Source organism: Notechis scutatus, chromosome 4 (assembly GCF_049901735.1).
Source record: "Notechis scutatus isolate UNSWTSFEM ecotype Mainland chromosome 4, rNotScu1.2, whole genome shotgun sequence".
Lineage (NCBI taxonomy): Eukaryota > Metazoa > Chordata > Lepidosauria > Squamata > Elapidae > Notechis > Notechis scutatus.
In genome coordinates this window covers 91,647,516-91,860,677 of record NC_142012.1, presented here as the reverse complement: position 1 = coordinate 91,860,677, position 213,162 = coordinate 91,647,516, and the positions used below count along the sequence as shown (strand labels likewise).

The following is a 213,162-nucleotide window of genomic DNA, read 5'->3' as shown; positions in this document are numbered from 1 at the left end:
AGGAGGAGGAGAAAGTGGAGGACAAAAAGAAGAAGAGGTGGAGGAGGAGGAGAAGGAAGAGGTGGAGGAGGAGAAAAAGAGGAGGAGGAGGAGGAGGAGGAGGAGGAGGAGGAGGTGGAGGAGGAGGAGGTGGAGGAGGAGAAGGAGGAGAAGAAGGTGGAGGAGAAAAAGAAGAAGAGGTGGAGGAGGAGGAGAAAAAAGAGAAGCAGAAGGAGGAGGAGAAGAGGAGGAGGAGGAGGAGGAACGATGTTGTAGCATTTCTTCTTCTTCTTCTTCTTCTTCTTCTTCTTCTTCTTCTTCTTCTTCTTCTTCTTCTTCTTCTTCTTCTTCTTCTTCTTCTTCTTCTTCTAATGCCAGGGACCATGATGTCAAGCGTGATGCTGCCGCTCCTGTGACTTAAGCCAGCCTCTTTTGGCGCAGACTCCGTCATCCTCCCCCGGCTGCTCGGCGGGGCTGGCTTTTCCGAGAAAGCGCATCTGCAAAGCAGGTCGCGGTTGGGTTGGTTTTTTTATTTATTTTTTGGCTTTTGCAAGCGGGGCTCTCAAACCCTCGTTCGCTGCGCCGGGGAGTCCGAAGGGGGCCCGGGGAGAGCCAAGCAGGCGCTTTGCAGCGGATCCAGCAGGAGGAGAAGGAGGAGGAGGACCAGGCCAGCCCCAGTTCTCTCCCCCCACCCCTACCCCCGAGATGAGAGCCCCGGGCTGCTGTCTGGTGGTGCCGCTTCTGCTGGCCCTGGCTTGGGCGGAAGGAGATGGCAAAGCGGCGGCGAAAGAAGGCGACAGCCCGGGCAATTTCATGGAGGACGAGCAATGGCTGTCTTCCATCGCCCAGTACAGCGGCAAGATCAAGCACTGGAACCGCTTCCGAGACGTGAGTCCCCCGGGCCCGAATCCCGTCCCGTTTCCTCCCCCCGGTTCGAACCCGGCTCTTGGGAGGGGGATTGGCACCGCAGAAGCCTGTGCAAAGGGAAGGGCGGCGAGGAGGAGGGGGGAACCGCCGGCTGCTGCTCTTCTTCGCTTTGCAACTTGTCCACCCCCCCCCCAAAAAAACCAAAAAACAAAAAAAACCCGGTTGCTCCTTTGCCGGAGAGCCGGGTGGGCGGAAGGCGAAGGCGCCGCAAGGAGCCGACCGACCGGTTGGAGGCTTGTACGCTCGCTCCCCCCGGGCTCCCAGCGGCGCTGCGGCTTGAAACGGGGCAAAGGATGAGGAGGGTGGTTGGTTGCAGTTAGTGGCCGGTTTGTCCCGGGAAGGCAAACCTTTGGGAAGCGGGGAGAGCTGAGGGTGGTGGGGTCTTTATTACATATATAACGGTACAAAGAATTGCAGAGATCCCACCTTCAGTTGAAACCAAATCTTTTCTTGGTGGGATAAATAGGCAGCCAGTAGAAGCCTTAATTTCTCATGAATTCCTTCCTTGTTCAGCCTCTCAGCCTTCCCAGGTGGGTCAAAGGAGGACCCGGATTTTTGGAGGGGGGAAGGTGAGGGTGGGGTGGGGGTCTTTATTACATATCTAATGATACCAAGAATTGCAAAGATCCACAGTCAATTGAAACCAAATCTTTTCTTGGTGGGATGAATAGGCAGCCAGTAGAAGCCTTAATTTCTCATGAATTCCTTCCTTGTTCAGCCTCTCAGACTTCCCAGGTGGGTCAAAGGAGGACCTGGATTGTTGGGGGGGGGGTCTTTATTACATATATAACGGTACAAAGAATTGCAGAGATCCACCTGCAGTTGAAACCAAATCTTTTCTTGGTGGGATGAATAGGCAGCCAGTAGAAGCCTTAATTTCTCATGAATTCCTTCCTTATTCACCCTCTCAGCCTTCCCAGGTGGGTCAAAGGAGGACCCGGATTGTTTGGCGGAGGGGGAGCATAGGCTGACTCTCTGTAAACCGCTTGGGGTAAAAGCACGGCTGAAGCGGTATCTAAGTCTTAAGGGCTTTATGGCTGATCCGGGAAGCGATCGGGCGGAAAAAAATGGGACTTGGAGGGGACCAAGTCTTTTCTCGGTGCAAGCCGGGGCTCGTTCCGGCGAAGAAACTCGCCGGCTGCCGGATTTTGCGAAGGTTGCTCGCCGGTGTCGCTAGAGAGGACCCGCCCTGCCCAAGGTTGGGTGGATGGGCGACCGGGCGCAAATCGGGCACGGGAGGGCAGTCGCCACCGAGACCTTCCTCCCCCGCCTCTCGGACGTCTCCTCCATCTCTCTCTCTCTCCCCGTCCGCCTCCTAAAAAAAAACACCCCAGGCGTTTTTGAATAGAATAGAATAATGAAATGAAGAAAAGAATAAGATAGTATAGGGTGGGGTGGGGTGGGGTGGGGTGGAATGGAATGGAATGGAATAGAATAGAATAGAATAGAATAGAATAGAATAGAATAGAATAGAATAGAATAGAATAGAATAGAATAGAATAGAATAAGTTAGGATGGGATGGGATAGGTTGGGATGAATGGAATGGAATGGAATAGAATAGAATAATGAAATGAAGAAAAGAATAAGATGGAATGGAATGGAATAGAATGGAATAGAATAGAATAATGAAATGAAAAGAATAAGATAGGATGGGATGGGATGGGATAGGTTGGGATGAATGGAATGGAATGGAATAGAATAGAATAATGAAATGAAGAAAAGAATAAGATGGAATGGAATGGAATAGAATGGAATAGAATAGAATAATGAAATGAAGAAAAGAATAAGATAGTATAGGGTGGGGTGGGGTGGAATGGAATGGAATGGAATGGAATGGAATAGAATAGAATAGAATAGAATAGAATAGAATAGAATAGAATAGAATAGAATAGAATAGAATAGAATAATGAAATGAAAAGAATAAGAGGATGGGATGGGATAGGTTGGGATGAATGGAATGGAATGGAATAGAATAGAATAGAATAATGAAATGAAGAAAAGAATAAGATGGAATGGAATGGAATAGAATGGAATAGAATAGAATAGAATAGAATAGAATAATGAAATGAAAAGAATAAGATAGGATGGGATGGGATGGGATGAATGGAATGGAATGGAATGGAATAGAATAATGAAATGAAGAAAAGAATAAGATGGGATGGAATGGAATGGAATGGAATAGAATGGAATAGAATAGAATAATGAAATGAAAAGAATAAGATAGGATGGGATAGGATGGGATGAATGGAATGGAATGGAATGGAATGGAATAGAATAATGAAATGAAGAAAAGGATGGGATGGGATGGGGTGGAATGGAATGGAATAGAGTAGAATAGAATAGAATAGAATAGAATAGAATAGAATGGAATGGAATAGAATAGAATAGAATAGAATAGAATAGAATAGAATAGAATAGAATAGAATAGAATAGAATAGAATAGAATAGAATATTCTTTATTGGCCAAGTGTGATTGGATACACAAGAACTTTGTCTTTGGTGCATAAGCTCTAGGTGTACATAAAAGAAAAGATACATAAAACCCTCTGGGCATGGCATGTTTTACCAACCTGGTGCCCTGCCTGGCCACAAGAGTCCTACTGACGGGGGTGTATGGACTACCTGAGGGTTTTGGAGGGCGCCAGATTGAGGGCTGCCCACCCCTAGGTGCAGGGGGAGGGAGGGGGGGCACGGATGCAGAGAATGGGCTTCACGTGGCGATGCCTTGGGCCAGGCGGGGCTCCCGTTGCTGCAGTGGTGAAGAACTCGCCTCTTTTTTCTTTCTTTTTTCAACTTCCTTCTGGTGACTGCTGAGAGTGGCGAGATGGGGCAGGGAGAGAGAAAAGCCTCTAGCGGTGGGAGAAACCTCATCATCATCATCATTATCATCATCATCATCAAATAAGCCATCTCAGGCAAAAGCCACCTGTCAATAATTATTTAATAGCAAATGATCAAATAAATAATTTCCAGGTGCCCACCTTTCCTGGGGATTCACAGCATCCGCTCTCTTCTCCTTCTACTGCCAAAGGAGCTCCGAAGGAAATGCCTCTGAAATGGGGGGAGGGAGGGAGGGAGGAGGATGTTTTCCCAGCATGGGAGACCTTGAAGAAGGTGGGAAGCTGCAGGGTGAGACTCCTTGGTAGAGAGAATAAGATGGGACTGTGTGGGTGGGATGAAAGAGGGGAGGGAGGGAGGGAGGGCAGAGAAGCAGGAATGCTGATTAATATATCCAAGCAGTGGTGTGGAAAGGTGCTTCTCCCTCCCTCCTTCCCTCCCTCCTTCCCTCCTTCCCTCCCTCCCTGCCCTTGGAGGAAATTCGTGTCTGCCTGGAAGGCAAAAGAGAACTTCGAAATGCCATCCCCTCCCTTCGTCCTAAATGATTTGGCATCTGGGCGCTCACCCTGGTGGCAACTTTGAAGAGATTATTCTGTCTGCAGCCGGAGCTGCTGCCCTTTTTGCATAATTTTGCTTCTTCCAAGACAAGCTGTGGTCCTTTTCCCTACCGCACCTAACGCTCAGGTGATGCCCTGCACATAAAACCCGAATTAAAACAGCCTGGATGCAAAGGTTAGCGCTGAGAAACCCTGGAGCTCAGCGGTTGAAGTAAGGCGAGGGTTGCTACATTTAGTAACCAAATAAACTTGTGCCTGCTTGATTTTAGGGATCCCGTGGCCGGAAAGATTGCCCTGGATTTGGCAGGGTTTCTTCCTACATTTGCTCCCCTAGGATAGGAAGGCTGGATTTCTCATTTGCTTCTGTCGTCTGCGTTCTCACGGAATAATCTCTCTAGCATAAAGGGGTGGGTTTTTTTTTTAAAGTTCTTTGTTTATTTTGCTTGTATAGACAATGGAACACTAAAAGGCCATTACTAATTCTCATCTTCTCCCAGTCTCTAAAGATGTACGAGTTGAAAGAAGATCCTTTCCCCCCCTGCTTTACAGTTTAATTCCGGTTATGCTTTCATGCCAATAAAACCATGAAACACATGAGTTTTGAGGCAGCTCTTTTTTAACTTGTATTTTATAAGCTAAATCTGATCTTCTTCTGCTCTTAAATTTAACAAATGAAATCTTGGCCGCTTTTCTTCATGCCAGATAAAATTTCACCTGCATAATTTCTTGAGTGCCGAACGATAAAGACGTAGAGGCCGTGAAAAATGAAGGGAGATCCCCATCTAAGCTGTTTTCAGCTCCTGGATGGGAATTTTTTTTTTAAATAAAGTTTGCAATTTTAGTCATGGTCCCAGCACTTCTGCAGCAGATGGTTTAACATCTGCACTAATAGACAGAAACATACTAGCAATTCCTGTGGGCAGTTAACTGAAGACCATTTAATACAGAAGTGCAAGTCCCACTCTGATTTGTAATCATGTTATGGTTAAATGTTGGATCTCTCCCAACCACAAATCAAGATCCAGTTGTGTCCTTGTGAGCATGGTGGGAAGTTTAATCCATAAGGGAGAGAAGCAGTGAAACATTGCAGCGAAACACTGAGCGTAGCCAGTTCAGCCAGCTAGCCAACTGTGCTACCTTCGAGAATATTCTCTGTTATTTTCTCCTCCGCTTCATCCAAGACAGAAGTCTCTGACCATCCCTAGCTGCTGGTAGTCCAGGTTGGCTTGTGTTGGGTTTCTTCGCCTTCATTTTTTTTAACCCCATACATTTTTGTACTCATTGCAAACCTAGAGTTGCCAAGTTGGCAATCCCCCACTGAATTTAGTAACTAGGCATTCAGAATGGAGAGATCCCATCCGCTACTTCTTTTCAATCCCTTCCTCCAAGTATTAGGAAGGCCGGGTGTTTGAGCAGTTATTTTCCAGCATCATCCTGACCTCTGGTCTGGTCTATGTGAAAGCTCATCCCAGAGATGAGACTGTCTGCTCAGCTAATGGGAAGAAAGGCCCGGAAGCAGCTGTGGTTTCACTTAATGGCAGCTTCACCCATAGGAAAAGAAAGGCCATTTGATTAAACTAGGGGTGTCCAACCTTGGCAACTTTAAGACTTGTGGACTTCAACTCCCAGAATTCCTCAGCCAGCTTTGCTGGCTGAGGAATTCTGGGAGTTGAAGTCCACAAGTCTTAAAGTTGCCAAGGTTGGACACCCCTGGATTAAACAGTAAGTCAGGAAAGCTAGTTTTTGCTCTCTTTGACAGTATCTGGAGAGTGACTTCATTTTCACTCGCTGTCCTTCCTTCCCAGATTTATTAGCAAATGCTTCCATTAAGGGGGGGAGAAGCATTAAGCAGATTGGATCCCCATTGAGTCGAGATCCCGGACATGGCCCTCCACCTTACCCTGCCTCAAAAAAAAAAAAAAAAAAAAACACACCATGAAAAGCAAATTAACATGCAAATGATTTGAGCAAATCTTAGGATGGCTTGGCATAGCTTGCCCACTTTGCAAAACTCTGCTTAGGATCGAAATTGTGGAGTCATTTGCAGGCCTCAGCAACCTCAGCCTGCCTTGTTGCGACAGAGGGATGTCTCGGAGAGACATATGTTTCTCTTAGTCTTTTATTTTTCTTATATGTACCCATTTCATGTATTCACAACTATGTATACACTTATACTTATTATCTTGTAAACAATTGGCAAATCAAATAAATAAATAAAAATAAATAAATTTCCCAGTTGCAGTGTCATGCCCCTGTTGGAGACTGACTCTGAGGGAGAGGAGGAACAGCCGACAGGGAGTGGGAGTGCGGCTCCAGAGGTTGGGGAGGAGGCTGGGGAAGGGCAGAGGCTGGCTGGGCAGTCAGAGGAAGACCCTCTCCATCCTAGGGCACACAGGGAGGAGAGGATAAGGGAGAGACATGAATGGCATGGTCTACAGGGGAGGAAAGGGCCTTGATCCTCTTCATGGGCTGCAGCTGTGAAAACTGGTTAAAAGGACGGACATGCATATGGGCCGGTGCTGGAAACAAAGCGTGGAAATATCTCTAGTCTGTCATTCCTCTCTGAGTTTGACGTCCTTCCCAGTGTGTGTTCCGATATCTGTGGACGTCTTCAAGCCCTTATCTTGCCTGGTTCCCTTAATTGCTTCAGTGTGCTTTATGTTGTTTTTACTCTTTATAATTTATGGGCGTTTTTAATTTAAACGGCATTTCCTTCTTTGCGTAACTGTTTGTGGGGGAGTTTTTTTTGTCTCCAGTCAAAGATATTTGGAGCTTTGAAGCAAAGGGAAGGAATAAAAGAGGCTTCACCTCTTTTCATGACTGTGTTTATTTTGTATCCCACCCTGGGTCATCGCATGCAGTGTAGATTCTGAAAGACAAAGCTAGGATCCCACTACAGGCAGTCCTCGATTTAACAACCCTTTGTTTAGTGACCGTTTGAAGTTACAACGGCAGTGTAAAAAAAAGTAACTTATGACCATTTTCCACCCACTTACAACCATTGCAGCATCCCCCGTAGTCACATGATCAAAATTCAGATGCTTGGCAACTGGTTCATATTTATGACAGTTGCAGTGTCCCTGGGGGTCATGTGATCTCTTCTTGGCGACATTCGGACAAGCGAAGTCGACGGGGAAGCCAGACTCATTCAACAGCCCTGTTACTAACTTAGCAGCTGCAGTGATTGGCTTAAGAACGGTGGTATGAAAGGTTGTAAAACAGGGCAAAACTCACTTAACAAATGTCTCAGTAGAAATTTTGAGGCTCAGTTGTGGTCATAAGTTGAGGACTATTGCTGCAAAATTCAGGCATTGTTTGCTCTATTGCCTCAGAATATGCGGCCCTCAATTCCTACAATTCACTAATAATGTAGAGATGCTTTGCAAAATTATAGTTGGAAGTATTAGGAGGATCATGCAATATTGATACTTTATACATGGTTGCCCTGCAAGAGATCATAAATTAAGAAATATAAAAAGGAGAGGGAAAATCTCTTTTAGTTCTTTCTTAAGAGGATTTTTTTTGTCAGTGCTCTCAAGTCAATCTTTTACTTATTATTTTTATTTATTTATTTTATTTGTCAAAAGCTTACGATATAACAGAAACAAGAATAAACATAAGTTTAAATACAAGTAATAGGAACTAATAATTGGGGACAATAGGACAGGGACGGTAGGCACAATTGTGCGCTTATGCACAGTTGGGATGCACCTGAGCAGTCCCTGCAGTTTTCTTAGCAGCTTTTTGCTTTGCCCTTGTAGGCTAGAGAGAGAAGGGCTAGATTGAAGTCAACCAGCTAGTTTTGTATCTAATGTGGGACTAGAACCCATGGTCTCCCAGTTTCTGCGATGGGCAGAAAGGGTGACCTTGATAAACAGGACAAAGAGCTGCAGTCAAAACAACCGTCAGATAAAAGATGTTTGAGCCCAAAGCAGAAGTATAATTTGAGAAAGTGTCTCAGACAAGACACTCCCTACTTCTCATGGGCAAAGGGGAGGGAGGGAGCTTATTTCAGATTTGCAAGATTTAAACACTTATAATAAAAGTAAGTGTTCACATTTATAACTTTGGTTTTCTAGTCTGATCAACCTTGAAGGACTATCAGTTTCAAGGCTGGTGCCTTAACCACCACACCAGAACTGGTTCTCTACTGTATTTACAACGTATGGCTATCCCTCTATTCTGTAGCTCTTTTTGAATTCATTTTATATTTTCTGCTGATTTCCAAGATGGGAATCAACCATCTGCACCTTGGGTATAATGCATTCCCCACCCTTCCACTTTTTAAATATGGCCTTAACTGAATCCAATGCCCTTGTAATCAACCTTCTAATAATTTTAATTATTTGTTTTTTAAAAAATACATAAAGGACCACCAAGCAGTTTGTCTAGTATTATGACAAGCATAAATAGGATAAAAATATAAAGTTACAAGGGAAGGAACATCAAAGTTATAACGAAACAATTCACACAATAATGAACCCTCCATTAAAAAAGAAAGACCACTGTTTTAAATTTACCACCTTTGGCAGAAAATCAAACATTATGATTTGGTGCCCCATGAAATCAAAGTTAGTACTAATCATACATTCTTTGGGAAGACCTTTAAAACCAGATATTGGAATAAGAAGGATCTCCAGTTTTAAATGTGTAATATATTTAGGCTACAAACAATTTTTTAGAGAAACGTAGCTCCTGAAATATTACAATGCATGTGGTGAGGTGATAAAGGACAATTCACACTATCAAATACTTTTACCTTCAAGTTCTAGCACTTCAAATGAGAACCAGTGTTTTGAATTGAGATAGATGGCCATTAAGTCTTCCAAAGGACTGATGTTACTTATCTCTTGTAGAAAAAGGATATGATCTGAGCCCCTAACACTATCTGTAAGATTATAAATTTTGAATACCGCCAGAGGTGGTTATTCAGCAGGTTCTGACCAGTTCTGGAGAAACAGTAGTGGAAATTTTGAGTAGTTTGGAGAACCGGCAAATACCACCTCTGACTAGAGATTTTACAGTATCCTTCCCCTGCCATGCCCACCAAGCCATGCCCACAGAACTGGTAGTAAAAATTTTTGAATCCCACCAATTCTTCCAAAACTGCCACCATAATGCACCATAATTTTATAGTGACGAAAGAGGAAAACTATTAAAACATATTAAATGTAAATTAATATGAAATGCATTTTCACCCTAACTAAAATTAAACAGGTACGAAAGTAATTCCAGTTTAGTTTTTGACTGGGCCCCATCCACTTAATACTCCTGCTGATGTTTAATTTTAGGGATATGACCCTTGCTTGCTATTTGAAGGTCAAATACAGGAAAGTAATCTTAAAAAGTTGCAACAGGTCACAGCCCCTAGCTGGTCTTGACTGATCTTGAAAAAGCTAACCAGGTTTAAACTCTAAATTGGGAGATCACCATGATTTTCCATTACCGTAAAGTAGAAATTTCGTACAGTGGGAACAATTAAATCAGTGGAATGACTTAACTCCTGAAGTTGTCAGTGCTTTAAAGAGGGTAAATTTAAAATATGGGCCTTTTTAAACAAAAAACAAAAAAAAGAGGGAGGGTTCATTGTTGTGTGTATTCTTTCATTGTAGCTTTGATGTTCCTTCCTTTGTAATTTTATATTTTTATTGTATTTATGCTTGCCATAATGCTAGACAAACTGCTTAGTGATCCTTTATATACAGTGGAGCCTTGGGTCACAACCACAATCCATTCCTGGACTTCGGTTGCGACCCAATTTGGTCCTGTCTGGGAGCACGACCGACTGCGCATGCGTACAGTCAAAAAAATGGTGCAGAAGGCGAAATCGGTGCGAAAAGGGAATTTTTCCATGCCGATTTTGTTCGCCACCCGATTTTTGAATCACGGCCACCCGATTTGGTCACAAACAGGAGCATTCGCAGCCCGAGGTTCCACTGTATTTAGAAAACAAATAATTAAAATTAATAGATGGTTAATTACGATAGCATTCGATTCAGTTACGACCATATTAAAAAGTGGAAAGGCGGGGAATGTACCACCACTTGAAATTTCCTACAGTGGGAACAATTAATCAGTAGAACAACTTGCCTTCGGAAGTTGTAGGGGCTTCCTCACTGGAGATTTTCAAGAAGAGACTGGACAGCCATTTGCTACAGAATGGTGTAAGGTCTCCTACTTGAGCATCAAGGCCCCTTCTGGCCCTGTTGTTCTATGTCTAGATCAGAAGTTTAAAAGAAAATTCACCGAAAGAAGGCAGCAGCAAGTCATTTTTTCATTGTTGGTCAAGGGGGACATGAACATCATATCTTTAGTCAGCCACTAAGAGCTGAGTGACTCAGAAGAATCTATCCTTAGCTGTTCCTAAGTGGTATTAATTCTAGTTTCTGAATCATTACTGAAAAATTATGGAAGATAAATCATTTGAATAATCACCTCCTAGTAGGAGCATTCATAGTATGTGATGAATCACAGGATAAGGAAAGAAGAAAATTGTTAAAAGAAACCCCAATGTTTTGAAGTTTGCAAATTATTATGTTTAGGGAGTCCATTTAGTGCAGTGGTTAAGGCAGGGGTCCCCAAACTTGGCGACTTGTGGACTTCAACTCCCAGAATTCCTCAGCCAGCAAAGAATTCTGGGAGTTGAAGTCCACAAGCCTTAAAGTTACCAAGTTTGGAGACCTCTTGGTTAAGGCATCAGGTGAGAAACAGGAGACAGGGTGAATTCTAGTCCCTTTTTAGGCACAAAGCCAGCTGGATGACCTTGAGCCAGTCACTGTCTCTCAGCCCTAGGAAGGAGGCAATGGCAAACCACTCCCAAAAAAACCTTGCCAAGAAAACTGAAGTAATCTCCAACAATTGGACACAATTGAATGGAAGCGGGGGGAAAGATATATTTACCAACAAAGTATTGGAAGAATCTTTCAGAATCAGCTTTGGTTGATGTGAGTACTGACTGCATTAATCTGGGTAATTTTCCAGTATATCTGAGAACACTCACATGTTCATGGACATACACTACACAGATATTTTCCCTTCTCATGTGAGCGATGTTACTGCTGCTTTGTCATTGACTTTTTTTCATTGTTAAGACATGCTGTAATTCTGTTCTGCTTTGTCAACATGTTTTCCTTTCATCAAAGGAATGCAGAAGGAAAATGCTGTTTTACCATCACGGTTACATGTTGATCTTGGAGAAAGTAGACAACCAAATGTGTTTTTGTGCTAGATTACAGCCACGGTGCCTGCTGGCATCAATGAAAACTACGGTAGATGCTGGAATCTGTGCTAGATTTATGTTTTGTGGTGAATAGTTGCTGGTGAAAGGGTCTCACACACAATTATTTCATGTGTGAAGAGTCATCTTTCCCACACTAACGTGTAAGGCTTCCTTGAGCTATGAACAATTCCCAGGGATCTTTTTAAGTAGAAATGAGGAGGAAATGGCAGCTGGTGGGCATAAACGGAAGGTGAAGATAAGAAGCACAAATAATTTGAGAGACCCTCCAGAGCAGGGGTGTCCAACCTTGGCAACTTTAAGTCTGGAGGACTAACTCCCAGAATTCCCCAGCCCAGCCAATCTTGGTTTACCCTTCATTGTAGTACTTCAGTGTTATATGTTCACTATAATGTCAGTGGCTTCTTCCCTGGGATGTGGACAATCCACTGATCCAGGAACAGAATGTTCCAGAGCATTTCAGAATATTCTATTGATCATACTGTTTTCAAGGATGGCTCAGCAGTTTTCCAAAAGTACAACTTTTGAACCAGACTTGTTTCATGATGACCCAGAGACATTCTGGATAGAGCAGGTCTGCTTTGGGCCAAGTCACTCCAGAAATCTCTGTAGTCTCTGAGGTTTTATGTTGGGTGAGCTAGTAAATAATTTCCTCCAAAACAGATTGATCTGGAAAAGGTTGGTATGGTCCAGTGAAAGAATGTTCTATCTATCTATCTATCTATCTATCTATCTATCTATCTATCTATCTATCTATCTATCTATCTATCTATCTATCTATCTATCTATCTATCTACCTATCTACCTATCTACCTATCTACCTATCTACCTATCTACCCACCCACCCTGTTTTTCTGAAAATGCGACCTACCCTGAAAGTAAGTCCTATCTTGATTTTTACACATGAGCCCAGTATAAGCCCTACCCCCCAAAATAAGCTCTAAGATCCCACCCACTCCAGAGTGCACGGGTAAAAATTAAGCTAGGGTGGGGATGGGGTGGTAGAGCTGCCCTACTACTTACCTTTAAACAGTTGTAGCCAGGCCTCGCACACCCTGACACATACCTTACCGGCCCATTTCTTCTGCAGCTGGCAAGGCTTTCCTGAAGGCCTCCGTAGCTGATAACAAAGCTCCAATCGATCCAGAGCTCTGTTATTGGCTGCAGAGGCCTTGAGGAAATCCTTGGCCCTGCCTGCAGAAGAAGTTCCTGACTGCCTCTGACAACGAAAAGGAGGCCGGGGGCAACGCGCGCAAGTGAGGTTAGTCAGTGAATGACATCCCCCGAAAATAAGACCTGGTGCCTTTTTTTGTGGCAAATAAAATATAAGACAGGGCCTTATTTTCAGGGAAACACGGTATCTATCTAATCTAACTAATCTATCATCTATCTATCTATCTATCTATCTATCTATCTATCTATCTATCTATCTATCTATCTATCATCATCATCATCTATCATCTAAAAGGATTTGTATGACTGTCCACTCACTCTCAGTGATTCTGGGCAACTTACAAAAATAAACACCCAATATACAAACAATAACATACAATAACCCTTCCCTCCTGGTGACAGCCATCAATCAAACAAGCCACTTGATGGGCTCCATCCCACTCTGGCTCCCAAGGCCCATTGGCAAAACCAATTCCTTTTCCTGAAACTTTTTCGCACATTCCTATTTTATGATGCCGTTTACATTTTTTTTTAGACTAAGTCTGATTCAGGGCAGAAAACCAAGTAATGGCTAGAGATGACCATTGGGAAATCAGGATCAAGTACATGTACACCATATATATAAAACCAGCTCTTTCCTATCTACTTTACAGTAAAAATAGAAATTCCCCCATGTACCAATGTTCACTCTGGCCAGATGGGAGTTATAAGGCAGAACTGGAGATAATAATCTCTTGTCTTTGCAGCTCCTTTAGTAGCTTCTCCTTTCTCCTGTCTTCTGTTATTGGAACCAGTAGAGAGACCCATGAAATCCCTCTTCTCTATTTTGTTTTTATTAAAGATCACCTGGAAGAAAAGACGTCGTGCAATTTTGAAACTGACAAAACGTGCCTGGAAAAAATGTCTACACACATCTCCAGCTAGAAAATAGCTTTTTTGGACGTTAAGGGGCATAATTATCTTGCTTAACGTCCTTTGGATAAACCCAACATCCTGACATATTCAATTTGACAGATGGAAGTGTGTGGAGCAGTGGTGGTCAGGACCTTCCCATTTGGTTTAAAGGAAAACAGATCACTTCTGATGATAGCCTTTTTAAAATCTTTCCAGCCTTAGAAGGTCCTGATGTTAGAAAAAGCAACTTCTAATGCAGAGGTCTCCAAACTTGGCAACTTTAAGACTTGTGGACTTCAGTTGAAGTCCACAAGTCTTAAAGTTGCCAAGTTTGGGGACCCCTGTTCTAATGCTTTCAACCTTTTGAAGTTCAAGATTTTCTTCTGACCTCTGAGAAGAACATTCGAAACAAACAAAGGCCCTAGGATACAGTTTCAGCAGCTGTACTATTGCAGCTGCAAATCTTTGTCCTCTCCAAAAGAGATTTGCCTATGGCATCTATGTATGAGCAACTGCCTTGGAATATAGAAAGCTGCCTTATATTGAGCCAGATCATTAATCCATCAAAACCTCTGGGGTTTCCATACTGACTGGCATCAGCAGTGCAGGCATTTAAGCAGGTAATTGAATCTAGGATCTGCTCTTAAGAGGCCTGCTCAGAACGAATGACTCATGCAAACTCAAAGGCAGGTAACAGTTGTTCTTTCGCACTCTGTAGGTAACTTATTTTGGTCGCAAGGACAAAGTGTGGATCTCTAATGCTAATTAAGGAAACGTGTCCCATTTCTCAGGCTTTGAGGAAGTACAAAGGCAGAACAAGGGAAGATAATAACTTCTGCTAAGTATTTTTAAATCAAGTGTGGAGAGCCTGTGAGTTTCATGAGTTCACTGGATTTCTCATTCAAATGCAGCAATATTTAGCAAGCTTCTTATACTTTGAACAACCCCTGAGTGGTCACTCATCAGGTTCAGCCAACGCCGAAGGGTACTGGTCTTCATTGCTCCAGTTGCATTCAAATGGTCTGACTATGCTTAAGGTCAGTTTTAGGCACGTTGAACGGATGTCAACTCGTAAAACATTCCTGGACTGCTCTTGAGTTGCCATAGGCAGGGGAGGGGGAGAACTGATGGAGAAGCTTGGTTGCTATGACCAGAAGTATATTCCATGCATACCTTTCTCCAGATTGTATCCCAGATTACCAGAGCAAGCCAGAGAGGTGTGTTTTCTACAGCCCATGAAAGTTCTCCATTGGAGAATGTGATTTATGACACACCCTGGGAGGAGGGGGGAAACAGGGTCATAGGTGGGTAAATTACATGGGGCAGAGCCAACTGCATTTGGAAAAGTGCCGACATATTGCTCCTAACAAATAATTGGGTTTCTTTTGAAACTTGGCTTGAGGCTCATGAATTAATTAGGGCATCCATTGGAACCCTGACAACAGAGTTTACTTGAGCTTAAGTGGAATCAGCAATGCAAAACTCTCCTGTGTCAACAATACCCATGTTCCTGATGCAATCAGTAATGGGGATTGGTGAGGGTTCTTCTGTCTCCTCTCTCCATGTTCCCTTCCTGGTCCTAGACATAACATTCTTGGTGCTCCGATTAAGCACAGCCAACACACCCTGCTTGGTTAATTGCAGTTTTCAGTGTTAAAAATGACTGCCAAAGCTAGTTGGGTGCTAGTCAAGTCATACCTAATGGACGAAAGCCTGCCATCTCGGTTCAATGATGACTCTAGCTCTTCGAAGAACTTTCCAGTGTGGTCTTTGACCCCGTCCATCCAACAGGTCATTGTCTTCTCCTTTTACATACCTCCCCTTTCTGAAGTGCAGCCATTCCCCGCTCCCCACTACATCATACACTCACATTTCATACCCAACATATGCATATTTCTTCTTGCCGATCATGGCTTGAAGGGAGCAGTCAGCCTTTGGTTTGGTGGCTAAGACACTGGGCTAGAAAGTGAGAGACTTCAATCCTACCTTAGCCATGAAAGGCAGCTGATGACCTTGGTTGAGGTGGCCCAACCCACCTCAAAGGATTGTTGTCGTGGAGAGAAATAGGAGAAGGAAGGTGACCTGGATATGTTCATTGCCTTGGGTTATTTGTAAAAATAATAAAGGAGGAATACAAATCAATAAATGAACAAAATATTTGGTTCTTTTTGTGGTTCCTGGTACCCATAGTAACCATCCATCTCCAAATCCACAAATGGAAGGGGTCTCTCTTCTGTCTCTTACTTTTAGCATCCAGCTTTCATAGCCATAAAGTACCTCTGATAAAAGATACTGCTTTACCTATTCTGTCCTTATTGTCATAGAAATATCCCTATCCTTCTTGGTCCTCTCTTAAGTTTGCATTGTTTTCCCCTGTTGGATTTATCATTTTCCTCCTCCAACCCACTCTCCTTTACTATCTAATCAGAAGTCAAAAGGAAACAAAGCTATGTGCTGTTCCACTTCTCATGTCAGCTGTAGTTTCATTAAACCTAGAGGGTGAGATCCCTTTATCTTTGGAATACAGGTAATCCCCAATTAACGGGCAGTCGCTTAATGGTTTGAACTTATGATAGCTCTCCCAAAAGCTACTTAAATGATTTCCGAGTTATAATGGTCATGTGTGCGTGCATGCATACACACACAGAGAGACACACAGACACACAGACATACACAGACACAGACACACACACAGATGCATGCACAAAGAAGATCACATTTTCGGCACTTGCAGCTGGCTCAGCTTTTGGGCTGTTTGAAGCATCCTATAGTATTTATTTATTTATTTAGTCAAGCGATTATAAGATAATAGGTATAAGTATAAACATAGTTATGAATACATGAAATGAATACATATAAGAAAAATAAAAGAAACAATAGGACAGGGACGGTAGGCACATTGGTGCACTTATGCACGTCCCCTACAGACCTCTTATGCATGCCCCCTACAGACCTCTTAGGAAAGGGGTGAGGTCAATAATAGACAGTCTAAGGTTAAAGTTTTTGGGGATTGGGGAAGAAACCACAGAGTCAGGTACAGGTTCCAGACATTGACCACTCTGTTGCTGAAGTCGTATTTCCTGCAATTAAGCTTGGTGCGGTTTACCTTGAGTTTGTATCTATTGTGTGCTCTTGTATTGTTATGGTTGAAGCTGAAATATTCATTGACAGGTAGGACATTGCAATGTATAATTTTATATACTATACTTAGATCGGACCGAAGGCGGCGTAGTTCTAAGTTTTCTAGGTCTAGAATTTCAAGTCTGGTGGCATAAGGTATTCTGCAACGAGTAGAGCAGGGATCCCCAACCTTTTCGGCGCTTGCGACCCGGTTCCGGCGTCAGCTGGGCGCCGCGACCCGGTTCCGGCGTCAGTTGAGCGCCGCCATCTTTTTTGACGAAAAATCACTTCCGGTGGCGTCACGGAAGTGATTTTTCGTCAAAAAGCGGCGCCAGCGCTTCGGGTGAGCTTTTTCGGGTAGAAATGGCTTTCTACCTGGAAAAGCTCACCCGAGCGCTAGCCCGCCATCTTTTTGACAAAAAATTGCTTTTTTACCAAAAAGATGGCGGCGCCAGCAACCAGCGACCCGGTAAGGCTTGTTCCGCGGCCGGTACCGTCCGCGGACCGGCGGTTGGGGACCCCTGGAGTAGAGGAATGGAGAATTCGTCTTGTGAAATATGACTAGAAAGTCATATGACCCAAGAGGCAACTGGACTTTTCAAGAGGCAAAGAAAGCATCTTTTCTTTGAAAATGTTGTACTTCTCATCCAAGAAGCTTCTTCAGTTCTGACTGGTTAGTGGGGAAGTGTCAGAGCTGAAGAAGCTTCTTGGATGAGAAGCGAAACATCTTCAAAGAAAAACCAGAAAGGCAAATTAAAAAATGGATAAGAAATGAAGCACTAAGGAGGAGGAGAGACGAGGGATTAAAAATAATTGCCATTCAAATATTTAGGTAGCCTGATCGTAAGCTAAAGGAGGCAGAAATAAAATTTGATAGGGGAAATATTAGAATATAATTTTTTATAGAATGGATAAAAATAATAGATAGAAACGACTAGAAGTTTACAGATGTTAGGCATTTTCTTTTATGTATTTTTTAAATAATATAATGAGAAATTTGATAAATATGATAGAGATTACTAATATTGTTAACGTAAATTGGATCAATATGAATGATACTTAGAATTAAGTTTGTTTATATATATAAAGAAATGTTTAGATTGAACAAGAAAGACATAGTGAAGATAGAGATAAAGATGAGGAATTAGAGTTTTTTTTTAGTTGATGTATGCTTAAACAATATAATGAAGGTTACTTAAATTCAACAAATGTGATAGAGACTACTAATATTGTTACGATGAACTGGATTAATATGAATGATACCCAGAACCTACTCTGTTCACACACAATATGAATGTATATTGGAAAAACTTATGTATGTATGTATGTATGTATGTATGTATGTATGTACTGTGTATGTACTGTGTTTCTCATATAATAAGGCCGTCTTTTCAGGGGTGACTTAATTCCCCCCCCCTTGCATCTTCAGGCGGGCGGGCAGTGATGGCTTGGATGTTGACCTCAGCATTGGTGGGGCACTTCATATTGGGGTCAACGCAGGCAGCACCATATCCGGGTGTGCAACAAAAGTACTTCCTAACAGCAAGCCCCCCCACCATCCCCCCCATTTCGCATGTTTTAATATAGGCCTTAATTTGGGGGGGGGGCTTAATTTCATTTCATGCCTATAAAACATGGTGGGACTTCCTATTGGGGGAGGCCATATTGTTGGAGAAACAGGGTATGTATGAATGTATATGTGGCCGTGATTTTTGAGGGATTTTTTTTTGCCAGTTTCCAGCATTTACTTCTAATTTTGATAAAAACAAAACAAAAAAAACCCCACCCCACATTGGATAAAATGGATTCAATGAACAACTGCAACATTCCCTTAACAACTGATGCAACGCCTCCACCCCCCAAAATTAGATACAGTCATGTGATGCTTTGATTTACCAGAGCATTTACAACAGATGACTCCAAACTTGGCAACTTTAAGACTTGTGGGCTTCAACTCCCAGAATTCCTCAGCCAGCATAGCTGAGGGAGTTGAAGTCCACAAGCCTTACATTTGCCAAATTTGCCGAACAATTATAATTCCAGGCTCAGTTATGGTTCTAAATCGAGGACAACTGTAGTCAACAACAACAATCCAAGTTTTCCTCTTTCTGCGTTTAGTGTCAACGAGGAGAAAAACCAGGAAAAAATGCTCTATTTTCCAAAGGATTTCAGGGAGACCTGCTCGGTTGTTTCCCCTTCTCGGTTCTGTTTCCCCTTCTCTATCAGACTGCCTGCTGAGCTACCAGATCAATTTTTCCTAGCCATTTGGAGTTCTAGGATTCTCAGTCAGCATTTCTAAAGGATGTTTTGTTGAGGAAGGTTGCCGCAGAGTGAATAGGGAAAAAAAATGAAAAGTTGCTGCATAAGAAAAGAAAAAAAATAGGAGCGAATAAGTATTTGGCTAAAGAAACCCTGGTGCTTGCAGCTAGTCTTTATTTTTTTTTCCCCTCTGAGATAAACATTTTATCCTCCTGTATTTGATAGCTTGGGTTTTATTTCTCTTTGCTAATGCTTAATATACACAATTGCCCTCTGATGCCTCCTTCCAAATAAATTGGATGTACAGTGTGCCGAGAAACTGCAGTGGGCTGAATGGAGGACTGACTTGGAAGAAAGTAGTGATATATCTAAGCTTCCGAATTGTGCAGTAGCTGGGTTGACTATGATTACTTTATTTGTTTTTAATCTGTGGGAAAAAATTATTGTGTTTACGGGCTTTTGGCTCTTACAAGGGTAATCATTCCTCATCCCTACCCACTGAGTTAATCACTTCTTCTTGTGAGCCAGATGGTTTTCTTCTCCTTTATTTAGTGCAAAAGCAGTCAGCCTCTAAATAGCAGAAGTAGTTTTTTTAAAAAAAATATTTTTGTTTGCAATAATGGATATGATTGCAGAAAGCCTGGAGCTTCTTTTGTGTTCTGAATGCTTCAACACTGGAAGTTTTTGAGAAGAGATTGGACAACCATTTGTCTGAAATGGTATATTTCCTAGAAGACTAGGACTAGAAGACCTCCAAAGTCCCTTCAAAGTCCCTTCTATTCTATTCTATTCTATTCTATTCTATTCTATTCTATTCTATTCTATTCTATTCTATTCTATTCTCTATTCCATTCCATTTCATTCCATTCCATTCTATTCTCTATTCCTACTCTACTCTACTCTACTCTACTCTACTCTACTCTACTCTACTCTACTCTATTTCTGGGAGCCTTGCGTGCATGCACAGTGCACCTGATCTGGGATGATGGTTTGCCTGCTGGCAGAAATGGCTCTGCATGCCACTTCCGGCACGTGTGCTATAGGTTCGCCATCACGGGTGTAGACACTTCACAGCATGGGAATATTTTTTGCTACACAAGAAATGGCTGCTCTACTAGGCATTAGTCTGCATTGTATTACTTGACTGCTTGTTCCTCTACTGTTGATGATGATCCTAAAAGAAAGAAGTTTATCACCGTTGATATCTTCAATTGTCAATTCTTAATGGATGAGTGTAGCCGGGTTTTGTTTAATGTTAAATCAATATAAAATAACTCTGTTGCTTTAAAAGTCAGAATAAAACAACAAGAATCACTTAGTAAAAGACTAGGAAAACCTATCATACAGTTGTTATTTTATTTTTCACATTAAAGGCTTAAAAATAAGTTGAACTGAAATGTGTACAGCCAAAATTCCCTTTGCCTTTTTTTTACCAGTACAGCTTTGAGTTGTACTCAAAATATAAATAATGCTTTTAAAAGAAAATAAGGCAAGGTTTTATGTTGCACCTGGATTCTGATAAATGGAAGTTCTTATCATCTCCATGCTTTTAACATATAGCAAATGACCAGGGGCTCAGAAATACCACATTTTCTTTTCCAGATGTTCCAAGGGCCCTCTTCCCTTCTTGCATGTACCATAGGGAAATTTGGATTCTATAGGTCAGGGGTCCCCAACCACCGGTCCGTGGAACAAGTCCTACCGGGCCGCTGGTTTGCTGGGCGCCGCCATCTTTTTTTGATGAAAAAGTGCTTCCGGTGAGCTTTTCCGGGTAGAAAGCTCACCGGAAGCACTTTTCATCAAAAAGATAAGCGATGCCAGCGCTCGTGAGCTTTTCCGGGTAGAAAGCCATTTCTACCGGAAAAGCTCACCGAAGCGAGCCGCCATCTTTTTGATGAAAAGTGCTTCGGTGAGGTCACCGGAAGCACTTTTTCATCAAAAAGATGGCGGCGCCAGCTAATGCCGGTACCGGGCCGCGCCATAAAAAAGGTTGGGGATACCGGGCCGCGGCATAAGAAAGGTTGGGGATCACTGCTATAGGTGGAAGCAGAGGTGGTATTCAGCTGGTTCTGACCAGTTCTGGAGAACTGGTAGTGGAAATTTTGAGTAGTTCTGAGAACTGGCAAATACCACCTTTGACTGGCCCTGCCCCCATCTATTCTCCGCCTCCCGAGTCCCAGCTGATTGGCTGGGTCTTCTTTTGTTGCCCTGCACAGGAGAACGGAGCTGGAAAGCAGGTTAGTGGGGTGGGTAGGGAATGGAGATTTTGCAGTGTCCCCTGCCATGCCCACTGAGCCACGCCCACCAAGCCACACCATGCCCACCAAGCCACGCCCAGAGAACCGGTAGTAAAAAAATTTGAATCCCACCACTGGGTGAAGGTGTCCTGTAGATATGTGAGACGCAATCTGAATAGCTGGTGAGGTTCCAAAATTCAGTCTGAAGCATTGTGGGGAATCTAAAATAATAGCTGGGAACTGCTGCCACCCATTCATGAAAAAAACGAGATCGGATCCTTTGTCAAAGTCTTCTCAAGATAGAATCATCTCTGCTTGAGAAGGGACTATCACACAATTCCATAATGAGATCATTTGATGAAGTCTGATGGAATCCCTTTGAACCTGAGTCTTATGTTTTTGGGAAGATTAATTTACATGGATTCACCACCATCCTGTATTCCAAACATTGTTTCGTCATCCCAGGGCCACCTCTGCAGAGGGAGAAGTCAATGTGTTCATTTTTTTTCCTCATTTCATTGGGTGTGTTGGGTTTAACAAGCAAAACCAGTCCTTAAAGTCTCTCCCTTTTGCCCCCCTAAAATCCCAAAGGAGACCAAAATGTTGCACCCATCCACTCTGGCATTACCTTTATGTTGCAGCCATTAGCAACAAGATAGAATAAACACTCCTGAGAAGAAGAAGAATAAAAATAATAATGATAATAGATCTGCCAGTTGGCCCTTCCATTTGTTCTGGAAAAGTGCCAGTGCTAATAGGGTGTGAGTCAAGGCACATAAGGATGTTTTTTTTCTGCATATACACTAATGTGAATAAGATGGAGGATTATTATATGTTTCCATGGCATCTCTTTGATAAAAGTACTCTGATCATAAACACAGTTTAGAAAAAGAAAAACAAAGCAGAACTGGCAGCCATGGGTTTATGGAAGCTTGTTTTTATTAAAAAGAAATAATGGATGCATTTTTAATGTTTGTTTCAGAACAGCTGTCACAGATGGTGTTGGAGTTATTTCTGCAAAGTCTTTTTCTCTGAAGTCATTTAAATTGGATCTCTTTAATATCTCTCCCCCACCCAACCCGATATATTCTCTCAGGGTTTTAATTTTGTAAGTTGTGAAATCCCCTTCCACTTCACTTTAGCTTAAACAGATGTAAATACACCTTTACGTCATTTGTAAGACTCCTCACAGTTCGGCTTTGATTATAATAATTATTAGTCCAGGTTCAACAGCTCCCCATATTTCTGTGAGAAGTCATTGCTTTTTTATACCCAGGAAATCTAAATCCCTAATTTAACATCCACAGCATACTAATTCACTATAGAAACGGCACCACAACAACTTCGTGCAAGGATATATCATTAAAGCAGGTGATGGTTCTAGCTAGCTGGCAGGTGTTTTTATTAAAGATCTTCCTGGTTCTGCTGTAAGAAGCAATGCTTAGAGGCATCTCCAGGGGACTAGTTGAAGGATGATCTTTGTGGTTTGCGTGCTCTTCTTCATTCTCAGTTAACCATGGTGGGCTTTGTGTGAACTGGGACATTGTAGCTTGTTCTGATCAGAACATGGAATCATAGGGCTGGAAGGGACTTTGGAGATCTAGTCCAACCCCTGCTCAAGGCAGGAGATCTTATACCATCCTGGACAGTTTTTTTTTTCCTTGAAAACCTCCAATGATGGAGCATCTGCACCTTCTAGAGGCAAGTATTCCATTGATTAATTGTTGTTACTTTCATAAAAATTTTCCTTAGTTCTATATTGGATTTCTCTTTAATGATCTTCCACCCATGAATTGTTGCCCTGACCTCAGATGCTACCCCTCCCCCTTAATCCTTCTCTTCAATGAGCTAGCTAGACATACCGAGCTCCCTCAGCCGCTCAGCCTACAATTTAGGCTTCAGACCCCTAATCATCTTACTTGATCTTCTCTGCACATGTTCTAGGACCTTTCTTAATATCATGATGGCAAGAACTGTACGCGGTTCAGTGAATGGATGTTAGTCCAGGGTATGAACTCGAAAAAGCTGCTGTGGTTTTACAAGGAGGATCATGTACAAATTATGTGAGGGTATCTGAGAATCTTCTCCTGCACAATAAAATTAAATACTATTTTTCTCATCTGAAATGTGCCAGGGGCAGGAAGGGAGGGGGGAATATTTCCAAAAAGAAAGTCAACATGGTAGCTGCAACTGCATAACTGAAGCCAGGGCCTTTGTACAAGCACCTCACATGCAATGAACATAGAAGAGATGGGGCTTCAGTCATGTATCTGCAGCGGCCATCTTGTCTTTATGCAATGCAGCCTGTGGAAAGACAGGTCTACTCTCTGATCTGATCAGGCAAACAATTCAGAAAACAAGAGTAGACATGTTTTTTATTAGATTTGCCAGACATTTTGTTGGCCCTCTATGGCTCGTAGTGCTTTTAAGAGCAATCCAAGATAAAGATGTTGATTTGTAGGCTGTTCGAAGTACAACTTCTTGAGTTGCTGAGTGTCCAAATCAGGCAAAAAGGAACCAGCGGAAATAGCCAATAATTCTTAATTCCTCTGGCTCCTATCTTGTCTCAGCAATACTTTGCCATTCAATAACACTTTACAAAACTTTTCAGGAGAATTGAAATCGACTGTGCCCAGCAGGCTCTGATTGAATTAGTTTCATTGCTCAGTTGAATTGAACAGGAACCAGCTTGCAGTTGTGAAGTAGGAAAAGAGAATGAGGAAAAAAAAGGCACAAATGCAAATTGTGGGGGGGGGAGCAATTAGGGTATAAGGGAGAGTTGGCTTGACAATAATTATAAATAATGAAGGTTCTTGGAACCTTCTTGGTGATCGGAGGTTCTGTCAACAGAAGTACAGCTGGCAAATAGTATTTCCTCTTCATTAAACTTCGGTCAGAATCCAACTTGAATCCTGTCTCCAATTTTGGCTGCTGTATTTTTAAAAAAATGCACGCTTATCAGAACAGGTTCAGGAAAAAGTTATAAGGTTTTCAAATCTGGAAAGTTAAGTACACAAGGAAAGATTAAAGGAACCTACAGAATACCGAATAACAAAATTGGAAGAGACCTTACAGGTCATCTAGTCAATCCCCTGCTCAAACAAGGAGACCCTATATTATTCTGGGCAAATGTCTGTCCAATCTCTTCTTTAAAAACCTCCAGTGATGGAGCACCCATAACTTCTACATGCAAGCTGTTCCACTGATTAATTTTTCTCACTGTCAGGAAATTTCTCCTTAGTTCTAGGTGGGATCGCTCTTTGATAAGCTTCCATCTGGTACTTCTTGTCTGACCCTCAGGTGCTTTGGAAAATAGGTTGTCCCCCTCTTCTTGGCAACAACCTCTCGCGTCTTGGAAGACTGAAATGAAATTCAGTGTAGAGAAAAGTAAAGTCCTACACTTAGGCAAGAAAAACCAAAAGTACACATAGAGACTGGGTGAAACCAGGCTCAATAGCAGTAACTGTGAGGGGGATCTTGGAGTCTTAGTGGACAACCAGCTAAATACGAAAGCCAGCAGTGTGCAGCAGCAGCCAAAAAAGCTAATGCAATCCTAATTTGCATTAACAGAGGTCTACAATCAAGATCAAGTGAGGTACTAATACCACTCTATAAAGCCTTAGTAAGACCACACCTAGAGTACTGCATCCAGTTTTGGTCACCACATTATAGAAAAGATGTTGAGACTCTAGAAAAAGTGCAGAGAAGAGCAATCAGGATGATTAGGGGACTGAGACTAAAACATACAATGAACGGTTACAGGAACTGGGCCTGGCTAGTCTAGTAAAGAGAAGGACCAGGGGAGACATGATAGTAGTCTTCCAGTATTTAAGGGGCTGCCACAGAAAGGAAGGGGTCAAGCTATTTTCTAAAGCGCCTGAAGGCCAGGCAGGGAATAATGGATGGAAACTGATCAAGGAGAGATTCAACCTGGAAATAAGAAAAAACTTTCTGACAGTGAGAACAATCAACCCATGGAACAGAAGTTGCCCTCAGAAGTTGTTGGAGTGCCATCACTTGAGACTTTCAAGAAGAGATTGGAACTGCCATTTGTCAGAAATGGTGTAGGGTTTCCTGCTTGGACGGGGGGGTTGGATTAGATGACCTGTAAGGTCCCTTCCAACTCTGATTATCTGTTAGATCTGTTAGACTGCTGTCATGTCCCCCCATTCCTTCTCTTTGTTAGACTAGACCTACCCAGTTACCTCAAATGTTCATCATAGATATAATTTGGGAAATGAAAGCTGAGGGAACGTTGCCATGGGTAAGAGGTGGTGATAGTAAAAAAGGCAAGATGGTGCTCATGGCAGAATGATGAAGCCATTTGTCAAAGTCACACACACACCAGGGTCGGTCAATGGCCGTGCTGCTTTGATCACCATATTTTTTTTAGCTCTGGTGGGCACCAACCAGGAGGAGATACTGATCTTTAAGGTTCCTGAAAGACAGGGGTAGTAAATTCAGGAGAAATTCAAGGCCTGTTGTTTTTTTTTTAAATTATCCAAGACTGCAGGACACAGTGGGGTAATAGATTTAAAGTAAGGTAAATTCCAAATGAATGTTAGGGAAAATTCTCCATCCACAAGACCAGTTTGACAGAAAGTCAAGTTATCTGGGAAGGAGGTGGTTGGCCTGTTGATGGGGACAAGTTAGATGCCCTAGATCAGAGGTGGGGGAACAATAGGCCCTTTATGACTTGTGGGCTTCAATTCCCAGAATTCCTGAGCCAGCTATTCTAGCTCAGGAATTCTGAGAGTTGAAGTCCACAAGTCATAAAAGGGGCCACCGTTCCTTACCTCGGTCATCGATCGTTGTTTCTCAACCACCACAACTTTAAGACGCATGGACTTCAACTCCCAGAATTCCCCAGCCATGCGTCTTAAAAGTTGTGGAGGTTGGGAAGCCCTGCTCTAAATTAAAAACCTTTTCCAGCTGTCTGCTTTTATGAAGACGTTCTCCTCTGAAACAAAGTTTCTCTTCTCCATAAAAAATGACCAATTTTCATACTGCTGGGGCTGGAAGAGTTGACTTAACATTGGTGACAGTGGAGATTTCCGCCACCAAAATAATGTCTCGTCTCCTTCAAAGTGCAACCTATAAGCCTCTTTAAGATGGACACTTCTGCCCAGGAGGGGCTGTGCTTTTACGGTCTTCTATGTCCCTTCCAGAGCCCTGGGACTTTTTCTAAATGCTTTCTCTCTTTGGCAAGTAGATGTGTCTGAAAGAAAATGAAAGCTTCCACTAGTGTGTGTGAGTCTTTCCTGGCTATATTATGTTCCTTTTTTTCCCCCTCCATGGCTGTCTGGTCCATTTACTCTTGTGATGCTCCAAACGGACCCGTGAGGCTGTTTTTATTGAAGGGGGTGTTTGTGGTGTAAGCATTTTGTGTATCTTCCTGTATCTATTTCTGCCCTCTTTAATGATCTGACGGCAGCAGGATAGAACTGCGGTGCCGTGTTAGGGCCTCAAGGCACTACTTGATTAATACAGCAAGTCTATTGGAACACACTTCTCTGTTGAAAAAGATTATGTGTGGTGTGAATCACAGTTTGCTGTGTCACCAGAGTCGTTGAGGTGGCATTCAAAAAAAAAAAAACCAACTCAAGGCCTTGCCTTCTGTACTGCAGAATGGAAACAGAGGTGGTGTGAGTCTGGGAAATGAACAGAAGCATTATGTTAACAGATTAACAGAGTTGGAAGGGATCTTGTAGGTCAGTGGTCACCAACTGATGGGCCCACTGGTGGTCCATGAGAAAATTTTGGTGGTCCGCAGAGAAATCTCACCCTCAGAGCACCCTTCCCAAAGCAATTAATCCAGACTGCGCAGGAACACACGGCTGTGCCGCCTACATGGCCCGCAGGAACCCTCCATGCCCACTCACCACTTACCTGGCAAACTTGCCTGCTAAGTTGTTATTTTTCCTTTTTATTCCTGACCATCAGCTGTTCTACTGTGCCGGGAGATTTAGATTAGCTAGAAAGCAGGAAATTGTTGGATTTCTTGCTTTTTAGCTAATCTTTAGATCTTCGGCTCTGCTTTTAAGCAGAGCCGAATCTTTCTTAGGACTGCAGCTTCTATTATTCAGTGCAGACTCAGGTAGCCGATGACAGAAAGATAGATCTCTGAGTGAATCTGTGATTCTGTGAGCAACTCAATCTGCCTGCCTGCTTTGCCTGATTTTGGGTACAAGTTGCTCCTTTTTTATAAAAAATTCAATATTTACATAAATATTTATAATATTTATATACAAATCATGCCCAGCCAGTCACATGACCACCAAGCCACACCCACAAATTAGGCCACACCCACAGAACCAGTTGTTAGAAATTTGAATCCCATCCCTGCCTCTGTGTGTTTGTGTGTGTGTGTGTATGAGAGAGAGGGGCAGGGGAGAGATTAGATCAGATTCATTGGTTTCATCTAGTGTTGGTTCTTTGTGGGATTCCATAGGTCCATTCTGCTTTCAAATCCTTCAAAGTCTTCCATCGACCTAAGGAAGCTTTTCCTGGATTTTAGTCTCTGCTGAGCTGGTTGTAGGCCATAGACAGAGTGATTAAACAAAGATTGAGCAGTGTTTGGAAACATAGACGGCCATTTTGTGGCAACCTGACATGACAATCTTAAGCCACCCAAGAGGCAATTGTAGAATTGAATCTCACCATCTTCTCCATCTGCCAGGCAGCTCAAGCTTTGCACCATGCAACTTCCACATTTTCCTAAAACTGAAGGAATTCCTTTGTGGGCATCTGTTCAACTCAGATTAAGAGGTGGAAATGACTCAGGACCTAGTTAAAAAGACAAAATATGCGGTTCTTTTGTGATAGCTTTAAGAAGCTTGTCCATTGTTGGCAGAAGGAAATAGTGAATAGTGGGGATTATGTAAAGAAGTAAATGTGGTTAACAAAGAAGCTCATTTCAAGGATTACTTTCCTGTTTCATCAAAATTATCCCTATTTAAACTAAGGTTATGGAGGCAGAGACATTATTTTTCATCCAGTCATATTTTTTCAGCATTGTCCCAAAATTCCAAACACACACTTCAGGTGGAGAAGCTTTGCAAGTGAAATAATGGACTGGAAGCAGAACTGCAAAATGTTGGATATTGGGGCAAAAGAGTGGGCCTGCTTTGTATTATAGTCCCTGCTTGTTACACTGCCAACACACACATATATTATAGGTGTTGTTGCCATACTGGAGCTGAGAGATAGGGAGAGGGAATTTTAGATAGCTGGGAACCAAGGACATTCTCACACCTGGGCAGAGGAAGGCGGAGTGATGTCACCAGGCAACCAGACAGCGCCGTGATTGGACCATGTGATTGATTCTTTTGAGAAAGTGACAAACTTTTTACTTTTAATTAGGTGAAAACCACAGGAATCTTCAGAGTCAGTTTTCACCAGATCTGTGCCAATATGATATATATCCAATAAAGCTATTCTTTGAGGAATCTACCTGCCTCGGAGTTTTGCTTTCTATGGGTCTATTACCTGGAACCCTGACACCTGTGCTTTTTCAAATATGTTTCCCTTACATATTTTACAACAACCCTTTTAGGCATTCGAATGACAATGTGTTCAGAATTTTCTGCTGGGATTTCTTAACCTAGCATGGATTTGAAGCTAGTTCTGCCTGCAGATGATAGAATTTGGTTGAGTTTGTCAAGGCTTGGAAACTCCATACTGGATTTTTACAAGGATACAGATGGCAGATTATAGGATAGACTGGGATGTTGAAAAAAACATCCCAAAAGAAAACAGAATTTAGCCACTTCTGCACAGATAAGCTTAACTTAAAAGCAACGTTTCTCCTTGACCAAAATCACACTCCTTACCACTAGTCCACGTGAACCTCCCAAGATTTAGGTTGCATTGGTTCTGTTTAAACAATGTCCAAGTACAGCAATTAGAAAGCTGATGTCTTGCCAACCTGGAGCTATTCAATTATATTGGGAGAACTACATTGAAACTCTGCACTGAGAAAAAGCCACACTGTTTTAGAGAATTTTAGAAATTTCCATTCTACGTAGTTGGATGCTCCAAAACTGAAGTAGAGAAAGGGAGTTTTAAGAAATGGTACATGATTAAGTGCTACCTGCAGTGCTGTATGGATACAAACCAAATAAATCAGTTGGCAGATCCCATATTTTAGCAGAGACTAATGTCTTATATCATGTTTTATTCTTTATGCATGCACATAAGGAGATCCAAAATAGACAATTCATAAATAAATAAATACATTTTTCTGGGCTTGATTCTTGATTATGAAAATCTTTGAAAGGCTTGTGCTGTCCCACCTGAAAACCATCACGGATGGTTAGATCCCATGCAGTTTGCATACCAAGCAAATAGATCGACAGATGATGCTGTTTACATGGCTCTGCATTACATCCTACAACACCTTGAATCTCCAAATACCTACGCAAGGGTCCTCTTTGTAGACTTTAGTTCAGCATTCAATGCCATCATTCCAGACACTCTTTTAAGTAAATTAAACCAACTAGCAGTACCTGAACACCCTTTTAAGCGGATCATAAGCTTCCTAATAGACAGGAAGCAGCAGGTAAAGCTAGGCAGAATCACACCCAATACCTGTACAAATTAGCACAGTGGCTCCCCAAGGCTGTGTGCTATCTCCACTTCTCCCGATATACCAATGACTGCATCTCAAACGATCCATCTGTTAAAATACTGAAGTTTGCTGATGACACAACAGTGATTGGTCTCATTCGAGACAACAATGAATCTGCATACAGACAGGAGGTTATACAACTTGCCTTGTGGTGTAACCGGAAGAATCTGGAACTGAACACACTCAAAACCATAGAAATGGTGGTAGACTTTAGAAGAAACCCTCCTATACTACCACCTCTTACAATACTAGACAACACAGTATCAACAGTAGAAACCTTCAAATTTCTAGGTTCTACTATATCACAAGACCTAAAATGGACACCTAACATCAAAAATGTCATCAAAAAAGCACAACAAAAAATGTTCTTTCTGCGCCAACTCAGAAAGCTCAAACTGCCCAAGGAGCTGCTGATCCAGTTCCACTTTGAGTCTATCATCTGCACCTCTATAACTGTCTGGTTTGGTTCTGCTACCCAACAAGACAAACACAGACTTCAGAGGATAATTAGGACTGCAGAAAAAACAATTGCTATCAACTTGCCTTCAATCAAGGACCTGTATACTGCACGAGTCAAAAAGAGGGCTGTGAAAATATTTACAGACCCCTCACATCCCAGACATAAACTGTTTCAACTCCTTCCCTCAAAACAACACTATAGAGCACTGCACATCAGAACAACTAGACACAAGTACAGTTTTTCCCCAAACGCCATCACTCTGCTAAACAAATAATTCTCTCAACACTGTTCAACTATTTACAAAGTGTACACTACTATTACTGTTAATCTTCTCACCACTCCTTATCACCCATCCCCTCCCACTTGACTGTTTCCTAGTATGATTTGATTGTTGATTGTACCCTATAACTATCATTAAGTGTTGTACGTTATGATCCTTGATTCTTAACGAATGTACCTTTTCTTTATGTATACTGAGAGTATTTACACCAAGACAAATTCCTTGTGTGTCCAATCACACTTGGCCAATAAAGAATTCTATTCTATTCTATTCTATTCTATTCTATTCTATTCTATTCTATTCTATTCTATTCTATTCTATTCTTAACTACAGATACTTTTTGGAATAAGACACAAGGAAAAAAGGGGTTTTTAGACACCAGGCCTATTAGAAACATCACTGTTAACCAGGTTCTTTGCATCAGCTGATTTGTATACTTAATGAATAGAATAGAATAGAATTTTTTATTGGCCAAGTGTGATTGGACACACAAGGAATTTGTCTTGGTGCAAATGCTCTCAGTGTACATAAAAGAAAAGATACATTCATCAAGAATCATAAGGTACAACACTTAATAGTAGTCATAGGCTACAATAAGCAATCAAATCATACTAGGAAACAGTCAATATAAATCATAAGGATACAAGTGACAAAGTTACTGTCATACAGTCACAAGCGGGATGGGATGGGTGATAAGGAGTGATGAGAAGATTAAATAGTAATAGTAGTGCAGACTTTGTAAATAATTGGACAGTGTTGAGGGAATTATTTGTTTAGCAGAGTGATGGCTTTCGGGGAAAAACTGTCCTTGTGTCTAGTTTTTCTGGTGTGCAGTGCTCTATAGCATCGTTTTGAGGGAAGGAGTTGAAACAGTTTATGTCCGGGATGTAAGGGGTCTGTAAATATTTTCACAGCCCTCTTTTTGACTCGTGCAGTATACAGATCCTCAACTAAAGACAGGTGGGTAGTAATTGTTTTTTCTGCAATTTTTTTTCTGCAGATAGTATTAAAAATATTATCCAGATGTTTTGATTACAACTTTCACCACCTACAACCTATAGGCATTGATGATAGGATCTGAAGTTCAATACAACTAGAAAACTTCAAGTTGGACGTAACTGTGCTAAATATTCTTGCTGGTCCATTCGTTGTTGTCCTGAATCTCTTTCAAACCATTTGCCATTTATCCAATCTTGATCTAAATCATATGAAGCAGGCTGTTCTTCTCTTCCTTCTTGTTCTGTGCTCAGCCTCCAATCTAATAAATTCTGGGTTATTCACCCTTGCTCAACCATCAGCAGTGATACAAAGGCCAACTTAGATCTCATTTCCATGGATGTTTTCCTTCCATTTTCCATGATTCAACAAACCCAGTTTGTTGCTGTTATTAACCGTTGCTGATAATCTCTTCCGTGGTTTATCCCTGTACATTTCCAAGCTAGTGTCATTGTTAAACTGAGTTTGCTGGTCAAAGATGATGTAAGGATATTTTATTTCCAGAGGGTTTAGAGATGGGAAAGGAAAAATAGAACCAAGAAAATGGTTTCACATAGAAGTAAAGAGAGAGATCTCCCTCTTTTACTCAGGAACCTGGAAATGGTCCAATGAGACGAGACATTACTATTAGTGAGAGGACCCATCTCAGTTCCTTTCTGGCCAAGCCCATTTGGCAGATTTTGGGATTGTTTTAAAATCTATCTGACCCTAAATAAGAGGGGCATATGCAGGGGTGGGATTCTACCAGTTCGCACCTATTCGCTAGAACCGGTTGTTCACATTCTAAGCAGTTCAGAGAACCGGTTGTTAGAAGAAATTACTGGCCTAATCCTGTAAGGAGGGCAGGAAGGAAACATTCTGGTGTTGCTTACAGAAACTGCCTCTAAGTTAACCCTTATTACATTCTTGGCAGGACTAGACTTCCTGTCTCAGGAGCTTCTCTGGAGTTATTTTTCCCTCCTTTGCTGGTTCTTTGCTTGTGTGGAGTGACCATTCAAAGTTACAGTGGCACTGAAAAAAGTGACTTATGACCCTTTTTCACACTTACAACTGTTGCAGCATCCACACAGTCATGAGAGGTCAGGCAAGGATACGCGTGCCTCGGTGTGAGTGATATTGAGTTGGCCACGGCCAGCCAATAACACGCCCACCAAGCCACGCCCACCAACTAAGCCACGCCCACAGAACCAGTTGTTAAAAAAAATTTGAATCCCACCCCTGGGCATATGCGCTCCTTTGGGTGTTTGCCTGGACAGGAACGTAAATGAGCGGTGTTACATATCATATTCCGATCTCTCAAGCCATGGAAAACTCCTGAAAGATGGACAGGGTGGTGGGCGAGAGAGTCAGCAAGATCCCGGCCTTTTTAGCCTGCAGGAGGCTTCCTCTGAAAGATTCCATGTTTGGCTTTGAAGAAGACTTTGAGCTACAACAAATCCTCAATTCAGAAAAAGACACAATAGCTCAGAATAGCTGCTGATGTGACCGGATTTATAATTAGATTACAAAGGCTGGGTTTGTTGCTTGCTCCTTGATGTTGTCTAGATCTAAGGGATTCTCTTATTTGCCAGGGTTTCTCTTCTCCCTCACTCTTCCTGACTTCACCAGTCTCCAAATCACATCTTCAGAATGTACTATCCTTTCTCTCTCGCTGCTCTCCTTTTTAAAATTTCTCACACTATTGCTGAACTCTTCTTCCCACTGGTGCTCTCAAGCATGCCAGAGGCTCATTTTAGATGTCAAACCAGTACAATAGGCTACCTACCCTCTCCAGATTTGTAAATATAAAGCCTACCTCCTGATATAATGTTAAGCTTATCTCCTGCTACTGATGTAGACAATTTCCACATGGCCTTCTGGGCAATGATGCAGAATGATTTGCCCTTTTGAGATATCTTTTGCACCTTCCCAATCCAAACTGTAATCTTGGGTCCAACTATGCTTAGTTCTAAGATCAAGGAGGACAGCTCCAGACATCCTTCCTCACTAGGGATGCTGGGAGTTATAGTTCAGCAGCATTTGGAGTACCACAAATTGCTCACCTTGAAACTGAAATCACACGTAGCCACCAGCTTTGTATTCAATAGGTAGGAATTGGGGAATTGTAGAAAATAGGTAGGAATTAAAATATGCAGGAATTGGGTATGTCTAGTTGAATGAAAAGAAGGCCTGGGGAGGACATGATAGTGGTGTTCCAATATTTGAGGGGCTGCCACAAAGAAGAAGAAATCAACCTATTCTCCAAAGCAGCTGAAGGCAGGACAAGAAACAATGGATGGAAACTAATCAAGGAGAGGAGCAACCTAGAACTAAGGAGGAATTTCAGTAGGAATGACTTGCCTCAAGAAGTTGTGGTGCTCCTGTCACTGGAGGATTTTAAGAAAAATCGAGCAGGGAATTTGACTAGAAGATCTCCAAGTTCCCTTCCAACTCTGTTATTCTTTTTTTTTAATTTAGTAAATTTTATTTAGTTTTCAAAATTTAAAAACATAAAATAAAACTTTATACATCATTATAGCAATATCAAGACATCTTGTACATTTCCTTATCATCTTTCTATATACACATTTCTTTCATTATACAATTTCAACTTAATATATACATAAATATAGATAGATATGAATATAGATATAAGTATTTACATAGTTTCTTATTCTTTACCTAATTGCCATTTTGATTTCTTTTTATTCTTAAACCAGTCATACCAGGCATCCCAGACATTAAAATATATCGACTCTTCTTTGTCTCTTAATTTCATTGTTAGTCTGTCTATCTCTGCACAGTCTAAAAATTTTTTTTATAACAACACCCTCTGGTGGTACAATTTCTTTTCCAGAATTGTGCATAGGAAATCCTAGCAGCTGTTAAAATAGGTAGCATAATGTATTTATCTTTTTATTATATTTTTCCATTATTATACCTAATAGGAATAGTTCTGGTTTGGATTCAGTTTTCTGTTTTATTATTCCTTCTAACCACAATCAAATTATATTCCAATATTTCTTGACCTTTATTATTATTGACCTTTATTATGTTATTCTGTTATTCTAATTCTGTTAATGTGTGAGTCATTGCTGAGTAGACTCTGATAGGTGTGTTACTACATTGGGTAAAAGATTTAATAGTGTGCATTGTGTCTTCTAGTTTGTAGTTTTAGAGTCAAAGGCAAGAAGAGAGGAGTAAGGACAAGTGTGGAGTTACTATAACCTTCCTTTCGGTAATCAGTAATCAGTATTCCAGTAGATGCAAAGACATCTTGTGTTGTTGTCTTTCAAGACAGACTCAAGAGATGATTATTATGCTACCTACTTGTTTTATTTACTCCTGTTGGGAGCCCCAGGCAATGCCATACCTTCCTCTGCCATAATGAGCAGCATCTGTTCTCAGTCCTTCATTGACAAGAGAAAAAGGGATGGACTGAACAGGGAAGGCTTCTGTCAAAGATAAACCACACTTGTGTCTTTTTCTAGCTCAAGATTCTGCAACAAAAAAATTGCTTCAAAGGAACAGACCTGGCACTAACTTTCCTATGTCGGAATGGAATGCTGACAAGGACATTTATCAAGACTATATAATGAGGTAGTTTCAGGAAGAGAAGGGATTCTGAATTTTCCTATTGAAGAGAATGACTAAAGAAAGGTGTCCATCTCAGGTGAAGAACGGTTACAGGAACTGGGCATGTCTAGTCTAGTGAAAAGAAGGACCAGGGGAGACATGATAGCAGTCTTCCAATATTTGAGGAGTTGCCACAGAGAGGAGGGGGTCAAGCTATTTTCTAAAGGTCTGTAGGCCAGAGAAGGAATAATGGATGGAAACTGAACAAGGAGAGATTTAACCTGGAAATAAGGAGAAACTTTCCGACAGTGAGAACAATCAACCAATGGAACAGCTTGCCCTTGGAAGTTGTGGGGCCGCCATCACTTGAGACCTTCAAGAAGAGATTGGACTGCCATTTGTCAGAAATGGTGTAGGGTCTCCCGCTTGGACGGGGGGGGGTTGGACTAGATGACCTATAAGGTCCCTTCCAACTCTGATTATCTGTTATCTGTTAAGGTGGCATCTCAGACAGAGTGTTCCTTAAAGTGTGGTTTTAGGATCCCTGATGGTTTCCCAAGAGTCTCTCAGGGGTTGGAGAAATCAAAATTATTTGCCAGCCTATGTAGAGAAATAATGGTATTAAAATCTCGTGAAAAAATCATGAGAAGAAGTAATGGTAGCAAATTTTAATTTTTAGTAGGTAAATATTGATAAGGATAATTCATGCAAACCGAAGCTGGGATCCTCCATTTTTAAAAGGAGGAAGGAGTCCTGAAAGAAAGGAGTTTAAGAAATACTGATATACATCACTGTCAGTTCATCTCTCTACCAGTGTCAACTAGTGTGGAGGCAACTTTAACTCTTGTTTTCTGCTCCTTTTTAGGGAAAGAATAAAAACTTCCTTAAACTAACTGAATAACAGAGCTGGAAGGGACCTCGGAGGTCTTCTAGTCCAACCCTTGCTCAAGCAGGAAATCCTGTACCATTTCAGACAAATGGTTGTCCAATCTCCTCTTAAAAACCTCCAGTGTTGGAGTGTCCACAACTTCTGAATTCCATTGATCCATTGTTCTAACTGTCCAATTAAGTTTAAAGCCAACTTTTGGACCTTTTTTGTGCAAAACTGAAAAGAAAAAGAAAATATGATACATGGGTGTGATGACTAGAAAAAAAAAGTATAGATGATAAGGGGAAAAAACGAAAGTAATGTTGCAACTAGAGTAAGTGTTCAATTTAAATCTAGACCTATAATTTCTATGGAGATTCTCAGTCATCAATAGAATCTGTTACATCAAATCCCATATCAATCAATAGTTGCTAGTTGGTAGATGTTCTGTTGTTCACTATTTTTGGTTCCTGAATTTTTTCCCTATTGACTGTTGTTGATCATAGTTCTTCTTGGATTTGATGTAAGTCTGTTACTGAACTGTTTATGATACTGGACTTTGATTTTGGATTATGCCTGGACTGAAAACTGACTGCTTTAACCATGTATGACTTGGACTGCTTGTTGGACTTTGCTTAACCGTTTACTGGAAGTAAAAACCTACATTTTACTATACAGTGTATCTGTGTGCTGGTTGTGTGTTATTCCTCACCACTCTCACTACGTCTCCCTGTGTGCACTCATTCTCCTAACGGGGAATTACCACAACACTGGTCATGGTTGTCCCAAAGCAGTGGTGAAATTCAACAATTTTTACTACCGGTTTGTGGCATGGCTTGGTGGGTATGGTGTTGCTTGGTGGGTGTGGCAGGTGAAGGATACTGCAAAATCTCCATTCCCACCCCACTCCTGGGGGAAGGTTACTGCAAAATCTCCATTCCCTCCCCACCCCACTATCCTGTTTTCTAGCTCCGTTCTCCTGTGCAGGGCAACAAAAGAAGACCCAGTCGATCAGCTGGGACTCGGGAGACAGAGCATTAGATGTGGGCGGGGGGCAGTCAGAGGTGGTATTTGCCGGTTGTTTGAACTACTCAAAATTTCCTCTACCGGTTCTCCAGAACTGGTCAGAACCAGCTGAATACCACCTCTGTCCCAAAGGTTCTTTTTTCAAGAGGCAACCGGACTTTCTGGTTTTTCTTTGAAGACGTTTCGCTTCTCATCCAAGAAGCTGAAGAAGCTTCTTGGATGAGAAGCAAAACATCTTCAAAGAAAAACGCAGAAAGTCCAGTTGCCTCTTGAAAAAAAAGCACCTTTGGCTATACCTATCATTGTTGTAAAAGTTGAAAAAGAAAAGCATTGTTAAGTGAATCATGACGGTTAAACAAACTCAGCTTTCCTCATTGACTCTGCTTGTCAGATGCCATCTGGGAAGGTCACAAATTGTGAACCCATGGACTTGGGGCCCTGCAACTGTCATAAAAATATGCTGGTTATCAAGGCCTGAATTTTGATCACTTGGCCATAGGGATGCTGCAACAGTTGTAAGTTTGAGAGACGGTCATAATATTCACTTTTTTTCAGGGATGTTATAACTTTGAATGGTTCTAAGTCAAGGACTGTCTGTACCACTAACAAATAAATAGGTAGATATGCTTGACCAATGTAAATAAACACTGAATTGCAGCTTAGCCTTTTGCTGCAGTGTTTTCAATAAAATGTAGAGGCTAGAACAAGGGTCTTGGCAAGTTTAAGACTTGTGGACTTCAACTCCCAAAATTCCTCCCATGACTGGAGGAGGAATTCTGGGAGTTGAAGTCTACAAGTCTTAAAGCTGTCAAGTTTGAAGACCCCCTGGGATAAAATAACAAGAGTTGGAAGGTCTTCTAGTCCAATCCCCTGCTCAAGTAGGAAAATAATGTCGGATAAAGTGCGGCTTGTTTTGGGTCCTTTTTAAACAGGAAAATTCCATTTCATGATTTACAGCATTAATAATTGAAACAAGATCTTCATTATCTGAAAACAACATCTTTATATTTCTTTTATGTGGTTCAGTGAAGATGCATTATTTATTGGATTGATATCCTGCAACCCTTTCTGCTCAATGAAACATAATACCATCACTTCTGATTTTATACTCACAATAACTAGCCTTCGAAGTAAGTTGAATCAAGAAATACTTGTTAAAACAACAAATACTTGTTGTTAAAAAAAATTGAATCCCACCCCTGATACGGAGCATCTGTGAGGTGGAGATGGCACTTATCCCTGCATCCCACTTGAGACTGTTCCGGCTGGATCAGCCGTTAGAAAGAGCGAGGAATATTACTCCGGACACGAGCATACCTCTTGACACAATATGGCTGCAGCATAGAAGCTGAGGGCTCTTATTCATGCAAACCATTCACTGAAACACCTGCATCAGTGATTCGGTCCTAGTTAAGTACAAGCTGCTTCACTACACATGAGGCCAGTTTCTTTACAACTCATGCTTGCAAACAAATGGTGGTACGGAGCATATGGAAAGGATCTTGGCCAAATGAAGAGCTGGAAGAGAAAGAGGGGAAAAATCCTTGCCTGCTTTAGGATTTAGTTTTGGAGTAAGAGAAATATATTACAGGTAGCCCTTGACTTACCACAGTTCTTTTAATGATGGTTCAAAGTTACAACGGCACTGAAAAAAGTGACTTATGACCGTTTTTCACACTTACAACCATTGCAACATCCCTACAGTCATGTGATCAAAATTCAAACACTTGGCAACTGGTTCATATTTATGACAACTGCAGTGTCCTGGGATCACGTGGTTCCCCTGTTGCAACCTTCTGGCAAGCAACGTCAATGGGGAACCCAAATGGGCAACCCTACCCCTAACCGTGTTACTAACTTAACAACTGCAGGGATTCGCTCAATGACTCTGGCAAGGAAGGGGGTAGAAAGGGGCAAAACTCACTTCACACACATCTCACTTAGCAACAGAAATTTTCAGATCAATTGTGGTCGTTAATTCGAGGATTACCTGTATTTCATTTAGCTTGAACATCCGACACGTCGATCCACTTTATTTCAAAAAAGTATCGATGACCAAACGAACCTCTAACAGTGGTTTTTATCATGGCTATTCATATACTGCAGTGGTGGGATTAAAAATTTTTTAACTACTGGTTCTGTGGGCGTGGCTTGGTGGGCGTGGCTTGGTGGGCATGGTAGGGGAAGGATACTGAAAATCTTCATTCCGACCCCACTCCAGGGAAAGGATACTTCAAAATCTCCATTCTCACTCCACTCCAAGGGAAGTTTACTGTAAAATCCCATTCCCTCCCCACCCCACTAACCTGCTTTCCAGCTCCGTTCTCCTGTGCAGGGCAACAAAACAAGACCCAGCTGATCATCTGGGACTTGGGAGGCGGAGAATAGATGGGGGTGGGGCCAGTCAGAGGTGGTGTTTTCTGGTTCTCCAAACTACTCAAACTTTCCACTACTGGTTCTCCAGAACTGGTCAGAACCTGATGAATACCACCTCTGATATAGTGGTCCATGAACCCTCACCTGCAGTGGTACAGCCCTCTGTGGGACAATCCTGATCCTGTAGTTGAAGTCCACAAGTTGGAGACCGGGGTGGGATTCTACCAGGTTCGGACTGGTTCAGGCGAACCCCTTGTTCCCATGTTTAGCTCACTCCGAAGTGGTTCGCTGCGATGACGAAGTGGGCACGCCTGCCCACCCCTGCTCTTTCCTGTGCATTATGCCTTTGTTTAGAGCACAGCTGATTCATGTAGCAGAGCAATTTGCCGTGCCTCAGCTGTTTTCTTCACAGAGGCTGCAGTTGAAGGTAAGTATGGGCTTGCCTTTTTAAAATGCAGAGCACGCACTCAAAGCGTGCGATCACCAAATCAGTTGTTATACCGGTGGAATCCCACCCCTGCTGGAGACCCCTGCTCTAAACCACGGCAGCCACCCAGGATGGACATACAATGCACCTCGGATGATCAGGAGACTGTTTAGATCCTGGCCTCACCCACAGCTCACACAGAAGGACAGAGGTTCTCTGTCAAGCAGGCCCAGATCTTTCCCATTTTGTCAAAGGGGCCTTAACCTCACCTTCACGCTCCATTGTATGAGAGAGGAGGGAGGGAGGAGCAGGGGTGGGATTCCACCAGTTCGCACCTATTCACTAGAACCGGTTGTTCACATTCTTAGCAGTTCGGAGAACCGGTTGTTAGGAGAAATTACTGGGCTAATCCTGTAAGGAAGGCAGGAAGGAAACATTCTGGTGTTGCTTACAGAAACTGCCTCTCCGTTAACCCTTGTTACGTTCTTGGCAGGACTAGACTTCCTTTCTCTGGAACTTCTCTGGAGTTTTTTTTCCCTCCTTTGCTGGTACTTTGCTTATGTGGAGTGACCATTCAAAGTTACAATGGCACTGAAAAAAGTGACTTATGACCATTTTTCACACTTAACGACTGTTGCGGCATCCCCACAGTCATGAGAGGCCAGGCAAGGAGATGCGTGCCTCGATGTGAGTGATATTGAGTTGGCCACACCCAGCCAGTCACATGACCACCAAGCCACGCCCACCACCTAAGCCACGCCCACAGAACCGGTTGTTACAAAATTTGAATGCCACCCCTGGGGTGGAGGGATACTTCCCTTTGAAGGAAAAAAAAATCCCCATTGTTTCACTTCTTCTCTGTTTGGGAGCTCCATGCTGTGACATTTAATAGAAGTTACTGCTGGCCATTCTCAGCCTTCCCCACCCTGCTCCGTTGTCATTTCGGCTTCTCTTCTCTTTTTCTTCCTTTTAATGGTGACCCTACAAGGAAGCAGGAGGAGGGTCATCTGGGGGCCCTTGCATAGGGAGGGCAGTGAGTAACGAGCCTCTGTCCTGCACCTTTTCTACTCCCCCCGCCCCCATTCTCTTCCCTTCAAGTGAATGTATTAATGTTTCCTCTAATGGGCCTGGCAGAGCACGGCTGCTGTAATGGATATGCCAAATGGGATGACCTCATTCTGGCAGAGTTCATAAGCTTGGATGGAAGCAGCTCCTGCTAGAGAGTTAATTGCTTTCCTTCAACTAATGATGGCTACTGAAAGCTTTATGCAAGGGAGCTGCAGTTCGGCCCTGTTTTGTGCTCTCTTATTCTCTGTCCCCCCCCCGGCGCCCCCCCTCCGGCAAATAATTTGCAGTATTATATTTATGCATCCAGGAATTTTGAGGCAGGAAGAGGGACAGAGGCAGCAATTCTGTTTGGCCTGGGAGTAAGCCCTGTAGATCTCCGTAGAGCGTACTTTGGAACACATTGCATGGCTCTCTCGCTCTCTCTATTTCTTTCTGTTTTTGCTTGAAAAAAAGAGAAGTGGGGTAGAACCACCAGTTCATGGGGGGGAAGGAAGCCCCTTCTGCTCGATTTCAACAATGCGATTGGAGGTCTTCACTTCTTTGACAAAGAAATAAACCAGAATGTGCTTTCAGTGAAAGACAGAGAACTTTCTTTGGTTAGATTTAATCAGAACTGAGTAAGCTTAGAAAAATAGCATGGGGGATCTATGGCATTGTGGTCAAGGAGTTTGACATGGTTTAATAATGCTTAATATTGGGCACCACTTGGAAGCATATCATCATAAATCACACAATATATTGCAAGAGAACATGCAAATGAATGGACTCAGTGCATCAAGCAGATCAAAAGCTAGTTTCGACCTTACCTAATTATACCTTTCTCAAAGCCCCTGATAACTCTCAGAATCTAGGAATAAACAGGAATAGCAATAGCAATGGCACATAGAATTATATACAGCTACACAGTGCTTTACAGCCCTTTCTAATTAGTTTACAGAGTCAGCATATTGCCCCCAACAATCTGGGTCCTCTTCTTACTGATCTTGGAAGGATAGAAGGCTGAGTCAACCTTGAGTCTGGTGAGAATTGAACTGCCGAACTGCTGGCAGACGGTAGTCAGCAGAATTAAACTGGGATAGTGCATTCTAACCACTGTGCCACCACGACTCACAGGTTCAGGTTCTATTCTGCGCTTAAGCACAGAAGCTCATGGGGGTCTCACTTTTCCAAGATCAACTTACCTCTCAGGGAGGTTGTTGGGGACAAAAATTGGAGTTAGGAGCATTATGTACGTTGCCTTGAGCTCCTAAAGGAAATGTTCTGACCAAGGCTTCCTAAACCATAATTCCATAATTATGCACAAACTTATTTTTAAAACAAGACTTATTTTATTGCAATGCTGAGAATTGTTTTCATTCCCAGCCAGAATTAATCTCAAACAGTCCCCCGAGATAAGCACCCACCTTTCTTTTCTGTGAAGTGCTGCCAATAACAGAAATATCAAATGAACTAGTAAAACAACCAACCGAAGTACAAAGAGCTTCAAGAATGAATCTGAACCGATAGAACGACTTTGCTTCCTGCAAAGTTTTCATCATCTTGGCCTGAACTTTATACCTTATGGGAGGGGCAATCACGTCCCAGCCTTACTCCCGAGTTGCCCCTTTTGTTTCAGCTGCTCTCACCTTCTAGCAGCTCGGTGCACACACGCACTGGGAACAGGCTCCCCTTGTTCCTCTGCCTCACTGCTACCAGACTCTGGAGTTTCTGGAGTCAGCACCCCACTCCCAGATGGTCCTGGCCCCATCTCTGCATCGGATGCAGGACCCTCGTCTGAGTCCTCTCCAGACTCCCCAACTAGTCCCTGTTCTTCCCCACTGTCCAATTCCGCTGCCGTCTGCACCGGCTGCCGGCGAACCACAACAGGAAAGGCAAACTACCGATCTAATAAATAAACACCTTTCTCGAATTTTGCCTGATTCAATACTACACAGCCACACAATACTATGGCACTATTCACCACTTACTTCCTATCTTGCACAAAAATAACATTGGGAAAGGTTATGTCTTAAGAGCTGGCGTTTTTCTGCAGCACAACCTACAGAATAAAAGCAGGTTAAACCTTTGAACTAGGTGCGATGTGGGAAGCCAAATCAATCTCACCTACTTCTCCATTGCAGGATGAGAATTGCAGGTCGATTGGCAAGACTTTCCCATCTCCCCCAGGGGGCCATTTTGTTGTGTTAAAAGCTCTGCTCTGTGATCGCTCAGGACTAGCATTTTTATATTTGTGCAGGTTGTCTCCACATTACAACAGTTGATTTCATGACCATTCGAAATTACAATGGCACTGAAAGAAGTGACTTATACCATTTTTCACACTTACGACCATTGCAGCGTCCCGAATGGTCATGTGATCAAAATTCAAAACGCTTGGCAACTGACTCATATTTATGATGGTTTTGCAGTGTCCCGGGGTCATGGGATCCCCTTTTGCGACCTTCTGACAAGGAAAGTCAATGAGGAACCCAGATTTGCTTAGCAACATACGTTTTGTGCTCAATTGTGGTCGTAAGTGGAGGATTACCGGTACCAAATTTCCTTCCTGGTTCTATGTAGTGGCTCTCAGGATAAAAAGAAACACCCTTGAGCAGGGGTGTCAAACTTGATTTCATTGAGGGCTTCATCAGCATTGTGCCTCTGTGTGTTTGTGTGTGAGAGATAGAGAGAGAGAGAGAGAGGGAGGGATAAAGAGAGAGAGAGAGGTTAGATCAGATTTCTCTCTCTCTCTCTCTCTCCCTCTCTCCCTCCCTCCCTCCCTCCCTCCCACCAACTTCAGCAAGCCACCGTCAGGCAAAATTCATATTAGTGGTCCCTGGGATTTACAATTATGAGTTTGGTGGTACCTGAGGTCCAAAAGGTTGGTATGTATAATCTAATATTTTTGCAAGTGTTGCCATGGTTTGACAAGAAACAGCAGCCTGTGTGGGGAAAAATAGGTGTAGAGACAAGTAGGGAAGTCAAGAAGATCTGACCTAGCTGAAGGGCAAGTCAAGAAGGATGTAGGAAAGGCCAGAATATCAGAGACAGGTCCCAAAGGTGCTTTTTCAAGAGGCAACCACTTCAGTTGCCTTTTGAAAAAGCACCTTTGGGCCAACCATGACCTGGATGAGTGAGGATCTCCTTAGACATCAGAGACAGGTATTTTCAGAGTAATCATCTAGAGCAGGGATGTCCTACCTTGGCCACTTTAAGACTTGTGGACTTCAACTCCCAGAGTTCCTCAGTCAGCTTTGCTTGTTGTTCATTTGGTTCAGATTCATTCTTGAAGCTCTTTGTATGTTGGTTGTTTTTTTTCCTCTAGTTCATTTGACACTTCCGTTGTTGGCAGCACTTCGCAGGAAAGAAAGGTGGGTGCTAATCTCAAGGGACTGTTTGAGATTAATTCTGGCTGGGAATGAAAACAATTCCCAGCATTGCAATAAAATAAGTCTTGTTTTTAAAATAAGTGTGTGCGTAAACTCTGGGAATTGAAGTCCACAAGTCTTAAAGTGGCCAAGGTTGGAGACCCCTCATCTAGAACCAGCAGTCCATGGGCTCGCACCGGTCTGCGGTGTGCCAGAAACTGGCCTGCACAAAAAAGCAAAGCCCCATTCTCAGGATGGAGACAGTACCCAAAACCATACCCCCCACCCTTCTGATCCACAGAATAACATCTCTCCATGGAACCAGTGCCCAAAAGGTTGGGGGCTGGGCATTGATCTAGAACAGGGGTGGGATTCAAATTTTTAACAACTGGTTCTGTGGGCATGGCTTAGGTGGTGGGTGTGGCTTGGTGGTCATGTTATTGGCTGGGTGTGGCCAACTCAATATCACTCACATCGAGGCACGCATCTCCTCGCCTGGCCTCTCATGACTGTGGGGATGCTGCAACAGTCGTAAGTGTGAAAAATGGTCATAAGTCACTTTTTGCAGTGCCATTGTAACTTTAAATGGTTACTCCACACAAGCAAAGTACCAGCAAAGGAGGGAAAAAACTCCAGAGATGTTCCTGAGACAGGAAGCCTAATCCTGCCAAGAATGTAATAAGGGTTAACGGAGAGGCAGTTTCTGTAAGCAACACCAGAATGTTTCCTTCCTGCCTTCCTTACAGGATTAGGCCAGTAATTTCTTCTAACAACCAGTTCTCCGAACTGCTTAGAATGTTAACAACCAGTTCTAGCGAATAGGTGCGAACTGGTAGAATCCCACCCCTGATCTAGAATAAACCTATTGAAATCACCCCATTTCCATGCTGTGAAACGAAAGAGAACCCTGTACATTTAGAAGGGAAGTGAACAACTATTCTAGTGCTGGTTTTCTAAAAGCAATTTTTAAAAAGTTAAATGGTGTTGTCATTGTTGTTACGGTTTGGGGCAGCCTCAGAGCAGCTGTCAGTGCTGCCGCTCCAGTTGCTGTGATTCTATTCCTACGAAGCCACATTAACGTTTCTGCAGCAATTAGAGAGGCCAGCTTGAAGTGGCTGAATCAGAGTGCCCTTTATAGCTTGCCAGAAGAGGCGTCCCCCGTCCTTGCCCCCAAATAATCAGTTCTGAAAAGCAATGACTGCGGGGTCGCCGTGAATTGTGTCCCTTTGCACGCAATTAAGCTGAAGAAGAAGAGGGCGAGGAAGATGCTCTCAGCGCTGTGCCCTGCGTGGCCTTCCCTGAGTGGCAAAGAGAAGAGTGGCAAAGTAGCTCGGTTCTTGCCCTCCCACCCGGCCGTTATCTGGATTGCAAACTTGGGTCCATCTCCTGCGTGAAAGCACACTCATGCTTGTGTTACTGTGCTGTCTTCTTGTGCTTCCAAAGCAGCAGGATGCAGCCGCCGAATCCCTCTGCAGTCTTAGTCAGCAGGGCAAGAAACGAATCTGTCGGCTCGGAATGTAAATGTTGCCTCACAGATCTAGACTGTTTATCCTGACAGGGATTAGGATTAGCTCTGCTTGTGCTGCACAATTTCAACTTCCTTGGAAGGAAGAGGAAAACAACAGATTATCCTATAGGGAAGAGAAGGTGGGGGAGGAATTGGTTGAAAACAAATGCTGGATCTTATTGGCTGTGCAAATGTTCGTCTACAGTTTCATAGGAGGGTGTTATTTCTTTCCAGTCTTTCAGCCAGGTTGAATTTAAGATGGCTGCCTTTGACAGAGATAGTCAGACTAAACTCCTTGAGTAGACCTGGACATTTTACAGCCCCCTGACCACATCGGGCCCTCTGCTGCTTTTATGTTGAAAGCAACTGATTTTTTTCCCTTCAGTTTGTGTATGTGCAGGCGTATGCATCTTCATGGCCCTATTGATTTGGGGAGGGGGCATAACAGTTGCAATGTATGGCTGTGAAAGTTGGACCATAAGTAAGGCTGAGCGCCAAAGAATTGAGGTCACATGAACAATATTCGAGCTCTTGGCGCATCGCATTGCACTAGTGTCAGAAGCACCGAGGTGCTTCCAGGATGAAAGAATTAGTAGCCAGTGACATCACTGTTGCCTAGGCCAGTGGCCCCCAACCTTTTTTGTGCCACGGCCCGGTACTGGCATCACAAAATGATCCACGCCCCGGTACTGGCACCAGCACGCATGGCAAGGTGAGCCAAGCGACCGGCCAGCCAGCTGTCCCCCGCTTCTCCCCGCCACCTTCAACTCCTCCTTTGTACCTTTGTCGATGGGCTTTGCTTCGGGACGGCTTCGGGATGGTCGCTCGGCTCGCCTTGCCTTGGGTGCTGAAAGAATCCTCGCGCCTTAGTTTCGTTCGAAGCCCCCCCCCTTCGATGAAACTAAGGCGCGAGGATTCCTTCAGGACCCAAACGCTGCTTTCCAACCGGAAAAGCTCACCCGGAAGCACTTTCTCGTCAAACAAGATGGCGGCGCCCAGCAAACCGGCGGCCCGGTAGGAAATGTTGCACGGCCCGGTACCGGTCCGTGGCCCGGTGGTTGGGGACCCCTGGCCTAGGGGATGCCCATTTGGGGACTCCTTTCATGTCCCCAGCAGGAGCTGGACCAAAGGATGGGAACTCATCCTGCCCCACGGCAGCATTCGGGTCTCAAACACGGGCTTGCTAACCTCCAACCCAGTAGCCTAACCATGTGAGCTACTGGGCTCCTAGCGAGCCACCAGCATGTATTTATGATGGTTGTGGCATTCCAGAGTCATGATATGCAATCTTTTAATGACCACCGTGCTTAGCCTCAGAAGTTCCAGTCTCGACTGCGGTTGTAATTCAAGGAGTATCTGTACTGGAGCTTCTGAAGGTACTCTTAGGCTCAATGTTATTCATAACTCGTGTTTGCAACAGAAATTTGTGCTCACACCAGATGGGACAATACATTTCCACCTTCATTTCATCGGTAAAGGAATCTTCATGGTCCTTGTTCTGAAAGCATGATAGAAATTTGGGGAAAAATTTTGCTTGAAAATACAAGAAGCAATGTTTCTTTGACATTTATGCCAGGAGATATTTTGTCAGGGGAGTGAAAAGAAACAAGAAAGCAAATGAAACATTGCCTCTTTTTATCTCAAACCTAGGAATTGGAGCAGCAAACTGGAAAGAAGCAGTAACTATGATTAATGACAGATTGAGCAGGAAAAACCTGCTCACAAACCTCCCTGAAAATCAGAGTATGCATTGGCAGGTCACCTTCACCATAATTGATAGTGAAGTTTGAGATTGCAACCCCAAACTTCTCTTGCCTATCAGGTGCTATCCGTCTGAACTCTCACCCTTGGCTGTGTGACTGGTCATGTCTTGTGAAGCCATCTCTCGCCATTTTGCTTCCTGAAGTGAGAGAAACGATAGGGCCTTCCCCTTCTCTTCAGTTTACCACATAAACCCACTGCATTGGTAGCTGAAGTTTCAGCACTAATGTTAGGATGGTATCTACCACCATGTCTGACACAACGGATTATTTTAAAGGATTTTTCTCTGGCAGAAAAACAAGGGTCTCTAGTTGATGAGAAATTACAGAATAACAGAGTTGGAAGGGACCTTGGAGGTCTTCTAATCCACCCCCTGCGCAAGCAGGAGATGCTATACCATTTCAGACAAATGGCCATCCAATCTCTTTTTTTAAAAAGCTTCCAGTGATGGAGCACCCACAACTTCTGAAAGCAAGCCCTTCCACTGATTTATTGTTCTCACTGTCAGGAAATTTCTTCTTAGTTCTAGGTTGCTATTCTCTTTGATTAGTTGCCATCCATTGCTTCTTAACAGCCTTCTGGTGCTGTGGAGAATAGGTTGGCACACACTCCCTCTTTTTTGTGGCAATGCCTCAGATATTGGAAGACCGCTAAGATAAGGACAACAGTGTCATCTAACAACACAAAGCCAGAACAATCCGTATTTCTTCTCTGTCTTTTTCTTCCTCTCTCCCCTCCCTGTCTTTCTTCAGCCAGTACAGGCAGAAAGTAGAACACACAATCTGCTGGTGTTTTGCAGCAGGCTAGCCATTGTTGATAGCTCCCAATACTTTTCACACCAGCGAGCAAATAGATGGAGGGGAAAGCACAAAAGAAAACACACCTCTCTCTGCTTTGACTTGCTTTTTGCTAATCACCTCTCCCTGACTCTCCATGTTCTTCATCCATTAAGTAAGGAGATAAATTGGGCTGTTTGAGCTGGCCTTTGTATAGGAACAGCTTTGTGTTTAAAAGCACAAAAGGTTTTTCACATAGAGATTTAAATTTGGAAAAATAAGGCACAATGGTGGCCCTCTGTATAACTTCAACATCCCCAACTATTATTTTATGGCTGGTATTCTAGCAAAAAGAAAAAAAATAACACTAGATTCTGCCCAAAGCCAACTTCCCACCTTGATGTTTATGATATAATGTCATGATGCAGTAGGAGTCCTTCTTCAGATGCTTGAGTGCCATTGTTAGTGCTGTAAACAAATACCATAACTAATCTCTTTTATAAATTATGATCTTCTGTTATCTGTCCTCAATCTGATGTCCCCCAGACTTAATCACATTGGCCACCACTACAAACAAGTCTGTGGAAGTCTGTGTTTTCTGTTTATCTCAGGAGACTATAAAATATTGAGGAAGGTTGAGCTGACATAATTCTTCTCCTCTTTGATTCTTTTTTCACTTCAGTAGAACAGTTTCCAGCGGGTCTTGATTTACTCAAACCCATTAGACTTTAAAGGACTTTGAACAGATGTCAGACTTGCTGGAAAACAATTACTGGAATCTCTCCGGTGTTCCATAGTAGATGGAAATGTTGTAGACACTTTGGGTCTGTGCCATAAAAGAACCAAATTGCTTGTCCTTCTCCAACGTGATGCATCTTTGCAAGAAGGTTGCAGTCCAAAAACTGGCTAGATTGTTCAAATCAACATGTTTAAATCATCAGTATAGTATTTTGTTCTGTCTCCTGCACTCCCATATTGATCGCCATGTCACAGCCCTGCATTGATGCCTCAACTGAATCGATTCTTCCATTGAAGGTCTAGGCAGCCAACCCAGAAAATACCACGCTCCATTTGTCCCTTTTCTTACCATGTACTTTAGTGCTCATCACTCATAACTTTAGTCGCTCAATATATTTTTAATTCAAACCAGCTTTCTTTCTAACCAGTTTCCTCAATTATCATTTTGTTGTCCTCTCCCCCCTCCCATACACACACATAAAAGAAGAGCTAATCTTCCTTTTTGCACCAGATGGATGAAAAATGTATGTCTGTGTTTAAACTTGTATGTTTATAAATGTTTATGGGTTTGAGACTGGATGGGGGAAAAGTTATATCCATGCAGGTCCATCTCATAACTCACTAACCATAAGCTCTCCGAGATACACAAAACAAATTACCTATTTCTGGTCAAAACCTATCTTTTGACTGATGATTGGTTGTCTGGAGTCTGAGATTAGAAAGGATTTTGCATTTGTTTCTATCAGATCTTGTTGTCTGCAAAACTCTTGTGACAGAACCTCGATTTTCAGGGTCCATAATGGCACAAAACATCTCCTTGCTACATCTCAGAAGTAACTAGCTGTCCTAGAAAAGGCTCTGTTGTTGGTTGGTTTTTTGTCGCCTCTTTTTCCCCTTGTTAAGTGTTTATTTAAAATCTCTGCCATGTGCCCATAACACCATTATTTTTCAGTAAATATAGTTTAAATTTCAGCTAAATAATGACCTGAAAAAGAATCTGAACAGTTAGTACTGGAAGAGTACTAAGAGGAGAATACTGGAGTTGCTGGCTAGACTTGGGATTTGTAATATATTTTGGCAAAACTAATGCAAACTACTTTTGTAATTTTCTTGAAAAACTGGATGCATGCCGTTACTAGGAATGATATTCAACTTGAGATAGTAGTCATTCTAATATCAGACAATAGGTATTATCATAATAAGCATGCAATTAATTGCTGAAACAACCAGAGTATGCACAGTATAGTAAGCCTTAGAGATGGTTGCCAGGTGACTTGTTTCCCCATTGTTCTCCCCAGGTAAGAACAAGAGAGTTGAATTCTTCTGTGGACACCCAAAAAATGGGACCTTAAGTTAATGGTGAATCACAGGCTTAGAATCCATTTGATTCGGTCTCTAGCTGTTCAGGTTTTAAAAAATAAGGAAACGGGTTGGCGAAATTGAGAGCGTAAGCAACAGGAGATGGAGAAATAGTTTTACTGTTGTACTATGGTCAGAACATGATAAAGAAGAAATTTCCGTCTTGTGAAGTCACAAGAAGGCTATATTGTACTAATTGAATCCGAGCGCTTTTTTAAAATTGCTTTTAGCGTTGCTCATTTCTTTTAAACTATAATTGTGAATTGTTGTTTTTCTCTGTCTTCTCTGTGTCTGTTAGAAAAATGGATGTGAATGTTCTCCTGATTGTTGTGTTCTACTAATCCAGTGCTTGACCTTCTATTCAAAAATGTTGGTTTGGCCCAGTACATTGAGATAAATAAAGAGGTGGGCTGAGATGGTTGTGCTCCACTTCTCAAAACCTGTGGCAAATGGTGAATTGGGGCAGATGGTAGCAAATCAACTTCTGCATTTTTAATCCCCAAATGTTTTCATGGGATAGGAAGGCTTATCATTAGTGATAGTTGGAAGCTTTTTCCTCTTTTATTTTTGAATCCTATAAGGACTTCTGATATGGTTGGTGGAGCAACAGAGCTTCAGCTGCAATTATCCCTGTATTCTACCCTTTATCCATCCATCCATCCATCCATCCATGAAAATGGCAGTAAGAACTACACTCAATTTACAGCTACATAATCTCCTGCCCTTGAAATGTACTTCAGGAGTTGTTTTGCTGGACAGCTCCATAGGGATAACTTGTTAAACTCTTATAACAGCTGAAGATTTTGAATATTATTTCAATATTAGGTGAGCCTTAAGACATGCATTTAATATGTCTTCTCATATAAGAATGTCTTCAGTGCAAAGTCCAGAATCCTGAAAAGGGGGGACCAAATTGTCATTGTTAACTATCAGGCATGATTGAAGAGGAAAGGAGCCAAAGTATGTTTAATTTGATTTTATTTCATGTATTCATGTATACATACTTTACATTAATGAATATATGAAATGAAATCAAATTTAGGATTTCACAGAATCACAGATTATAAGGGTTGGATGAGAACTTAGAAATCATCTAGCCATGTGCAGGAATCTGCTACTGAAGCATCCCTGACCTTTGGTTATCCTCAAATTTCAAGCAAAACAAAGTACACACATACACGCACACACACACACACACACAGCCATCTGCTATGTGTTATGTAACTTAAACCTATTGTTTCTTGTGCTGTTTTTTGGAACAATATCGGGCAATTTTGACCACGTTCAAGTATCATTCAAATATTTAAAAACACAACTCAGATACAAAATGGTCTATCAGAAGGTAGACATCCTTGTTTTTTTATCTTGTGAAGACTGGTATGTAAGAAAGCTTTTCTTGCTGTGGAATGTTTGAAAAACTTTCTGATTTAAATCTTAGGTACTGCTATTCATAAGCCTTCTTTGCCATTAAAAGGGAATCCTTGAAAAAGTATTTCACAGTTTGAAGGAATCCTGATTATTTTTAACCACAATGTTAACTCATTTTCTCAACAGATATTTGTATGTCAGTCCCCAGTGTTAACTTTAGTTCCCAGGTTGACTGGAAGCTATAAAGATCAACATACCTGGAAGACATTATATTGGAAAATGAAGTTAGCATTAGTGAACTGTAGCATGTTAGTGTATGTTTCAGAGAGGGAAAGATTTACAATGGGAAGAGGTTGCAAGGTCTATCAGCTTTGCAAAGGTTCATTTTTATGCTTCTTTATAACAAAGTCACGATGACTGTGAGTTGTCATGCTGAACAGTGAATTTTTTTAAGACTATCTCCTGGAGGGTTGAAGGAAGATACCAATTAGCATTTCAAATGGTCATTAATAAATAACTAGCCCAAGAGATGGCTCCCAGACTTTTCATGTTGATGTTTATTTTCTTCTTGTGTGTAAAGTCCTATCTTTCAAAAACCACCATTACAGAAGGATTGTCACTGCTGAACCAATCTTCAACAACGGGTACGTGGTAGAAGAGTGATGAGTCTTGATGTGACTCACCATCCTTCCTCCTTTTCATGCTACTTTCTAGAATAAGACTTTTGATAGTCAGTTGTGTCTTTTTGCTTTTGGGGATAATGACACATTTTCTCTCTGGGCCTTGGTAAATTGCCTTTAATTTGAAAGTGTTTGCCTGAAGGAAAAAAAATGGCTGGCTTTCTTTTTAGGATGATCTGGTCCCTGAGTTAGCCCTCCGGTTGCAAATAAAGTGATGGAAATGTGCTGAAGCTCATAATAGATTATGAAAGACATCCATCCCTAACCTGATCTCATCTAGAGGTGTTTATATCTGCTACATGGCTTGGAGCAATGTTTCTCATCCTTGGCAACTTAAGATGTGTGGACTTGAATTCCCAGAACTCCCCAACCAGCTGGCTTAGGGACTAGAGCTGCATCCTCATTATTAAAGTTGAAAAGGCTGCTAAAAACCAAATTTATTTAAGCAGGTATATGCAAAGTGATATGCAGACAGGACTGGAAATTAGTACTTTAAAATTTGTGGAATATGTATGTATATGTATATGTGTATGTGTATGTGTATGTGTGTATGTATAGATAGATAGATAGATAGATAGATAGATAGATAGATAGATAGATAGATAGATAGATAGATAGATAGATAGATAGATCTTTGGTTATTCGAGTTTTCTCCCATGTAAAATTGGAAGTATCTAGGTGACGTTTTGATGAAGTCTTATTCATCATCTTCAGGCTTGTGTCTTCGGCTTTGTGCTTCTCGGAGTAATGTGAGCTTGCAGCTGCTTCTTCCTTTTAACTGCTAGTGGGGGTGTGACTTGATTGGGTGGGGGCTTGGCTGTGTTCTGATTGGGTGGGGGGTATTCTCATTGGTTGGGAGTTTGGCTGTGTTCTGATTGGGTGGGGGGTTGGCTGTGTTCTGTTCAGGAGGGGGCTTGGTTGTGCTCAGGTTAGTCTTAGTTGCCGGGGGATTTGAGCTGGTGAGCTGTGATCCTGTTGTTTGGCTTCGTGTTTGTGGTTGTGCCACATCTTCATGGTGGGCATCCATTCGCTTCATGTATGGGTTGGAGGGGTTTGAAGTGGGTAGTGATGCAGCTGCGGTACGGCTTCTGGTCCATGGTCGTGTCTCATCATCTGTGTGGGTGTGAGTCTGCTTTCTACATGGAAGTGTGGTGGTAGCATCTTGTGTGGCCCTTGTGGGTGTGGGTCTGGTGTCATTCTTCATGTTAGGTACTCGTTTGTTAATGAGGGCGGGTTTCCAAATGGCTGGTAGGCAGGAGGTATCATCTCGTTTATTCATGCTGTGTGGGTGTTTTTCTATCTCTATGGCTTCTCTGATTATTCTGTTGTTGAAGTGTTCAGTTCAACAACCAGACCCACACCCACAAGGGCCACACAAGATGCTACCACCACACTTCCATGTAGAAAGCAGACTCACACCCACACAGATGATGAGACACGACCACGGACCAGAAGCCATACCGCAGCTGCATCACTACCTGCTTCAAACCCCTCCAACCCATACATGAAGCGAACGAACGCCCACCATGAAGATGTGGCATGACCACAAACATGAAGCCAAACAACAGGATCACAGCTCACCAGCTCAAATCCCCCAGCAACTAAGACTAACTGGAGCACAACCAAGCCCCCTCCTGAACAGAACATACCCCCAGCCAATCAGAACACAGCCAACCCCCCAACCAATCAGAACACAGCCAAACCCCCAACCAATGAGAACACACCCCCAGCCAATCAGAACACAGCCAAGCCCCCACCCAATCAAGTCACACCCCCACTAGCAGTTAAAAGGAAGAAGCAGCTGCAAGCTCACATTACTCCGAGAAGCACAAAGCCGAAGACACAGGCCTGAAGATGATGAATGAGACTTCATCGAAACGTTGCCTAGACACTTCCAATTTTACGCAGGAGAAAACCCGAATAACCAAAGATCCACATACATATACCCGCAAAAACCTCAGAAAACAAATACATACATACATACATACATACATACATACATACATACATACAGCCCTCAACCTGTGACTGCAATTGAGACTGCAATTTCATCCACTTAGCAATGCAGTTGTTAAGAAGTCAACACATGACCAATTTTACTCCTATTTTTCCATGGTCTTTAAGCAAATCATGTGGTTAGTAAGTAAATCCAACTTGCTCAATTGACTTTGTGGAAGTCAAAATGAGATCACAGATCTTGTAGCACGAGATGCAGCAACTGCCATAAACCTGAGCTGGTTGCCAAGCACCCGAATTACAATCACAGGACTGCAAAGATGATACGATGGTCATAACTTTTTAGGGCAGGTTATAAGTCACTTGTCTGAGGCCACTGTAACTTTGGACCATTGTTAGACAAATGGCTGTAAGTCAAGGACTATCCATGGAAGTTCTACCACAGCTGAGGTGCCTTTTCAAGAATCTCATGGTTGCTGCAAAGGGTAGATCTGCCATTACATACAGCAGAGCTCTTCAAATTTGACAGCTTTATGACTTATGAACTCCCAGAATTCCTCCTCCAGTCATGTTAGCTCAGGAATTCTGGGCGTTGAAGTCCACAAGTCTGAAACTTGCCAAGTTTGAAGACCCTTGACATACAGAGTAGAACCTTTGGCAAGTCTTGAGGGAGATCTGCTTCAAAGTTGAGTTGCTTGATGTGACTGGCAGGGCATGAACCATCATTTGAGCTCCGCTCTCAGCAGGACTGTAAAGGGCAGGAAGAGTCTCCCTCAATAGTTTGACTTCCCAAGGGAGCTGCTGTTTCAGATGATCTCCTGTCTCACTCCAGAACGAGATTGACAGAAGTAAAACAAATGCTGACAAGAAACTCCTTTCCCTGTTCTGATCTTGGATTAGCACATAATAGAAATGGAAATAGCTTATTTAATTACATATTGCTCACTAGCCGCATCTGAATATCTTTCTCACTTTAGAAGCTATGGCGTCTGAAATTTGGTAAAAGTGTTGATCTTGGGTATTTTTTGTCATTTTTCTTTTCTTAAATTCTTCTTTTAATCTGAGAGCTCAAGGCAGTTTACGCATTGGTCTTCATAACATTCACCTTGTGAGAAACTCGGCCTCTCATTTAATAACAAACTTACAAGAGAAGTTTCCAAGACCCAATACAATTAGATTGGATGTTCCATTGCAGGTAACAAAGAAATCATAACCGTGCAGAAGATTTGTCTGTTGCAGGACACAACAATATTTTGAGCTTTGAGAGTTGGAAAGTTCTGTTCCGTATTTAAAATGGCAGTTGTGTCTGGCCTGAGTATATCAGTTCGTACCTCATCAGTTGCAGACCTTACACAATGTCACTGGCACTAGTCTTTCAATGAGCTCTTGGTTAAGTCTGTAGTCAAATCGAATAGTATTATATCCTCAGAGTTTGATTTCAGTGGTGGTGCAGTGGTTCAAGTGCAGTACTGCAAGCAAACTCTGACCACAGCCTGGAGTTCAATCCTGACAGGAATCAAGGTTGACTCAGCCTTCCATCCTTCCAAGGTCAGTAAAATAGAGGCAGTATTAAAATATTGCTTCTGCATTGTAAACTACCCAGGGAATACTGTAAAGGACTATAGGGCAGGATATAAGTGTTGCTGTTATTTGTTTGTTTGTCCAATTTAGATACCATCCATCTCATTCACTCATTCCTGGCTAATGCTAAGAAAGAGTTCCTTTTCACCCACACAGCTGAATTCGTTTCCCACTCAAAACAATGGAGCTCAGATATGACTTGCAATAATAATCTTCATGTTATCTGAGATTCAGCCAGGTTTGAAGGCTTCTGCAGACACCAAATCTCTTTGCCTAACTTGGAACAAGCATGCTTTAAGGAGTCTTGTGCTTCTCTTTGTGATTGATATCATTTCCACCTAAGTCCCCAAAGGGAGGTTGTAGCTTCCATCTCTTCACCTGGTGGCTTTGGAGTTGATGAATGTAAGAGCAATAGCTGTTTCAGACTTTCAGCTAAAACCCAAAGGGGCATCATGAATTGAGGAGTGCATTTATACATTCATCTCCTTAACAGGAGGTCATTTTAGTGACATATTTGTCCTGCCAATTTCTTTCGTTTTTACTTGATTATCCATCTTGGAGAAGGAGAGGAAAAGCCATACTAGCACTGAATAACCTAATACCGAGGATAGGTTAAGGCAGGGGTCCCCAACCATTGGTCTCCGGACCGGTACGATCCATGGATCATTTTTTACCAGGCCGCAAAGCTTGGGCGCCGCCATCTTGTTTCGACGGCGCTTCCGGGTTTTCGGTTGCTTCCGGGTTTTCGGTTGCTTCCGGGTTTTCGGTTGCTTCCGGGTTTTCGATTGGAAAGTGCTTCCGGGTTTTCAGTTGGAAAGCGGCGTTTGGGTGCTCGCGCCTTAGTTTCGTCGAAGGGGGGGGCGGCTTCGAACGAAGAGCCGTCCCAATGGCGGTGGAGTCTCGCGTTACTCAGGTACCGGTCCGTGGAAGAATAAATAATCGTGAAACCGGTCCCTGGTTCAAAAAAGGTTGGAGGCCACTGGGTTAAGGAACTCCCATCTCTTGCCCAGGGGTGGGATTCAAATTTCTTAACAACCGGTTCTATAGAACCAGTGCGAACCGGTAGAAACCCACCCCTGTTCTTGCCTCCATGCTTTTGGGTTTGGAATTGGCGTGCAAAGAGGTTATATGCATACGGAGATGTTTGTCATCGTTTCGAGTTATGAACTCAGGGAAGTCAGGTCTTTGCTCGGGTTCAAGAGATCCTTTATTGAGTACATCATATTGGCACTTAGAAAGGTGAAAGTAGCTCTAAATTATTCCTGTGCTTAGGGATAGTTAAAAGAATAAGACCTCCCCACCCACCCCTTTGTCTCTCAGTGGTCTGACCTAGGATTCACAAAATCACGAAACAGACTCCTTATCCCAACAAAACCCCTTTTATTTGTGAATTCCTATAATTCACACCCAGCAAAGTCCCGGCAAATAGTCTTTCAAGGATAAATTACAACCACAGATACCTTATCGGGCTTGGAGAGTTGCCAAACTGATAGCTTCCAAGCATAACGCTGTACAAGGAAATACTTGGCAAGGAGCCTCTTGAGAGTCACGCAAACGGGGAGGGTTGCATTTTTGCCCTCTCCGGCCTCCGGAAGCTTTCCTCAAGCCTCCAGGAGGGCCTCCCCGGGCCTCCTGGGGCTCCGGAGGCTCTCTGGAAGCTGGAAATGGGCCCATTTCCAGACTTCCCAAACTTCTGGGAGCCCTGTTTTTTGCCCTCCCCAAGCCTCCACACGCACCCTGCGCTTACCTGCATCCAAAACAGGCCACGCGGGGATTCAAGGGATGGGAGGGGTGGGTGGGGCAGGGCCAGCCAGGAGTGGGATTTGTGGGTTCTCCAAACTGCACAGAATCCTAGCTAAAGGCTCTCTCGAACCCTGCGAACCCCCATCAGCCCAGTAACCCCCCGTTACTGTTGGAATATTGGATAACGTGCTCTGTGGAGTTCAATTCAGAGTTTCCATCACTAGGACCTTTCTACCTTTCTCATAGCTCCCCCCCCTTTTTCTTGCATCAAAACAAATAAGGATAAGGTTAGCATCTGTTATATGGGAAATCATGTTACGTCTACCAGTGCAGACAGCAAAGCAAAACAAATGTGTAGTTTTGCCAACAGTTGCCTCCTGGGCTTCTCTTCTTCCATAGCTTCTTGAAATTCAGCATCAACCCAAGGAAACTTGATTGAAAATCTGAGTTTATTTATTTCATCTGCAACCTTTAAACAATCAGGGTGGAATTGGAACAATCACTGTGTATGCAATGTTGTGTCAACAGTGATATTCTCTAGAGAGAAAGACCAAGCAAGAGAATATCAAGATCATCTAAGAACAGCTGAGGTATGGATCTGTGGTGCGTCTCTCCCATCCCCTTAAATTTGTCTGCAGGGTTACTTTTTTTCCTAAGGGTATTTTGATCCCTGTTTTTGAAAGCAGTACCCAAATGGCAGGTGGCTACCCTCCCTGGTGTGAAGCTTCATTTGTTCACTTGGCAGAGCTGCAGCGGAGTGGCAGGGTGCCAGCTCTGACAATGCACAGTTTCCTGTTGGGCATAGATGGGATGGAGAGAGAGGGAGGAGGGAGGAAACTGGGTTTGTATGCTCACTTTGAGTTGGTGTTTATTGAAAATGCACCCAGCAGGAGTGCAGCAAGCTGAAAGGCTCAAGAGTGCCATGCAAGAGAGAATAAACTTGTTTTGTCCTCTGGCCTTCAAATTGGCAAGCCCAGGAAAAGCTGGGAGGACAGATAGGGACTCCTAATGCATCTGAGTTCAAATTATGCCATAGCATGGCTTCTTCCAGCTGCAAGGTTCCCTTGTCTCAAAGAGTTTGGGGATTCCAGCTGGGCTAGAGGCTGTGGCAGAAGATGGAGATGCCACCATGGCATTTTAAAAGGAAAAACAATGGGAGAAGAGCTATTACAGGAGTGAGCCAGGGAGATAAATGGCTTGGCTAGACAGTCCTTTCTCAAAGTGGAAATGAAAGAGGTGATGATGTCTCTATTGAAATGAAAGCTTGCTGGCTGAAAATACAGCCCTGAGGAAATACTAAGAAAAATAGGAACCTTGCTGGAATGGAGGTTCGCTATTTGATGTCCATGTCCAAGTAGGCCTTTCTGTTTTCTTTGAGACAAACTTGGTTGGTTTCACAATTCGGTTGTTTTATTGGTTTGCAAATTACTTAGGTTCCTGAAGGCCCAAATAGCATTGCAGATAAGTGATAGAAGAACTTGTTCTGAGGGAAGAAGGTTTTTTTTTTTTGTTTAAAGGGCTAGATTTTGGGATTCAGTTCCTGGCCTCTCTAGTCCCAAGGTGGACAGAGGAAAAGATTTTCAAAACTTTGAATATTAAGGCAAACCAGAGGTTAAAAGCATCCAATAGAATGGTTCATTTGACTGTGGGGCTTTTGGTTGTAACAATGGGCTTATCCGTATGTCTGAATCTGTTCATTCAACTCCAGGAAAATCACGTCAGGTGAGATGTTAACTCTGATGGTGCCTTATCTTCTAAGGGCTATTTTATATGTTCCCATCATCAGGAGATGCTGCTATCCTGAAATGCTGAAGCCATTTTAGGAAAACAGTTGCTAGGATCGGCATCCTTCAGAAAATCCAGAAGCCTTTCCTAGCTGGATTTTTTTAAAAATCTAGTTGGTTCCTGGTTGTAGTAGCTATCTTAGGGCTGGACTAGATGACCTGCTGAGGCCATTAGACTCTAATCTAGATTAGGGGTTTCCAACCTTGGCAACTTTAAGACTTGTAGACTCTGGAACTCCCAGACTCTTGAACTGCAAAAGGTCATATATTGAGGCCAGCTGACAAGTGCCCAAAAATCCGATCACATGACTGCTGGGAGACCAATGTCAAACTTCTAAACTGGTTAATAAGTAGCTTGGGGGAGGGTGTGTTGGAACTTCAAATAGTTGCTAAGCAACAAATCTTAAATTGAGAAGTACTTAAATATAGGAAGAGTACCAAAGAAATATATATCTATTACCTTGTCATCTGGATATATATATTTATAGGTGGTTGAAAAGTTTACTGTGAAAAAAATGGGTGAGTCCTATTCTCCTGTATACAATTATTTATATAGGTAAAGCCTGTTTAGAGATTATGGAATCCATACGTTACAATTTGATGTCTGTTTCCTTATGCAGTACATCCAGCTGGTACTATCATGAGTAACTGCTAAAAGGGGGACTTAATCGCGTCCTTGCTTTAGTTTTATTTGCAGAGGAAAAGGGAGGAATAAGCAAGTGTATACATTTACTGGGACTGTCAGAGTACGAAATACGTTGCACAACTCCAGAAGAGCCGGCTGGGACTCCGTATTTCATGCCCCAAAGGCAGGGGAGAACCTCTGGCCAGAGTGGTTGCTGTTTCACAAATGTCCTGTTTTGTTTAATATTCCTTTCGACTCCCAAGACCCCACTGCTGTTGTTACAAATGACTTAATGCTCTTCCACTGGATGAACAAATCGAAGCAAACCTTTATTTATTTATTTATTATTTCAATTTATATGGCTGTCCATCTCAAATTCATGATTCTAGGCGGGCCCATAAAACGACCCCAGCAGAACGGTTAATAAAACATCATTTATGGAGAATGGATTCTGATGTTAATAGAAAGTTATGGTGTAGGGAAAAAAAACTACAATTGATTACTCTGCCTTGCTGGCAGTGGTGGTATTCAGCCGGTTCACACCGGATTGGACAAACCGGTAGCAAGAATTTGGCGTGGGTCACCAAACTGGTAGTAACTTCTGGCCGGCCATGCCCCCGATCCGGTTGGCCCCCTACCCGATGCTCGCTTACCTGCCCGCCTGACATTCGCCTAAGGTATTTCTTTTTTTTTCCCCTCCCGACAATCACCTGTGCATAGATCAGCTCTCCTGGGGTTCTCCTTGCTGAAGCCCAAGAAGGCAAAAAATGGAGGGAGGGGAGGCATTTTTTTGCCTTTCAGAGCCCCAGAGGAGCCTTAGGGGAGCAAACCCCCCCAAGGCTCCTCTGAGGCTAGGAAGCCCCCAAAATGGGTGGGGGTGGCAACAAAGCAAAAAAAAAAGCCACACCCACCCAGTCACATGGCCGCGCCCACCAAGCCATGCCCACAAAACCGGTGGTAAAATTTTTTGAATCCCACCACTGCTTGCTGGTATGCATTTTAACCACTTTGCACTTGTTCTTTTGTGCACCAAGAGTTGGTTTTTGTTTTTACTTCTCTTTTTCTCTCTCTCTCTCTTTCTGCTGCTCTTCCGGTGCGGTCTGAATTTTCCAGGAGGTGGAGGTCAGTATAGATTGTTTAAAAAAAAAAAAAAACACCTACTTCTCATTTTATCCGTCCTGTACCATCTTTCTTCCTTTTGTCTTCTCGAACACAGTGCTTTGGATTGGGTTGCTTTTAAAGATCCTTCTCAGTGGTGGAACCTGGTCCATGAAAAATGAGCCAGACCTTCCCGCCTGCCGAGGATTGCCTGTAAATTCTGATAAAACGCACATTGCTAAAAGTCTATGCGCTGTCTCCAAATCATCTCCACGGCCAATTAACAGATATGAGTCGGGTCTTGCTATTTTCTTTCTATCGAGTCCTTTTGAGAAGCAGAAATGTTGACACTTCCCAAAAAGCCATTTGGATTGGAACAAAAAAGCTTCTCTCTCCAAGCCAGCCTCTAATTTTAAAGATTGGCAGGAGAAAATGGAGAGGGATGTGCAGTACCTTGTCATCTTCCCTTAAAGAGGCTGCTGCCTGAAGTCAAAATATCTCCTTTTATACTCAAGTCCACCCACCTCCTTCTCCCGCCTCATCACTTCAAGGAAAATGGTGCTTGGCAGAAATGCCACCTTTGAGTTATCACACACACAAAAGGCTTATTTTAGACATCATAGTTTTTTTTGTTTTCCAGCATAAACCTTAAGATTGCATGAAAACCAGCATAGACATCACCACATCTCGCTTACAAAAGCTATGAATATTATGACACCTAAGATAAATGCAACTTTTTCATTTCAGACAACCACTTGACTCTGTGATCATTTTCTCATTCCAAGTTTCTCATTGCAAGTTCCTCACTGAAATAGATGGTTTACATTAGCATTTTGTGTTGTAATGCCAGATTCTCTTAAAATACATGCCAGTTGACAATGCTGTCAGTATGCTAAGTGTAAATCAAAAGTTCTTGTAGGCTGGGGATTGTTCTACAAGGTTGCGCAGATTCCTTGGCAAATATATTCTTGCAAAAATGTTTGCATGTTTTTGGCTGTCCTTTGCTTACTGACAATTTTCTCCTTTTACCAGTAAACTAGTAAAACTGTTAACCAGCATGGCAAGGTTATCAGTTTCCATCAACTAGAAATCAAATTAGGAAATGTGGATTTTTACTACACAAGACCACTGTATCATATGGAAATTGAGCAGAGAGAAAAACACGGTGATGTTTCAAACGCATCACGCCAATCAATTCTAAGTTTTAGCAAAAAAAAGTTTGCTGAGATTGCAATGAAACAACAGAGTGGCAATCCTGTACCCCGAGGGCCGTACCATTAAACCATCTTTATTTTGTTCTTCTGGCTGAGTGAGCATGTTTATCTTTAATTGCACAAGACTTTTAAACCAGAAAATATTGAATTGATTTTCAATGGGCTGTTATTTCATTTTGTGGCTTGCCACTTTTGGAAAGTCTCATTAAAAATTATAAGAGGGATGGGGATACACCCTGATGTTCTGGAATTCCTGGCTTAAATATTTTAATTGAACATGGGCAGATTTCCTGGGTTAGATTTTGTCCATTTCCTTTTCTTTGTGGAGTTTTTTTTTTGAAAAAAAATCTCCTTTACATTCTTCTCCTGGAACAAAATTAGATCCAACAGAAACTGTAGGCAGATCGGGGTTTCTGTTTCTAGAATTAGGTCTATCAATAAGTACAGATAGTCTTTGACTTATGACCACAATTGAGCTCAAAATTTCTGTTGCTAAATGACACAGTTGTTAAGTGAATTTTACCCTAACCCTTTCTTGTCATGGTCATTAAGGGAATCACAGTGTCAGGGCTCCAGCAGTTACCCCCATTTAAATCATGAGTCTCGAGCCAACTTCCAAAGCTTAGAGATTTATTAGGAGTAAACATGCTGACACTGCCTGGGTGTAGCCGACGCTGAGACACATCATTCATTGTCACCTTTGACCCTGGTTTTTCCCCACCCCCTGGCTGTATCATAATTCATATTCTCCAATGGGACACATCCATAGCCAAGAGTCATAAATCATAATCTCCAGTTAGAATTTTGCGTGGCAGAAACTTCAGTCACCTAGTTACTATCTTTCAAAACATTTACGGAATGCACTTTTGGTTTGCAAGCTGCCACACTGCTCCCCCCTTCCCTTTCTGCTGGCAACTCTACAGACCATAGAAATATTTCATGAGTTGACACACAACAGCTGTCAAGTCAGTAACACAATTGTTAAGTGAATCTGGCTTCCCCTTGGAGTTTGCTTGTCATAAGGTCGCAAAAGGGGTTCACATGAACCCTGAGACACTGCAACTGTCATAAATATGAGGCAGTTGCCAAGTGGCTGGATTTTGATCATGTGACCATGGGGATGCTGCAAAAGTCGTAAGCGTGAAAATGGTCATAAGTATTCTGAACCAACCTGGTTCCAAGAGAGCCAACACCAGACAAAGGCAGCACCCCCCACCTTTTAAGGTTTAATCCATGGATTCTGTTTCTTCACAGATAAAAGGCTGCTTCCAACTAATTAGCTCTGACAAGAAAGAGCCTTGCCAGGTTGTTTTTCAAGGCTGCCAAAAACCCACAGATAAGGAATAGTTTTCAAGAGTTTTCAAATACTAACTATAATGTCCACGAGGCTGAGTTTCAGAGCATCTTTGTCTTCTGCAAAGAACACTTCTTCAAACCTGGCTTTTATCCTCTTGAGGGAGGAGCCATTACCTTGCAGCCTTACTCCCGAGTCACCCGTGCTGTTGTAACTGGCTCTTTCCTACAAGCAGCCCTGTGCGCACGCGCACTTGGCACAGGCTCCTCGGGAACCTCCTCATCACTGCTGCCAGGCCCCCCAATCTCTGAAGGCAGCAGTCCACTCCCTGATGGTCCTGGCCCCTCATCAGAATCCTCGCTCTCCTCCACTGTCCTCACCTGCTGCCGGCTAACCACAACAATAAGTCACTTTTTTTTCCAGGGCCATTGTAATAGTCCCTAAACAAACTGTTGTAAGTCAAAGACTATCTGTGTCAGATTTTGTAGCCTCTGAATTAATGTTCCTTCTGAGGCAATTTATCCCAATTCGTTACTCTTTGGGTGTGTTAAAACTGGAGATTTCCCCCTTCATTCCATAATGCTGTGCACAAGATTTAAGAAGACTTTTGATTTACCTGGCATTCTGAACAACAAGGTTTTTTTTATTGCTGACATTTTCTGTAGTCTAAATAGTTAACTTGTTCTTTTTTCCCCTCTCCCTAACAGGATGACTACATCAAGAGCTGGGAAGATAATCAGCCAGTAGATGAGGGTAATTTTTTTTCCTATTTATAGTGCTTATTTTTTTTTAGTGTTGTTGCCTCCAAGAAAAGAGTAGCTGAAGATGCTTGGAAAGAAAGGGTTTTTTTTTTTTTTTTTTTTGCAAATTACTGAGAATGAGGAGAAATTGAACTGAGATGGTTCATCTCATTTGCTTTGTTATCCACTGTAAACATTTGAAAATAACTGCATGCCAGGATGAAATGTAAAGAGAAATGTTTTGCTTCCTTCTGTTTTTATCAGCTATGGGTGCATTTTACAAATTGCAACATTCCTCGAAGATGAAGGCTATTATTTTCCTTTTTATCTTTAAAGTTAGAAGAGAATAGAGTAGAATTCTTCATTGGCCAAGTGTGATTGGGCACCCAAGGAATTTGTCTTGGTGCAAATGCTCTCAGTGTACATAAAAGAAAAGATACATTCGTCAAGAGTCGAGAATCATAAGGTACAACACTTAATGGTAGTCATAGGATACAATCAACAATCAAATCATACTAGGAAACAGTCCATATAAATCGTAAGGATACAACCAACAAAGTTATAGTCATACAGTCACAAGTGGGAAGGGATGGGTGATAAGGCGTAATGAGAAGATTAACAGTAATAGAAGTGCAGACTTTGTAAATAGTTGGACAGTGCTGAGGGAATTATTTGTTTAGCAGAGTAATGGCATTTGGGAAAAAACTGTCCTTGTGTCTAGTTGTTCTAGTGTGCAGTGCTCTATAGTGTCATTTTGAGGGAAGGAGTTGAAACAGTTTATGTCCAGGATGTGAGGGGTCTGTAAATATTTTCACAGCCCTCTTTTTGACTTGTGAAGTATACAGGTCCTCAGTGGAAGGCAAGTTTTTCTGCAGTCCTAATTACTCTCTGTGTCTGTCTTGTTGGGTTGCAGAACCAGACCAGACAGTTATAGAGGTGCAGATGATAGACTCAGTAATTCCTCTGTAGAACTGTGTCAGCAGCTCCTTGGGCAAATTTGGTGTTTCTCGTTTGGAAAAGAGCCAGTTTAAATATTACGACGTTTCAAATGCCAGGAGTCAAGAATGGGTTCCAATTTTTCTTCTCTATGGTTAAAATCCATCTCTCTTGAACAGCTTCCTTTGTGATTTTATATTTTCTAGTAATAGATCTGTGTTCTGTTTCTTTTCCCAATTGTCTTGGAAAAAGTCTTGTTGTATAACATATATTACAACGGAAGTAGTTTTCCCTGTGTTAATTTAATTATAGTGCCCTCTAACAATATGCTATTGAATATTTGTAGTTAGGATTTGCTATAAACAATAATAAAAAATCCTTTGTGCATTAACATTGCATTTTGAACTCCAGATTCAGACTGGTACAGCTTCCATTCATAGACAATCTACCTGCTATTGTGTATCCTCAAAATGATTGAATGGGGACTGGAACACAGGTTATTTTGCTGTTTCTTTCCCTGCCCTGGAGTTCAATAGACTTGGCTGTCCATGTCCATGTTCATGCTCAGTTATTTTCTGAGTGAATTTGGATTGTGTTCCTGGTTTTAATTAACTGCAGTGCAATCCTCTACAGGTCTATTCAAAAGTAAGCCCTGTTGCTTTTAATAGGGATTACTCCCTGTTAGATTATTATACAATTGAACTGCTGGTCTTTGTTTGTTAAACGTGGTGGGGTTGCAGTAAGCCATTAATGTAAGTTTTTGGTGTGGCAGGTGTTTAGTGAGTCAGAATGCCTGCTAAATGGCAAAAATAAAGATTTTCAAGACCAAAAACAAATTTGTTCTTGACACATTTTACTTTATTGATAAGTCAGTACCAATACTGAAGGGAAGAGAGAATATTTTTCAGACAGTTTAATCTAATAAATAACTCTGCTGTTTGGAAACTCTGCTGTTTGGAAACAATTCATTATTGCCTGAAATTTGGACAAAACTTGGTTCCAGTGAGTTTTGTCCATTAATTCAGGTATCTGTGAAACCAATGTTATTTTCAGCATTATGCTGAAAATTTACCATATTGAAAACGAGTCATATTGAGCTAACTGGTTAATTCCTAGAAGGTTAAATTTAGCCGCAAACAAATACAACCAAGCATAAGATTAAACTAATCAAACCAGTCCATCATGTTGAGCAATCTTCAAAGTCCCAGTCCTTGCCCTCCAAAAGAAAGAGATGAAGAGAAAGAAGAACTGAAAAGGAAAAGTTTCTCCATTACAGAAGTATCTCAAGGCCCACCCAAAACAGAAAAGCTCCCTTAAGCACTGATTGATTAGCGTGGCTCAACTAACCTGCTGTTATTTATCAGGCCAACAGGAAAGATTTACTGATGCAATGTAATTTTGCTAGCTCTATTCTGGTTCTAGAGCTCAAAAGATGCTAAGTGCTTTGCTTATTTGAAAACATATGCAAGTACTTTGAATTTTGAAAATATTGACCGTGATCATGGACAGATGATGGAGGTTTGACAAGGCTAGTGGCTTTGGGAACGGGATTGTGGTTTAGGTGAATGATGGAATCAACCATTTTTTTAAATATCTGTGCAGTTTATATTTTTATACAGGTTACTTGGCTTCCTTTCCTGGTGCCATTTATTGGCTAGTATCTTGGAGTTGAGATTTCACAAGCGGTTGATCCAAAAATACTGAGTGGGTGTACAGTGTAGGAAATGAGAAGTTTGTTCAGCGAAGTAAAGCACTGGATTTTGAGTAAATGCCCACATTATAAAATAAAAAAAATAAAAATAGAACAGGGTGGTACATTTTATGGAAGAAATGAAATATGGTTTTTAATCATATAGAGTAGAATAGAATAGAATAGAATAGAATAGAATAGAATAGAATAGAATAGAATAGAATAGAATAGAATAGAATAGAATAGGAATAGGAATAGGAATAGGAATAGGAATAGGAATAGGAATGGGAATAGAATAACAGAGTTGGAAGGGACCTTGGAGGTCTTCTAGTCCAACCCCCTGACTAGGCAGGAAACCCTATACCATTTCAGACAAATGGTTATCCAATCTCTTCTTAAAACCTGCTCCAGTGTTGAAGCATTCACAGCTTCTGGAGGCAAGTTGTTCCACTGACTAATTGTTCTAACTGTCAGGAAATTTCTCCTTAGTTCGAAGTTGCTTCTCTCCTCAATTAGTTTCCGCCCATTGCTTCTTGTCCTTCCCTCAGGTGCTTTGGAGAATAGCTTGATTCCCTCTTTTTTGTGGCAGCCCCCATGATATTGGAACCCTGCTATCATTTAGTTGTGTCCCACTCTTGGTGGCTTTATAGGCAAATTCTCTCCATGCTGCCCCCTCAAGCACAGCTTTTCAATTGTTGTATATTCAACTTTGGATCAGATTTGATATTATCAAGACAGGGTGTTCTTTGCTTCCCCCTTCTTCTGGTTCCAATAACCACATACAAGGAGATAATGCAATATGCATGGATTATTTGATGATTTCCTTAAAAATACAACTGGTCTGTAGGATAGTGTTCTTGGGAGACACAATGCCATGGTTACTTACTTGGCTATTTTTCCTTTATCCTGTTTAGCTTTTGATTTAAAAAGGAATTGTTTCGTTTTTTTAACAATGAACATTTAGTGTAATATAAAGTAAATGTATCGTACAGTATTGGCTTTATGTATACGTACAAGAGCCTTACTGTTCATATACAATTCAGTCAAATAAGCTTCAGTTTTACTGTTTTGCTGCTTAGAAGGGAGGAAGGAGAGAGGATACAGCTATAATTATTCATTTGTTTGTATTTTCTCTTTCGTTCATTTCTAAACTACCTTTGATAACTTGGCATGTTTATAGCACAACAAACAATTCCTTAGATCAAGGGTCTTCAAACTTGGCAAGTTTAAGACTTGGGAATTTCAACTCCCAGAATTCCTGAGCTGGAGGAGGAATTCTGGGAGTTGAGGTCCACAAGTCTTAAAGCTGTCAAGTTTGAAGACCCCTGCCTTAGATACTCTCCACCTTAAATTTGTTCGGGGCTTTCTGTCTTAAATTAAATACAACTTTGAGCTGAACTTGGAAAACCACTGACAGACATTTATTTTAATGTAGTCCTCGACTTATAATAGTTCAATTAACAGATAATCAGACTTGGAAGGGACCTTGTAGGTCATCTAATCCAACCCCCCGCCCAAGTGGGAGGCCCTACACCATTTCTGACAAATGACAGTCCAATCTCTTCTTGAAAGTCTCAACCGATGGCGCTCCCACAACTTCCGAGGGCAAGCTGTTCCATTGGTTAATTGTTCTCACTGTCAGAAAGTTTCTCCTTATTTCCAGGTTAAATCTCTCCTTGTTCAGCTTCCATCCATTATTCCTTGTCTGGCCTACAGGCACTTTAAAAAATAGCTTGACCCCTTCCTCTCTGTGGAAGCCCCTCAAATATTGAAAGACCGCTATTATGTCTCCCTTGGTCCTTCTCTTCACTAGACTAGCCATTCCCAGTTCCTGTATCCATTCTTTATATGTTTAAGTCTCCAGTCTCCTAATCATCCTGGTTGCTCTTCTCTGTACTTTTTCTGTATTTAGTGACCGAAGTTAGAAAGGCCCTGAAAAAAGTGACTTATGACTGTTTTTCACACTTACGACCGTTATAGCTTCCCCATGGTCACATGATAAAAAGTGAGGCACCTGGCAACTGACTCATACTTAGGACGGTTGCAGTGTCCCAGAGTCACGTGATTATCTTTTGCGACCTTCTCCCAAGCCAAATCAATGGGGAAGACAGATTCACTTAACAACCATGTCACTAACTTGAGCTGCAGTGATTCACTTAACAAATGCGGCAAGAAAAGTTGTAAAATGGGGTAAAACTCACTTTACCACTGTCTCACTTAGCAAAAGAAACATTGGGCTCAGTTGTGGTCATAAGTCAAGGACTACCTGTATTGTGTGTGTTGTACAGGTGACTTTCAAGAAGTGAGGGGAGCCAAATGTCAACTCATAAAACATTTTGTATGCACGTTTTATAGTTGACAACAGAAAGAAGGGGAGGAGTTTCAAAGAGCAGATGGCAGAGTGGAATCAAAAGTACATTCCATTCATATTTTCTTCAAAGACTGATTAGATGACTGAAGCTTCTGCCGTGCAAAAATCTAATTGGAGAGCATGATTGATGACTTTAGGCTATGGACATTTTTTGTTGGATGATACACCCAGAGGGGTGGGGGTTGGGGGGAAAGCAGGATCAAGGGTGACAGTAAATTATGTATCTCAGAGTTGGCTACGCCCAGGTTAATGCTGGATGTAGACTGTTAACTTCAAATAAATCCTTTTTAGTTTTGGGAGTGTGGCTCGAGGCTTAATTGGAGTAGCTGCCGGAATCCTGACAAATATAGTTGCAATGCTGGGTATCCCTTAGCAGCTAAGATGCTAACTGTTATTCTGGTTAAACTTTCTGACTGCTCTTCAGGAATAGTCTGATATAAAACCCACTGCAGTAGTCAAGACAAATTATAACCAGGTCTGGATAACTGTTGGCAAGTGCAGCTTTCATAAAGTTTATGAGCACCATTGAAATTTAATATCTGGATGGGACCATTTTGGTCCTGTACGTTGAAAGACCATACAAACTTTTCAGTAATTTTTAATAGGTAGTGTATAAAGAAAAACAATCTTTCTGAAAAGGTTGATTTTTAAGATGTCTAAAGAAAAAGAGAAAGATGGCTCCTTAACTACTGGTGCCTTCCAGATGTTGTAAATGATAGCTTCATCTTCTGTTAGTTGCTCTGTATTATATGGCAGAGCCAGAAGAATATTTATTGCTTCTAAACACTTTTGAAAGTTCCCAATAAAGTGGAATATCATAATCTGCCCAGTAAGTCCAACATTGCATAACTGCAGTAGCATTAGTTGACTGGCTAATTAAATTTCTCTATATAAAAGCAAAATACCACTCATGCATCATCACACAAAATCTCCAGAACCGTAAAGCCTACAAACTTGAAATTTGGCATGTGTGTTCCTCTTGGCTTCTAGGCGCTCACTAAGAAAGGATTTTTTTAAATGAACATTAGTATTTCGTATATTATTATTAACACGCTCTGATGCTAAGGAGTTCTACTCCCCCTCCCTACCTGAAAAGAAATCTGTTCCAAATGCAAAACACAAGCAGAGGAGAGGAGTTTCAGTTTTCATTTCACAACACCAATCAGCTTTAGCACAGAACGGTTGAGCTAAGCCACGCCCAAGCTCCTTGTGTCTCCTTCTTGCTCATACAGTAAATACTGTTTCAGTTTCCAAACAGCCCTCAAGTCTCTCACACAATGACAGGATGCTAGCCAGATGAATACCAATGGATGCTGGTAGGCAGAGGCAGAATTTCCTCCCCTTATTTTCCTTCCCCAAAACTAAGCCCGATCACATAGCGAAGCCCGGGTATCGAGCTAGTTTCTAGATACTTATGACCATGGTGCTGGGGATGATGAGAGTTGTATTCCATCCAGGTACCTATTGGGTAAGGGAAGCTACAGTAAAAAGACCTTACTGAGCTAGACATACCAGGATTTATCTTACTACAAAGCAGCTTCATATATTCAAGCAGTTAGAATATGTAGGCTCATCAATTATCAGCACTGGCAGACTTGGTACGTGAGAGGTTGGCATTTTTAAAAAGGAACTTCCAGGGCAAAATTGAAGAGGAAGCATTCAGTTACCAATCCTTTCATCAGCTTGTGAGATTCAGTTCAATAGAAAGCACGTCTTGACTTTCCTGGAATATTATGTGCTTTTCCCCCCCCCCTGAGCTTCAGAAAATTGTGTGAGAGCATCTGCTGGCAGCCTTTCTCTGCCTGTAATATTTGCTGGCTATAAACTCACAGATTCTTTTATTTTGCCAATGAAACTGGGAAGTCTAAAAGCTAGATCCAAGTATTGTTTGCCATCCAAATCTAGCAATTATTGCAGGCAATTAGTGGTAAGTAACCTCAAGAGATTTGTGCTGTCAGTACAATACAATATTATGGATTAGTGCTGTTATGCTGTGGCAGCTATGTCGTCTCAGTCTGTGGCTACATGCCTTTGGGAGACTTTGGATCAACAGATTGGTCTTGCTGGATCAGAGCAAACGGGAGATTTCTTGTATTTCTAGATCGAGTCGTTAGGATTACTTACAGTGCTTAAATTTTGAGCCTAAATGTCACTGATCCAGATTCGTGGTGTAACCAGAACAACCTGGAACTGAACACGCTCAAAACCGTAGAAATGTTGGTAGACTTTAGAAGAAACCCTCCCATACTATCACCTCTTACAATACTAGACAACACAGTATCAACAGTAGAGACCTTCAAATTTCTAGGTTCTATCATATCACAAGACCTAAAATGGACACCCAACATCAAAAACGTCATCAAAAAAGCACAACAAAGAATGTTCTTTCTGCGCCAACTCAGAAAGCTCAAACTGCCCGAGAAGCTGCTGATTCAGTTCTACAGAGGAATTATTGAGTCTGTCATCTGCACCTCTATAACTGTCTGGTTTGGTTCTGCAACCCAACAATACAGACACAGACTTCAGAGGATAATTAGGACTGCAGAAAAAACAATTGCTACCAACCTGCCTTCAATCCAGGACCTGTATACTACACGAGTCAAAAAGAGGACTGTGAAAATATTTACAGACCCCTCACATCTCGGACATAAACTGTTTCAACTCCAACCCTCAAAACGATGCTATAGAGCAGGGATCCCCAACCTTTTCGACGCGCGCGCCCGGTTCCGGCGTCAGCTGGGCGCCGCGCCCGGTTCCGGCGTCAGCTGGGCGCCGCCATCTTTTTGACGAAAAATCACTTCCGGTGACATCACGGAAGTGATTTTTCGTCAAATAAGCGGCGCCAGCGCTTTCTGGTGAGCTTTTTCAGGTAGAAATGGCTTTCTACCGGAAAAGCTCACCAGCAGCGCTGGTGCCGCCATCTCTTTTGACGAAAAATTGCTTTTTTACCAAAAAGATGGCGGCGCCCAGCAACCAGCGGCCCGGTAAGGCTTGTTCCGCGCCCGGTACCGGTCCGCGGACCGGCGGTTGGGGACCCCTGCTATAGAGTACTGCATACCAGAACAACTAGACACAAGGACATTTTTTTCCTGAATGCCCTCACTCTGCTAAACAAATAATTCCCTCAACACTGTCCAACTATTTACAAAGTCTGCACTACTATTACTGTTAACCTTCTCATCACTCCTTATCACCCATCCCCTCCCACTTGTGACTGTATGACTGTAACTTAGTCGCTTGTATCCTTACGATCTATATTGACTGTTTCCTAGTATGATTTGATTGCTTATTGTACCCTATGACTGTCATTAAGTGTCATACCTTATGATTCTTGACTCTTGACGAATGTATCTTTTCTTTTATGTATACTGAGAGTATTTACACCAAGACAAATTCCTTGTGTGTCCAATAAGGAATTCTATTCTATTCTATTCTATTCTATTCTATTCTATTCTATTCTATTCTATTCTATTCTATTCTATTCTATTCTATTCTATTCTATTCTATTCTATTCCATTCCACTCCACTCCACTCCACTCCACTCCACTCCATTCCATTCAGATATTCGTGACCATGCTCAAGGTGGGTTGGCTTTTATCCATAGTTATTAAAAAAATACCCCAAACTATCATATGGGTTATGATTGAAGATGGGAAACCATATAAGAGATCCCCTTTCATTAATTCTGGTTGTCAGATCTGCCACCACTTACACCTCTAAATAGAAACCTTGGCTTCCATTTGCCAAGAAAAGCATAGTTTATTAGAAGTCAAGTGTATTGCAGTAATGCATAGCCGGAACTGAGAATTGTGTGCCAAAATCCCTACGTTCAACCCTTAACTGCCTCCTATCGCTGATTCCTCCCCCATGACCAATCAGGTTCAAGCAAGATGTTTTTGGAATGGTTAGTTCAAGCATAGGTTGGTAAGCAGCTGCCTTCTCCCAGCTGTGTGACCTTGAGGCAGCGTCTTGGGGAGATGCAGCAGTTACTTTCATTTTCCCCCAAGCATTCCTCCTTCCATCCACCCTCCCCAGAGTTCATGGCAGACTGTCACCGCATGGTAGCAAAGCACAGGCAAGCGTAAGGTGGCAGCTGACACTGGTGGAACTTGGCCATTTGCTGGCTGGGGAATTCTGGGAGTTGTAGTCTACACATCTTAAGGTTGCCAAGTTTGAGAAACAGTGATTTCCAGCTCTATGCTCTTTGCAAAACCAAGAATCCTTTGGACTTATGAGTGAGCCTCTCCATGTAAGGATGTGGATCCACTTATTTACCTACTAACCAAATATTCAGAAGTGCACTCAGCTAGCGAATACGAGTCCTTGACATCTCCTACACTGAATAAATGCAATTTCCTTCACAGCATTTTAGCTTCCATTGAAATAGGATCAGGATATAAATTCAACACATGAATAAATAATGTGGGTACATTGTTTGAATATTATAAATGGCAGCCAGGGTATTAGAAAAAGAAAACAAAATTTACAATTAGGCTGCTTTTAAAATAAATCACAAGGTGACTTCCAGTTCCTGAATTCCTGCACTACGTTGCCTACAGTATATTAGATGACAGTCTAGGTCAATGGTAGTCAACCTGGTTCCTACCGCCCATTTGTGGGCATTCCAGCTTTCATGGTGGGCGGTAGGAGTTTGTCCACTACTTTATAAATCACCATTACTGTGGAACTGGTGGGTGGTAGGTATAAAAAGGTTGACCACCCCTGGTCTAGGTGAAGGTGGTCCAGGAAAGATTAAGCAGGTCAACCTATTCTTCAAAGCACCTGAAGGTAGGATGAGAAGGAATGGATGGAAACTAATCAAGGAGAGAACCAACGTAGAACTAAGGAGGAATTTTCTGAGAGTGAGAACAATTAATTAACCAATGGAATGACTTGTCTCCAGATGTCTCCAACACTGGAGGCTTTTAAGATGAATCTGGACAACCATTTGTCTGAAATAGTATAGGGCAGAGGTGTCAAACTTAAGGCCCGGGGGCCGGATCCAGCCCCTGGGATGCTTAGATCTGGCCCAGGGGGCTGCGCTGGAAATAGTGAAGGACCAGCCCATGGTGCCTCTGCCAGCAAAAAGGGAGCTCAGGCAGCCCTTGTGAAATCCGATTTCACTGGCAGAGAGTTGCAGGAGGCCGGCCCAATCAAAAACGGTGCTTGCGAGGGCCACGCGCAGCCCCTGACCTTGTTTTCACTGGCAGAAGGTTGCAGGAGGCCAGCCCAGCCCAGCCAAAAATGGAGCTCAGGAGCCCGTTTTCACTGGCAGAGCACTTGGGCCCCCCCACAGGCGTCCCCCCCAACACAAATGATGTCATGTTGGCCACACCCACCCTGACCACACTCACCCCGGCCCCCCACAGTCAAACACAACCCTGGTGTGGCCCTCAATGAAATTGAGTTTGACACCCCTGGTATTGTGGTTCACTAGGCAGCCAGGGCAGACAGTAGCAGAATCGGACAGTAGGTAAGAAAGGGGACCAGTCAGGGAGTCTGGAGAGGAATCGGACGAAGATCCTATGTCCGATGCAAAGATGAGACCAGGACCATCTGGGAATGAGATGCTGCCTTCAGAGCCTTCGGTGTCTGGCAGCAGCGAGGCAGAGGACCCAGGGGAGCCTGTTCCCAGTGCGCATGTGCCCAGAGCTGCTAGAAGGCAAGAGCAGCTGAAACAAAAGGGGCGACTCGGGAGTAAGGCTGGGAGGTGATGGCCCCTCCCATAAGGGATAAAGTCAGGCCTAAATGATGAAACCTTTGCAGGAAGCAAAGTAGTTCGATCGATTCCGAGTCCTCCTTGAAGCTCTGTGTACTTTGGTTGGTTTTTTTCTTGTACTTCGGTTGGTTTCTTTTATAGTTAATTGGATACTTCTGCTTTTGGCAGCATTCCACAAAATCTGAAAGGTGCATGCTTATCTTGGGGGACCGTTTAAGATGAGCTCCGTCTGGGAATGAAAACAATTCCCAGCGTTGCAATAAAATAGGTTTTGATCTTAAAACAAGTTTGTGAATAACTACGATTGACGAAGCCTGGGTGAGAGCAGGTATAAGGGTTTCATGCCTGAAAAGGGGTTGGACTAGAAGGCCTCCAAGATCCCTTCTAAGTCGGTTATTCTGTAGGGTGGAGTGATATTTTGGATCCCAAACTTAGTGTAGGATGACACGTGTTCTCTTTGCCTCTTGCTTTAGGTCTGGACACCACAAAAGATCCTTGCCAGAAGATCAAATGCAGCCGGCATAAGGTGTGCATTGCCCAGGGTTACCAGAGGGCCATGTGTATCAGTCGCAAAAAACTGGAGCATCGGTAAGGAATCCATTAAGTTTTACCTTAATTCCTGACAGAGTGATTTGGCTAGTCAGATATTTTTTTGATAATACAGGTAGTCCTCAACTTTACAACAACTCATTTAAGTGATCATTCGAAGTTACAACAGCACTGGAAAAAAAGTGACTTCCGACCATTTTTCCACACTTATGACCGTTGCGGCCTCCTCACGGTCACGTGAACAAAATTCAGACACATGGCAACTGACTCATATTTGTGACAGTTGCAGTGTCCTGGCGTCATGTGGTCACTTTTTGCAGCCCTCTGAGATGCAAAGTCGATGAGGAAGCCAGATTCATTTAATAAGCACAGTGATTCACTTCAACTGTTCGAAACAACCTTATAAAATGTGGCAAAGATCGCTTAATGTCTCCCTTAGCCACAAAAATTTTGGGCTCAAATTGTGGTCGTAAGTCGAGAACTACCCAGGGGTGGGCTTCAAAAATTTTAGCAACCGGTTCTCTGCCCAGTTGCTGGGTGGGCGTGGCCATGGTGGGCGTGGCCTAGCTGGCCTCCTGCACCATGGGGGGGAGGGCGTTTTCGCTCTCCCCAAGCTCCGGAGGCTTGCCTTAAACCTCTGGGAGAGCAAAAATGACTTCCCTGGGCTGCGGAGGCTGGAAACAGGCCTGTTTCTGACCTTCCAGGAGGGGAGGAGTGGATGGGGCCAGCCAGTCATTTTAACTACCAGTCCAGCGAACCGGATGTAAAATTAACATCCGGTTCGTCTGAACCGGTGCGAACCGGTATCAGCCCACCCCCTAGAACTCCCTGTAATCAGATATTTTAAGGCCACTTGGATTTATGACCAGTCTAGAAAAGGTGCCGCTACTGATTTTCAGGGCAGAAATAGCCAAATCCTTCACACAATAGTCTAGGCTGGGGTTCTCAACTTGTGTGTTGCAGCACACAGGTGTGCCGTGGATTTGTTTCTTTTATGCCAGGAGATTTTTTTGTCTTGTGCTATATATTTATTTTTGCTTTTGCTTTTGTTTTGTTATATATACAGTATAATTTTCTGGTGTGACACAGAATTCCTGCTATATTAAATATTGTGCCACAGATTCCAGAAGGTTGAGAACCATTGTTCAAGGCAAGGAGAAAAATCAGCTTTCAACTTTGAGATTTGAAGATAAGATTGGATTTGTCCAGAGAAATATTGTAGTTTTTTTTAAATGCAAAGTTATTTACGTTTAACAACTTATTATGCGTTAGATGAAAATTAAGAGAAGAATGTTATTAGTAACTTAAGGGTTTTTTAAAAAAGATTTTGTTAATTGTTCAAAGTGAGAGTTTGTTGCCCTTTGGTTATATCTATACTAAAACAAAATGAGAGGTCATTTTTTGTTATAAATTTATTTGATATATTTTTTGGTCACTTTTAATTTGTTTTCCTATTCCCTTTCCCTTTTATGTGAGCTTGCATTTTAATGTTTGATTTTGAAATTTAATAAAGATATTATAAAAGAGAGTAGGAGAATCACTGGTCCCAATTCAGAGCCACTTAGGTGAGATGAGTTGGGTAGAAAGGGATGGATGGATGAATTGTGGGTTTATAGATGATGTTGAACTTCTATTTCATAATCTTTTAGAGCAGGGGTCCCCAAACTTGGCAGCTTTAAGATCTGTGGGCTTCAACTCCCATAATTTTCCAGCCAGCTAAATCCACAAGTCTACTTCTCTTTTGAGGGGAAATATTCTGCCTTTTTAGTATATCCTAAAACATTTCATTTTCCGAGGAGAGGGGTGGGTTTTAACTTCCAACATCGCCTTCCCAAAACGTCCCCAGGAAGGAGAGAAATTGATCTTAGCCACGCCTTAATGTATGTTGTTGCTCTTTTTTTCTTTTCGCTCTGCCTGGTGCACCGGCATAGAATCAAGCAGCCTGCCGTGAAGGTCCATGGAAACAAGGAGAACCTGTGCAAACCTTGCCACATGACCCAGCTTGCCTCTGTCTGTGGCTCTGATGGCCATACTTACAGCTCTGTGGTAAGGAGGACAACGATATTTGACCCTGAAAATAAGCAGCGACGCGGAGCAGAGGGCGAGGTGGTTTTGGGCTTGCAAAGGATCAGCCTGATTTATAACAGATTGGGTGTTTTCCTTGGGATCGGTGAGGGGATCTGAACGTTGGTATGTTACGGATAGCCCTCGAGTTACGACCACAACTGAGCCCAAAAATTTATGTCACTAAGTGAAACATTGTTCAAGTGAGTGTTGCCCCCGTTTTATGAATTTTCTTGCCAAAATTGTGAAGTGAAGTGAACAATTTGCTAAGTTAGTAATATGGTCATTAAGTGAATCTGGCTTCCCCATTGACTTTGCTTGACAGGAAAAGGGATCATACGATCCAGGACGCTGCAGCTGTCATAAATACGAGTCAGCTGCCAAGCATCTGGATGTTGATCGTGTGACTGTGAAGATGCTGTAATGGTTGTAACAGTTGTGGAAAATGGGCTTAAGTCATTTTTTTCTCAGTGCCGTTGTAACTTTGAACAGTCACTAAATGAACTCTTGTAAGTCGAGGACTACCTGTAGCTGGTACCTGTTGCAAAGGCCCATCAGTTAGAATGCCAATGTCATTTAAAAAGATCTCCTTTGGTCTTTTTAGCTGCCAGAAAAAGGGAGCGGGGAGGAAAACAAGGCATTCTTGAAATGCCTAGATAATCACCTCAGCAGCCCAAAGTTGTCAGAGCATGAGAAGGTTATTGGAGAGCACAACGGATGACTCTTGGGGATGGATGTGTTCCATTGGAGAAGTCACATCCAGGGAGTGGGGGAAAGACCAGGGTCAAGGGGGAAATGTAGGATATAATTTAGTATCGGCTGCATCCAGCCACGCGCCAACATGGCAACCTCTAATAAATCAATTTTCTTTTCTCTGAGATGCAGCTAGAGACCTCTGATTTAAATGAGGGTGGATTTGTTGGAGCCCTGACAGCCACTCTAGAACTAATTCTATAAAACCTTTGTGTGGGTAAAGCATTCCGTTTTTAACAGAGTCATATGTTATTCTTACCACACCTGTCCATTTCTTTACCTATCTCTTCTACCCGGTGGTGGGATTCAATTTTTTTTGCTACCAGTTCTGTGGGCATGGCTTGGTGGGCATGGCAGGGGAAGGTTACTGCAAAATCCCCATTCCCTCCCCACCCCACTAACCTGCTTTCCAGCTCCGTTCTCCTGTGCAGGGCAACAAAAGAAGACCCAGCCAATCAGCTGGGCCTCGGGAGACGGAGAATAGATGGGGGCGGGGCCAGTCAGAGGTGGTATTTGTTGGTTCTCCGAACTACTCAAAATTTCCGCTACCGGTTCTTCAGAACTGGTCAGAACCTGCTGAATACCTCCTCTGATTCTACCCTCACAACAACCTCTGTGAGATACATTTGGCTGGAGAAGACACCCAAAGCGAGAGGGGGAAAAGTCCATTACCCGAAGCTGCTTGGATTTCAACTCCCACTAGTTTTGACTAACATGGTAGTAGAGGAATTTGGGAAATCGTTACTCAAAATACCTGGAGGCTCCAGATTGCCTTCCCAGGCCACTAATTGCCTCGTGCATTGTCTCCATTCCCTTTGCAACTACCCTAAAGTTACCCTGAGGTAATGTTTAGATTGCTTTTTTCAGCAGGCAGTTTGCATATCCACTACTAGATGCATGGGTTTTGATAAGGGGAATGAAAACTCTTCATTCTTAGCAGCAGCACCAGTAGTATCTTAAGGAAAATCTTAACCTGTTTAATTTCTGCAGGCTGGCCTGTATTTTGAGGGCACAGAAACGAGAGCCCTGACATCCTGATAAAAAAATTACCACAACCTTTCAATTTTAGAGTGGTTTAGAGTGGCCCGTTGAATTTAATCTGCAGTTTCCTGTGGCAGGGGCTGCAATGATTGCTCATGTCTGAAATTGGATCAAATGTTTCCTCATGAGCTAGCTGCGGGCTCACAAAGTTGCTTTAAGAGTAAAAAATGTGATCCCGGGAGGAAAAGTGATATATAAATGTAATAAATCAGCTTGATCTGTATCTCACAAGCTCTTGGTCATGCGGGAAGCTCGGTTCTATCAGTTGTTAAGTGATGAGAAAAGAAGCTCAAGAGAATTTATATTTGAAGTTTTCTTCTGAGCTATGAAACTGGGAGGGGGGGGAGAGACTTTCTGACATCCAAAAATATGAAGCACTTGTCACTTTATCATCGCTAAATAAATGATTGTTTATATTAGTAGAGACACCAGAACTGATGTTACTCAATAATATTAAAGAAAACCACATAAGATAACACCTATTGTATTTTTGCTTATAACAACGACAGTTCTTTTGTCAAGAGATAAGTTGTGTAAAGAATTTTTTTATATACGTAATAATATATAAAGTGGGGGAGGGGATATAAGCCCCTTTAAATGTCTTCAATTTTCTAGGGGAAAATTGCAAATGACCATCAGTGATCTTTGTTAGGGGAAAAAAAGGAGTTTGCATTCATGTTATTGGCATCAAGGTGGCAAACATCATCCCTTGGTGATGATAGTAACAATTAAAAATAGATTTACTTGATTGGAATACGTAGTAGGTAAAGCTAATTCTCTTTAAAACATTGCCAGAATTTTTTTGGGCAAAGCAAATATGTTGAATAATGACACTGGGGTATAGTTAGAATGGTAAAAATGGGTTTTGCATGCCTTACATTATATTCAGGACAATCCCCCTTATGCTATAATGGGACTTCCAGAATCAAAGCTTGTTTGAGTAACCCTGCTGTGCTGTGCTGTCCTATTTTTTTTTCCTTCTGGCTAATGGAGTGAGGGGATAAGCTTTTAACTCCTGCTATCAATATAGAGTCACCTTTGAAGAATTATCTTCCCCGATGGACAACTGAAATTAGTGTATTCTTCCCAGTACAAACAAAGATTCATTTAACTACCATATCAAGCTGGGCCATGCCAGTCTAATCAAAGCTCATTATAAGCACTGGAAGCTTTCAAGAAGGGACTAGACTACCATCTGTCAGAAATGGTGCAAGGTCTCTTGCTTGGGCGGGGAGGTTGGACTAGATGACTTATAAGGTCCCTTTCGACTCTGTTAATCTGTTAAGATAATCAGCTACTGACCAAAGCAACCATTGGATTACTTTTTATGGGGCTGAAGGTTCTTTTCAACCAGTCAAAAGATCATGATAAACTTTTGTGCTCACCAGCTCGTATATGTTTCAGAATAGAGCAGACAATTGCTTCCTTCACACTGTTGGAAGAATTATCCTTCTGGGTTCAGTCCCAAGTGGGGGAAAAGACACTGGAAACATGGAGGCTGTTTGGAAAGATGGTTTAATGGTGGATAGGACCACATGGCTTGGAGCTCCAAAGAAGGATGATCACATGCTTCACGGTGAAGGAAGAGAAGGAAGGGACAAGATGCGGAGACCCTTATATACCCTCTATTGGGCCCCACCTTATTGTTTCCTGTTCCTGTGCAAGAAACATATCCCATTGGCTGTCAGACTCCCAGGGGCGGGGATCTTAACTAACTTTGTAGGCTTTGTCTGAACCACATGGCTTCACCTGAGTGTTGGCTGATACAGGCCAGGTGGTGAGATAGGTAGAGGTCTTTATTATGTAGAATACTCTGGCCTAGGCCTTAATGGCCCATTAGCAAAGGTCAGGGGGCGGAGTTTCTGCCTCTCTGAGTTTCTACTTTATTCTTTTTAGAGGAAATGTTCTGCCTTTTTAATGTTTCCTAGGATATTTTAATTTTCTAGAAGAGGGGTTGGTGCTAACTTCCTGCAACAGTATGTCTGATATTATTTCTATAGTTTCCCTTTCTTGTTCTCTTTTCCTAAGCTAAAAACACCTTAATATACATGCATTCCAGGCAGTTAAAATCTGTATACTGCTTGGCAATATGTCAGAAAGTTTTTGGTCTAGTGCAGAGGTCTCCCAACCTGGCAACTTTAAGACTTGTGGACTTCAACTCCCAGAATTCCTCAGCCTCGGAGTTCCTCAGAATTCTAGGAGTTGAAGTCCACAAGTCTTAAAGTTGCCAGCTTTGGGGACCCCTGGTCTGGTGCTTAAGATACCAAGCTAGAAACAGGGCAATTGTGAGTTCTAGACCCGCAGCCCACTTTAGACATGAAAGCCAACTGGGTGATTTGGAGCCAATCACTGCCAGGGTTGTTGTTGTGGGGAAAAATGGGAGGAGGAAGGGTACTGTGATGACCCGGAATGTAACACAAACATAACAAAATCCAAAACGTAAATAAATGTCCTTTAATGCCTCCAACTTGGCCCCACTGTTCAATAATTCTCAGTTGGAGATAAAATGTACTCAAAAATAGTCTTCAAAAGAAAGCAATACAGCCCGAACCTAATGAGCAGATAGAGGTGAAATAAAAAACCAAACAAACTAGAATGACAAAATTTTCACAATGGAACAGGATAAGTAATTACCAAATTCAAGGAGATAACAAGGCAGAGTCTGTTGGAAGGATGCCAACCAAGATAACTTCAGCCCAAAATAACACATGCTTTGCTTCTGGCAACACTGTGTTGTAATCGTCTCACTTATATACTAGTCTCCCCAGCTGCAACCATTGAGGAGGATCATGGCCACTTCCTCTCTCGTAAGCCAAGTTGTTGCCTTCTCTGTTCCTCCCTGTGTGTCCTCGGATGCAGAGGCGACGGGCCTGGGTCCTCCTCTGACTGCCCAGTGGGCCTCTGCCCTTCCCCAGCCGCCTCCACAACCTCCGGAGCCACACCTCCACTCCCTGTCAGCTGTTCCTCCTCTCCCTCAGAGTCCGATTCTAACAAGGGCATAACAGGAACAGGTAGTTCTCAACTTACAACAGTTCGTTTAGTCACTGTTCAAAATTACAACAGCATTGAAAAAAAGGAGTTTATGACTGTTTTTCACAGTTATGACTTTTGCACTATCCCCATGAACAAGATCAAGCCTGGTTCATAATTAAAACCGTTGCTATGTCTCCCCAAGGTCATGTGACCTCCCTTTTGTGACCTTCTGCTGAGGAAAGTCAACGGAGAAGCCAGATTCACTTCACAACCGGGTTGCTAAGTTAGCAATTTCAGCGATGCCCTTAACAACTGCGGCAAGAAAATTCACTTAGCAACTGTCTCACTTAGCAACAGAAATTTTGGGTTCAATTTTGGTTGTAATTTGGTCAGTTTGAGGGCTCCCTGTAATGTTCACCATCTTGAATTACGGTATATAAAAATAAATAGATATTTATGTAGCGAAATGAATAAATATAAAATAAATAAAAGAAGAAAAGAATAAAATAAAATAAAAAATAAATGATAAAATAAAATAAATGATAAAATAATATAATATAATATAATATAATAAAATAAAATAAAAAAATAAAAAACAATAAAAAATAAATTGTAAAATAAATGATAAAATATAAAACAATAAATATAATATAAAAATATAATAAAATAAAAAAGAATAAAATAAAAAAATGACAAAATGAAATAAAATATAAAATAATAAATGAAATAAAATAATATAAAGTAATAAAAAATAAAATAATATAAAATAATAAAATATAAAATGAAATGAAATAAAATAAATAATGAAATGAAATATCCCTGCTACAAGCAAAGGCCCCTCTTCCTGACATCCCACGAAGCAATATTTTGTCCTACGCAACACATCGACCATCTCATTCATAGTAATAGACTTGTCATTTTCTAGGCCTGACGCCCTTCCTCAGGGCATCATAATTTATTAAAATGCTTGGTGCTCAGGTCAACCAATGACTGGAAGACGTGCTTTTTGCTTGCAGGAAAGGAGCAGTCAGTTTGTAATTATGCACCTAAGAATGTTGAGAAGCCTTTGCACGATTAGTTTCAAATAGAGGACACAGCAAGAAATTTCATTTGGGAAGATTAACTTTTAAGAAGATTCATTATGCCTTGCTTTGAGTTCTTTGTGGCTTGAAATTTAAATAACAAAGCCATGACAGGATCAAATAGCCAGCCTGCTTCTAAATCCTTCCTGCACAATCTGTCCCTGGAATTTAAAAAGTCTGAGTGAAGGGTGATCCATATTGCTGAAAACGTTGAAGGAGGAGAACCATGTTACTTTTCTGATATATTGTTGGAGAGTAAAGATATACCTATCACCTGCTGTGCCAAGAAGAGATAGAAGGTAGTTTCTTCCCCAAACCCCAAAAACTTTAACCTTAGACTGTCTACTATTGACCTCACCCCTTTCCTAAGAGGCCTGTAGGGGGCGTGCATAAGCGCACCAACGTGCCTACCGTCCCTGTCCTATTGTTTCTCTTATTCTTTTATTTTTCATATATGTACCCATTTCATGTATTCACAACTATGTATACTCTTATACTTATTATCTTGTAAACAGTTGGCAAATCAAATAAATAAATAAATAAAATAAAATAAAATAAACAAGAGAAAATAAACTGGATGAAGAGCATCTGAGAAACTATCACAAGACTCTTGCAGGGCACTTAATATGTTTGGACTGAATTGTAAGTTATACCATGCTTTAAAATTGCATCATGGTGACCAACATTCAGTGAAGACCCCACTTGGATTCTGAAATAGTATACATGTAGCTGTTGTGGTTAGCCAGCAGCAGGTGCGGATGGCTGAGGAGAATGAGGACTCAGGTGAGGGGCCAGGACCATGACTATTACAATGGCCCTGAAAAAAAAAGTGACTTATTGTTGTGGTTAGCTGGCAGCAGGTGAGGACAGTGGAGGAGAGCGAGGATTCTGATGAGGGGCCAGGACCATCAGGGAGTGGACTGCTGCCTTCAGAGATTGTGGGGGCTGGCAGCAGTGATGAGGAGGCTCCCGAGGAGCCTGTGCCAAGTGCGCATGCGCGCAGGGCTGCTTGTAGGAAAGAGCCAGTTACAGCAGCACGGGCGATTCGGGAGTAAGGCTACAAGATAATGGCCCCTCCCTCAAGAGGATAAAAGCCAGGTTTGAAGAAGTGTTCTTTGCAGAAGGCAAAGATGCTCTGAAACTCAGCCTCGTGGACATTATAGTTAGCATTTGAAAACTCTTGTAAACTATTTCTTATCTGTGGGTTTTTGGCAGCCTTGAAAAACAACTTGGCAAGGCTCTTTCTTGTTGGAGCTAATTAGTTGGAAGCAGCCTTTTATCTGTGAAGAAACAGAATTTGTGAATTAAACCTTAAAAGGTGGGGGCTGCTGCCTTTGTCTTGTGTTTGCTCTCTTGGAACCAGGTTGGGTCAGAACAGTAGCACAATCTTGGCCTATTTTGTAAACCAGGAGGCAAACATTTCTTCAAGGTGCTGAAGCCTGGTCTCCAATACCTAGAGGTCTCATTCCTTAGTTTCTCCTTAGATTTCAGAAGCCATCACTCACGTACTTATGAGCATATTTTCACCCTACCAGAAGGAACAGAAATATGCTTTTACAAAAACTAAAGGCTAGGAGTTGAGATTCTCAGGTTGAGGGTGTCAACTCAAAAAAACATTTTTATGGTCATTTTATAGTTTCCAACAGAAAAAGAGAGGGGAAAGGGGTTTGAAAAAGCATTACGAATCCAAAGTGCATTCCATACATAGTTTTTCAGAGATTGTAACTAGGCGACTGAAGTTTCTGCCATGCAAAAATCTAACTGGAGAACATGATTGATGACTCTTGGCTATGGACATGCTTCATTGCAGAAAATGAATTAGAATACACCCAGAATGGTGGGGAAAAACAGGGTCAAGGGTGACAGTGAATTATGTGTCTTAAGAGTCCGCTACACCCAGGTTGTACCAGCATGCTAACTCTCAATAAATTCTGTTTACTTTAGGAAGTTTGGCTCAAGACTCATGATTTAATTGGGGGTAATCCTGACAGAGGGTAGGAGGCCTGATATTTGCCTGGTGCTTTTGGAAGAGCCATAATCCTGGCCGCCTACAGTCTGCCAAGATTTTTCTCTCGGCAGTTTATGTCTTCAGTTTGGAAATGAAGCAATGTTTTGAAAAGAATGCTCATTTTATCTTCATAAAATATGATTTTTTTTTCTACAAGTTTAACCAAATGGTTCCTTTAACCTACATCTGAACGTGATCACCTTCAGTGAGATAGTTTTGAACCACTATGTCTGAAAAAGGTCTATATCCTGATCCAGAGTTGGGTGTGTCTCATTATATAATCCGCTTCTTTGACCATTTTGAAAATGATTGTTTTCTAGGAGTGTTTTGCACTGATCCCTTTGGCAGTGCCATTGTCACTCCCAAACCACCAAAAACTAAGATCAAAAAGAGGGATTACCTCACCACCCCAAACACACACACACAAACTGAGCAGAATGAAGGAATTTTTTCCTGGCATTTGTAGATGATTTTTCAAAACATTTTATAACATTTTTTTTATATGTTTGTCATCTTAATGAAGCTACCAACTCCATGAAGTCTCTGGTGTACAACATTAAAAAAAAGGCAAGGAACAACATAATAAAGAAAAGAGTGATACATGTTCAAAGAGAAAAGCTAGTCCAACTAACTTACAGTTTCCTATCAAGGACTTTCCACTCATTATAGCCCAAAGTCAGAAGGAAAAGCAGGCTTTTGAAAGACCTTATAAATGCAATTGTCACCCAAAGAGGGGAAAAAATCACAAATGGCAATGGGTATTTGGCCAGAGTGAGCAATAAGTTTGGAGGAAACCTTAAGATTTTGTTATTATACTGTGCTCGGCCACTGCTGCAATTAATATGTGCATTCTCTAGGCATTGTACATAAAATATACAAAAGCATTGTCACTATTCATAAAGACGTCTAGACAGAATTAAGTAGTCCACCAGTGCCTGATCCACAACACATTAAGGTGCTTGGATCCAAGAGGTAGGCTTACATTCCCTAAGAAATTAGGGGCAAACTAAATTACAGAAGTCATGAAGGGGTATATTTCCTAATACTGATTATGTTATCTAGTTGGGTAATGAAATGTCTGCAAGAAAACAATCAAGCTAAAAGAGCACCAAAAGACCCCACAGTTCAATCCTGAGCTACGAATATTCTCTTCTGTTGGCATGAATTGGACTGCAAAGGCTATGCCAACCTTGATCTTGTTACGGAAATAGTTAGATTACACAATATGGTGTACACCGATGACAGCCAACAATGTAAACATCCCAACTGCAAACAAACAATACAATAGTCTCGGGAAGAGTATGAGCCAGCCGTTAATGGAGCAGTCTGTATCAAAAGATGGTGGGCTGTTTTTCATGAAAGTTTTTAAGCCAAAGAGGAATGACCATGGGTGGGATTCGGGAGACCGCCTAGCTAAGATTCTGCACAGTTCGGACAACCCCCCAAATCCCACTTCTGGCTGGCCCTGCCCATCCTGCTCCTTCCAGGAGTCTACACTCGGCCCATTTTGGATGCAGGTAAGTGCAGGAACATGTGTGGAGGCTTGGGGAGGGCGAAAACGGGCCTGCTTCCAGCTTCCAGAGCCTGGGGAAGCCATTTTCGCCCTCCCGGAGGTTCAAGAAAAGCTCCTGAGCCCAGGGAGGGCAAAAACGCCCACCCACCCCTGCCATGGTGCAGGAGGCTGACTAGGCCATGGCCACGCCCACCCAGCAACTGGGCAGAGAGAACCCCTTGCTAAAATTTTTGAAGCCCACCACTGGGAATGACTACTGTTCAGGGATGATGTTGCTGGGAGTTTTCTGCAGCAGAAATGGGCTAGTAAGCCTCTTTGTGTTCTAAGAATGAATCCAGAGGCAGACATATTTTAGTAGGAATACTTGTAAGATCTACTGTGACTTGAATCAATGGCATAGGGAAATTGTCAACTGTACAAATTTATATTTCTATTGTGTATCAGTATATTGATATTGTGTCAACCTATTGATTCCCACGATGAATGTATTTTATAGTAGAAAGATTTAGCCACTAGGATGATTAAAAATAATCTGTTACATGCTTATGCATGAATTTCTTGCTGTTGCATTAAATCTTCATCTTATGCATGAATTTCTTGCTGTTGCATTAAATCTTCATCTTGTTCTAGGATTTAGATATGATACAGTTCTTTAAGATTTATAATCTGTTGAATTCATGTCTGGGCACTAGAGGACCAGGTGAGTTGAGACTCAGGTGATCATTCAGACTTTACAAGAGAACCAGCAGGGTCGCTTACCTTGAAGTTTTTCTTATTTGATGGTCAGTTGCTTCTTGTTTGTGTGACTTCTCTGTTATTCTTTTGCAGTGTAAACTGGAACAACAGGCCTGCCTGACCAGCAAGCAGCTGACAGTGAAATGTGAGGGTCAATGCCCATGCACAAGTGAACATAGTCCAACTTCAGCCACGGATCTCAAGCAAGGTCAGAGATCATCCACTAAGAAGTTGAATAATTGTATCCTCTGCTGTTCTTAATTTTTTTGGCTATTATAGAGCAGTGTTTTCTCAACCTTGGCAACTTTAAGATGTGTGGACCTCAACTCCCAGAATTCCCTAGCCAGAATGTAGATTCTGACTGGGGGATTCTGGGAATTGAAGTCCACCTACCTTAAAGTTGCCACAGTTGAGAAACATTGCCCTGTAGACACACAGAATAAATAAGAACACTGGAGACAGTGAACTGTATTCCATCATGGCTGACCTTTTGTGGCTCCACATGACACTCTTTGCTCTATATATTTGTTGGTATCCTAAACCAGGAGTCTCCAACTTTGGCAACTTTAAGACTTGTAGACTTCAACTCCCAGAATTCCTGAGCTAACATAACTGGAGGAGGAATTCTGGAAATTGAAGTCCACAAGTTAAGTTGCTAAGGTTGGAGACCCCTGTCCTGGACAACATCACCATGTGAATATAGATGAGGTCAGTCCTTGAACATAGATGAAGTCAGTCTTTCAGTAACACAGAAGATATTTTGAGGATAAGATCAACATTATTTGACAGGCAACATGGCCACGATTTACCAGATAATTTTGTTGCAAACTGACTATGAGAATAAGCAGAAGGAAAGCTTTTAAAGTAGAGATTCAAACCACTAAATTTGTGTTCAGTTTTCCGTTTAGGTTTCATAGTATTTGGAGTTCAATTCTAATTCAAGCAATGAAAGATAAACAAATGAGGATCAAGAAATCCACTCAGCTTCATACAAAAAAAAATTGTTGGTTGTAACTCGCAAAATCCTCATAACCTATTTTGATGTTTGAGATCTTTTCCTGGCAGATTTCAGATACCACAGACATAATGTTAGCTTTGGATTCACAGTACTACCAAATAATGATCATGGTGCAGTGTTTTTGGAACAGTCTGGCTCACTGATGTAATTTACCTCTTTGGCATCAATTTGCATCATTAGCAAATGACACAGATGACAAAAATTGTATAGATTAAGGTTTAAGAGACATTCAGCTTTAATAGACACCCCTTCCCCTCCTCCTCACGAAGTCTGTAAAGTTGACGTTTTATTGCAATTTTCTGTCACCAGATTAAAGGTGAGTCATTTCTAATGATTTAGATCAATTTCATTGCAGCCCTAGATAATTTTTTCCTCTGTATTCTTGTCTTCCTACCCCAACACTCAGAATTTATTATATAGTCAAGAAATATCATGCTCTTACTAGCCATGGACAAAACAAAGTTTTGGTATTCCTTGAATAATTGTGTGTGGGGGGGAGTTGTATACACTAACTTTGGACAAACCTGCTTACTGTCTTCCCATCTGGGACGCTCACCTGAGATGCTACCAACTGATTTGCAGAAACCTGCACTGGGCAAGACTTGGCAGACCTGGGTGACCGACTGCGAGATTGGTTCCAACTGCTGCATGAGAACGCCAAGCAGAACAGCTCTGGAAATGTTGGCCCCAATCCTGTGAATGGTATGCAGAGTGCTACTTCTCTACCTTGGGTGCATGGGCAGCAGAAATGGGAAGCTCTAAGGCCATTTGCATTTTCCCCAGCACCCCAGAATTTGACAGCAAGTGGCCAAAGGTGTGTGATGCAACTTGGTTTCTGATTCTGGATTTCTGGGCATCCTTAAGAATGAGAGCAGGATATATTCTGATGGATATTCCTTCCCCTTCCAATCTCATCCGTAACTTCCCACCAGAAAGCTGACCCAGAACAGGCTGAAAAATGTCACCAATATCCAATGTTCCCCTGTACTTCTTTCAAATTCATATTTGGAATACTGCATTCAGTTTATTTATTTATTTTATTTATTTATTTATCAATAGCTTACAAGATAATAAACATAAGTATAAATACAGGAAATGGGTACGAATAATTGGGGACAATAAAACAGGGACGGTAGGCACAATTGTGCGCTTATGCACGCCCCTTACAGACCTCTTAGGAATGGGGTGAGGTCAATAGTGGTTAGTTTGAGGGAAAAGGAGTGTAGGTTTGGGGATGTGACAACAGAGTCAGGTAGTGCATTCCAGGCATTGACCACTCTGTTGCTGAAGTCGTACTTTCTGCAATCGAGTTTGGAGTGGTTTACATTGAGTTTGTATCTGTTGTATGCTCTTATATTGTTACGATTGAAGCTGACTGGTAGGACATTGTAGCAGATAATTTTGTGTTCTACGCTTAAGTCTAACCATAGGCAGCTATATTATAACAAAGGTATTGATGCTGGTATTATATGATAAAACATGTCATTGAGCACAGAGAAGAGCAATAAAGATGATTAGGGGGCTGGAGGATAAAACATTTGAAGAACTGTTGCAGGAATTGGGTATGTCTAATCTACTGAAAAGAAGGATTAGGGGGTGACACAATAACAGTGTTCCAATATTTGAGGGCCTGCCATGAAGAAGAGAGGGTCAACCTCCAGAAGGCAAGGCAAGAAACAATAGATGGAAACTAATCAAGGAGAGAAGCAACTTAGAAGTAAGGAGAAATTCCCTAATGTGGAATGGCTTGCCTTTAGAAGTTATGAGTGCCCCATCGCTGGAAGCTTTTGAGAAGAGACTGGACAGCTACTTGTCAGGAATGGTTATAGGGTCTGGTGCTTGAGTAGGACTAGAAGATCTCCACGGTCCCTTCCAATTCTATTATTCAAATGTTGGGAGACTCAGCTATGCCTTCACCCCCTTATCCTGTGGAAATTGCCTTCTTCACCTGGACAAATTGATAAACTTGGCTGTCAGATCAGAAAGTTAAGCTGGATTCTTGTCTTAAACTGGATTCTTGTCTTAAGCTGGATTCTTGTCTTAAGCTGGATTCTTGTCTTAAACTGGATTCTTGTCTTAAGCTGGATTCTTGTCAAAGGAGATGTCCTCGTTGTTTTAACTGTCAACAAAATTGCAGTGGCTTGTCAGTGTTTTCTTCCACAAGGTATGAGTAGGGGGGAGGAATCACAATTAAAGTTTCATTTGTGTGTGTGTGGGGGGGGGGGGTTATGTCCCTTGCATGGCTCCACTTCCAGGAAGTACATTTTATTTATTCTTCTATTGCTTGTTACATTTACCACCTTTTTTTCCAAAGGTTTGAAGTGGATCTCCATCAGTGGTGGGATTCAATTTTTTTTACTACTGGTTCTGAGGGCGTGGCAAGAGAAGGATACTGTAAAATCCCCATTCCCACCCCACTAACCTGCTTTCCAGCTCCATTCTCCTGTGCAGGGCAACAAAAGAAGAGCCAGCCAGTCAGCTGGGACCTGAGAGGCAGAGAATAGATGGCAGCAGGGCCAGTCAGAGGTGGTATTTGCCGGTTCTCCGAACTACTCAAAATTTCTGCTACCGGTTCTCCAGAACTGGTCAGAACCTGCTGAATACCACCTCTGATCTCCATTCATTATATACATCCCCAGTTCTGTGAGATAGGTGGGATAAGAGAGGTGACTGGGCTGATGGATCTGCCATTCTTGTGGCGGGTTCTTAGGGTCCATCGGAATCAGTTGCACTAAAGCCAGCCCTGGGAGTTGAATATCATATTTTCGATAGCTGAAAAATCCTGACATTTGAGCCAGACCCTGCAGAAGAATGGAAATTGTGACTTGCTCTTGGGGAATTATTGAGATTACAAGTCATGCCCAAATAGGACCGAAAGAACAAGCTACTTTGTTCCCTGTTTGGGCACAGTGTGGGGGCTACCGATTCTGCCAGTGGCTAGGTGAGCACCAGACAGCAAACATTTTTGTGTACATGTTACAAAAATAAATAAATCTCCAGTCCCTCAGCAGAGTTGGCAGATTGATCCCAAAGCACTTTACAGACTTCAAAGTGCAATAATTCAGGAAGAAGATCATTAGCTTAAATGTCACTGAATACAAATGGCTTCCCGGGGAGGGAGATGCATGAAATCAGGTCTGCTTGTTGGGTTTTGTGCAGATGCTCTTCTGCCACCCTTGCCGATGCAGCCAAAATGGATGGGGGCAAAAAAAAAAAAAGTCATGATGATTGTTGTGATGTTGTGATTGAAATCCTGCCCCCATTTTTTATGGAGGCCCCTGAAGCCTTGGTAAGGGGGTTGTGTCATCAGCAAACTTTTGCAGATAAGTGCCTCACCTATAATAACTTGCCTCCAACTGCTGGAATGTTTATGGAGAGCAAAGTGATCCATACCAGCGGTGGTATTCTACCAGACGATCAGCTGTGAGCGAACCGTTTGCTCTGATGATCAGCTGTGAGCGAACCGGTTCACTCCGATGATCTGCTGTGAGCAAACCGGTTCGCTCTGACGATCAGCTGTGAGCAAACCGGTTCGCTCCGATGATCAGCTGTGAGTGAAACAGTTCTCTCTGATGATCAGCTGTGAGCGAACCGCTTTGCTCTGACGATCAGCTGTGAGCAAACCGTTCACTCTGATGATCAGCTGTGAGTGAACCAGTTCACTTCAACGATCAGCTGTGAGCAAACCGATTTGCTCCAACGATCAGCTGTGAATGAAACAGTTTGCTCCGATGATCAGCTGTGAGTGAACCAGTTTGCTCCAACAATCTGCTGTGAGTGAACCAGTTCGCTCTGACAATCTGTTGAGTGAACCAGTTCGCTCCGATGATCAGCTGTGAGTGAACCAGTTCGCTCCAACGATCAGGTGTGAGCAAACCGGTTTGCGCCGACGATCAGCTGTGAGCGAACCGTTTGCTCCAACGATCAGCTGTGAGCAAACCGTTCCCTCTGACGATCAGCTGTGAGTGAACCAGTTCACTCGACGATCAACTGTGAGCGAACCGATTCGCTCCAATGACAGCTGTGAGTGAACCAGTTTGCTCCGACGATCAGCTGTGAGCGAACCAGTTCTCTCCAATGATCAGCTGTGATCGAACCGATTAGCTCCGACGATCAGCTATGAGTGAACAAGTTTGCTCCGACGATCAGCTGTGAGTGAACCAGTTTGCTCCGACGATCAGCTGTGAGTGAACCAGTTTGCTCCGACGATCAGCTGTGAGGGAACTGGTTCGCTCGGACAATCAGCTGTGAGTGAACCGGTTCGCTCCGACGATCAGCTGCTGGGCCCTCCCACACGCCCTGGTTCTACACTGACCTTTATATCCTGCTTTTCAACCTCACCTGCTTCGTGCGGCATAGCCGATTGCCACCCTCAGCTGTTTTACACATAGGGCTTGCAGCAGAAGGTGAGTTGCAAATGCTGCGTGTACGCAAAGCGCGTGCTCACACCGAACCTGTAGGAAAACTTTTTGAAACCCACCACTGATCCATATGATGAAATGAGAAGGAGGAGCAGGCATGGTTGACCAATGTCAATGCTCTTTGATCTGTCACATCTGCAGGCATGTTTTCCTGGAGAGCCATATTTAGAACAGAGGGTAGGGGTGATGGTTATGGTAGGAGGTCAACATTAGATCTCAACCTTTTTTTAAAGCAATCTATGGCTCTTCTGCTACCGAGAATTGTATTTCTTTTGCTTCCAGCTTGAGAGAAAGACAGGCAATTGTCAATTTGGCCTCCAGGCTCACCGTTGCTTAAGTTCGCATACCTAATTAATATATTCTCTTTAGAGTGCTTTCGATCTCCAGTGCAGGATTTCACACTGCATAAAATTCCCTTTAAAGCCTCAAATTTGAACCTTGCCACTCGTTAGCGACATCTGGCAATCTTTCCGGGGGATAATACTTTTCATTATGTATACTCTGTATACCCTTTATATAAATTAACACTGTGCACTCAGAAAAGCTGGATCCTATGACCTCTGTAACTGATGCAAAGAAGTATGTTAGTGGAATATACTGTACATTCGTTTCTTCTGATAGTTTGGATAATAGAATAGCACTGTCCATAGTTTTGCAGGAATTCTGCTCCCTAAGTAAAGGACACTTTATTTAGATTAAAAAAAACCAAAAAACCTTGGCTTTAGAAAGTTGGCTTTGGAAAGTACATCAAGGGCTACTATTCAATTTTCTCTCCATCACCAATAATGGTGCTAGTTGGAACTTCTAGTTCAGCAATACTTTGAAAGCCTCAGTTTCTCCATCCCTTTGTAAGGAGATAGCACAACTCCTTAAAAATAGCAGTATGACCTGCAAATATCGCAATGTACTGTATTTTCTCTTTCTAATAAAATAGCCCCATCTGTGTACTAGCCAAATATGCCCTTTCTCAGTATTTCCCACTGCAGATGCACATGCACATACATACACATCCCAATGTATTGCTTGCTCTCCAATTTGATCATTACATTCTATGACTAGTGGGCATACTCATTATTAAATTAGCTGTGTGTGTGCGCGTGTGTGTGCTGCACCTTCAAGTCAAGTTCTGGGTCCTAGCAGCTGCCTGAACAAGTCTTTGCAGAGAGAAGATGCCTCCTTTTTAAAGGACATTTGAAACTCCTATGAAGGTTGAGTGACTCATACATGCTGATTTCTCTCGTGATCCTGTTATGAACTGATAAGTTCTCTTTCCCTCTCCCTCTCTCTCCCCTCCTTCTCTGCTTCTCTGCCTCTTTCTCTCTCTCTATCTCTCTGTTTCCCTCTCTCTCTTTCTGTCTGTCTGTCTCTCTCATTCTGTCTCTCTCTGTGTGTTGTTTCTCTGCCTCTTTCTGCCTCTCTATCTCTCTGTTTCTCTCTGTGTGTCTCTTTCTTTCTGTCTGTCTGTCTCTTTCTGTCTGTCTGTCTCTGTCTCTCTGCTTTTCCGTCTTTCTGTATTTCTCTCTGTCTCTCTCTCTGCTTCTCTGCCTCTTTCTGTCCCTCTACCTCTCTGTTTCTCTCTCTCTGTGTCTCTTTCTGTTTGTTTGTCTCTTTCTGTCTCTCTACCTCTCTGTTTCTCTCTGTGTGTCTCTTTCTGTCTGTTTGTCTGTCTCTCTGCTTCTCTGTCTCTTTCTGTCTCTCTACCTCTCTGTTTCTCTCTCTCTGTGTCTCTTTCTGTTTGTTTGTCTGTCTCTCTCTGCTTCTCTGCCTCTTTCTGTCTCTCTACCTCTCTGTTTCTCTCTGTGTGTGTCTCTTTCTGTTTGTTTGTCTGTCTCTCTGCTTCTCTGTCTCTTTCTGTTTCTCTCTCTGTGTTTCTCTGTCTCTCTGTCTCTGCTTGTCTGCCTTTCGGTCTCTCTACCTCTCTCTCTCTGTCTGTCTGTCTGTTCTCTCTGTCTCTCTCTGTCTCTCTCTCTGTTTCTCTGCCTTTCTGTCTCTCTATCTCTCTCTCTGTCTGTCTGTTTGTCTGTCTGCCTCTCTCTGTCTCTGTCTGTCTGCTTCTTTCTGCCTCTGTCTGTCTCTCTCTCGCTCTGTCATTCTCTCTCTGTCTCTCTCTCTCTCTCTCTCTCTCTCTCTCATCTCCTGCCTGAGCAGGGATTGGACTAGAATACCTTCAAGGTCCCTTCCAAACCTGTTATTCTGTATCCATCAATCACTTGGGATTATTCTTAGAAGGACTAATGAAAGTTAAGATTTTCCGGAAGTGAAAATCTGCCCTCCCATATCTGCCCTCCCATGATTGCAGAATACAGACCTCAAAATTCTGTGACCCGTGGAAGGGCAAACGCATTCATTGTTTTTTCTGCCTCTCCAGTTATTTGAATGTTCATTTATTGCAGCACTGGACAAAAACCTGGTGGCCAGTTGCAAAGACTCCATCGGCTGGATGTTTTCCAAGTTGGACACCAACAGCGATCTTTTCCTGGACCAGGCAGAATTGGCGGCTATCAACCTGGACAAGTATGAGATTTGCATCAGGCCTTTCTTCAATTCCTGTGACACCTACAAGGATGGCCGTGTCTCCACTGCAGAGTGGTGTTTCTGCTTCTGGAGAGAGAGTGCGTCACAATTTTTTTTTTTCCTGCTATGTCTTTTAAGTCTGGTCAGAGTATTGCAGCATAAATTCAGCTCCAGAAAAGTAAACACAGATGGCTGAGACCTCATTTTAACTTCTTTATAAACACATAGAGTAAATTTTACAATACCAGTTGTAGATTTCTCCAACATGGAGCAAACTCAAACAGAAGCAGACATGGTTTACAGGTTCAGAGCAGAACAACAACTCAGGAGCTCAGAAACAGACATCAGTTTCACTTTAGTTCAGCAGGCAAGCAAGACACACAGCAGAGGAGAGAAGCAGTTTCATTTTCAATAGACAGACTCAGAGCTTAACATAGCTTCAGTGCTGCAGAGCTTAATATAGAGCCACGCCTAGGCTACTTCTAGTTTCAGTTTCCAAACAGTCCTCATTGGCTGACTTAGTTGCTGTGCCTATCCATTGGCTGACCTTGCTACCATGGTCTATTCCAGTTCATGAATATACCCTGACAAAGTCTTTGTTATTTATTTTACTTATTTATTTATTCATTTTGTCAAGCAATTATTAGATAACGGGTATATGTATAAACATGGTTCTGAATACATGAAATGGATACAAATAAGAAAAAAAAGAAACAATAGGACAGGGACGGTAGGCACGTTGGTGCACTTATGCATACCCCCTACAGACCTTTTAGGAAAGGGGTGAGGTCAATAGTAGACAGTCTAAGGTTAAAGTTTTTGGGGTTTGGAAGAAACCACAGAGTCAGGTAGAGTATTCCAGAATACTCTAAATAAATAGGCTAAAGATTATAGTAGCTGCTTAGAGAAAGATACGATACTCTCATAATATAGATGTACCTTGATGTACTAGGTCGCTTGTTAAAAAGAGATCCATCCCAGAAGTAAGGAGAAATTTTCTGACAGGTAGAACAATTAATCAATGGAATATCTTGCCTTCTAGAATTGTGGGTTCTCCATCACTAGAGGTTTTCCAAAAATAAACTGGACAACCATTTGACCGGGGTGGTATAAGGCAAGGGTCTTCAAACTTGGCAAGTTTATGACTTGAGGACTTCAACTCCCAGAATTCCTGAGCTAACATGACTGGAGGAGGACTTCTGGGAGTTGAAGTCCACAAGTCTTAAATCTGTCAAGTTTGAAGACCCCCTGCTATCAGATCTCCTATCTTGATGAGCAAGGGGTTGGACTAGAAGACCTCTGAGGTTCCATTTCAGCCCTATGATTCTATATTCTATATATCTAGGTCCCAAAGGTGCTTTTTTTTCCAAGAGGCAGCTGGACTTTCTGTTTTTTTCTTTGAAGACGTTTCACTACTCATCCAAGAAGCTTCTTCAGCTCTGAAGTGGAAAAAAGCTCCTTTGGGATAACCATGACCTGGATGATTGAGAATCTCCACAGGCATTTTTATATCTAGGTGTACATTGATGGCACCACCATTACTACCAGATTTCAGGGAACTAAGCAAAGGCCTGGTGGACTGAGGTGTATATTAGAGCTTGGGTTTCGTTTCAAACGAAGTCATTAAAATGCCTAAAACGCATTTAGCCCATTTCTTAAATTCATAGATCTATTTGCATATATTATTGCAGTCATCTTTCAAGCTTGTAGGACAGGCGAATGTTCTTGTCCTCTACTCCAGACTGGGGGAGAATTTCAGGAAAAGAACTTGCTTCCTTCATATGCTCAGGAGATCACGCTGAGCTGATTTGGCACTGATGAATTCTGCTTTGGCTATTACAGAGCCTCCGTGCCTGACGGAGCTGGAGAGGATTCAGATCCAGGAAGCTTCAAAAAAGAAATCTGGTGAGTTGCTGAGATGAAAGCAGAAAAAGAAAATTGTTTCTGAGACTTGTAGAAGAGAAGGGGGGAAAAGATCTTGTTTGACGGTAACGTTTCTAAGAGGCAGTAGAAGTTTTAGTGGTATGATTTGGCTCTGTATTAAGGATCTTGGATTATTTATGGATATGTCAATTATTCAGAGGTGTCACATATATTTTTCAGTTCTTAAAATAGTATGGGAGTAATATATAACGTATTTTGTGAAAAGGATAAAACTTGGCTTTATATTTAAAAAAATTATTTGTTTTCTTATATCCCACATTTATTATTTTTTACAAATAACTAAAGGTGGCAAATATATCCAACACACCTTCCTCCTCCTATTTTCCCCCCAAACAAACCTGTGAGATGAGCTGGGCTGAGAGAGAGTGACTGGCCCAAGGTTGGCTTTTCATGGCTAAGGTAGAACTACAACCCCTGGTCTCCCGCTGTTCTAAGACAGTGCCATAACCACTAGACCAAATGGATTCTCTGTGTATTATTGATACATATCAGACATACATTTTCTTTTCAATTCTTAAAATAATATTTAGGACCTCTCATAGATCTTTTCTATTCATGCTGTTTTTATGGAAGTAAGGAAAGTAGCCGCACACCACAAGTTTCATCTCATGTAAACACACCTCAGTGAGCTGGTTATGTGTGTCCGAACACCAGAATGTAGTTTTAATCATTCTGCTTCCCTTTGAGCCCCATGGATACCACTGTCTACCCCTATCATTAGGTATTGTAGATTGTAGGTTGGAAGCAGGGGCCGTGAGTTAGAAGAAGAGCCGTGTATGATAGACCAGTGGCCCCCAACCTTTTTTGTCCCACGGACCGGTACTGGCATCAGCACGCACGACCAAGGCAAGGCGAGCCGAGCGACCGGCCAGCCAGCTGTCCTCCGCTTCTCCCCGCCACCTTCAACTCCTCCTTTGTACCTTTGTCGATGGGCTTTTCGGGCTCTTTCTTAATCTCCTCCTGAGTAACGCGAGACTCCACCGCCATCGGGATGGCTTTGTTCGAAGCCGCCCTTCGACAAAACTAAGGCGTGAGGATTTCTTCAGCACCCAAACGCCGCTTTCCAACCGACGATCGAAAAGCTCACCCGGAAGCACTTTCTCAAGCGCCGTCGAAACAAGATGGCGGCGCCCACTTCTTTGCGGCCTGGTAAAAAATGATCGGGGCCCGGTGGTTGGGGACCACTGTGATAGACAACCTATCCTTTGCTTCCGAGATTAGTTTACTTGCTTCACCTGTGGTGAAAGATACAGAATTTGAACTGGGTGTATCTAGACCCGGGGTCCCCAAACTTGACAACTTTAAGACTTGTGGACTTGTGGGAGTTGAAGTCCACAAGCCTTAAAGTTGCCAAGTTTGGAGACCTCTGATCTAGACTCACAATCACTTGGGAGCTGAGGCTTAACATCAAGTTGGAGAGTTTTCTTTTGAAGATTTTCCCAAGACAAGTTGAACTACCTATAACCCATGGTGGCCTTTCTCAGGATGAGCTGCTCTGCTTCCAACGCTCAGCAAATTCTTCCCCGTCCATAGGAGCATTGATGTGGGATTCAACCCTGACCCATGGTTTCTCTCGGTCCTGCTGAGAGATATTCCACTTCCCTGCATCATTTCACAAAAAAAACTTATCTCAACCATCTATTGCAGGTTTTAAATAAACTCATCTAGACATACACATGAATAGACAGCTCTTTTTAAAAGAGTTCAAAACAGTTTGAGAAAAGCTTCATTTCTTGAGCTTACAGACTCAGCTGTATGTCCCTGTCCATTCTGTTTGGGTAACTCTTATGAAGTAATATCCAAACCTTATCAAACTCATTTATCAGAGGAAAAGAAAAATAAGCTGAGGGCATCCATCTGTAGCAATTGCTGAATTCAAGCTGCCTTCGGTACACTGTCTGTCTCCAGTCTTTGTGAATTCAAGCCTCGGAGGCAAACAAATGCCTATGTGTGCTTGATTTCCAAGAGGACAGAAGATACTTTGACAAAGGCCTGTTTCCTGTAATATGTGTCCTTCTCCTAAAATGACCCCTGCCCATGTTTTCTTTTAATGTTTGCAAATTTTAGAGCTGTAGTTATAGAAAAAAAAAAATTCTGGCAATCAGAGTTGTGGTGGTTATGTCCTAGTAAGTAAAGCATACATCTTCTTCCCCCTTGCCCATAAACTCATAGTTTCTTGTGAAGTGATGACCAGTGCTTAATTTACATATTCCCCAGTGGTTCAAGAACCATTATAGAAGCGCGACATGGCATTCCGGGAATTTAAAGATGTTGAAGAGATGTGTGAACCCATATTTTCTGGGACTAGAGAACACTCCAGTGCTGAAACACCCAGCACTCTCACATTCATCAGAACAGCCTGGCCAATGTAATGGATCCCCCAGGCCTGATCCATCGTGTGGGTGGATGACTGATGGAGGAACTCCACATAATAAGCCATCGGAGTGAGAGAAAAAAAGACTTAGTCATTTGGAATGGCTTTATTCCTGCTAATGCAATGCCTCATTTGCTTGTTGACAATTAGAACCTAAATCACATAATTATGCACGGAAGCAGTGCATGTTTTCAAAAACAGTACCTTGCAAAATATAGTCATTTTTATTTTAAGAACAAAATCACAGAGATGTAATTGTGGCAAATTTAGCCCTGATGGTTGAGCTCTTTTTCTTGTGAAAGTATGTCTTTCTTTACATTTCCAGAGAGTGGTGGGGGGGAGAGATGGAATCTAGTTCAGTGGTAGTGTGGAAACACTAGATCCCCAAGGAGAGTGTAGCTCTCCTTCCTGAAAAATAAATGTAATTGTTGCTGTAGCTCAAGTGACTTCTACACTCCAGGCTTTCCATCCCCACTCTCTCAATTTGAAGGTGAGTAACGATTGTTTTGTCTATCTAAGAAACACAAAGATGAAAGGGAGGATATCACACCGTAATCCAACTGGCGTTCTCCCTCAGAGAGTACAAAACCATCATTCCTATCGGTGCCCAGTCGCAGCTGTTTGAAGGCTTAAATATAAGAAAAATCGCACTGCTGGATCCAAACTGGATCAGTCACTGGATCCAGAGGTTTAGTCTTCCGAGTTTTCGGACTTGTGCTGAAAACCACCCTCAGGGAACTTCTCTCGGCCGGAATGTGTGCTTTCAGCTATTCTATGTGTAGTGTTTATGTGGTGTCAGATTGGGTGTGGCTTCGCCAGACACCACATAAATACAACACATGGAATAATAGCCCAAAGCACAGATTCCAATAGAGAGAAGTTCCCAGAGGATGGGCTCCAGCACCAGTCCCAAAACTCAGAAGACTAAACCTCTGGAACCAGGTGACTGACCCATATTGGATCCTGCAGCATCCTGGGAAATGTACTTGTGCCTTTATTTGTGTTAAGTCGCATTGTCTGCCCCCACAACTCCGTGCAGGACATGAGTAAAATTCATTTGCAAGTCTCCTACCTTTTAAGCACGGGCTTTTTGTGTATTTCTCTTATCATTCTCAACCTCCCTGCCCCACATATTGCACATTCCCTGTTGCATTCCTGCTGCATGCCTCCTCCATCACAAGAAGCGATTCTAAGCATCTTTCACCTGAGGATGAAAAACAGCAAAATAAGCAGATAGACAACAGAGAGAATTGAACGTGTCATGCCCCTGTTGGAGTATGACTCTGAGGGAGAGATGGAACAGCTGACAGGGAGTGGGAGTGTGGCTCCAGTGGTTGTGGAGGAAACTGGGGAAGGGCACAGGCTGGATGGGTATTCAAAGGAAGACCCAGGCCCATCCCCTCTTCATCCTAGGGCATACAGGGAGGAGCGGATAAGGGAGAAACGTGAGTGGCATGTGTTAGTGTTTGGGGATAAAACCCTAGCAGAGTATGCAGCAGCAGTCAAGCCAGGCAGCCAAATGAGAGAGGAAGGGTTTTAGAGTATACACACACTGAACACAAACACTGTTTGTAGTTTAAATAGTTTTTAATCCAGTTAGAGTTTAAGCATTGTCAATCAGTCCGTATGTCATTCAAAATATATCCATTCAGTAAGACTCACTAACTCAGTCCAGATAATAGTCCTTACTATATCTTTATCAGCTGATAAAGATATCTTCTCCTCCTCCGATGCCTTTCTCCAGAGGATAACGCTGGATATTCAGTAGAATGATCAAACAGTAGACAGTCGCAGTAAAACAGTAATAAACAGTTGTATCCAGCAGTAAACAGCAAACGGTAAACAGTAATACAGTAGGCAGTAGGCAAATAGGCAGTAAGCAGCAAGCTTTCTCCTGCTTCCTCTTATTGCAGTTTCTAACTGCACCCTTAATTGGCTAATTACATGCAGTGTGGTGCTTAAAGCTACAAACACTTAAACTATGATACCTTAGTTTATATATTTATCCACCCAAACCTTGTTGGGTATCAATGTTATACCTAACATTCTCCCCTTTTGGGTGATATAAATATATAATACCTTTACAATCTAACCCCATAGTTTTCACAACTCTCCTGGTGCTTCTTGGCACCTTGGGCTTTTGTAAAATTATCAGCTACATTGTCCTCCGACATGCAGTACTCCAGCTGTATCATTTTACTTCTCACAGATTGTCTAACGTTTAGGTACCTTAAATCTGTATGCTTGCTCCTAGTTTTGACTGCAATATTTGTGGCCATTTGAATTGCTGCCTGATTATCTTCATGTATAATTATAGGATAATTCACAGTTATGCCTATATCATTCATCATTTGCTTATACATAATCAATTCTGTACATAATAGCGATAAACAGGAGAATTCTGCCTCCATAGTTGACAAACTTATATGCTGTTGTCTTATTGACTTCCAACCTATTAATGTCTTACCCAACATTATGGCTGTTCCTGAAGTCGACTTTCTTGTGTCTCTTTCTGATGCAAAACTAGCATCAGCATAAGCACTCAGAATGAGATCACCTTTTGGCTCTAGATACAATGAATAATTCATTGTCTTTTTAAGATATCTTAATATTCTTTTAGCTGCAATCCAGTGTCTTTCACTTGGTGCAGAATTGAAACGAGCTAACTGATTCACACTGTACGATATGTCTGGTCTAGACCAATTGCTAATATAAGACAAACTACCAATTAATGATTGATAAATTACCTTATCAAACCCCGGGCTTTGTGCATCAGTGTTGCTAAACTCCTGACTCATTGGAGTCTTAGCCGGCTTACAAAGCTCCATTTTATAATCTATTAGCAATTTGCATATCTTATCTTCCTGAGATATCTTAAAGCCCTTCTGTGTTTTCTGTATATTTAAACCGAGATATTTTTTATCTCTCCTAATTGCTTAATTTTTATTTTCTTTCCTAATGATGCTATTATTTTATTGGCCTCATCATTAGTTTCAGTAATCAATGCAATATCATCAGTGAACAATAATAATAATGATATTTTCCCATTTGTCTCCCTCTTAAATAGACATGGATCGCTAACCCAGCTCTGAATCCTATATTGTTTAGTTCCTTTACAATATACTGGTTCCATTCATAGCCTGAGTGTTTAAGACCATAGAGGCTTTTTTTAACAACCAACAATCATTATTATCTATTATTTCACTTTTAATTCCAACAGGTTTTTTCATATATATAGTGTGTCTTAATGGGGCGTGCAAGTAAGCGGTTTCCACATCTAGATGGTTAATTATATATTTTTGCTAGCTGCCCACACTAAAGCTGCCCTCAAGGTTGCTGTCTTAAGACTAGGTGCAAACACCTCATCATAGTCATTGGCATTCTGTCTAAAACCTTGGGCTACCAATCGTGCCTTATGGATTATATTTCCATCTTTATCAGATTTTACCTTAAAGATCCATTTGCAGCCAATGGACTTCATATCTACAGGTAATCTCGCATTCTCATATACTTTCATATTCTTTAATGAGTTCAGTTCCTTATTCATTGCTGCATACCAACTTTCCTTATCCTTAGTAGGATACATTTTTATTTCATCTACAGTACATGGAACTCTATTAATCTGGCACACTGTGTTAGCCTGGTACCTATCAGGCGGTCTAGATATTCGTGTAGTTCTTCTGGGAATTACAGGGCTTGCAGGAGGACTTTTTTGAACTACTACCTGTTCATCTTCCGAGTCCTGCTCAGCTATTGGATCTATTTCTTCCTTTATGGGCTCTATTTCTTCCTGTATTTCTCTCTTTACTTTATTCTTAAAGTTACAGGGATAACTAATGGGATTTCTATAGGATTCAATAATTACTTCTTTATTGGTATCCTGTTCTAACTTCTCCCATCCTACGTGCTCTAGAAATTGGGCACTAGCACTACATAACACCTTAGATGTGCCTTTCTCCCAAAATCTATATGCCCTATGGTTTGCCTGGTAACCAACGAAGAAAAATCGTTTAGCTCTGTGTTGCCCTTTATGCCTGAGTTGTTTAGGGATATGCACCCATGCTGGTGCACCAAATGTGTGCAGGTAACTTAAATCAGGTTTCCTGCCATGCCACTTGGTGAATGGTATTTCACCAGTCGTTGTGTTAACAACGTTGTTCAATATGTTATTAGCACACATTGTAGCCTCCCCCACAAAGAATCAGGTAATCCATAATCAGTTAACATTGTTCTAACCATTGCCTGTAGTGTTTGGCCTCTTCTCTCTATGAATGCGTTGTGTTGTGGCCTGTATGGTGCAGACTTTTTGTGCTCTATTCCAGCTACCTTTAGTCTGTTCTGGAATTTGTTGTTAACAAATTCCATACCATTATCTGTCACCAGGGTTATCAGTTGCCGTTTAGTCTTTCTTTCTGCAAATTTAAGCCAGTTGAAAAAGTGTTGATATGTTTCAGTTTTGCTCTTCATTAAGTAGCAAAACCCATATCTAGAATAGTGGTCCATAATGCTCAGTATATATCGAGCACCCCCATACTGGGTTTCTTTGGACCTATGATGTCTGCAAATATCACTTCTAAAGGTTCTTTGGTTTTGAAACCATTTAACCTATTTGCAGGCAATACTTTGCTCTTATCTTCACAGCAAACATTACAACGCAAATATTTATCACAAGGTTTTAACCTTATTCCATCAGATAACTCTACTGTACGTTTTAGCATTTTAAAATTTACATGCCCCAAACGCCTATGCAATAAATGGATACATTCATTATGAGGCTTTATATTGTTAAATACAGTCTGTGCCTCCCCTTTCTTACTATCATCTAAGACGTATAATGTTCCATTTAAAGCTGCAGTTACCTTTTTTTATCCTTCTCAATTATGCAATTATTATTTTTAAATGTAATTACATAACCTAGTTTGACTAATACCCTTACAGAAAGCAAGTTGAACTTTAGTTGCGGTACATACAACATTTTTATATCCTGATTTATGTACGGACAATGTGCAGTACCTTCTCCTTTCGCTTTCAGGTTCCAGCCATTAGCAAGTGATATATGTTGAGAGCTTGTAGACATTTTACAAATTTTGTCTTATCTCTCGTGATGCAGTGGGATGCACCACTGTCCACCACCCATAAATCATTCTTCACATCACAGTTGCTAAACATGGTTAGTTCTAAGGCTTTCTTGGGCTTTTTACATTCTGGCTTTTTCCTTTTTGCAAAAACTTGCCAAATGTCCTCTTCCTCCACAATTAAAACACTTTTTAATTGTGTATGCCGTCGAAGATAAATTCTCTTCTTCCGGTGCTTTCCTTTACTAAGCTGGTTTCTATCAAACTTTGAAGATAATTTCTCTTCTTTCTTAGATTTATCTTCTCTCAGCTGGTCACGTTCACACCTTCTTCTGGCTTCTTCTAGTATCCTGCCTGTAATCTCGGTTAATGAGAGGCTATCCTTAGGCAATACTTCCAACGAAGTCACATAGTCATCATAGCTTTGATCTAATGAAGATAATATAATGTATACTTGTTGCAGCTCATTAAAGATAAGCTCTTTTCTTGTAATTCTTGAAAAATGCTCTTCATACAGTTTAAATGAGCTAACATGTCTCCATTCCTTTGAAGATGTGTTCGAAACAGCTTCTGTGTAAGATTTATATGTGCTCCTACACTGTCCCGAACATATATCTTCCTGAGGTTCTCCCAGCAGTTTGCAGCATTTTCTTCTCCACGAATATGGACAAGCTGCTGGTCACAGAGAGTCAGTCCTATGATGCATAAAGCCTGCTCATTCTTCCGTTTATAGTCTTGTAACTTTTTGTTATCCTCTTCATCATTAGGATCCCAGCTACTCACATCTGGTGGGTTTGTTATTATGTCCCACAAACCTTCTCTACGTAGAAGTAAACTACATTTCATTGACCATGAAACATAGTTTGTTCCATCCAGCCTGGATATCAGGGACAGATGTGGTAGATTTACTTGTGCCATTACTCTTCAGATATATGACTATTTTAAACTAATAAAAACAGTTTGTTTTTACAGTAATGTGCAACTCACACCAACTCTCACTGCTATATGCTGGTTAGTTAGACTGTGCAGCTGGGCCCATAACCATTGTTAGTGTTTGGGGATAAACCCCTAGCAGAGTATGCAGCAGCAGTCAAGCCAGGCAGCCAAATGAGAGAGGAAGGGTTTTAGAGTATACACACACTGAACACAAACACTGTTTGTAGTTTAAATAGTTTTTAATCCAGTTAGAGTTTAAGCATTGTCAATCAGTCCGTATGTCATTCAAAATATATCCATTCAGTAAGACTCACTAACTCAGTCCAGATAATAGTCCTTACTATATCTTTATCAGCTGATAAAGATATCTTCTCCTCCTCCGATGCCTTTCTCCAGAGGATAACGCTGGATATTCAGTAGAATCAAACAGTAGACAGTCGCAGTAAAACAGTAATAAACAGTTGTATCCAGCAGTAAACAGCAAACGGTAAACAGTAATACAGTAGGCAGTAGGCAAATAGGCAGTAAGCAGCAAGCTTTCTCCTGCTTCCTCTTATTGCAGTTTCTAACCGCACCCTTAATTGGCTAATTACATGCAGTGTGGTGCTTAAAGCTACAAACACTTAAACTATGATACCTTAGTTTATATATTTATCCACCCAAACCTTGTTGGGTATCAATGTTATACCTAACAGCATGGTCTATGGGGGAGGAAGGGGCCCTGATCCCCTTCATGGGCTGCAGCTGGGAGGACTGGTTAAAAGGACAAACTGCACATGGCAAAGTTGCTGGAAGCAAAGCATGCATTCTTGTCGGAGCTTATCTGTGTTTTGGCTTCCTCTCAACTGTGGCTGCTGCATTATCTGGTAGAAGTCTGCAATTAATCATCCTTACCTGCCGTAGTAATTCCTTCAGTGTGGTGTGTTGGGTTTTTTATTTCGAATTAACTTTACTTTGGGTGTGGACTGCATTTACTCCCTCTGTAAACTGTTTCCTTTAAGAGTTTGATATCCAGCCGAGGATAATTGGACATTGGGGCCAAGTTGGAGGCATTAAAGGGACTTTCTCCTATTTTTGTGACTTGGTTATTTTTGTGTCATGCCCCGGGTCATCACAGAACACCTCAGAGAAGGACGAGCTAAACTCAGTGATAGTCGTAAGACAGAACTCCTCTGACAGAGAATAGATGACACCCTCCCTATTCCAGGGCCAGCTAGAAAAGGCAAGTCCATAAAAAGCATGACTGGATCAAGGTCATCCATTTGGTGTAGTAGTTAGGGGGGGCTGAACTTGAAACTGGGGTTCCTCAATATCTAGTAAGACCTACTAAGACCACACCTGGAATACTGCAACCAATTTTGGTCACGGTACTACAAAAAAGATGTTGACATTTTGGAAAAAGCTCAGAGAAGAGCAACTAAGGTGATAAAAGGCCTGGAGATTAAAACATATGAAGAACGTCTGCAGGATTTGGGCTTGGGTGGTCTAAAGCAGGGGTCCCCAACCACCGGTCCACGGACCGTACCGGTCCGTGGAACAAATCCTACCGGGCCGCTGGTTTGCTGGGCGCCGCCATCTTGTTTTGATGAAAAAGTGCTCCCGGTGAGCTTTTCCGGTAGAAAGCTCACCGAAGCACTTTTTCATCAAACAAGATGGCGGCGCTAGCGCTTCGTGAGCTTTCCGGGTAGAAAGCCATTTCTACCCGGAAAAGCTCACGAAGCGCTGGCGCCGCCATCTTGTTTTGATGAAAAGTGCTTCCGGTGAGCTCACCGGAAGCACTTTTTCATCAAAACAAGATGGCGGCGCCCAGCTGATGCCGTACCGGGCCGCGGCGCCCAGCTGATGCGGGTACCGGGCCGCGGCATAAAAAGGTTGGGGACCACTGGTCTAAAGAAAAAAAAGAATTAGGGTTGACATGATAGCAGAATTCTAGTATTTGAGGGGCTGCCACAAAGAAGAGGGGGTCAAATTATTATCCAAAGCACCAGAAGGCAGGACAAGAAACAAGGGTTGGAAACTAATCAAGGAAAGAAGCAACCTGGAATTGAGGAGAAATCTCATAATAGTTGAGGGCAAGTACCCAGTGGGGTAGCTTGCCTTCAGAAATCGTGGGCAGTCCATTTCTGGAGGTTTTTAAAAAGAAACTAGACCCTTATCTGAAATAGCATAGGTTCTCCCGCTTGAGCAGAGGGCTGGACTAGAAGACCTCCAAGATCCCTCCCAACTCATTCATTCTAAATCTAAGTCTAGTCTTCCCTTAGGCGTGAATGCCGGATGGGTGAGTGGCTTCTTCTCAACCCGACCTATCTCACAGGGCTGTTGTTGTAGGGAGCATAGGCAGGGAGTGTTATGTCTGTGCCTGGATGTATACAAAAGCCAAGATAGAGCATAAATATTAAAAAATATATATATGTAGTTCATGGGGGAAACTTCAGAAGGAAATAGGGTTGTTTTCCCCTCCCCCTTCCACAGGGGAGTCGATATGCCAGCAAAGAGGTAATTTCAGAGGCACGGAGCCATCGGTGCTGCATTGCAGTTCCGCCCAATCTCCCTGAAAGAGCTGTTGCTGGGGGAATAAAATGAGCAGAGACCATCTCGTGTAGGCTACCTTGCGCTCCTAGATGAAAGGCAGGATATAATTGCAATAATAGAAGCTTCTGGCTGGCAGAGATGATAAAAGGAGAGTCAGCCAGCCAGCAATTTGGCAGCCAGAGACTTTTCCTGGTAGCTCGAATGGCAGCGGCTATCAGGACTGGAGTGGAGAAAGTGGGTGGGTGGGGGGATGGGGAGAGGCAGGAACAGCAGTGCACCAGAACGGGGCAGTGAGGGGCTGTGGGGAAGGAGGAGAAGGGAAGAGTGGTGAGGAGAAGCCACAGAAGTCATTTCACTCTCCAATGCACACAAGAAGGGGAAGAATGGCGGGCAGCCACTCTCCCCCATGAGGCCATAACCCAGAGGAGAACAAAGCAAGCCAAGCTTTACAAGTCCTCACCCTTCTGAAGAGGAAAGGGAAGGATAAGTCTTGACAAGGACAGGCCTTTGCTATGGGAAAGAATTGCAGGGATCTGCCAGCCGTATATATGCTCTTCCAGTCAATCCCGGGCTCAGTTTAAGCAGAATGGGTACCAGCCGCGTGCATCTGTCCGGCTGTATGCAAAGAAAAAAAAAACAGCAGAGAGGTGGCTGGCTGGGGGCAGACTGTCCAGCCGTCAAGGCCCCTTTCTCCTTTAAGGACCCCTGAAAAGCATGGCAAGCCTGATATTACTGGGGTGGGGCAAGAATGATTTCCTGCCAGCAAAGGCTTCTCGGCCTGGTTGCTGGGTGGGCGTGGCCATAGTGGGTGTGGCCTGGTTAGCCTCCTGCACCATGGCCGGTGGGGCTTTTTTGCCCTCCCCGGGCTCCGGAGGCTTTCCTTGAGCCTTCAGGAGGGGGAAAATGGCCTCCCCAGACTCCAGAAGCTCTCTAGAAGCTGGAACCGGGCCCATTTCCAGCCTTTCTGAACTTCCGGAAGGCCCGTTTTTCACCCTCCCCAAGCCTCCACGCGTGCCCTGCACTTACCTGCATCCAAAATGGGCCACGTGGGGGCTCCTGGGAGGGGCTGGGCAGGGCCAGCCAAGAGTGGGATTTGGGGGTTGTCTGGACAACCTAGAAATTACGACGCCTTCGGTCCGATCTAAGTATAATACATAAAATCATACATTGCAATGTCCTACCTGTCAATGAATACTTCAGCTTCAACCATAACAATACAAGAGCACACAATAGACACAAACTCAAGGTAAACCACACCAAACTTGATTGCAGGAAATAGGACTTCAGCAACAGAGTAGTCAATGTCTGGAATACTCTACCTGACTCTGTAGTTTCTTCCCCAAACCCCAAAAACTTTAACCGTAGACTGTCTACTATTGACCTCACCCCTTTCCTAAGAGGTCTGTAAGGGGCGTGCATAAGCGCACCAACGTGCCTACCGTCCCTGTCCTATTGTTTCTTTCTTATTTTTCTTATACGTATCCATTTCATGAATTCATACCTATGTTTATACTTTATACCTGTTACCTTATAATCGCTTGACAAAATAAAATAAATAAATAAATAAAATAAAAGAATCTTAGCTAGGGGTTCTCCCAAACCCCTGCAAACCCCCAGCAGCCCAACCCTGCCTGCCAGTCACAAAACTGATATTTTGCAGCTTCTATGGAGCTTCATGAAGATACACAAGAAAATGCTTCTGTCCCCTTAAGTTAGTGCTGGAAATACATCGGTACAATTTCTGAATGAGAACACAGAGGTCTGGCACTGCATTCAGACGATCCTGGAAGGGAAATGCCCTAAATTCTCAGTGCCTGCTTTTTTTTTTTTTTTTAACACAAGGGGGGGGGCGTTTTTTTTCTCCCCCCAGGAGTCTTCATTCCGAGCTGTGATGAGGATGGATACTATCGGAAGATGCAGTGTGACTCCAGCAGTGGGGAGTGCTGGTGCGTTGATCATCTTGGCACGGAGCTGACAGGAACCCGGATGCATGGGAATCCAGACTGTGGTAAGGAAAGGGGAGAAGATTTGGGGCAGGAGGGGCATTGAGAATACACCTTACCAATGGTGGGCTTCAAAAAATTTTTTGCTACCGGTTCTGTGGGCATGGCTCAGTGGGTATGGTGTGGCTTGGTGGGCGTGGCAGGGGAAGGTTACTGCAAAATCCCCATTCCCTCCCCACACCACTAACCTGCTTTCCAGCTCCGTTCTCCTGTGCAAGGCAACCAAAGAAGACCCAGCCGATCAGCTGGGACTTGGGAGGCAGAGAATAGATGGGGGCGGGGCCAGTCAGAGGTGGGATTTGCTGGTTCTCTGAAATACTCAAAATTACTGCTACTGGTTCTCCAGAACTGGTCAGAATCTGCTGAATACCACCTCTGCATCGTACATGTGAAGGGTATCTTCATGTCATTCTCTTGGTCATTACAGGTAGACCTTGACTTACAATCATTCATTTAGTGATGATTCAAAGTTACAACGTCAGTGGGGAAAAAAGTGACTTATGACTGTTTTTCACCCTTAGGACCGTTGTAGCATCTCTGTGACCATGCGATCGAAATTCAGATGCTTGGCAACTGGCATGTATTTATGATGGTTTGCAGTATCCTGGGGTCATGCGATAACCTTTTGCAACCATCTGGCAAGCAAAGTCAACTGGAAATCCAGATTCATTTAATGACCATATGGTACACTTAAGAAGTGCAGTGATTCACTTAACAACTGTAGCAAGGAAGGTCCCAAAACGGGGGGAAAACTCACTTATGTTGGGGTGGTGCAGTGGTTAAGAGTGCAGTACTGCAGGCTACTTCTGCTGACTGCCAGCTGCCTGCAGTTTGGCAGATCGAATCCCAACCAGGCTCAAGGTTGACTCAGCCTTCCATCATTCCGAAGTTGATTGTGGTTGATTGTGCTTTGGGTTGTTTGGCAACCAGTCCAGCTTTACAACCCTTTGCAGTGTCCTGTTGTCATACAATCACAATTTGTTAGTTTCTGGCATTTATTCCCAGATTGCAGCAAAAAAATACCTATTGGATAAAATTCATTGCCTAACAAATGTGCAAAATGCTGAAAAATCATCCGGTCTCATGATACCTCGACTTGCAATCGCAACAACTTATGATCACAATTCCAGGTTCAATCCAGTCATAAATAGAGGACTACTTATGATAATAAGCATCTAAAATTCCTACAAAATTGAATATCAAATCTCGTAACACATACTCTTAAAAACCAGACCATTTGACTTGAAAACTCTTAACTCAAATGTCATTGTAGCTTGTTTTCATGGACATACCTCGGTTCTTTCTTCTCCTTAAATAATAACTAATAGCTAAATAACTAGAGCCTCGGTGGCGCAGTGGTTAGAGTGCAGTACAAGCGAACTACTTCTGCTGACAGCCAGCTGCCTGCAATTTGGCAGATCGAATCCCACCAGACTCAAGGTTGACTCAGCCTTCCATCCTTCCGAGGTCAGTAAAATGAGGACCCAGATTGTTGGGGGCAATAGGCTGACTCTACAACTTAGAGAGGGCTGTAAAAGTACTGTGAAATGGTATAAAAGTCACTTAAGTGCTAGTGCTATTAACAACTGTCTTGCTTAGCAACAGAAATTTTGGGGTCAATTACGGTCGTAAGCTGATGGCTACCTGTACAGGGACACAACCACAAAGTTTATTTGGCAATAGTACAAATTGTTTGCTGTTGCCTTCTTCCAGAATGTTACCCTCTAATCTGCAGTTTGGGGATTCCGTAGCAGTTCTCTGCTAGCCTAACTCCCAAGGCATGATGATGTCAACCTATGGATGTTCATCTTGATGTCATCCCACAAACAACACAATGAAGCAAACCTTTGTGTCATTTCTCTTAAGATTTCTTTACTTACTTGTTTATTTACAGTTAGTCCTCAACTTACAACAGTCCATTTAGTGACCATTCAAAGTTACCACGGCACTGAGTTATGACCTTTGGAGCATCCCCTTGGTTATGTGTTCAAAATTCAGATGCTTGGCAACTGGTTCATATTTACGACCGTTGTTGTGTCCCAAAGTCAACAGGGAAGACAGATTTAGTTAACAATCATGTTACTAACTTAACAACTGCAGTGATTCACTTCACAACAGTGGCAAAAAAGGTTATTAAATGGGGCAAAACTCATTTGACAACGGTCTCATTTAACAACAGAAGTTTTGAGCTCAATTGTGGTTGTAAGTCGAGGACTATCTGCCCTTTATCAAATCAGCTGAATTTGTGCTTGAACAATGTCCTTTTGGGATACCTAAATGTCATCATACAAAGAAGGCTAATTCTATCTGACTGCATTTCTAACCGGTGGGATCCATTTGGTCCATGTTCCTTCCGTAGTCCCATCTGCCCTCCAGGTAGCAGCCATTTTGTAAGTATCCCAGAACTGCTCTTTCCCAGCTGCCCGACATCTTCCCTGAAGGATGGCCATAATGACCGTAGCCAAGTTTGTGGGCTTAATCCCGCTTAAGGATTTGTGAGAGAGCTGTGCTTCATTATGTATTCCAAGTGGGACAAGGAAGGATGGACATGGGCTCTCCACATAGCCTGACGTAGACTAAGGTAAATATATAGTTAGTCTTTCTCTCCCTTTTTGGAGCCAAGAAGAAACAGTAGCTCCTTGTTTCCTTCGGTGTGAAGAATTGCATGACTGTATGGCAGGATCTGGGGAAAAGTAGATTTTTCTTCCCTTTTAGGGGAAGCATGTTGTCAGCGTTTCAGCGTTCCAGCACCCTCCATTCCTCCCAATAACTCCGAGACAGACATCTCCTCAACGGTTCCTTTTATTTTGGATAGTAACTGGCACAACTGTGAAATCCTGAATCTGAAAGTTCTGGGCTTCCTTACAATAGGTAAAAACTACAAAATCCATCCCCTGCACTCATCAATCACATCACATGGCCCAATCACCGTCCGTCCCAAAGTAAGACTTCCTCTCACTTATGTGCAAAACAACTTGACCTTGAATCAGAAAAAGAATGTTATTATGTCTGACTAGATATATTCCAAGAAATTCCCCCCTCCCGTTCTCCCAGGCTCAAATGTGGCAGCGTGGGAGCATCTGATCTCAATATGGCTTCCAAAGCTGACACATGTAGCATTTCCAGACTTGGAAATACCTCTAATTCTCTGTTCTAGGGGTGCCAAATTCAAGGCCTGCAGGCTAGATCTGGCACGCAGGGTGCTTGGAGCTGTCCCATGGGGCCGCCCTGGAAACATCAAAGGACCAGCCCATGGAGACCCTGGCAGCGAAAACGGAGCTTGGGAGGGCTGCACGTACTCCTTCAAGTTTGTTTGCGCTGGCAGAGGCCGTTGCAGTTGAAAATGGATGTCGAACTGGCCATGCCCGTCCTGGCCACATACACACACACACACACACACACACACACACACACACACACCAAGGTCAAATACAACCCTGATGTGGCCCTCAATGAAATCAAGTTTGACACCCCTGCTCTATTCCCTTTTAAATGTAAATAGGAGGATCCAGTGAATTATGATATTTTTGCTACTCTTTGCATTTTTGTTTCTTGCTGTTCTGACCAAAGCTTCCTAGACCATAATTACGCACATGCTTATTTTAAAAACAAGACTTATTTTATTGCAATGCTGGGAATTGTTTTCATTCCCAGCCAGACTTAATCTCAAACAGTCCCTTGAGATAAGCACCCACCTTTCTTTTCTGTGAAGTGCTGCCAATAACAGAAATATCAAATGAACTAGGAAAAAAAACAACCAACCAGAGCTTCAAGAATGAAACTGAACCGAACAAACAACTTTACTTTCTGCAAAAGTTTCATCATCTTTGCCTGTCCTTTATACCTTATGGGAGGGGCAATCATCTCCCAGCCTTACTCCCAAGTCACCCCTTCTGCTTCAGCTGCTCTTGCCTTCTAGCAGCTCTGTGCACACATGCACTGGGAACAGGCTCCCCTTGTTCCTCTGCCTCACTGCTGCCAGACTCTGGAGGCTCCGGAGTTAGCACCCCACTCCCAGATGGTCCTGGCCCCATCCCTGCATTGGACGCAGGACCCTCATCCGAGTCCTCTCCAGACTCCCTGACTGGTCCCCGTCCTTCCCCACTGTCCGATTCCACTGCTGGCTGTGCTGGCTGCCGGCGAACCACAACACTTGCTGATGTTAATCAGTAATACACAGTTCCTTTGGAGAAGGTACCACGGAGACTTGGAGTATCTTCTTCAATTCATCTAAGTATAGGTTAAAGAGATATTGCCTAAGAAGCAGAAGTGATAATGCACAGTGCTACTGTTCGGCATCAAGGAGTCAAAGCGATTTAGACTTCACTGCAAGCAAAGATTATTATTTACGGAGAGTTAACAAAACCAGGTGAAATTCAAAAGGGTGCAAGGAAAGGATGCCCGTTATCTCCCCTGTTGTTTATATCGGTCCTGGAAGTTTTTTGTTTTAGAAAAACTTTATTTCAGTTTTCCACATTTTAAAAACATCTTTTTTTTTTAGTGAACAGCATGATTCCAGGTTTTACATTTCCATACAAACATGACTTTCATTACATACTCATCTTTCACATTTAATTTCATATCTTACCATTACTTTACATATTATCTATTATTTTCCTCAAATACATTCCTCCAACTTATTTTATAAATTTTTCAATACATTTCTTGACCTATTTCCCTGAACTTTAAATAAGCCATTTTTTATTTTTATTTTGGAAATGTTGGAATTGAAATGGAATTTTTGAAATGATGAAATAGGAATGTGCGATGAAATTGCAAACATGACAGGTAAAAGTATAAAGTACAATGAATAAGAAGATATGAGAGTTATTTAAGGTGCTAGAAGTTTTGAATAGGGATATTAGGCAAAATGAGAAAATAACAGGCATAAATAGTGCTACCCTTCAGCATCTTTGGATCCAAACTTAAAAGAACCCTACCCGTGATGGTTAATGACTACAATAAAGGTTGATTTTATTTAAATATTTCAGCACACCTGACTTGGGACAAGGGCAACTTTAATGCCCATCACGGCCATTATCCCACATTCATATCTGACTGTGGCAAAATGATTTTGAAACCATACAAGAGCTCTCCATGGTTCAATTTTGGCAGTTCAGGTAATCCTTGACTTAGAACCACAATGGAGTCCAAAATTTCTGTAGCTACGGGAAACATTTGTTAAGTGAGTTTTGCCCCATTTTACAACCTTTCTGGCCACAGTTGTTAAGTGAATTACTGCAGTTGCTAGCTTATTGACACGGTTGTTAAGGGAATCTGGCTTCCTCATTGACTTCTCTTGCCAGAAAGGGGTTGCAAAAGGGGATCACATGACCCCCGGGGACCCGGCAATCATCATAAAGGTGAGGCAGTTACCAAGCATCTGAATTTTGATCATGTGACCCTGGGGATGCTGCAATGGTCATAAGTGTGAAAATGGTCATAAGTTTTTTTTCCGGTATCGTCATAACTTCAGTCACCAAACAAACAGTTTGTCAGCTATGGAATTCATCGCTGCCACATAGTTGGAGAAAGTGGGAGGGGGTGATGTTTATTGAGTAGCTCTTAGTAGACAAAATATATTGTTTGGATAGTTCAAGGTTACAGAGTGTGGCGAAGAAAGAAATAGAACTTATTTTGGGATTGGTACATGTGATGTGGTCATGAGGGAAAAGGTGATGGTTTGTAGGTTGGGACTTTGTGGGGAATCCGGGAAGATTTAGTTCCAGATTTCCACAGTATGTGCCCGGTGCTATTCTAATAAAAATACTTTAAGATGATGTGTGTCTTGGAGTTACTCAAAGGAATGGATTTTCCCTGGAACGCTGACACAGTTGTAAGTTGAGGACTACCTGTATTGTAAGAATCTGCATTCTGAAACAGCTGCCAAAATCTTTGAAACTAATGCTGAAGAATATAAAAATCTCTTTCCTAGCAAGCCTAGGATGAGGTGAAGGGCTGTCAGTGCTCTTTGAAGTTGTTTTCCCAACAATTCAGAATATATTCTCCACTATTGAAGAATTAGGAAATGTACCAGAGGTGGTATTCAGCAGGTTCTGACCAGTTCTGGAGAACTGGTAGCGGAAATTTTGAGTAGTTCAGAAAATCAGCAAATACCACCTCTGACTGGCCCCGCCCCCATCTATTCTCCGCCTCCCAAGTCCCAGCTGATTGGCTGGCTCTTCTTTTGTTGCCCTGCACAGGAGAACGGAGCTGGAAAGCAGGTTAGTGGGGTGGGGAGGGAATGGGGATTTTGCAGTATCCTTCCCCTGCCACGCCCACCAAGCCACGCCCACCAAACCAGTAGTAAAAACAATTTGAATCCCACCACTGAAATGTACCCCTCCAACTGCATTTCTCTTGTTCTTGTTTCTATAGATGACATTGTTGGATTCTCAGGGGACTTTGGGAGTGGTGTCGGATGGGAAGATGAGGAAGAGAAGGAGACAGAGGAAGCCGGTGAGGAAGCTGAAGAAGAAGAAGAGGGAGAAGCAGATGATGGCGGCTATATTTGGTAGATGTCACCAAGGGGCACTGTTTGGCCAGGATGCAGGCTGTAGGGCTGGGAGGTAGCAGTCAAAACTGAATGGAGAGGAACAACTGAACGAGATGATCAGGAAACACAGTTGAATGTAACTAACTATGGCAGAATGTGGGAGTGCGTGTATGCATGAATGTATGTACACTTGCCTGGGTGGGTCCATTTCTCTTTTTGTGGCTGTGGAGATCATCTCTTTCTTCCCAGCTTACCAGAGATCAAAGCTATAGCCCTGTAGGTTCCAGAGAATCTTTTGTTCATATGAAATTTAAAAACAAAAACAAAAAAATGATCAGTGACACATTTCAGTTCCTAACCAGGCTCAAAACACCTGTCTCTTTCATCGCTCTGGCTATGGTGCCCAGCAATAGCCTGCAGTGTGTATGTCCTGTCCAAATGCTTGTCAAGCAATCTGCCGATCATTTGTGAGTCTTCATTGCAGTAGATCACCAGAATTTGCCTAACAGGTCAGAAATCAGGAGCAATCCACTCTCCCATGACTAGCCATTTAAGTCTAGGACGGTACTGAAGAGGAACAGCTAATGTATTGCTATTTACAAATATAGTTCCACAGCAATCATTTCTAGATAGGTTTCCAAAATCTTGGAGAAGTTCCCCTGGAAGATTGAACATCCGTGCACTAACGTGTGATCTACCTTTACTGGTGATCATACTTAGTCTTCCTGGTTAGGAAAGCTTTCAAACATGTCTGTATTTGCTTCAAATGTAGTTTGGTGTGCTAGCTAGTGCTGTAGAATAAAGGACTTTTTCAGTCCTCTAGACATCCCGATGGAAAGGCAAGGAGTTCTGGGACAGAGATTGCTGAAAACATCAGTTAAAAGAATTAAGTAATTAGTTGTGGAAAAGAAATCAGCAGACTAGATACAGCAACTGCAAGAAATGGTTTCCCATGATAAAAGGTATTGGTAAAGATAGGTATCTCAGTAGCTTTGTTATTATATTGCTCTGTGCCTTGGGTGTGGGAAATCTATCTAACTGGAACTCACTGTTCTCCTCCTACGTTCTGCAGTACAAGTCTTTTCTCTTCACAACATAGGAGAAGAAAGACATTAGGCATCAACTATAGGAATAAATACACAAAATTGCATTATCCATTAAAAAGAATAAGCATGTGCTTTCAGCTAATGATGAAAATGATCGTGATAATTCTATTCAGCATCCTGAAATGTTTTCTTACCCCCTCCCCAAATAAATTAGGCATTGTTTTTCAAAATTAGACAGTGGGGAAACATCTTGGGGAAAAATATAATCATTTTCCTGGTTAGTGGAATGTCAGGCTTTTTAATCCCAACAAGGCCAATTAACTTTTTTTTTTTTTTTTAGGAAGCTCATTTCTCCACTTCCCCTTGTTTGGATACACTCACTCTGTTTGTGAGCATGGGTGCTTGCAAGTATTTGAACACCTGTGTTACAATCCTGTCCAAGTTGTAGCTGTGCATGTCCTTGGGTGGCATGAAGAAATGTTGAGTGCTGGAGTGTATGAGTATGTGTGAGTACACACTGAGAAGAGGGCAGGCAGTTTGGCTTACATCAAGTACCCCAATGTTTATGTAGATACTGAGCTTCGGGTTGAACCCTTGGGAATAGTGTGCAAGCACATTAAACAAATCGTGGGATTTTAAGCAGCCTCACTTCCCAGTAAGTCCAGCCACCTCTATAACAGAGATTTCTTATGTAGTCCAGCTGTGATAATAAATGAGCCTTGCTGTATTGAATTCTCTATCTTCCTCACATTTACTCCTTCTCCTCCTCCTCTTCCAACTCTCACACTCCCTTGCACACTTCCTGATCCTGTCTGTCTTCGTGTGTTTCTTGATCTTTTCTCATGAAAGAAGAGTAGATCACGGCTGAACACGACTTGATTTGATCCCCAGCAGGAGAAGTTATTACTTCAGTCATTGATCTCTGGAGAGGGTTCATTGTTGTAGAGGTTGCAATTTTCGTGTCCTCCAATTCTTTTTTCCCCCCCTAAGATCTTCTTAGCCTGTATTCAAATGTTGAACATTGAAATTGTCTTGCTCAGTTTTTTTTGTCATGGCCTTTTGCTCCATCTCTGCAGGTGATAAATGTGTGTGGGTGGGTCTGGGTTTGCATTTCACAGCTATGCATGTTTAAGGAGTTGTAAATACATTTTTTCACACTAAAATACACTCTGTTGTTGAGGGTAGCCTTCCCCCAAATGATGCTTGGTAGACAAACAAAGCATCTTGTCTCTGTTAACAAATTAACACAGTTAACTTCAGTTAATACTAGTTAACTTTGTTAACTACTCTTTGCCATTTAGACTTGCTTGACAGCTTTTGATGATTCTGTGGCTACCTACAGACAATTGTTTGTTAGTTTCCCTTCAGATAATTGAAGGTGATTTGCAACAAGCAAGCACTCAACTCTGCTGGTAACTCTTCTCTCCAACCTTTAAGCCTTTCCTCACAGGTTTTGTAGGTTTTCATGATCAAAAACATAATTATTCATTTACCTTGAGCATAAATAACAAAGGAAGAAAAGGAGGGGAACAGCTTTGTGAACAATAGACAGTAGGATGCTACTTTCATGTCTTTGAGAAGAAACCCCAGTGAGATTTCTCTGAAATTGCTTTCAAGTCTCTTTAACAAAAAAAAGAAAAAGATTGCTTAGCTCCAGTCTTAATTTTACCTTGAAAGAAGCCCATTATTTGCCTTGCGTGTTTTCAGCCAACTCATTGCTGCGTGACTGAAGCAAAGACAATAATATCTCTAAAGGCCTCCACAAAAGAAGTTCAGATGAACCATGTTGGTTCACTTTGACAAGTGGCTATGAATGCAGAACCATCCAGAGTTGCGATCTGATTTCCTAACACAAGTCAGAGAAATCTAGAAGGGGTAAGATTTGGACAAGATTTGGCATTTTCTATTGGTAACATTTTTTTTCTCATTAAATCTTAATCAAGACCCCACACGGGCTCTTTTACTAAGGCCTCACCTCTCTTGGACATCTTTCAGGGCAGGGGTCTCCAACCTTGGCAACTTTAAGACTTGTGTCTTGAAGTTGCCAACGGTTGGAGACCCCTGTTCCAGGGGATTCAAAAAAGACAGGTGGGGTCCAAAACCTTGTGACCAGAGTCCCGCCTTTTTTCTACCTCCATTGAGTGTATGGGCTTCGGTCACACGGTTTCAAACTCCATCTTGACTTTTTTGACACATGCACACATGCATCTCCAAACAATCTGTTTCCTCTGGGTAGGCATGGATTTTTTTAAAAAAAGAGACGAATCGATCCCATCTCTCAAATCAGCCAGCCTCAGCTTTTCCCCATATAGGGATACCATAAAGTTTGGATGTTCTTCTCCAAGTAAGGCCTTCCGGTTTTGACGGCAGACTTTTGAGTCATAGAATTTCTGCTTCTACAAATGAATCCTCGTACAAAGAGCTTGTATGAAGGGAAATGTGGTTAATTAAGGTTCATTAATTTACCTCAGTTTCTGAAACAATAGAATACTTGTTCTAACTTGCAAATAAAGAGGGAATGTTTAGTTCACTCACTCTTAACCCCTTTTCTATAGCCCTGTGATCCATGATACTCTCATTCTATTGTTTTCCAGAAGGATAAGCTGCTACATTTAGGCAGCTTGGCAATTCAACACCATATATCAGCTCATTTTCAAAAATAAAGATACCCTTTGCTGAGGCAAGCAAAATAGGCTAGGATATTATCATCTCTTTCCTCTGATCACCACATCTAACTCTAGGGTATAGCATATTAGGTAGTAATTCCACTGGATTTAACATCTTGATAGACATGCTGATGGAACTAGAAAGAAGAGATTGGTCAAGGAAAGCATCTTATTATATGGTTAGTTTCAACCTGATATGGAGATATTGGGCTTTTGGAAAACCAGTTTACATTTCTATTCCTTTTTTTGAAATCAGAATAATCAACAGTTCCTTCTAAATGCTAGGCAATGGGATTATCAGAGTTCATATGCATCTAAGTGACTCTAATGCAAATGAAGAATAGCAAAACTGAAGAAAAGCAAAAAATCTACTGACCCAAATTGTAAACTTAGTGCAATTGACTGCATGGCCTGCCAAATTAATGCTTTTTTGAGATTTTTCCTTAGGATGTTTACAATTTTAACCAAATACTTGTAGGCATGAATGAAGTATGTGTCTATAACATGTTCTCAAACCATGTTTATCATAGACGTAGTTTTATGATGGAACTATGATTGCTTGCAGCTTGCCATTGAGCACAGTAGCAAAGCTAATCTACTCTTTGTAACATGAATGAAAAGCCCCAATATTTTTGATCCTAATGTTTTATTTTCTACATTCCGAACCATAAGAATGAAACTTCTCTGGTTATTTTCCCCAACTTTTTTTCCCTTTGAATTATGACACATATCAAGAAACAGCTCAGCTAGCACTTAACTGGCTGAAAAGTTGATTCCGCTGGAACATTAGGTCAGAATACATTAAATCAGCTTCCATTAAATTACTGAAGAGAGATTGCTTTCTTCTTCCTTCCATGTGTGCAAGGACTATTTTCCTTTGATTTGCATCTCTTGTAGATAATTTGAGGAAAGGAATGATGTACCTGAACAGTTTCACAGCCAAGGGAAAAAAGACATTGCAAGCATGAAATGCAAAAAAGGAAATTACAGCTGCTCTCCGCTGTGGGATATTAGGAGATAATCATCCTGTGTATCTTTTCTTCCAGGAATGGTTGAGGTAAAAAACTAAAGTTGAGTTTGACTATTGGCGATTGCAATTTTCTTGGTAAAAATATGATAGTGGTTTCGAGGCCAATTCAGATCAGTTACAGATAACAGATAATCAGAATTGGAAGGGACCTCGTATGTCATCTAGTCCAACCCCCCGCCCAAGCGGGAGACCCTACACCATTTCTGACAAATGGCAGTTCCAATCTCTTCTTGAAAGTCTCAACTGATGGCGCTCCCACAACTTCCGAGGGCAACTTCTGTTCCATTGGTTGATTGTTCTCACTGTCGGAAAGTTTCTCCTTGTTTCCAGGTTAAGTCTCTCCTTGTTCAGTTTCCATGTGTTATTCCTTGTCTGGCCTACAGGTGCTTTAGAAAATAGCTTGCCCCCTCCTCTCTGTGGCAGCCCCTCAAATATTGGAGCACTGTTATCATGTCTCCCCTGGTCCTTCTCTTCACTAGACTAGCCAACCCCAATTCCTGTAACCGTTCTTCGTATGTTTTAGTCTCCAGTCCCCTAATCATCCTGGTTGCTCTTCTCTGCACTTTTTCTAGATCAGTTACATACCACCCTTCTCCTTCCCAAATCCCACTAATGTTGTTTTAAAGACAATCCACCATCATCATCACTTGTGCAGACTCAATATCCTGGTAATGAATGAAAATCAGTAATCCCTCAAGCTGTTAGTTGCTGTACAACTAACAGCTTGAGGGATTAGTGATTTTCATTCAACAGCCATTAAAAAAATGCTATTTTCTTCATGCCAGTCAGAGTCAAAGTCTCATTACATTCATTTTTATTTACTTGGCTTGAGCAGCTGATATGGGTAGGCAGTGAAGTTCTCCGGCCACCAATCCCCTGATGGAGTCAAGATTGAACTCATGTTGATGTGATTCTGGATAAAGAGTACAAACTACTTGGTTGGAGTATCTGAAGGAGGGATGAAGCAAAAATTCCCTCCAATGAGAAAATGAGCCTTTCCTCCTTGCTCAGCAAAGCTCCAATAGTCCTTTATTAAATCTGTGCTCTAGAGAAACACATGCATATATCTTTGTTGCCATGTTGAAAGTTAAGATCTCTACCTATTTTATTGTGGGATTTCCAGTTTGCTCATTAAAAAAAAACCAAGCAAGATTCTTGCTAAACTGGCACTCTCCATATGTAACTCCCATAATACAAACCAATATAATCAAGGGTTTTTGCTGACAGGAAATTATGGGCAAAGGGAGTCTAACATCTGGAGCTTAAAACTGAGGATGGCTATTCTAAACATAAATCTGTTTATACCATTAATCCTTTCTCCTTTATATTCAGTATTAATGGACAGAGAATGCGTTTGAAAAACCTCCTATAGATAACTATCCTAAAAGTGTTTGCTTTTTTTTTTAAAGAACATTATATGCTTAATAAATCAGAACTGAAGAGAAACAAACTTGCCTATTAGCCTGGAAACCTATTTTACAAGTCTGATGTGCAATAATAACTTCTGAATTTTAGAGTTAAAGATCGTGTTTGCGTGCTTCAATTTCAGTTTGTATATTTAAGTGCTATAATTGTATCTCGATAATTCTAGATGTTGAATACAAAACCAAGTGTTAGAATGTATGTGTGTGTGTATCATGGGTGTTAGGACGCTGTGGGGCACGATCCTACAAAGTTCATCGCCTATGTGCTTCCTTTGGGAGATGTAACCTTTAAATCTACCCATTGGAAACCTTTGATGGGATGTTTTTAAAAAGCTAAACTTTGGCAGGATCCTGCCTCTGATTTTTCTGTTCCTAGAGCTTTTCCTTCCTTATCACCCAGCTGTGACATTCTTGTGCTGCTTCTCTATGGCTCCCTGGAAAAATCGATTTCACCTTTGTGGTGTCTGCCTAATATTTTACTTACTTACTTTAACGACTTACTTAAGCTAAGGAAACAAGTGCACACATACACCAGTCCAAGAAAGGAAATATGACAATATTTTTTAAAAAAAGGAATAAACATTTATAAACACCATTCTCTTTACGTTTTCACTTTTGTTGGTGTTGTGGTGTTGAAACAAATACAAGGTGGATGAGAAGGTTGAATCTGAAGAAAGAGGATGTGACTGTCACCGATTTAGGCTGTGGACACTTCGCTATAAACTCACACCTTATCAACCTTGAAAGGTAATTCAGACAAGAAACACACTAGCTCCATCATTATTGTAAGGTTACACTAACAGAATCTCACAAGTCAGAAAATATACCTTTATAGGCCAAGAAACTAGGAACAATCCCTTCTGATATGTTTGCCATGCCTACATTCCATCTGGAGATTATGCTGCCTCTCATCTGTGTTGTTGTCTAGTCTGTGGCTCTTCCTATCTCCAAAAATCATTTCCACATACCATTACACAATTCTTCCTACATGTTAATTTACAGAACTCATTTATGAATGGGAGAAAGCAAAAAAAAAAAAAAAAAAAGAACCTTGGAACAAATGTATTATGGTGTACAATTTTGTGGACACTGTGGAATCCACCACAGTTTCTTCCATAATAAATTTGATGAAGACAATGTCATGATTAACGAAGATGCCATGACCTTGTTTTTGCAGCCCAAGATTAAACTGGTTGACCCTCTTGTACAATCAGGAATAGAATGGACTCTCTTGAGAAATATTTTTCAGTGCTAAAGTCCCGTAATCCATACAGAAAGTTGCTGCATTGCCTTCCTGCGTAATGTTTTGGATTCTTGCTCCATATACTCACCAGCTAGTGAGCAGGTGATTCCATCTTAATGAAAACCTTTGTAGAAAAGGTGATTTTCCTTTGGGTTTTTGTTTTTGCTCTGTCAAAACTATGGGTGCATACACCTGTGTGTTTTTCTTTGCGATGTAGCAGGTAAGCTTTCAAAAAGCTTGCATTACTTTTTATGTGTTCTTTCTAAAACTATTGTGTGTAAATGCCATCAAGATACAAATAAAGCATTTGTAATCTAGGAACAGCTATAGTTTACATTAAAACATAAAATAACAGGATTGGAAGGGACCTTAATCCAACCCTTGCCCAAGCAAGAGATCCTATATACCATTCTGAATAAATGGCTGTCCAATCTCTTCTTGAAAACCTCCACTGATGGAGCACCCACAACTTCTGGAGGGAAGCCATTCCACTGTTTAATTGTCCTTATGGTCAGGCATTTTATCCTTAGTTCTAGGTTGGATTTCTCTTTAATAACCTTCCACCCATTATTTATCCTGCTGTCTTGTGTTTTGGAGAGTATGTTGACCAGTGGTGGGATTCAAATAATTTAACAACCGGTTCTCTGCCCTAATGATTTCTTACAACAACCAGTTCACCAAATTGCTCAGATAGTTAACAACCGGTTCTCCCAAAGTGGTGCGAACTGGCTGAATCCCACCACTGATGTTGACTCTCTGTAACAGCTCCTCAAGTACTGGAAGCAATGGTGGGATTCAAATTTTTTACTACTGGTTCTGTGGGAGTGGCTTGGTGGGCGTGGCAAGGGAAGGATATTGTAAAATCTCCAGTCAGAGGTGGGATTTGCCGGTTGTCCAAACTACTCAAAATTCCTGCTACCGTTTCTCCAGAACTGGTCAGAACCTGCTGAATACCACCTCTGACTGGAAGACTGTCATTATATCACCCCTACTCCTTCTCTTCTTTAGACTAGGAGTATCTAATTCTCTCAATCATTCATCACATTAGCAACCTGGGGGAAATGGGCAGATTTATGCAGAGGAAAAACCTGATCTTCGTGGTTGCTGGAACATTTTTTTTTTTGTTTAGGGCAGGTCATCCTGCCACACCCCCTGGAAATGATGATGGCCGGTGCTCACAAGACACAAAGCAGGCAATGATCTATACATGAACCAGAGCACCGTCTGTAAATGTGAGCTGACAGTCTGGCAGGAGAGACTGGCTGGCAGGTATATTCACAACAGTTTCATTCTTGCAGGTTTTATTTGAAAAGCGATATTGCTCCTTTTGAAAAGAGTTCTGGGAAAATCTGGAAGGAGACGGGGTAAAGCATAGGAATACCTCAAATTTTTAATGAAGAGTTTAGCATCCTGGGATGAAAAGAAACAAGCGAACAGAAGAGCAAAGTTGGAGGTCTTTGTGTTCAGGGGATAGCCTTCAAAGAATCTGAACTAAGGCAAGAAGGGAGTAGATTGCAAATGAACAGGGAGATATCCAAAATAGAGAGTCACTTCTACACTTCATATGTTACAATCGAACAAAGGAACCCATCTCCCAAATTTTTTTCTATTGAGTCACACTTTGGGTACAATGTCTTTATTTGTAGAAACTTTGCACCCCAAAAAAGAGCTATTAATCAGCCTCAGATTTAATTTAAAGACATAACACGACAATATTACTCTCAGTGGTTGTTAGCCCCAACATGTGCAACATGTGAAGTCAAGAGCGATGATGATGATGATAACAACTGGAAGGACCCATTGCTGTTTCGCAGGTATGCACAAACATTGGCTGTTAAGGAGGCTCCTAATGGCCATCACCAAAACTTCTACTCCGTCCTTAAGTAAATCATAAGGTTAAAAAAAATGAAGACGTTTGAGGATTGTCAGAATTTTTTTAAAAAAAAATCTACATTATTTTCCTCTGTCATAAATTCACTGAATGGGATAGTACAAGCTTTGTGCAGAATACATCACCATGTGCTATTCCTGTAGCGCTGATAGCCTGTTTGCTTCCTAACTTTGACATAAAGATAAAAACAGGCTTAGCCTCAGGAGCTCTTCAAAGAACCACTCCCACCACGATAGTCTCTTAAAGGCATCACTGCCAGAAAAGATGGCCTCCAGCAATGACTCAAACCTTCATCCACACAATAAGGGATACAGCTATTATTTTTTTCAGAGATATGGGTTTTTTTTCCATTCTGTAAATGCCTAGACGCCCATATAGAGATAAAGAGGGCTGGCAATAAGACTTTCTTGGCTCTGCAGAACAGTGGTGGAAAAAGCAGGGTTGTTTTTTTTTTAACTTTTCTAGTTTGCTAGTTGCAGTTGAATTCTCTCATCCCTCAAGTGCCTCAGGAACAGGAGCTCAGCCAACTTGAAATGGGCAAGAAGTGCTGAATTCCTCCCAAATGGCAAAGGCCTTTTCCTGTGGTTAGCAAGGGTGTCACACAATGTCAATCTGTGACAGCAGTTCTTAAACTGCAAGCCAACAAGCCACAAAGGTTTTCTTCTCTCCCTTTCTTTTCTCATTAACATCAAGGCATCGCTCAGGGATGGGCCTTTCGCCAATACTTTGCAAACTGCAGCTGTCCCTTCAGCTGCCAGCATTCCTTGGTCCATTTTCAGGAGCTCACAATGGTAAGCCTGTTCAGTGGTTTCGTATGCTCAGCACCTGCTGGGGCTTCAGGGATCACTCTCATTTCACACTCCAAATATTGCTTCCAAAGTTCAAAGCACTGTACATGCAATTCCCTTCTCAGTGTATTTCATCAACATGGCTACCCCTGTTAACGTAGTACTCATGTAGCTGGAATAAACAATCTCAAGGTGCTTCACAGAGCAGGTGAGGCAGAAGTGCCATCTTGCTGAAGGGGAGGCATCACTGGAGACTTGCCTTGGACAGACAAAAATATTGAGCCAATCTTAACAAAATGTCAAGAAAAGTAAGGAAAATGTCAGAGGGTGCACAATGTGACTAGGTGAGACAACCCAGGAGCAAATATTTACATATAGTGGTTTTTATCCCTACAAAGCATATACACATACAAGTACTTCGATATAGGCGTTGAACAAAGAGTAATCAATAATTTACAGCACGGAAGCACACACGAAGAGAGAGATATGCTCCAACAGAGCCTCTCTTATAATACAGCCTCTTAAAGTGGTAGCAGTCAAATAACCCACTGACTCATTACTACCATTACATCATCATCACAGCATTACAGTAGTACATTACAGCAGCTGATCGGCTATTAAATCATCATTACGCTGACAAAAAGCGTAACAATAATCTCTGTTCTCGTCATGACTGTGCAGATACGATTGCGCTTACTCCCCATTCAGGAGCAGAAAGACAAAGCTTGTGAAGAAAAATATAGCTTGAAGCAACCAGAATCCATCTTTGCCACACCTTCCTTGGAGAAGATTCTAAAGTAGAAGGTTCTGAAACAGAAGATTCTAGAACCAATCCTTCACCCTTGGCTACGCTTTCTAGAAGGATGGATTCGTTTATAATCAAATCAATCTAATCCTAATTCTTATCACTAATTAGGAATATTTAATTCAACGATTAAAACCACGGTTTATTTCCTAGTCTGAGTTTATAATCACGATTACTAATAAAAGTATAGACTTGTCTGCCATACTTTGGCCCTGAATAGAATTTTTTCAATTATCAGAAAGCAAGGTAGATTTTATTTTTAGAAGGTACCTATTACATAAAGCAATTGCCTGCTACAATTTTTTTCAGATTAATTTTCATCACAAAAATGGATTGATGACCTTACAGCCAGCAAACAAGAAGATGCTTCTGAAATTATTAGGAGCTGAAGCGGCTTTATTTCTATTAATCGCCGGGGATATTTGGAGGACATTTTTACCATTTTAAACTGCAGCACTGCATCATCTCAACTTTTCCATTCATTACCTTCCTTGTAGAGAGAAGACGTAGCTCTCATCTTCATGATAGCAAGTAGAATAATAAACATTGTTAATGATGGTATCTTTGAGATCTGTTAATCTTCATGAAACACAAAACTTTTAAGTTTTACCAAAAAAAATTGGTGTTTTTTTTTAAATTGAAAAGGATTTAATTTTGTTTAGCTCCATTTAATTTTTTTTAAGATCGTTGAACTTATACCAGTAGGTATGGAGTCAGTGAATTGTGGACTTTGCTATCTCTGAAGTTTAAAGCAGCCCACTGCAAGAAAAGTGGGAATATTCCACTCTCTCACATATTGTAACTCATTTCCAAGCCACATATCACAACTGCAATAGACGGGAGGCCTATTCAGAAATATCTCCTGATGAACCCTCTCATGGAACAAATCCACGAGAAGGAAATATTGGGGTAAGAAAATGGGATGCAGTGACTGTAGGACGGAGATAGATTTGATTTGGAGAGGATAGCAACCATCCTTAATTATTCACTACTGCTTGTAAAATATCACATTACTCAGTTTACTTGGACAAACGCTCTGGCTCAAAATAGTGCTGTTAAAAATTCTGTATGCCTCTTCTTTTGCCATCTACTATGCTGGATATTTCAGCACAAACCAAAAAGCAATTCAACCTTGACAAGACTTCCAGGCCCGTCACATGATGGCTGTTTTTAAGACTCTCTATCTCCCAGCGAGAGTTGACACAACACCAGCTCCAGAACACTCCAGGTGGCCAGCTTCCACAAATTCAATCAGATGAGGCCTGTCCCTTTCTGCTTCGTTGGTCTCTCTAAGGAATTTCCAATAGGAACTTGAATTTACCCATTGTTTCTAATGTCACTTGCTTGCTGCATCTCCAAATATCTGAGCCAGCTAATCAAAAGCAACAGTGGCAGATAAAACATTCTTATTCTATAGAGTTAATGCACACTTTTTTCACCGGCTGATGGATGATTTGGCTAACTTATGCAACAGAGGGAAGAGGAATAACAAAATTTTGGGGGGGCAACCAAAGTTAGTAAAGGATGGGCATCATATTATCAAAATTAGCAGGGCTAGGAATTATCAGCATAGATGAGTTACTGAGTTGCATAGATGTGCATGGACTCTGTATTAAGTTGAAAAAGTGGGATATAGTACATAGCCTGTTGCTATCAAAAAGGTACTTTAGGAAGTTGTGTTAAAAGGGCAGCTTACCATCACAATTGGATGATGCAAATTTGGGAGAGCTGGATAATAAATGGTTCACGGGTTGCTTCTCTAGCGCAGTGGAGAGAGATGCTGACAGGAGCACCTGCAGAGAAGTTTTAAAAATCAAGATGGCGGCTTCTCTCACATGATCAAAACTTGTCTTTGATCCCCTTCTCTGGAAACCCCTGATCCTTTTTAAATTCAAGAGAAAAGAATTCCAGCAGGCTATTTGCCAATCCGAACACAAATATGACTCCAAATTAATTTCATCCCAAATATCTTTGTGCTTCTTTTACTATAAGGGCTGAGACAGGGAAAATCAGAAGGGTAATTCTCACTTGCTTTCTATGCGGTCAGATTCGTTGGCTGGATTTGCTTGTTGTTGTTTTTTTACTGAGAAAAATTAAAACAAAAAACATAGGGGAAAAAACCAATCTCCAACAGATTGCAATACACAACAAATGATCCATAGCAAGTTTGGAAAACAAAAATCCCACTTCAGGAAGTTTTTTGGGGAAACTGGATAGTTTTGTATCCTTGAGTGCACAAACTCTCATGGAATACCTGATTTTTCTTCTTCTTTTCTATGAGGAGCACTTCTTCAGTTAGAGAAGGTGTAAGTGTGTGTGTGTGTGTTCCCTAAACATGATGCAGTGCCCTGGATGCTTCCTCGGGAATATTTTGCAAGCATTTCACATATAAAAGGAGTTTTTAAAAGAATCAATTAACAAAAAGTAAAATGTACACACAGAGAGAAAATGATTGAATGTTGTTGGCAGGTTCCAACATGAAATAATCAGGAAGATTCAATATAATATATACATATATTCGATGCTAGCAACTGCAACCTATGAACCTCACCTTTACTTTACTATACAGAGACCCCTTTTCCCTTTCTCAGCCCCCTAGTCAAAAGAAACATAGAGAGACAGATGCATAATTCCATAATAAAGTTGAAAGGTCTGGAGAACACCAGTCCAGACACCAGCTGCTTCGCATTTGTGAGCATTAATTTTTGAAGACATCCGGATATGTTGGTCAGTGTATGCTTAGTCATTTTCTGGGAGACACGTGGCAAAATTTAACAAGTTCAAACATAGCAACTGCAAGCAAGCTTTGATGAGCTTTGCACCTTTTGGGGGGCTATTTTATGTAGTTCACCACTCAAGAACTTCAGAGACCACAGAATGGCTGTGATGTGCAGGCCAGAGTCCCAGAGGGTTAATAATTAGGCATCATTGTATGTATGCTAGATATGTGCTAGAATAAGCAAATGGTTGCAAAAATTTAAGATGCTTTTTATGGGAAGAGAGCTAACTAACTGCTGTGAACTCTGCATTGGCGACAGGGAGGGCATCCAGCCAGTAAACACTCAGCTCCCTTCAGTTGCTCCAACTCCACCCCAATGCAAGGGATTATGGGGTCATTAAAAGACAAAAAAAAAGAGTGCTTGATTTATGCCATCATAAATTTTTAAGGATCCTTTGAAACTCAACTCAACTCAACCCTTGAGTGTCTCCACCACCGTATACTGGAAATTGGAACAAGGTAATGACTGTAGCCCACCCTTTCCCAACCTAATATACTGGACATCATTGTGAGCACACACACACACACAAACACACACAGAGCTTTGGTGCCTAATCAGGGGTGGGATTCAAAGTTTTTAACAACCGGTTCTGTGGGCGTGGCTAGGTGGGCATGGCCATGTGACTGGGTGGGCGTGGCTTCTTTTTTTGCAGCACCTCCCTGTGTGTACATTTTTGCTTCCTGGGCCTCAGGGAAGCCTCCTGGGCCAAACAATAAGACAGCTAGGGGGATGCTGGCACAGCTGATTGTCAGAACAGCTGATCATCGGGAGGGGGAAAAAAGAAATATCTTAAGAAATGACTGGATGGGGGAGAATGCAGTCAACGATATCAGGCATGCACGCTATGCTTTGCATGGGTGATAAGGACTGACTGGGTGGGGAGCAGAGGGGCGGGCCCAGCAAGGGACACAATTTGCTGGTTCTCTGAACTGCACAGAATCGTAACAACCGGTTCTATAGAACTGGTCCAAACCGGTAGAATCCCACCCCTGTGCCTAACAGATTCCCAACATTATCTGACTTGGGTTTTTTTCCCCAAAAAAGATTCTTCTAAATAAAAATAATAATACATGGGATGCTGGCATGCTGTTAAGCACAACATCAGCTTCTACCATCTTATCTATTTAGTGGAATGGCTTTAGACTCCTTTAAGGTTCCAATAAGCCAGCCGATGAGATGGCCATCTGTAAAAATGTTCTTTGGCATTGTCCCATATCCACCTGTTTTGTGGACAGGCAAGGCAACCCCGATTGCAGTCTTTTGTGTGTACGTCCACCTCAGAACCTGGACTTTCAAATATGCTTCTGGCTTTTCAAACATTACCTGCATTTGCAACATCCCCAGGAAGCAGGAATTGTGGTTAAGACATCAGCACAGTGGCTCTCACTCCTCTTAAGGGATCATTCATTTGAGAACCCAACTAAACTGTACTTTAATCTCTGCTTCTATTAATCAACAAACTAGCCTAATGTGTTTTGTGTGGGTTCTCTGACTGTGTGACACTGACACCTGTCCATCTAGATCACGGGTGTCAAACTCAAGGCCCAGGGGCTGCATCCAGCCCACAGGGTGCTTAGATCTGGCCTGCAGAGCCACCCTGAAAACAGCCAAAGACTGGCCTGCAATGCCTCTGCCAGCGAAAACAGAGGCCCTTCCGAGCTCCATTTTTGCTGGCAGAGTGTCACAACTGAAAACGGAGCTAAGGAGCACATATTTGCTGGCAGAGTGATCAGGTCACCATGGGCACGCCCCCCAACATGAATGATGTCAAACTGCCATGCCCCACCATGGCCACGCCCATCATGGCCCCCCCAAGATCAAACACAACCCTGATGTGGCCCTCAATGAAATCAGATTTGACAACCCTGATCTAGATGAAGAGAATAATCAGCAAAATGTCCAAGAAAACCTTCAAGCACTGCATTACTACAGGAAATTGTGGGAAATAAGCTGGAAGAAAAAGGCACTTGTGTAGTAACAGCTGAGGACTAGTCAGAAGGAAGCTGCTGGGATCAATGGCTGTCAGTCTGCAAATGTCATTTGACACAGGAAGATATTCAAGTGAATCTTTGTCCTTCAAAGATTGCTTCTGATCTTGACTGAGCTAGGTAACAGAGAGCCCTTTGTAAACCTTGAGTAAAAGGATGTGCCATTAATTTGCTTATTCTTGGATTACTAATCTTATGAACAAATTGGAAGGGAAACAGCACTTGTGGGTTTCATATATACTCCTTAGGTTAGCATATTTGCTTGGATCCTTTGCAGTGTTGCAGTTATGGAAAATCCTGTTCTCCATTTTGACATATAGTTTAATAATTCCATATCTAACTATGTGCAAACTTGTGTCCATCTGTTGGGGATCATTTCATTTGACTTTCTTGATAGAATAGGGTTTCTAGGGTCTAAAAAACTTCCAAAAGGCAATATATTTCTATGAGTTGTGCTGTATCAGAGATGCATGATGTCTCTACATGACTATGGTTCTTAATTATTGCCCTTTCTTAATTAATGCTTGCTGCATTCCTCCAGGTTATTTGCCTGAAGATCTAATCCTGTTCTCCAGAGAGGCAAGGTGAGCTATATTATCCCTGGGTGTTGTCACCACCCAGATAAAGCCTGGTTTATTAAACAACCAAATTGGGACTTTCAAAAATGAATGCCATTTTGTGAATTTACCTTTTCAATTTGCTTCATTCTCTGTTTAGCTTTTGCCCATCCTGGGGGAAAACAGAGATTGTTTTCCAGCTTGGTTCATCGCCGAGTTTGTTGAGGTAGCCACAGGCATTTGCCTACATTTGCTAGAGTCATAATGCTCCCTAGGTAACATATGCCAACACCTTGGCAGCAACAGCAACTCCTTGGCTAATTCATATGTTTGCTTCTATAAAGAGAACATCACTGCAGGCCAAGGAGAAGAGGAAAAGAGCTATTTGATCATTTGGAAACTTGCATCTGATTTAGAAGCAGCCAAACAGGCTAATAGAAATGAAACAGTAGATGAACGTTCTCTTGACTTTCTTAGCAAGGATGCAGAAAACATTTCAGTTGCCTTCTGAAATGTTTTTGATTTGACCAGATCCCCTGTATGGATTGCCCCTGTGATTATGGAGGCAGATGGGGAGAAAACTAACCACCAGATTGTAATGACACAAGCAAGTGGCCAGAAGAGGAGACCTGAACTCATTGATAGCCTCACTTTGCAATAAACAAGGACATAGATTCCATTTTGCTGCTACAAAGATTGTTGTATGAGCAGGTACAAAAACAGCCAGGGAAGTGATTGAAAGACTCAATAATTGGTGCCAGTCGACCCAGATTGGATCCTGGCTTTAATTATCTTGTAAAGACAATTCAGTCCAGGTGGCAAGAAACCTACCGTGTTTCTCATATAATAAGGCTGGGTCTTATTTTTTTTTGAGTCCCGAAAAAACGGCTAGAATGTCTTTTTAGGGGTGAATTAATTTCTTTTTCCCCCTCCCCCATGCACCATCGCCTAGGGTGCCCGACCAGCAGCTATGCCTCGCCACCAGCCACTCCTAACGGCCAATCATGGTGGAGCGCAGAGGGCTCTCTTACCCCCACCAAGCACTGAAGACCTGGGTCAGCAGGCGGGCAGGGATTTCTGCCGGCAGCATTTCAGCCGCTTCTCAGGCCTCTGTAGCTTCCACGGCTCCCACTGGTGCTGGCGCCTCTCTTGCCAGCGCCGTCTCCAACAACAGCATCTGAGTCGCTCCCGCTTTCCCCCCGTCCCTGTAACAACAGGAAAAAAAAAACATTTTGAGGTATCTGGGAGTGCCGTGCGCTGCGTTTTGGTTTAATCCCAAGTGGCTGGGTGGGCGTGACAAGAGCCGAGTGAGCGTCTCTGCTGTTGCTACCGTTGGTGCTCCAGCCTCGGGCTCTGCAAGTTTGCAAAAGTCCGGGTAGGCAGCCCATTCCTGCATTCCAAGCACCCAGGCCGAGTTGCAGCTGTCCCTCTCTCACCAGCGCCATCTCCAACAATAGCGGCGGCAGCGGCGGGAACCGTGGAAGTTACGGAGGCAGCTCCCCCACCCGAGAAGCAGCTGAAATGCTTCCACGGTTCCCGCTGCTGCTATTGTTGGAGACGCTATTGTTGGAGACGGTGCTGGTGAGAGAGGGACAGCTGCAGCTCAGCCTGGGTGCTTGGAATGCAGGAACGGGCTGCACACCGGGACTTTTGCAAACTTGCAGAGCCCGAGGCTGGAGCACCAAGGGTAGCAGCAGCAGAGACGCTCATTCGGCTCTTCTCACGCCCACCCAGCCGCTCGGGATTAAACCAAAACGCAGCATGCAGCGCTCCCAGGTACCTCAAAATGTTTTTTTTTCCTGTTGTTACGGGGAGGGGGGAAAAGCGGGAGCGACTCAGACACTGTTGTTGGAGACAGAGCTGGCGAGAGAGGCGCCAGCACCGGTGGGAACCGTGGAAGCTACGGAGGCCTGAGAAGCGGCTGAAACACTGCCGGACATCCACGCCGACGCCACCCGCCTGCTGACCCAGGACTGCAGCAAAGGCGCTTGGTGGGGGTAAGGGAGCCCTCCGTGCTCCACCATGATTGGCTGTTAGGAGCGGCTGATGGTGAGGCGTGGCTGCCTGCAGGACACTCCTAATGGCAAGTTCCCCCCCACCTTCCCCCCCATTTCACATGTTTTAAACTAGGCCTAAATTTGTGGGGAGGGGCTTAATTTCATTTTATGCCTAGAAAACATGCTGGGTCTTCCTATTGGGGGAGGGGCGTATTGTTGGAGAAACACGGTAGAAAGAAACATTGCATATCATTCAAAGAAACTCTTTCTTATTTATCCCAAGACTAGCATTAAAGATTCATTAGGCGGTCCTTAATGTAAATTAATTAATTAATTAAATTAAATTAATTAATTAAATTAATGTAAATTAATGTAAGCACACTTGTGCTAGTCGTTTCCGGCTCTAGGGGGCGGTGCTCATCTCCATTTCAAAGCCAAAGAGCCAGCACTGTCCGAAGACGTCTCCGTGGTCATGTGGCTGGCATGACTAAATGCACGGAACACTGTTACCTTCCCACCAAAGTGGTCCCTATTTTTCTACTTGCATTTTTACATGCTTTTGAACTGCTAGGTTGGCAGAAGCTGGGACAAGTAACGGGAGCTCATTCCATTACCTAGGGATTCGAACCGCCGAACTGCCGAACTTTCTGATCGACAAGCTCAGCGTCTTAGCCACTGAGCCACCTCGTTCCTTAGAGGTCTAAAGTCAAGGTGGCAGCTGCCACTGTTCAGTTGAAGCTACCGGACGTTTTTCCTTTTACAACACCTATATGAAAGAGCAGGGCTTTGCTTTCAGCTGCCATTTTGAGTTTTTTATGCTCTGCCCTATGGGAGCAGATGCGCCTCCTTTATCAATCTTGCACCATTTAAAAAAAAACTTGGCAACTTTAATATGTATAGATTTCAACTCCCAGCACTGCCGTTTCAGTTTTTAAGATGCTAAAATTAAACCCAGTTCAGCATACTGAAAAGTCACTCCCAAAATAAGCAAGAACATCAGTTGCAAGCATTTCTTTTACACACCAGTTGCACATTTCTTCTCGTGTTCCTACTCTGAAGTAGATGAAGCTATGAGTTGGAGGGGGAAAATGCTTCTTCAGTTTCTTCCAATTATCCACATCTTTCCCCGATCAATACAAACCATCTATGCAATCAGGATTTTGTTTTTCTCTTTTGAAGGTGTTTGGCTAAATTGCTACTTGTTCTGCATTATCTTAAGCATACCTATATCAAATTAGTCCAACTGAATCAAATGAAACTTATTTACTAGTAAGTGGGTAATAGAACCACAATCTTCTTATACAGAATTAAACAAACCAAGAGAAAGCAAACAGCACTAATCACATTTACAATGGCTTCTGAGAAAAGACAAACGCTATTGCTCTCTTCATTGGTTATCATAATCATCGTCAACATCTATTTTGATCTTAGATCAGTTATTTCTTTTTTCTTTTAGCAATCCTATAATTCAGGGGCATCCAACTATATGAAATAACAAGCACTGTAGGAATAGCTATTTAAGGTATAGATTCATGAATGAATAACAAAGTTATAAATTGCAAACCTTTTCAACATTCAGAACTCATCATAAATCATTGGACTTGCTACGGATCTTAAAATTGTGAAGCATTATGATGTGATATGGTATGTATGTGAATGTAGACAATAAAACAAAGCAGCGTAAAATAAATGAAATGAAACCATAAAAGAATACAAATGGTCAGCAGATCAAGCATTCTAAATGACAAGGTGTAAAAAACTAAAATTTTATATCACAAGCATTGAACAAGAGATTCCGTTTGTTTATTCAAGCCAAAATCAAAGATGTAAAGGAGAGAAGAAAGGTGTAAGGCAAAAAGAATACCCACTGTAATGGAAGAAGGAAAATCCAAGGTTAGAATAGAGGGAAAGCATATTTTATAGCATCTGTAAAATCATTTGTTACTGATTTCTTACCACCTTTAACTCCCTTTTTATGGGCCTGTATCCCTTAATGTAGGGTAGGGTCGGGGTGACTGGATGGAGCTGTTTACTGACCAAATGCCCTTCCAGATGCCTAGGCAGAATTCACAACAGATTCACAAACCAGCCATCAATAAAAAACAAATAGATAAACAATATCAATATATCATTCTGTAGGAAGTTGGCACTAGAAAAATGAAATATCCTAGGTAGGAAATATTAAAAAGGCACAATATTTCCCCTAAAAAGGAGGTAGAAACTCAGAGAGGCAGAAGCTCACCCTCCCTGCCAACTTTGTTAATGGGAGGGCCATTAAGGCCTGGACCAGAGTATTCTACATAACAGAGGCCTCTACCCATCTCCCACCTAGCCTGGGAAAATTGCATCAGACAGCACTAAGGTGAAGCGATGTGGTCCAGACAAAGCCTACAAAGTTAAATAAGACCCCCGCCCCTGGGAGTCTGACAGCCAATGGGATACATTTCTTACACAGGAACAGGAAACAGTAAGGTGGGGCCCAAAAGAGGTTATATAACTAAGGGGCCAGGAAAACTGGTGCCTGGGGGAGGGAAATATTTTTTCAACCCAAATGCAAAGACAGACGTGAGGATGAGATTCGGAGTGGAATTCCATGCTTAAAAATGGTGTTGCTTGCTGTTTTAAAAAAATCAAGCCTTTTTGGTGCATAAGAAAATGCGTGATGCCACCAGAAAAACTGGTGCCTGGGAAGGCAAATTTTTTTTTATCCCAAATGCAAAAACGGATGCTAGGACGAGATTTGGAATGGAATTTCATACTTAAAAATGGTGTTGCTTGCTGTTTTTAAATATTGAGCCTTTTTGGTGCCTGGGGAAAAAACCAAAAAGAAATGATGTCATGAAAAGGCTTTGGGTTTGCTTTACCTGGAGTAGATCTTTGTTATGTAAAATAGGCTAGCTTAGGCCAGAGTAATGGTCCATTAGCAAAGGTGTGGGAGGGCTGAGTTTCTGCCTCTCTGAGTTTCTACTTTTCTTTTTAGGGGAAATATTCTGCCTTTTTAGTATATCCTAAAATATTTCGTTTTCCAAGGAGAGGGGTGGGTTTTAACTTCCAACACCTCCCACTATGTAACCGCAACGCAAGTTGGAGAATATACAGCAAAACCAGCAGACTGGGAGTGATGCTGGCTGATAGTAGCTTCCATCTCCCTCAAGCAACGATGGGCTGTCATCTTCTGAAATCGCCATCTGGCTGACATGACTAACTCCTCTGATGCCCAAAACTATCTAGGCGAGACCAAAGCCAAGGACGTTAGAAATAATTCTGATCAATTTCAGCTAGGATTTGGGTTCCTTTCATTTTTGGTTGTTTTCTGAGCCACTATTCTGATCCATCCTTCTTTTTTTTTGGGGGGGGGGGGGGGGGGGGGGGGGGGGGGGGGGGGGGGGGGGGGGGGGGGGGGGGGGGGGGGGGATTTTTTTTTTTTTTTTTTTTTTTTTTTTTTTTTTGTTTGTTTTTTTTTTTTTTTTTTTTTTTTTTTTTTTTTTTTTTTTTTTTTTTTTTTTTTTTTTTTTTTTTGTTTTTTTTTTTTTTTTTTTTTTTTGTTTTTTTTTTTTTTTTTTTTTTTTTTTTTTTTTTTTTTTTGGGGGGGTTTTTTTTTTTTTTTTTGTATTTTTTTTTTTGTTTTTTATTATTTTAATTTTTTTTTTTTTTTTTTTTAACAATGGTAATGTACTGTTGGAAGCTAAAACCTACCCCTCTCCGAGGAAAATGAAATATTTTAGGATATACTAAAAAGGCAGAATATTTCCCCTAAGAAGAAAAGTAGAAACTCAGAGGCAGAAATTCAGCCCCCCACACACCTTTGCTAATGGACCATTACTCTGGCCTGGGCCAGTCTATTTTACATAATAAAGATCTACTCCAGGTAAAGCTATAATAGGAACTGCCCAAAGCCTTTTCATTACATCATCATCCAACAAGGACTACCTGTATGGTAGTCTACAGAGTTTCCCCTGCATGGCTCCATGGGAGTCTGACAACCAATCAGAATACAAGCTCAAATTCAAATCAGAAGGCATAAAATCCAGGGACTCTCAGCATCTCTTCCATTTTTCTTTTCCTTCACCCAACATCGTGAAGCATGTGATCATCCTTTCCACTTTGGAGCTCCAAGCCATAGGATCCTGTCCACCATTAAACCACCTTTCCAAACATCCTCCATGTTTTCAGTGTCTTTTTCCCCACTTGGAACTGAACACAGAAGGATATTTCTTCCCAACACTTCACTCTGCCTTGTGAAGTTTGTTTTGTTCCATCCACTATCTGCTGGATGGTGGCACAATATGTTTATGGATTACATGGCAACAAGGGAAAATCAAGACTGTGTCGCTTTGCCCTGAAGGTGGAAGGAAGCTAAATCTCGTCTTGGCTGAAAATTCTGTTCAAATATATCAGATGTGCTCCCAGCCACAATAACAAGTGGTAAATTAACTCCTAAACTCAAATTTAAATTAGCTCTCTGGAAGAACAGTATGCTGGCGTGCTTTCCTGAGGGTGAACGTTATTCTGCCTGGCCCTTTGCAATGTGAAATATATGGAAAATATTATGATGCAGAATAAAATAATGAAGCTGAGGATCCCATCAGCCGAGGAAGCAAGAAACGAGGACGTGAGGTCCCTGAATTTTGCAAGTGATCTCCTTGTCAGATTGCTGGCAACAGCAGGGAAAAATGGAAATCAGTTTTGACAGGCTGAAATAACACAATTGTGGGAGAACATGGTACTTGGGGCCAAAAGCTGCTTTACAAGCTTAATAGCACGTCTGCCTGTTCATTTTTGGGAGGTGATTTCATGCATCTGCGAAAGGAAAGGCCATTCAATGCTCCAAGTTCAGTGTCGGTTTCCTTGGAAACGCCTTTCTTACAAAGTGAGGGGAGCAGGCCTTCTCCCCAGCAGAGGCTGGTCCTTCCCTTTGAGCCAGGCTGCCAGCAGACCAGAAAAACAATAAGGGTTGCAACTAAGCCTTTAGCCACATTGTGATCTGCAGAGATTAAACAACTATCACTTTTGATCCCACTTGTATTAGCATTGTGTGCCTGCAGTTGGTAGGTACCTGCTGAACATGTTTTGGTGGGAGCTGTTTGTTTAATATGAATTTAATGCCCTTGTGTTGTTCTTCATTTTGTGTGTGTGTGTGTGTGTGTGTTTTTAAATAGTGTTAGCTATCTTGGACGCTATATCCTAGTGAAAAGCTGGGATGTAATTCAATTCCATCAAAGAAATAGTGGAAGTGGATTAAGCAGCAGTCAGAGGCACCAGCGGGGGTTAACAAGCAAGAAACTTGATGTTTTATTTCAGAGAAGAAACTGTGGAAAGTTGAATGTGCTTCTCCAGAATTTAGCTCAGGGGCAACCTGGTATATACTAGATCCTTTCAATCTCAACCACGGTTATCTCCAGTATGTAACTAATAGCAAAAAAATGATGGGAGTTAATGCCCAAAACATCTGCAGGACATCAGTTGTGGTCTAGGACTTCTCCTTGAGCATCATTGACCTTCAATAAAGCAAAGCCCAGAGAAGTCATTCACAAAATAAAATGGACGTACTAAGCATCCATTCTCAAAATGACCAATTAGATGGCATACACGAGGGGACTCTTAATGAAGAAGGGCAAAGCAAGGCAGACTGGCTGTTCTTTCAACTCCTCCAGAATCTCAAAACCTGGAATTTAGGCCCTTTCCCCTTATTGCTGGTTCAGACTGCTGTTTGTTGCCATGTTTTGAGAAACTCTCCAAAACTAAGCAAAATATTTCCATTTCTGAAGATTATGGGCCAAAGTTAAGAGAGTTATCACTCCTTGCTCAACCAGACCAACCAAGCAGGAGACGTGTGTGTGTGTGTGTGTGTGTGTGTTCCAAACAGAGCATTTCAAGATGTTTCAAGGTGGACATCTCATTTCATAAACTCAAGTGGCTGGATTGAATGTTCAATTCAATGACAACAATTCCCGCCCTTTCCTCAGATACTGCCATCTGAAGATGTCACCCAATCCGACCCATGATGAGGCCCACCAGGGCTCCAAAATGAGGCTTACCACCACTTCCAATTTTACACTGGAGCAACAGATGTATTTGCCACATTGGTGTCCTGTGTTTCCCCTTGATGCAGATTAGTGAAACCTTTTTTTTTTTTTTAAACTTATTGGGCCCTGTTGTAGCTTAATTCATTTTAAAAATAAAATATGGCTTTCTGGTCTGTTGAAGATGCTGACTGGGGAATTCTGGGAGTTGAAGTCCACATATCTTCAAGTTGCCAACGTTGAGGAACACCGAAAGAGAGGATTCCAAAATCCATCCCTCAAGACTGCTTCATGTCAAGGCTGGTTTGGGAAGAGAACATGTACCTTTGTCATAGTTACCAAGAGAAAATCTGGCGTTGCTTTGGTGAATCCTGTTTGTCAGAACCTCTTAAACAATCCTAGTGTCCTTGTTGTGTGTGAACTTGAAATCCAACTTGGCTATTAGAATAGGAGCAGTTAAAGAGCCAGGCTGCCCTCTAGTGTATGCTCAAGGTATTTTTTTTTAAAAAAATCTCGCGATTAAAATATTTTTAAAAGGCTTTTTTCATACATTACATGATTAGCACAAGAACTTTACCTGCTGAGCCTATAGGCAAGAATTAGGAAGCCCTTGGCTTAAAATCTGATTACTCATTAACTTTATCCCAACTGAATCCTGGTCTCTACTAAATCATTCCTGCAAACCTCCAATAATCAGAGTTATTCAAGCACCAGGAGGGGAGAAAAAGTCTAATGAAAAATGTGAGCTTTTCATTTCTGAGCAATGCAACATTTTCCTGTCGCTAGAGAATTATCTTCCCCAGGTCCCATCTTCCTAGCATCATTTATATTATGCTAGGTTAAGATCTATCTCTTGTAAAGCAGGTGCAGAAGAGATGAAATCCATCTCAGAGTTAAGCTATAGAATTTGCTATGAGCAAGTTTGGGGATGGCGGTTAACGGGAATGGCTTTATAAGAGGAAATTAACAAATTAAAGGAGCAGAAGCTTGCAATGGACAGCAGTGACAATAACAATTTTCCCTTCTGCCAGGATCAGGAGCTTTTCTGCTTCTGAATATTGTTGTTCACACAATTACACTCGTAGGAAGAAAAATCCAGGTCCAGTTCCAAGCCAGGAATAAAATGGAGGCTGAATTGGAAAGGAAGTTGGTTTATTTACAAGCAGAACCACCAATAGCATGTGATTCTAGGACAGCTGACAAAATGGAGTTGAGAGTGGGTGGGCTTTTTACAACTTTTCTGATTCCTATGGGGTCATATAGGGGTCATGGCTGACTCTATAGGCAAAAGGGGAAAATGCAAATCCTAGGTGTTTGCCTGAGCTAATCTTTTCTTGCCTGCTTGCTTATCTGGAGTTTCTGTCTGACCCAGTCTTTCTGAATGGATTACCAAATCTGCATTTCTAAAAACTGCCCTCCTCAGTGTCTGTTTTGTGGCAGGGAGACTGGGGCTGGTTTCTGCTTCCCTTAAGATTTCCCATTTCTCCTTTAGGGGAAGTAGTCTATCCTGTCTTTTTAATATTCCACAAAATATTTCATTCCCTAAGAGGGTGGATGCGTGCTGACTTTCTCCACTTTTTTGGGTGGGGTGGGGTTGTTTTACTGGATAAATCATCATTGGCTGCCTTCTCACAAAAATTAAACCAACCACATTTGGGCGATGGATTGTATAGGAACTAGGTCATTACTAGGGACTGAAGAAGGAATGCAAAATAGCCTTTTCCAACCAAGATTTGACTACGGGTAATCCACGATTTACGACCACAATGCAGCAAGTCAGCTGTTACGTCATTTTGCCCATTTTACAACCTTCCTTGCCACCGTTGCTAAGTAAACCCCTGCAGTTGTTAAATTAGTAACACGGTTGTTAAGTGAGTCGGGCTTCTCCATTGACTTGGCTTGTCAGAAGGTCACAAAAAAGGACATTGCAAGCATCATAGGTATGAGTCAGTTTGTCAAGCGTCTGAATTTTGATCACGTGACCATGGGGAGGCTGCAAAGAATTAGGAAGTGTCACTTTTTTCAGTGCCGTTGTAACTTCCGTCACTAAATGAACTCTTTTATCAGTTGATTTGTCTGTGCTGCTTAGAACTGAAGAGGGAGTCTCGCTTCTGAAGGTGTTGTGGTTCGCCGGCAGCAGATGCGGACAGCTGAGGTCTCGGAGAGCGAGGACTCAGATGAGAGGCCTGTGTGTGATGCAGGGATGGGGCCAGGACCATCAGGGAGTAGAACGCTGCCTTTGGAGATTGTGGAGGCTGGCAGCAGCGATGAAGAGGTCCCCGAGGAGCCTGTGCCCAGTATGCATGCGCGCAGGGCTGCTCAAAGGAAAGAGCAGCTGCAGCAGCACGGGCGACTCGGGAGTAAGGCTGCAAGGTAATGGCCCCTCTTTCAAGAAGATAAAAGCCAGGTGAGAAACTGAAGTTCTTTGCAAAAGGCAAAGAAGTTTGATACTCGAGCCTGGTGGACGTTCGAATATCTGAGTTGGTGTTTGGAGACTCTTTGATTTGTTGTTTAGGAAATTTATCTGTTGTTCTTGGCAGCCTTGCAAAAACTTGGCAAGGCTTTTTCTTGTTGGAGCTAATTAGTTGGAAGCAGCCTTTTATCTGTGAAGAAACAGGATTCATAAATGAAACAGTAAAAGGTTGTGTTGTTACCTTTGTCTTGTGTTTACTTTCTTGGAACCAGGTTTGGGTCAGAACAGAGAAGCCCTTTTTGGCCACCTTACCAAGAGCTGTCCTGCCTTGTAAAACACCTGTAATGGTATGTGAGAATGAACTTGGGAGCCAGGGAGTAGCCAGAGGATCAGGTTAGGTAAGAAGTTTAGTCCACAAAAAGAATGGAGGCATGGCAAACATCTCAAAAAAAAAAAACCATTCCTCCCCATTGTCTTAAGTTATAGCAGAAATCTCCAAACTTGGCAACTTTAAGACTTATGGACTTCAATTCTCAGAATTCTCTATGGTGTGCTGGCTGGGGAATTCTGGGAGTTGAAGTCCACAAGTCTTAAAGTTGCCAAGTTTGAAGATCCCTGAGCTGCAGTATAAAGGGTTATAAAGAGAGAGAGAAATGTATTTTCAGACATGTATCTTCAAACTTGCAAGAGTCTCTTAATAAAGCAGAATTAATGCATATGGTTGGTGCTTCTTGTCTGGTCTGGTTCTTCTTACATTCCAGCAGGCCCTCCGCCCTGCTAGACTTTCAGAAGCCTTAAAAAGTTGGTTTTTCTGCTAAATATTAAGATTTGGGTGAAGCTGAAACTCGGTGATGATTGTTACCCTTGCTAAGGAATGCTGCTTGAGGTGTCTCTTCCTTTTTTAATGTGTTTTTTTTAGTGCCTGTTATTTATTCGTACTGTTGTTATTGTGAATTGCCCAGAGTTATGGCATATAAAAGGGACAGCTACACGAGTTTATGAAAATAAATAAAATCCACCTTAATGGCCTTATTTCAGGCAAGCGCTTTTCATGTCCGCTAAACGAAATCAGCTAAAAGTAATCCATAATAAATGGCAACGACCCAGTTACTGAAAAACTGTTCAACGTGTCCCTTTTAATCTGTGTAATCTTATATTGCTTCATTGTCAATGTATAGAATTTAGAATACAGTTTTTTATATTCTTTACCTTTGATTTGGTTCATAGCACTTTGGCTTCCCAGCAGAAAGGCAGCATTAAATAGGATTCTTAAATAAATACTCCTTTTGAACATGCATGAACATTGTTTATTCATTGCTTGGTACAAAGTTCACGCCATCTGTGTGCAAATCTTCATGTGTTTTGTCTTTCTGCTACAGAGGGGAACAACAAATTATCAGGTTGGTCTCATTCTAACTTCGATTAATGTTTATTTATCCATGACTGAGATTGCCAATTTGCACTCAAGGGCCCTTTAAAATGTGTAACTGTTTTCCAAGTAACATAATGGAGCCACACATTTTAATAAAAGTAATAAACTTACAACTGTTCATTTAATGACTGCTTGAAGTTACAAAGGTACTGGACCTCACACTTATACCAGGATCGTTTGCGGCATCCCCAGTCAAATGATCAAAATGCAGGCACTTGGAAACCTTTATTTATTCATGAGGGTTGCACCCTCCTGAAGTCACGTGATCACCATTTGCAACCTTCCCAGCCAGCTTCTGACAAGCAAACTCAATACAGGAAACTGGATTTGCTTAAAGACCACATGATTCACTTAAGAACCGCAGTGATTTGCTTACAACCATGGCAAAATCAGGCCCGACTCACTTCACAATTGTCTTGCTTAGCAATGGAAATTCTCATCACAGTTGAAGTTGTAAGTCGAGGATTAGCTGCACAACCTATATATCCATACTCATTTCATACTCCGTTCCCAATGCAAAGCGTGATACATACCGTACAGTTAAAAGTGAATCTAGAAATCTGGATTCACTAAGCTGGCATTCAACGTAAGATAAATGAGAATACCCTGTTGACATAAATTCTTCAAGCCAAGCAGTTCCCAATATTTATATGTCATTATTATTATTTTCTTTTTATGACCCTGTAGTCCCTTGCTTCTGGTGGGATCAAGATGACTGAATGGAGCTGAGCATTCACTGGCCGGATGCCCTCTCTGATGCCTATGTGAAGTTCGCAGCAGATATTTTCTCTTTCTGCCTTGATAGAGAAACATCTGTTGCCGCCTAGGAGTGAACTCTCAACCTTCTGAGTGAGAGGCGAGTGTCTTCACCTCTAGGCGACCATTTATTTATTTATTTCATAATTATGACAATTGCTTTGGTTATTCTGCTTCAACTAAAGAAGTTAAATTTGACAAAGAACCCATACTTCACTGGGCCCTGTTAAATCAGGGGTGTCAAACTCAAGGCCCATGGGCCACATCCGGCCCACGGGGTACTTAAATCTGGCCCATGGGGCCGGCCTAGAAATATCAAAGGACTGGCCCACGGTGCCTCTGGCAGCCAAAATGGGTCATGCGGGGCCTCTGTGTGGCCCGTTTTTGGCCGGGAGAGTGCTGCAGGGGGCCAGGGAGGCCGGGGGGGGCGTGTATGCCCCCCAGTGCCCCGTTTTAGCCAGCAGGATGCTGAAGGAGGTGTCTGTCCCGTCTCCTCCCCTGATCCCCACCCGTCTACGGAGAGCTACAATGCTGACCTGGTCCTTGAAGAAATCCATTTTGACACCCCTGTGCTAAATTGTGCTGAAATAGGGCAGAGGAAATAAAGTAAGTATTCCCCCCAAAAAACCCTTAAGATTTCTAAAAATTGCAGTGTTCATCTATAGTTAAACGAGTATAGGGGGACCAAGGACAAAAACAACATCAGTCATTACTTAACAGAAAATCATAACTGAAGCGGAATGTTTAACTACATTCACGCATAATTCTAAGGCAGGAGTTCTAAATTCAGAGATTTTGAAACAAACCACGGAAGCCTGACTTATGCATTATGATCAAAACAAACCAAGATGCTTTATATCAGTGTTTCTCAACCTTGGCCATTTTAAGAGGTCTGGACTTCAAACTCCTAGCTAGGCCGGCTGAGGAGTTTTGGGAGTTGAAGTCCAGTCCTCTTAAAAGTGGCTAAAATTGAGAAACACTGCTCTTATATTGTATGAAACAAATGGGCAATTCCATTTGATAGACAAATGGCCTGTTTTATACATCTCTAATGATTGAAGTTTTTTTTTTAAAAAAAACTCAACAAACCAAGCAAAGAAGAAATTGGATAGTATTTGAAATGGTGATTAGTTAAATATACAGCGGTCAGAGAAAGATACTAAGTGTACCAGTACAAAAGATAAAGCGCTCTCTGTTATAATTTATTTACATAGCACCATAACAAAAAGGAAGAGATTGTTACTCCAAGAATTAACCTAAATTTCAACTGAAGTGGTACTTTGGTGCTCAACTGCTTTGAAACTCATCAAATTTGGTACTCAACGCTTTTTGACGTAAAACTTATATCCTGATACTCATCATTTGTTTAGTACTCAACACACAAGCTAGAACTTGTCAGTGTCCTTGTGACTCACTATATTATTCCTTATGGGAAACCTCTGTTTAATACTCATTATTCTTGGTATTCATCTCATCTCCCAGAAAGAAATTAATGATGAATACCAAGGTATCACTGTATTCAGGAAGATAATGGAAAGTAAAGTGTAAAAAGCACAGGCTGTATATGGAATGGGATAATAGAAAAGCGAGCTTTTACAAAGGATTTGTAAAGGATGGGGTATTCTAAAAGAGAATTCCAAGCATAATGGAAAAATGCAGGACCTAAGAGAATAAGCAGGGTGCTTGACCAAGAGAGACACTGTCAGGGATATACAGGAAATCCTTGACTTATGACCATTCATTTAGCAACTGTTCAAAGTTGCAACGGTACTGCAAAAAAAAAAATGACTTGCAATCAATTTTGTATTTATAACCTTTCCTACGGTCACATGACCAAAATCCAGGTTCTTGGCTGCAACCTCAACAGAGGAAGCTCGATTTGCTTAATGATAGTGTGACTCACTTAATGACCACAGTGATTCACTTAATCACAGCAAGACAGGTTGTATAAAATTAGTAAAGGGGAATATGTGTAGCTCGGGATTGAAATGAGGGATCCGTGGTGCTCTCTGAGCCTGCTTGTTTCCTTGCAGATATTTCATTACCCAATTACCCAAACTAGAACACTTGGGGAGCTCAGGGAGCACAAAGACTTTTCTGGTTGTAAAATTGTGTGCAACTCACTTCATGACCATTTAGTGATTTTTCAACCCAATGTTGGATATAAGTTGAGGACTATTTGTAATGGCAGATTAGGGCAGGAAAACTAAGTGGGCATTGTTGAAATCAAACTAAACGCCTAGCCAAGAAAGCTACTGAAACAGATGAAACTCTCTCTTTTTTTGTACAACCTCGTAATCCCTTAATTTGGGGTCAATTCCATAAACTCAGTTGATTACAACAGCAAGAGAAGCACCCATATAATGCAATCAGGATACATTGTATTTTATTATTTGTTAAATGTATATGTTGCCCATCTTGCAAGTGGGGCTATTTTAGATGGCTTAGAACAATAAAAACAGAGAAGTGAAAAGAAGCGCAAACGTAACAGTAAGCAAAGTAATGGAACAATAGAATAAAGAATGAAAAAGGAAATGACGGTACAGCGGTATGAGAATAAAAGATGGATGGGGAGAGAAACAGAGAGCAAATGTCGAGGTGGGGTTTGCTATCAATCTAAGCAGCCACCTCCAGTGTGTGGAACTGCCCCAGCCAGATCTTCACAGTCTTAGGGAAGGATAAGAGGGTGGAGGTAGACCTCACTTTGGAGGGTAAGATATTCCAAAGGGCAGGTGCTGCAGCAGAGAAGGTCAGGGGTCTCCAACCTTGGCAACTTTAAGACTTGTGGACTTCAACAAAGCTGGCTGACGAATTCTAGGAGTCGAAGTCCACAAGTCTTAAAGCTGCCAAGGTTGGAGACCCACTCTAGATCCCAATAGTTGGAGTTCTTTGACCGAAGGGATCAAAAGTAGGCCCTCTGTGCCAGTACAAGTGGGACAAGGCTTATCCTAGCAGGATGAGAAAGTTCAAAAAGTAGCCTGGACCTATGATATACGAAGCCGATATTCTTCTATTCTTCTTCGTTCAGTGAAGTCTCATAGTTTGCTGAGTGGCATCTCCACGGGTTCTCTTTGGAGCCTCCAGACAACCTGGATTCTTTCTCCTACTCCGTCTAGTTCTTGAAAACCTTGCAGGCTTCCGTGGTGGATATATTCCAAGATGGCTGACCGCAGGACCGTGACGGGAATGCTGAAGTTTAGGTGAGGGTAGGTCACACCAACACTGTTATCCCTTGTGTTGCTGGCAACAATTCCTGCGAAGGTAACGCGGAGGACAAAAAGCACGGAATTCAGTATCCTGACCTACACACTAGGGTGCAAAAAGGCAACATTAAAAGGGGATGAAATCGAGGAGAGGTTTTGGGGAGATTTGCACTGTTAAAATGAATCCTTCAAAGAGCTGGATAATTTGTAGGAGCTAAAGAGAGAAATTGTTTGTGCTAGAGCAGGAGTATCAAACACAAGGCCCATGGGCTGGATCTAGCCTGCAGTCCGTCCTGGAAAATGTAAGGGGCCAGCCCGCATGGCTTCGGCCCAGTGTAGCCAATGTGAAGAGGAAACATTGGACCAGTGTGGCTTCGGCCCGGTCTACCCAATGCGAAGAGGAAACATACCAGCAGTTTGGGGAGTGGTGTCAATCTGGCCACACCCACCCAGTTGGCCACGCCCACCCTCCCCCAAGGTCAACACAGCCCTGATGCGGCCCTCAGTGAAATTGAGTTTGATACCCCTGTTGCTAGAGGCCTCTGGTTGTGTCTGCTGAGAACTGTAGTTCAGTGACGTGTCAAGGAAAACAATTTTGCCTTTCTTAAACTGAAGGCTAGAAACTTAAGCTAATATCCTCAGAAAGTGAGATCAAGGACAAATAAAGTAAAATCATTAAACACCACAGATTTTTCTTTATACTGCTGCTCTGGATGTCCCTATTTTGGGTTAAGAGTTGAGAATTGGTTTGGATGCAAATCCATCTCTTTATCTATCCACCTTACCTAGAAGTTTCCCACTGTGGGTGCCAAAGAGGGCGCCCCCACTTGAACCACCATGAACCGCACTGGTTGCCTGGAGCATCACTGGCTTATCTTCCACGGTGATCACAGCCGAGAGGATCCCCGATGTAACAGACGGTCCACAGGCCTGACCGAAGACTCCAAAGCTCACAATACTCACATCTTCTCCTGATTGAAGAACACACAAATGAGACAACAGTCATCAAGAACCTTTTCATCATTTTTCTGGACAACGCCTCTATATTTTTGCAGTGCAAAATATACTTCACTCATTGTCATTTTTTTGGTACCTTAACTCAAAAATTCAATTAAGAGAAAGGCAGATAAAATATACAATACCTAATAGTTTTTTTGTTTTTTTTTTTAAAGCATCCTTGCAAATAAAAAGCTAATTTGCTACACATTTGATGTTCTCTGTCTAATGGAGTCATTCAGGTCATGGTTGTCCCAAAGGTGTTTGAAGGTGCTCAGAACTGAAGAAGGTTCTTGGAGGAGAAGCAAAATGTCTTCGAAGAAAAACCAGAAAGTCCAGTTGCCTCTTGAAAAAAAAGTACATATTTTGTTATCATTCATTCATTTTCAGGTGGAAAGTATGGCTAGTCTGTGACTTGTGAGCACAACAGCAGCTGGAAAATTTATTGTTGAGCAGTGCAGTCATTAAGTGAGACATCATATGACCACATCTGATTTTACAGCCTTTTTTTGCAGTGGTCATTAAGTGAATCACTGCAGTCATTAAACGAGACATTGTGTGACAGAAAAACAATAACAAAATTGGAGGGGACCTTAGAGGTCTTCTAGTCCAACCTGCTGCACAAGCAGGAGATCCTATAAACATGATGGAGAACTTATGGCATGCGTGCTATAGGTGGCATGCAGAGCCATTTGTGCTGGCACGCGAGCTGCAGGCAAATTTACCTCACTGTGCATGTGCGCCTCACAGCTGATTTTTGGCTGGTTTGAGGCTTTTTCGGCCTCCCGGAGGCTTCAGGAAGGCTTCTACAGGCTTCTGCGGCCAAAAATTAGGCCCGTTTCATCACTTCCTGTTTTTTCAGACGTACCAGAAGTGACGAAACGGGCCTAGTTTTGGGCCTGAAAAGCCTGCAGAAGCCTTCCTGAAGCATCTGGGAGGCCAAGAAAGGCCTCAAACTAGCGGAAAATCAGCTGTGAGGCGCAGTGCAGGTAAGGGGGAGGCAGGGTGTGGGTGGGGATTGCGCATGCATGCATCGGGGGGGGCACATTGCCTTCTGGGTGCTGGCACGCAAGTGCGAGCGTGCAAGCATGCATACAATTTTTGGCACAGGAACCCAAAAGGGTTAGCCACCACTGTCCTATACCATTCCAGACAAGTGGCTGTCCAGCCTCCTCTCTCCAGTGATGGAACATCCACAACTTCTGGAGGCAAGCGGTTCCATTGGTTGATTGTTCTCATTGTTAGGAAGTGTCTCCTTAGTTCTAGGTGAAATGTCCTAACTCACTCACTTAGTTCATTAACTCACTGACTGACTGTGATTTGGCAACTTCCTGGCCAGCTTGCCCACTGATTTTGCTTCTTGGAAGCCAGTTGGAAGATTGTAAGTGGTGATCACGTGGCCCTGGAATTTTGCAAACTATTCTAAATATATGCCAGTTGCTCAGCAGCTGAGTCACAATCATGTAACCAAAGGGTCACTGTGATTGCTGTAAGTGCGGGGGACCAGTAATAAGTCATTTTCATTAGACACCTCTCTTTCACCTGCTCATGCAGATCTCCATAAATGGCTGTGCTATGAAAAACACGGCAGCTGTAAACCACTTAAAGCATAAACTGTGAATATGAAGTAATTATCATGCGTGCAAAACATTTATTTCATAAGAGCTCTTTTGAATGCTTTAGAAGTATTTCAAGCTCCAAACAATTCTACTGCAAGCTCCAAATATTTCCAAAATGATTAAAATAACCTGCTCCAAAGGAGAAGCATCTTGGGGAAAAAATGCTTTACACATAAAGACTGGGTGAAACCAGGCTTAATAGCAGTAACTGTGAGAGGGATCTTGGAGACTTAGCGGACAACCAATTAAATATGAGCCAACACTGTGAGGCAACAGCCAAAAAAGCCAATGCAATCCTAAATTGCATTAACAGAGTGATACAATCAAGATCAAGTGAGGTACTAATACCACTCTATAAAGCCTTAGTAAGAAATACTGCATCTAGTTTTGGTCATCAGACTATAAAAAAGATGTTGAGATTCTGGAAAGAGTGCAGAGAAGAGCAACCAAGATGATTAGAGGACTGGAGGCTAAAACATACGATGAACGGTTGCAGGAACTGGGCTTGGCTAGTCTAGTAAAGAGAAGGACCAGGGGAGACATGATAGCAGTGTTCCAATATTTGAGGGGCTGCCACAGGAAGGAAGGGGTCACGCTATTTTCCAAAGCACCCGAAGGCCAGACAAGGAACAATGGATGGAAACTGAACAAGGAGAGATTCAACCTGGAAATAAGGAGGAATTTTCTGACATTGAGAGCAATCAATCAATGGAACAGCTTGCCTTCAGAAGTTGTGAAAGCTTCATCACTGGAAGCTTTCAACAGACTGGACTGTCATCTGTAGGGTCTGCTTGGGTGGCTGGGGGGGTTAGACTAGATGACCTACAAGGTCCCTTCCAATTCTGTTAATCTGTAATCTGCTTCACTCAAAAGAATTTAATTTTAAATATATTTGCCTATCTCTTCAAAGATGGTTTTAATATGTAAGGCTTCGTGCTTTCCCATTAAATGTTCAATACATTATTTATCAACGCCAGATTCAAAATTGTTTTAATAGTCCCATGTTAAGTGACAGACATCAATATTTAATACATCAATATTTGAGGGGCTGCCACAAAGAAGAGGGGGACACCTACTCTCCAAAGCACCTGTAGGGGGACACCTACTCTCCAAAGCACCTGAAGGCAGAAGAAGCAGCAAATGGATAAAAACTAATCAAGGAGAGAAGCAACCTAGGATAAGGAGAAATTTCCTGACAGTGAGAAAAAATAAATCAGTGGAATAGCTTGCCTTCAGAAGTTGTAGGTACTCACTGGAGGCTTGGTAAGAAAAGATCGGACAGCCATTTGTCTGGAATTGTACAGGGTTTCCTGCTTGAGCAAGGGGCTGGACTAGAAGACCTCCAAGGTCCTTTCCAACTTTCTTATTCTGTTATTCTTCTTTACAGACAAAAATAACAAAAAAGAGACACCAACCTGGATGCATTACTCTGTTCTCACCTGGATGAAACGTTGATGCTAGAGGAAGGTCTGGCAATGTGGATAAACCTTCTTCCAACTCTACCAATGCAATATCATAAGGAGAAGAGTCCTTCGTTGCAAACACTACATTTCCTTTCACTACAGAATCTCTAGGAGGGGGGAAAAATAAAACAATATTTGAAGGAGACTGAAAGCAAAACATTAATTTGGCACCGTTCAGCTGGTCAAAACCAAAATCCATCAGGAAGTTTTGCACATCACTGCAGTCGAAGCAAATCAAAGTATAATATGTGCGCCAGATACTTTCTATAAGAGAGCGGGATCGTGCCTTCCTGGGATGTAAAACTGAGGGGTGCTGAAGTCACCAGAACCAGGATTCAAATCCATTTCATTTTTCTGCACCTCTATAGGCCAGAGACCAGTGTGTCCTTCCTCAACTGAACTGCGTTACAGCCAGCCTTTACAATGTTGCCTGGGGAAAAATTGGGGAGGCTGAAACTCCAGTTTGAGAATGACATTGGGCATGTTCACATCATCAAGACTGCCACACATGCACTCTCTCCCAAGCTTTATCTGTGGTGCTCGGACGATCGCATATTCGGATTACATCAAAGAGACTCAAGGGAACAAGCATCAAAAGGCAAATCTAAGATCAAAGGATGAGGATCTCGCCCACGTTACTCTTTAGTGGGCTTTTCTGGATTACAGTAAGTTCTCCATTGCATTTTCTAACACATTTCCGGAGAAGGAGATGATACAAACAAGAGAGCAAAACCAGAAGTGACATATTGAAAAGAAACAAAGGGCTAATGCTGAAAATTTTTCCTTTTTTTTCCCCCCAAGCCATTAGTTAGTTGTTTTAGGGAGCATTGGGAGGGGTGGGGAGAGAGAATGGAAGGAGTCAGGGGGATCAATATAAATGACTTCTAAGCTCAGGGTTGCATAAATACTTACCATCCCAGAAAAAAAAAATCTATACTTTTTTTCCCTCCATGTTCCCTGTTACATCACAATTAGTTATTAATATTTATACTGTAGTTTTGATTATCACTGTATCTCCCAACATGGCTACGCATGTTGGTTAAAGAGCACTGTAATGCATACCTTCATTGAAAAAAGATGCAAACCACAACTTAAATTCAAATGTAATTCCCAAAAATTTTAGTCTAGAATGGATTTTCACTTTCATACGTCTGTTTTCTTTTCTACAGGTCGAGCTTGTTATATGTACAGAATAACCCTTGAGTAACAAGGATATGCACATGGAAAGTTTATGAGAATAGTTATGAATAATTATTCAGCCACACACAGATACACTAAATTGAGTTAAAGTTTACTTTAAGAAATAGCACAGTCCAATAAATGGTCCAGGTCATATATGTTTAACAGTCCAAAGAATATCCAATTACAAAGTCTTCTTACCGGTTGCCTTTGTCATTTACAGTAAACAAAGATATCAAAGTATAAGCACAGCATAAATACAACAGAGAACCTTAGATAGCAACAGAATGTCAGAGAGAGCAAGCTACGATCTCTAGCTCCTTCTTATGGTAATTTGCAATATAATCAACCAATCCGAATACAGTATAAATCAATACAGTGATTTTCTCTTAAAGTTACAAACATACATTTTTGGTTTATATATTGCCAACCCAACTAATTGGTGTACAGATTCCTAACAGAGCTCTCTGAATTTATGATTCAATGCATAAAATGGGAACTACAGTGTATCAGCAATAGGAATAAGTACTTAGACTTATATACTGCCTCACAGTGCTTTATAGTCCTAAGCGGTTTATAAAATCAGTATATTGCCCCCCAACAATCCGGGTCCTCATTTTACCAACTTCGGAAGGATGAGTCAACCTTGAGCCAGTGAGACTCGAACTGCCGAACTGCAGTCAGATAGCAGTCAGTAGAAGTAGCCTGCAATACTGCATTTTAACCACTGCGCCACCACCATTCAAGTTACACAAGTTATCAGTTCTTCTAAAATAGTCATCTCCAACCTGACTACCTTTGGATATGGTGGAATCCAAAGCCACCATAATTCCACACAAATCGTTGCTTCTCCAAGAATCCGTATTTAACTACAGTCTCTTGGTTTGGAATTTCTTACTTGCAAAGGTCCATAATGTTCCCTTCCTCTTCACTTTTAGAAACTTTTTTTTAGAAAAAAACAAAACATTTTTAGAAACTCTTTATAAAGTTTCATCGGTCCTTCAAACTGTCGGGGCTCAACTCTGAGACACATCATTCATTGTCACCCTGGTTTTCCCCCACCCCCTGGGTATATCGGAATTCATATTCTCCAATGGGACACATCCATAGCCAAGAGTTATCAATTATACTCTCCCGTTAGAATTTTGTGTGGAAGAAACCTCATTCACCTAATTATTATCTTTGAAAACATTTATGGAAGGCAAGCTGCCCACTGCTCCCCCACTTCCCTTTCTGCTGGCAACTCTAAAAAGACCATAGAAATATTTTATGAGTTGACACAAACCTTGCTAAACTTTTATTGGTGTCCATGTATGGAGAGGGTTGGTTTATTGTTACCGTTGTTTTTAATCCATATATTTTTCTATTCCTGTTTTACCTTCTTAGAACCTATCCAGAATCTTTAAAGTCATTCTTACAATTCACTTAAATCTTTAAAGTTGGCAAGTTATGTATATTATTTTTTTTAAAAAACTGCTGGGGAGGCTGAAATTCCCTCAGTCTGGGAATGAGATCATGTATGCCAGAGGTCTCCAACCTTGGCAACTTTAATCCTTGTGGACTTCAACTCCCAGAATTCCTCAAAAGCTGGCTGAGGAATTCTGGGAGTTGAAGTTCACAAGTTTTAAAGTTGTCAAGTTTGGAGACCCCTGATGTATGCTCATATCCCCAAGGCTGCCACACCTACATTCTCCCAAACTTCACCTACGCTGCTCAGGTAAGCATGTTCAGGTTGCATCAGAGACACCCAAGGAGAACAAAGCAACGCATAAGCAAATATTAAAATTCAGACTCACCTGTTAGGACTGGTTAGAAACCTGATACAGACATTTGATGCTCCGCCGACCACATGCCGACAGGTTAACAACAGCCTTGAATTCATCATCACCCCAGACCCCCAGGTGGGTCCACATTCTACCAGAACCACAGCATCCAACAGGTGCCTGTCCAGTCCATTTCTGAGTACCACCGCAGCAGGCGACTTGGTCACAAGTTCCGTGGGGAGCAATGGGAGCTTCAGGAAACCCCAAGACCGAGAAAGGACCCCGGCCACGCTCTCCAGAATGGAGTCAACGGCACACACCAGAGTCAAGCCGACCCACTCGGTGGATTTCCAGCACAGTGGAGCCACGATGATTCCGACCAGGTGAGGGCCCATTCCTGACAGGACGAAGACGCCTCCTCCTTCAGTGCCAGGCAAGCAACGTGCGTCAATCAAGACGAGGGCATTGCTCGCTCCTGCCAGGTTGCTGACTATCCCTTTACTGAGGGTATTCATGAATATCTCCGGGCACAAGGAGCCGAAAGGAGAGCCACAGGTGAAGACAGTATCCCCCTTCTTGAGGGATCTGGCTGGAACGCAGCTCACCCAACTTGCCCCAAGGGAATCCGCCGGCTCCAGGATCCTCAGCAGAGCAAACCAATGGAGGGCACGCCAGTCCTCGAGCTCCGAAGAGTTGGCCACTTCTTGCTCAAAGTCATTCCCTCCAAAATGCCACCGATCCGAAGCGCTGAAGATTTTGGAGAAGGCCTCCTGGAACGGCGGGCAGGCGGCCACCATCAGGAGCTCAGCCTCGCAGGTCCTCCAACCGTGGTGGGGTTGAGGTCGGTTCGAAAGCGGGTTAAACCTTAGCCCTGGGTTATTATTTCCCCCCAGGTCTCCAGCCAGGCAAGTAGCCCGGGCCGCTTGGCTGCTGCTGTTGCTGCTCCCAGTCGCTTGAAGCACCTGGATCCGGAGGCCCGGGAAGAAGCGGTCGGAGAGCAGGACTTTGCCCTGAGACCAATCGGGGCGCTCGCTTTCCAGAAGGAAAGGGGAGAAGAGGATCCCGGGGCAAAGGACGACGACGACGCCCGGGGGATCTCGACTCAAGAGGACGCCGCTGCCGCTGCAAGATCCGCGGGGGACCCGGGAGTGAGACACCGAGATCACGCAGCCAGCTCGGGCTGCTACCGATCCCAGAGTTTCGGACATAGGGGGGGAAAAATGAGATCGAGGCTCCCTCGCGATCGATCGTCCGGTGATGACCGGTGATGGGAGAGTTTAATGCAAAGAAAGCCCGTCGCTTCCAGGGTCGCCCATTCAGGGATGCATTGCTCCTTCTGAGAACCGGGGAGACTTGGAGCCCGCTTCGCTTCTGCGCTTCGCACCAGGCGCCCTGACCCGCTGCAAAAGCCCCACCAAGTCCCGGGACGCGCCGGACCAGCCGAGACAAACCCCCGAAACGGAGAGGAAAAAACATCGGGCAAAAAGCCGGAATAAGCAGAGAAGGGGATGGGCGGGGAGGAATAGCTCTCGGCTCTCTCCATTGGCTGATCCGTCAATTGCAGCGCTGCCATTGGTGGAGGGAGACTCGGGCAAAGAACGTCCTCTCCTATTGGCTGCTTTTAGACCTTTGTTTTGTTTTCTTTTTTACGTAGAGAGCTTTGGGGATCTGTTTGATTACTAACGCGGGACTTTGACCTTATCCCAAACTTTGGCCCAAAGGGGGATCCTTCTCTGGATCAAGTGCCAGAGTCATTGGGCATAAATATTACAGTGATAAGCGCAGAAAAAACTTGAAAAAAGGTTCTGGGTGCTGCATAAATTCTTTGCCTGATCTTTGGGATTCCTTGTTTAACTCGAAAGAAAGGAAGAAAAAAGAAAGCCCTTGAACAAAGTTAATTCGGTGGGGGGGGGCCTAATAACTGTCCCGATTGCTATTTAGAGCAAACCTGGCCAGTTTAAAGAATTGTGGACTTCAACTCCCAGAATTCCTGAGCTAACATGACTTGGAGGAGGAATTCTGGGAGTTGAAGTCCACAAGTCTTAAAGCTGTCGAGTTTGGAGACCCCTGATCTAGAGGCATATGTTATTAAGTCGTTTCATGACTGCAAATTTCTGGCAAAGTTTGTGTCCCCACTTTGCAAATTTGATACAACCCCTTGCTTCTTTTACAGCCTCTTTCAGAAATAAAAATACAAACGCTGTAGTCCTTGACTTACAACAGTTCATTTAATGACCATTTGAAGTTACAATAGTACTGATAAAAGGTGATTTATGACCGTTTTTCACACCACGGTTGCAGAACCTCCATGGTCATGTGATCAAAATGTGGACACTTGGTCTTTTTGGTTGTTTTTTTCTAGTCTTAAACCTTTCACTCTCTTTCCCCCCTTTTCTTTTTTCCCACTTAAAATTATTTGATCATTAAAGATGGCTTCTTCTTTGTCCCAATCTTCTTGTTCTGCAAGCATTTCTTGTTGTTTCTCATAGTTCCAGATCTCCATTTCTAAGAATTGAAATACGAAGCCAAAAGAACCTCTCCCTTCTTGTGCATCTACTTTCCATTTTTAAGTTCCATTTTCAGTTCTTCTAAGAGTGATACCATTTTAAAGACTTTTAAACAACCACCTGGTTAATTTTAGTCATCCAGATGCAAAAACCAAAAATCACCAAGTAATCCAAATAATCCAAGGCTGTTTCTTTCTGCTTCTTTTTTCCACTTTCTCTTCCTGGGGTTCTATTATTTTGTTACCAAGTTTCAATTAAGATGTATCTTTGAGGAATTTTGTTGAAATTTCACTGTAAGTTCCTTTTAGTTACAGTTCCATTCCTTAGTTCCAGGCAGTCTCCTCCATTTTTCCAAATCCTGCCCTTTTATTCTTTTTTTTTCTCCTTTCCTGCTTTTAAAAACTTTTAAATATCCAGAAATCTTTATTATCCCTTTGACTTTTATTTTCAGCTTAGATGCCTATTTATGTCAAAGTGGATTTTTTTCAATTTCGTGCTTAAGTCTCTTAGCTGTCAGTATAAGGTAGGGAAGAAAAAAAAACCTAATCCTTTCCCTTCTCTCTCTCCTTCGCAGTTTCAAAATCTTCTTTGGGAACAATGTTATTAAATTTAAATTCCAGGGTACCTTATTTGTTGCTTTTGCTGTTTGACCCGGTCAACCAAAACTTTCTCTTCTTATTTTCCTCCTGCACATTCTTTTCCGGTCAAGTTCTTCTTTGTGGTGGCCATTTCTGACCACCGCTACAACCGCCTTTGGGAAAGGGAGTAATGGCCAGCTGGGGAGGAGAGATGCGGCTCTCCTCAACCCTGCAGGCAGTCTCCCCCTTCTTCACCACCTCTACGGGGTGGCTTAGCCCCGAAACCAGCCAGCTCGGGGTGCTCCAGCGGCGAGCACGGATTGAAGCCTCGCAGAGACAAGGTTTTGGTCTATCGCCGAGGAAGCTCAAACCAGAAGAATAATAATTTGAAAGATAAGTATAATATTAGAAAGCAACAGAAGAGGGGATTACAGATGAGAGAGTTAGAAATAGAGAGACGAGGGGATAAAAAGGGGAGGGAGAAGAAGAGGGGGAAGAAGGCAAGGAAAAGAAGTTGTAAAAGACAGAAATGGAGAAACAGGGAAAAGATATAAGGATTGTAACCATAAGCTTGTTTAGAGATAAAGGGTGAAAATTTAATTGCAAAAGGGATTCTGCAAAGGTACATAAGATAGCATTGTTATAAACAGAAATAATTTTAGAAAATATGATTAAAATGATGGATAAAATATTTACTGTAATGTAGTTGAATGTTTGGTAATAAATGAATTAAAATGATTGAGAGAATTAAATGGGAACATTTTTAATTATTAGTAATGATTTATAAAAATATAAGTGAGAAATATGGAAAAAAAAGAATTAACTATGGAAAGTTTATAAGTGTTCCCAAGGAAGTATGATATTTAATTGAAAAGAAATGTTAAAGATGTTAAGATTTTAATGAAATTAATGATAGAATTGAATTGGAATGGAATGTGTGCTTTATTTACATATATATATAATTTTTTCTTTTTAAGAATATAGTGTGTATTTTAAGAATGTACCAAGCAGAATTTGATTGGAAGTTATGTATTATATTGAATGCTATAATCTTAAAGGTATACATTGAAGCTTAAATAAGAGTTTGAATGGATAAAATTAAAAGATATAAAGGTGTCATACTCCAATTAGTAACTACAGGGAAAATTTTGTTTAACAAGAAAAGATAATATGAAATTGAAACAGGACAGACAAAAGTATAAATATAATGATTTGATTGAGATGAGATAATTAAAATAAAGTTGAGAAAATTAAAAGAGGGGAAAAACTATGTAGAAAATATAAAACGGTAATAAGATATGGAATAGAATATAAAAATGAGCATGAAATTGAGTTTTGTGTCTGTATGAAGAAGTGGTAACCTGGGACCATGCTATTTTCAGAAAAGATGTTTTATTTGTATTTTGTTTTTGTGAAAACCCAAATAAAACTTTCAAAAAAAAAATGTGGACACTTGGCAACTGACTCATATTTATGACGGCTGCAATGTCCCCGGGATCCTTTTTGCAACCTTCTGATACACAAAGTCAACCTTGTCTGCTAAAATCTAGGCAATTATTATATATCAGTAAAGATATATAGATAATTCTTAAAACTTGCCTGCCACTTAATCGCCATTCAGATTCTGCAGCTCAGCTTTAATAACCCCAGTTGAAATTAAGAGACTTTTCTTCTATAGGAAATTGTCCAAGCTAATTTCTTGGATCTGAGTGACTGCATTAAGAGACAAGCAAAACAAAAGAAATCCACAAAAATATGAATGAATTATAGGGCAGGGGTCTCCAACCTTGGCAACTTTAAGACTTGTGGACTTCAAATCCCAGAATTCCTCAGCCAGCCAAGCTGAAGTCCACAAGTCTTAAAGTTGCCAAGGTTGGGGACCCCTGTAGGGTATAACTGAATTGGCACAATTACCTGAGAGTTGGAAGCACCACTGTAGATTCAACAACGTATTTTCATCCAAATCAATCACAATCTTTAACCAGTGACCAGAAATGCCGTGTGGATAATCCTGTGAATGAGTTATTGTACAAATCACAATAATAAAACTTCTTACCTCATCACAGAAAGCAATAATTTATCTTCCTCATTCCCTGGGGCTGAACTATAATGAACTGTAGTACATTTTGAAGCCCATTGTAATATTCTGTTCTAGTGACTGTTGTATTTAAGTAGAAAGTTTCAGCACTTCTGCTCTGTGTTGTAATGATGAGGCAGTCGAGTTGTTTGATCATGAGTCATGATGATCTTTATTGGAGTATAGTCTTGTATTTATATACATTTTTAGTTATCCTCCATCATTGGTTAACTTTGGTTACTGCTTAACTTTGGTTACTGTTTAGTACAGTAATCCATACAATTAATTATCTCTAGTTAAAGTCTAACATATGTTTACTTCCCCTCTCTAATCCTCCTTTATCCATAGATTAGTGACTTTGTTTGCCTGAGTTGTATTTGTTTGGAAACATTCTTTATCTGAGGTTTGCCATCTGAGATTGGAACATTCCTGCAATTACAACTCTACATATCCTCGTTTTTTATTTTAAATGGAGGATTCAAAGATTTATAAATGTATCACAATTGTAGAGGGTTAAGAGAGGGGGAAGCGGGGTGAAACAATGCGAATAAATTTGGAATACATTGAATAAAACAACAGGTTGCAATTAGTACAATAATAATAATTATAGCATAAAAGAAAAACTGTCTGAGCCAAGACCAATCAGGGAGCCAATTGGTTAGCCACTCAAAAGGTGAGTAATGAGCATGGATATTATTTTGAATGTATGATTGTAAATTGGCAAGCTCATCCTCAATAGTTTTATTCAAAGAATGAAAATGCACAGCACATCCACGGCGTCCAACTAACGTACAGAACCCTCCCTGACGGGCTAAAAGATAGTCTATGGCAAAACACTACTGTAAGACATCTTGATTTAAGTCTTCTATTTCATGCTGCAAATCACGAATAATAGCGGCAGTAGCATTGATGGATTTTTCAAGTCTGCAGGTGAGACCAAGAATAGATCGTCTGTTTTCTTGAGCAATTATGCCAGGATAAGAGCCTAGAGTAAGGACTCCTGTAATGGCCCCTGCCAATGCATGGCCAAATGTAGAACCAGAAGACAATTGTGTGTCAATAATGACTTCATCATTACATGTAGGCCCCAGAGAGGGGGTAACATCGGCTCCAGTATCCAATAACCCTTGAAATGGTTGTTTATTAAGGAAGAGCGTTAACAAAGGACGAGAGGAGTTCAGCTGATGAAGTAAGCCTACAGATAAAGAAGTTGATCCAAATCCTGCATTCCCATGATTACCTATACCAGGAGATGGAATTTCATATGGAAGAAGAAGCAATTGAGCAACAGAAGAATTACAAGGAAGAACTTGAGAAAGATTCACCCAAATCTGAATCATGAGAACCAGTGTAATCTGAATCTATTACCCCAGGCACAACAAAATAGCCCTTTTTGTGTGCAGAAGAACGAGGCAAAATTAAGCCAACTAATCTCAAAGGAAGAGGACCTTTAAATTGAGATGGAACTATTTTAACTTCCATGGGAAATTTAAACTCAGTTTCCTCTTGAGTGATTAAATCGATCCCAGCGCTACCGGCTGTAGCTGGGGAGGAGTGAGAGAGACTGCTGGAGGAGTCAGAGTGATGGTTTTGGATTCTGGGTGGGTGCCACACCCATTGGCAAGTTTCCTGACCGAAACTGACATTGATTGGCCCAATGAAATCCCTTTTTACAAATAGGGCACTTCTTAGAAGGACAATTCTGAGGCATAGAAGGTGTAGAACGACAGTCCTTCTGAAAGTGGCCAGGCTTCTTACATTTAAAACAGTTACCAATTGGTCACTGTCCTTCCTGCATAGCAGCTGCTAACATATGCATTTTATAAGTTTGTGATCCAATATCCTGGCAGACTCGCAGCATATCTGCCAGAGTGTAATGAGCAGTAGCCTTTAATGGCTGTAAAGCTCTTTTACAATCTGCACTAGCATTTTCAATAGCTAACTGGCGAAGTTCACCAGCAGCTTCCTGATGATCAAACTGCTGTCTAATTGCTTTGGACAGACGCTCAACAAAGTCAGCATAAGGCTCATTGGCATTCTGTCGAATGTTTGAAAAATTTGCTCTAGGTTCTCCAGCTTGGGGTACCTTAAGAAAAGCATGAAAGGCACATTCAGAAACAATAGCTAACGTAGCTGGAGGAAGAACAACTTGAGTAGGAATTGTACCAAACGGTCCAGAACCAAATAGCTGCTCAACTGTATATGCTCCTTCTCCTCCTAAAGCAGCAACTTGAGCATGTCTCATATATTCACTCTCCCAAACCACATATTGCATGGATGTTAAAATCATGCGAAATATTTGCTTCCAATCTTCAGGGATCATTGTATAACCACTTTTTATTCCTTCTACAAGTCCTCTTGTAAAATTACCACTAATCCCATAGTCTGTAACTGCCTTTTTTAACTCTCTTAAGATCTGATAAGGCAGACCCTCCCATTCTGCTACTTTCAGTCCAAGCTGTGGCCCCTGACCAGGACGATATTGTACTGGACAAACAGACAGTAATTCTGCAAGTTCTGTTCCTGAGACAGAGGCATCCTGTGGTAATATATTTTATTAATCATTTTATCATTTTCTGTAAGGCCTTTGAATACTAGCAGTAAGTCTAGGGAGATGTGGGCATTCTTGGTGGGGGTAGGAGTACCTTTGCTCATGAGTGTCTTATCCTGTTTTGATTCTGCCAGTTTAGAAGGAACAGGAAAATGGGTGAAAGTTCAAGGTACACAGTTGTGCTTTCTCATGGGACTTTCCAAACTTTCCCATGAGACTTTCCGTGGCTGTATGATCTCATCCTAGCAAGGTAACATCTGGGACTTTCCAAGATTGTGTGTTCTCATGCTGGTGAAGTAATCTCCTGTTGAGGTCATTGTTTTCTGAATATGCATACTGTATATTTGCTTGTGTTTTTCTCAATAAATACTGCTACCTGAGTTCACTCAGGGTTGGCATTTTCTCAGAGACAGTTCCCTGTGTCTCATTTCAAATGTCAATCCACCATAAATGGTGACCCCGACGTGATAGCTTGGAAGGCTATACGTTTCCCGCATCCTATACTCATCGTCGCGGACGTCGACTGGGCCCTCATCTTCTTCGCTGGACGAAGATAGATTCTTTCGTGAGTATGGGGAGATCTCTCGAAGGCTCAGAAAGAGCACATCAGGGAATTGAGAGGGATCATTGGGAATAGTTTTGGGTTTGGAATTGGCAGTAGGGGTTGTGCTGTAGGAAAGAAAGAAATTGAGGACTTACTACAGTATGTTTGGAAAAATATTAAGTCATATCCGGAGGGAGGTAGTATTAAAGTAGAGTCCTGGAAAAAGATAGGGAAATTTTTGCACGAGGAACCTCGTGCCCCTTCTTCAATTTTGTTAACCTGGAGGGTGATTATGGATGCGTTAGCTGTTATGAACAACCGCTCCTAGCACCCCCGAAGAAGGTTTGCCGCTTTACCATGCGGTGCGTTTGTTGCCGCCGACGGCACCTCCAGATAAACCTGGGGGACTGTCCGGCGCTAGAAATACTTTGTCAGAGGATAAGAGTTTACCTTTAAGGGTTCAGGTGGATGCAGTTACTGCAGCTATTCAAGAAGCAAAGAATAGAGGGGAACTATCAGGAGATGATTTGGTGGAGTTTGGAGTAGAAGTTCAACTTAATCCAGTAGAAATTGTCATGGATGCTGCATTAAATCCGCAGCGGGAGTGGAAGCCTTTACCTCTCAGGATTTTGAGGGAAGTTAAGCAAGCAGCAAAAGAATATGGTGTTAGATCGCCATATACTCAGGCATTGTTAGAAGCAGTTGGTTATGGAAATAAAATGATTCCGGCTGACTGGAAAGCTCTGTTGAATATGATTTTAACTCCAGCTCAATATTTGGTGTTAGATCAGAAATGGAGACAGCTGGCAGTCCAGAGGGAACAGCAAATGTTACCCCAGATCAGCTTTACGGAGCTGGTAATTTTACAACAGTGGAACAACAGAGAGATGGTATGCCTGAGGAAGGGTTCGTTCTTCTCCCACAATTAATTTTTCAAGCCGTGGGGCTCTCCCTGACGGCGAAGGTGGTGAGAAGACCTTTACTAACATCAAACAAGGGAACAATGAACCCTATGAAAATTTCATTAGCAGACTGAAATTGGCTATTGAAAGACAAATTGATAATCAATTCGCCCAGAAAGAGTTGCTTTTAAGTTAGCAGTAGAACAAGCTAACACAGATTGCAAAAGATTTTAAATCCACTTGTAGCAAGTGGAGAGCGAGAAATCATGGATTTGATTAATGCATGTAGGAAGGTTGGGAGTCAGTCTTTTAACATGGAAACTTTAGCTCTGGCTTTACAAACAGGACATGCTCAAAAGGGGAATTGTTTCAATTGTGGGAAGCCTGGACATTTTAAAGCGCAATGTCGGGCTCCTGGAGGAGGTCAAAGTCAGCAGAATAAGAGATCAATGGGACAGGGTGTTCGTCCTAAATCAGTGTGCCCAAAATGTAAGAAAGGATACCATTGGGCATATCAGATGCTCCTACAGTTTTTACTGATGGAGGGAAAGTTTTTGGTGCTTGTGTTTGGAAAGATAAATCTGGAATTTGGCATACAAAAGTGACTTCAGAGCAGAAGTCTGCCCAGCAGGCAGAACTTGCTGCTGTAGTTTTGGCTTTTCAAAATTTTCACAATCAGGATTTTAATTTAATAGTGGATTCATTGTATGTGTATAATTTGTTACCCTTTGTAGCAGGTTCTTATTTGTCTCCTGGAATATGACCTGATATTTTAAGATTGCTTTTGCTGTTACAAGGATGTTTGGAGCAGCGTGTGAATGTGTGTTTTGTTGCTCACATGCTACGCTCAAGACCATGTTGACTAAATTAAATAAAAAAGGAGGGAAGCTCCTGGGGCTTCCGGCGATTCAAGATCAATTAAATCTAGCTTTATATACTTTAAATTTTTTAAATTTGTCTGGTAACCCCCTGCGGCGCGGCCAGCAGGCATTTTTCTTCTCCTTCTACAGATGCGGTGAGACCTCGGGTGTTGGTGCGGTTCCTTCCGGATCCGGCATGGGTTCCTGCTGAGCTGATAACGTGGGGACGTGGTTATGCAGCAGTTGAACATCTTGGTCAAATTCGTTGGGTTCCTGGTCGGTGCGTTCGGCCTGATCATTCGCAGGCACCTGTGAAGGAAGTTTCGGAACAGCAGGATGGCGCATCTGTGGTTCCTGATCCTGTTGATTCTGCCTAATCTGTCCTGGGCTGCTCGGGTGCGGAGAGAGCAGCGACAGCATGTTCAGCGTGCCGGAGATTTGGGCGATGATTTGTGGACAGATAATAATTACATTAAAGATTTGCGCACAACTGCCAAAAACTTGAACATCACCAATTGTTGGTTGTGTATGCACCTTCCTGGGAGAGTGGGAGAAGGACTGACTCTACATGGAGTTCCATTTAATCGGTCTACTTTGCAGACCGGAAAGCATAACATTTCATATGCCATGAACTTCACGGTCAAGGTGAAGACTGCACTGCAGTCTCCAGCACATTTATGTTTCCAAAACATTACAAACTCACAATTCTTGGGGAATCATAGTGTCTGCAATTACACTATTAAGTGGACAAATGGTGCAGAGAACAACATAACTTGGATAAATGGGAAAAATGAGTCTGACGCATTTGGCCAGTATCAATATCTAGACATGAAACAGCTGATGCAAGCGGCAAGTCAACAAGGTTATGTACAGCTGGAAGGGTTTTGGTTTTATGCGGACTGTGGGCTTATCGACAAATCCCTGCAAATTGGTCAGGGACATGTACTTTGGGGTTTGTCATTCCGGTTATCTATAAGTTAGATACATTACCTCCTGATGTTCGGATCCGAAATCGCGGGAATTGGATTCGGGTCTAACCATGGGAGGTAATCTATGGACACAAATTTCTCGAGGTCTTATCCCGCCTTTGGGAATTGCTATGAACTATAGGGATATTCATATTTTAAATAATTTTACTGTTGCTATGTTTAATGATACTATAAAGAATATTAAGATGATTAATGTAGAAATGTCTGAAATTCGTACAGTTACTTTGCAAAATCGATATGCTTTAGATATTATGTTAGCTGCTCAAGGAGGAGTTTGTGCTTTAATTCATTCGCATTGTTGTGTTTTTATACATAATTATGAGCCAAACATTACAAAAACTGTTCAGGACATGGAAGATCGTATTGCTCAGCATCAATCTGGAGCCGATGGGTTTAATGCATCATTCTGGGACAGTCTGTGGTCCTGGCTTCCTGATGGATCATGGTTTCGCTCCTTATTGCAAGGGGTTGTTATTATTATTGCTATATGTATCTTATTATGTTGTTTTATTCAATGTATTCCTAATCTATTACAAATGTGTACCTCAGTCTTCCGGCGTGTGGGATCAGGTCATGAGGGAACTGTGTACTATGCCACTAAAACACCCCTATCTTTGAATAAATAAAAAAGGAGGGAATGTGGTAATATATTTTATTAATCATTTTATCATTTTCTGTAAGGCCTTTGAATACTAGCAGTAAGTCTAGGGAGATGTGGGCATTCTTGGTGGGGGTAGGAGTACCTTTGCTCATGAGTGTCTTATCCTGTTTTGATTCTGCCAGTTTAGAAGGAACAGGAAAATGGGTGAAAGTTCAAGGTACACAAGTTGTGCTTTCTCATGGGACTTTCCAAACTTTCCCATGAGACTTTCCGTGGCTGTATGATCTCATCCTAGCAAGGTAACATCTGGGACTTTCCAAGATTGTGTGTTCTCATGCTGGTGAAGTAATCTCCTGTTGAGGTCATTGTTTTCTGAATATGCATACTGTATATTTGCTTGTGTTTTTCTCAATAAATACTGCTACCTGAGTTCACTCAGGGTTGGCATTTTCTCAGAGACAGTTCCCTGTGTCTCATTTCAAATGTCAATCCACCATAGCATCCCTTTTACAAGTCTCTACCATTTTCTGAAAAGAAGACTGAACAATAGAGTCAGGAGGCTTTTGCCCTGTATCTGCAGGAGCTGAGGGAATTGAAGACATATATTCAGGTGAAGAAGGGGGACATTAGTATAACGTGAAGGTGGAGGTATTAAAATAGAAAGTTCATTGTGACCAAATTTTTCAACTGCATGCCTACATAAATGCCACACTTCTATTTTTGCTCAAGGTTCAGTATGCAATGTTTTCCCAATACGTTCCCAATCAGTTAATTTTAAAGACCCCTTTTCTGGGTACCATAGGCACTGAGCTGCAATCTCCTGGACCAGCCTTAAGAGATTTCTCTGTGGTACCTCGGTATTATTTTTCTTCAACAAATAGCCTAATTCATCTACATGCTTCCTTTGTTCGTCAGAAAGCGAAGACCCCATACTTACAGAAACCAAAAGGTTGAAGAAACCACAAAGGGTTGAAGGTGCACCAAATCCTTGCCGGACGAAGTAAGAGGGTCCCTGTTCATTCGCCACTTGTTGTAATGACGAGGCAGTCGAGTTGTTTGATCATGGACAACTGAATCATGATGATCTTTATTGGAGTATAGTCTTGTATTTATATAAATTTTTAGTTATCCTCCATCATTGGTTAACTTTGGTTACTGCTTAACTTTGGTTACTGCTTAACTTTGGTTACTGTTTAGTACAGTAATCCATACAATTAATTATCTCTAGTTAAAGTCTAACATATGTTTACTTCCCCTCTCTAATCCTCCTTTATCCATAGATTAGTGACTTTGTTTGCCTGAGTTGTATTTGCTTGGGAAGATTCTTTATCTGAGGTTTGCCATCCGAGATTGGAACATTCCTGCAATTACAACTCTACAGCTCTGGGGGGGGAAAGCCTCTGAATTCATTTTGGCTAAGCCCCATCACATTACTCCCCAGTTCTCATATTGAAATATCTTAAACATCAGTCTACAGGGCAAAAGATACCTGCTTAATAACAGTATGTATCATCAGAATCTTAGAATTCTAGTTGATCACATGCAGGACATCAGTTAGCAATGTTTTTGGAGCTGACATAGAAAAAAGAAGAATGGCGAAAGCAATGTTAGGCTGCATGGATAGCATTTCTAAAATGGGGGATGTAGTTCTTATTTATTCTGCATCCCTCAGATGAATGGGTTTTTTTCCTTTTTATGTACACTGAGAGCATATGCACTAAAGACAAATTCCTTGTGTGTCCAATCACACTTGGCCAATAAAGAAACCTATTCAATTCTATATGTTGTGTCCAGTTTGTGTGGGGAAGTGTTTAAGGTGCTAGATTGCAACAGGATGACCCAGATTCTATATCTCACCTCACCCAGGGAAATTAACTGGCTTGATTTCAGCCCATTCACTCTCTGGAGTCCTTGGTGCTCTCTGACCTTGGCTGTTTTCTTGCAGATGTTTTATTACCCAACTAGGTAACATTTTCAGTATTATCTGATTGAATACTGTAATGAAACATCTGCAAAAAAACAACCAAGGTCAGAAACCACCAAGGACTCCACAGTTCAATCATGAGCTATGAATGTTCTCCTCTGTTGCACATCCACTCTCTCTCAGTATCATGTTGGGAGGAGAGATATGTAGGACTTCATGAATGTGCAAGTTGAGCAGGGATTTGATGTCGATGCCATACCTGACATCTTGCATGCTGCAATCCTTTCCCTGTGGGTGCCATTGCACACAGCTTAACAAATGCACAAATTACTAAGTGAAGAGTTACAAGCAAAGACGATCAAATAAAGGCACCGATGCCAATTATGAAACTAAAGTTTAGCAAGAGCAACAGAGATTAAGCCTCATTAGGTATTTGAAAGAGTGTCTTATGGAAAAGGTGGCCACTTTTCAACTTTCTTACATCTTAAGGTACATGAAAGCAGGTCAACATACTATTGCATGTTTGAGAAAGCTTGCTAATGTGCTAAGAGCCGTCTGATTGTGAAACCAACTCACTAGGAAGGGAATGAGCCCTACTTTGCAATTAGCAAAGGATACAGAGCAATCTATTGGGGATGCTTAGAGCTGGGTTCTTGCAAGGAGTGGGCGTTGGGACTGTTTGTTCCTTTCTACCTCCCCAACAGTTACTAATTTTGTTGGCTTGCAGGATTAGTTGGCAATCCATGTTCTTTTAAGATAAACAAGAATTTTCCAGTGTTGTTTTGGGAAAACTCCGTATCAATGTAGTCTGTCAATCCATTAAACAAGTATATATTTCTGAATTCCAACAAAGACATGAAAAGCAAGCATAATTAACCAAGTGTGTGTTATTTATTCTAGTTGTTTCATTTCCTGCTGCTTACTTCCATTTTGAGATCCCTTGTTCCAGAAATATGAAAGGAAAACATCTGTCCTGCCATAACTATCATACACCTCTATCATGTACATCTTTTAGAAGACTATCATTAAGTGTTGTACCTCATACCTACTCTTGACGAATGTATCTTTTCTTTTATGTATACTGAGAGTATTTGCACCAAGACAAATTCCTTGTGTGTCCAACCACACATGGCCAATAAAGAATTCTATATTCTATTTAAAAAAACCAAGTTGTTAAGTTTCCTGGCAGGGGAATTGTGTTAACATAAAGTAGTTACAGATAGTCCCAGTGGTGGGATTCAATTTTTTTTACTAACGGTTCTGTGGGCGTGGCTTGGTGGGAGTGGGAGGGGAAGGATACTGTAAAATCTCCATTCCCTCCCCACCCCACTAACCTGCTTTCCAGCTCCATTCTCCTGTGCAGGGCAACAAAAGAAGACCCAGCCAATCAGCTGAAACTCGGGAGGCAGAGAATAGATGGGGGTGGGGCCAGTCAGAGGTGGTATTTGCCGGTTCTCCGAACTACTCAAAATTTCCACTATCAGTTCTCCACAACTGGTCAGAACCTGCTGAATACCATCTCTGGGTAATCCTCGACTTATGACCACAATTGAGCCCAAAATGGATGTGACAAATTTATTGAGTTTTGCCCCATTTTATGACTTTTCTTGCCACGTTTCTTAAGTGAATCATGGCAGTTGTTAAATTAGTAACACAGTTGTTAAATGAATCTGGCTTCCCCATTGACTTTGCTTCTCAGAAGGCCTCAAAGTGGGTATCACGTGACCCCAGGACACCGTGACTGTCATAAATATGAGTCAGTTCCCAAGCACCTGAATTTTGATCACGTGATCTTGGGGATGCTATAATGGTCATAAGTGTGAAAAATGATCATAAGCCAGGTTTTTCAGTACTGTTGTAACTTTGAATGGTCACTAAATGAACTGTTGTAAGTTGAGGACTACCTGTACATATAGAGAGGTCTACAATCTGGAGGTCTACAATATTCTTTCTTAAGGTGACATTGTCCCAAGCATAATACTAGGAGTGTGGCAATTTGATTTTTTGTTCCAATTAAGAAGTACCCTTTTTCTCAGTAGTTACAGCCTGTGTTTTCTTTATGTGGAGAGAGCATGACAGATAATGCATTCAATGGGAAATGCTTGAACCTGCCCCTACTGACTCTGAAATAAAGGCACATACTGTGTTTGTTATTGGGTCAAGTGAAGCATAATATTCTTTTAATCAATGTACATCTGGCCCTAAAGAGATCCAACCCAATTTAGCATTTTCATGCTCAGATAGTGGCACTGGGATAACCTTGAGTCATCTAAACCAGGGGTCTCCAACCTTGGCAACTTTAAGCGGGGAGGACTTCAACTCCCAGAATTCCCCAGCCAGCGAAGCAAAGGAGTTGAAGTTGCCAAAGTTGGAATCCCCTGATCTAGACTGAAAAGTAAAAACCAAACAAAATTTTTAAAAAACCTGGAAGGCAAGGACAAACTATTCCTGGATTGCTGTCAAGAAAATCACACAGGACATCCGGTTTGGGCTTCTTCGGCGACGAACCGAAATTCGTGATCGTGCGCGGTTTGAATCCGTGCTCACCGCTGGAGCGCCCCCACTCTGTAAAGGTGGTAAAGAAGGGGGAGCCGTCAGCAGGGTTGAGGAGAGCCGCATCTCTCCTCCTCGGCTGGCCATTACTCCCTTTCCCAAAGGCGGTTGCAGCATTGGTCAGAAATGGCCACCTCAAAGAAGAACCCGACCAGACAAGATTGTGCAGGAGGAAATTTAAAGGAGAAAGTTTGACTGACTGGGTTGAATGGAGAACACCTATTTAAGGTACCTGGAACCTGAATTTTAAAGACTAATACTATTCCTAAAAAAGATTTTAAGCAGAGAAAGGGCAAGGAAAAGGAAATGGAATTGGCTTTTTTTCCTCTAACATCGACAGTTTTAACTGACTTGGAAGGCTAAGAAGAAGAGATTTGAATAAGAAATTGATACTAATCCACTTGGACATTAATAGGCTATTTCTAGCTGAAAACAAAGTGTCAAAGGGATAAAGATTCTTGGATAATTTAAAAATTTTATTTAAAAAAAGAAAGAAAGCAGTGGAGGGAAAAAGGAAAAAAGAGGGTGGAATCTGGAAAATGGAGGAGACCACCTGGAACTTAAAAAATCAATAGTGGAATTTTAACAAGGCTTGCAAAAGATACATTGTAGCTGAAACTTTGTTACAAGATAACAAAGCCCCTCAAAAGAGAAAGTGAGAAAAGAAGCAAGAAAAGAAGCAAGGATTATTGGATGACTCCTGGAACTTTGGATGGAGAATCCTAATGAAACAAAATAAAATCAATTGGGGGTTGTTTAATTTTTTTTAAAAAATGGCATCACTCCTTGAAGAGTTAAAAATGAGACTTAAAGAACAAAAAGAAGAAGCACAAGACGGAAGAGGATCTTTTGGCTTCGTATTTCAATTTTTAGAAATGGAGATCTTGAACTATGAAAAAGAACAAGAAACGCTGGCAGAACAAGAAGGGTGGGACAACGAAGAAGCCATCTTTAATGACCAAGCAATTTTAAGCGGGGTAAAAAAGGGAAAGGGGGGAAAGGGAGCTAAAAACTTAACCACTGAAGCAACAACCAAAAAAAGAGTAATTTGAAAAGTAATCATAATATCAGGAAGAAGCAGAAGGGAGGATCACAGAAGGGAGAATCAGATAGAAAAGGGAATTAAAAGGGGAGGGAGAAGAAGAGAGGGAAGAGGGAAAGGAAAAGAAGCTATAGAAGTACAGGAAAAGCGTACAAGAATTAAAGGTATAAACCTATTTAAAAGACACAGAGACAATGGTTAAAATTTAACTTAAGGAGAGGATTCTGCAAGGGTGCATGAGATAGCATTGTTATATTAGAAATAGAAAAGGGTTAGAAAATGTTAGATGATTAAAGTGATAGAAAAAATTATATTGATGTGTAGTGGAATATTTATTTGTAAAAATAAGGCTCTCAATGATTTAAAAATAAAGTTTAAAAAAACTAAAAAGAAACATGGAAGATTTTCATCAGTTGACAAGATGAACTTGAATTTGTATTTGTATGTTTTGTGAAAACTTAAATAAAACTTTTATTAAAAGAAAAAAGAAAATCATACAGATTTGTCTGTGAATCAAGCTTACTTTCAAGGCATCTTTGCGGTTTTTGTTTTGTTTTTTTAGCTTAAATAGAAATGCATGTATTTTTGTTTTTTTGAAAGAAAGTTCAAAAACCAGAACCAGGCTTGAAATGTGCTGGCTTTGTGTCTGTTCAAAGGGTAACCAATCAAGAAAGGGCTAAACTGCACGGGTGTCAAAACTGGCGGCCTGCAGGCCGGATGGATCACCTGCAGGCCACACCTACCCCAGCTCCATGAAGAGAAAAAAACATCGCAAAACATGACGCAACAGCGTGACACGGCAGGTTGGACACCCGTGGGCTAAAAGGGAAGCTTTAAGTTAGAGCAAGTGTGTAGGAGTGGAAAGACCTAGGGGGGGCAGAGTCAAAAGAGGAATCAGCCTAGAGTCACTATGTAGCCACAAATGGATGAAATCCAACCCCTCTTGAATTCTGTTGAACCTTACCTAATGGTAAAGTAGAGCTGTTAGTTTAGTAAATTCCACCGCTTAGGCATGAGTAAAAATCAGTTTAATTAAAACTTCAGGTGCAGTCCTGGTTTTTAGTGCCTGACAAGGCCTGAGTCCCATAATTTCCATCCTCTCTCTGTGTGTGTGCATTGAGAGATAATTGGTGGCACAGCTAAATCCTGTCTTACTTCCCTTCAAATACTCACTATCCATATAGTATTCAAGTAACTAGAATGTAGAAAACCTGGAATGCTTGGGGGGGGGGGTTGTTGTTGGGAAGGAATAGGGCTATTCCTTCATCTCTTGTTTAAAGGCACTCCTCATTCTCTGATGGCAACATTCATCTGGACTGGTTTTGTCCCCTTTGAAAAATTAAAGTGTGTCCAAATCAGAGCTACGTATGGAGTGTGCCAGCTGAAGTGCCCATAACGCCTCTAGATGAGACAGTCGGCACACAAATCTAATAAATAAATAAAAAACTTGGACTCTATTCCAGGTCAGGACCTGGAATATTTCCAGGCCTCAAAGACCAAATCAGGTGACCTGAAATTATTCATTGTGTTTCCCAGAAAAGGGATTAGATCTAGAATCCCTATTGCACAACCTAACTTACCAACACAAGTTAAATCTTTAATTCTCTAAGACTTGGCTCTGTGCCTGGAACTACCATTGTACTTTTTAAGACAGAGAATGGAGACATTTCCTTTATTACATTGCAGTGGATGATGGAGAGCTGTCCTTTAGCTGTTTCTTGACCAGGACTGATTTTCCTTCCTATTTGAACATATGAAAGTATGTCTTTGCTTGAACGCTTTCCTTTTCTACTGAAAAAAACACTTTTTTCCCCCTCTCCTTCTTCATTGTTCCTCATTTTGGTATCTAGTATCTCCTGTCCTTCCTCTTTCCTACACTTGTTTTCATCCACAGCATTTATTAAAATGCTCTGTGCCCACAGATGCTAAATGCTAACAATACAAGAGGAAATTAAACTCACATTTTAAAGACCACCTCCAGAGCATTGGGTATGGGCCAGACCACAGAATATAGACAGCCAAAATCCACCACTGGGGATTGAGTTTTCAGCTTTTTGTTCCATTTTTCCAAACCTTTTTTGGAAGTTGCTCTCAGATTAGCTACGAAAGGAGTGTAAAATTGAGAGGGAAATCTACAAGTCACTAACTGAAGCTATCCATATGAATGGAAGCCCTGACTCCCAATTCTTCAAGAATTGGATAAGCAGCCTTCCTGATGGGTGCATTCTGATGACTTGCATAAAACAGATATCACCAGTTCTCATTTGCTGAAGCTCAGTACTCAAGCTACAGCAAAGACGGTGAGTATAGGAACATTATTCTCATATATTGTTTATGCTGTCACAAATTTATTAAACTATAGCAATCTAGCAGTTAGTTTTCAATTTAACAGGTATCCTTTTCCTCTCCATCATGTAGATCTTCTGTAACGGCAAATCTCTCACTATGATCCTCAATGTGTTCAGTTACTAGAAGCTGTATTTTTTTAATTACTTAATTTACTTATGAAAAGATATCAAATGATTCACTCCCAATTCAACATTTGTCAAGAATGTCTTTGTGGCCCAGGACATGGATACCTTCTATAACATCTGCCCCTGGATTATGTTAGGGCCAGATTCAATCCAAGTATATGTATATAATTTTTTTTTAAAAAAAACCTTTTATTAAAATGTTTTGGATACAGACAAACCGTCTCTGCAAACATGCTTCTCATTTCCAGAAATTGGAAGTTAAAACACTTTGCTAACAGAATGATGTTGACTCTATTTTCCAATCTGTAACCCAGTTCCTAAGGAATATATTAAACTTTATATGCAGACATTGCAAGGAGACATGTCCAAAGACAGAACACAGCAGGCAGAAAATTGATCAGAGCCATACACAACTGATTTCTCCAGTGGCTGGAGCCACTTTCATAGAAGTTGTTCCTTTGGGCACCATCTTATAGCTCTGCTTATCAGGGCCTTCTTTTTTTTTTAAGCGTGTAGTCGAAGATCAGAGTTATCACATCTCATGTTGATCCAAGGTGAGCCATTCATCCATATTCCTTGATCGAACAAACATTAAGAGAATTACAGCTGTTCAATGGAGCAGATGATACATTATTTGCACCCAATCAAGTTTTTTTTCGTGGACTCATGTACAGTTATAATTTTCCACATCTCCTTGGCACCATATGCACAGGCACTTTGGCCTAGGAAATATTCACAAGTCATCAAAAAGCTTCTTACATAAAACCCAAAGGTGTTATAAACCACAAATGAACTCAACAAAGATGCTGTAATATTTCGATGAAGATACTGCAAATAGTTCAAGAATAACCACATCAGAAAAGAGCCTGGTTAATTAAAATGGACTCTTCCCCAATTATCATCTTTCAGGAACTGGCTACTCCATCATAGCTCTTCCAATGGAATTATGTCTTAAATTACCTCTGGAATTGCAAGCTGGACTCTTTCAACCTGTACAGTTTTAAGATGCTTCATATTTGTAAAATAGTCAGCCCTTTTCATATTTGTAAAATAGTCAGAAAAGTAAAATATTTATCCTGATATCTGCACTACATACTTCAGAAGGCTCCATGAGTTTTTACCTGAAATGTTAGTAATTTTAGGTAAAGACCAATGCATTCTGACCTGCCAATGTACTGGGTGAAACTGGCAATTTAGAAGTTATTAAAACTGATGTCCAAAATCACACGAGGATTTCCAAATGTTAATGATTCACTTTTTCCCCTCTCAGTGACGTTGATGCTACGATGAAAGACACTAAACCACAACTTGCATGTAATTAGAGGTGGGGAACTGGCGCCTTTATAACTAGAAGACTTCAACTCCCAGAATTCCTGGGCCAGCATGGCTGCCTCAGGAACCCTGGGAGTTGAAGTCTACCAGTCATAAAAGGACCATAGTTCCCTCACCCCGATTTAAATGAACATACCTATAGTGTTATCCTTCCACGGAGTTAAGTGCTTATTTTGCATTTCATGTTTTTGCATTTTGCATTTCATGTTTTCCAATGCGAGTCAGAAAGCCAGTGACTTCAGACATGGGGTTCCCTGCATTCACCAAAGCAAGCCTGTCCACGAGCACTAAATAGTTTTAATTAAAAGCATCTTCACGCTCCAGCCAAGAAGAATGCCTATTTTTAAGTGAAAATTAAGATGTCTAGGCAAGTCATGAAAATTCAAACACAAGCTCTGTTGAGTGTAAAAGAAACAGGGTTAGTTTACAGTAACAGCATTTGATACGTGCTTGTTGGAACAATTTAATGCCACAATAACCACCCCTCCCCCCAAAAATAAACTCATGATTTCTACGGTCTTTTGTGTGTGTATGTGTGTGTGTTTTTGCAGTTGCCTGCAATGTAGAACATCGTGTATTGTAGGTCCAAGACAAACTTTATGCTGGTGCTGCAAAGAGGAAGAAGAAGAAATAAAAAAAGACTGCCAATAAGGAAAGTGATTGTAACCTTTAGAGGTGGACAAAAAGGGGTCAACCACATTTCAGACTCCTGCACATGACAAGGAAGGCTAAAGAAGTGTGCCTCGGTGTGTACTCCATCTCCCACCCCCACACGAAATTCCCTGTAAGTTAAAGAAAAACCATTGCACAAGTCAGTCCCAATAGCACTATCTTCATGATTGAGCAATGTGACAGCGCAACCACCTTACAGGGGCTATGAAAGCCACCTCTCTCGTTTGCTAAAGATTTTGAATATCATGATAGCTGGTTCGGTCATTTGGGAACCGCCTAAATACCATTAAGTAGATTTTTTTTTCTTAAAAAAAAAAAAATCCTAACAGACTCTGGCCTGAACAGGATGAAGGTTAAACTTAAGAAAATCTAAAGGGACGCCATTTACATCAAACACTTCCTTTTAAAAAATATAGTTGCTTTCTTTGAAATCAATTGGGCACAGTGGTGAGACAGGTCCTCTTTTCCAGCCACAAAGAGTGCCGTGCACAGAGCTTGGCATTCCAGCTCGCTCATCCCATTGGTAACTGAAAAGAGCCATGGTTTCCATAGGAATCAATGGCCGCTGGAAGGGACAACCTGCACCAGTGTACAGAATGTTGTCTCCCAGACACAGGGAAAAGAATCGTATCACCACCGTGATGTAGGGTAACTGAAGAAAGGAGTCTCTTGGTCGTTGCCAGTATGCAGATGGAGAGTCTTCCATGTTCCAATAGAAAAGTCCATAAGGAATTTGTGAACAGGATCAGTCCAGGAATAGATCTGTCTCCCCAGTAATCAGTCAATGTACTGTGACAGCCAACGAAAACCTTCACCGTAGCCTTGCCTCTTCAGTATACTGCACATGAACACTTCCATAGGACGCGTGTTCAGGTCCTTCAATGGCACATTCCCCTAAAGAATTAAACAGAAATTCATTCAAAAGGAGTCCATTGCGGAACCTTTTAACTGTACTGGCAGAAATTCTGGGTATTCAATCCCAGAGACTAGGACAAGCACAGCTTTGTTATAAACACCCAGTCATGTCTGATTGTACAGCTGCAAGGTAATTTTTTAAATTTAATTTCTAAAAAAAAAAAAAAGATATTAAAAAAGGACAAAAATATTAGGAAAAAATAGAGATGAACAAATTGCAAGGGCTAAAGGGAAAAGGGAGATAAAGAAAATAAAAAATGAGTAACTTCAGATTTTCTTTGATATAATTACAAATATAAAATACATTAACCTTTTAATTTGAAATTCAGCAATATATAGTATTTCTATAATCAGAAACAATTCGAATTGTCAAAGGCCACAGTATAACATTTGTTTCGGTTCCAAGCAGAAAGTTGAAAGATCATTCTTGATTATATGCCCTGGCATTGTTTTTGATACTGATCCAAGAGCTACAATGAAATTAACAAAAAAGATTGCCCAAAAACGTTCAGAACTGTGCACCTGAAAGAAAGGCAGGGGTGGAGAAAACCAGTCATGGAGCTCAACCATAAGCTCCATCAATGACCTGAGAAACTTGTTGGGCATCCTTTTCCTAGTGTCCCCTGAGGTTATGTAGTCTCTGAACACTTTAAGAATAAAGCATGCTTCAAAAAACAAACCTTTGTGCAGTTTAATTTTTTTTAATGGTAAATCAGACAGATTTATTTTGGCAGGAAAGGGATATCACAAATAATCTATTTAAGCCTATAGTAAAGGGCATATGCTACCATTTTTTCTATCTATCATCGAAGAATATTCTTATGCTTACCCCAAGACAATCTCTAAACAGAATGAAAAAACACTAATCAGACTCCAAAAATTGGGATATTCCAAAAAACAGCGTGAGAATATTTTAATTCCCAGGATATCACTGGAGGCTAAATTAATGGAAGTCCCTTCCGAGGGAAAGTACAAGTATAAAACTGATTATGCCCCAATTGGTATTGGTCAATGCCAATTATTATTATTATTGGTGATGCTGTCCACAATCCGTTTAGTTGTCTTGTATCCATTTAAATACCAATGTCATACCTAACTGCATTTGATTCTAGCTTAAATTCTCCATGTATCAACATACAATCACAAAGTTAACAATTCAGGCTTCCAAGGAGCGGCACCTCAAATTATAAAAACTAAATATGTTGTTTATTAACTAACCACACAAAACATTCATTTGTAAAGAGAAAAAAGTATAAAACTAGGCTATTCTACATTAATCTAATAAATTCATTTGTGCCATACTTGTATCTAATATAAATTGTTACTTATGTTTCAGTGGTATTTTAAGAGCCAAAATTAGGATCTTGATATACAATAGTATTCAGAAAAATATATTTTGAAAAATAAAGTACATTAATTTTAGAACCAAGCTTTGATTCCTTACCTTTCCTGTTGTCTGTCCATAAAGACCAAAAATCTCTCGCAGTTTCTCCTCACTGATAGCTTCTGGTCGATCAATCTTGTTACCCAAGATAAGAATTGGCACATTGGATATTGTCTCATCAGTCATTAATGCCTAAGGGGAAAAAAGGGGAAAATCTGCAACTATATAATCATAGAATAATTTTAAATAGGAATTCCAAACCCAATTTAGAAAATGCTATTAATAGACAATAGATACATACATAATATTTCATTTTGATTGTATTTGGAATATTTTGAGTCACAACATGACCTCGTAAATCTACATAGCATAATGGTGGCATGTAACTTACAACTCAAATTTATGAAACATATTCCAAATTATGTATAAGTAAGGCTTTATATTTGGCAGCTTTTTAAAGATTTTTTTCATTCCACCTTTATTATTTTTATAAATAATTCAAGGTGACAAACAGAACTAATACACTGTCCTGCTATTTTCCTCATCACAACAACTCTGAGAGATGAGTTGGGCTGACAGAGCGTGACTGCTCCAAAGTCACCCAGTTGGCTTTCATACTAAATTCATACTAGTAGTTTCCTTTTTGCTCATAGGTGCACATTTTAAATTAACTTCTTGTCCAAGACAGAAAAGGCATATATAAATACTACAACTAGTGCTAGTGCACTCAAAAGAGAAAGTTACCCACATTGAGCTCCACTTTAGATTCCAAAAGACGAGGGTGATCTGCGCAATCCACTAAAAAGACAATCCCATTAATTGCTGGGAAATAATTCTTCCAGACACGCCGCGCTTCAAGGGAAAGAAAAACACTTGTGAAAATATAGCAACGGCATACCACGAACAGCAATAAAGGGATGAAAAATGTATTTTGAGCATCCTTAGCTATTTTCACGTTCCAGCTTGATATCACAAACCTATACTGCACTTACGTCTTCTACTAATTAAGCTAGGTGGTTTGATGTGTGAGCTTAAGACAGTACTTGAGATTTTTTTGCATACAGGTATGACCACAATTGAGCCAAAAAGTTACGATGCTAAGTAGGAAATTTGTTAAGTGAGTTTTGCTCCATTTTACGACTTTTGTCACCGTTTGTTAAGTGAATCACTGCCGTTCTTAAATTAGTAACACGGTCGTTAAGTGAATTTGATTTCCCCATTGACTTTGCTTGTCAGAAGGTCGCAAAAGGGGAACTCATGACTCCGGGACAACTGTCATAAATGTGAGTCAGCTGTCAAATATCCAAATGTCTATCACATGATCATGGGGATGCTGCAATGGTCATTAAGTGTGAAAAATGGTAATGTCACTTTTTTCAATGCTGTTGTAACTTCGGACGGCCACTAAATGAACCATTGTTAAGTCAAGGACTACCTGTACTGGTGTGCACTTATTTTACCTTAAAGCCAATATATAGCAATGTATATTGTCATGTCCCTGCTGTAAGAGGAAGACAACCTATTTGTGACCTTCATGAATGTGAGAATAAATATGGCCAACACAGAGACACAGCGACCTCTTAATGTGATCAGATGCCATCTCCATTAGTAGAACCTTTTATCCCCATAAAGGACACTTTCAGATTAGCTAGGAATAAGAGATTAGCTAGGAATAAGAGAATAACAAGCATCGATACTGATTACCTTGCTCATGGCCGCCAAGGTCAAAAGTGGTGAAAGTCATTCCTGCAATTGTTAATTCTTCTGATGCTAGAGGAGAGAGAAGTGTTTTATAGCCGTTAACAGTGGATATGCTCTTTACAATGTCTATTGCCATAAGGCACAAACTGTTCAAGGTATGTTAAGGTCAACCTTCCCCAACCTCATGCCCTTCAGAAATATTCACTCAATTAAAGAACTGGAAGGGTTTATATAACCAGTGAATCCGACATCTGCCTAGTGCAAGAATACATGTAGAGCACCCTCAATAAATGTCTATTTAACCCCTGATTGAACACACCCAGCTTAAAGGGTTTCATACCTTACTTTGGTAACTGACTCCCTATAAATATTGCATATTTTTAGGAAACTCCAAAATTCCAAGCTTCCTGATGAAGATGATGCTGATTAGGAATTAAAACCTGATACTTCCATAAACAATGGAAGGAAGGAAGCTGTGTAAGATCTTAAAATAGATTTAGGTTAATTTGACAGGTCAGATGTTGGAATGCAATTCCCATAATTCAATCACTTTTGCTAGGACAGGTGGGAATTGAAGTTCATCAACATCTGGAAGGCACATATTGCCTTCAGCTACTCTAAAAGGTCATCTACTGAAAATCATATATTGAATCTTCCAATTCCTTCTAACTCAAATGTAATTCATGAACTGTAACAGGTAATATTTGCATTTAATATAACACACTGAATTATAATCTTGAGCCTAATCTCTCTTATCCTTTTCAGGTAATAAGCCTCACAGAAGATACTGGGATTAGGAGTAAATTTAAAAGTCATTTTCAAAACAATTAAGCGCAAACGTGAAGCAACTTTATTTTTTAAAATATACTAACCTTCAACATTATCATACAATAATTTTCTAAAATGACACTAATAAACAATTCCATCCATAACCATATGGTGCTTACTTGGATATAATGTGGGAACATGTTGACCCAATCGGTCATCCTTTAGCATGTGAAGAAGAGTAGTTTTGCCTGCATTATCCAAACCCAAGAAAACTAATTTTCCAGACTTCTTGTACAATCCTGTGAAAAAACAGCATGTATGAAGTAAAATGAATTATTTATTGGATTAAGCCTATTGAGCATTCTTATTCCCCAAAGTGAACAGAGAATACAATCTGCATCATGACTCCTACAGCAGGTATTTGGAAGGGAAAACGTGGGGAAGTTGTGGATGGAAGTTATGCGTGCTGCACTGGACACTGGCAATGAAGGAAATGGGAAGGACCCAGTAGGCACAAAGGATATGCGATGATGTTCTGGTGTCAGGAGGGTGAGAGAAAAGGCACAGGAAAGATCAAGGGAGCAAGTCAGTCAGTGGGATATATCATCAGTGGGATATATCACGTGGGCAGCTACTACGGGGATGGTAATTTGCATCTCGATCACTTATAGAATGACTTTATTATTCTATCATTTATAGAATGATATGATACAAAAAAATTGAAAAGATAAAACTGGCACCTGACTACAACATTAACATTTTGTCTGGAGGCATTATTGGCTTATTATAGCAATCTAAAAGTCTCTCATTTTTAAGTTAATAAATAAGCACCTGAAAATTATTTATTGATAAACATTTAAAGTCTTACCTAGGAACTGCAGCATGCTGCTGAAGCCATTATAGATCCATTCAAACAAGAATGACATAATGGAAGAATTATGTACCTGGAAAAAATAGGCATATTTAATTAAATGTCTTAATGCCATAAGGAAACACTGTAACATTTACCTATGAACTAGGAGCCAATAGAAATTCTATGTTCGAGTCCTGTCAGTAAATATTGCAATTCAGTTCTGAAGTTAGCAGGAACAAATCACACTTACAAAATAGGGTCAGTGTTATTCTATGCAGTATCAACAGGATTACGATATCTAACCTCACATGAACAGAAATTGAGTTCTATTCTGAGCAGAGAAAGGACAGAATTGGCAAAAGATGGCAATAATCTTAGCTATGACCTTTTAATAGAAGATCACACTGTTTGTGCTGCCATCAGTGCACTTGGCTGACAATATGGTAGTCAAGCAAGACCTCAGTGGCAGTTCCTGTAATTATGAACTTGTTTCTCATGACATGTTCGAGTAATCCTCCCATGGTTTTCTTTAAAAAAACAACAACCTGAAAACATCATTGCTCCCATAGACATTAGCAGGATAACAAATTTCCCAGGATAATGTAGTGGCTTAAAATGCTAATTTTTAAAAATTGATTTTATATTAATATATTATTTTTCTAAAAAGTGTTTGCTTTATTTTTTTCAAGGTTGGTTTACTGCTCTTTCATAAACTATGCTAGGCTTTTCTGAAATGAAAAGCAGTATAGAAAAATAATCTACAGGAGCTTCTTAAAATTTACAGTATGATTTGATTAAAATGAAGGGTGTTGGGAACACTAGCCCAAAGCCCTAGGTTTTATTATTAGCCTACTATAGTCTCTACATTTTGAATTCTAAATAAAATTCTCACCAGCCTTTTCTGTCTTTTTTAAAGAATTAAACATATTGATAAGGCATGTAATTCTTTAATATAATTGTCCAAATCAATCCCAGACTTAATCCAGCTCCCAAAATGATTTCTACAGTTAAAACGTAATTTTGAAAGACGCTAAGTACTTAAGTATGTAGTTCTTAGCAGGGAGTTTTTGTTTTCAATTAAGAAACTGACACTGCTAAATAATTAAATTTGTAAATAACTTTAAGGAGTTAACCATACTTGATTAGAAGGCCTAGACAGAACTGACTTTTTGTTTTTAGAAATGATTTTGCACACTTCTAACAAATGTCTCAATGACCCATTTCTTAATTTGCGCTAATGAAAGAAACTGCATTCTTCTCTTTTCGCCCAAATTGGGGGGAGCTTATTCTGCCAAAGATCAATTTAGAATTGGGCAGGCACACAACAAATCCAGTGTTTCCAATCACTCACAACTGAACAGAAGAGCCGGTTTAATAGAGAAGAATACATTGCAAATGGCACAGCATGGGGACACTTTAAGGGTAAAGCCAAAATCAAGAGTTAAAAAAGCGACCAATCTACTTCAGTTACATGAACTTGTAAAGCAGGTAACAACTACCAGTAGTTGCATAACCCAGCGGGTGGCAGAGAGTAAATGGATGCTTCCAAATCTGTTTACCCAATCATTGCACCTTCCCAAAACAAGGAAGGCAGGAGAGGCTTTATTGGACTATTGGTTTTTGAAGCCTGTTATTGGCCCCAGTTTTGCAAACATCGACACCTTTTATTCTATTTATTTCATGGATAGATAGACAGACAGACAGACAGAGATAGATAGATAGAAATCGATAGATATGTGCGCGTGTGTGAGAGAAATAAATAGAATAAAAAGATTATATAATTATATATATAAAATTGCTCCTTCCCAAAACAAGGAAGGCACGAAAGACCTTATTGGACTATTGGTTTTTGGAGCCTGTTATTGCCCCCCGTTTTTCAAACATCGACACCTTTTATTCTATTTATTTCATTCATAGATAGATAGATAGATAGATAGATAGATAGATAGATAGAGATCTAGTTAGAGCCATCTCTTCCAGCAGAATCCGGGCGGCTTACAAAACCCCCCCTCAATGCTAAGCTTAAAAAAAAAGTTAATAACAAAAAAAGACAAAACAAAGGAGCCCAGATTGAAAACAGCCATTAAAAACGGCAGACCAGCAACCCCCCCCCCTCAAATTTTATATTTTGGAAACAGTAATTAGTGTAATTAGATCCCAGCATACGGAGAAGGGATTCACTCTCGATCTTTTCCGATTTCTAAAGAAAGCGAAAGATCATCTCCGAAAGAGAAACGGACAAAAGCCAAGAACCGAGATCGTCGTCGTCGTCTTCGTCGTCGCTGCTCCCAATTCAGCCGCAGGAGAGCGGAAAGCGGCAAAACCCCCCCCCCAAAAAACACCACCACCACCACCACTCCCGGTTTCCCACCTCTTCACAGGGGATCGGATCAGCACCCACCAACCCGAGACGGCGACGGGAGCCGGAATTACAGCCCTCCGGGAGGCCGGATTACAAAGGGGCGCCGGGAATCTCTGACGGGTCCCAAAGAAACCCCGAAGCAGATCCGTCGAGTCTCAAGAACGGGAGAAACCATCCGCCGAGAAAGGGGGGGGGGAGGGCGGCCTCCCCACCCTCATTTCGCCTGCGTGTCACTTGCTCGCCTTCCGCCTCGCCCCCCCCCCCCCGCGACCGCTCGTTTATACCCGCCCACCGGCCGGCTCAGGCCGAAAGCCATCGGTCGTCGCCTCTCCCTCACCTTCCTCGCAGACAAGCAGCGGCTCCTTTCGCCAAGCGGAGAAAGCCTTTCACGACAGTGGCGGCGGCGGCGGCGGCGGCAACGACTCTCCCTCCCTCGCTTCCCGGCGAAGCCTCCTGTCAGTCTTTTTCTCTCTCTCTCTCTCTCACACACACACTCACTCCACAGCCGCCACCTCCACGCCGGAAATACGTAGCATCTCCTCCTTTCGGCGGTGACGGCGTTCGGCGGGCAGCTTCCGGTTGGAAAGAGAACGCCGGCGACGGGCTTCTGCCACGCGCTAGGTTTCCGCCTCCAGGCACGTGACTCTGAGCGCAAGCCCCGCCCCCCTCCGACTCACCAGGCTCCGAGAGGCTGCTTTGGCTTCCCGGGGTTGGATGCACGTGATTGGTTGGCTCTTTTGACGTCAGAGGGGAGAAAAAAGGAGGGAATCCTGAGCTGAGGGATTTACGCTTTCGTAAGCCCAGTTTCGGTCGGCAGGCTTCGAAACGGGCGGGGTGGTGGCGGCTTGCTTTTGGGACCAAAGAAAAAGAGGGATAACCTAAAAGGGGAACAAAACCTCAGCCGCGGCCTCCTCTAAAATTTTCCCAACAAAGAAAAGTGGTTTTAGTTTTAATATCTGGGCAAGAAGACTAAAGGTCAATTTCTCCATCAGTACCTTGGAGTACTAATCTCAAATGATCTAAGTGCTAGAGCCCACTGTAACTACATAGCCAAAAAGGCATTAAGAGTTGTTAATCTAATCCTACATAGCTTCTTCTCTGGTAATATCACACTACTAGAGCAGGGTCACTACCGATCTTTGGAAGCTCACGGCGCTATAAAGATGCAAAAAGCCATTTGCTAGACCAATCTTTATAGCCCGTACCACGCGCCTTTTGCATAAAGATGGCGGCGCCAGTTGCGCGACGGCAGCTGATCGGAACCGGGCGCGGCGTCTGGGATCCCTGAACCCAAAACATTTGCTAGACCATACTCGAATACAGCTCATCAGTCTGGAACCGCATGTATCTGATACTATTAACACAATTGAAAAAGTCCAGAAATATTTCACAAGAAGAGTTCTCCGTTCCTCTACTCATTGTAGAATACCTTATGCCACCAGACTTGAAACTCTAGACCTAGAAAACCTAGAACTACGCCGCCTCCTGTCCGATCTAAATATAGTATATAAAATCATACATTGCAATGTCCTACCTGTCAATGAATACTTCAACCATAACAACACAAGAGCAAACAACAGATACAAACTCAAGGTTAATCACACCAAACTTGATTGCAGGAAATACTACTTCAGCAAAAGAGTCATCAATGTCTGGAATACACTACCTGACTCTGTGGTTTCTTCCCCAAACCCCCAAAACTTTAACCTTAGACTGTCTACTATTGACCTCACCCCCTTCCTAAGAGGCCTGTAGGGGGTGTGCATAAGCACACTAATCGTACCTACATTCCCTGTCCTATTGTTTTTTATTTTTCTTATAAGTATCTATCTCATCTATTCAAAACTATATTTATTCTTATACCTGTATCTTGTAAGCGATTGACAAATAAATACTAAAAAAAAACAACCTAAAAATATTAAAAATACTTTGCACATGATACTGACCATTCCTTCACTTACTGACTTTGTCGCCTTTCTGAAATGGAAGGAACTCCGGAAATGGGTTTTTGTTTAAGGCAGAGGTCTCCAAACTTGGCAACTTTTAAGACTTGTGGACTTCAACTCCCAGAATTCTCCAGCCTGTATAGCTGGCTGGAGAATTCTGGCAGTTGAAGTCCACAAGTCTTAAAGTTGCCAAGTTTGGGGACCCCTGGTTTAAGGCATTTATCTAAATCAATAAAATAAAATTGCAGGTATAATTTAAATAAAATTATGCTTATAATTAAATTAAGAAATAGACACACATATGCACACATATATCCACACATAGATACCTTATATGGAATTATATAGAATAGACAGTCTATGATGGGTCTCCAATCTTGGCAACTTTAAGCCTGGTGGACTTCAACTCTGGGAGTTGAAGTCCACTAGGCTTAAAAGTTGCCAAGGTTGGAGGCCCCTGGTCTACGACCTGTTGGTTATTGAAATTACAATGGGCCTACAATTTTATTTATATCAGTCATTCATAAAACATCAAATACTTTTTATGCAAGGACTCTCCACTTCCCTGTGTAAATATTCATTTTCGAGAGAAGCCAATTGTCCTTCAGTATTACAAAATTATTTCCTGTTGTCACCGATACAAGGCTGCGAAGATCTGGATGGGGGAACAGTTTTCAGCTGAACCCTGGCAAGGCTGAGTGGCTTTGGGATCTTCCAGTTTTAGGACCTTCTGGTGCTGGATGTGGTTGAGCTGCTCCAGCCAGGCCTGCTGTGCATTCTGTGGGTCCCCATGTCCTCATGATACCTGCATGAAGAGCAGGTAACAGCCGCAGCTATCAGGGCCTTTGCATAGCTTTGTGTTGTGTGCCATTTTGCACCCGTTCCTGGGTCAGGGAGCTCTGCTCATAGCCATTGATACTCTATAGTCACCTCCTATTTGGACTTCTGTAATGCACGCCACATGAATTCTGCCCTGAGTATCTGGAAACTTCACCTGATGCAAAATGCAACCCCCTGGCACGTATTCCTCTAGAAAGGTAACAATACATCTCTACTCTGCATGGGACATTCATTTCCAGTGTGCTTCTGGGTCCAATTCACCCTGCTGGTTTTGACTATTAAACCCTTACAGAGCATGGAACCAGGTTATCTGAGGAACCAACCCGTTCCCCAATTATAGTTGTTTGTCCCACCAGAAGCTGCAGAAAAGACATGCTGCAATTTGCTGAAGATCCCATCTGTTAGGGAATTATACTTGAGGGGTACCAGGAAGTGGGACTTCTCTGCTTTAGCACCTGCATTATGGAATCTTCCCACCCCAAACACAAGGTTAGTTCTGTCCCTTTCAACATTCGACAAAATCTTCAAGATCTGGCTCTGCTACAAGGCAAGGAATCCCAGGGGACCAGAGATCCTGCAATAGCTCCCTTAGAACAATAATATCCTTTCTGCTTGTGTTTTTTTAGTTTTTGATGATGGTTTTTATATTTATTGGGTTTTCTTTTTAATTCACTATTGTACGTCCCAGAGTTTTGTAGACGGGCAGCCATATAAATATAAATGATTAATGCTACAGATAGCCCTCAACTTATGACCAGGTACATAGTGAGCAATGGATCTTCCCGCCCCACAAAGGTACTTACAACCTGGCTCCAAAGTTACAATGGCCAACCCCCTGCCATGGTCATGTGGTCACATTTCACGTGCTTAGCAAGCAGTCCCCATGTGAGAACTCTGGGTTTATTTGTTAGAGGATCTGTCTGTTTTCTTGGTTGTCCACAGTATTCTCAGAAGTCTTCAAAAGCACCAATAGTCTTATCCTGCGTCTTTAAATTTCTACTTCCATGGAGCATCACAGGGAATACCATGGCCTGCATGATTCTGATCTTTGCACAGTAGCTTTGAGCAAGCTGCATTTCAAGAGCCATTTAAAAGTTGATTCTTTTTCTCATCTTTTCCCCCTCATTCCTTTAGTGAACGAGAATGGCTGTCTTCAAAAATAACATACAGAAGTTAAAAAAAAGCTGCACATAAGAAATCAAGCTCACCCATTCCATTAAATATGATTTTAATGTTTATTGCCATTTTTAATTTCTAAAGAAATAGCTTTATTTTAATCTTTAAAGATCCTTTTGAATTGTGTTTGATAGAATAAAATTATGAAATTTAGTAGCATCTTTCTCACCCAGGGTTTCAATAAATAAACAATGAAATGAAATCATGCAGTTGCACAAATTCTTTTTATTGTTTGTAGGCAAACTCATAGCAGGAGTTTGAAAATCTCTCTTTATGATTTAAGATGTAGAAACTTAAAATTCAGGGGAATATCACAAATAGGCAGGGGAACTACAGTACTTCTCATAGGAAATAGTTCAGCAGTGCTATATACCAGTATCAGCCTAGGTGATGATTAGAAACCATCAAAGCTGGAGAAAATCAAATTCTGAAGCCTGAGTCAGGAGCAGGAACATTCCCTTCTGAGGTGAGCTTTAAAAAGCACCACAGAAGATAGTTGCTTTCCATCCAAAAATGAAATGGAATATCTTCCCAGACTAGCTTTTAATCAAGTAAGAATAGATTAATGCTCCAACCACAAAAGGTTGGGAGAATTAAAAGAAAATAAATGTGGATTAAGTTCCCTTGATTCCATTATTTTAGGGATTAAATTGAAGTGTTGCCCTGCATGGAGTTCTATTTTGTTCTGCCTGCAATGCATACATCCATAGATGTGCATTTCCAGTTAGCAGAATAGCTGCTGAGTAAAGACTGCAAGTCGTGATTTTTTTTTCCCTGCTCTGATAAGCTCTGAAAAAGGCAGAAAAAAGCCAAGAATTCCCAGCATGTGGAGGTTGTAGGGAAGTTTATACCTTTGCAAGCATAAAGAATCACAGCCTGGGTCACATAAAGGAGAACTTGGAGGCCAGCACTTGCTCATCCTTGCATTGGTCTCATCCCATTCGTAGACATCATTAGAAGAGGCCAACACGCCACTGATAATTCCAGTACTTGGGGGGCTGCCATAAAGAAGAAGGAGTCAAATTGTTCTCCAAAGCATCGGAAGGCAGGACAAGAAACAATGGTTGGAAACTAATCTAGACAGTCACTTATCTGAAATAGTATAGGTTGAGTAGTATGAGTAGTATAGTATGCTTGAGCAGGGAGCTGGACTAGAAGGCCCCCAAGGTCCCTTCCAGCTCATACATTCTATTCTAATAAAGAAATACAAACATGATGTTTACCTCAGAAAGCCCCTCAAAAAGAAAAACCACTGCTTTGAGACCAGATAGGCAGTCTCAGACTATTATTTTAGCTTATTCAGTTTTATATAATGACTGGTACCTAGGTCATTTTATATTGGTTTGCCATTAAATCTTAACACATTGTTAATTCTGTTGATGAATAGAAGCCGTCATAAGCAGCAGCACCACCACTCAAATTACGCTCTCTGGTTCTACATTGTACTTTAATCTCTCTGTTCCATGGTTTGTTGATTTTGTGAGGTACCTTAAGATTTTAAAATGGCATTAAGTACTTCAAGGAATGAGGATGTGGCTAAGCATTTAAGAGTCAGTTTGTGGGGTTTTCTCCCCCCTCCATCTGTTAAAGTAAACCTATCTGATAGGGAGAAGGGAACCCTAACATTTTATACTGGAAAACACTGAGATAAACCTAGCAAACAACAAAATAATATAGATACAAAATGTGTCACTGAGGTTCATGATGTATATTTGAAGATTTGGTGTTTTACATCATCTAATCTCAGATATTTTTTTTAATGTATACAGTGGACCGTGAACCATAATTTACTTATTTATAAACATATTGTTTTGGATTTTCAGCTAATTCTTCACAAATGTTCTGAACAAATATCTTGATGAGTAGGCAGCAGCTTCTGTAACTGTTGTCCTTCGGTCAAATCTCAATGGCAAAAGTACCACCTGTCGACTGGTTGGAGAGAAAAGAAATAGGGGAAAGAATACAAAATGTCAGCACAACCTGTTTCAAGCTATAGTAACTATTGTGGCTTCACAGAAGTAAATTATTCAGAGGCAATTTCTCTGAAAAATGACAGAAGTAGCGAAAAGCCTGAGCAAAAACACTTGATTGAATACTTTTTAAAAAAAATTGAAGTGGACATGCTTTTAGCTGAACAGCCTTTGGTAGCACATGACCTGGACATCTGACAATTTGCATATCAGAAAGACATTCCTTTGACAATGTATGGGGAAACTCTTTCCATGCATACTAAGGACACAGAGGGAAAGCATCTTTAAGTGAAGGGATCATAAACAGAGATGGTAAATATATAGGCTGAGCTTCTGTGAGGTCCATAGGGATTTCAATGTGGGAAGTTTTATATCTATGGTTTTCTAAATGCTTAATACTGTAGCACTATAAAGCAACAGAATGTACATTTCACTTTCAATATAGTTTCCAGAATAGCAATCATGCTAAATTGCCACAGTATAATCAAAGTTATAAATCAGATTTTAAACCTTGTGAACTTATGCTCTTGTAATTATTAGCCTTTAAAATACCTACTTCTTTCTTAATAAAAAAAAACCCACAAGACATCTTAGTGGACATAAAAACTAATACTGCAATCTAAATTGTGTTCTATTTACTGTTTGGCATAGACATAATGGATAAATATCCCAACCAAACGACTGGCTGTTTCTGTCCTGTTTTGCAATGCACAGAAAACTATAAGGTACAAATTTATTCAGCATATTCAGGTTAATATGCAAAATAGGCATTGGCAATCTTGTCATTCCCCAACACAAAAATACATATATTCATATTTCACTCCAAATTAAGATAATTTACCTTCAGCTGGTAGTTGATTACAGGTCCCACAAGGAGGTAGCTGAAACAGATATTTCATTCAGAATTTTTACTTAATTCAGAACTGCCTATAAATCAGTATCAAATATTTTATAATAAATATTTTAAAAAATCAAATTTTGATAGTTTTGGAAATATCTTTGCTGGCTGTATGCTAGCTGGAAGGAGCTGGCTGGAGAATAAAAGTCTCTCTACAACTTAACTTTTATGACTGAAAAATTGGCTCTAGTTTATTAGGCTGTGAGTTTTCTTCTGCTTCTGTTTCCAATGTTAGTGAGAAAAAGGGGTATTAAGTTTATTGCAAACCAAATCTAAGTAAAATCAATTAAACATTATTTTGCATTTCTGCTAATAAAGTTCCTTATTTTTTGAAACAGATGAACAGAATTAGCATAGTCAGCCTGTAGAAAAGATCAGAGAGGCAACTAAATTGTAAACCACCCAGGGTCACTTGGTTGAGTTAGATAGGTATAGAAACTAAATGAATAAACACAATAAATTAATAAATTAAACTGACTTAAAAAGGAGTTTGGAGGAAAAGAAAACCTCATAGCAAAGATAAAGCACACTTTTACCTGTTATGCTCTCACTTAACTAATGTCCTGATTAGCAAAGATCTGAATTTATGACTGCACTGAAAAGTAATTTTTAAGGCTTTGTCCTTGCACTTACAATTCTCACAATGTCCTCATGGCCACGTGATCAAGATTCTGGCCCTTTGCAACTGGTGGGCATTTACAAGTCACACAAAGTTCAATGGCCATTGGCATGCTTTATTCTGACAAGCAAAGTTAAAGGAGAAGCCAGCAGTAAAATTGCAAGCTGTGGTCATGTGATGTCTCATTTAAGGATCATGGGTTGACTCACTTAATGACCAAATGGGAACAGACATCAAAGATCCATCACAGTCACATGATCTCCCGCTTGGCAATGGAGTTACTGGTTCCAATTGTGGTAATTAAGCAAGGATTATCTGTAAAGTGGAATACTAAGATACACACTAGAGTAGGGGTCCCCAAACTTGGCAACTTTAAGACTTGTGGACTTGAACTCCCAGAATACTGGGAGCATTCTGGGAGTTGAAGTCCACAAGTCTTAAAGTTGCCAAGTTTGGGGACCCCTGCTCTAGATTCTCATGGGGCTAAATTTTGCAACCAATATTATAGAGGAAGATGATAAGGCTATCAATATTGATTAATCACAATAAGAATAGCTGATCTTCAGCATCAGAAATGGCACTGTGATCCCTACAATGATAAGTGGGAGGAACGCTTCTGACTTCAGGCCTGGCATGTGAGCTTTCTCCAGCCATTGTGGAGTCTCTGGGAGCAGAATGTTGTTGGAACTAGACCTTGGATCTGATCTGGCATTTTCCTTTCTTAGTTTGCACACAGAACACACACAGCCGTTCCCAGTAGATGTTCCAAGACTGCTTACCGCTGTCACAGTGGCTGCTGCGGCATTTTGACTGCAACAAAAAGGACTATCTTTCAAAGTTGTATTTGTGCTAGGAAACAAAAATAAAAACAAATGAAAACAAATAACCAGGTGTTTCTCCAATGCATTGAAACATACTTTCAAAATGAGAATAAAATAGGATATAAATTCCACAAGATATTAAAGGATTAATTTTATTAACAGGTTAACATTCATTTAATTCATCTCTCCAAGGCACTTCTGAAAGAAACAGTATAACAACTTACCAACAAATCTCTCCTGCATCTGCTTTTTTAATTATTAGAGCACTCCAGTGGTTATGAGTGCTTTTAATCGTATCAATTGCAAAGTCCTGGGATTGAAAAGAGGAAACAAATTCAGTCTCTTCTCAGCAACCTGATATAACATACATATATACATGCACGCACAAACATAAATTTTATTACCACATTGTTATACTGCACCATAGGGTTTTGGACTGGGACATTAACAGTGCAGTGAAGCATTTCTGGCTACTTAATTTGAAAAAAAAAATAGTTTGGCTTTTTTTGTGTGTGTAGTCATCACATCTTCTGTAGTTAAAGAATAATTTCTGTATGCGGTTCTGAACAAAAACATGCTTTCGTGCACTTTTGTTATTTCATGCACTTTTGGGACATGCTTTCATGCACTTTTGGTATTGTTTGCATTAACAAGAAAACATCAGCAGCTTCAAGCAGTGGCCAGCAGTAGACAAATATATATACATACCCTATCTTTAAATTCTCCATTAAATGCAAATTGGTTCTCTCGCTTCCCATCAGGTACTTTGTATCGTCTAAACCAGTCCACAGTTGCTTCCAGGTACCCAGGCTTAATTCTTCTGACATCATCAATATCTTAAATTTTTAAAAGGCATACATTCAGAACCTATTCAAGTTTTGTTTTAAGTGTCCCAACATATTTTATTCTTAGTTTTTCCCTGGGGAACGTCTTGCAGAAGAAATGCGATCATTTCCGTAAAAATCAGCCTTTATTCCATCAAGAATTCTACTGTACATCGATGGCATTAATTAGGGACATTTCAAATTTAAAGAGTAGGAAGCCAAAAGGAAATCAGATCAACATAGTACTCAAAAATGAAGTTCAACTTTGCACGATAGCTACTTATATACAGCTACAGGTAGTCTTCAACTTAGGATCACGACTGGGCTCAAAATTTATGTTGCTAAGTGAGACATTTGTTAAATGAGTTTCGATCCATTTTACAAGTTTTCTTGCCACATTTGTTAAATGAATGACTGCAGGTAATAAGTAACTTGATTGTTAAGTGAATCTGGCTTCCCCATTGACTTTGCTTGTCAGAAAGTAGCAAAAGGTAATCACATGACCCACGGACACTGCAACCGTCATAAGTATGAGTCGGTTGTCAAGCATCTAAATATAAGTCATGTGACCATGAAGATGCTACAAATGGTCTTAAGTCATTTTTTTTCAGTGCTGTTGCAATTTTGAATGGTTACTAAGTGAACTGTTTTTAAGTTGAAGATTACCTGTAATCCTTAACAATGGAATGGCACGAAGAATATAACACCAGCCCTACTCTGTATCAGATACATACTTTCCATATGTGGAATTTCAAAACTGGAAAAGATAAGGCACGAATAATGTGTCGGAAATCTCACATCAAAGCTACTTACTATTCATATTAGCAGCTTCAGGGTCCTTAATATTGATTGCAATGATCTTCCAGTCGGTTTCACCCTCATCAATCAATGCCAGCGTACCCAAAACTTTCACTTGAATTATGTCGCCTCTGTTGCACACCTGTTTGAATAAATTTACTCATTGGGTATGATTCAGAATCGCACAGCTGGTCCTACTAAGCCAGAACAGGTGAAGTAACAATATTTCCTCTTCTGCCTGACTGCTCGGAAACATGAAATTTGTGGAATGAATTCATATTTCACTAAATCAGCAGCCTATTCAGAGGCTGATTTTGGACAACAATTTCTGTAGACATGCTTTTCTCAAGTGAAGAGGAAATTCTTACCCACTGACTTTGCTGGCAAGCTGGCAGGGAAGGCCGTTTATTATTGATCATGTATTCACAGGACGCTGCAATCATCCTAAATGCGGAGCCGATTGCTGACTGCCAAGATCGTGATCATGTGACTGCTGAAGTGCCGGGATAGGTGGAACTTCAAGGATTGGTTGTAACAATCACTTGTTCAGTGTCATTGTAACTTCAAATGGTTACTGAACAAGTGGTTGTTAACCAAGAACTCCTCTACATTTAAAAATTAGCCACTGCCATTGTCTGCATATTTACAGTGACACCTAGATGAACAGCCTGATTGCAAATATCTCCACAGTAACTTACTGGTTAACATTTCAAAGATGGTTAGCAAACCCCAAATTTCTACCCGAAAAGGGTTTTGTTACCTTATCTCCAATTTCACAAACATCGATTGGATCATTGTCTCCACAACAGTTGGTATTTTCATCTTTATGCATTGGATCTTCCCACGTCTACAAAATAAATATTGTTTCCTTTAAGTGCTTGCTGCGCAACCTTCCTTTCAGCTCAGCAAGGGCTGCTCAATTAAAATTTAAAGCTGTACCATATTAAAATATTTTGCTCTTTACATATTCTATAAAGGAATTTAAAACTGTTCTTTGTCCACTGACAACCATACAGAATTGGGGAGTTGGTAGTTGTGATGTTTTAGCTGGAAGAACAAGAAAACAAGGAATTCGAAACCTTTCATAAGATATAATGGACCCCCCCCCCAAAAGGGACTTAAGACCCAGATTCAAAGTTCTGATGTCATCCCCACCACACACACACTAGAGGTGGTATTCAGCAGGTTCTGACCAGTTCTGGAGAACCAATAGAGGAAATTTTGGGAAGTTTGGAGAACTGGCAAATATCACCTCTAAACTGGCCCCGCCCCATCTATTCTCTGCCTCCCGAGTCCCAGGCGATTGGCTGTGTCTTCTTTTGTTGCCCTGCATAGGAGAATGGGACTGGAAAGCAGGTTAGTGGGGTGGGGAGGGAAGGGGATTTTGCAGTATCCTTCCCTCAGGAGTAGGGAGGGAATGGAGATTTGATAGTATCCTTCCCCTGCCACGCCCACCAAGCCATGCCCACAAAACTGGTAGTAAAAAAAATTGTATCCCACCACTTACACACACACACACAGCGTGACATGATGTATTGAGCACTTGGCACTGGCTTGCATTTACGCCCCTTTGCAGTACCCTGGGATCACATATTGTGATTTATGACTATTTTGCCAGAAACCGGTGTTTGTTACCATTTCCACAAAACAGGGGCATAGTGAACAAGTTCAAGTTTCTCGACAGAATAATGCAAGTACTGTTTATGAACATACAAAAGGCGAAACAATTCAATATAGAATCCCAGGCACTTCACATGTAATCTCAGCTACTTCAATGTAAAGAGGTTATCTCACATTCAATGTGATTGCGGGGGCCACACTCGTTAACAGGAAGTTGTAGTTCAGGACTGCTTTAATAGAAATTGACCCAACTTCCTTCCAGTTGAGAAACAGTGTTATGAAAATCTGAGAGAGATGGCTATGGAACGCTTTGTATTTCATATAAAAGCACATGCTAGCCATCTGGAGCACCAGGGATACCAGCTTGGGGAATACAAGGGATATCAGAAAAAAAAATCCTTAATGAGATGGACACAAAGCAAGTTATGTGCCGCTTTCTATTGAAAAGCGAACTTATTATCAAGACAGTTTTGAAATCTAAGACAGAAGTTAACAGTAAAAAAAAAAATCACAAAGCCAACAAGTCGAAAGGAAAAGCTCATTATCTTTCCCCATAAATAACATAAAGGAAACTGACAGAAAAAACAATAATAAAATACTCAATTTTAATGTATATTAGGTTACTAGACTTTGGATACAATGGAAACAAAATCTATCCACAGTATAACCTATGCACGCATAGGTTCGTGCTTAAAATACCTAAGATATACATGCATAAAATGCATAAAATGTTTTGCTCTGATGGACACCCCTTTCCCTCTTATCAGACTGTTAAATGGATTATTATTAAATTGTATTTTAATAATAATAATAAATCCATTAAATGAATTGGATAATATGCTTTAATCCAATTCATTTAATAGATTTTTAAATTATTAAGATACAACAGTTGTACTACAGCAATAAATGTTAAGAGTTTGATATAGCTTCCATGGATAAATTTAAAAAACAGCATCGATTGAAATAAACATAAAACCAGAATTGATTCATGGAACATTCTTATTATTATCAACACTGGTTTAATTCATTCAATCTATGCTGGCTTTATGAGAGCTCTCTATGTTTTTAAGGCTTCCTATGCTTTAATAAAGCCATTCTTTCTGTTGTTAAATCAGGCAGCTTGCTTGTTTACAATCTAAGGTGTTTCCTTCTTCCTCCAGAGAGTTTGCCCACAGTTGTCTATGCAGTGGTACAAAGTTGCCTTCATTAGAGTTGTTTGTTACTTGAATTCATAAAAAAGACAAGGTAATATTAGAATACCTGTGGAATAGCGCCATAGTTCCAGATATATCCCTTATGGGGAAATACATTAGCAACGTAACGTAGTTTTCCTTTCTTCACATCTTGTTTAATTGGATTGAGAGCATCCTTAGTTGCAATCTAAAACAGAATTTACTTAGTTTAGTACCCAAATTGTTAAAAATATTTTAAGAAAAAATGTAACTTTTTTGGTAGAAGTTTAATATTTCCAGCAAGATAAATATCCAGATTGATAGGAACCAATCACACACACACAGAGAGAGAGAGAGAGAGAGAGAGAGAGAGAGAGAGAGAGAGAGAGAGAGAGAGAGTCTCATTGGAAAAGGTTCCATGTAAGTATACACAGGACTTCAGCTTTAAAACACTTACTAGGTTATATGCTATTAATAGCAGGCAATTTGAAATTTAATAAAGTTAGTCCTCGACTTATTACCAAAACTTCTGAGCCCAACATTTCTGTTGCTAAGCAAGACAGTCACGTGAGTTTTGTCCCATTTTATGACCTTTCTTGCCACAGTTGTTAAGTGAAACCACTGCAGCTGTTAAGTTAGTAACATGGTTGTTAAATGAACCTGGCTTTCCCATTGACACAGCTTGTCAGAAGATTGCAGAAGGGGATCACGTGGCCCAAGGATACGGCAACTGTCATAAATGAGTCAGTTGTCAAGTGTCTGAATGTTGATCACGTGACCACGAGGATGCTGAGACAGTCGTAAGTATGAAAAGCAGTTGGTAAGGGTTTTTTTTCAGTCATTGTAACTCTGAATGATTGCAAGTCGAGGACTTAGTGGAGTCTTAGTGGACAACCAGCTAAATATGAGCCAACAGTGTGCAGCAGCAGCCAAAAAAGCTAATGTAATTCTAAGTTGCATTAACAGAGGGATACAATCGAGATCAAGTGAGGTACTAATACCACTCTATAAAGCCTTAGTAAGACCACAACCAGAGTACTGCATCCAGTTTTGGTCACAGCATTATAAAAAAGATGTTGAGACTCTAGAAAAAGTACAGAGAAGAGCAACCAGGATGATTAGGGGACTGGAGACTTAAACATATGAAGAATGAATACAGGAACTGGGAATGGCTAGTCTAGTGAAGAGAAGAACCAGGGGAGACATGATAGCAGTCTTTCAATATTTGAGGGGCTGCCACAGAGAGGAGGGGGTCAAGCTATTTTCTAAAGCGCCTGTAGGCCGGACAAGGAATAAAGGATGGAAACTGAACAAGGAGAGATTTAACCTGGAAATAAGGAGAAACTTTCTGACACTGAGAACAATCAACCAATAGAACAGAAGTTGCCCTCGGAAGTTGTGGGAGCTTCATCACTGGAAGCTTTGAAGAAGAGACTGGACTGCCATTTGTCAGAAATGGTGTAGGGTCTCCTGCTTAGGTGGGGGGTTGGACTAGATGACCTACAAGGTCCCTTCCAACTCTGATAATCTGTTAACTGACTACCTCTAAAGTAAACTAACTTTGATGAAGCAATTAATGAAGCCATTGATTACAGCACTCCCATTGAATTACCTCCATCTTTGCATTGGTCCATCGAGGTATTTCCACAACCATGTTGAAGATGTGCTGAAAAGAACATAAATTCAGCAAAGTACATATAAAATATAACAATGAGAAAAGTGCTGTCAGTCGTCCTTCCTGAATTGTCGCCCAGCAACTATCCTTCCCTGGAGCTCCCTGAAATGTTTCCATTCCCATGAATATGATAACTATGCTTTTTACTCCTTCCTGCCCCCAAATTTTGCCCAGAGTGTAGCTATTATCCAAATGTTAAACTGGCCCTATTATAAATCTCAGTTGGGACGAGATGCTCATTTTTCTTACATAGGGAATGGGAAGAAATCTTTAACTTTTAAGAAAAAGTAGAAGATTTTTTTTTCATGGGGTTTGTTTTATTAATTAAGGGAGATGGCTCCCTGGATATTCAGACACAAAATTTTATTGACACTGCAGCACTGGGGACAACCCCAAAATCTTCCCATTTGCTAAAGCGACAGCAAATTATCTTTCAAACACTAGAGAAACTAACAATACATTATTGGAATACAGAACATATGGATTATGCACATCTGGTACCACTTCCTACTTATCAGCTTATTCTTGCATTATTCAGTGCCCATTAAAAGGATTTAAGCAGTCCTGAACCCTAATCCTGGTTTTCCATAAGCTTAAGGACAAGAGGGCAGATCAGCTTACTTTAACACAACCAGCTTAGGTAACTAATTTTTTTCTTTCAAGGATTAAGTTATTTAAAAGACCTTTTAACTGTCTAGGTCTATCCATTTATGACAGAAGCTCAATTCTTGCTGTTAAGCAACTGCTGGACAAAAATAATTCAAAAAACCATTGAGAAGAATCACGATCAAATTCTGCAAGTCAGAAAAGGTAAGTAACTTTAGCAAAATTTCAGAAGCAACAAAAGGTATTGAACATTTGTTTATATAAAATTTCAGATCATTTTTACATGGTTCGATGAAGCAATATGCATTTGGAATATAATGATGGAAACAATCCAGGTAGGAATAAATCTAAAATATCTCCAATACCAGAATGAATGCTTTACAATACTTTTATAAAAAGTTTACAAAGACAACATGAATATTGGAAAGTGCTAGAGATCATAATGTATGCTTTTGTTCTAAGTAGAATTTTGAATTCTGCATCCTATTTTCTGCATTTCACCCAACTCATGCAACAGAATGTTACTACAAAGCTCTTATAAGCTGCATTAAGGTTATGACCTTGCAATTCCAACTTTAAAGCTGGCTATTCTTGTTTATCCTTAGAATTCATCTTTGCTTTAAGCTGCTGTCTGTGCATGCAGATTCTCAATCTTCCAAACACTTGCATTCTTTTCTCACATCTGTTTTCCTATTTATTTTTAGTTAAACTGGCTGTTGACATTTACATTTTTGAAATATAAATGCAAATCCTGATTATCTCAACTGCTTGTCCATGCGGTTTTGCTGCCTCACCTGGAGGCCGTGTGTTCATAAGAACTTTTCTTGTTCTATCTGAAGCCCAAGTATTTAACTTGACACTTTCACTGAACCAATAAAACATAATGTGTGAGGCTTATTTGTTGAGTTCCTGCAGCAGCTGGAATAAAAGGTACAGAAAGTTCCAACGAAGCATAAATCAGGCCTGTAGCTAGTCTAGCCGTCTGGCACAGTGTTTTAAGCCAGCCAGGGACACCATTTAATCAAGCTGGGAGATGAAAGAAATTAAGGGTATTCCCCCTTCCCCCAATCCAAAGCTCTTCTACATACAAGCTTGAAACCAGCTCATTCCAAACTAAATGTCTGATGGACAAAGACATTATATTCAAACACTATTCTGTTTCGTAAGCTAATTATAACAATATCCCAGTTCACTTGGGTTAAAGTATGGATTAGAAAAAGCACAATATATGGCAAACCAGAGACAGAAAAGATGAAAACTGAACCCTACAGTATATGATGCAGTTTATTGGATATTATAACATCTGAAGCAGCTAACATTAAAGGTAAAGGTTCCCCTCGCACATATGTGCTAGTCCTTTCCGACTCTAGGGAGTGATGCTCATCTCCGTTTCAAAGCCGAAGAGCCAGCGCTGTCCGAAGATGTCTCTGTGGTCATGTGGCCGGCATGACTAAACGCCAAAAGCACACAGAACACTGTTACCTTCCCACCAAAGTGGTCCCTATTTTTCTACTTGCATTTTTACATGCTTTCCAACTGCTAGGTTGGCAGAAGCTGAGACAAGTAACGGGAGCTCACTCCATTACACGGTGCTAGGGATTCGAACTGCCAACCTTTTTGATCGACAAGCTCAGCATCCTAGCCACTGAGCCACTGTGTCCCTGTACCTAACATTAGATATGTTTTTAAACTATGGATACGAATCCTCCTGATATTCACATGGCCCTAACCTTGTTAGCCTTTCATTAAGGACCTGGCTGTTTTCTCAGATGGGAAGATTAGATAAGCTGTGCTGCTGCTATGTTGTTTTTTTCCTTCAGGAAAAGGGGTTGTAAGAGTTAATAATGATGACATATATTTAATAAATCAGGTTATTATTTATCCTAGGTGCTTCAGTTACATGTTTTGGGGTTTTGAGAGGGTGTTTTTAATCCTTGTACACCATTCAGAGTATTAAGACAGGCATCAATGTAAATCGTATCAATAAAATAAACTTATTAGGATGAGAAAAACCCCAAAACTTGTAGGGAAATGCTTCTTATATACCCAACCCTAATTTTGGAAATCAAATCAGCAACAAAGTTTTCATTTGGTCTGCATTATGCGGAAGAAGTTGAACTAAAAGCGAGGAAACATTAGTCCACTTTAATGAGTGTGGGAAGATAGAATTATTTCATATTTTTCTCCCTTGGAAGCAGTTTCTACAGTAAAACAGGCAAACTTCAATCTATGACTAAAATAACCATTTATAACCAGCAGAATAAATTAAGATTTCCTGCTGCAATTCTGCTTCAGAATTTCTTTTCCTCTACACCAGAACACTTAATTCAGACTCCTCCCGCTTCAAGCAATGAAGGTCAATAAAATTACAGGTAGCCCTTGACTTAGGACCACAACTGAGCGCAACATTTCTGTTGCTAAGTGAGACAGTTGTTAAGCGAGTTTTGCCCCATTTTACAACATTTCTTGCCACAGTTGTTAAGTGAATCACTGCAGTTGTTAAATTAATAACAGGGTTCTTAAGTGGATCTGGCTTTCCCATTGTCTTGGCTTGTCAAAAAAAAAAAAATCCACAAAAAGTGATCACATGACCCTGGGATACTGCAGCCCGTCATAAATATCAACCAGTTGCCCAGAGGTGGCATTCAGCAGGTTATGACTAGTTCTGGAGAACCAGTAGCGGAAATTTTGAGTAGTTTGGAGAACCGGCAAATCCCACCTCTGACTGGAGATTTTACAGAATTTTTCCCCTGCCACGCCCACCAAACCACGCCCACAGAACCGGTAATAAAAGAAAATTTGAATCCCACCACTGTTAGGATCACATGACATGGGGATGCTGCAATGGTCATAACTGTGGGGGGGAAAAAATCACTTTTTTCAGTGACGCTGCTGTATGTTGAGGTATATAGGGGTATAGCAGTTGCCTTGTATGGCAAATACAAAGGTTAGATTGTGATTAAAATATATACAATCTCCGAAGATCAGCTGGGAGCAAACCAGTTCGCTCTGAAGATCAAGGTATTTCCCCCCTTAGTTTTTCCAAATCCGATGTGCTGAAATTAGATATTTTCCGGGCGATAAGACCCGAAGATCAGCCACCAAGCCTCCAGGGGGAATGCCGGGGCTGCAGCGGAAGTTAAGATTAGCTAGGGGGCGGGTGAAGGCGCGATGGGTCAGAGGGTTTAGGACGCCCTTGTTGGGCAAAAAGTCATCTTTCCGGATTGTAGAAAGCAGGAAATCGTCAGATGGTCAGATTTCTTGCTTTCTAGCGAATCTAAATCGTGGGCACAGCTGATTCCTCCCCCCCTCGCTGTTGTACTGCTTCTCCCCGAGGCCCAGTAGGCAAAAAAATTATTTTTTTTTTTTAATCCTACTGGGCCTCAGAAACCTGGCCCATTTTTTGTTCACAGGCTTTCCTGAGGCCCAGTTTTTTTGGGGGGTGGGGGTGGGAAACCACACCCACCCGGTCACATGACCACCTAGCCATGACCACAGAACTGGTAGTTTAAAATTTTGCTTCCCACCCCTGTATACAATGCAATTTGTTTCCTTTAAGATGAATTAATTAACATCTAGCACTTAACCACCTTGTTCAGAGGAACAAGTGAAAGGATTGAAAAGGAACCATGTACATTACCTTGTCAGCATCTGCATATATTGGAATGTCATGGAAAGGAGAAATGTACTGTCCTTTATCATTTTCTGGAAAGGAAAGAAGATGCCTATGATTTTTATGAAATAAATTCAACACTAAAAGTGCCTTAATAGGACATTTATGACAAGAGACAATTTCTGTTCTATCAGTAGAACAGATCCTCTTGGTAAACTGCTCCAGATTGGTAAAAATCTCATTTGGAGGATTCTGCCCATCTGTAGAAAGAAGGCAAAAGAGACGATGCCAACACTCCATTACAGACACAATGGATTCGAGTTAATATGATGAGCATCTCTAGGAAGACAAATTTATAGACTTGACAGTCTCTGCAGTTAGTTTGCATTCCAATTAAGTCAAAACAGAAGTCTTACACAGAATTCCCATCTGCTTCCTCTCAAATTATTCACTGTAATAAGAGGAAAGTAGCACTTATGATCAAGTCTGTAAAAATCCTTAAGGATGTCCATAACTTCTGACTGCCAGATGTTCTGCTCAGATGACTCCCAAGGATAATGTTGATTTACATGCCCCTAAGTTACTATTAGATTTTTATCATGTGTTTGTGGTGAGAGAGGGGGGGGGAGGGAGAGGGAAAGAGAGGGAGAAAGAGGGGGGGGATTTAAGAGGGCATCTCATGGCCAGACTCCATTTTACAACCTTTTTGCTGCAATTGTTAACCAAATCACCACAGTCATTAAATGAGACACCCCATGACTGTAACTTGCAACCTTCCCTGCTGGGTTCCCCATTGACATTGGATGCCAGAAGTCAGCTGCTGGGAAGGTGGAAAATGTCAATCACGTGTCTGCAGGTTCCTACAAGTGTGTGAGTTGGTTACCAAGCGCCCAGATCACAACCATGTGACTCTGGAGATCCTGTGACAGTTGTGCAAGGACCACTTATAAGTCATTTAAGATGTCTGGTACTCCTATGTGACTTTTTATTTTGGTAGTAATTTTCCACTTGTTTGCTGATAGTCAAAGTTCATTCAGAATGGGAATTCTGGGCCCTGTTTACAGAATTGCCTATCACACCACACCAATTGCTGCAGGTAACCTTTGGATAATCTCACCAGACATTTCCTGTATGCTGAACATGGAAATTCTTGCAGTGGATCATTGCTAAGAAGAAAATTGACTTAAAGGATTATACAGAAGGCGGTTTCAACTTTACAGCTAGTACAGTCAGACTTTAAACTCGTTGGTAGAATGTATAGGAGGAAATGGGCAAAGATAAAAATCACTGCCAACTAGAAGGCAACTAGAGAGAATGCTTAAAAAAAACTATGAGAAAGGCAATACTTAAGCCATTATACTACAGATATCTGGACCAACTTATATTTTTCTTTTCGTCTCAAATTGAGCAGTCTCTGGTGACTTTATAGATGCTCCCACATAGTTTCTTGGCAGTATTTAGTTGGTGCTTCCTTCCAGGGTGCTTTTTTAAAACTTCCCCAAGTGTAGACTCCATTCATCCCAATCTCTATTCCATGAACCCTTTCCAACTGAACCACAGGCGATTCATTTTATCATACAAGTCAAAGAAAGCCAGGGAGGGAGGAGGAAGGCTTTATCTATCCTAAACCCTACAAATGATATAAGAATTACTCTGCTGTAATACTTCACAGTGCTTGTCAAAGAGAAAGGCCATAATTGAGCAACACAGCTTAGCAAGATTTTAAAAATCGCTTGAGGATGTGGAGTTTTAGAAAAGTGTCACCCAGATCATTCATATGCTATTTAAATTCTTGCTAAATCGTGTTGCTAAGTGCAAAGACCAAGCCTTTGCTCTTGGGATCAAATTTAAAGAGCATTACAATGGAATATTTTACTGGAGGGTTACCTATTTTTTCTGGTTTGAACCAACCAGAAAGATTGTGTTGTTAGTTGTCAAACAATAAACATTCTATTATTTGGACAACAGCAATGCATAAATTTATAATACAGTTGCTAGACAGTTTTCATTTGTTGACCATTTACCTGGTTTAAAGAGACCATTTTTGGAGCTCATTATCTTTTTAGTTTATATCCCCACCCCAATTTAGTATTTGCAAACATACCCAATTTACTTAACCCTAATAGTTTACATAATCCAAAACTAGCATTTCACAACAGATATTTCATGCAAGCATTATACCAGTACTTCACTGAAGTGATTTCCCCTTTTCTATAACCAAAATTCCCTCCAATGATTACAGGCAAAATCATTCTGTAGTCCCATCTCCTATTGCTGAGTGGTCAAGTTTCATTTCACCTCTAGGTAATTTTTCAAAATAGCCAGATGCCTATCCCATTTCAATTCTTTTTACTAACTGAAAGCACAGCAGTACAAATATATTGTAATACCATTTTGGAATTTAAGCCCTTCATAAAACAATCTATGCGAACAGCAAAGGTAGCCGGTACAGCAGGTAGCTGCTTTTAGCCAAACTTTGGCTGATCTCAAAAAAAAAAAAAAAACTAATCAGGATCAGACTTGGTTGGGTCAGGATTGTGGGCTATAACTTGAAAAGGCAAGCCAATTCTGTAGTGCTGAAATAAGTGGGGAGTGGAACTTGTTTCAAAAGAGACTGTTTTATTGCACAATGTATGTAATCTCTCTGCATGGATAGTAATAGAGGTCACTGACATTTTTACAATTCCAAAATTGAAGAGACAACCCCAAGAGACAATTTTCAAACAGTCATTTAAGCAGAGAGAGAGAGATAGGAAGGATAGCCTTAAAAAATTAAAGAACTGAAAGTAACATTGCAATTGCAACAGATATACTGTACTGTCAAAGACATACATCCAATTTCCTCCCCTTCACTATTTCCTCAGCCTGTTCTGTCCGAGAGAACATACATCACTCCGATTTTCCCCACACTTGTATTGGCTTCTCTTCTTAAATAAATCATACTAAACACACAGGCATATGAAAGAAAACTTTCACCCAGCCCCATCCATGTTTGGGATACATTAACAAAGTCGAAGCCCAGAATGATCCTTGGAGGGAAGATTTCTACTATCATCCTTTTCTAAACGGAAGAAGCTGAAGTTACGAGATAAATTACAGATAAGCCCAAACCCACCAGGGACGGCTTTGAGATGCTTGAGTAGGAGGGGCGGGGGCTGGACTAGACGACCTCCAAGGTCCCTTCCAGCTCTAATTCTAGTCTAAAATATTGAGGTATGAACGCGTTTCCCATCCCTACTCCCTACTTAAAAACTGCAACTAAGCTCCAGTGGACTCAACCTGGCTTATTTCCGAGGATGCGTAGTATGGGATGACCCAGAAACTTTTGGTGGTTTCTTTTTCAGGAGGCACGCCCAGCTTCTCGGAAAGACGCTCCCGGACCTCCGGAAGACCCGCCAGGTTAGCAACGGTTGCAGCCGTCCCAGAGGAAAGCGACACTTATCTCCCGCTTGAAGCCCCGGTCCACGCCCTTAACAACCGCGGGCGCCACGCAAACGGACCCCCTACTACTGCCTTATCTCATGCAGCCTGGATGCATTCATTGACCGTGTCAAAGGACGGCTGGCACTGGAAGGATCCCCCCCAAGGCTGGCTGCACCCTAGTTACGCGCCCCACCAGCCGCCTCCGGGGAAGGGAGCGGCTCTCCCGCCAAGGACTCACTGAAGAAGAGCCTGTAGTCGACGCTGTTGAGGGCGCCCCGCTCCTCCACTCGGTAAGCAGCCATGGTGCTTCAGGCGGACCGGCTTCTGAAATGAGCCACAAGGGAAAGGCAAACACACCGCGCAGCCGCTCAGGGCGGGCCCTGATTTGTCCGACTGGCTCCCCCCCCTTTTCGGCCCCGCCCCCTCGCTGCATGGAAGAAGTCCTGCCTGCCGCATGCCGCCGGGGACTTTTCATCATCCAGTCGCCACGCTGGTGCCGTACTGCGCAGGCTCCGTAGCTTTCTCTTTTCATAGCGGCTCCTCCGCAATCACCCGTTCGCCTATAGAAGCACGAAAAGTCAGACTGGCCCACCCCCCACACACCCCGTTCGCTTCCGACTTCCATGTATGGAAGGCTGAGCTTATCCTTTGGTCCAATTTCAACATGCAGAAGGATGGGGCAATTATCATCCAGCATTGACTGGGTATTGTGTGATATATTTTGAAGAGATAGTTACTCGTAGATGTCCCGAAGGTCTTTTTTCAAGAAGCAACTGGCCTGAGCAGGGGGTTGGACTAGAAGACCTCTAAGGTCCCTTCCAACTCTGTTATTCTGTTCTTTCTTGTTTTTCTGTGAAGATGTTTCACTTCTCATCCAAGGAACTTCTGTTCGGATTCAGTCAAAGTTCCGACTTAGTCAGAACCAAAGAAGCTTCTTGAATGAGAAGTGAAACGTCTTCAGAGAAAATCCAAGAAAATCCAGTTGCCTCTTGAAAAATCACCTTTGGGACAACTATGACTGAGAATCTCCATAGATACTTACTCATGGATCTTATTTTATCCTTCCTTCCCCGCAACAAAATATAGGCCTGGTAAATTATTAGGGACATACATAACTGTACTTGCAATTCATAAATCATTGTGATGGGCCATCTGCTACAACAAAGCCAGGTCATGGCACACACTTCAAAGTAAATTAGGAAGCCTATAATTGTGGAGTCTGTCTGGCAAGAACAAAGAATGCTTAGCCACAGGAGAGATGCATGTGTAACAATCCTGGCTAATTAGAAAGCTGATAAAAGTAACAGGAGTTAGCCAACTTGCAGACCTCAGCTAACAGGGATTGAGATGGCATGCAGCACATCAAATGTGTATTAGATAACTCCTAGGGCATTCATTAGCCAAGACTTGAGAATAAGGACAGCTAGAGACCAATACAACAAAATGTAGAATTATTACTAAAATGTTTATTAGATGGTATTTCTTATTATCTCATTTTGTCCCACCTTCTACTTTAGTGAAAATGTATAAAACTTACTCATTCTGGGCTCTTGGCATTTTGACCAGGAGCCATTTTCCTTGGAGTACTCCAATAAAAAGCAATCAGAAAACCTGCACCTCGTGTCTGGCATCTATCATTGGCTTTGGCACCAGGCTCAAACCCGAATTGGGGACAACAATTGTTTCTCAACTTCTGAACTTTAAGATGTTTGGACTTCAACTCGCAGAATTCACGTACTAGCATACTGTCAAGGGAATTCTGGAAGTTGAAGTCTACACATATTAAAGTTCAGAAGTTGAGAAACATTCATGAATTAAATCACACATGGACCTATGTCCTATTTAAAGTTTGAGCTTCTTTTAACCCCAGGTCATAAAACACTTATTTTTTAATTGGCCATAATGGTACTGTTTCTGATTAATTAGAATTTGTTATTAATTCTTACTATGTTATTACTGTATTGATTTGACTAATGATTCTCATCATCTTTGTTCAGTTTCTTATTTGAAGTTAATATTACTTCTTAAAGTAATATGCTGTACATATTATCTCCTTTTTGCTTGTGTCACTTTCTAAAGAGCTCAAAATAAGAACTGAATTTTAAAAACTATAATTTTAATATGAGGAAAATATTTGCAAATTTCAATAATATTTTTGCTAATATTTGCTATATTTTTGCTAGACAATATTGCTACCGTAATATTTTATGCTAATATGATTTCTTGTATATGTTTCTGTGCCATTTTACTTGAAAGAATAAGGAATTCATTTCTTTGCCTTTCCCCCCTCTGTCTTAACCAGACAGGTAGTATTTGACTTAATTTAACAGACAGTTTGAAGTTACTGTAAGGCCCAAATTCTCTCCCTTTCAAACTATAAGAATGAAGTTCTGAAAACTGGGTATTTCAAAAGGAATTATTTATTGTGAAAAGGAGTTATCCAGGTATTAGTCAAAGCAGGGTCTAATATGCCTCCAGGCATGCAGCATAGATAAAGGGAGTTAGAACCCCTCCCCTTAGTCTGATGTGGATTTCGTCAATACAAAGAAGCAACATGTTAATTCCACCCCCACACTTTTTTTTTTCTGGGAACATAGCTGAGAAAAGTTTCCCAGGAAGTTCCTTTTGGAGCTGGAATTTTTATGGCCCCTTCTCCTCTTGCTATTTGTTGTGGTTAGCTGGCAGCAGGTGCAGATGGTGGAGGAGAGTGAGGACTCAGATGAGGGGCCAGGACCATCAGGGAGTGGACTGCTGCCTTCAGAGATTATGGGGGCTGGCAGCAGCGATGAGGAGGTTCCCGAGGAGCCTGTGCCAAGTGTGCGTGCATGCAGGATTGCTCATAGGAAAGAGCAGCTGCAGCAGCGTGGGCGATTCGGGAGTAAGACTGCAAGGTAATGGCCCCTCCCTCAAGAGGATAAAAGACAGGTTTGAAGAAGCATTCTTTGCAGAAGGCAAAGACGCTCTGAAACTCAGCCTCGTGGACATTATAGTTAGCATTTGCAAACTCTTATAAACTAGTTCTTATCTCTGGGTTTTTAGCAGCCTTGACAAACAACTTGGCAAGGCTCTTTCTTGTCAGAGCTAATTAGTTGGAAGCAGCCTTTTATCTGTGAAGAAACAGAATTTGTAGATTAACCTTTAAAACGTGGGGGCTGCTGCCTTTGTCTTGTGTTTGTTCTCTTGGAACCCAGTTGGGTCAGAACACTATCTCTCCAAGAGGTGACAAGTTTCCAGGCATCTGGGCTCCAGTCCCTAGTTGTATATCATGTGCAAGTTATACAGATTCAATACAAGATTTAAGATATTCAGGTTACATCAAAAAGGATTACTTGTACCAACTCCCCCCGTCTTTCTTCTTCCATTGAAGAATGGCAGATACACAGATCTGACAGTTACAATGGCACTGGAAAAAAGTGACTTATGACCATTTTACACACTTACAACCATTGCAGCATCCCCAATGGTCACGTGATCAAAACTGAGCTGCTTGGGAACTGACTCACATTTATGACCGTTGTAGTCTACCGGGATCATGTGATCACCTTTTACTGACTACCAAAGTCATTGGGAAAACCTGATCCACTTAACAACCTCGTTACTAATTTAACAATTGCAGTGATTTACTCAACAACTGTGGCAAGAAAGGTCGTAAAATGGAGCAAAATTCAACTGAACAAATGTCTCACTTAGCAACAAAAAATGTTGGTCTCAATTGTGGTCGTAAGCCGAGGACGGCCTGAAAAAGCTCTTTTTAAAAAGAATGGAACAGGACTTCCAGGATGCAATCCCAGCTGCTCTGCCATTTTTGACACACAGACAGACAGACAGACACACATCGACACACAGAATCGGAGGAGGCGGCGGTGTGGGAGTCAGGGCCGGCATCAAAGCAACCTGAGTGCTCCAGGGTGGAAGAGGGAATGGAGCTGTCAGAGAGGGAGGCAGAGGCAGAGCCTGGGCTGTCCGTCAGCCCTCAGATGGAAAGTCAACAGCCCCCAGGTCTGGGGGTGGCTGATGAGGAAGAGGAGGAACAGCTGGGTCCAATGCCTGAGACTTGGATGCACAGAAAGCAGAGAAGAGGAGAGCAGTGGAAATCTATGGGCTGGTCCTTGGGATGGAAGAGCCACTGCTGCTAGCGAAGCCCCTACCCTAGCTCTGGGGATAAAAGGCAGGGGGCGGAGATGAATAGGTGTGGAAGACAACTATTCATCTCCCTGCAGGAGAAAGAGAGAGACAGAGAGAGAGAGAGAGAGAGACTTTTTGCTGGGGCTGCTGTCACTAATAAAGGAATCATTGATTTAACTACAGAAGGTTTGTCGTATTTGGGAGCCGGGTCAGATCAGAAAGAGAAGGGGAGAGGAGGACCTGGGTTGCTGCAATGCAAGGAGACTCATCTCAACTAGTAGTTCCTAAATGGGCCCATTAGAATCAGTTGATCCATGTGTAGTTGAGATATGTTTACATCATTTTACAGTCAATCACATTTTGGTTGTGATGGGACCATTTAGCCTTGGGCTTCCATTCTAGTTCATAATGGTGGCTGAATATTTTGCAAGTCACAATCCAACAACCGATCTAGAAAGTTAGTGTGCTGTGCTGGTTAAACTGTAATAGAGCCAGGACTTCCAGTTTGAATGGCTTCAGCGACAGACAGAAATCCGCGATCGTGCGCAGTTTCTGTCTGGGCTTGCCACTGGAGCACCCCGAGCCGGCTGGTTTCGGGGCTAAGCCACCCCGTAGAGGTGGTGAAGAGGGGGGGGAGACTGCCAGCAGGGTCGAGGAGAGCTGCATCTCTCCTCCTCAGCTGGCCATTACTCCCTTTCCCGAAGGCGGTTGCAGCGGTGGTCAGAAATGGCCACCACAAAGAAGAACTCGACCGGAAAAGAATGTGCAGGAGGAAGATAAGAAGTGAAAGTTTTGGCTGACCGGGTTAAATTGTAAAAGCAACAACCAAGGAACCCTGGAATTTAAACTTATAAAAAATAACATCGCTCCCAAGGAAGAGTCGGAAGCAGCGAAGGAAAGTGAAAAGGGAAAGGTTTGGCTTTTTTTTTCCCTTCTCTCTCCTTCCCTATACTGACAACTAAGAGACTTAAATAAGAAATCGGAAAAATCCGCTTTGACATTAATAGGCAACTAAGCTGAAAATAAAACAAGATGCCAAAGGGATAATAAAGATTTCTGAACATTAAAAACTTTCTTTTTCATAAGCAGGAAGGGAGAGAAAAAGAATAAGGGCAGGATCTGGAAGAGGGAGGAGACTGCCTGGAATTAAAAAGAATCTA

The 213,162-nt window shown here is 41.6% G+C and overlaps 4 protein-coding genes across 6 annotated transcripts; 1 reads left to right on the top strand and 3 right to left on the bottom strand.

Moving 5' to 3' along the window:
- Positions 1-408: 408 nt before the first annotated feature.
- SPOCK2 (SPARC (osteonectin), cwcv and kazal like domains proteoglycan 2) lies at positions 409-123,986 on the top strand. 2 transcript variants are annotated; one of them, XM_087964102.1, is made up of 11 exons: positions 409-867; positions 64,446-64,491; positions 75,668-75,782; positions 77,675-77,789; positions 88,006-88,120; positions 89,513-89,632; positions 95,745-95,963; positions 97,708-97,770; positions 110,597-110,734; positions 117,108-117,243; positions 121,835-123,986. In XM_087964102.1, coding segments are annotated over exons 1-11 (1,251 nt in total). In that variant the 5' UTR covers positions 409-684; the 3' UTR covers positions 121,836-123,986. The 2 variants fall into 2 exon arrangements, with proteins under 2 accessions (XP_087820228.1, XP_026537007.2); XM_026681222.2 differs by having other exon boundaries at positions 410-867; positions 117,108-123,986.
- Positions 123,987-145,520: 21,534 nt separating this feature from the next.
- Positions 145,521-157,788, bottom strand: TYSND1 (trypsin like peroxisomal matrix peptidase 1). Its single transcript, XM_026681231.2, has 4 exons — positions 156,321-157,788; positions 153,322-153,452; positions 150,053-150,238; positions 145,521-149,317 (listed from the first exon to the last, which is right to left on the bottom strand). Exons 1-4 carry the CDS (start codon positions 157,493-157,495, stop codon positions 149,100-149,102), a joined length of 1,710 nt encoding a protein of 569 aa, XP_026537016.2. The 5' UTR covers positions 157,496-157,788; the 3' UTR covers positions 145,521-149,099.
- Positions 157,789-177,500: 19,712 nt separating this feature from the next.
- Positions 177,501-186,397, bottom strand: SAR1A (secretion associated Ras related GTPase 1A). 2 transcript variants are annotated; one of them, XM_026681245.2, is made up of 7 exons: positions 186,214-186,397; positions 183,530-183,605; positions 182,841-182,960; positions 181,897-181,962; positions 180,941-181,044; positions 180,253-180,384; positions 177,501-178,787 (listed from the first exon to the last, which is right to left on the bottom strand). In XM_026681245.2, exons 2-7 carry the CDS (start codon positions 183,585-183,587, stop codon positions 178,671-178,673), a joined length of 597 nt encoding a protein of 198 aa, XP_026537030.2. In that variant the 5' UTR covers positions 183,588-183,605; positions 186,214-186,397; the 3' UTR covers positions 177,501-178,670. The 2 variants fall into 2 exon arrangements, with proteins under 2 accessions (XP_026537030.2, XP_026537031.2); XM_026681246.2 differs by lacking the exon at positions 186,214-186,397 and adding an exon at positions 185,886-186,128.
- Positions 186,398-191,527: 5,130 nt separating this feature from the next.
- Positions 191,528-208,384, bottom strand: PPA1 (inorganic pyrophosphatase 1). The gene is made up of 11 exons (XM_026681229.2): positions 208,116-208,384; positions 204,482-204,546; positions 200,173-200,226; positions 198,649-198,768; positions 196,529-196,615; positions 195,784-195,910; positions 194,855-194,982; positions 194,371-194,456; positions 194,105-194,174; positions 192,650-192,689; positions 191,528-191,767 (listed from the first exon to the last, which is right to left on the bottom strand). Exons 1-11 carry the CDS (start codon positions 208,177-208,179, stop codon positions 191,742-191,744), a joined length of 867 nt encoding a protein of 288 aa, XP_026537014.2. The 5' UTR covers positions 208,180-208,384; the 3' UTR covers positions 191,528-191,741.
- Between the last annotated feature and the right edge of the window lie 4,778 nt (positions 208,385-213,162).

Coding starts and splice junctions, on each gene's coding strand:
- SAR1A (XM_026681245.2), bottom strand. CDS start 183,587: ATGTCATTCTTGTTTGAATGGATCTATAATGGCTTCAGCAGCATGCTG. Junction 180,385..180,940: donor AATCTAAAGTGGAGCTCAAT/GTGGGTAACTTT, acceptor TTTTCCCCTTAG/GCATTAATGACTGATGAGAC. Junction 178,788..180,252: donor ATGGACAGACAACAGGAAAG/GTAAGGAATCAA, acceptor TTAATTCTTTAG/GGGAATGTGCCATTGAAGGA.
- SPOCK2 (XM_026681222.2), top strand. CDS start 685: ATGAGAGCCCCGGGCTGCTGTCTGGTGGTGCCGCTTCTGCTGGCCCTG. Junction 75,783..77,674: donor CGCAAAAAACTGGAGCATCG/GTAAGGAATCCA, acceptor GCACCGGCATAG/AATCAAGCAGCCTGCCGTGA. Junction 97,771..110,596: donor AGCTTCAAAAAAGAAATCTG/GTGAGTTGCTGA, acceptor TTCTCCCCCCAG/GAGTCTTCATTCCGAGCTGT.
- PPA1 (XM_026681229.2), bottom strand. CDS start 208,179: ATGGCTGCTTACCGAGTGGAGGAGCGGGGCGCCCTCAACAGCGTCGAC. Junction 196,616..198,648: donor ACTATGGCGCTATTCCACAG/GTATTCTAATAT, acceptor TTTATTTTGTAG/ACGTGGGAAGATCCAATGCA. Junction 191,768..192,649: donor TAATCAACTACCAGCTGAAG/GTAAATTATCTT, acceptor CTCTCCAACCAG/TCGACAGGTGGTACTTTTGC.
- TYSND1 (XM_026681231.2), bottom strand. CDS start 157,495: ATGTCCGAAACTCTGGGATCGGTAGCAGCCCGAGCTGGCTGCGTGATC. Junction 150,239..153,321: donor AGCATCAACGTTTCATCCAG/GTGAGAACAGAG, acceptor TTCTTCAATCAG/GAGAAGATGTGAGTATTGTG. Junction 149,318..150,052: donor CCACAGTGGGAAACTTCTAG/GTAAGGTGGATA, acceptor TTACCTTCGCAG/GAATTGTTGCCAGCAACACA.